Below are 214,209 nucleotides of genomic sequence, written 5' to 3'. Positions count from 1 at the left end.
AATATCCTGGCCGCGAGGTTTGCTAGTGTCACACAGGAGGGTTTAAACTAATATGGCAGGGGGGTGGGGCACGGGAGCAATAGGTCAGAAGGTGAAAGCATTGAGGGAGAACACGAGAATAGGGCCAGTATGGCTCTGAGGAAGAGCAGACAGGGAGATGTTGCTGAACACAGCGGGTCTGGTGGCCTGAAGTGCATATGTTTTAATGCAAGAAGTATTACGGGTAAGGCAGATGAACTTAGAGCTTGGATTAGTACTTGGAACTATGATGTTGTTGCCATTACAGAGACCTGGTTGAGGGAAGGACAGGATTGGCAGCTAAACATCCAGGATTTAGATGTTTCAGGCGGCATAGAGGGGGATGTAAAAGGCGGAGTTGCGCTACTGGTTAGGGGAGAATATCACAGCTGTCCTACGGGAGGACACCTCAGAGGGCAGCGAGGCTATATGGTTAGAGATCTGTGGCGAAATTCTCCGTTATCGTCGCAAAGTCCGCTGATCGGCGCCAAAAAACAGCGCAAATCCCACCTGCATCACGCCGCCCCAAACGTCGCAAAGTCTCCGGCCCGGAATGGGCTAGCAGCGACGTGACGGGATCCGCGCTTGCTCACGTGGTTCACGCCGTGCGGCGTCATACACGCCGCACCGGCGTGACGGCTCATCAGGACGCGCTGCTCCCCCCCACCCCGACCGGAACACCCGACCGGAACACCCGACCGGAACACCCGACCGGATGGCCGCCCGCCCGCTCAGCCCCGAGGTTCCAGTCACGGGATGTGGAGGCGCCTCCTGGACGCAGTGGAGCTGAGGAGGGAGGCCCTGTATCCCGGACACGGCCGCAGAGTTTGCCCCATGCCACAGCCGGCGTCTGTGGAGGGAGGTGGCAGAGGCCGTCACCGCTGTGGCCCTGACACCACGGACAGGCACCCAGTGCCACAAGAAGGTGAACGACCTCGTCAGAGCAGCCAGGGTGAGCCTCCCCCCCCCCCATGCCCGATATCCATATCCCCCAAATCCCCCCCCTCACCCCCTCCTCCCCCATATCCGCCTTCCCCCATTTCCCCAAGTGAATCCAGCCCTAACCTTAACCTCTGCAATACACGCGCAACCGATGGGCATGCATTCATATACCTGTCTAACACTGTTGCCTTTTACCCCTGCCATCACCCCCACCCCCACAGGAGAAACGCCGCACAAAACAATAGGGAGCATGTGAGGACTGGAGGAGGCCCCGCTGATGAGAGGCCACTGACCGAACACGAGGAAAGGGCCCTGGAACTGGCTGGCGGACCTGAGGACCGGGAGGTTGCTGATGCAGAGGTCGGTGGCGTACTAGCAAGTGAGCCACCGACAGCCCGTCCCCATATCCCCCCTCCCCTATATCCCCCTCCCCCCATATCACCTGATCACTGCCTGCGTGTCTAACCATGCATGCTTCATTGTGTATCGCAGGACCAAACGTCGAGGCACCCACCCCCCGCAGATGCAGACCGCCCGCATGATGCCCCTCGGAGGCCACGGAGACGGAGAGACCGGACCCTCCGGCATGCGACGCCCGCAGGATGTCCCTTGGAGACCACTGGAGACGGAGAGACCTGGAGCAACAGGGAGACGACGCCCCGTCTCGTGCGGGTGCGACGACGCAGGCGTGTGCCACCCAGCGACGAGAGGGGCAGCCACAGGCCCCTGTCACAGCCGAGCCAGGGACCACCACTACCCAGGACACCCCTACCCGGGACAGCACTACCCAGGAAAACGAAATACCGGACAGTGACACAGTGGATGGGTGAAGACGAACCCCCACCCCAAAGTGCCATGGACTCAGAGTGGGACGAAGAGCACGACACAACGCCACTGCTGTCACCAACACCCTCCACCATCGCAGAAACACTCACCTCGGTTGGGCACTTTAGTGATGAGGCGTCTGGTACACTCACTGGTGCGCACAACACAGCCGTCCCGGTACAGCAGGTGGAGGTAGGAGCAGCAGAGGGGGCCGGCGCGGGTCGGAGGGCAGCCCAGCCCAAGCGAACATCTGCCGCCCAGATGGATCCTGGGTTCCTGGAGTTACCACACCCACCCATAGATCCGATGCAACCACCGACCCGGAGACGAGCGAAGAAGGTGACGGCCGGCTTGCGGCGGCTGCAGTCGCAGGTGGAGGAGTCCACCCACGTCCAGGAGCTGGGAGTGGTGCCGGTCATACGTGCCACCCAGGCCGACACCGCATGGGTGGCGTCCGCGGTGGAGGCAATGGGTGCGACGGTGTCAGACATGGGGGAGCGGTTTGCGAGGCCTGGGCTTTCCGTGCAGGTGGCGTCTGTGGCCAGGACATGGCTGCCCTCTCACAGGAGGCCATGAGCCAGTGCCAGCGCCAGATGGCAGAGGCGCTCAACGCCATGGCCCAGTCTCTGCAGGCCATGGCCCAGTCTCTGCAGGCCATGGCCCAGTCTCTGCAGGCCATGGCCCAGTCTCTGCAGGCCATGGCCCCAGTCTCTGCAGGCCATGGCCCAGTCTCTGCAGGCCATGGCCCAGTCTCTGCAGGCCATCGCTGAGGGCATCGGCGCCCAGTGGCCATGTGCGAGCCGGCGTCGCACTGTCAGACAGGGTTTGCCAATCCCCTGAGCTCCATGGCTGCAAACCTGCAGACCCTTGTCGATACCAGCACGGGGCCTCCAGGACTGGCAGTGCCAGATGTCCGGGGGGTGCGTCGGATGGCCAGTCCGTTCGCATCCCCCCACCCATTGTAGAGGCCTGGGGGCCATCGGGCACCCCGAGGGAGGAGGAGGTGCAGTGGTCCGTCCCGGGTCCCCCTGGAGGGGAAGGTCCCAGAACACCGCGACACCTCGGACTCCCCCCCCCCTTCCGTCCCAGGTGCATCGGGTGGGCAACGGGCAGGACAGGCTGGCAGCTCGCCATCCCAGTCGCCCGGGCCGCAGCCTGGCCCATCTAGGCCAGGACGCCCCAGGAAACGGCCGCCAAAGGGATCCCGTGTCAGAGGGCAGGAATCACAGGAGTCCACCTCCAGTTCTGCTGTGCCGTCTGGGGAACCACGTAGACGTAGTCAAAGGGCCCGTAAGGCCAAACAATTAGACACTGAGTAAGTTGGCAAGGGTGCAGGGCACAGATGAGTTTTAGGGGCTAGGGCACGTGCATGAACTCCTTTGGTTATTAAAGTCAATGTTACACCTACAGAAGCTGCCTTTGTGCTCTGTCCAAAGCGTGCGGGGGTGCCATGTACGTTGAGCGCAAGTGTGTGTGTGACGGGTGGTCTTACCTCAGCCCCAGGTGAGTCTGCCCCGTTCCCCCCGGGCAGAGGACGGGACCGTGCGCTGCAGTGTCACAGCCGCATGCAGGGATGGTCCGGGTGGATGGTGGTACTGTGGCCATGGGTCAGACATAGTCCAACGATGTGGAGCCAGGAGCTCATCGCAGGGCGGGTTGTCATCATCCTCCATGGCCTGCAATAGACCTGCTTCCACCGGCGACCGTGTGAGCCCAGCCCGTTGTGCCGCAGGTGGATCGGCAATGGGGGGGGGGGGGGGGGTGCATGCGGATGGGGAGGGGGGGCGAGGGTGCTGGGTGGGTGGATGGGTGGGGGGTGCGGGTGGTCGGCTGTTGCCATGGTGTGCGGTCTGCGGCCATACTACCCGATTCCCACGCCCATCTAGTCAGTGAAGCGGGCGGCTATCAGTCTGTTCCATGCCCGCTGGGCCAGCCGGTAACGGTGGACAGCCATCCGCCCGTGCCTAGCCCGTCTGCCCTGACCATTGCCCCCATCCCCCTCATCTGGGGAAGACTGCGCCTCTTCCTGCTGCTCCTCCACTCTGCCCTCCTCTGCCTGCGGCACATCGCCCCTCTGCTGGGCTATATTGTGCAGGACGCAGCACACCACAATGATGCGGCCGACCCTATCTGACCGATACTGGAGGGCGCCCCAGAGAGGTCCAGGCACCTGAAACTCATCTTCAGCACGCCAAAGCACCTCTCGATCACTCCCCTTGTCGCTACATGGGCATCATTGTAGCGGTTCTCCGCCTCATTGCGTGGCCTCCGTATAGGTGTCATCAGCCACGATCGCAATGGGTAGCCCCTGTCGCCCAGCAACCAGCCCCTCAGCCGGGGATGGCGTCCCTCGTACATGCCAGGGATGCATGACCGCGACAACACGTATGAGTCGTGTACACTGCCCGGGTATCGGGCGCAGACGTGCAGGGTCATCATGCGGTGGTCGCAGACCACCTGTATATTCATCGAATAGGTCCCCTTCCTATTGGTGAACACGGCCCTGTTATCTGCAGGTGGCCGCACGGCGACGTGCATCCCATCAATCGCGCCCTGGACCATGGGGAACCCGGCCACGGCAGAGAAGCCCATGGCCCGGGCATCTTGGCTGGCCCGGTCCACAGGAAAGCGGATGTAGCGGCGCGCCATGACATATATGGCGTCTGTCACTGCCCGGATGCACCGGTGCACCGATGTCTGTGATATGCCAGACAGGTCCCCACTCGGTGCCTGGAATGACCCCGTTGCATAAACGTTCAGGGCCACCGTAACCTTGACGGACACGGGGAGAGGGTGTCCCCCCGCCAGTGCCACGCGGTGACAGGTGTGCCAGCAGGTGGCAGATGTGTGCCACGGTTTCCCGCCTCATCCGGAGTCTCCTACTGCATTCCCGGTCCGTGAGGTCCTGGTATGACTGCCGGGGCCGGTAAACACGGGGCGCCCTCGGGTGCCTCCTTTGCCGTGGGGCCGCGACGTCCTCCTCCCCCTCCTCGTCCTGTCGGTCAGGTGTCCCTGCAGCCTGGTCGGCTGCCGCCTGCGCCGCCTCTCTGGCACGCTCCTCCTCCTCCTCATCCAGGGCAACATAGACATTAGCGGCTGCCGCCACGGCGGCCAACATCGCTGGATGATCGGAAAACATGACGGCCTGGTTGGGGGGGGGGGGGGGGGGGGGGGGGGGAACCGACGACATGTCATCATTGCCCAACTCCTCCCCCCAGCCAGGTGGCATGGACCGCATGGGTCAAACTGTTGGAGGCTGGCACCTGGCCAGGTGGACCAAATCACTTGCCCTCGCATCCCCCCTCCCCGGCACGGACCCCCCCATCCTCCTCCCCGGCACGGACCCCCCCATCCTCCTCCCCGGCACTCCCCCGGAGCCCAGCCCACTCTCACCCCCCCCCACCCCCCGCCGCGCGCGCACACACAAAACCCTACCCACACCTCTCCCCCACACATTGAGACTGCGGCCACGCCATCGCCTGTCCAGCGGCCAACCCCCCAGGCCGTCACCCACCTCCACGCTGGTCGGCGTAAACCTGGAGCACAGGTTGACGCCGATTGAAAGGAGGTTTGATTTACGTCGACGGGACTTCGGCCCATCCGGACGGGAGAATATCGGCAGGCCCAAAATCGATTGCCTTGCGCCCGCCCGTGCCATTCTCCAAGGTCTGCGGCGCCATTGACGCCCCGCTGACTTTTCTCCCTTCAGAGACTTCGGCGGGGGCGGAATTCACGGCGGCCAACGGCCATTCTCCGACCCGCTGGGGGGTCGGAGAATGACGCCCCAGGAATAAGAAGGGTGCAGTCACAATGTTGGGGGTTTACTACAGGCCTCCCAACAGCCAGCGGGAGATAGAGGAGCAGAGAGGTAGACAGATTTTTGAAAGGAGTAAAAACAACAGGGTTGTTGTGATGGGAGACTTCAACTTTCCCAATATTGACTGGGACTCACTTAGTGCTAGGGACTTGGACAGGGCAGAGTTTGTAAGGAGCATCCAGGAGAGCCATTTGTTCGCCTGACCTGGTGGGCTAGTCCGAAGCTAAGTATAGGCCTGTTAGTTGTAGAAGTAGCTTAGAAGTAGAATTTGTGCATGAGTAGATTACTGTGTATAATAAATGTGCTTTGATTTGAATCTTACTAATCGGTGTTTTGAGTTATTGGTCATTACTTGAACTTGAACCTCGTGGCGGTATCATAATGATACCTGGCGACTCGAGAGCAAAGGTTATAAAACAGAGCCAATTGAACCAACCAAAAGTTAGCAACAAAGGAAAGTAGGAAGGAACTTAAGCAAGGAGTCAGGAGGGCTAAAAGGGGTCACAAAACGTCATTGGCAAATAGGGTTAAGGAAAATCCCAAGGCTTTTTACACGTACATAAAAAGCAAGAGGGTAGCCAGGGAAAGGGTTGGCCCACTGAAGGACAGGCAAGGGAATCTATGCGTGGAGCCAGAGGAAATGGGCGAGGTACTAAATGAATACTTTGTATCAGTATTCACCAAAGAGACGGAATTGGTGGATGTTGAGTCTGGAGAAGGGTGTGTAGATAGCCTGGATCACATTGAGATCCAAAAAGACAAGGTGTTGGGCGTCTTGAAAAATATTAAGGTAGTTAAGTCCCCAGGGCCTGATGGGACCTGCCCCAGAATACTGAAGGAGGCTAGAGAGGAAATTGCTGAGGCCTTGACAGAAATCTTTGGATCCTCACTGTCTTCAGGTGATGTCCCGGAGGACTGGAGAATAGCCAATGTTGTTCCTTTGTTTAAGAAGGGTAGCAAGGATAATCCAGGGAACTACAGGCCGCTGAGCCTTATGTCAGTGGTAGGGAAATTACTGGAGAGAATTCTTCGAGACAGGATCTACTCACATTTGGAAGCAAATGGAAGTATTAGCGAGAGACAGCATGGTTTTGTGAAGGGGAGGTCGTGTCTCACTAACTTGATATAGAGTTTTTCAAAGAGGTCACAAAGATGATTGATGCAGGTAAGGCAGTGGATGTTGTCTACATGGACTTCAGTAAGGCCTTTGACAAGGTCCCTCATGGCAGACTGGTACAAAAGGTGAAGTCACACGGGATCAGGGGTGAGCTGGCAAGCTGGATACAGAACTGACTAGGTCATAGAAGGCAGAGAGTAGCAATGGAAGGGTGCTTTTCTGATTGGAGGGCTGTGACTAGTGGTGTTCCGCAGGGATCAGTGCTGGGACCTTTGCTGTTCGTAGTATATATAAATTATTTGGAGGAAAACGTAACTGGTCTGATGAGTAAGTTTACAGACGACACAAAGGTTGGTGGAATTGTAGATAGCAATGAGGACTGTCAGAGGATGCAGCAGGATTTAGATCGTTTGGAGACTTGGGCGGAGAAATGGCAGATGGGAGTTTAATCCGGACAAATGTGAGGTAATGCATTTTGGAAGGTCTAATGCAGGTAGAGAATATACAGTGAATGGTAGAACCCTCAAGAGTATTGACAGTCAGAGAGATCTAGGTGTACAGGTCCACAGGTCACTGAAAGGGGCAACACAAGTGGAGAAGGAAGTCAAGAAGGCATACGGCATGCTTGCCTTCATTGGCCGGGGCATTGAGTATAAGAATTGGCAAGACATGCTGCAGCTGTATAGAACCTTAGTTAGGCCACACTTGGGGTATAGTGTTCAATTCTGGTCGCCACACTACCAGAAGGATGTGGAGGCTTTAGAGAGGGTGCAGAAGAGATTTACCAGGATGTTGCAGACCAACTATATCAGTACAGTGTGAAAATTCTTACAGTAAGAATGTTTCCAGCTAACATTAGTGATGTACTCCACGTCAGAGAACTGGTCAGTATATGCTACCAGAATGTTGATTTTCAGAAATCAACTGGCCAACAATTAGTTTTGTGATCATCACTGTCTTACAACAGTTCATGTGACTCAAAGTTAAATTTGCTACAAGTTTGCATTGAGCAATCAATATGAAAGATTCTTGAATTTAAAACATTTTTCAAATGCATTTCACTTCAGTTCAAACCGCTCTATCCCTCTCCACCAGGCCACCTACAGAAACGCGAGAACAGCTTTTACACTACATTCCAATTTTACAGAACTACAGGTTATCAATGGTATTACTGCGCCTAAGGTACGGAGTAAGTCACCAGCACGCACAACTAAACACAAAATGAGGGAGATGCCATTTACAAATACAAGGACTTGCCAACAGATTGTGAAGAGAGTTAATTTACTTATTCAAAATGAATAAGGTAACACATTGCAAAAGAAAATTCATTTCATCTGCAATATAACACCATTGTGCATCACATCAGGTATGGAGGTCATTAGCTATGAGCAGTTGAATAAACTCAGTTTGTTCTCACTGGAACGACGGAGGTTGAGGGGCGACCTGATAGAGGTCTACAAAATTGAGGGGCATAGACAGAGTGGATAGTCAGAGGCTTTTTCCCAGGGTAGAGGGGTCAATTACTAGGGGGCATAGGTTTAAGGTGTGAGGGGCAAGCTTTAGAGGAGATGTACGAGGCAAGTTTTTTTTACACAGAGGGTAGTGGGTGCCTGGAACTCGCTGCCGGAGGAGGTGGTGGAAGCAGGGACGATAGTGACATTTAAGGGACATCTTGACAAATACATGAATAGGATGGGAATAGAGGGATACGGACCCAGGAAGTGTGGAAGATTTTAGTTTAGACGGGCAGCATGGTCGGCACAGGCTTGGAGGGCCGAAGGGCCTGTTCCTGTGCTGTACTTTTCTTTGTTCTTTGTTCTTTCCCTTCGTACCTAAAATGCCTCAACTAATTCTATACCTTCACTGTGGACTGCACCACCGGGCTTCCCGACTACCTACTCAGAGTCATTGGCAATGCTGCAGTCACCACAGCCCTCAAACTAGACCCCTTACAAGATTTCGCCTCCATCCTCACCCTCCAAAAACTTATAATAGCAATACAGATGTGCTTATCTCATCCCCTATATTGTAACGTTACTGCACAATTATAATAGAATTTACAGTGCTGAGGGAGGCCATTCGGCTCATCGAGTCTGCACCGGCTCTTGGAAAGAGCACCCTACCCAAGGTCAACACCGCCACCCTATCCCCATAACCCAGTAACCCCACCCAACACTAAGGGCAATTTTGGACACTAAGGGCAGTTTATCATGGCCAATCCACCTAACCTGCACATCTTTGGACTGTGGGAGAAAACCGGAGCACCCGGAGGAAACCCACGCACACACAGGGAGGATGTGCAGACTCCGCACAGACAGTGACCCAAGCCGGAATCGAACATGGGACCCTGGAGCTGTGAAGCAATTGTGCTATCCACAAGGCTACCGCGCTGCCCCATATCACATGTAACAATGGCCGAACCAGACCCGTGCAAAATTTAACAATGATTTCTACCAATGCAGCTGGTTTTTACACTGAACTGGATAAAATCAGAATGCGCTGGCAGACCGTGACCAACCTAATCCTGTAAATTGGGGCAAATCTGACTCAGAAGCCAAATTACATTTCTCGTTGGCCCAAATGTGGGCACAATGACATATTTGCATTTCTGGAGTCAGACGGGCTCCCTTTGCGCCACAAGCCCATGTAATATATTTGCATTTCTACCTCATCATGGACTCAGGATATCCCAACGCACTGTCCAACCAATGAATGGTTTCTCCCCCTGCCACCTCGCCCCATCCCAAATGCTATTTTCTATTGTGATGCATTTAAACACAGGATCAATTTGCGAGCAGTAAGGCCATTCAAAAACAGCAAACATAAGAACTTGGAAGCAGACCATTCGGCCCCTTGAGCCTGCTTCACCATTCAATGGGATCAGGTTAGGTGGATTGGCCATGATAAATTGCCCTTAGTGTCCATAAGGGTTGGGAGGGGTTGTTGGGTTGCGGGGATAAGGTGGAAGTGAGGGATTAATGTGGGTCGGTGCAGACTCGATGGGCCGAATGGCCTCCTTCTGCACTGTATGTTCTATGTAATCTATGTAAAAAAAAAGCTGATTTTCCGCCTCCTCCTGACAGTACCCCATCTACTTTTATTACCAGAGAGATCAAAACTCTGTCAATTTCAGTCTCGAATGTATTGAATGCTGGAACATCCACAACCCTCTGGAATAGACAATTCTAAAGGTTCACAACCGTGTGAAGACATTTCTCATTGTTCAGGCCCCGGATGTGATCCCAACTATTTGCAATTTGTAAAACTGTGAGGAAATATTCCTGCCCACAGGAGTGATAACAGTGACCAATGGGTATCTTTTCTGTTAAAACAAACTATAATTTGAACACAAAATTAACCACCTCAGCAACAAAGAAATTGCTTTACAGTTAACAGTTCTCAAGTAAGAGAACCTTATCTCACTTCCTAAACTGCAGCTAAATTCCAATTAAGGAAATCAATATATTTCAAATACCACTCATGAATGAAGTTAACAACCAAGTTTCTACTTGCTTTTCGTGGTGCAGAATCATTGGAGATAGAACCTTTCGGGACCAAACTGAATTTCCTTTGTTCAGATGAGAGTTCTGGACCTACTGACTCTTCGGACAAATCTGGCTCCTCCCATTAACTACATTATCTGTACCCTAAGCATAAGGCACTCTTTTGCCTCTTCTTACAAGGTTTCCCTTGACTTGTCTAGCCAGGACAAAACACAGTATCCCTCAAAAGATAATCCCCCCCCCCGACCCTACCGAGTACGTTGTGGTGATGCTCAGAAATCTGGTCGGGGAGGAGAGCTTCGCAAAACCCCCAGAGGTGGACCGCACCCATAGGTCACTACAGCAGCGGCCCAAGACAGGGGAACCACCGCGGACAAAGAAAGTGAGGCTCCATTGGTTCCAGGACAAAGAATCCTGAGGTGGGCAACTAACACCAGGGTGTACAAGTGGGAAAGACACACCATCCGCTGGAGAACCCGAAAGGATTGTAAAAAATGAGAACTTGATCATTAGGGGGAATTTTGGCAATAGTTACTTCTGACCAAAGTGGTCCAGTATCTTTGGTAGTGAAATTGAACAATGGAAGACTTGTTCTCAGGCACCAAGATCATATTTGTCTACGTCATGACTTGGGAGACACAAAAGCTCCATACAACACAATAGAAGGTAATGTGGCTGCGGAAATTCAGCAAGTGGTTCCTGTTGTACCAGGACTTCCAGTGAACTCTACGTCAGGAGAGGGACACTCAGGCAGATACTCAACCTACACCTGTGCCTACAAGTACAGTTGAACTAAACCAAGCATCACCAGAGTTGACGGAGTCACCAGTGGTATTGCGAAGATCAAAGCGGAGTTGAAAAGCTCCTGAAAGACTGATGTATAATTAAAGCATTCGTTTATTCGTATTTCTGTCTTTAAAGATTAAAATTTAAGGGAGAAGTGCTATGCATCTTATTTAAATCCATTGCTGATGCCAGTAAGTGCTGTAACGTCATTAGTTGTTGATACTGGTGTATATTTGTATTTAACTGCCATTAGTTCAGTTATTTTAATGCTTAGCTGGCTGCTCCCCTTCTTGAGACCATATTGTACTTTAAACTTCATTATTTTTATATATTAAAAAAGATTTTTTAAAAAATTTAGAGTACCCAATTCTTTTTCCAATTAAGGGGCAATTTAGATTGGCCAATTCATCTATCCTGCACATCTTTTTGGTTTGTGGGGGTGAGACCCATGCAGACATGGGGAGATTGTGCAAACTCCACATGGACAGTGACCCGGGTCCATGGCGCCGTGAGGCAGCAATGTTAACTACTGCGCCATCATGCTGCCCCTATGTAAAAAAAATATAACTTTATTTATTAACTTGATTAATGCAATTAGACTACCTTTTTGTTGTCAAGTTACCACATATCTATTTACACTGGCTTTTATTTCATCTTAGCTTGATCTGGGACTTGGTTGGTCTTTCTGAAGGGTATGCAAGGTATGCAGTCCAAAATGTGCAGGTTAGGTGTATTGGCCATGATCAATGTGTGGGGTAATGGGGATAGGGTGGGGAAGTGGGCCTGGTAAAGGTGCTCTTTCAGAGGTTTGGTGCAGACAAATGGATTTATTCCAAATCTTACATTTATGTAGTCAAAAATAACTCCCCTTCATAAAATACATCTGAAATACACAGAAATCACGTGCAGATCTTCTGTGGAAGAGCGTGTAGTTTCAAGTTTTATACATTCTCTGGTATTCAGTGAACAGAGTACTTCAGTACTTGATCTCATCAAAAACTGTCAGAAACAAATCTGAGAGCAACAAGTTTTATTAAGTTGGCATCACTGCAGTTTACTAACAATTACTTCAGTACCACACACATCACAACTCAGCACATCTTTACAAGTCAAACCTTCCACACAGCTGTACACTCTGAAATTTAGGAATAATCAGAGACTTAAATGAAAGGATAGGGGGGAAAAAACAAGATTATAATTAAAATAAAAACATCTATTTATACCAATCAGGTTTACATCTCTCCCTTCCTTCTTGTTGGTGTAAACATATTCACATTTCCAACATTATTTTCATTGATATTACTACCAATACATTTACAAACTAAAATACATATGTACAGTCTCCATTGTTTATACGTACAATTTCAAGCCACTGGAAAAGTAAATGGCATCTATATTAAATTACTCAACACCCATTTCAAGTGTTCTCCTGCAAAAACATTAGCACCTTGTATTGACAAAATGTGCATATTAAAAATACCATAATTACAAAGTAAAATACAAAACAGAAGGTCACTTGATTTATCAAGTACAATACATAATACATTCCATAACATATACTGTAAATGGTAATCTAGGGGTTAATAAAAGAAAAACAGCTCAATCTGAAGGAGGAAGCTTAAATAACTGAAAACAAGTAATGCATTGCTTCTTTAATGAAGAAGGCAGTTAATCTGGTGAATTGTTTTAAGGACTGAAAAGGTTTCCTTTCCTTGAATTTTGCTGCATGTTATTTAAATGGCAAATACATCAATATACCGAAGGGAACTGATTTATTAAGAACTCAGTGGTATGTGTTTGTGCTGAATCTTATCTAGATATCACCCACAGTCTATGCATGGAACTGTCAGCCACATTTTACAGACTGCACAGAGACACAATTGTTCAAAGAGTACAAATACCTCTTATGCCAACAGTTTGGGAAGCTTAGATGCATTTGATAATAGGCCAGAGGCCAGCATAAGTGAGTCATGGACAAACTACTGAAAAAGCTTAAATTGTCTGTTTTAAGGGTGATTTGTAAGGTGAAAACAACATTACTTTTCTCCTTCAAAATTTTATTTAGTTCGAAACAGGGGCTTTCTGTTGCCCTGCTTCCCAGCTGGTAGATGGTAAAACTGTATTCCCAACAACAATCTGTGCAATTGTCTTGCATATAACACCATTTGCTGTCCACTCATTGCTAATTCCTTAAAGGCAAGCCAAAATGTTGCTCGACTTGCAATCTCAATATCCCAAATAATATATGCTAAAATAACTCAAAATTGCTCTAAAACGTGATTATCTGTGCAAAATATAAAATTAATGGATACATGAATGCAGCATTAATGTGAATTGTTAAATACAACAGTAAAACAAATGTGCAAAACAAGGTCATCATATCAAAGCTTTACTGCAATGTTGGCTGTAAAACAAACCGTGAGGCAATTCTCATTCTCTGGGGATTTATGCAGACTCTGTTTAAAAAATAAAGCTTATACACACCTTCAGTCATGCAGCAAGCAAGCTTTTCAAAATGATTACACCTTTTGATGCAGTTTAGCAATGAGGGCTTGCAATACAATTAAGTTGTTGTTCAATAATCAAGCTAAATTGTGGAACCAAAACTGAACACTTACATAATCGGAGTAAATAAAACAGAAGACAGCTGGTAAACTAAAGTACAGAATAAAAGTGTAGCATTTGTATGGAACTTTGCATTTACTTGTAAGCTATAGTTAAGGACACAATTTTCAAAATACTTTCAGCTTCTACTGGTACATTAACAAATTGGCCACCAAATTTAGCCACTGTTGTAATATGGGCAGAGATGCAACTAATTGTATTAAGCTTCAGGTGTTATGTGAACTTTATTGCAAGGTACATTTTTTAAAAAGCCCAGATTAAAGGGTGAAATTTCTCAAAAGTAAAAAAAAAAAAATCAAGACCCCCTTTCAGGATCACATAACTGCGATGTCAGATTATGTTTGCAGATCACCACAGCTATTTTTGCAATATTTGAATGCAATGAAGTTTTAACTTAAGTCACTTATTTAGAGACAAATCATTCCAGAAAATCAACATAACCTTGCTGTGTAGATAGTACATTAACACTCGAGTTCTAATTCCTGAAGCAAATGCAGACCAACTATATCAGTACAGTGTGAAAATTCTTACAGTAAGAATGTTTCCAGCTAACATTAGTGATGTACTCCACGTCAGAGAACTGGTCAGTATATGCTACCAGAATGTTGATTTTCAGAAATCAACTGGCCAACAATTAGTTTTGTGATCATCACTGTCTTACAACAGTTCATGTGACTCAAAGTTAAATTTGCTACAAGTTTGCATTGAGCAATCAATATGAAAGATTCTTGAATTTAAAACATTTTCCAAATGCATTTCACTTCAGTTCAAACATCTCTATCCCTCTCCACCAGGCCACCTACAGAAACGCGAGAACAGCTTTTACACAACATTCCAATTTTACAGAACTACAGGTTATCAATGGTATTACTGCGCCTAAGGTACGGAGTAAGTCACCAGCACACACAACTAAACACAAAATGAGGGAGATGCCATTTACAAATACAAGGAATTGCCAACAGATTGTGAAGAGAGTTAATTTACTTATTCAAAATGAATAAGGTAACACATTGCAAAAGAAAATTAATTTCATCTGCAATATAACACCATTGTGCATCACATCAGATAAGTAATTCAAACTGATCACACTAGTTGGAGTAGACAATGAGTATGAACAGCAAAATATGAGGGCAGCCGATGATAATCTTAAGAGCAAAACACAGTTAAGGGGAGCAGAGGTTGAGAACTTAAATAGCAAAACATGGTGACAACTTCCAAACTACCCAAAACAGTGAAGGACAAGGTTCCTGATATACTACAAGCATATGTGGAAGGGCACAGCAATGGTTGGATATACAAATCTGACTGAATGGGACCACCACACTCTTCCCTCACCATCACCCCGCCCCAGCCAAAATAAAATTTCATCTGACCATCCCCTGAACAGAAAGCCCAACGGGCTCTCATTCCCACTATGCATTGGGATATCAAATCTATTTGAGCGCACAAGCAGTCAATCAGGATCGAACAATGAGTACACGTCGTGACTAGATCTGCTTCATAATGCATACTTGATATCAGGATCTTCAGCACACAAAAAAATCCTACGGTAATATTTTTCAGAAAACTATATCCTGCACTTTCAATTACTTTTCAGTTTGGCTTTAGAATTAAATGAATTTAACATGTCTACTGGAAATTATTATTCTGCAGCGGTGACTTTATAACAGCCTCAGGTTTAAATGCATTCCAGCATAGCTTTTAGATATTACCATGACTTCATTTTGAGATTAATGTTCTCAAAAATGATAGAATTAGAATTAAGTGTACAAAAAATGCAATTTAATCTCAGGGCTCCAAAGACATCCATAAAGTCCTATGGTCTCACACTTGTGGGTTTTGTAATCTGAATCATGTTCCCAGAGTAAACTACAGTCTTGCTGCACCCAATTGTGTAAAATGTTATTGATAAAGCGAACAGAGTTAAGAGTTCAGAAAGCTTTATAAAGTGAGTTGTTGTTTTTGTCATTTATAAATATCAATCGGGTTGCACAAGAAAACCTCAAGGTAATTTTTGTTCCACATCACCATTTCAAAGACGATAATCAACCAGAATGCAATGCACCAGTCTATATTTTTTTGAGGCTTATTCCATTTTGTCTATGCTACACATTAGCCAATGTTGGGACTTCTGGCAGTACCAAGATGACACCAGTTATCTGTGAAGAATCTTACTTCATACATTTCACATATAGCCATTAACCACATTTTTAAGACTACAGACAAACATTTAAGATTTATTTTTGTGTGAACTATACACAAATGTCAAAAATTAAACTTGGGTCATGTGAAAGTGCAAATCTTCACTGGATACTCAAAACTATCAGAACAGATGGAACAATCTTCAAAGATGCAAAAACCGAACTGTTATTATAAGTGCCATACCCATGCAAATTACCTGCCCCATAGATGTTCACTTGCATGTTGATTATGAACTGTTCTGAGCTATTGAATTTTGTATTACTGATCTTGGTTGAAGCAATATCGCTGATTTACAGCATTTTTATTAATTGCCCCACATTAAGCAACTTGAATCTCTTCAGAAACAGACCAACTCTTTGCCTTTTGTGTGGGGGTGCTATGGTTCAGAATCGTCAGTTTTTGTTAGATATACTGACTGGCTGAAAAGAGACAGTTCAATGCCATGACAGACCACACTTCTTCCAGGACTTGAATTAACCATGAAGGTAATTACTGTGATCAAAGTTAGAATCCACGCAGAGGTACTTTTAAAACTGCCCTCAAGGTTCCCAACCAACAGCACGTCAAAAGCTCCAGTAAGGTTTTAAAAATGAGGCGAGTGGGAGAACAAGTAAAAATAGCAAATCCAATGTAGCCCAAAGCTAATAATAACAAGCATTCTTGAGAGGGAAGGACAATTTACAAACACAGCTATCGGATCTGGTGGTGAAATCAAGATTTCTTTCTTGAGGGAGAAGTAAGGAATCATAAACTGAAACACCAGTTTTATTGTTAAAGTTTTTCTCAAATAAATATTGTAACAGTCATTGGAAAGGCATTCATCACAAAGAGCCTGAGGTGCAAGTTCACTTTGGTGCCAAGATTTGACTTGGACTATGACTTCTGTTCATTTGTCGTTATCTGCTGTGACGGACTTTCTGGCTTCAAGATCTGGTATGTGATGAGGTATTCTGGATATGCCTGGTAAAGATGTGCAAGTGTTAAAATGGCTAAAATGCAAAGGATGATGAGACAGAATACTATTCAAACATTAGCTTGAAATCTAACATTTGTTAGTGAAATGTAGAGCTGCATTTCCCAAAGAATGCTTTTACGTTTGCGAGACAGCCCTAATAATAAATACATGCCTTTAGAATAAGGAATTTTTTTTTTAGGCTGGGTTACAATCCCCAAATGTCAAATTATCCCAAGCAACCTATCTATTGCAACAAAGAAAATGGGCGAGAAGTTCTTTACTTGTGTGTTTTTGAAGCTGACCAAAAGATGGCGCCATTTTCAGCAATGGAACAGCAAAGTTCCGCAAACTAGATCAATGGGTATCTAGTTTGATTTCTAATAATTGAGGCATAAGTGCTGGTCAGGACAATTCCCAGTTTTTCTTTAATTACTGTATTGTAATGAAGTCTTTAACGCCCACCACAACATTTCATTTTTCATCGACAAATCAGCTTTGAAATGTCACCAAAGCCTAATGGATCACAGTTAAAGCACAAAATATTGCATTAAAACTCAAGCAATAGAGAGTTCACAAAAAAACTCTCCCATGATATGAGTTAGTCACATTCAACTGATGGGTAATGGTGACTTTAAATGATTATGAGATTTAACATGAGAAGCTTTCATGCTTACATGATTATACTGACCCAATCTTGATAATCACCTAGCAAATAACTCTCAACATTGCTTGTTTCTTATTAATTTCTTGTTGAAGGCTATATAATCCCCAGATAGTTCAGTACCTGTTCTCCTCTATAGATGACATATTCTGCATAAGCAAGTCCATTGACACTAGGCCTCCCAATCACAGAATGATGCCCTGGTGGGGCATGAGCCATCTTCATTGCACTGAACTGTAGGAATGACTTCCCGAGTGTAACTCTACAGAAGAGCATTTGTCTGCAATCAAAATAAACATAGCACTTGTGAACCAAATGTATGACCAAAATTTTACATTGTCCTTCAGAGGTAGGAAAACGTGAGGCAAAACAAGTCGACTTACTACACCATTGAAGCACTGATGATAGATTCAGACATTATACTAAATACATTATATTCATAATGACTAAAAATACACTTAACTAGATTTGATGCCAACAGAAGCTTGGGAGCTGCTATTATATAAAAAGACATTACAATGTAAACCAAAATATTAAAGAGGTGGCAGAAAGAACATTGGGAATCCCTCCTCCCTGGTATTGAGAGCACATCACATAATATTTCAGTACCTTCCACAAATGTCCACCTGTCACCTGTGGGCAGAGTGTGACTTGGATATACATCATTGCTGAACCCACTCCTAACATTTGCATGCCAACAGAGGTTGCCATTAGCAGCACGAACCCAAGCTGATGTTTCCTTTTCTCTTAGATAACACCATGCAGATCAGGGATTGAACCCTTGACTTTGCTGGTTTGCTCCAGCACAGAATGCTGTGTCCATGATGTCAATGGAAGAATTTGCTAAATGACTTTGCAAAATATAGCTTAGAACTGCGAAGCAACCAGAATTTAGCAAGTAACAAATTCTTGGAAATACACAATAGACCCTTCAGCATCTGAATTGTGAAAGAATAGGCTAAGATTTGGGGTATCCACCAGATGAGCTCCTTAAGCTCTGACAGTGGGGATCAAGGCAGGGCTGGTTTAGCTCAGTGGGCTAGACAGCTGGTTTGTGATGCAGAACAAGGCCAGCAGTGCGGGTTCCATTCCCGTATCAGCATAATTCTGAATTCTCCCTCTGTGTACCCGAACAGGCGCCGGAAGGTGGCGACTAGGGGCTTTTCACAGTAACTTCACTGCAGTGTTAATGTAAGCCTACTTGTGACAATAAAGGTTATTTATTTATTTTTAAGAATACGCTCCAAAGCCTTGGAGAGGATGCAGAGTAGATATACTGGAATAGTACCACGGATGAGGGACTTCAATTATGTAACAAGACTTACAGCAGCGAATATTAAGAGGTTTAAGAATGATCTTAAAATTAAAAGGTGTTTTGATAAGGTAGTGAGAAACGGTTTCCACTAGGAAAGGAATTGGTAACCAGGATCTACAGATTTAAGATAATTAGCAAAAGAATTTGGAGTTTTGAGATTTTTTTTGCATCGACTGGTGTTGATCTGGAATAAAGGGCAGTGGAAAAAGATTCATTCAAAAAGGAATTAGATATTTATACTTGTAAAGGGAAAAGAATTGCAGCATTATAGGGAAAAATCAGAGGCTGAAGTTAATTGGATAGGTTCTTTCAAAACAGCCAGCACAGTCATTATGGGGACAAGAGAGGTTGTTGTGAAATAAGGCAATGTGTGTGTGAGTGAAAGCATAGTAAGGAGGCTTTGCGGACCAGATGAGGGGTGATGTAATAAATTGTTGCTTTTTATATTTGTTGCAGTCATGTTATTAAAAAATGGGTTTAAGATGCATACAGCCAGAATGTCTACTAAAGTTGTGATTAATGGGTTGTAAAAGTGAATTAATCACTGATTTTTCTGGGGAACTGTTCTGCTGATAGATTTGAGAAGCCTTTACTTGTTTACAGATAGGTGGCTAATTGAATACTGTTTTGTTTGGAGGTCCCTGGGGTGTAGATAATTTATGAGAAATATTGTATTTGGTCCTGGCTAACCAGGTCATGGGACATCTTGTGGAAGGAGACAGAAGAATGCCTTGTGGTTTGGGTAAGAGATGGTGTAATTAAGGGAAGGAACCAGGTCTGTCTGTAGTTTGTTTAGGATGCCTAGAAATGTCTTTGAATTTGCTCCTGAAAGGTTCTCGCCAAGGGCTCTGCAAAGCAAAAAGTAGATCTGAATGTTAACTTTATTTATAAGTGATATTTGAACTATATTGGTTTGCTTAATTGGAATACATGGTAGGTGTAGGAAGTAAGTTGAAGTATTTCCTTTTACTTAGGAACTGTTGTAACTTATCTGTAAAGTTACTTCTTTGTTCCTAATGTGGTTAATTCTGTGTTTAAATTAAAGTTTGTTTTAACATGAAAGGATGCATGCCTCTTGGTCATTGTGGTGCCGTCACCTTTCCTCAGATTTACAAATTGCAAATTGTTAGGGTTCTCATCCTGGACCCCAACAGAGGGAAAACTTATGCGGAACCAAAAGGAGAATGCATCAGGAGAGAGAAAATATCCACTGTTCAAATGTACAAGTGAGATGATGGAAGTAGTCATATGAAGCACACTGTTAATTTATCTTTATTTTACTCTGCACATGCATACTTTAAAATAAACTCTAAAACCTAAACCAGCTCAGATATCGCTTTAAAAACTGAAACATGGAAAAAGGGTAAGGCCGTTGATTTAGATTCACATACAATAGTAGATGGTACCACACAGGTCCATCAGCTAATGATGTTTCTGCTGGCTGAGAGAAAAAAAGCTTTCAAATTAATCCTACTCTATTGCGCTTTACCCATGGCCCTATAATTGTTTGGTAGTATTAGGCCAAGAAGATAGTACAAGCTCCATTTTTTCTCTTCACTGAGTTTAAGGTGTCTTGATTCTTTCATTTCACTGTACTAAGCAAAATATTGCCCCTTAACATAGTTTTAAAGGTCATAAAGATGGCGTAGACATGGGGAGGGGGTCTTTTCGCAACAGCCTCAGTCTTGTTTCTGGTTTTTCCCTTTGTCAAGTTTCTTCCCTCTGCTCCTGAAGGCATGCACACTTTTCCAATCCTGGCTTCTCCAGAAACATAGGGCATACAATCCTTGGAAGAGGTTAACCGTACTGCTGAAGCTTCATGGGGAAGAAATGGCAGGTGGATGAGGAGAGATTGTCAGGTTGGTGGTTAGTCAGGTCAGACCTGGGGAGAGTCATGTAGTGGAGTTGGGTCGGGGGGGAAAATCAGGTGGTCAGAGCGGTAATTGGGAGTTGAAGGCTAGTCAGGTTGGTAAGGTGGAGTTGGGTGGGGCAGTCAGGTGGTGGGTTAGAGAGGAAAGTTGTGATGGCCAGTGCAAGTGATTTGGGGTGGGGGGTGGAATCAGTTCTGTAGTCACCAAGAGTTACACTAGGGTTTTTCTGGAGAACATTTCTGTGGTAACTATTCAGGTAAATAGGTTAGAACTGTTCAAAGTCTCCAACTCAGATTTGGGAGCTTTATCTGAGGATCCAAACAAGCCCATCAGAAGTTCAAACTTTCCAACCAATTCCCACAGAGTCACTGAGTTGGACCTTCTAAGGAACTCCCTCATGCATCTTCCAGGGTACCATTCTACTATCCAGAGGCTGATAGATCTGGCCCAAAATTGAATCTATTTTGGTGATGTGGGGGTGGGGTGTTAAATGGAGGGTTAAATATTGTCCGGGACACAAGATAACAAGTTAGAATATTTTCTTTTCCCAAATTGAATGCTGTGCTGAATTATCAGTCATGCTTTTGCTTTTCACAATAAAATAAACCTGAAACATTTTCCACAGAGGAAGCATTACCCTTACCTGTGGCATATGTAACATGACCTATCCTTATGGGTTGGGCATCCAGTACCTCCACCTATGCCATAGACATACTGATTACTTTTAGAGGAATTTTCTGCAAAGTAAATCCCTGCACCAAACATCCCACCAATGTATGCATGTCTTTCATCAAACCCTTTGTAAATGATCGCATTGATGAATGGAGAGCCTAGAATGAAAGTAGATAATTCACATTAGCTTAACATAACATGGATTTACAAGACAATTTTCAACTCACATATATTGCTTCAGTCATTACAAAGTTTAGGTCTATATGGAAAACAAAAATGAACTTGGCCAAATAAATTATTTGCACCATGTCCAGTAGTTAAATAATAGAAGTTGCACTGGAAAGACAAACTGAAAGGTCAGCAACTGAAACTTGATGAATCCAAGTGATTTAGCAAGGTGCTAGATGAAGTGAAATGCTTTAGGACCATTGGTGAGCAGGAGGACAAACATTAAATGCAAAGCTAACTTCCACTTTTGTCTTTTTGTTGTTGAAGTAACATAGCCTGTTTTTATACTAGTGTTAATGGGACATTAGTATCTCTGGTTTCCATGTGACAAGCAGTAACCTGATCCTAAACCTGCCAGGTTTGTAGAGTTCAGCTGACACTTAGAGAAAATAGTCTACTGCCACTAATATTAATGCGCAGAGCTGGCCCAAACAATTCTGCACTCCCTCGCCAGTAAACGATGACAAGCAGACCTCAAAAAGGGAAAGAACTTTTCTAGCACATAAATATTACACAATGCGAAAAAGAGTGAACTACCTGAAAAACAGCATGACATTAAATAGCTTCTGGGAGAGTTCGGAGCCTTCTCGGGCTAGAAACTCAACCTGGGCACAAGTGAACCCGAGAGGGGAGGGACAGGGCCGGAGGTTCTACCATTTAAAATAGCCCAAAGTAAATTCCGCCACCTTGGGATTCAGATAACCCATGACTGGACATAGATCCACAAGAGATGGAATGCACTTCCGTTTTCCCTGGTGGGGCGGGTGCAGACGATCAAGTTGAATGTACTGCCCAGGTTCCTCTTCCTATTCAGGTCCTACCGATCCACATCCCCAAGGTCTTTTTCCAAGCAATAGACAAAATGATTATGGTGTTTGGAGGGAGGGGGGGTGTTGGAGGAGGAGAGAGAGAGATATAGAGAGTGAAGAATTAATTAATCCCTAAAACATCGCAAAGGAGAAGAAGCATGGGAGGCCTGGCCCTCTCGAACTTGCAATACTATCACTGTGCAGCTACGGCGGAAAGAGCGAGGGGATGGGTAAGGGAACCAAACATGGAATAGGTGAGGATGGAAAAGTCCTCCTGCACAGGAACTGCCCTCCAGACCATTGCCACGATAGCACTCCCATCCCCGCCGGCAAAACATTCAACCAGCCCAGTGGTAGTAGCAACACCGAGAACAAGATGTGACAGCACTTTGGTCTGACTGAGGTGTCCACCATGGCCCCCAACTGTGGCAACCACAGGTTCCACCAGCCATGCTAGACGCCACCTTTTAGAGATGGAGACAGGACGGGGGGGTAGGGACACTGATGATTAGGGACTGTTACACAGACTAGTGACCCGAGAAGAGCTGACGGGAGAGTCTTTGGAACTACCGAATAGACAGAAACTCCGATATTTGGAAATCAAAAACTTTCTCCGCAAGGAGACGACAAGGTACCCAAGGGCCCCAAGAGACACAATGTTGGAGGAGTCACTGAACGCGGACAGTCTGGGAAATGCGGATATATATAAACGACTTTTAGAAAGTACACTTTCCCCACTGGATGAAATAAGGGAAAGATGGGAGGAAGAGTAAGGGACAGAAGTAGGACGGGGACTCTGGAGCAAAGCTCTGAACAGGGCCAACTCCACCTCCTCCTGCGCAATGCTAAGCCTCATGCAGCTAAAAGTGGTGCACAGAGCAAACCCGACAAGAACCCGAATGAGCAGGTTCTTCCTGGAGGTGGAGGACAAATGTGAACGGTGCCAAGGAAACCCAGCCAATCATGCCCACACGTTCTGGGCCTGTCCCAGACTTGTCGGGTTCTGGACAGCCTTCTTCGAGGCGATGTCCAAAGTTGTGGAGGTGAGGGTGGAGCCGTGCCCGAAAGTGGCAATCTTCAGGGTATCGGACCAGCCAAAACTTAATTTGGGGAAGAGGGCGGACACCCTTACATTTGCTTCCCTAATGGCCTGCTGGAGAATCCTGCTCGGCTGGCAATCAGCAGCACCACCCACAGCTGCAGACTGGCTGGCAGACCTATCGGAATTTCTCCACCTGGAGAAGATCAAGTACACCATCTGAGGATCTGAAGATGGCTTCCACAAGGTGGGGAGGGGGGGGGGGGGTTACACACGGGAGCCACCGGGACCACAGGAAGCTGACAAACAAGAGGGGGGGGGGGGGGGTGAAAACAGGAGAACAACCACCCATGGCAAAATAAAGGGCCTACGATAAGACCTAGAAACAGGGTAGGGGGGGTGGGAGGCGCCGAAAAGGAACATGCAAACTGTAACCGTCTCATCTATCTTTACGTACATTGGAAAATGTAAACTACTATAAAAATATCTTTTTAAAAAAAGATCAGGAAGGACAGCAGGCTAACTGGCTTAGCTAGAGGCACAATCTAAAACTCTATTTGGGCTTCTTAAAGTCAAACGAACAACAAAATCATCTGGTTTTAGAATAACCAGTGCTTCTTTCATATCTTCCAATCTTTCTCTTGCCTGTGCGCAGAATATTGTGTTATAAACAGAACTTTTAGATAAGAAAAGGTTACATGACATTTTGACTTTCATAACAGTAATTCAACCATCACAAACCACCCAATTTATTTTGGGTGAGGGAACAGGAAATAGAATTGTACCCATGCACTATAGAAATTTATATTTGTACAAGATCTTGTTCTAATATCCCTGAAAGGAAAAAGTTAGAGTAGGCAGGTGGCAAAATAAAAATTAATATGTGCAAAAGATCAATGTGGCCTCACAGGACAGTGATTTTGATTTACAATAAGTACTCAAATTATATTTCATTCTGAAGCCTCTAATGACTCACCATGAAAGAGCATCCGTTCGTTATGATGATTATGATTTTCCTCTGCTACCTCCTTCTGCCTGTGAATGAACCGCTCCCGCAGCTTTTTGTTCACAACTTTCTGAATCTGAAAACAATTTTACACACATTTTGGCAAAGAGGAATTTGAATGCACCAACTTAAACCAAGTGAGCTTTCTCTATCTCTCAACATACAAAATATAGTCTATTTCTAAGCCACTTTCAGATTTGTTCCTGATGTAACAGCATGTAGGCCAAAACTTAAGGGCTTTGAAATAATTAGTATAAGAACATAAGAACTAGGAGCAGGAGTAGGCCATCTGGCCCCTCGAGCCTGCTCCACTATTCATGGCTGATCTTTTGTGGACTCAGCTCCACTTTCCGACCCGAACACCATAACCCTTAATCCCTTTATTCTTCAAAAAACTATCTATCTTTATCTTAAAAACATTTAATGAAGGAGCCTCTACTGCTTTACTGGGCAAGGAATTCCATAGATTCACAACCCTTTGGGTGAAGAAGTTCCTCCTAAACTCAGTCCTAAATCTACTTCCCCTTATTTTGAAGCTGTGCCCCCTAGTTCTGCTTTCACCCGCCAGTGGAAACAACCTGCCCGCATCTATCCTATCTATTCCCTTCTTAATCTTATATGTTTCTATAAGATCCCCCCTCATCCTTCTAAATTCCAACGAGTACAGTCCCAGTCTACTCAACCTCTCCTCGTAATCCAACCCCTTCAGCTCTGGGATTAACCTAGTGAATCTCCTCTGCACACCCTCCAGTGCCAGTACGTCCTTTCTCAAGTAAGGAGACCAAAACTGAACACAATACTCCAGGTGTGGCCTCACTAACACCTTATACAATTGCAGCATAACCTCCCTAGTCTTAAACTCCATCCCTCTAGCAATGAAGGACAAAATTCCATTTGCCTTCTTAATCACCTGTTGCACCTGTAAACCAACTTTTTGCGACTCATGCACTAGCACACCCAGGTCTCTCTGCACAGCAGCATGTTTTAATATTTTATCATTTAAATAATAATCCCTTTTGCTGTTATTCCTACCAAAATGGATAATCTCACATTTGTCAACATTGTATTCCATCTGCCAGACCCTAGCCCATTCACTTAGCCTATCCAAATCCCTCTGCAGACTTCCAGTATCTTCTGCACGTTTTGCTTTACCACTTATCTTAGTGTCGTCTGCAAACTTGGGACACATTGCCCTTGGTCCCCAACTCCAAATCATCTTTGTAAATTGTGAACAGTTGTGGGCCCAACACTGATCCCTGAGGGACACCACTAGCTACTGATTGCCAACCAGAGAAACACCCATTAATCCCCACTCTTTGCTTTCTATTAATTAACCAATCCTCTATCCATGCTACTACTTTCCCCTTAATGCCATGCATCTTTATCTTATGCAGTAACCTTTTGTGTGGCACCTTGTCGAAGGCTTTCTGGAAATCCAGATATACCACATCCATTGGCTCCCCGTTATCTACCGCACTGTTAATGTCCTCAAAAAATTCCACTAAATTAGTGAGGCACGACCTGCCCTTTATGAACCCATGCTGCGTCTGCCCAATGGGACAATTTCCATCCAGATGCCTCGCTATTTCTTCCTTGATGATATGAAGGAAGCTATTCACTCAATTATATTCCTTTTATTTATTCATTCATGAGATGTGTGATGCTGGCAAGGCCTGCGTTGATTGCAAATTGCTAGCTCCTCGGAAGTGTGGGGATGTTTTATAATTTTTGAACCAAAGGTTTTGGTATCAGAATCACTTGCGAGGCATTTTCAGAGAGCAGTTAACAAACAATGTTAGGGTGGAACTAGAGTCACATTTGGTCAGGCCAGACAAGAATTGCTGGTTTCCTTCCCCAAAGAATATCATTGAATCAGCAGGGTTTTTACAACAATTTGACAACCTCAGTCGCTTTCACTGAAGTCGGTTTTTCATTTCAAGATTTCATCTTTAAAAATTGAATTCAAATTTTGAAATTTTTCAAACACAATTTTTAATCTTTCAAAGGTTTTTAATTGATTTTGAGTTTGTAGGAAACATGGAAAAGGCTTGGAAGGTATTTTAAAAGCACTTAAAAGGGAAATAAATGGGAAAGAGCATTTTACAGTAAATGTAGCTGAGTAAAGTAAGGAACAATTTTTAACCTTTTAAGCACTTTCAATTACTTTAATCTGTTAGCTTTTAATTGTTTACAAGTGGTTTAAAGTATTTTCAAATGCACGGAATGGTTTATACAGTGGTTTATCGGCTTTTGAATTAATTCCAGCTTTTAAATGCTTTATATTACTAAATTCAGGCCTGGGGTGGGGATGGGAGGGTGGAATCATTCAATAGATTTGCTTTTTAAGTACAATTTATGTAAGAAAAAGACTTTCCCAATACAGCTTCCAATCTGGATCCTACACTGGTGATTTAACATGTGTAAGCATCCTGGAGTAAATTTATGGGCAGGTTCAGGGCATCTAGCCCAAGTATATAATGGCGTCCAGACAGGCCTCCTCCAGAAGTCTAAGTTTCTGTGTAATAAATGCAAACGTATTGCTCAAGGAATCTTCAGGATCTTGAAGCTCAAGATCCTCAGGGAAGTGTCCGAGGCCCAACCATCGGGGCTTCATCAATGACCGTCCTTCCATCATAAGGTCAGAAGTGGGGACGTTTTTGGACGACTGCACAAAGTTCAGCACCATAGCGCCTCCTCAGATAATGAAGCAATTTCCTGCTCAAATGCAGCAAGACCTGGACAATATCCAGGCTTGGGCTGACAAGTGGCAAGTTACATTCATGCCACACAAGTGTCAGGCAATGACCAGCTCCAACAAGAGAGGATCTAACCATCGCCCCATGACATTCAATGGCATTACCATCGCTGAATCCCCCACAATCAACATTCTGGAGGTTACCATTGATCAGAAACTGAACTAGCCAAATTAATACTGTGGCTACCAGGGTAGGTCAAAAAATCCTATGGCGAGTAACTCACCTCCTGACCCCCAAAGCCTGTCAACCATCTATAAGGCCCAAGTCTGGAGTGTAATGGAATACTCTCCACTTGCCTGAATGAATTCAGCTCCAACAACACTCGACACGATCCAGGACAAAGCAGCCTGCTTGATTGCTTCCCCCTCCACAAACATTCAAACTCTCCACCACTGGCGAACAATGGCAGCAGTGTGTAACATGTACAAGATGCACTGCATTAGCTCACCAAGGTGCCTTAGACAGCACCTTCCAAACTCAAGACCACTACCATCTAGAAGGAGAAGAGCAGCAGATACCTGGGAACCCCGCCACCTCGAGGTTCCCCTCCAAGTCACTCGTTTGTTCGCTGTTGCTGGGACAAAATCCTGGAACTCCCTCCCTGACAGCACAGTGAGTGTACCTGCACCTGAAGGACTGCAGCGGTTGAAGGCAACTCACCACCACCTTCTGAAGGGCAACTTGGGATGGGCACTAAATGCTGGCCTAACCAGCAATGCCCACATCCCCTAAAGGAATTTTTTAAAAAGGTGCAGGTCTGAATAGTCGCCAATTTTCCAATGGGCAGGCCTGAGCTTCCTTCAATCGTCTTCCTTCAATCTCCGTACAAGATCATACCAAAGCAGTGCAGAATTTTGAGGGCGGGTTTCTTAAAAACATCTTCAGTTGGGTTTTGTGCATTGCTGAGCCAAAAATGCTAATGGTCTTGAATCACCCTGCTAGTAGGACACTTGGTAAACGCCAAGGCAAGCCATCATATGAATAAGTTTGGGAAGACTTTAGCACGCAGGAACAGAAAGTGGTTACTGCAGAAACAAAATGCATTCCACCTTACCCTGATGAGTCTGATCCACAAAGGAATAACGGGAGAATAGGTATTCTGCTAATGAATTTGTTAACCTCTGTTTTCTCAAAGCTCTGTCCCTAAAACGTACTATCTGGACTGCAGGAGAATTTCAGTTGTTGTCCTAGACACACAGAACCACAGAGGTTTCCAGCCACTTCTGGGACAGGAGTATCTACAAGCAGAAAAGCCCAGTTGTAACATCTTTGCAGACTGAAATAGATTTGAAGGATTACATCGGATCCCAAATCCTTCACCGAAACATGGAAAGGATTGACATTTGAGAGGCTTTGTGTTGACAGAAAGCAGAAAAAAAAGTCAGAGGGGTCTGTCTGCAGCAGTTATTAGACTACAGACATAGGACTAGAATTAGACCACTTGGTGCATCGAGTCTGCTCTGCCATTCAATCATGGCTGATATTTTCTCATCCGCATTCTCCTGCCGTCTGCTCATAACCCCTGGTCCACTTATTAATTAAGAACCTATCTATCTCTGTCTTAAAGATACTCAGTGATTTGGCCTCCACAGCCTTCTGCAGCAAAGAGTTCCACAGATTCATCATCCTCTGGCTGAAGAAATTCCTCCTCAACTGTTTTAAAGGATCATCCCTTTAGTTTGAGATTGCGTCCTCTGCTTCTAGTTTTTCCTTCAAGTGGAAACATCCTCTCCACGCCCACTCTATTCAGGCCTTGCAGTATCCTGTAAGTTCCAATAAGATCCCCCCTCATCCTTCTAAACTTCAACGAGCACAGACCCAGAGTCCTCAACTATTATTATTAGTAGTAACCAATATTATTAGTAACCAATATAAAACTTAATGCCAGTAAGTGGTATGGATAAACTGCTCTTTTTAGAAGGGTGTATTCCTCAAAGATGGCCACTTCAAATACCGCCAGAAAATTGCAGCGCTTTGCAGAAACATTTCTATGAGCTTACAAGTGCAGAGTTGAAGATTTATGCGGTTTAGAGAAAAAATTGGTGCCCATTATGAAACTGAGCGTGAGGACTTCATGCAACCTAGCAAGAAAAGAAAATAAGTCTTGCCATTCTGAGAGTCCTAGTGTAACAAAACTCAGTTTCTGAACAAGAAAATGCAAACCTGATGCCAATTTTAAAAACTGAGAACTAAAATAAACTTTCTTTGGCTGGAATGAGAACTTATAAAACAACAAACGTAATAAAAACATTTCAAAGTGCTTTATGGGGCATTATAAAATAAAGGTATAACATTGAGTCACATAAGACAATGTTGGAGCAGACGGCCAAAAACTTGGTCAAAGTGGTAGGTGTTAAGGAGAGTCTTAAAAGGAGAAAAGTGAGGTGGACTAGCAGAGAGATTAAGGAGGTTTCAGAGTTTAGTGCCCTCACAGCTGAAAGCACAACCACCAATGGCTGAGTGATCAAAATCAGGGATGCTCAATAGGCCAGAAGTAGAGGCGTGGATTAATCTTGGAGCTAGGATTGGAGGATATTACAGAAATAGGGAGGGGCAAAGCTACAAAGGCATTTGAAAGCATAGACGAGAATTTTAAAAATTATCTTTATTGTCACAGGTAAGCTGACAATGCTTAGAAACACGGCAATGTTACTGCGAAAAAAATTAGGAGCCAGTGTAGGTCAGTGAGTACAGGACTGATGGGTGAACAGGGCTAGGTGCAAGTTAAGTAAAAGCAGCAGTTTTGGATGACCTCAAATTTATTAAGGGTAGAGGGTTGGAGGCAAGCCAAGAATGTGTTAGAATAGTGAAGCCTTCCGGTAACAAATGCATGAGAGTTTCAAAATGTGAGCTGTGGTTATAAGACCATAAGAAACAGGAACAGGCCATCCAGCCTTTCAAGCTTTCTTTGCCATGCAATAAGATAATGGCTGATCTCACACTAAGTCCACTTTCCTGCGTTAAAGGGGCTGGTTTAGCACAGTGGGCTAAAGAGCTGGCTCGTAATGCAGAACAATGCCAGCAGCGCGGGTTCAATTCCTGTACCAGCCTCCCTGAACAGGCGCCGGAATGTGGCGACTAGGAGCTTTTCACAGTAACTTCATTGAAGCCTACTTGTGACAAGAAGCTATTATTATTATTATTTCCGTAACCCTTAATTCCCCCAATGATTAAAAACCTATCGATCTCAGACTTGAAAATATTCAAGGACTCGGCCTCCACAGCTTCCTGGGGTAAAGAATTCCAAAGATTCACCAGTCAGAGGAAATTCTTCCTTAAATCCGTCTTAAATAAGCACCCCCTTATTCTACGACTATGCCTTCCCATGAGTGGAAACATCGTCCCAACATTTACCCATCTAACCCCCTAAGAATCTTATATGCTTCAATTATATCACCGTTCATGCTTCTGAACTCCAAGGAGTACAAACCCAACCTGTCCAATCTTTCCTCACGGAGGCAGTCCCTCCATACCCGGGATCATCCCAGTAAACCGCCTCGGGACTGCCTTCAATGATAATATATATTTCCTAAATAAAGGGGCCACAACGGTACAGTATTCAAAATGTGGCCTCATTAGTACCTTGTACAGCTTCAGCAACACCTCGCCTTTTATACTCCAGCCTCTTTGAAATAAAAGCCAGCATTCGATTTGCCTTCCCCATTACCTTCTGGACCTGTATGCTAGTTTTCAGGCAAGAACAAGGAACCCCAAGTCCCTTTAAGCTACAGCTTTCTGAGGTCTCCTACATTAAAAAAATAATCCTTGTTGGATTGGATGCTGGAAGAAGTTGAAGAAGTGGATATGAACGGTCTTAGTGAGGACGGCATGGTGGCACAGTGGTTAGCACTGCTGCCTCACGTCGCCGAGGACCTGGATTTGATCCCAGCCTGGGTCACTGACCATGTGGCATTTGCACATTTTCCCCGGGACTGCGTGGGTCCCCCCCGTAATCCAAAGATGTGCTGGGTAGGTGGACTAGCCACGCTATATTGCCCCTTACTAAAAAAAAAGTCTTATTGTAAGGGTCCTTCTTGTTTATTCCCGAATGTCTCATTTCTTCTGCTTTTGCCGTGACATTTTTTATTCACGGATCATTAATGGACACATGCCTTTAAGGCAAGCCGCCTCTATCTTTAATTCAAGCAGAAGAATCCAGAAGCAGGTGTTGGTTTAAACTGGAGTTGCAGAGGTATCCACGGAAGGGCGCAACGGTGCTGTGGAAGGGCACGAGGGACTGCGGAAGGGCGCGAGGGGGCCGCGGAAGGGCGCGAGGGGGCCCGCGGAAGGGCGCGAGGGGGCCCGCGGAAGGGCGCGAGGGGGGCCGCGGAAGGGCGCGAGGGGGGCCGCGGAAGGGCGCGAGGGGGGCCGCGGAAGGGCGCGAGGGGGGCCGCGGAAGGGCGCGAGGGGGGCCGCGGAAGGGCGCGAGGGGGGCCGCGGAAGGGCGCGAGGGGGGCCGCGGAAGGGCGCGAGGGGGGCCGCGGAAGGGCGCGAGGGGGGCCGCGGAAGGGCGCGAGGGGGGCCGTGGAAGGGCGCGAGGGGGGCCGCGGAAGGGCGCGAGGGGATGTTTGCTGATGACTGCGTAGCGTTCAGTACCATTTGAGAATTCACAGATAGTGAAATAGTCAGTGTTCCCATCCTGCGGGATTTGGATAACATTCAGACTTGGGCTCGGAAGTGGCAGTAACATTCTTGTCACACAAGTGTGAACATTTACGGGCAGCACGGTAGCATTGTGGATAGCACAATTGCTTCACAGCTCCAGTGTCCCAGGTTCGATTCCGGCTTGGGTCACTGTCTGTGCGGAGTCTGCACATCCTCCTCGTGTGTGCGTGGGTTTCCTCCGGGTGCTCCGGTTTCCTCCCACAGTCCAAAGATGTGCAGGTTAGGTGGATTGGCCATGATAAATTGCCCTTAGTGTCCATAATTGCCCTTCGTGTTGGGTGGGGTTACTGGTTTATGGGGATAGGGTGGAGGTGTTGACCTTGGGTAGGATGCTCTTTCCAAGAGCCGGTGCAGACTCGATGGGCTGAATGGCCTCCTTCTGCACTGTAAAAAAAATTCTATGGATGATGCTAATGTTTTGAAATATATTTGTAACTCAAATTAAAAAAGAATCCAGATAAACAATTCAGCTCAGAGACATGCCCATGTGATCTGGCTACCACGGGAGAGAAACGTGAGCAGAAAGCCATTGAAGTGAGTTGGCATTTTAAAACCTTTTCATAAAATCTCAAAAAAAGGATTGATGTTGTGTAAGTTGCAGAAACAAAGGCTGTTGCTGAGGAACAGGGGAATGGTTTCCGTCTTGACCATCAAGCAAGATGCTCTTGAGAGTTTAGTTTCTTTTGAAAAGAAAGGGCCAAAATAGATGGAATTTGTGAAGATTTAAGGAATGAAGAGTCGCCAAGGTATGCTTTGCAGGTGATGATCGTATTTGGGGAAACTCAGGCTGAGTGGGACGAATGTCGAAGGATGCTGCAAGTTTTGATGTGGTGTAGCAGGGGAGAAGCAAACCACTGCTGGCGAGCTGGGAGTGACTGTGGGACTTTTCCTGTAATGCTACAGATTGGCCTGAAGTTTGATATTGCATCCAGGTTGCTTTAGTTAGTCAATGCTCAAGTACCGTTTCTTTATTTTGATCTATTAATTGCCTGTTAATCAATGTTTCATCTATGTTGATTCTAGTTTGTTTGTACATGTCTTAATAAGTGAAATCATGTCCATCAGTTTATTTCTGTTGGTCGCTCCAACAACATTCAAGATGCATCAACACTTGATCTGCACCCCATCAACCTTAAACATTCACTCCCTCCACCACTGGCTGCAGTGTGGTAGCAGTGACTTGCCACAGCTCTTTCAACAGTGCCTTCCAAACCCAGGACCTCTATCACCAAGAAAGGACAAGGGATAAAAGAAGGGGACCAGCAACTGCAAGTTCTTCTCCAAATCATTCATTCACTGACTTGGAATTGCGCCATCACTCCGTCACTGGGTCAAAAATCTGGAACCTCCTCCCTAACATCACTTTAGTGCTGTACATCACATGGACTGCAGAAATTAGAGTGGCTCAACACCACTTTCTAAAGGGCAATTAGGGATGGGCAACACATACTGATCTTTCCAGCAATGCTCACATATGATGCAAGAATTAAAAAAAGGGAATGGGAGTAGGAAGAAAAACCATTGCAGGAATCAATAATGGAAAATAAAGAGATGGCAGATGATTTGAAAAGGTATTTTGCATTGTTCTTCACTTTTGTGGATACAAGTAACATCCCAGAAATAGCTGTAAATCATGAACTGGAAAGAAGGAGAAACTCGAGAAAATGACAATCATCAGGAAGTGATACTGAGAACATTGCTGGAGCTGTGGGCTAACAAGTCCCTGGCTCCTGATGGACCTTATCCTAAGGTCTTAAAAGAAATGGCCTCAATGCCACATTCTGCCCTTCCCCGATAACCTTTAACTCTCTCGTTAATTAAGAATCTATCGATCTTTGCCGTAGAAACATTTATTGACCCTGCCTCCGCCGCTCTCTGGGGAAGACAGAGATTCCACAAGCCACTGAGAAAATTGTAGCCTCATCTCCACCTTAAAAGGAAAATTCCTTATTTTCAAACTGTGGCCCCTAGAGCTATCTCTCCAAAGGGAAACATCCTTTTGCCATCCACCTTGTCAAGTCCCTTCAGCATCTTATATGCTTCAATAAGATCCCCTCTCAATCTTCTAAATTGCAATGGATACAGGTCCAATCTGTCCAACCTACCCTTGTAAGATAACCCTATCTGTTGAGTGAACCTTCTCGGAACTGCTTCTAATGCACTTATATCCTTTATTAAGGGAGGAGAGCTAAACTGTCCATGGTACACTAGATGTGGTCTCAACAACGCCCTGTACAACTGTCATAAAACATCCCTTGCTTTTATCTTCCATTCCTCCTGCAATAAATGACAACATTCCACTCGCCTTTATAATAACTTGCTGTACCTGCTATACTAACTTTTCCTGATTTATGTACCAGGACACCCTCGACACCTCAAGAGTTCTGCAATTTCTCTTCATTTAAAAAATATGCTACTTTTCTGATCCTGGAATACAAATCTATTTTCACAGCCAACAGCAGGACATGATAATGGTTTATGTGGTTCAGCCAGATCTGGTGGTGAATGGCTGAACCAGTTGTGCACCATATCTGTCCAACGCTGCGTCATTTGGACAAACAAAGACAAGGGCAGTACTGAGGGGAAAACAACCAGAGAGAGCTGGCTTTAATGGGGACAAGAACGTCAAAAGTGGAGATGAGGGTGCAGTTGAGCACAATGGTGGCTGCAGAAATGTTGCGGTGAATAGAGGGCAATAGACGAGACAATTGGGAAATTGAATGCACAGTTTTAAATGAACTGGGTGGGGGGCGAAGAGATGTTTCTCAAGATGGGGAACAAAGTAAGTTTGGAGGGGGAGGTGGGATGTGGGTAGAGAGAGAAAGACAAGGAGGTAATCTGAGGTGGCTTTATCTATGACACTGATAATTGGATAAAAAGGATGGGAGTTGAACCTTAAAAGTTGGAGTGTATCGTGAAGGACAGACAGCATCTTGAGGTATTTTCCCCATAGGATGCAAGAAATTCTCACTATATAAAGTCTGAACAAGTGAGGAACAGCAGGTGTTAATAAAGGTGAATATTGACATTTGAACCCAGAAGACATTTTGCTTTCTCAAGCAATCATTTCAAAAATATTAAAAATACCAAAGAGGGTCAAGAGAATGCAAAGCAAATTGTTTTACTTATAAGAGAACCACAGGATTGTTGGACAGAGCTAAAATCATGAAAAAAATGATACTCAGCAGGTATGAGTTTGAAGACAGAGCAACATTCACTGCCACCAAAATGATGCATCCAATTAATTTTCATTAATTAGTGCAAAGGCAAGCAATTGTCTGCGTGGCCCACAGAAGTCCAGAAATGACTAGTTTGAATTTAAAATAGACTAAGCATTTTCTGAACAATTAAATAAAGCTAAAGTAACCACTGCAAATTATTAACACTGAAGTATAAAAATACAGTAACTTCTTACCTTAATAATGTTATATCTATTAAAAACTCCACCTGCTGTCCCACCATCTCTGTGTTCACGGATTGTGCTTTGCATCTAAATAACAACATTTTTGTCAATGTCCATTCCCCCAACAGACAATAAGACTGTGATAGCTGAATGCATTGTTTTAGGATATATTGAGGCATGATATAAAAGAAGATGCTTTGTATAAGAGTAAACCAAATGGGTGAAAAGAGAGGGCGGGCGGGTGGTGGAGACGAGAGAGGGCAGGCGGGTGGTGGAGACGAGAGAGGGCAGGCGGGTGGTGGAGACGAGAGAGGGCGAGTGGGGGTGGAGACGAGAGAGGACAGGGGGATGGTGGAGACGCGAGAGGGCGGGGGGTGGAGACGCGAGAGGGCGGGGGGTGGAGGCGCGAGAGGGCGGGGGTGGAGGCGCGAGAGGGCGGGGGGTGGAGGCGCGAGAGGGCGGGGGGTGGAGGCGCGAGAGGGCGGGGGGTGGAGGCGCGAGAGGGCGGGGGGTGGAGGCGCGAGAGGTGGAGACGCGAGAGGGCGGGGGGTGGAGACGCGAGAGGGCGGGGGGTGGAGACGCGAGAGGGCGGGGGGTGGAGACGCGAGAGGGCGGGGGGTGGAGACGCGAAAGGGCGGGGGGTGGAGACGCGAGAGGGCGGGGGGTGGAGACGCGAGAGGGCGGGGGGTGGAGACGCGAGAGGGCGGGGGGTGGAGACGCGAGAGGGCGGGGGGTGGAGACGCGAGAGGGCGGGGGGTGGAGACGCGAGAGGGCGGGGGGTGGAGACGCGAGAGGGCGGGGGGTGGAGACGCGAGAGGGCGGGGGGGGTGGAGACGCGAGAGGGCGGGGGTGGGGACGAGAGGGCGGGGGGTGGGGACGAGAGTGGGCGGGGGGTGGGAACGAGAGAGGGCGGGGGGTGGGAACGAGAGAGGGCGGGGGGTGGGAACGAGAGAGGGCGGGGGGTGGGGACGAGAGAGGGCGGGGGGTGGGGACGAGAGAGGGCGGGGGGTGGGGACGAGAGAGGGCGGGGGGTGGGGACGAGAGAGGGCGGGGGGGTGGGGACGAGAGAGGGCGGGGGGTGGGGACGAGAGAGGGCGGGGGGTGGGGACGAGAGAGGGCGGGGGGTGGGGACGAGAGAGGGCGGGGGGTGGGGACGAGAGAGGGCGGGGGGTGGGGACGAGAGAGGGCGGGGGGTGGGGACGAGAGAGGGCGGGGGGGTGGGGACGAGAGAGGGCGGGGTGGAGACGACAGAGAGCGGGTGGGTGGAGACGAGAGATGGCAGGGGCCGACAGGTCAAGAGGGGTCCGGCGGGGCGAGAGATGGGGCCGGCGGAACGAGAGAAGGGGCCGGCGGGACGAGAGAAGGGGCCGGCGGGACGAGAGATGGGGAGAGAGAGAGAGCGAGACGGCGGTGGGAAGAGAGAGAGAGACGGCGGTGGGAAGAGAGAGACGGCGGGGGAGAGGGAGAGACGGCGGGCGAGGGGGAGAGACGGCGGGGGAGGGGGCGAGACGGCGGGGAGAGGGTGAGACGGCGGGGGAGAGGGAGAGACGGCGGGGGAGAGGGAAAGACGGCGGGGGAGAGGGAGAGACGGCGGGGAGAGGGAGAGACGGCGGGGAGAGGGAGAGACGGCGGGGGAGGGGGAGAGACGGCGGGGGAGGGGGAGAGACGGCGGGGAGGGGGAGAGACGGCGGGGGAGGGGGAGAGACGGCGGGGGAGGGGGAGAGACGGCGGGGGAGGGGAGAGACGGCGGGGAGGGGGAGAGACGGCGGGGGAGGGGGAGAGACGGCGGGGGAGGGGGAGAGACGGCGGGGGAGGGGGAGAGACGGCGGGGGAGAGGGAGAGACGGCGGGGGAGAGGGAGAGACGGCGGGGGAGAGGGAGAGACGGCGGGGGAGAGGGAGAGACGGCGGGGGAGAGGGAGAGACGGCGGGGGAGAGGGAGAGACGGCGGGGGAGAGGGAGAGACGGCGGGGGAGAGGGAGAGACGGCGGGGGAGAGGGAGAGACGGCGGGGGAGAGGGAGAGACGGCGGGGAGAGGGAGAGACGGCGGGGGAGAGGGAGAGACGGCGGGGGAGAGGGAGAGACGGCGGGGGAGAGGGAGAGACGGCGGGGGAGAGGGAGAGACGGCGGGGGAGAGGGAGAGACGGCGGGGGAGAGGGAGAGACGGCGGGGGAGAGGGAGAGACGGCGGGGGAGAGGGAGAGACGGCGGGGGAGAGGGAGAGACGGCGGGAGAGAGGGAGAGACGGCGGGGGAGAGGGAGAGACGGCGGGGGAGAGGGAGAGACGGCGGGGGAGAGGGAGAGACGGCGGGGGAGAGGGAGAGACGGCGGGGGAAAGGGAGAGACGGCGGGGGAGAGGGAGAGACGGCGGGGGAGAGGGAGAGACGGCGGGGGAGAGGGAGAGACGGCGGGGGAGAGGGAGAGACGGCGGGGGAGAGGGAGAGACGGCGGGGGAGAGGGAGAGACGGCGGGGGAGAGGGAGAGACGGCGGGGGAGAGGGAGAGACGGCGGGGGAGAGGGAGAGACGGCGGGGGAGAGTGAGAGACGGCGGGGGGGAGAGAGAGAGAGGCGGCGTGGAGAGAGAGACCGGGAGCGAGGGAGATAAAGACAGCCGGGGGGAGGAGAGACGCCGAAGGGCTAAAAACCGGTGAGAGAGGGATAAGGGTTGTGGAGGGGTGGGAATCATAGAGGAGGGGTGGAGTGTAGGCGAGGGGAGAAGAGGGCAGGAGGGAAGGGGGCAAGATAGCGCAACGGCAATGCAAACTTGCATGCTAGGTTTAGATAGCAAATATATATTTAGTAAGCACAATTACATTTGGAACAAGAAGGCAAAAATGTAGCCGCAATATATGCACACCTTCTTTTGGATTAGTGAACACGCGAACAACCAAGAATAATAGCTATTTTAAGCTGGATTATTATGTTTACCAAATACCCTGCAAAAAATTATGGTTGCGTTCATTTCTGCTCTTAAATGAAGAAAGAACTTCAGTTGGAACTGATAAATCAAAACAGGAGGAAACCCACGCAGACACAGGGAGAACATGCAGACTCCACACAGACAGTGACCCAAGCCAGGAATCGAACCTGGGACCCTGGAGCTGTGAATCAACAGTGCTACCCACTATGCTACCATGCTGCCCATATAAACACGAGAACTTTGAAAGTTGACGTTGCGTGCTCAAGCTTTGATGTAATTTTCCAACACTTGACACAGATGTGTTAAAATTAAAAAATGTGCATGGCACTCTTAACTATTCGCAAAGTTATTTGATCATTGCAGATGCACTTGGTGAGGAGATCATAACACAAGAGTACTGCACACTGGGTATGAACTTGAATTAGCCGCATTCAATCATGGTTTAAAGGGATATATGCAGTGAACTACAGAACTATAATAAATCAAGGTACAACTATATAATACCTTGATATATGAAAAAACCAATAGCACTCAAACATAATGAAAAGATGGGCACTCAGTCAAAGGAAATATTAGATGGGTTGACTAAAAATTTGGTCATAGGGATTGATTTTAATCAGGGCCTTAAAGGAGTTGAGGGAGATAGAGAGAAGTTTATAGAGGGAAATCTAGAGCATAAATTATTGAACTTTGAAGAAAACCCATTGGTTATAAAGTTAACAGTACCTCCTCTTCCACAGACTGGTACTCTTTGTCATCTGGTGCGAGATCAATAAGAATGGTTCCTTGGCTAGCACAATGGAAAGTCAGATAAGGATTTGCACCTGGGAAGATGGCAATCAATATTAGCTGATTAAATTCAACCAGCAATCTTACGGTGCACAAAAACAGCCATTAGGCACAGGTGGTTTCACAATAGTGAACAGACATGTCAAGACATTGGGAAAAGTAAAACATGGCATAGCCCAGAACCAATCAGGACTGGACAAGCTCCTCTGTAAGAGGTGTCCTGAAAGTCAAATGAACTTCTGGTATAGGGAGCAGATTTAATGATTAAAAGGGAAGAAAATCATTTAGTAACAGCATAAGAACAAAAGAAATAGGAGCAGCAGTACGCTATTTGGTTCCTTGAGCTTGCTCTGCCATTCAATAAGTTCATGGCTGCTCTGATTATGGTCTTAATTCCACTTCCTACCTGTTCCCTGTAACCCTCAACTTCCTTGTCAATGAAAAATCAATATAACTCAGAATGAACAGATTCAATGACCCATCCTCCAGTGTTTGTTGGGGAAGAGAATTCCAAACACCAATGACCCTCAGAGAAGAAATTTCCCATCTTAAAACTGTGTGCTCTTGTTCCAGATTCCCCCTTGAGGGCAAACATGCATTCAGCATCTACTCTGTCAAGTCCCCTCAGAATCTTAAACGTTTCAATAAGATCACCGTACATTCTTCTGAACTCCAAAGAGTATAAGCATAACCTGTTCAACTATTCCTCATAGGACAAGCCCATAAGCCCAGGAATCAGCTGAGTCAACCTTCTCTGAACTGCTTCCAATGCAAGTATATATTTTCTTAAGGTGACCAAAACTGCACACAGTACTTGGGTCTGATCTCACTAATACACTTGACTACCAATGCAACATTCCACTGGCTAGTAACATTTGAGACTTGCTGATTTTACGTTACACACTTAATACTAAAATGTAACCAACTCTTCCTAAGAGACAACTGAAACAAAATGATAGGAATAGGCTGTACTCATCAGTATAAATTTTGATTGAAATAATTCTTATTCAACAAGGCATTCGACAATTAGTGAGGTGAAGGGTTTCAGACCTACACACATCAGTTTCCCGAGTCAAAGGTTAGGCATGTAGTTTTAAAATTCTGTTCAGCAGCTACTCAAAATATTATCGTTTCCAACTTAGAATAAGCCAGCATTTTCCTAATTTAGTTTACCTTGCTGTCCCCCAAGCAGCCGTTCGACACCTTTGATTAATTTATGACGGTGCCCGTAGGCATTAATTCCAATTTCTTTGAGCTCCTCATGTCCCATGTCTGCCAGCACATCCAAAGTGATCTGAAAATTTCAGCATATCATCAAACCTGGAGCTGAGGAAACAGCTATTCAAATTTTAAATGTCATTCCCAAGCTAAAAAAGCATTAATTTTCACCTTCCAAGACACCACTGGTTCTGTGATATCGTTGTTTACTCCTCACCTATCTCCAAAAACTCATTCACTTTCCGCAGGACCATCCTGTGCAAGTCCAGGAGATGCAACGCCTGCATTTTTACCTCCTCCTTTCCCACTTTTCAGGGCCCCACACACTACTTCCGGGTGAAACAGTGATTTATTTGCACTTCATTTGGTTAAGTATGCTGCTCACCATATCGTCCCCTTTACATGGGGGGATCAAGGCAGATGAGTGATTGCTTTACAGAACAATGTGTTCAGTCCACATGGGCCCAAGCTTCTATTTGTCTCTCTCTTGAATTTGTCATCCCACTCCTAATCTAATCTCTCTGTCCTTGGGCGTCCTAATGAAGCTCAATGTAAGGTCGAGGAACAGCACTTCATCTTTCAATTAGGCATTTCATAGTCTTCTGAACACAACATGGAGTTCAACAATTTCAGATGGTTTTTTAAGCGCGCCCAATTATCTTTTTCCCCATTAAGGGGTAATTTAGCACGGCCAATCCACCTACCCTGCACATTTTTTTGAATTGTGGGGGTGAGACTCACGCGAACATGGGAGAATGTGCAAATTCCACACAGACAGTGACCCAGGGCCGGGATCGAACCCGGGTCCTCAGCACTGTGAGGCAGCAGAGCTAACCACTGTGCCGCCCGACAATTTCAGGCTAGTAGCCTCTGCCCCCATTTCTTGCTGTTGGTGAGGTGACTGCTATTCTGATTAAACCTCTCCTAGATCCATCTTTTGTTTCTTTACTTATCCCATTACCATCTCATTCCACCATGCACCACCATCCCTTTTGTCATTTAATCTCTCCTGCCTTCCTGCCTATCAGACCTCACCCCTTATGTTCTACAGCCTGCTCTATACATTTCCTGCTTCTGTACTTGCTTCAAATCTGTTCCACCTCTAACCTTTTCCTGTTCTGCAGAAAGATCATTGACCTGAAATATTATCTGTTTCTCACGCCACAAATACTGCCTGACCTGCTGAGTAATTATGTTTTGATTTTCACTTACCTGTTCCCTTTCAAAAATATCCCGTATGTGTTCCAAGCCTAGACTTTTGAGGAACTGGTTTATGTTCATGTCAAGTACAGTAACTGAAAGAAAATACAACCGTTCATATTTTTCAATATCAAATTAAATGCATAAACATTAAATGTATAAAGGAAAAAATAATCTGCATTATTGCAACATTTAATGTCTGCACACAGCAACAAAACATTGGCCATGGCACCAGAACTCCCTGCTCCACTTCCCAATTGTGCCAGGAATCTTCTGCGAACCCCTTAATAGATAGCTAGAGTTTCATATTAATGAACGGTTATAACGATGTAAGCCTGAATTAGTTACCCGAACATGAAATTTCATTGCTTTGGCAACAACTGAATTTCAGACATTCAGCATTTGTTACAATTGAAAGAGAATGGTTACAAAAGCAGGAGAGGGGCAAGATACAATGTGCACATCTCCAAACTATCCTTAATTTCTGCTGTGTTCGGCTGATTTGTTTAAGTGGACAGGCCCTTTAAATTATTTTGCACAGGTGTGCATGCACGGTAATTTAAAGGGCATGACTTTTATGTGGCCTGCGTGGGAACCTTTGGGTTTCTGAAGGGCTGTGCAGTTGAGAGAATATTGCTCACCACCTGACCTCTCAATGTCTCTCCAGCATCGACAAGTGCATAAGAGTGTTCCGGTTGCGGCTATGCCTAGGTAGGTCGCACGTTCGGCAGCTCCCGCCGGGAACGGACTTTTGGGCTCTCTCGAGGGGCACCAACGGCAATTGTTCAACCACTTCGAGTGTGGCAGGTGAGAGCAAGGTCCCCCTGACATTATATGGATTGGACCAGGAGTGGAGCGGTGAAAAAAGTGATCTTGGAGCAGCGAAAAGTGCGAGGGAGGAAAAGCAAGATGGCGGCGGGTGGAGACCAAGCAGCAAGGGCGCAGTAGTCGTAGGAGCAGCAGGGGTTTCTTAAACGCTGCTTTGAGGAGCTGAAGACAGAAATGCTGGCGCCAATGAAGGCGGCGATTGAGAAGCTAGTGGAGACCCAGAAGGCCCAAGGGGCGGCGATCCGGGAGGTGCGGCAAAAAGCCTCGGAGAACGAGGACGAGAACTTGGGCCTGGCGGTGAAGGTGGAGGCGCAGGCGCATGAGGCGCTGCAAAAGAGGTGGGCGGAAAGATTTGAGGACCTGGAGAATAGGTCGAGGAGGAAGAATCTTCGGATTCTGGGTCTCCCTGAAGGAGTGGAGGGGCCCGATGCCGGGGTATATGTGAGCACGATGCTCAATTCGCTGATGGGTGCGGGAGCCTTCCCGAGGCCCCTGGAGCTAGATGGGGCTCATCGGGTCCTAGCAAGGAGACCCAAGGCCAACAAGCCGCCAAGGGCTGTGGTGGTGAGGTTTCACCGCTTTATGGACAGAGAGTGTGTCCTGAGATGGGCCAAAAAAGAGCGGAGCAGCAGGTGGGAGAACACGGAGATCCGAATTTACCAGGACTGGAGTGCAGAGGTGGCTAAGAGGAGAGCTGGCTTCAATCGGGCTAAGGCGGTGCTCCACCGGAAGGGGGTGAAGTTCGGTATGCTGCAGCCAGCGCGATTGTGGGTCACGTTCCAGGATCGGCACCACTATTTTGAAACGCCTGATGAGGCATGGAGCTTTATACAGACTGAAAAGTTGGACTCAAATTGAGGGTTTGTTGTGGGGGGATGTTTACTGTGTATATGGTGTTTATTACGTTTAGGGAATGTTCCTTTGGTTTGAGTGCTGGATGGGGATGGGTGAATGGATTTGATGGGGAGATTGTGGGAGAGTGTGGGCGTCGGTGTTGGAGGGGCAGACCCCCACGAGGGAAGAGGGGGAGTGGAGGCCCAGGGATGGGGAATTGGGGTAAGGCCACAAAAGGAGCTGCGCCAGAGGGGGCGGGGCCGGCTCAGGACAGCGCGGGCTTTTTCCTGCGCTAGGGAAGGACGGGGGATGGGCGGTGCTGGAGAGGAGCGCACACTGACTGCCCGGGGGGGGGGGGGGGGGGGGGGGGGGGGGGGGGGGGGTCGATGGAATGGGGGGAGAGCCTGGGGTCAGCAGGAGTCAGCTGACTTATGGGAGTGTTATGGGGGGAGCAAAATGGCTAGATGTGGATCTAGCGGGGTGAGGGGGGGAAATAGGGTTGCTGCTGCATTGGCCAAAGGGGAGCTGGAAGTAGGAGAGGTGGCCGGGGCGGGGGTCCGCCGCCTGGGGGACTGGAGGGTGCGGGAGGCGCGGGCACTCTAGGTCCAGGACGGGTAAGAGGCCGGCTGCGGCCAAGGTGCTTAGGGGGTTTATGGAACAGATGGGGGGAGTGGATCCATGGAGGTTTGTCAGGCCGCTGGCCAGGGAATTTTCCTTCTTTTCCCACGTCCATAGAGCCTAATCCCGGATAGATTTTTAAATTTTGAGTAGGGCGCTAATCCCGAAAGTGGAGGGAACGGAGTATTCGGCCATAGCCATCTCAGACCACGCCCCGCATTGGGTGGAGCTGGAGTTGGGGGAGGAGAGGGACCAGCGCCCGCTGTGGCATCTTGATTTGGGATTATTGGCGGATGAGGTGGTGTGCGGGCGGGTGTGGGGGTGCATTGAAAGATATTTGGAGGCCAACGACAACGGGGAGGTGCAGGTAGGGGTAGCCTGGGAGGCGGTGGTCAGGGGAGAGTTCATCTCCATCAGGGCCCACAGGGAGAAGAGAGAGGGCAGGGAGAGGGAGAGGTTGGTGGGGGAGATTTTAAGGGTGGACAGGAGGTATGCAGAGGCCCCCCGAGGAGGGACTACTTAGGGAGCGGCGGAACCTCCAGACGGAGTTTGACCTGTTGACCACAGGGAAAGCAGAGGCACAGTGGAGGAAAGCACAGGGGGCGACGTACGAGTATGGGGAGAAGGCGAGTCGGATGCTGGCACACCAGCTTCGTAAGAGGGAGGCAGCGAGGGAGATAGGTGGAGTTAAGGATAGAGGGGGGAATACGGTGCGGAGTGCGGTGAGAATAAACGAGGTGTTTAGGGACTTTTATGGGGATCTGTACAGGTCTGAGCCCCCAGCGGGTGGAGAGGGGATGAGACGTTTTTTGAATCAGCTGAGGTTCCCGAGGGTTGAGGAGCAGGAGGTGGCTGGTTTAGGGACGCCAATTGGGCTGGAGGAGCTGATTAAAGGACTGGGGAGCATGCAGGCGGGGAAGGCCCAAGGGCCAGATGGGTTCCCGGTCGAGTTTTACAGGAAATACGTGGACCTACTAGGCCCGTTGCTAGTGAGGACTTTCAATAAGGCAAGGGAGGGGGGGACCTTGGCCCCGACAATGTCCAGGGCGCTGATCTCTCTGATCCTGAAGCGAGACAAGGATCCATTGCAATGTGGGTCGTATAGACCGATCTCGCTCCTCAATGTGGATGCTAAGTTGCTGGCAAAAGTGCTGGCTACGAGAATTGAGGACTGTGTCCCGGGGATGATTCATGAGGACCAGACGGGATTTGTAAAGGGCAGGCAGCTAAGCACTAATGTGCAGAGGCTCCTCAATGTCATCATGATGCCCTCGGTGGAGGGAGAAGCGGAGGTAGTGGCAGCCATGGACGCGGAGAAGGCCTTCGACCGGGTGGAGTGGGAGTATCTCTGGGAAGTGCTGCGGAGGCTTGGGTTTGGGGAGGGGTTCATCAGCTGGGTCAGGCTGCTATATAGAGCCCCGGTGGCGAGTGTGGCTACGAATCGGCGGAGGTCGGAGTACTTCCGGCTGTACCGAGGGACGAGGCAGGGGTGCCCCCTGTCCCCCTTGTTTGCATTGGCAATTGAGCCTCTGGCTATGGCACTAAGGGAGTCCATGAAATGGAGGGGATTGGTCCGAGGGGGAGAGGAACATCGGGTGTCGCTGTATGCGGACGACCTGTTGCTGTATGTGGCAGATCCAGTGGAGGGGATGGTGGAGGTCATGCGGATCCTAAGGGAGTTTGGGGACATTTCGGGGTATAAGCTCAATGTAGGGAAAAGTGAGCTCTTTGTGGTGCATTCAGGGGACCAGGGAAAGGGGATAGACGAGCTACCGTTGAAGAGGGCGGAAAGGAGCTTTCTGTACTTAGGGATTCAAGTGGCTGGGAGTTGGGGGGCCCTGCACAAGCTCAATCTGACACGGTTGGTGGAGCAGATGGAGGAGGATTTCAAAAGATGGGATGTGCTGCCACTCTTGCTAGCGGGCAGAGTGCAGTTGGTTAAAATGACGGTCCTCCCGAGGTTTCTCTTTGCGTTCCAGTGCCTTCCCATTATGATTCCCAAGGCCTTTTTCAAACGCGTAGGTAGGAGCATCATGGGTTTTGTGTGGGCAAATAAGACCCCGAGTGTAAAGAGGATGTTTCTGGAGCGTAGTAGGGACAGGGGGGGGGGCTGGCGCTGCTGAATTTGTGCGGCTATTATTGGGCTGCCAATGTGGCGATGATCCGTAAGTGGGTAATGGAGGGAGAGGGGGCGGCGTGGAAGAAGTTAGAGATGGCGTCCTGTGTGGGCACGAGCCTGAGGGCGCTGGCGACGGCACCGCTGCCGCTCTTGCGACAAGGTACACCACGAGTCCGGTGGTGGCGGCGACGTTGAAGATCTGGGGGCAGTGGAGACGACACGGGGCGAGGTGGGAGCCTCGGATTGGTCCCCGATTCGGGAGAACCATCGGTTTGCCCCGGGAAGGATGGATGGGGGGTTTTGGAGCTGGCATCGGGCAGGGATTAGTAGAATGGGGGACCCGTTTATAGATGGAACGTTTGCGAGTCATGGGGCGCTGGAGGAGAAGTTTGGGTTACCCCCGGGAAATGCTTTCAGGTACATGCAAGTGAGGGCGTTTGTGAGGCGGCAGGTGAGGGAATTCCCGCTGCTCCCGGCACAGGGGATCCAGGACAGGGTGATTTCAGATGTAAGGGTTGGAGAAGGCAAGGTTTCGGCGATTTACCAGGAACTGAAAGAAGAGGAAGAGGCCTCGGTGGAGGAGTTAAAGGGTAAGTGGGAGGAGGAGCTGGGGAAGGAGATAGATGAGGGTCTGTGGGCTGATGCCCTGAGTAGGTTTAATTCTTCCTCCTCTTGCGCCAGGCTCAGCCTAATACAGTTCAAGGTTATTCACAGAGCGCATATGCCAGGGGCGAGGTTGAGTAGGTTCTTTGGGGTGGAGGACAGATGTGGGAGGTGCTCGGGAAGCCCGGCGAATCACGTCCATATGTTCTGGTCGTCCCCTCTGGATGGGTTTTGGAGGGGTTTCGCGAGGACTATGTCCAAGGTGGTGCAAGTCCAGGTCAAGCCGAGTTGGGGGTTGGCATTATTCGGGGTAACGGACGAGCCGGGATTGCAGGAGGCGAAAGAGGCCGGTATTCTGGCCTCTGCGTCCTGGTAGCCTGGCGGAGGATCTTGCTATTATGGAAAGACGCGAAGCCCCCTAGTGTGGAAGCCTGGATCAATGACATGGCAGAGTTCATCAAGCTGGAGAGGATAAAGTTTGCCTTACAAGGGTCAGTGCAGGGGTTCCTCAGGCAGTGGCAACCGTTCCTAGACTATCTCGCGGAGCGTTAGGAGGAGGCCAGCAGCAGCAGCAACCCAAGGGTGGGTGGGAGGGAGGGGGGGGGGGGGGGGGGGTCTCGTTCGGGAGGGGAATTCGGGTGGGTGGGGGGGGGGGGCTTCCCTATGGGTACTTTTGAATGTCATGTGGAGGGTTACTGTATATGGGGGAAACCCAATGTATAAGTTTTGTATAATTTTTGATTGTTGTGTTCGTGTTTCTTTCTTTTGTTGCTGAGGGGGGGGCGGGGTTGTTAAAAATTCTGTAAAAAAATTTGAATAAACATATTTTAGGGAAAAAAAAAAGTGATGTATACTGACCACTTGCCTGGATGTGTGAATCTCCAATAGTTGAAAGATCAACAACATCCAGGGAAGAGCAAGAACAGTCAGCAATCTTAACAGCGATCGTCTCCATCACCACCAATGTGCTGAGGTTGCAGCACCTACAAAATGCGCTGCAACAATTCAGCTCCTCACTGAGAACCAGGGCAGGAATGTCATGGGAACATCACTTTCAAGTTCCCCTCCAAGCCACACAGCATCCTGACTTGGACATATATCCATGTTCCTTCAATGTCACCAGATACTAGAATTCCCTAATGAAACACCGTGGAAACACCAGTGGGTTCATGGTCGCCCACCATCTTTCGAGGGCAACTAAGGATAAACATGGCCATGCCAACATTGCTAAAATTCTGGGAACAAATTTTTTTTTTAATGCCTTTGTAGATGACTTGGTGTACAATGCCAGGCAGCGAATACAACTCCTCAGTCAAATCCATCATGGTTAATCAAAATCATGGTGACAAGCTCATGGCTTTCAAGTAAGTAATTGATTGGAATGGTGGTCCTTTACTTGATAACTCTGGTCAGGTTAACTAAATTAACTGTATTCAGCAAAAGCACAGCTTGACAGACATTTCAGGTATGGCAAGGCACAAAACAATTCTCCTTTTCGTGTTTAGAAGAGAAATTCACAGTTGCTAGGTCGTTTTATCCAAGGGTATACAGTATTCTGGTGATCTTTTCAAATAAAGCATCTTGCATAAATCTGAGACTGTCGCGATCCTTCCTGAAAGCACAAATGTGAGAGACTTTCCCCAAAATTGGCATAACAGAACATTTGTTTCAGTCAGCCTACCTTCCCCTTCTTTTCTCTCAGTGCCAGTAGCTCCATCAGCTGCACCCGAGGCACCACTAACAGCTAGCTCTGCAAGTGGTCCAGTCAGGTTATCGATACTGCTAGCAGCAGACAAACAAGACGGAGTTGAGGCTGGAGAGATCACTGCTGCACTAACAACAGTTGCCTGAGGTTTATAACAACTCGGGAGGGCTTCTGGTGGCATAGCATCAATGAGCAAGGCCCTGATGTCATCAGCCTGGAGAAAGAAAAATAAGGACATTTTATAAGTGCAGAGCATCAGATATTTTAACACATTAAAAGTTCAAAAATATTAACTATCCATTTATACAGCTCCTGTCATCAATAACAAACACGCTAACAAAATGAAAATCATCAAATACTTGTGACAGTTTTGAAATTAGAACATACTGTAGCCAAATCTAAAGGAGTCTGGCCTTCCTGGTTCTTCATGGTAGGGTCCGCCCCATGAGCCAGTAGCAGAGCACAAAGTTGTGTCCTTCCTTTCTGTGCCGCTTCATGCAATGGAGTGAAGGCCCATTTATCAGTTGCATTGACACAGGTGTTATATTTGATTAAAAGCGCTGCTATATCCACATGCTGAAATGAAAGCAAAATAGGGCCTTAAAAATATAACTTTACCTATATTATAATATCACATCTGAAAAAGAATATTGGAAAAGGGATGGGACTAAATTGTTCAAGTTGAAGCAATGGCGACAGCAAAGCTGCAATCAGCCAAATGCTGTAACTGTGATACAAATTCTGAGATCACACACTGGCGACTCAATAGACTGAATGGTCTCCTTCTGTGTTGCAACATTCTACATTGAAAATCAGGAATATCAATTTAGGCTTTATCCCTTTGAGATTACAAACAATGGGAACATTTAACTTCATAACTTTGGTCATTCTTTTCTTTAAAAATAAATCAGATAGGTTTAAATCAAAAACCAAAATAGTTTGCCATCCTTTATCTGTTTCTGATTTTTCAATCTATTTACTGGTCTGTGGACTTCACAATTACATTTCCACTTCATTTCCTTGACTTAAACGGTTACTAACATCTAAATTAGACAAATGTGTTAAAAAGGACAAACAGCAGCTTGTCCATCAAGCTTGCTTCATCCTCGTGAGATGTAACACCTGCACAATATTAGCCCTATCAATCCTCCCCTCTCATCCCTCTCTGTCGTCAATTTCCCAGATAGGCAAAGAGAAATTCTTAGGCTAATTTAAGGAAAAAAACAGAAGAATTTCCTCATCAACTCCAGACTGCAATCCAGCCCCAAACGCCAGCGAGACTGAGCATCAGTTCTGATGACACGTGTGCCTTCTATATGAATAGATGGTAGCTGCTCGAAAAAACCATCCAACCTCTTTTTGAGTTTTATGAAAATTAGTGATAATGCAGTGTTTTCTTACCCCGTAGGATGCTGCATTATGGAGGGGAATAAGACCCCCTTTGTCTTGTGCATTGACATCTGCACCATGCTCCAGAAGATAATCAGCAACTTCAAGATTATTATAGCCAGCTGTCAAATACAAACAGATTAATTAAAAATGCTACAGTATACACATTTTCCAGCTATTTTTCAGATCTTTAGTACGTGTGTTAAGTTTTGCAGAATTAGCTATTTCAGGAACTTCCTGATCATTCCCTGACAATCAAACCTCAATTTCCTGATCAGGGGCGCATCTGTGGTCAAGGTGGATGACATATGAATGCATAAGTATCAACATACTCTGAAGAGATCACTTCTTGGCCTTTTGGCTAAGATGAGCGTGAGGTCAAGTGTAAGGATCTGGTATGTCTCTCTTGTGGGGACCATGAATTGGATTCAATTTGAATTGGTTTTTGGAGCAGCAAGGGAGCTGGATTAGGGGTTTGCCCGTCCACACTCTTGAGCTCTGGCTTTGTAACTCTGATAAAAAAACATACACTGAAGAGGCAAATTCATTAAATGTCTATTCTTACAGGTTGTTTAGGGGCTGTGAAAATGAGAGTTAGTCAGAGCAGCTGAATCAGATTTTAGTACATGATTACCACCATGGCTGTTTCAACATCACTTTATGAAATCACCACCTCAAATCCACTGAAAAAGAATGATTTTATTTTCCTTAAACCATTTGTTGTTAAATATTTTATTCTAGAAAGAAAAGGATTTTCATTCATATACTGCCTTTCACAGCAAGGCACCCCAAGGGCTTTATAAACCTTGAAGAGTGGTTACTATTGTAGGGAAACATGGCCATCAATCTTCACGCAACAAGGTCCTTGAAGATTTCTTCCTTCCCCTGCAGTGTTATCTTTAATGTCATGTTCTGAACCTCTATAACCTGGTACTGCTGCGTTTTCCCTTTTCCTTTCCCTGCGTCCGATTACAATTCAACAATATGACATACAAGTGGCCAAAAATTGGATGCTATGTAGAATTATACCATGCTGAAAAGAGGCCAGTCAGAGCACCATACCGGTTCTGGATCTTTGGTAGAGCTATCTAATTAATCCCTCTCGCCTGCTCTTTACCCGTAGACTTGTGTTTACCCCTTCATACATTTATCCAGTTTTCTTTTGAATGTACCCTTTCACCACCATTTCAGACAGTGCATTCCAAATCAAATTGCTGCGTAAAAAAAGTTCCATGGCACCCATCTGGTTCTGAATAACCATCCTTGCACAGTAGTGCATGATTGATCAAACTTCGAACAGCACCGCGATTGATTTAGTACGTTAAATGGGAGAAATAACTGATGTGAATGTTGGCGAACAATTGGAAAACGTGAAGAATAAGTTTTACTATGAAAACAGAATGTGGGAACAATCAAAATAAGAATGCTGAACTGGATTAATGCCACTTTGAATGAGAAATGGATGAATTTAGATCAAATTAATTAAACAAGGGCGGCACGGTAGCTCAGTGGTTAGCACTGCTGCTTCATGCAGCCGAGGACCCGGGTTCAATCCCGGCCCCGGGTCACCGTCCGTGGGGGAGTTTGAACATTCTCCCTATGTCTTTTTAAAAATTTTTTAGAGTACCCAATTCATTTTTTCCAATTAAGGGGCAATTTAGCGTGACCAATCCACCGAGCTTGCATATTTTTGGGTTGTGGGGGCGAAACCCACACAAACACAGGGAGAATGTGCAAACTCCACACAGACAGTGACCCAGAGCCGGGATCGAACCTGGGACTTCGGCGCTGTGAGACCGCAGTGTTAACCCACTGCGCCACAGTGCTGCCCTATATTCTCCCCATGACTGCGTGGCTCTCACCCCCACAACCCAAAAGGCAGGATAAGTGAATTGGCCACATTGAATTGCTCCTTAATGGAAAAAAAAAGAATTGGATACTCTTAACAATTAAACAAAAGGTTAGCAAAAAGAATGGATCAGCAATGGAACATTTAGGCAAGGTCTTACCCGCAAGATGAAGTGGTGTTGAGTTTCTTCCTTGAGTATCTCTGCAATTTATGTTCTCTGGGGTACACAACTTCTGTACCCTCGCGAGGCAGCCTTTCTTGGCAGCATCAAGCAGAGCAGCATCTCCTCTTAGTAAGTCCTGAATATCTGTGTCCCCTTCTTTCACAAGATCCAGAGGTGTGTTCCCATCTCTGTTCTTCTTCGTCGGATCAGCTCCATGCTGAGAAAAATTAAAGTGATCTTAATAACATATTTAGATGAGCTTCCTTTTATATACAGACCCATTGTTAACACTTAGCAACAGCAGCAGACCATTCAACCCTTCAGCCTTTGAACATTCAATTAGATTAGGGGTTATTTGTAAATTAACTTTGAGTCAACCGAACTATAATAGCTTTTTGAAGGAGAGTTTTCCTGATTTTCACTACCCTTTATGTGTAGAACTACTTCCAAACATCAACCCAGGCGGCCTAACTCATTCACACCACACAGTGCCAGGCAATGACCATCTCCAACATGAGAGAATCTAATCATCTCCCCATGACATTTAATGGCATTACTATAGCTGAATTCCCCGCTATCAAAATCCTGGGGCTTACCATTGAACAGAAACTGGACTGGACTAGCCATATAAATACTGTGGTTACAAAAGCAGGTCAGAGGCTGAAATTTCTGAAGCGAGTACCTCACCTCCTGGACTCCCCAAAGCCTGTCCACCATCTACAAGTTATAAATCAGGAGTGTGATGGAATACTGTCCACTTTCATGGATGAATGCAGCTCCAAAACACACAAGAAGCTTGACACTATCCAGGACAAAGCAGCCTGCTTGGTTTGCATCCCATCCACCACATAAACATTCACTTCCTACACAGTGACGCACAGTGGCAGCAGTGTGTACTATATACAAGATGCATTGCAGCAACTCACCAAGGCTCTTTTAACAGCACCTTCTAAATCCACAACCTCGATCACATAGAAGAGCAGCAGATGCATGCGAACACCACAGCCTGCAAGTTTTCCTCCAAGTCGCACACAACCTTGACTTGGAACCATATTGTCATTTCTTCAATGTTGCTAGATCAGAGCACTATGGAGTATCTTCACCAGGCGAACCGCAGCAGTTCAAGAAAGCAGCTAACGACCACCTTCTAAAGGGCAATTAGGACGTGCAATAAATGCTAGCCTGGCCAGCAATGCCAAGATGAAAGGATAAAAGATTGTGAGGTTATGCCCTTTGTTCCACACTTGCCAACTAGAGGAAATAGCTTCTCTTTATCTACCCTTTTAACTCCGTGGCTCATCTTAATCTTCTACATTCAAGTGACTACAAGACTCCTCCATGCGACCTGTTCTTATAATTTAGTTCTTCTAGCCCCAGTATCATTCTTATGAATATTTAATACACTGCCTCCAAGGTCAATATATTCTTCCCGAGTTTTAATGCCCAGAACCAAATGCAGAAGTTCTAACCATTGCTTTGTACAGCTGTAACATAACTTTTACTCCTTTGCATTCAGCCCTCTAAGAGTAATTGTTGCAGTAAACAAGACCCTAAACTCCAAAGTCTGATGCAGAGAATATTAATTTAAGTTGACCTTAAATTTCAAATACAGACCACTAATCTGAAATCCGTTCTTTGTATTGAGTGCGTATGATCTATAGTAATATCTCGATAAAAGTTCCCTTTATTATTTTTAACCTGCAAGTCAAAACTTTGATTTTTGGTGTTACAGGTCTGTATAAAATTCTAGACATGGATAAACAGACAAATGATAGGAATGTTGAGAGGGAATGGAAAGTGTGCTAAATTCTATCAGATCCCCTTAAATGCATCTTATGAAGAGGTCAAATAAAAATTACCACGCCTATATAAAAGTCTTTCAGATTGAAATCCACATACCTTTAACAGCAGTTTACAAATCTCATATTTGCCTTTGGCTGCTGCTTCATGCAGAGGTGTGAACTTCCATAGGTCAGCCACATTTACTGAGGCACCATGTCTCACCAGCAGCTCTGCTACTTCATAATGTCCATACGAGCAAGCATTGTGCAAGGGCACTAAACCCCTGGAAGATGAAGAGTTTAAATTTAATCATTACTGCATTCGCACAAATTAAGGTATTTGATAAGGTGCCACATCAAAGGTTACATAAAATAAGAGCACATGTTGTAGGGGGTAACATATCAACATGGATAAAGGGCTAACAGGAAGTAGGGAGTAGGGATAAATTGGTCTTTCTTGTGTTGGCAAACTATAACTAATGGAGTGGCACAGGGATCAGTGTTGGGACCTGAACTATTTAGTTTGTACTGTTTTGGTCTCCTTATTTGAAAAAAGATCCAACTACATTTGAAACAATACAGGGAAGGTTCACTTGATTCATTCCTAGGATGAAGGGCTTATTTGATGAAGAAAGGTTGAACAGGCTTACCATGTACTCACTAGAGTGCAGGAGAATGAGAGGTGATCTTATTGAAACATAAGATCCCGAGGAGATATAATAGGGTAGATGTTTTCTCTTGTGGGGAGACTAGAACGAGGGAACACCGTTTAAAAATAAGAGATGAGGGAACTTCTTTTCCTCTATGTTAGTCTGTGGAATTCTCTTCCACAATGGAGTTGAGACCACAATCAGACCAGCCATGATCTTATCGAATGGCAGAACATGGATAGGATGTGTATAGAGGGATACGGCACTAGGAAGCGCTGAGGGTTTTGGGGAAGGCTGGGGAAGGATGGCATCATGACCGGTACAGGCTTTTCTGAACTCAATAATTGACAGTTGCACTCAGAATTAATCGTACTTTCAAAACTTGCTTATAGCCCTAGGCGACCTCCGATAACAAAATAGGAAATGTTATTGCCAATTTACTCCTCTTCATCTCCAAAAGCATGATTGCCTGCTGGCGTTGTTAGCACCATGAGAGTATTTCAGGCATTGTGATGATGGGGGGGGGGGGGGTAATCATAGGCGGACCAGAACGTGTCCTCATCTGAATTCAACACAGGCGTATTTAAAGGAGGGAAACAGTAACAACAAGGAACCCTGTTCAATTTCCCCTTGCCAATTCATGGGTGTAAAGGTCAAGTGCATCACAAATGTCAATATCTTGGCTGAAATAATTCAGTCATCAGGGAGGGAAAGGAATTTCAGGTCTGACTGACCTGTATGGCTCACCTCAGCTACTCACCTGTAAACTTGTTGGGGCTTTGGGGAAGGCTGGCTTCAGGATTCTCTTTTAACTTACTTCACTAATTCTGTCCCAAGTACATGCAAATGGCTTGATGCTGTGAGGCTCAATATGTATGTCAATTCATTAAATTATGCCGTTGACAAATGTGCGGCTTAAAATCTATGTCTAGTCCTTTGCTCTTATTTCAGCAATGCTTATATCCAACCAAATAAAATGATTATTCCCAGCTGTTTATTCAAATTAATTTAAAATATGGAACATTAAATTGAGCCTAACATCAATTTTGCACCCCCCCCCCCCCGTACTTTCATGTGGTCAGCTTCCATGTAGCGATTTTCCTTGGACAAAATCGGAAATGGCGACAACAAACATTGAATTTCTTCAAAGTGCTAAGAAAGCAGTTTAATTTTAAATACATAAATACCAATTCTTGATAGAATTCAATGAAAAAATGAAAATCGCTTATTGTCACAATTAGGCTTCAAATGAAGTTACTGTGAAAAGCCCCCAGTCGCCACATTCCGGCGCCTATTCGGGGAGGCTGGTACAGTAATTGAATCGTGCTGCTGGCCTGCCTTGGCTTGCTTTAAAAGCCAGCTATTTAGCCCAGTGTGCTAAACCAGCCCCTGGATAATTATTGTAGACTTGATCCACATTAGGCTTACTTAATAGGTAGTTTAACTGCAGTGATAAGACAGACCAGGGGCTGGGGTGCTAGGGCAGGGCAAGCAGTGTAAGGAGTAAGGCTCCCTTTTATAGCTTTCTATTTAGCAACAACACTTAATACATATCAAATCTGCTTTTCTCCTTCCTCTTAAAAAAAATGTTTTTGTAAGGAGAAACAGGCCGCATCCCAAAGTGTACACAGACATACCCCTTGTCTTTGGCATGCACATCAGCTCCATGATGAAGCAGGTACTCAACAACAGCCACTCGATTGTAACCTGCTGCAAAATGTAGTGGGGTGGAGTGCCGTCCTTCCAGGTCTCTGCAGTTCACATTCTGGGTTGTACACAATTGCTTTAAAATAAAATTATAGCCTCATCAGCAAACATTATTGGATTTTTGCTTTGTTTTTTTGCAACAAGCTCATTAAAGTAAAACTAGATTCACATAATGAGTAGCTTTACTTTCATTTAGTCTGGTTTAGTGTAAGTAAATTCCAAAGATTACAAGCCAGCAATCCAAAAAATTGGAACACCATATTTTTATTTATTGTTCGATCTACTCTATCCATAAATCTGAACAATAAATAAAGAAGATTTTCTATGGGGAAGAACATGCCGTTTACATTAATATTTAATTCTTGAATGGTAATGAGAAGAGAAAGCTTTGTGAGTTGACTGAGCAAGTTACCCGAGTTTTGCTGCAACCAAAACAGAACTTTAAGTCCTCAAGCTGCTGGCTTTAAATTTCATTCTTTCCTTGCCCAAATTAACTTAAGTAACACCTTCATCCACAAGGCATTTGGCCCCCAAAAGTTGTGATATTTGTAGATAAACTTACTATTTACACATGTTTGCAATATTTGATTTTAATTACTGACAACTGTAAACCACTTTGGTCAAAATTCACTGCCTAGAGCCTTGACATCAGTAGATACTCATGGAAGCAATTTAAAATTATGTACTATTGATGTCAAATTACTAATGACAACCTGCATTTATGTAGCATCTTTAACATTTCAGAGGGAAATGCACAAAAACTGCCAGATAAGGAGATATTATGACAGAGGATCAAAGACTTGGTCAGATTGGTTGTAAGCAGTATTAAGTGAAAAGAGGTAGAGAGGTGTAGGGTGGGAATTCTGGAGCTTCGGACATAGACAGCTGAAGGCCTGCAAGCAATAGTGATGTGAAGGGAATTGGGGATGCAGAAGTGGTCAGAATTGGAGGAAGTGGTCTCTTTCTCTGACTCAGGTGCACTTAAGACGCAAGGCCCCGGGGGCGCTCTGCACTGGAATGTCGAGCAACACAGGCTGGGGAAAAGTTTAAATTATGAAATTGGGCACAGAGTGACAATCCACCATTCCAAGGATGTTCAGGCCCTATATTTCCACTTAAGGTTACGAAGCAACAACAATCTTATTAATGAGGAATATTGCTAGTAATCCCGTACCTCCATTCATGCTGTTATCATTGGAATCAAACCCAGCAAATATACCTCAGACCAGGAGCAGAGAGAAACCATTTGACACTAGCTAGAGGAGATTGAAAATACTTCCCTTTAAAAAAGTGATCTTATAACTTGGGAAAACTGAAGAAAAACACAGAAACTTCATGAATCCTTTTCTACTAAAAATTACATTAAAATTAAACACCTTCACAGTTTCCAAGTCTCCAGCCTTTGCAGCCTCCAAAAGTCGATAATCAACATCTGAATTGTGTAAGGGGACATTCTCTAAATGAAAACAAAGAAAGGGTTAGGATCCGTGATCACCGTCAGTGCCAAAATAAGACATTACTGTGAGCAGCTTGCTCGATTTCCCTTGTTATTTTGCTTCTTCTTAATTGGGAAAGTTATTTTACAACATATTTTACAAAAATATTTATCCAGTGGGTCTCGTCATAACTTCAGGATATGTCAAAATGCAATTACTGTTATTTGTGATGGCAAATTGTGGCCAAAGCAAGTTCCAACAAACTGAAATATATGACAAATCTCAATTCTGTATTGTGCTGTTGGTTCAGAGAAGAATACTGTTTTGAATGTTTCCTTGCTTTCCTCCGAACAGAGCAAGGCGATTTTATTTTGTACAGAACTTCATATCCTTCAACAATGAACTCCCATTACATCCAGCAACATTTTAGTTCAGTTTCAAAGTGATTGAATTATCAATTTGACCACTCCTGCTTTGAACATTATATTCTGCTACTTACCTGATTTAGATTTTTCAGACTATTTTTTTAAAATTATCCCAACATCATCTGTAATTGCACACACTGGCTGTCATTGAAGACTGAAGAGACAGTTTCAGAACCAGAAAGAAATCTACCTTGTTAAATGATCTTATTTTTAATATTAAAGTGGTTTATTCTTCCCCACAGCTACTTGGATTGCTGAAAGGCATAAGATCATCATCTGGAGCAGAGGTACAAAATTCAGTCAGGCTCCTGTGTTATACGCCTGCTCCTAATTAGCGCTATCAAATTCAGTAAAGTTCCTGAGGTATACCTGTGATCCATTATACACAATAGACTAAAGTAAAATTCAATCAAGTGACCAAGTGTTTTTTGATGCAACATTACAATTTACAAGCTGTGAAGAACTTGCATTCGGTCAACAACTCTTCCTATCTGCATGCAAAATTACTTTGAGCGAGTAAAACCTTTTCCCATTCAGTAGAACAATGCTTAAAACCACAGAAGTATAACCTAATGTGATCTGCATACTGTATTCAACTTACCATTGAGTATCTGCTGGACAGACTCATTCCCCATTTGTGCAGCTGTAAACCCTTGAAGGGACAGAATGGAAGGGTCGCTGCCGTAACTCAACAAGAGACGACATGTCTGTAGGTGACCACCATGTGCTGCTCTGTGTAAAGCTGCTTGCCCAAGAGTATCCAAAGCATTGATCTATGGAAAAGAGGACATTGGTCATGGCAGAAGATTTCATGTTTCCACCTTTAATAACATATCAGAAGTTTCACCACAACACAGGAACCCTCTTCTTGTTGAATAATACAGGTGTTTATTATTTTACAATAAAACAAAACTGAACAGCACCAAAATCATTACAGTATCAAAGTGCACAAAACTGTCTGATTTGTCACTTATCGAAGTTTCTATAAAATATGTACAACAGTAGACACATGGCACATCACATTGCTTTCACTCCCAGTCCGGAGTTGGGATACTAGAATTGAAGTCCGTGTCTCTGGGTTAGGAAGGGATATGCAAAATAAAATAGCAGTTGGGATTCTTTATTTTGAGGTGGAGGTTGGACTGGCTCAACTATGATATTCCATTCAATCCAATTCTCTGCCAACATTCACTGCCCAGCTAACATGTGAAGAAAGGTTATTTGGGGGAGGTATCAGGTGACCACCGCTTCTTGGTACAGTCATACCCCAGAAGGAGACACCATCAACAACAAAAGGGCTCAGAAAACATAGTGAATAGCTGGACAAATCTTCCCAAATGCTTAGTAGGTAAATGTGCCATATACGATATTGAGTCATATCAGTTACTAAAGTCACAGATCAGATGCCCTTGCTGAAAGGGCAAGGTCACGAGCTGAGCGGAGCAGTGGAAAAGGGTAAGGCTGAAAGCGAAGCAGTAGAAAAGGATGAGGGCAAGAAAAAAAGAACATAATATGCTGCTTTAATTATTGCTCTAGGTTAAGTCAGCAAAACAGTTTTTGAAGAAATCAGCTCATGCTCCTAATTCAGTACTACAAGTACACGAGCATGGGTGGGCAAAAGCAGGATTGGCTGTCATGCCATTATTTGAATAAGCCATTACTGGGTGTTTAAAATATTTAGTATCTGAGCAAACATCAAGTGGCTGTCATTTATACCCCAACATCTGTTACTGCTTTAGCAACAATGCAGAAGGGCGAAGATACATTTAGCTAAGGGGGTATAAAAGTGATTTCTTCACACTGAAGAGTTTTAATTTACTTACGAGTTTTACAAGTGACAGGATATGCATTCAAAATCAATAATTTTTTTCATAAGACTGCATCGACATTGTGGTCTTGGAAACCTGGCTGACAGGCGATTACACCTTCCATCAAAATGAAGACTCCCCAAGCTGGCTGCATCTTCAATCACCCATCCTGCTCAGACTACTGTGATGGTGAAACGGCTCATATCATCAAATAATGTGCCCCCAACATTATCATCCCCTTCTTTGAACATCTTACCTTTATGCACTCCTTTCACCTAAAATGCTCATTCTTAATTGTCCGGCCAAATACCATGCCAAGTATTCTCCCTTCATATAAACTTTCCAACCCATTTTCATGGTCACGCCCTCAACCTTGCCATCCCACATGGCCTCTCTACTCCCATTGTCAAAACCAGATAAGGCTTTCTCTGATCACTTAATTGCACTGCTCTCAATTCATATTCCCCTTCCTTCTGTGCTCGTCTCTGGAAAGACTCTACCTAAGTAATTTACAACAGCACTGTCTAGCCATTAGCCCTTCATTCACCATGACATTATTGCAGCTACTGAACTGCTAATTCACAACCTCGCCTGCACCTTTGTGGGCCTTGCCCCCATGAAAACCATTGCTCTTTTTCTCTGATTTCCACTGGTTCTCATTTCCACTCTCCTGGGGTGCTTACTTGAACGAATACAGCCAACAGTGATTTAGCTATTCATCATTAAATCTACCTAGACGACATGAAGCATTAACTAATCAGTCCTGCTGTCTTCTGGCAAAACTACTCACTGTTTCTGAATGCAAAAGTAATCCGCAGCATCTATTCTCCAATACAATCTTCTTAAACCCTTCACCACTGCCAATTTCACCTTATCATCAACAGAAAATGCGAGGTGCTCACGGAATAAGTTTGAGGCCATCTATTTGGCTTTCCTTTCAGCTCCCACCCCTTCCCTTAGCCTCAAGCCATATTTTCCCAAATGATTCGCCCCGCCCGGCTACAAATTTGCATCTTCTCGTAGTTTCTCGATTGCCACCTCCACCATGTCCTCTCCAAGCTTATCCTATCCATCAGATCCATCTTCAACTAAACCAGTCACTATCCAATTTCTCTTCCATGCCTTGTTAGGTGATCTCTTCTGGTGCTGTCTCACTCCCCCATTCAATCAGCCATCATCATTCTTCTACTTGAAATAACAAGCCGTGACCCATTTTCTTTCCCCTCTCATGTGCTTACCTGGCATTTCTCTCAACTATCCAATGTGATTGCAAGGTCCACATATTCTCCTAAATTTCCCATTGGGTTTACCAGTACCTATCTTAATTTTGATGGCCCTTGCCCACAAATAGAAACATCCCGGATTGAATTATTTTGTGGGTCAGCGGCGTTTGGGTGCACAAATGGCGAAAGGTTATTGCCCAAAGGTTAGGTGGGGTTACGGGGACAGGAGCGAGGGATTGGGCCTACGTAGGCTGACTATCAGAGCTAGGGCCAGTGCAGACTCGGTGGGCCGAATGGCCTCCTTCTGCACTGTAGGGATTCTATGATTCTATGTAACAATTAGACACTGTATTTTAAAGTAGATGTGTTTTTAATGCAGTGATCCATCGTAGAGATCTATTCTGCACAGGCAAATTGACGCTTACATTGACCATGATTCAGCATTTTGTCACATGTATTCCAGTACTTTTCCAATGGAGAAAGTACCATTATGTTTGAAAAATGCAAAACAGTGTCATTTGCTGTTATGTTCTTGTTTTCTGATTTAATTGGACTGAGAAAATGGTGTAATTTCTCCTCCAACACATATTTGCAAACACCCTGCTTTGAAATGGAAATGTGTTCTGTCAATGGAACTGACAGCTGTTCCATTATGAATTAAAAACATTCAGATCCTGTCTTTCCTTGAAAGAAATACAGGTGGCATAGCCTTGCTGCATTTACAAGACAAGGAGCACTTAAAAGTTGAAGCAGGACTCGGTGGGGCAGGTGTTTTTGCCTCATTCTCGCCCAATAGCCAGGGCATAGCAATATTAGTCAATAAAAATGCTCCTTTTAAAGTCGAGAACTGTGTGAAGGGGGGGGGGGGGGTAAATATATATGATTGTTAATGGACTTTTAGATGGAGAATCTGTTTCAATAATGAACGTGTACCAAATCATTTCCCTGAATTTGTTACTAAAGTCTTCATAGACTTTACTGAATGGGCGTTGGCTAACTCCTTTGTTTGATGGGGACGTCAATTGTCACCTTAACCCCTTGGTCGACAAACTCCGAGTGATCAAAAATCCTCCCACCCAACAGCTCTAGCTTCAGTTTGTGAGGAAGTTGGGTATTGGGTATAAATAATTCACTTTTTTCTCTGCTATTTCTTCATGTCGTGTGCGATCCTGCACCTCGCGGCCTCCTGCTCTATAGGCAGTATTGTGATCGCTGACCATGTTCCTGTTTTTCTAGAGCTTTTAATTGATGGTCTTTCCCCCCTCGATCTACGTCATGGTAATTTGACGTGTCTTTGTCAGGGACAAATCCTTTACCATGTACTTTAAGGAGGAATTTGTTTATTCAGTAAATTCCCTCTGATGTAAGCCCCTCCATCCTGTGGGAAACATGCAAGGCTTATTCCTGGGGGCGAGTGATTTCATATGCGGCTAATAAAAGGCAAAAAATGCTGGTGCGGCAGCATCGCTTGGAAGTAAAACTGACCAAGGCAGAGAGGGAGTATGGTAGGAATTCTAATCGCTGTAATTGTTGAGGGAGATTAACGCAGTTTGTACAACGTTGGACTCCTTGCTGATTCAGCGGGCTGAGAGGGGTTATGAGTTTGTGAAACAAAATTTAAGTTTGGAACAAACCAAGTAGATATCTGGCCTTTTCGACTAGGAAGAGTGCTGACTCCAGGGCTAACCCTTCAGTGCTAGATCCCATAGTTAATAGAATAATTAATGCAGATGATGTCAACAAAGGGTTTTTATAGAATCATAGAATTTACAGTGCGAGGTCATTCGGCCCTTCGAGTCTGCACCAGCCCTTGGAAAGAGCACCCTACTTAAGCCCACGCCTCCACCCTATCCCCGTAACACAGTACCCCACCTACCCTTTTTGGACACGAAGGGCAATTTAGCATGGCCAATCCACCTAACCTACACATCCAGAGCACCCGGAGGAAACCCATGCCGACATGGGAAGAAAGTGTAAACTCTACAGACAGTCACCCGAAGCCGGAATTGAACCCGGTTCCCTGGCGCTGTGAGAAGCAGTGCTAATCATTGTGCTGCCCAAATGCCAAGTTATACAAAACAGGCCAGTCTGGGGATGCACTGACACTTTTGGATGCTTCTTCCTTTCCCTTAAGCTCCCAACAATCTCTGAAGACCAAAGGCTGGGCCTGAATGCTCTTATCTCTGAAAAGAAAGTGGTTTTGGCCATGAGGGACTTTCAACCTGATATGGCCACAGGGCTTGATTGTTTTGGATGTGAATAATACAAGAAATTTAAAGACTTGCTAATGGATCTGCTGATTGTATAGTTACTCATTTGAAACAGGTCTACTACATCAGATGCTCCAAGGAGCGAATAATCCTTTGAATTTGAAGGCAGGCAAGAATCCAGAAGAGAGGGCATCCTATTGGCCAATCTTGCTTCTGCATGTAGATTTGAAACTGTTGTTTAAAGTGTTGGCACAGTGCTTGGAGGGAATTCTCCCGCTGATTATCCAGGGTGATCAGATTGAGTTTATTAAAGGCCGAAATCCTTGTAACAATGTCAGATTATTGAATGTTATTCAGGTCTTTCAAAACAGGGGTTAGATGGGTTAGTGATTTCCCTAGACACAGAGAAAGTTGTTGACCGGGATGAATGGAATTATTTGTTTGCTGCAGAAATTTGGATTGGGAGAGAAGCACATTAAGTGGATACATGTACTTTATCAAGGTCCTCTGGCAGCAGTGCTTACGAACTGTTGTAGATCTGAGAATTTTAGTCTCCAGCAAGGGACTAGACAGGGGTGCCCCTTATCCCTGTTATTGTTGCAAATAGCTATTTGAGCCTCTGACGGCTAACAATTAGACAGGATCCTTTAATTTCTGGGCTACATCGTGGAGGGAAGAAGCATTAGATCACACTTTACGGGGACGACATATTGCTGTTTGTATCTAAGCCAGACGTTTCCGTTCCTGTATTGTGGTTATCCCCTTCTTTAAGCATTTGTATGAGACTCTAACAAAAATATTAAAAATAGTTCATCATTTTGAAGATCTCTATTAGATCGTCCTGGAGTTTCTTATTTTCTAGAGAAAAGGTGTCACAGTATGTTCTTTAGATTGTTCTAATAGTTAGAAGCTCTCAGTTGTGGTATAATTCTTGGATATTATTTTTTGCACCTTCTAATGTGCGTCTATGCCATCTTCATACTGGTCTTCTGTAAAATCATCAGAAACCATAATGTCAAGTCAACATGCACACTGACAGCATCCGGTTCTACCTCACCACCACCTTCCTCAACCCTTAACTGGTTGATTTGTAACAAAACTTGACCCACATCCAGTACTACACAAGTTCAAATGTCCTTCAACTGAAAACTGGGAAGTCCAAAGCCATTGTTTTCATCCCCACCAAACAAATTCCATTCCACAGCCACTGTCTTCATCCCTCTCCTTGGTCAGTTAAGCTGAACCATAACCTGCAACCTTGGTGTCATATTGGACCCTAGAATTAGCAGCTGTCCATAAATTCATTCCATCATCAAGACTGCCATTTCTATCAACATCATCATCTATCTCCAAATCCACCACCCTTTAAGTGCTCGCCAAATCCTTGTCCATGCCTTTCTTAGCTCTAGATTAGACCATCTTAAATCCTTCCATCCAACCCACCGTCCACCCTCCATAAACCTGTCAAAAACCCTGCTGCCTGCATCCTAACTCTCACTAAGTTCTGTTTGCCGAATTATATTTGGTTTTGGTCCAGCCATGATTCATGTTTCAAATTCTAATTCTTGTTTTTCAAATCCCCTCCCACAGCCTTACCCATCCCCAGCTCTGCAACCTCCTCCAGCATTATAACCTTCCAAGATCTCTGTGCTCCTTCAATTCTGGTCTCTTGTGCATCCTCGATTTTAATCTCTCACCATGTTCAGCTATGCCTTCAGTTGCCTAGGTCTTAAACTCTGGAATTCCTTCCCTAAACCTCTCTGCCCTATCTCTCCTCCATGAAGACACCCCTCAAAACCAACACCTGTGACCAATCTTCTGTTTTACCATATTATGTAGATCAGTGTCAAATTTTGGTTAATAACATTCCTGTGAAGTGCCTCAGAATATTTTACTGTGTTAGAGGCACTATCTAAATGCAAGATGCAAATGGGGAGGAAGGAGAGGCAGAGATGCACTGCTCTATTTGGGTGGATGCTTTGAAGAAAAACACATACCTTAGCTCCATGCTTGTGAAGAACCTCAACAACATCATTGTGTGCTCTCTCTGAAGCCACATGTAGGGGTGTAAGAAAACTGCAAAAAATTTAACAAATGACAAAACTTTAAATTATTACATTTGATCCACTCAATAGATGCATACTTGCATCATAAAGGAAGTGTAACAATACTTAACATATATTCCCTGAAGCTTTTTAGGGATTGTGTATACATTTTAATACCTTGAGAAAGATGCTACTTCAAGTTACTGGGGTCATTTTATGCTGCAACTACGTAAAAGGCAATAATAGGTTAAGGTACAGCTTGTTTCTCAAATGGAAATTTACCAAGTTAATCCCCTTATGACACAGTGAATGTATTTAGTTAGAATAAATATCACCATTATTTACCTGAGGCTTACAACCAGTTACCTCACATGGTCAACTTATGGATCAGTCTAATAACCAGTTACATTCCAAGGTCAGTCTTAAGGGTCACAGATTTATAATTAGATCCTTTACATAGCGACCCTCAAGGGTTTTCCCGTTCGCTTTCAAGTTATGAAATCTGAAATAGTCACAGGCATCTAATAAAGGTTTTACAGCCTAACTTGAAAATAACAACTTCTGATTAACAAAAAACACTTACTCTTTATTTTTTTCATTGACATTTGCTCCTTTTCGCAAAAGCAGTTCCGTTACCTGCTTGCGCTTGGGGTGTTGCGAAGCCACAGCACAATGCTGAGAAAGAAATTCAGATATTAAGTTCCAGACACTGTTGAATTCAACTAATATAGACAATGTGAGCTGTCTTCATTCCATTAGGCACATCTATTGATTTAGTGTGTTGTAATAAGGGTATTTCTACTTTCTGCTGTGCTTGTGTGGGCTGCCAACTTGGGAAGCCTGAGCAGCTCCTCAAAGGAACTAGACACTGATGATAATAATAATAGCTTATTGTCACAAGTAGGCTTCAATGAAGTTTCTGTGAAAAGGCCCTAGTCGCCACATTCCGGCTCCTGTTCGGGGAGGCTGGTACAGGAATTGAACTCGCGCTGCTGGCATTGTTCTGCATTACAAGCCAGCTGTTTAGCCCAGGGTGAAAAAATGACAGCACAAACAACCTTGATTCAAAGGAGTGGATGACCTAACTAGATGGTTAAAACTAATTTAATTGATTTTAAACACATTCAGTAAATTAGTTAGGGTTTCTTTCTTTCCTCATTACGACAACTAAGGTTTGAGAAAGGACATTTTAAAATGGTATACGAGCTGGGGGGGGGGGGGGGGGGGGGGGGGAGAGAAGAGAGGTGGGGGTGGTATTAAGTAACTAACTCTTTGAGACCTCAAGTATGATGAGCTGAACTGTGAACCCTTTACTGCAAAAATGGAAGCTTTTGTGTGCAATCATGCATATTTCTTTTCTAAATGGAAAGAAAACACCAAAACCAGTTTTATGATTATAAATAAGCATAGGAGTTCAGATCTTTACCAGTGGAGTTTCATGGGTCTGCGGATGCTTGAAATTTATTATCTCTAAAGCAAGACTCTTTTTCACTTTTGTCAAATCTGCTTCCTTGGCAGCTTGCAGTAATGAATGTCCTTTAAATTCATCTGTTTAAAAGAAAAGGCAGCTTTCAGTATTAATTTTCCATGATTTTCTCAGCTGAAAACTATTAGGTTATTCTTTTTTAAATTCATTTTAAGAATACGCAGCACATACGCAGTACAGGGAAGAATGATAAATTTCTGTAGGACTAGACAGCCATGTAAAATTTCTGATAGCATGGATTAGAGTTCCCCCTGCTAGAAATTAATCCATCTATCCAAAGACAAGAGACAACAATAGGGTGTTTAAATAATATTTTGTCCAGGTTTTGGAACTATAGTACAAGTATAGCGTAAATGGAAATCGTCCTTGTAACTAGAAAAAGTTGAGAATCTATTAAGGACTTATAAATTGAGAGTAACAAAAACTGAAGCAAATCAGGTATATGCCATTTTTGATTTAAAATATCAAATACGTTCAGATAAAATATTCTCAAAGACAATAAACATCATTCAGTAAAAGTTGTGCGTGGGTTGTGTGCAGCCTTGATTACAATATCTGAATCTGTTTGTTTTATATTAATGTCTTGGCTGAGCGAGATTTATCTTTATAAATAGTTTAAAAAATGGTATGATTGGATTATCAAACATTGCAGCTATGATCTCAGGAGTAGGGAAATGTTTAGGTGGAAAATAATTTAAATAATAGCTTAGATGCTCAGTGAGGCAAATTTTCAAATGCATATGGAAACTCAAATAATAGGCAAGCAGGGATTGTGCTCTCAAATTTTCCATCTCTTTCTTGGTGAGATACTGCACTTTGTAATTCTTTCCCCCTTCTTTCATCTCACTTCCACCTAACCCACGAGGGCAAAGGCACATAAGGCTGCTTTATGCCCCTGTCCATTTACTACGATGACAAATCCAATCCTTCCATTATCGCCCCATCAGTTAACTCTCAATCGTCAGCAAAGTGATGGAAGGTGTCACAACAATGCCATTGGCACTTTCTCAGCAACAAACTGCTCCCCCCATACATCCTGCTCATGGGTGCTCAGTTTAGGTTTCACCAGGTCCACTTGGCTTCAGGTCATTACGGCCTTGGTCCAAACATGGACAAAAGAGCTGAACTCTACAGGTCAGGTGAGAGAAACTGCACTTGACATCAAGACAGCACTTGACCAAAGGTGACATCACGGAGACCTAGTAAAATTGAAGTCCATGAGAATTGGGGAAAACTCTGCACTGGATGTAGTCATACCTAGCACAAAGGAAGATAATTGTGGTTAGAGTTCAATCATCTAGGTTCCAGGACATCACTGCAGGAGTTCCTCAGGGTAATTTCATAGGCCCAACCATCTTCATCTGCTTCTCATTAACCTTACCTCTACCACAAAGTCAGAAACGAGAATGTTTGCTAATAATTAGAGTGTACAGTAACATTTGCGATGCCAGAGACTGAAGCAGTCTATGCCTCTATGCAGCAGGACCTGGACAACACTTAGCTGAATCCTCAATATCATGGGGAGGGTTACCCGTGATCAGAAACTTAACTAGACCAGCAATATAAATACTGCTTCATAACTTCTGTGGCGTGGCAATCACAATGGGGAGGGTCAGGTGGTCAGTGAGGGTAGTTAGGGAGGGGTGGTCAGTGGGTGGTGGTGGGGAGTCAGCCAGTGAGGATAATCGAGGTCGAGGGTGGCCAGTCGGAAGGGTAGTTAGGGGATGGGGGTCCAGTGCTATAGTCACCCAGGAGCTAGAAGCAGTTTTAATTCTTCTCATCTTTCTTGGGTAACTATTCCAGACACTTGGAACCATCTGAAGACTGCAATTTAAATTGGAGTATCCGATGGTCCCCAGTGCAGGGCAATTGCCCAATGGAAGTTTGAACTTCCCGGGTAATTGCCTTGCAATCCTTATATGGGGACCTTTCAGCACTCCATCCACCACCTTAAATGTCCACGCACTCCGCCTTCGGCACACATTGGCAGCAGCTTACCTAGGCGCCTTTAACACTTGCAACCCATCTAGGTCGACAAAGACAGCAGATTCACGGGAACACTAGTTGCAACAGCCCCACAAAACCACACACCACCCTGACAGAATTATATTGTAATTTCTTCACTGTTGTTAGTTCAAAAGCCTGGAACTACCTCCCCATCAACAGTGGATGTATCTACACCAGATGAACTACCTTGGTTCAAGAGGCAGCGCATGACCATCCTCGTGAGGGAAATTAGGGAATAGCACCAAAACTGGCCTCTCAAGCAACGCTTACATCCCATAAATAATATGAAAAGAAATGGAGAACTTTTTAAAAATGGACTTTCTGCCGAACCAAAAAAAATGGCTGAGAGTTGGCCAGGAGTTACATTCACAAAGTAATCCTTGTTTCAGCTTCTGGGATCTCTCAGCACATTGCACGGTCCCCTTGAAATCACAAGAGACCAGGAAACTCGCACATCATAACTTGTCATGCCTACAGAGCTGCCAACAGACTTGTATCACACCTGAGACTGCTCAGACCCATTTCAAGGGAGCGCCAGAGGGGTGTCATCTACACCTGATAAGCTCACCTTGCTGGTGGAGTCAGCTGTGATAATGGTTTCCCAACACCAGACCCTCAATATGGATGGTAATGAATTGCACATTATCAGTCCTGAAATCAATACCAGCCCTAGACACCCCTTTTAAAGTCATTGCGCAGAAAGTCACATGACTCATTATAATTTTCAATTCCCATACCCTTTGAGAACTGAGAGATCCTCAGACTGCTGTTTTAACATTAATTGTACAGGATTCCTGCAACCTGGCTGAGTAATCATTTGGTTACCACCTTTCAATTCTACAACATCTGCTTTATTTTAAAAGTCTCTGATTAATGTCTGCCATGTGGTCCAAGCATAGATAATGCACCTTGCTACCGCATTATTCATTCCAAGGATTTACATATCTCCAACCAGAAACTCATCAGAACTGAACCCTGCCAGAAAAGAGACTTTGCGGACTCTGGAAATCACATGAACTAATATTCATTTCTGTAGGTTCTTGTACTGTAAAACTCCTTTTTTTATTCCCTTTTTACTGCGTGTGTGTTAGGAGTGGGAAGTTGCGGACACTCCTCACCTGGGTTATTTTTTAAAATGTGAAATAAACCAACCTGAGTTAATCAAAACACAAGTTGGCCGCGTTAAGAGGAAATAGTTACAGTTTGCCTGTCCCTCTCCTCTCTGTTAAAAATAGACAGTAAAAGAACTAGAATTTTAAATGCTGCAACTAGTTTAATATTCAAGAATGTTCACTGCAGTAAGATCTCTGTACAGTCCTGATACTTACAGGCAAGCCTCTCTTTTAACTCTGGAGTCGGAGCCATATCCATGGCACTCTTACCATGGCAGTTAACTAGCGTGGGGTCCGCACCATGGCTTAATAGAAGTGAACAGACTTCCACTCTGTTTTTAGATGCAGCTTCATGCAGTGGTGTGAACTGCCAGAGATCCATAGCATTTACACAGGCTCCATGCTAAAAGAAAAAGCACCATTCTAATAAGATTTACAACCCATCACTAATGTAATTAATACACCATCGAACAGAGTTCTTTTGTTTGGTATCTTAGCAAAACCCAAGGTAATAAAACATTTAAAAAAACATTAATTTAAAAAAAAAAAGAGTACCCAATTATTTATTTATTTTCCCAATTAAGGGACAATCTAGCGTGGCCAATCCATCTACCCTGCACATCTTTGGGTTGTGGGGGAGAGACCCACGCAGACGCGGGGAGAATGTGCAAACTCACACGTACAGTGACCCGGGGCCGGGATCAAACCTGTGTCCTCAGCGCCGTGAGAGACCAGTGCTAACCACTATGCCACCGTGCTGCCCCCCCAAGGCAATAAAATGATCTAGTGTTGCTGTTCCCATAATTTACAAAACTCAGTAATGTGATACTAGTTGCCACTGATTCAGTTTAATCACCAAACTTTTAAAGTGTCTAATATTACGGACTATCGCAAACAGCTTTTCCATTAAAACAAGGGCAAATTCAGCTGCATCTTAAAACAGAAAATACACCAACTTTTCTTTAGCTAGGAGATCCCAGAACTGTATAATATTAATAATCGCTTATTGTCACAAGTACGCTTCACTGCAGTTACTGTGAAAAGCCTCTAGTCGCCACATTCCGGCGCCTGTTCGGGAAGGCTGGAACAGAAATTGAACCCACTCTGCTGGTCTTGTTCTGCATTACAAGCCAGCTGTCTTAGCCCACTGTGCTAAACCAGCCCCTACATGATGAAGAAAAAGCAGGTGCACCTATTTGACTGCTCACGAAATTAAACAAAAGCACAATATGAAGTTCTAAATCACATGCAACTTTATATTTATGATTGGAAGTCTATAAATGAATGTGGCTATTCTTACCTTAAGCAGCAGTTCAGTGACCTCGTAATGGCCATATGAACAAGCATTATGAAGAGGAACAAGTCCACTAAGGAGAGAAAGCAGAGGTCAGTGTAATGATTTTACATATTAAAAGATACAAACTAATGCACATTAACTAAAAGCAATCTTTTTGTACAGTTAGCTTATTCATTTCTTCAATTAGCCACAGGAATTCAATTCAATCACTAAGCCCCCATCTAACTTTCTCCTTATCCCTCTTCTACTGAGGCAGAAGCTTGAGTGCTGATAATCCTCTGGTATCTTACCCATGAGGGTCACAGTTTATGTGAACCATGGGCAGTCAAAGCTGGCAGGCTAGCCAACCATCTTGGACAGCAAATGCATCAAATTGCAGCCAAATCTAGTTTAACATTTTCCCCACATATTTATACACATTCAAAACTAACAAAAATACAATGCAATCAAGAATTGGTATTCTTTCCCTGGCTAAGGAAGTTAAGGCAAACTATACCATTCCAATTTTTGTGTTCAGATGTTTACAGGCAAACGAAAGAGTGGCAAAAGCCTCAAAATAGTATATGACAAAAGGCTGGCGGAGGACAAGAACAAAACTAAAGATTTTTACAAATATTTTAAGAGAAGGTGGCTTAGTATAATGCGTGTTCCTAATGAAGGATGCAGGTGATATTGTAATTGAATATCAGGAAATTACACAATTATAAATAGCCACTTAGTCTTTGCAATAGAGGATCAGGATAAAATAGCAAAGGTGTAAGGACAAATAAGGTAACAAACTTACTGATTGCAATACAAGCAAAAACACGGTTAAGAATAACGATATACAAATTTGCAGAATCTGATTGCATCCACTCAGTATTAAAAATTGATTTTGAGGAAATTGCTGATGCATTAGTCATGATCTTCTGTAACTCACTTGGTTTAGGAATTATCCCAATGGATTGAAAAATGAAACAGTCGCTCCATTACTTAGGGAAGGGCAAGAAAGATAAACCAGGAAAATATAGGCCTATTAGTCAAATATCAGTTGTGGGCAAGCTCCTAATATCTGTTTATTAGGGATAAAGTGAGCATTTGGACAAATACGAGCTTGGAGCGACAGGATGGATTTGGAGCAGTTAGAAAATATATGAGCTCAGAGGGTCAGCATAGATTTGTAAAGAAGTTATGTCTAACTAATCTGGTCGAATTTATTGAGATAAATAAAGAGGTAGATAAGGGGGTGTCTAGGGAAGTTACTTATAGGAACCTTCAGAAAACATTCAACATGGTTCCACATAAGAGGCCGCAAGACCAAATAATGTTTTATCAATACATAATGATCAAGAGGGTAAGGTCAATTAGAGACCAGAAAGGTAATTTGTGCATTGACTCAGAGAATGTGAACATGGGCAGCACGGTAGCATGGTGGTTAGCACAATTGCTTCACAGCTCCAGGGTCCCAGGTTCGATTCCGGCTTGGGTCACTGTCTGTGCGGAGTCTGCACATCCTCCCCGTGTGTGCGTGGGTTTCCTCCGGGTGCTCCGGTTTCCTCCCACAGTCCAAAGATGTGCAGGTTAGGTGGATTGGCCGTGATAAATTGCCCTTTGTGTCCAAAATTGCCCTTAGTGTTGGGTGGGGTTACTGGGTTATGGGGATAGGGTGGAGGTGTTGACCTTGGGTGGGGTGCTCTTTCCAAGAGCTGGTGCAGACTCGATGGGCCGAATGGCCTCCTTCTGCACTGTAAATTCTATGGTTCTCAATGAAAACAATGCATCTGGCTTCACAAAACAGGAAACAGGACGCTGACACTGCAATTAAGAAGAAATGGGTGTATTGGATGACATAAGTACAATGAGGAGGAAATATTAAAAGAGACTAGAAGTCAATGTACATTAAAAAGGACAGAGTGAACAAGGCCTGATACATGACGCGATATGGCCCACAGAGCTTTGATCGAGTTGCGGTTTACGAAGGGTGGAGGATGAGAGGCTGACCAAAGGTACATAGAGGGGATGGTTGAGCCCACTGTGAGTGTGATGTTCAGCAGCAGTTTGGTTGAGGTTGGTGCAGCTGGAAACAGGTGATCTTTGCACTGAAAAGGATATCATAAAATTATAGGATGATTACAATGCAGTAATTCATGCCAATGCCACCCCTCTGCAAGAATAACAGTGAGTCCCACTCCCATGTTTTTTCCATGTAGCCATGACTTTTTTTGTCTCTTCAGATAATTTCCAATTTAAAAACCATGATTGAATCTCCCTTCACAGTACAGATCCTAACCACATGCTACGTAAGAAATGTTTACCTCGTGTCACCTTAAATCAGTGTCCTCAGGTCTTCAGCCCTTCTGCCAATGGAATCGGTTTCTTTCTATCTAGTCTGTCTATGCTCATTTGAACATCTCTATTAAATCTCCTCTGAGCCTTCTCTTTGCGAAGAACATTTTCAGCTTCTCCAATCTGTCCACATAACCGAAGACTCTTATCCCTGGAATCATTCTCATGAATATTTTCGGTGCTTGTGCTGATGCCTTCACATCCCACCTGAGGTGTTGCATCCAGAATTGGACACAATGCTCCAGTTGAGCCTGAACCAGTGCCATGTAAAGGTTTACCATAACTTCCTTGCTTTTATACTCTATGCCCTTATTTATAAAACCCTGGATTCCCATTGCCTTAACTATTTTCACAACCTGTCCTGCCATCTTCATCGATTTGTGCACATATGCCCCAAGGTCCCATTGCTCCTGTACTCTTTTTTATAATCATATCCTTTATTTCTATATTGCTTCTCCTTGTTCTTCCTACCAAAGTTCATCACTACCCTCCTCATAGTTCACAGTAAATCCAAGTTTTGTGTCATTTGCAAAGTTTGAAATTGTGCCCTGCACATCCAAGGGTAAATCATTAATATAGATCAAGAAAAGCAGTGGTCCTTTTCGGAACTCTAGGAAGCCCCTTTTGTCTGAAAAAACAATTGTTCACCATGACTGTTTCCTGTCGCTCTGCCAATTTTGTATCCATCTGCTGCTGTCCTTTGAACTTCAAATTTGCTGACAAACTTGTTATGCAACATTTTATCAAAGGCCTTTGGAAGACCACAACAGCAACCATATTACCCTTATTAACCCTCTGTTACCATAAAAACTTTAAGTTAGCTGAACTTGACTTGTTTTAATAAATCAGACAAATCGGATTTTCCTTGAATGAATCCACATTTTCCCAGATGACTGTTACTTCAGTCTTAGTTTTAAACCAGCAAGGTTATAGTGACTGGCCTGTAACTGCTTACACTTCTTTTGAACATTTGCAAATCTCTAGTCCTCTTGCCACTATGCCTATATCAAAAGAGGATTGGAACATTATTGACAGCACCTCTGCAATTTCTACCAATAGGTCCCTCAGCATCCACAAATGCATCTTATTCGGTGACTTTATCAGTTCATCCACCCATTCAAATACTACCAATTTATAGCCCATCCAGTTCTCAACTATTTCCTCTTTTACTAGGACTTTGACAGCATCTTCTTAGTGAAAGACAGGTGAAAAATACCTGAGTCATATCCTCTGCCTCCATGCATAAATTCCCTTTTTGGTCTATCGGGTTTATCCCTTCTTTTATTATTTATATGCCTACAGAAAATGTTTGAATTCCCTTTCATTTTAGCTGCCAGTCTCTTCTCTCACTGCTTCTCATCACTTTTTTCATGTCTCCTCTGAGCCTGAGCTTTTCACATTCAGCCTTGTTCACACTTGTGTTAATAACCTGACACCGTTTCACCTTTCCCACTGATGGGAATGCACCTCAACTATACTCAAACCATCTTCCTCTTCCACTTCTCTCTGGGATAGAGAATGCCAAAGACTAACGATCCACTGAGATACAAATCTTTTGTAAATTTCTCCATTTTAATTGCTCTGTACTTGTTGAACCTCTCAAATTTCCTTCCACATTTGTTCCTCCGAATCTTTCCCACTAGTCAGCTGTCTATAGAATACTCCTGGTACTATAATGGCATCTCCATTGTTTCTTAGATCCAACCAAATAGATTCTGATGTCGGTCTGTCTGTCTGTCTCTCTCCAGCACTGTAACATTATCTTTAATACTACTAAACTTCCTCCCCTTCCCCATATTTTTCTGAATATCTTGTAGGCAGGAACCCACTGAGAACATAGAACAGCACAGAACAGGCCCTTCGGCCCTCGAGTAAAGAACCTACCTTGGACATCCCTCCTATATCTCCCACCCTGAACCTTATAGATATGCCCCCTTGTAACAGCTACATCCACCCGAGGATATAGTCTCTGAACGCTCACTCTATCTATCCCCCTCATCATCTTATAAACCTCTATTAAGTCGCCTCTCATCCTCCTCTGCTCCAAAGAGAAAAGCCCTAGCTCCCTCAACCTTTCCCCATAAGACCTAAACTCCAAACCAGGCAGCATCCTGGTAAATCTCCTTTGCACCCTTTCCAATGCTTCCACATCCTTCCTATAGTGAGGTGACCAGAACTGTACACAATACTCCAAATGTGGTCTCACCAGGGTCATGTACAGTTGCAGCATAACCCCACGGCTCTTAAACTCAAGCCCCCTGTTTATAAACGCTAACACACTATAGGCCTTCTTCACGGCTCTGTCCACTTGAGTGGCAACCTTCAGATATCTATGGACATAAACCCCAAGATCTCTCTGTTCCTCCACATTCCTCAGAACCCTACCATTGACTCTGTAATCCGCATTAAAATTTTTCCTACCAAAATGAATCACCTCGCACTTATCATGGTTAAACTCCATCTGCTATTTTTCGGCCCAGCTCTGCATCCTATCAATGTCTCTTTGCAGCCTGCAACAGCCCTCCACCTCATCCACTACTCCACCAATCTTGGTGTCGTCAGCAACTTTACTGACCCACCCTTCAGCCCCCTCCTCCAAGTCATTGATAAAAATCACAAATAGCAGAGGACCCAGCACTGATCCGTGTGGTACACCCGCTGGTAACTGGCCTCCAGCCTGAAAATTTTCCATCCATCACCACTCTCTGTCTTCTATGTGATAGCCAGTTACCTATCCAATCGGCCAAATTTCCCTCTATCCCACACCTCCTTACTTTCTTCATGAGCCGACCATGGGGAACCTTATCAAACACCTTACTAAAATCCATGTATACGACATCAACTGCTCTACCTTCATCTACACACCTAGTAACCTCCTCAAACAATTCAATCAAATTTGTGAAGCAAGACTTCACAAATCCGTGTTGACTATCCCGGATTAAGCTGCATCTTTCCAAATGGTCATAAATCCTATCCTTCAGGACCTTTTCCATTAACTTACCGACCACCGAAGTAAGACTAACTGGCCTATAATTACCAGAGTCATTCCTATTCCCTTTATTGAACAGAGGAACAGCATTCGCCACTCTCCAGTCCTCTGGCACTATCCCAGTGGACAATGAGGACCCAAAGATCAAAGCCAAAGGCTCTGCAATCTCATCGCTTACCTCCCAAAGAATCCTAGGATATATCCCATCTGGCCCAGGGGACTTGTCGACCCTAAAGTTTTTCAAAATTGCTAATACATCCTTCCTCAGAACACCTACCTCCTCTAGCCTACCCGCCTGTATCTCACACTCATCCTCAAAAACATGGCCCCTCTCCTTGGTGAACACTGAAGAAAAGTATTCATTCAACGCCTCTTCTGACTCCATGCATAAGTTCCCACTACTGTCCTTGACCGGCCCTAACCTCGCCCCGGTCATTCTTTTATTTCTCACATAAGAGTAAAAAGTCTTGGGGTTTTCCTTGATCCGACCCGTCAAGGACTTCTCATGCCCCCTCCTAGCTCTCCGAAGCCCTTTTTTTTTAGCTCATTCCTTGCTACCTTGTAACCCTCAAGCTACCCAACTGTACCTTGTTTTCTCATCCTTATATATGCTTCTTTTTTCCTCTTGACAAGACATTCAACCTCTTTTGTGAACCATGGTTCCCTCACACGGCCATTTCCTCCCTGCCTGACAGGGACATACCTATCAAGGACACGCAGTATTTGTTCCTTGAACAAGCTCCACTTTTCATTTGTGCCTATCCCTGACAGTTTCTGTTCCCATCTTATGCTGCCTAATTCTTGCCTAATCGCATCATAATTACCCCTCCCCCAATTATAAACCTTGCCCTGCCGTATGGCCCTATCACTCTCCATTGCAATAGTGAAAGACACCGAATTGTGGTCACTATCTCCAACGTGCTCTCCCACAGACAAATCTAACACTTGGCCCGGTTCATTACCCAGTACCAGATCCAATGTGGCCCACCTCTTGTCGGCCTAGCCATATATTGTGTCAGGAAAATCTCCTGCGCACACTGTACGAATTGTTCGACCTATAGAGGTTCCAATCAATATGTGGAAAGTTAAAGTCACCCATGACAACTACCCTGTGACCTCCACACCTATCCATGATCTGTTTTACAATTTCTTCCTCCACATCTCTATTACTATTTGGGGCCTATAGAAAACCCCTAACAACGTGACCGCTCCTTTCCCATTTCTAACTTCAGCCCATATTACCTCAGTTGGTAGATCCCCCTCGAACTGCCTTTCTGCAGCCGTTAAACTATCCTTGATTAACAATGCGACTCCTCCACCTCTTTTACCACCTTCCCTGCTCTTACTGAAACATCAATACCCCGGAACTTCCAACAACCATTCCTTTCCCTGTTCTAACCATGTCTCCGTAATGCCCACAACATCGTAGTCCCAGGTACCAATCCACGCTCCAAGTTCATCTACCTTATTCCGGATGCTCCTTGCATTGAAGTAGACACACTTCAACCCATCTTCCTGTCTACCGGTACACGCCTGCGACCTTTATACCCTCCTCAGTACCTCACTACTCTCAACACTGGCTTCTGGACTACAGCTCGTTTTCCCACCCCGACAAATTAGCTTAAATCCCGCCGAAGAGCCGTAGCAAATTTCCCTCCAAGTCCTGTTTTTAAGCCAGATCTGTTACTGCCCCAACATTGCATTCCCATGAGTCTATCTGCATCTGCAGATCGATAACATTAACACCAGACTCTGTACATTCACATAGATTGTAAACGCAATTTAGAACTTACTGCATTCCTTATTTCTCTGACCTCATTTAAAGCCTTACTCCATAGAATCCCTACAGCGCAGGAGGCCATTCGGCCCATCGGGTCTGCACCGACCATCTGAAAGAGCACCCTACCTAGGTCCACTCCCTTGCCCTATCCCTGCAACTCTGTAACCTGCATATCTTTGGAATCTAGGGAGAAATGTTTTCTTACTTTAGTGCTATCTGTCTTTCCCAGTATCTTGTGCACCTTGTTCTCCCTTTTTCATATTACATCCCCTGCCTAGTTAATTCAAACGCTCCTCGTTACAACTCGCAAACTGCCCCACAAGGACATCAGTTCCGATGGCTCTGTTGAATGCAACCCAGCTGCCCTGTAGAGGTCCCACCTTCCCCTGAACTGATCAAAATGTCCAAAGAATCTAAAGTCCTCCCCTCCTGCACCATATCTCCAGCCATGTATCTATCTGTTCTATCCTCCAATTTCTACATTCATTAGCTTGTGGCACCAGGGGTAATCTGGAGGTTACTATCTTTTAGGTCCTGTTTGCTGGACTCCTTCCTTGCTCCCTAAAACCAGCCTCCAGGACCTCCTCCCTCTTTCTACCATATTGTTGACATTAGCACACTTGGCTAAATCACTGGCTTTGAAAGCAGACCGAGGCAGGCCAGCCGCACGGTTCAATTCCCGTACCAGCCTCCCCGAACAGATGCCGGAATGTGGCGACTAGGGGCTTTTCACAGTAACTTCATTTGAAGCCTACTTGTGACAATAAGCGATTTTCATTTAATTTCAACTCATTGGTGAGTAGCTGGTAAGTATTTATTAAAGTCTTGTTTATTTCTGTTAATTCAATCAGTAATCTAATAGAGGAATGGCAACATCTCAGTCCTATCGAGTTCACATTTTGTGCCTTGTTGGAACTCGAAGACGTTTCTCATGTCTTGGGCAACTTGCTAGCTGGTGACCTTTGTTGCTCTTTTTAACCTTAGTTTATTAGCTCTGATTATGTCACCTTTGCTCACGAGTCACCAGGTATCTTTCTGATACCGCCACGTGGTTCAAGCTCGAGTTATGATTAATAAGTCAGCACACTGCCTAGTAAGATTGAAATCAACGGTCATTTATTATGTACAGCAAGTAATGCTTACACAATAATCCTACTATCTATATAGAAACCTATCACTACTGGCCAATACTTAACTTTAGGAAGGGCCCACCAGGTCAAGGAAACGAATGGCTTATCGAATCGGATCTGGCCCGCGGGATTCAAAAAGGTTGATACAGGTCGATGGCTAGGAGTCTTTATCGGGTAGCGATCGCTGGAGTCAAACTTACTGTTTCTGGTTGATGTTCTTGCGAAGGTCTCGAGCAGGAGAAGGGAGAGAGAGAGAGATCTGAACTTGGCCCCTCACCTTATAGGGACCAGGGGCTTCCCGCCTCTCGGGGCGGCCCTTGACCCTGAGTCCCAAGTGATTGGACTTGTTCCCTGCTCACTGGGTTCGATATATCCAATAACGGGGCGATTCCCCGATCGGGGGGTGGTCGTTCACCTGTTTTTGTTTCGGCCACTACAGGCGCCGACAGGTCTGGCCCGGCATTCAATTGCTAATATGTTGCAATTGTTCTCGGGGATAGCCGATTAAACTGCAGATGTCTGGGTTGATGTGCTGCTAATGGTCTTGAGTATCGATCTGGCCGACTTCCCCAGAGCCGAATATGCTATTCTGTCTGCAGCTGTCCGTTTGTGTCCTGTTGGCTGCTTTTCCCATCAGCCTTTCCGGTTAGCCATTTTAAATCGGGTTTTGGCCAAATTAATAGGGAATCAGCCATTTTAGGTGGCTACACCTTCCACTCTCAGAGTGCTCTGTAGCTGTTCAGTGACATCCTTGACTCTGGCACCAGGGAGCCAACATACCACCTTGGTTACCTGTCTGTTGTCCTAACTCTCTAATCTCATATCACTCATCTCATATCACAGGGCAGCACGGTAGCATGGTGGTTAGCACAATTGCTTCACAGCTCCAGGGTCCCAAGTTCGATTCCTGGCTTGGTTCACTGTCTGTGCGGAGTCTGCACGTTCTCCGCGTGTGTGCGTGGGTTTCCTCCGGGTGCTCCGGTTTCCTCCCACAGTCCAAAGATGTGCAGGTTAGGTGAATTGGTCATGCTAAATTGCCCTAAGTGTCCAAAATTGCCCTTAGTGTTGGGTTGGGTTATGGGGATAGGGTGGAGGTGTGGGCTTGATGGGGTACTCTTTCAGAGGGCCGGCACAGACTCGAAGGGCTGAATGGCCTCCTTCTGCACTGTAAATTCTATGATTCTTGCTTTTCCAATCTTCCTCCCGCCTCTTCCCATACAACTGAGCCAGCCAATGTGCCATGGACTTGGCTCTGTCTGTACTCCCCGAATGAACGATCATTCTCAACTGAATACTGAAGTATTCAGAACTGAATATCCATAAGAAAACCAGATACACTCAGGCGTACTACTTGATTGGCTGATGGTCTCTCAAAAGCACTTGAATATTATCCTTAATCAATACTGCTACCCTTTTTCCTTTCTTTCCTTCCCCATCTTTCCTGACTACCTTGTATCCAGGAACTTTTAGTACATAGTATTTTGCGTTAGGTCTCCATTATCGCCACATCATATTCCCCAAAGTCTATCTGTGCCTGCAGTTGAATTTTATTTGTGGTACTCAGTGAAGTCACATACATGTATTGTAAATCTAATTTAGACATTCTTGCATTTCTTCTTACTTTTGACCCCACTCATTCGACGTGAACTCTCTTCAACTGAGGTGACCACATCCAGAAACATATTTTAAAAAACTTAGCCTTGCAGATGCACCACTGTGACTCTAGCTGCTGCTCCAGCTCTGGAATCCAGAGCTTGAGCTGCTGCAGCTGACCACATTTCCTGCACAAGTTGCCCAAGACATGAGAAACGTCTTAAGAGTTCCAACAAGGCACAAAATGTGTACTCGATAGGACTGGGATGTTGCTATTCCTCTATTAGATTACTGATTGAATTAACAGAAATAAACAAGACTTTAATAAATACTCACCAGCTACTCACCAATCAGTTGCTTGACTTGTGCTGACATCAGTTTATATTACAGGGAGGTTAACTTAAACATTTTTACTTATCTACAGTCCTAACATTTTAATATACTGAAAATATTTGAAGGCCTTAGCGTTAATCTTCTTTGTTATTTTAATTAATCAGACCCAGGCGATAAAGTTAATATAACACTGATGTAAGTATATAAATTATCAAATTGGCGTTTAGCTTTTATGATAATTTTACTTTCTAGTTGATTCATTTAAATTAAATTGAAATTAAACAATTACCAGTATACTCACAATGTGTGATTCCTTGAGCTATGACATCAATTGACAATATTTATTCCTATTTGATTCGGACTCAGCCACAGAAGCAGCCTACTCCTGGCCTCACCGTTTATGCTGCTCGGCTCTGCTCCTGCCTAGTCATTTATTCTGCTCCACTCGGTTTCCGGCCATGCCTTTATGCTGCTCCTCTCCCAGCCTTGTCTTTTATGCTGCTCTCTGCACCCGGCATCGCCTTGTGTTGCTTCGTTTCAGGCCTCACCTTTTATGTTGCTCTGCCCTGCTCCTTTTATAAAGTTCAGAAGCTTAACTCAGAATCAAGAAAGATATCTGGTTCATTGACCAGGCAGCATGGATGCAATCAGTGGTAACGGGATGGAGCAGGTGCCGATGGTGCTGGCCGTTTGACTGTAAGAAACTGTGGAACATCCAAGGCTAGATGCTGGAAAAGTAATCTTTCTGCACAAATCCAACCATGGCACAGATGACACTTGACAAAATTCGATCTTTACCGTTGGAATTTTCAAAGTTCTACCATTATACATAAAGGTGCAGCAATACAAGAGGAATTGCACATCTATTAATGACTGCCAGGCGTTTAAAATCACATAGATTATGGGCGAGATTCTCCATTTGGGAGACTATGTTCTCTCGCCGGAGAATTGCAATCAATTTCGTATCCTTGCCATGCAAATTTATGCATGGTGAGGAATGCAAGGGATTCCCGAGGGAATCCCACTATCGGGCTGGTATTTCGAGCGAGCGGCCCGATAGCAAAGTCCCGCAGCAGGCCAACCCCTATCCTCCCTGTCGCAAAGCAGCTCCCCCCCAACTTCCCTGGGGGGATGGGCCGACCCAATCCCCCCAGGGACACCCTAGCTCGGTAAAAGAGGGGTATATGCATTCCAATCAGTAAGTGCAATGCACCTACTGATCTTTGATGTGATAGATGTTTATAAATATTGGGGTTTCAGCATTTAAGGTCACTGATCCATGAAGGGACATGAATGAATCAAAAGCTGCAGCAGTTCTGTGGAGGCTGCCAATCACAGATCTCTACTAGAAAGGAATGAATGACTTGCAGCTAATGGATCTGAAAGGTTGAAACACAGTTGACAGCTGTTCTCCTTCTAGGAATGGACACATGGAGCTTCCAGTTAAGTGTTACAGCTTTAGTTTGTTTCACTGCCCCTATCTGGACTGCTTTCTAGCTTCCAGACAGGGGTATCTTGTCTTATGGGGTGGGGTGGTCCCTTTAGTCAGGCGGTTCCTGTGGGAATCCCTATAGACAGGGGAGTCCCTTCAGGGGACTCCTTCAGTTAGGCGGTTTCAGTGGGGGGTTCTTTCAATTAGGAGATCTCTGTGGAGGGTTCTATCAGTTAGGGGGTCTCTGTGGGGGGGGGGGGTCCCTATTAAGGGAGTTCCTATTAAAGGTATCCCTGGGCAGGATTGGTAGAGGAGGAGTGGACAGGTAGTGCATTGTGTAAGTGAGCTAGCGAGAGTGAGCGAGCGCGAGTGAGCGAGCGCGAGCGAGAGCGAGAGAGCGCGAGTGAGAGAGCGCGAGCGAGCGAGCGCGAGTGAGCGAGCGCGAGTGAGCGAGCGCGAGTGAGAGAGCGCGAGTGAGAGAGCGCGAGTGAGAGAGCGCGAGTGAGAGAGCGCGAGTGAGAGAGCGCGAGTGAGAGAGCGCGAGTGAGAGAGCGCGAGTGAGAGAGCGCGAGTGAGAGAGCGCGAGTGAGAGAGCGCGAGTGAGAGAGCGCGAGTGAGAGAGCGCGAGTGAGAGCGCGCGAGTGAGAGAGCGCGAGTGAGAGAGCGCGCGAGTGAGAGAGCGCGCGAGTGAGAGAGCGCGCGAGTGAGAGAGCGCGCGAGTGAGAGAGCGCGCGAGTGAGAGAGCGCACGAGTGAGAGAGCGCACGAGTTAGAGAGCGCGCGAGTGAGAGAGCGCGCGAGTGAGAGAGCGCGCGAGTGAGAGAGCGCGCGAGTGAGAGAGCGCGCGAGTGAGAGAGCGCGCGAGTGAGAGAGCGCGCGAGTGAGAGAGCGCGCGATTGAGAGAGCGCGCGAGTGAGAGAGCGCGCGAGTGAGAGAGCGCGCGAGTGAGAGAGCGCGCGAGTGAGAGAGCGCGCGAGTGAGAGAGCGCGCGAGTGAGAGAGCGCGCGAGTGAGAGAGCGCGCGAGTGAGAGAGCGCGCGAGTGAGAGAGCGCGCGAGTGAGAGAGCGCGCGAGTGAGAGAGCGCGCGAGTGAGAGAGCGCGCGAGTGAGAGAGCGCGAGTGAGAGAGCGCGAGTGAGAGAGCGCGATTGAGAGAGCGCGAGTGAGAGAGCGCGAGTGAGAGAGCGCGAGTGAGAGTGAGAGAGTGCGAGTGTGAGTGAGTGCGAGTCCGAGTAAGAGAGTGCGAGTGCAAGTGAGAGAGTGCGAGTGAGAGAGTGCGAGTGAGAGAGTGCGAGTGAGAGAGTGCGAGTGTGAGTGAGTGCGAGTCCGAGTAAGAGAGTGCGAGTGCGAGTGCGAGTGCGAGTGAGATAGCGTGAGTGAGTGCGAGAGAGTGCGAGTGAGTGAGAGAGTGCGAGAGAGAGCGCGAGTGAGAGAGCGCGAGTGAGAGAGCGCGAGTGAGAGTGAGAGAGTGCGAGTGTGAGTGAGTGCGAGTCCGAGTAAGAGAGTGCGAGTCCGAGTAAGAGAGTGCGAGTGAGAGAGTGCGAGTGAGACAGCGTGAGTGAGTGCGAGTGAGTGAGAGAGTGCGAGTGAGAGAGTGCGAGTGAGAGAGTGCGAGTGAGAGAGTGCGAGTGAGAGAGTGCGAGTGAGAGAGTGCGAGTGAGAGAGTGCGAGTGAGAGAGTGCGAGTGAGAGAGTGCGAGTGAGAGAGTGCGAGTGAGAGAGAGTGCGAGAGAGAGAGTGCGAGTGAGAGAGTGCGAGTGAGAGAGTGCGAGTGAGAGAGTGAGTGAGTGAGAGTGAGTGAGTGAGTGACTGAGAACGAGTGAGATAGTGTGAGTGAGATAGTGAGTCAGAGTGTGAGAGAGTGAGTGAGAGTGAGTGTGAGAGATAGTGAGTGTGATAGTGAGTGACAGTGAGTGAGATAGTAAGTGAGATAGCGAGTGAGATAGTGAGTGAGATAGTGAGTGAGATAGTGAGTGAGATAGTGAGTGAGATAGTGAGTGGGATAGTGAGTGAGATAGTGAGTGAGATAGTGAATCAGGGAGTGAGTGAGTTGTGCGAGTGTGTGAGAGAGCGTGAGAGAGTGTGTGAGTGAGAGTGAGTGAGAGTGTGAGTGAGTGAGTGAGTGAGTGCGAGTGAGTGAGTGCGAGTGAGAGAGTGCGAGTGAGAGAGTGCGAGTGAGAGAGTGCGAGTGAGAGAGTGCGAGTGAGAGAGTGCGAGTGAGATAGTGCGAGTGAGATAGTGCGAGTGAGATAGTGCGAGTGAGATAGTGCGAGTGAGATAGTGCGAGTGAGATAGTGCGAGTGAGATAGTGCGAGTGAGATAGTGCGAGTGAGATAGTGCGAGTGAGATAGTGCGAGTGAGATAGTGCGAGTGAGATAGTGCGAGTGAGATAGTGCGAGTGAGATAGTGCGAGTGAGATAGTGCGAGTGAGATAGTGCGAGTGAGATAGTGCGAGTGAGATAGTGTGAGTGAGACAGTGAATCAGAGAGTGAATGAGAGAGAGAGTTGAGAGTGTGTGTGAGAGAGTGTGTGCGAGTGTGAGTGAGATAGTGAGAGGTAGTGTGAGTGAGATAGTGTGAGTGAGATAGTGAGTGAGAGTGTGAGATAGTGTGAGTGAGATAGTGAATCAGAGAGTGAGTGAGTGAGTTGTGTGAGTGAGAGTGTGAGTGAGATAGTGTGAGTGAGATAGTGAGTCAGAGAGTGAGTGAGTGGGAGTGTGAGTGAGTGGGAGTGTGAGTGAGCGAGCGGGGGAGTGTGTGTGTGTGTGAGAGAGAGATATGGGCACCAGCTGGGGGGTTGGAGCATCTGACGCCGATCCCAATTTTCTCCCGATGCCCGATTCTCCATCCCATCAGGAAATGCGCTTCGGGTGGCCCGGGATCGAGAATCCAGCCCGAAGTGTTCACAAGTATAATTAGTGACCCAATGCCGTGGACATTTAGCAAATTTGAAAATCAAAATTTCCCTGTTTGCATATTATGAATCAGATGTTAAAGCAGTCAAATACAGGCCTCCAGTGAACTTGTTAAAACTACTCTTATTAGACCATTTCAGCTCATGAGCATGGATCGATATGATCCATTAGATCATATCGATGATTTGTACCTCAAAAAAAGCTTTGTTCCACATCCCGTGGTAGATTTAGACGGTGTACGGTTATGAAAATTTCAATTACCCCAGAATCCACCGATAGCAGAATCTATGTCTGTCACCAATTTTGAATAAATGCACTTTGTAAAACAAAAATATTTCCAGAACAAAATGTTAACCGGGAGAATTGGGTCATACACAAGTTCCATATTTAAATGGAAAAAGAACCGTTTCCAGGAGGCCCTTGTGCTCTGCACGTGTCAACTATTTTTCCTGAATAAAACATATACCCATTAGCCCAGTTGACTGGAAACTAGCAAAGACAAATTTGTATTTAAATAGCATCTTTTATAACTTCAAGGCACCCCATAATGCTTTAGTTAGTGAAGTATTTTTTGAAGTGCAGTCACTGTAATGGGGGAAACATAGTAACTAACTTACGCACAGAAAAGGTCTTCAAATAGCAATGAGTAAATGATCAAATAATCTATTTTAGTGATGTTGGTGGAAGGATAAATATTGGCTAGCTTGGGAACTTCAAATAGCATCACGGGATCTTTTGGGTCAACAGGACCATCTCTAAGATGGTACTGCTGATAGTACACCACTCCCTCAATGTTCCATTGGAGTTTTGTTACGTGTTCAAGTTTCCATAGTGGGACTTGAATAAATGGCCTTCTGACTCAGAGGCAAGAGCGTCATCAGTGAACCAAGGCTGAACCCTAGGCATTTTCACTTTATCTAGGCTTATATTGTAGTGGACTTCACATGTTCTAAGTTTTTTCAAAATTTCTTAATAAATTAACTAAAACTAGTGATAGAAATTATAAAGTGTGGTGACTCAAAACATAGAATTTTACAAGTCATACAGTGACTTCCACAAATTAAAAGAACTGTGCATTGAGTACCATCAGCAGTTTAAATAAATCACTGCCTAAATTGAAGCCCAATCTATCAACCTTTGGAAATAAAATCACAAAATTAGCTACAGTAACAGAACACAACAGTTGTTAGAGTTCTTCATTTCAGTGCTTTACATTTGATTACACAGATCCTGAAAAGAAATGTTCTCACACATAACAGGACGCTGACTTAACTATTCATAAAGTGTAAACAAGTTCTTCACTGGTTTAAAGAGTAGAATGAAAGCTTGTGGGGATACTGGTTTGAGACATTCAATTGATACAAGAAGTGGTATAAGAAGATTAATCTATTTCTTTATGGCTCACTCTGGACCACAGACAACATACGAGAAAAATAGTAGGTATGTTGAGACTGCTGACGTGGCTTGAGGGTGATCAGTGGACAGGCTTTACCTTACATTCTCTGTAAAATTAGGCTAATTTTGTGTATGTCATATTCTATTAAAGAGACATTTAAGTTTTTTGACTGGGCCACAGAGTATGTTTACTGGGGCCCCTGCAGGCCACAAACTAAATTAAAATCCACTTTCCCCATAATCTGATTCAAGCTTCACTTCAATTAAACAGTACAGCACCCAAGTACAAATGTCAATCTGTTTCAAAGCAGCAATTTTGCATCAGATAGGTAATCTGCAATAGTATCTATCCTTAACTGTTAGATATTTTCGATGCAGATTAAACTTCAAAAATATGCATCTACTTCTCTCTCAACGCAGCAAACACTGATGTTTGTCTCCAGTAGTGTTAACTTCTGCTAAAACAATACTTATTCTCTCATTTTCAGTAGAGCAGCAGAGATTGGTGAGAGGGTTATACCAAGTATTTCACTGTTTCACCACCAGAAACCTGCACAAGGCAACCTTGGTTAGGAGATGAAACATTATTGGGAAGTTGTCGTATTTCAAAATTAAATTTCAAATACTTTGCAACAGAGGAATGTGACTTGTATGTGTGCTGAGTTTCTGGAAAGACATAGGGTAAAGCCAAATGTGACAAGTCAGTGGACTGTGTTTAGAGTGGATTTGCATTTAACACATCGCTGTCATTATGTGCAGTAAAATGTGGGCAAGTAAAATACACTGCCAAAAACAATATCCTGTCTTTGACAGGAAAAAAATTCATAAGAGCGTGTGCTACCATTATTCGTGACCTTCTATTAATAGTTCCGATCCCAGTAAATTCTAATTGTGTTTGATTTAACCAAACAGTCCCACTTAACATGTTTCCCCATGGAATCCTGCATTCCAACAAAATATTAATATTTTGCTGGGCTAATACTTTCACAAAGTTTTTACTTGATGGGCTTTGATAACTCTAAAAATGTAATCAGTGCCAAGAAGATGTACTATAACTTTAACACGCCAGCCATGTTAAATTCAACACTCAGCTCACCCTTTGTCCTTTGCGTGCACATCGGCTCCGTGCTGGAGAAGGAGTTGAACAATCCGGACACGATTGTAACCAGCAGCCAGGTGAAGAGGAGTAGACTGGAAGCAACAACCAACAATTTGGAAAACAATTAGCATAGATCAGAACAATTTTTGACAAAAACGCTAATCTGAAATAGGCTATATTAATCTTTATTTCAAGAAATTGTTCACAACAGGAATAGTTTGCATTCACAATTTTGTGGGCCAAGCAGTCTTCAATACTTTGATCGTCAATTCACAAGATACCTTTCTGTGTAGTTTTATGATAACAAGCATTGATACTGGATATTTACAACAATCTTATGTTGACAGTTGTACAAAATCCAATGAGATTATCATTTTTGGCACCTGGTGAATAATCTGGTGGAGCAGATTGCCCAGACATTGAAAATGCTCAATTTGTTTTCAAACAGGTTCTACAAGGATTGGATGTTCGATTGCATCAGATTAACACTAGGTGTTGAAGGTGAAAATCTACTCTATAGGTTAATATGTGTAAGACATTGTTGATAGCCTTTGAGGTTAGACTATTTGGATATAAGATTAGAAAAAGTCATTTAGAAAAAATGATAAATAGCCTAAGGTGTTCAGTCATTTCGATATTTAAACTTGTCTGTTGAATAACTGTGTATTTGGCGGAGCAGGCTCGAAGGGCCAGATAGCCTACTCCTGCTGCTAGTTCTTATGTATATATTTACACTACCTGTAGCTGGTTCCACTGAAGCAAAATAAATTACAAAATTGATATTTTCTATCTTATAATTAAAATAGCAACATGCGCCATAATTACTTTCTTTCATAAGCAATATATTCCACTATGGTTTATTCCCAGAAGCCATGTTTTAATCAAAAATGTTTCATTCCATTAACACAGTCCTTTTTCAAACCAAGCATGGCTGTGTACACATGAAAACAGAGTTTGAAATTAGTACTAGTCACCCAGTCCAAGATCAGTATATTGAAAGCTGCATTGCTAGTTTAACTAGGTTAATAGAGCAACACAACAGCTGGGACTTATCTGCAAACTCACCCTTTAAGAGACAAACATTCCATGCAAAGAAACTCATGACAATAATTGTCCGCTGGTGATCAGCACCTACCTTGTTGAGTCTATATTTAAATGGCCAAGTGATCAGCCTCTCTGATTGAAATATTCTAATCTTAAAGTCTATCTTTGATGAAAATGGTAATGAAACTCAAATACTTCAATACACTTCGAGGTGGGGTGGGGGATAAACCCACAACAAAATAAAGAGAAAACATTCTTGGCCTTGATCTGGTAACTTTTGTACAAGAAAACAAAATGCGCAGCATCTTGCAGGTCAGTCTGCAAATTTAATCTTAAAAACAATCGCTTCTAAGTAGCATTTTTCCATCATTATTGCCTTTCTTTTCTGTAAATTTATCAACAACGTTGAAAAAAATTAATCTACTGGTGATTTGGAAAGATGGTGAGTATCAGATTTGAATTTTAAGGAAATAATTTTGTATAAATATTTATTTCTAAAAAATTAATGGGCTTGAGACAAAAATTATCCAAGAATTAGATGCAGCAGTGATCTGGTTATGAAGAGAGCAGAAAACTGTGGCTAGCACATTTTTATATTTCAATAGACAGCAAATAGATATCCACTGCACAGAACATCTGCAACAGTCTAGCATGAACTATGACTTACATCAACTGACAGGCTTGGTCTTAAGTGTCTTTACTGGTTGGCTCATAGGATTAGAGACAACGCTTTAGTTAACAGACAGGTTACGTGCCTTGCTAGTAAATCCTAAACTCTGACAGAATATAAAAAAGCTGCATTTATTTCATTTCTAGCTTTAAATGTTGTTGGTATATAGTTTTCAACAGGAAATCAAGAACTCGTGTACAATAGCTATTATCTTCCCAAGAAAATGAAAAATTCAATGGATTAAATGAAACAATAAAGCAAAATAGATTCAAAACATAATTTGGATAGCTGAATTGTTTTATTCTGCCAAGATTTATTTTACAGCAAGATTTCAAAAGTCATGCATCATTGCTTCTCTATTATTGTTACCATTCTTGCCTACCCTATACCCAAAAGACAGCAAAAGGCTTGGTTATAGATTGCGCGACATCTGGCTTCATGATCAGTTTACTGGAAACATCTGCAAGATCTAACTGCAACCCAGTCAGGAACAGGTAGACTTTGCCCAATGCAGAGTACAAGAATCTATACCACAAGTGGCCCTTATCAAAACAAAACTGAGCCAAATTCAAATGGAGCTGAAAGGTCAGTTTCCGTATAAATGAATGAACGGGTGAAATTTGGATCCAGTAACCTTCATAAACTGAGAATGTCACAAAAAATCCCTTTGTAAATATTTAATCGGGTTTGAACAAATTAATTTTGTTAGACATTTAGAATGTAATTGCTGTCAGCAGGCGTCAGCTGACTTACGGGAGTGACATGGGGGGAGCAACAAAACTAGACAGGGGTCTAGCGGGGGGGGGGGGGGGGGGGGGGGGGAGGGGAGGGGGAAACTGCACTGGCCGAAAGGGAATGGGACACAGAAGAGGTGGTCGGGACAGGGGTCCCCTCTCTGGGGGACTGGAGGGTGAGGGAGGCGTGGACACGGGACTGGCCCGGAAAAGGAGGTGGCTAGTCGGCGGGGCGTGGGGGGGGTGGGGGGGAAAGAGCCCCTCCAATCCGGCTGATAACGTGGAATGTGAGGGGCCTGAATGGGCCGGTGAAGAGGGCTCGAGTGTTCGCGCACTTAAAGGGACTGAAGGCGGACGTGGCAATGCTCCAAGAGACACATCTGAAGGTGGCGGATCAGGTCAGGTTAAGAAAGGGATGGGTAGGACAGGTATTTCACTCGGGACTGGATGCGAAGAATAGAGGGGTGGCAATATTGGTGGGAAAGCGGGTGTCATTTGAGGCCAAGACTATTGTAGCGGACAATGGAGGGCGATATGTAATGGTGAGCGGTAGGCTGCAAGGGACATGGGTGGTGTTGGTAAACGTATACGCCCCGAACTGGGATGATGCAGGATTCATGAAGCGCATGTTGGGGCGCATTCCGGACCTGGAGATAGGAGGCCTGATAATGGGAGGGGACTTCAATACGGTGTTGGATCCAGCACTGGACCGCTCCAAATCAAGGATTGGAAAGAGGCCGGCGGCGGCCAAGGTACTTAGGGGGTTTATGGATCAGATGGGGAGAGTGGACCCATGGCGGTTTGCAAGGCCGCAGGCCAGGGAATTTTCTTTCTTCTCCCATGTACACAAAGCCTACTCCCGGAGAGATTTCTTTGTTCTGGGTAGGGCGCTCATCCCGAGGGTGGAGGGGACGGAGTATTCGACTATAGCCGTTTCGGACCATGCCCCGCACTGGGTGGAACTGGAGCTGGGAGAGGAGAGGGACCAACGCCCGTTGTGACGGCTGGATGTGGGACTGCTGGCGGACGAGGTGGTGTGTGGGAAGGGGAGGGGGTGTATCGAAAGGTACTTGGAGGCCAACGACAACGGGGAGGTGCGGGTGGGGGTGGTATGGGAGGCGTTGAATGTGGTGATCAGGGGAGAGCTAATTTCCATTAGGGCTCATAGGGAGAAGACAGAGGGTATGGAAAGGGAGAGGTTAGTGGGGGAGATGTTGAGAGTGGACAGGAGATACGCAGAGGCCCCAGCGAGGGAAGTAGGGGGAGTCAAAGATGGAAGGGGAGCCACGGTTCGGAGTGCAACGAAAATAAACGAGGTATTCAAGGCCTTTTATGAAGAGCTGTACAGATCCCAGCCCCCAGCGGGGGAAGAGGGGATGAGACGATTCCTAGATCAGCTGAGATTCCCGAGGGTGGAGGAGCAAGAGGTGGCTGGTTTGGGGGCACCAATTGGGTTGGAGGAGCTGAGCAAGGGTTTGGGGAGCATACAGGCGGGGAAGGCCCCGGGACCGGACGGATTCCCGGTGGAGTTCGACAGGAAGTACGCAGACCTGTTGGCCCCGCTACTGGTGAGGACCTTTAATAAGGCAAGAGAGGAGGGGACCCTGCCCCCGACAATGTCGGAAGCGACAATTTCTTTGATCCTAAAGCGGGACAAGGACCCACTGCAATGTGGATCGTACAGGCCAATCTCGCTCCTCAATGTGGATGCAAAGTTGCTGGCAAAAGTGCTGGCCACGAGGATCGAGGACTGTGTCCCGGGGGTAATCCACGAGGACCAGACGGGATTTGTAAAGGGCAGGCAACTAAACACCAACGGCGGCGGCTCTTAAACTTGATAATGATGCCATCGGAGGAGGGAGAGGCGGAGATAGTGGCAGCTATGGACGCGGAGAAGGCCTTTAACCGAGTAGAGTGGGAGTACCTCTGGGAGGTGCTGCGTAGGTTTGGGTTCGGGGTAGGGTTTATCAATTGGGTTAAGCTCCTTTACAGAGCCCCGATGGCGAGTGTAGTGACGAACCGGCGGAGGTCGGAGTACTTTCGACTGTACCAAGGGACGAGGCAGGGGTGTCCCCTGTCCCCCCTGTTGTTCGCATTGGCGATCGAACCATTGGCCATGTCATTGAGGGAGTCTAATAAATGGAGGGGGGTGGTCCGAGGGGGAGAAGAGCATCGGGTGTCGCTATATGCGGATTACCTGTTGCTGCACGTGGCGGATCCAATGGAGGGGATGGTGGAGGTCATGCAGACTCTAAGGGAGTTTGGGGAGTTTTCGGGCTATAAGCTCAATGTAGGGAAGAGTGAGCTCTTTGTATTACAGGCGGGGGACTGAGAAAGAGGGATAGGGGACCTACTGCTGAGGAGGGCGGAGGGGAGCTTTCGGTATCTGGGGATCCAGATAGCCAGGAGTTGAGGGACCCTACATAAACTGAATCTGACGAGGTTGGTGGAGCAAATGGAGGAGGATTTCAAAAGATGGGACATGTTACCGCTCTCGCTGGCGGGTAGAGTGCAGTCGGTCAAAATGGTGGTCCTTCCGAGGTTTCTGTTTGTGTTTCAGTGCCTTCCCATCGTGATCACTAAGGCCTTTTTTAAGAGAGTAGGCAGGAGTATTATGGGGTTTGTGTGGGCGAATAAGACCCCGAGAGTAAGGAGAGGGTTCCTGGAACGCAGTAGGGACCGAGGAGGGTTGGCGCTGCCAAACCTGGGGAGCTACTACTGGGCAGCAAATGTGGCGATGATCCGCAAGTGGGTTATGGAGGGAGAGGGGGCGGCATGGAAGAGGATGGAGATGGCGTCCTGCAAAGGAACGAGCCTGGGGGCGTTGGTGACGGCACCGCTGACGTTCTCGCCGACAAAGTATACCACGAGCCCGGTGGTGGCGGCAACGCTAAGGATCTGGGGCCAGTGGAGACGGCACCGGGGTGCAATGGGAGCATCGGTGTGGTCTCCGATCAGGGGTAACCACCGGTTTGTCCCGGGGAAGATGGACGGGGGGTTCCAGAGCTGGCATCGGGCGGGGATTGGAAGAATGGGGGACCTGTTCATCGACGGGACGTTTGCGAGCCTCGGGGCACTGGAGGAGAAGTTCGAGTTACCCCCAGGAAATGCCTTTAGATATATGTAGGTGAGGGCTTTTGTGAGGCGACAGGTGAGGGAATTCCCGTTGCTCCCGGCACAAGAAGTTGAAGATAGGGTGATCTCGGGTGTATGGGTCGGGGAGGGCAAGGTGTCGGAAATACACCAGGAGTTGAAAGAGGGGAAAGCGCTGGTAGAAGAGTTGAAGGGTAAATGGGAGGAGGAGCTGGGGGAGGAGATCGAGGAAGGTCTGTGGGCTGATGCCCTAGGTAGGGTTAATTCCTCCTCCTCATGTGCCAGGCTCAGCCTGATACAATTTAAGGTGGTCCACAGAGTGCACTTGACGGGGGCGAGGTTGAGTATGTTCTTTGGGGTAGAGGACAGATGTGGAAGGTGCTCAGGGAGCCCGGCGAACCATGTCCATATGTTTTGGTCATGCCCGGCACTGGAGGGGTTCTGGAGAGGAGTGGCGGGAGCAATATCTCAGGTGGTGAAAGTCCGGGTCAAGCCAAGCTGGGGGCTAGCAATATTTGGAGTAGTGGACGAACCGGGAGTGCAGGAGGCGAAAGAGGCCGGCATTCTGGCCTTTGCGTCCCTAGTAGCCCGGCGAAGGATCTTGCTAATGTGGAAGGAGGCGAAACCCCCCCCAGCCTGGAGGCCTGGATAAATGATATGGCTGGGTTCATAAAGTTGGAGAGGATTAAGTTCGCCTTGAGAGGGTCTGCGCAGGGGTTCTACAGGCGGTGGCAACCGTTCCTAGACTATCTCGCAGAGCGTTAGAGGAAGGTCGGTCAGCAGCAGCAGCCTTTAGGGGGGGGGGGACTGCCTGGGAGAGTGGATGAGCAAGAGATAACATGAAGGGTTGGGGAAACTGGCACGTACAGGTGAGGGCCAGTGTACAAAGCTGTGTAAATATATCATTTTGCCATGTATATATCTTGCTCTGCACGATTTCTCGTGTTTTTTTTGGTTACGGGGGGGGGGGGGGGGGGGGGGGGGTTATTGTTTGTAAGGGAGAAAAATTGTGTTTAAAAAACTTTAAATATATTTTTAAAAAAAGAATTTAATTGCTAAAGCAACGGAATGTTCACATTGCACAATATATCTACAAATAACGAACAAATGCATTTGGCACCATGTCATGATTGTGGAACACCAAAAGTAAAATAAGCAATTTCAAATGTGCAAAATACAAACATGCAAACCTCTGAACTGAAAAATTTACTTCAGCAAAGATTAATCTTTTTGCAGAAGTGTATTTGAAAAAGTTTTATAATGAATGGTTCACAATGGTTCAAGAACTGGTTTATTGCTTTATGAATTTATATAACGTTGCTGATAACAAGAAGTGTACATGATTTACTAATATGCAAATAAGAAAGCCTGTCTTCACATTATTCATCAGAAGAAAGAGTATTTTGTTCCCAAGTAGCTCGCCTTACTTTTACACAAAGGTTCCAGCATTGCATTTTAAAAAAATGCACAGTTCGACAAGAAATCACTGGTTATATTTGATAAAAATCCTATAAATGTTCAGGTAACAAAACAATGTTTATGTATCCATACAGTGTTTCCATAAAAATCAAACTTCAACAGAAAACTGAAAGCTCATGACATCTCATAAATTTGGAGGAAATTTAATGAAGCAATATAATGGATAAGTGACCAAAGGATAGACTAATTGGAAGTGTTTTGAAGGCACTAATATATTTTATTTCCTGCTTAGTAAGATGATTATTTATAAGCTTCAAGTAGTTCAAGAAAGGTACCAACAAAATTAGGCCAAAATTGTCAAAAGATGGAGGGCATTGTCTATTTAACATTTTTGACATCATGTCAGAAACATTTAATAATTCTGCTTTCCTACATTTTACTTAGCCCTAAGCCCCACCAACCAATTACATTACCTTCTAAGAAATGGAGTATGAAAATTCAATCACAGAAGAAAACTCCTATAAATAGTAACAGAGCCATGCGTGTGGAAGATACTTCCATCTGAAGAGTTAGGTGTTTTACAGGGTAACAGTACTACCATAAGACATAGGAGTGGAAGTAAGGCCATTCGGCCCATCGAGTCCACTCCACCATTCAATCATGGCTGATTTCAACTCCATTTACCCGCTCTCTCTCCATAGCCCTTAATTCCTTGAGAAATCAAGAATTTATCAACTTCTGTCTTAAAGACAGAACGTCCCGGCCTCCACCGCCCTCTGTGGCAATGAATTCCACAGACCCACCACTCTCTGGCTGAAGAAATTTCTCCTCATCTCTGTTCTAAAGTGACTCCCTTTTATTCTAAGGCTGTGCCCCCGGGTCCTAGTCTCCCCTGCTAATGGAAACAACTTCCCTACATCCACCCTATCTAAGCCATTCATTATCTTGTAAGTTTCTATTAGATCTCCCCTCAACCTCCTAAACTCCAATGAATATAATCCCAGATCCTCAGACGTTCATCGTATGTTAGGCCTACCATTCCTGGGATCATCCGTGTGAATCTCTGCTGGACCCGCTCCAGTGCCAGTATGTCCTTCCTGAGGTGTGGGGCCCAAAATTGCTCACAGTATTAAAGAAGAAATTACCTTTCTGATATGCAACAACGCCTATATTTTTAGAACAATTAAATTGAAACCCCGAGACGGAAGTACCAGCTCTGAAGATACTAAACTTTAAGATCATTCCAAGGAGGCTCTACAATGACTTTTGACATGGGACAATGATTTCTTCCTGCTGAACCAGAATGCCATCTAGTAACTCAGTTGTATGTCTAGAAACAGGATGGTCAAGGCTGGCACAAGGCTGCTTTAACAGAGGTCAGGAGAAATGCAACAAATCAAAACACAGCATTCTGCTGTGCTTTGGGTGCAAGGCAGAAGATACAAATCAGAGATAATTATAAAGATGTTCAGAGAAATTTAAAAGCTATTTTAAAAGAAACTTTGAGAGAATTGGTTTAGTGCTCCTTGCCTTCCAGCTCTCATTCTTTGAGATGGGGTTGCAAGCATTATATAAATAGTTTTCATTACCAGCTGAAAATGACTAGGTTCCATGAGGGGAGTCGACTCAACATTTACACTCTGAATGCGGTTTCTCATGACCTCAATTACTAAGTCTTGTTTTATGTCTCAGAGATATATACAAAGACATTAACTGTCCAATCAATCCAAGCACTTAGAAAATTGAGGCTTTTTTACTGCAGTTTATCCAACATTGTGATGGAAATGTTACAAAATCATGAAATGACATGAGACAGTAGATAGAAGCAGATTGCACTTTCACAACAACCCATAGACACTAGCTTAAATAAGATATGGCAGAGAGAGTAATTTTTCACAGATTGACGGAGTCTTTATGGCATATATGGAGACCATTCGGCTCATTAAGTCCATGCCAGCTTGTTGCAGTGCAATCCATTTCCCATTTTCCACTGAATTTCCATGATCTTAAAGTTTATTTCCCTCAAATGCCCATCCAATTTATTTTTGAAATCATTCATCTCCCGTTCTGCCACTCTCAAAGGCAGCGAGTTCCAGGTCATAATCACTCACTGTGTAAAAATGTTTTTACTCACATCATCCCCGTATCTCTTGTTCAAATCCTTAAAATATGCCCCCAGTCCTTGTATCAATCAACTAATGGGAAAACTTATTTTTGTCGATCTTATTTAAATCCATCATAAGTTCATAAGATATAGGAGCAGAATTAGGCCATTTGGCCCATCTAGTCTGCTCCGTCATTTGATCATGGCTGATGCATTCCTCATATGTTACCTACAATGCTGCAGACCAAGAGCTGGATTGTGAAATCAGCCAGAGGATCTCCTCCCTAGAACATGTGACCTAGGAACAGGAGTTGCCATCCTTCAATCTGATCATGGCTGATCCCATCCTGGCCTCAACTCCACCGTCCTGCCCATGGTCCACAACCCTTCAACCCATTACCAATTAAAAATCTGTCTGACTAATTTATCAATCTTGTACAACTCTATAAAATCTCCCCTCAATCTCCTTTGCTCCAAGAACAACCCCAGCTTCTCCAACCTAATCTTGTACTTTGAATCATTCTGGTAAATTTCTACAGCGCCCACTTTCACATCCTTAAGTGTGGTGACCAGAACTGGATGCAATGCTCAAGTTGTCACCTAACCAGAGCTTTATAAAGCATAACTTTGCTGCTTTCATACTCAATACCTTAAGATTGTGGGCTGGTTTAGCTCAGTTGGCTGGACAGCTGGTTTGTGATGCAGAGCAAGGCCAACAGGCGGGTTCAGTTCCCATTCTGGCTGAGGTTGTTCATGAAGGTTCCTCGTTTGAAGTGTGATGACCTTCAGGTTAAATCACCATCAGTCAGTTCTACCCCTCAAAGGGGAAAGCAGCCTGTGGTCATCTGGGACTATGGAGACTTTACTTTACATTAAGATCCTATATGCCTTGCTAATTCTCTTAATATGTCCTGCTACCCTTCAAGATCTATATACATCTGCACACTCTCTAAACTGTGCTTGTAAGTATATATGGCCTCCCTATACCTTCTGTCAAAATGAATCATAATGCATTTCTAAATATTAGAAATCTGCCACATTCATCCATTCTATTTGCTTATTTTTAAAAAAAATTTTATCACCCTTACTGTCAGCTACACCTCCAAATTTGGTATCTTCAGTAATTTTTTAAACTTTACTCTATTTCAATATCCAAGTCATCTATTTATATGTATATAGTGGTCCTAGCACTTATCCTAGAGGAACACCACTCTATCACCTCCAGTGTGAAAAGAAATTACCACTTGTTATCCTTAAGTCAACTTTTTATTTTATACTGACCATTGTAAGGGTCCTTTCTGTTGATTCCCTTATTTCCCATTTCTTTATTTTGCCTCTATCATTTTCATCCATGAATGGTCATTGGATATGTATCTTTAAGCCAAGCAGCAGGGGGAATTCAAGAAGTTGCAACATAGTGTATGGTGCTGCTAGCTTTGGATAGCAAGACACAGACTTTTTGGCACCCAAGAGATGGGATGGGACTCAGTTGACTGGCTGGTGGCTAATGAATTGGCAAACGGCCATATTCTGCCTAGTAACAGGTGGTGATTGGGTCCCTAACTAGTGGAAAGAGTTTCAGAGACCCAAGGAGCTCAGTTTTGAATCCTGGACACTCAGGGGAAAAACCGGCTCTTCGTTTTTCTGCTTTTTCTCTCTCAGTCTCTAGAAAGGCTGTGAGTTGCTGTATTTCTGAAACCACAGAAACCTGAATGAGTCTACAGTGAAAACCAGTACAGGCTGCAAACAGAGATCTGGATCTGAAAGCTTACTTTGAAGGAATGTCTGCTTAAAGGCAACCATCTGAAACAAAGACTAGATTTTCTTTTACTTATTCTTTTCACCCCTCTCCTCCCCTCAGTTTTTCTTGTTTGCATGTGCAGAGGGTGGGGGCAGGTTAAAGTGGGGGGATTAGGAATTTGATAATAGTTAACCGAAAGAGAAAATGCTGGAAAATCCCAGCAGGTCTGGCAGCATCTGTAGGGAGAGAAAAGAGCTAACGTTTCGAGTCCGATGACTCTTGGTCAAAGCTAACAGACAGAGAAACATAGAACAACATAGAATTTATACTGTGGTGTGAGAATGAAAGATGAGTCAAAGCCACAGAAACCCAGGGAAATTGGGTGCTAATGGCCACAGAAACCAAGGGGAAAGAATACTAATGGCAGTCCCCAGAGAGAACAAAAGATGTGAAAGGTCATACAGCAGAGAAACTAACATCAGAGGATGAACTGTAGATGTGGGGGGAGGGGAAGGGGGAAGCAAAGAGGAGAAAGGGTAAGGAAAGGTGGATAAGATTGGGGGGAAGGATTAAATACATATTAAGAAAGAAAGAAATGGTAAAAGACTGTGTCTTTCTCTGTCTGTTAGCTTTGACAAAGAGTCATCGGACTTGAAACGTTAGCTCTTCTCTCCCTACAGATGCTGCCAGAACTGCTGAGATTTTCCAGCATTTTCTCTTTCGTTTCAGATTCCAGCATCCGCAGTAATTTGCTTTTATCCTGTATTTACTGGATATTTCATTATAGTTCATGTTATAAATATAAAGTAATTGTGTTTAAACTTACAAACCTGGTGACTGTGATTATTGAGCAGCCAAGGGCCAAAGACTGGGTGTTTTTCGAAAAATTATTGGTCAATTCAATTGTCTTGTGACTCCGGGTCAAGAGGAGCTGGAATTGACTGCACACTAGGCCAGGATGGTATAACAACATCTTATTCCATCAACCTCTATTTTGTTAACCAGCACTTTTATGTAGTTGCTTGTTAAATGTTTTCTTCAAATCCATATAGACAACACCCACTGTATTCACATCATCAACATTGTTTCCTCACCAAAAACTTCAAGTAGATTCGCCAAACACGACCACCATTTACAAATGCATGCTGACTCTCCTTAATTAACTCAAATCTCACCAAGTGACTGTGAATCCTTTTACCTGAATATTATTTCTAAAACCTGTAAGTTGTAGCAAACTCATCAAAGGACCAAAATAAACTGGACATGTTGGAACAGGACATTCCATTTTAAATGGGCAGATCAGGCAGACAATCAAGACAAACAGGCCATGAGTCATGAAACAGCCTAATCTCATTCAGAGACCAGGGGCAGTTGAAATGCAAATCACTTGCGGCCCCGGCCAGAAAGACTCAAAATACCTTAATCGGATAACAATTAAAGTTATCTCCAACGACCATTGTCAAGAGACCAGGGGCAGTTGAAATGCAAATCACTTATTGTCCTGGCCAGACGGAAGCACAATACCTTAAGGAGATAATGATTAAAGTTGTCTCCAGCGACCATTGTCAAGAGACCAGCAGAAACCAGAGACATTGCAAGCTTTTTGTAAGGGCACTGATTAAAATCAAATTACATTATGACACCTTTTGATTGGGGAACTTGATCATTTCCATTCTGTCAACAATCAGAAAGGCTTCCTTTGTCCTGGAACTCACCTGTGGGAGGATCAGTGTTGACCCATTCAGGGTTTTGCCCTTAAAAAGTCAAGTATGAGAAACTCTTCTCCCCGGCAAGAACTCTACTCCCCGGCAAGAACTCTACTCCCCGGCAAGAACTCTACTCTCCTGCCTGACACACGCTTCGCCTGGCTGAAAAGAGACCACGAGAACTGAAGGAGCAACAGCCGCAAGGACCAGCTAGCTTGGAAGAAGATCTAAAGAGATCTGTGTCAACGTTTTTTTTAACTATCCTGCCCCTGGAGCAGTGAGTATATTCCTCCAGCTCACAGAAAACTCCCAATTAGTATAGCTTGTTGAGGTTTGGGGTGGATGAGTGAAGTATCTGTGTTTGCGTCGCTAAAGTAAATCTGTGTAAACTGTAAGAATTTTCAATGTGCCGTTTAGTCTCTTGTTTTACACATAGTATTTCATAATCGGTGTGTGTGTGTGTGGGTTAATCTGAGTTGCAGAAGACTTAATTTCTCTTGAATAAATCAATTATTTTAAAACTACCATTCTTGTGGTCTCACCTTCCTTTCACTGTCCGCTCTGGTCAAGTCACAACAATTGCCAGGACATAATCCCGTAGTCAAGGACCGGAAAAGGGAATCTGAGCGCTTCGAACACGCTCACTCGACAGGCTACTGGTCAGGAATAAACAGTGGTCCCTCTTTATCTCTCTTGTGAAGTTGCACTAGTGGGGCGCTTCCGGGTGACATTTCACCATCACAGGAGAGGGACTCACACAGGCGTAGGTGCCAGTCAAGGTAACTGGTGTGGCATAAGGACAACCTCACTGGTTAGGTATAAACAGAGAGACTTGCCCCCTTTCTCTTGCGAAGCTGTCCCAGTGCGACACTTCCAGGTCGTGGTTTTAACACCTGCAGGAGAGAGACACCCACAGTTATCTGTGACACCCAATACCAGCCTGTTGTGGAGTAAAGGAAACCCTTTTCGTTACAAACCCTATCCACCACTGGTGTTAAACTGACAGGCTGCTGTTACTATGAATATCCTTATACCCATTCTTGAACAAGGGTGTCGCATTTACAACATTTCAACCTGCTGACAACTGCTTGAGAAGATTATGGCAAGCCCCTTCACTCTCTTCATTCCCAATTCCCTCAGCAAGGGTCTGGGCCTTGTGAAGCCAAGCCAGGATTAGGGACCAAGTTAAGAGATTACATTGGACTTGTGGATGAAGGTAAAGGGGTTAAAGGCATATGGAAACAAGCTGAATAAATGCAATTAAGATTATGTGTGCGCGTGTGTGAGGGGGTGGTGTTTAAAACCGGCACAGACAGATTAAGCCAAATGTCCTGTTTCACTGTTGCATTTTCTATGCATTCTACGCATCAAGGACGGTATACATTCAGCAGTTGTTTATCTCTGTCGCAGTTAACCAAAATCAATGGGTATTGATGTATGCTAAAACTAGAATTTGAACTGCAGATTTAAATTTGCATTTGAAGCTTTCCTTCTTTCCCCGTCCTAGATCCAGTTGAAGATCTACTTTTGGATTTTCCATACCCAGGTGGAGTTGTTTACGGTCCAAGGTAGAGGATTCGTTCAGAAACAGCCTATTTAATAAGGTGGGCAAGGTTAATTTAGACTCCTTTAGTTAACCTAAAAGATCCAGACACATCAGTTGTGAGAACCAAACAAGTTTTTCCAAAGCAGTTCTCTGATATACAAGGCATAATATGATGGGAGGCACAGTGGCTAGCACTGCTGCCTCACAGATCCAGGGACCCGGGTTCCGGCATGGGTGATTGCCTGTGTGGAATTTGCACTTTCTCCCCTTGTTTGCGTGGGTTTCCTCCGGGTGCTCCAGTTTCCTCCCACTGTCCAAAGACAGTGCAGGTTACGTGTATTGGCCATGATAAATTGCCCCTTAGTGTCCAATAGGTTAAGTGGGGTTACTGAGTTACAGGGATAGGGTGGTGGTGGTGGTGTAGGGGCCTACGCAGGGTGCTCTTTCCAAGGATCGGTGCAGACTCGATGGGCCAAATGGCATCCTTCTGCACTGTAAGGATTCTATGAATTCCTACCATTTGACTATTGTTTGAATTTCATTTCATAATTACTATCCATGAGCATTGAGTTTTTCCTTTATTCCATGTTTGGTTTATAAACACCCATTAAAAAAAAAATAAGTATCTTTACTACAAGCAGTTAGACAATACTTTCACATCCACATTACTTGGGTCATTTTATTTTTGCACAAGATCATAAGAGCTGGCCACTTTTGAAAATGTTCAACTGCTGCAGCAATTTTCTATAAACCTGCAGAACAGGTTTCTGCATTTACTTAAGCAGAGAGATAATGGCACATCAACAGGGACACTATTGGAACACTGCAAATATTTTCTATTGATATGCATCCTCTAAAATAGATACGGCCATCTTTTATCTTCTAAAAAAATGATCTCCCTTTTACAGAGATATGCATTTTCCATACAGCCTTAGAAGTAAAACCTAGCTTGGTAGCATTCATATAAAAAGAGAGAATTAAACCATTTAATTAAATGGCACACTGGTGCAAGTCCTGGGGCTGCCTTTGAGATATGATGCAGAGCAGGACATGTAACACCACCACGGCATTTTTATGCTGGTACAACATGTATGGTTTCCAAAACCAATCAAGCTAGGCTTCACTCCCCTTGTGAGAGATATATATTTGGGGGAAAATTTTTTGCTGCCCAACTTAATAAAATATTTTGATTTGGAAAGGCTATTTCGTAAAACTAACAGCAAAAACATGTTTCACGACAACACTCTTAGAAACTGCTGAGAATACATCTTCACTTTCCTCAAGAGAAGCAAAGGCCAGTTCAATGAAGAAACATAACTTTCCTGTGCATTGAAAGAGTCGACCAAAGTAATTGAAATTTCTTGCCAGAGAGTGACTGCAGCATTATCTTCATTCCTGCAATGTTTACCTTCCATATACTCCCACGCAGGCCCATGATCGGGCAATGGAGGAAATCACGAAGGAGGTGACTATAAAATGTTTTCTATTCTGAACCTACAATTCCATAAATGCTTACACATTGTCCTTGTACCATTTCTAGGACAGCATGCTCTGAAGGACAGGAAGCTGAAATTAAATAACTAAATCTAAATATTCCAAAGTTGAATCCAAAATAATTAAGAGGAGCAGGAACAAGGTCCACTACATTTAAAGAGTGAAGAAAAGTGCATCAGAAAGACTGGTTACCTCCATGTTCCTTTCTTGGACTATATTCCCAACAATGGAAGACAACTTGATACTTACACTACTCAAGGATAAGTGAGATTGTTTTTGAAACAAAAACCCAGAAAACAGCTTTTAATGAAAGCGTAAATATTCCATAGAATCACCTTAGATCAGCTGTTCACATTTATATTATGTAGGCAAAATAGCAAAACATCCCATAGCTGTTCACAAAGGTATAATCACAGAAAAATGGTTGCCAAGCTGAAGGAGGAGACATTAAGATGGATGACAAGTGGGTTTCAAAAGAGAAGAATGTACAGAGGTGGTTAGGTTTGAGGAGAGATAGATATTCCTGAACTGAGATGCAGGCACCTGAAAGCATGTCTATCAATGCTGGAACAAAACAAGAAGGACATGCACAAGGGATCAAAGTTGGGTACTATGCAGAGTTCTGAGAAGAGGATTAGTTAGTTGGGCTGGAAGAGGTTACACAGATGGGAAGGGGCAAAGTTGGAAGGTTTTAAAAACAAAAGAACAAAGAAGAAAGAAATGTACAGCACAGGAACAGGCCCTTCGGCCCTCCAAGCCCGTGCCGACCATGCTGCTCGACTAAACTACAATCTTCTACCCTTCCTGGGTCCGTATCCCTCTATCCCCATCCTATTCATGTATTTGTCAAGATGCCCCTTAAATGTCACTATCGTCCCTGCTTCCACCACCTCCTCCGGTAGCGAGTTCCAGGCACCCACTACCCTCTGCGTAAAAAACTTGCCTCGTACATCTACTCTAAACCTATGCCCCCTAGTAATTGACCCCTCTACCCCGGGGAAATGCCTCTGACTATCCACTCTGTCTATGCCCCTCATAATTTTGTAGACCTCTATCAGGTCGCCCCTCAACCTCCTTCGTTCCAGTGAGAACAAACCGAGTTTATTCAACTGCTCCTCATAGCTAATGCCCTTCATACCAGGCAACATTCTGGTAAATCTCTTCTGCACAAATATGAGAATTTTACATTTAAGGCATGGGGGGTGGGGAGCAATGTCCAAAGTAGGGCAGGAATAATGAGTGGGCAGAATTTAATGCAGTAGTGAGTTTTGGATGAATTGAAGAACATGGAGGATGGGAAATCGCTCTGAAAATGTTGGAAAATGAAGAGAATGAAAATTTCAGCAGCAGATAGGGTGGTGCAAAGTGGGAATGGCAATGTATGGGACGAAAGTAGACGGACTTTGTCATGGAGGGGGCTTGGGATGGAATATTACTATTATATTCGTATCACTGAGGGCACAAATATTTTTATCTTGTTAAATACGAATATGAAAGTGCAATAATTTCCTACAAACATTCAGATACATTTCCACGCTAATTGTGCACACTTATGTCAATAGTGACAATATTGGAACATTGCAAATATATTAAGTTATTTGTACGCTTCCTCCTAAATAGGAAGGACCACCTCTCAGAAAGCTACAAGGGCACACTGAAGACTTTTACCTCTGAAAAGATGATCTCCCTTGGAGGGTGATCTTTGCCTTTAATAATGTGCATCTTCCACACCCATAGCAGTAAAGTCTAGTTGAGTAGAATGCAAATAAACATTGAGTAGACATTAATTAAGAACTACAAGGGTGCAAACATTCTGGTTTGGAGGTAGTGGCCAGGGAGGTCGACTGAATCAATGACAAGTGCTTGAACATTGTGGCAGGGGCTGGATAATTGCTTTGAATCTTTCCACTGTTTAACGATGGCCCATCCAGGCTGAACGTTGGACCAGTAACCTGATACACAGAGGTAGTGGAGAGTCTCAGATGGTGGAAGGTAGAGGTGCGTGCCATTAGAATATGCTTAGAAGCTGATTCCATATCTTTGGATAATGTGTCAGGAAACAGAGGTAGTTTTAAGTAATTTATATTTGTGGTATTAGAAATAAGGTTTAGATTTAAGTTTAATTTTGTGTTTCTGTATTTGAATGGGTTAATGACTTCAGTTTTGTTTAGATGCATGCATGCATGGTAATGAGAGTTTATGACGTGAAAACAAACAGGGTTTAAAGGAAAGCTTGGATATTGCTTCGCAACAAGGGGCCACCTAGAACAGAAATAACTTTTGAGTTAGTTGTGAGCTGGAACCTGGGGAAGCTGGACAGAACAAGGGAACTGTAGAGAGCAACTTTCCCAAAAGAACAAAGGTCCCCAAAACCAGGGAATGGAGACAAAAAGAATGTCTCAGGAAAACAGTTAAATTGGTCAGTGAAGTTAAAGTAAAAAACAAAAGAAGTGCTCGGAGTTAGATACTTCACAGCTAGGTGAGAAGCCAGACATCAGAGGTAAATCAAAAGTTTGGTGACACCTTAATACAGCCTGTGAAACAGTAGTGTCCTGTTGGTATGGCTGGGTAGCTGAGAGATTATGTGGAAGTTTGAATACATGTGGCAATCCAAGGCAGAGAAGAAATGGAGATTGGAGATATTTGGCAAGGGCAGAGGAATCAATGGTGGGTTTTAAGGGAGGTGAGGAAATCATTTATAATGTCAACTGGCATGGGGGTAAGGACGCAAACTTCGGCGGTCAAACTTTTAGTGTGAATTGGATCAAGGGAGTAAGTGGGGGGTGTTCTCAGATAAAATGAGATTCTAGAGCTTCAGCTGTCTAATAATAGAAACGGGATTAACTGATACAGCTGAAGTGGTACTCACTTAATTTACATACATACAAAATAAGAGAAGTACACAATTCAGCCCCTCAAACCTGCTCTGTCATTCAATAAGATCACGGCTGTGCTTCGAGTTCCACAATCCCATGTACCCACCGATAACCTTTGATCCCCTGGCCTAAAAAGAATCCAACTACCTCTGCCTGAAAAATACTCAATGACCCTGCTTCTGTCGTCTTCTCAGGCAGAGTTCCAAAGTCACACAACCATTGGAGAAAAAAATTCTTATCTCTGTCCTAAGGGTGATCCCGAATTTTAAAACAGATCTGGACTCACCCACAAGAGGAAACATTCTTTCCACATCCATCTTGTCAAGACCATTCAGGATCTTACACACTTCAATCAAGCTGGCCCTCGCCCTTCCAAACTGCAGTGAAACAAGCCCAACCCTCCAACCCTTCCTCATAAGACATCCCACTAATTCCAACTATCAATCTATTAAACCACCTCTGAACCACTTCCAACATATTTACATCCTTCCTGAAATAACAAGACTAAATCTGTACACAGTATTCGAGATGCAGTCTCGCCAATGCCCTGTATAACTGAAGCATAACATCCTTACTTTATGTTCAATTTCTCTCATAATAAAGGTTAGCATTCCATTAGTCTTCTTGATTACAAAGTGTACCTGCATACTAGCTTTTGGTGACTCATGCACTAGAATACCTACATTGTTCGGCATGCCAGAATTCTGCAGTCATTCTCCATTTAAGCAATACCCTGCATTTTTATTCTTCCTGCCAAAGTGAACACCTTCATATTTTCCCCACATTATACTCCATCTGCCAGATTTTGCCCACTCAATCTATCTATATCCATGAAGAACCGATGGAATGTGGGTTGTATCGCCCCACCTCTTTGATGAATGCAGATGCAAAGTTACAGCAAAGGTATTGGCGAGGTGCTTGGAGTCCTGCCTATCAGGGAGGAGTCCAAACAGGATTTATTGTGGGGAGGCAACTGTCAGCCAATGTCTGGAGGCTGCTCAATGTGGTTCTGACCCCTTTCCATGCCCTGAAATGGAGGTGATTATTTCTCTGGATGCAGAGGTATTCGATAGGGTGGAATGGAGCTATTTATTTGAGGTCTTGGACAAGTTTGACTTTGAACCTAGATCCAGCTTTTTTATAGAGCCCCCTCTGCTAGTGTCCATACAAATGATTTAAACTCAAAATACCTCTTGTCGTGTTGGGTGTTCTGGTCTACAAACAGGTCAACACGGCTGGAGATGGTGTAACTATTTTATTAACTCAACTGCAATAACATACTATAAGCTTGGGTACAAGCATTACCAGCTTATCTGTGGACCCTGTCCTATCACTATCTAGGTGAGGCACTCAGCACATGGTGAATGTCTGAGAGGCAGGCTGTGAGCTCTGTGCTCTGAGCTGGCTGTTGCTAGAAAAAGCAGGAACTCTGGTGTCCCCTGTCTTTATAGTGCGTGTGCTCTCACTGGTGATTGGCTGCGATGTTGTGTATGCTGGTTGGTCCTATTGTATGTCCATCAGTGTGTCAGTGTGTGTGATTGCACCATGATATGCTGATGTATATCATGACATCCCCCCCCCTTTTCGCAAAGACTATGTGGCGACATGAGAATAAATAAAGTGTAGTGAGTGTGTCTGATCATGTGTGTGCATTATTTACATCAATATGTACATGTGGCTACGCTATATACACGGGAAGGTGCCGGGTGCAGAGGAAAACTATATTACACCAAGAACGAAACAAATGCTATTAACAAACGATGAAAAACTCTTAAACAGTACGGCAGAACAAGTCAGTGAGTCCAATAGTGCACGGTTTATAAATCAAGTCTTTGGGGTGGGCGACGAATTCGGGTTGACCGCCTCAAGGGTGGTTCAGGATCCACCGGCTGAGGAATGGGCCGGGCCATGGTCAAGTGAGGAGGAGGCAGGGTATCCGGAAGCTCAACAAATTCCATGTCAGGGACAAGAGGAGGGCATGGCACTGGTGCAGAATTTCGTAGCGAGCGTGGGACCAGACGAAGGGCACGCCGATTGCAGCGGCGAATGGAGCCATCAGGCAAACGAACTAGAAACGAGCGGGGAGACACCTGTCTAAGAACCTCAGTGGTTGCCGACCAGCCACCCTCTGGAAGATGTATGCGGACATGATCTCCAGGCACCAGGGCAGGAAGATCAGTCGCCCGAGCATCATGAGCCGCCTTGTATTGCTCAGGCTCTTGTTGCATCCGCCGAAGTACCGGAGCATGGTCGAGGTCTGGGACGTGAATGGTGTAGCCACCTGGGTTGGGCAACTCCCGACGTAAAATGGAGAACAGCAAAGGCTGCAGGGAATATCATCCAACACAGGCAGAAACTAGCAGGTGCACGTTACTGTGTATTAAATTCTGCAAAAGCCCAGACAGCATCGATACAAGCAGCCATCTGCATAATAATGGAGCAGCCATCTACATACTAATGAGCGATCCCCAGGTACAATCAAAACATTTGGGATAAACAAAGCCAAGCCAGACTCCCCGGCGCCAGCAGGAGCCAACACAAAAGAGGTTAACGGACACCTCAAGACCGCCCATCGATCAGGGGAACGCTCCAGTATTGGAGAAATCAAACCAAGCGATTGGAACAAAGTCCAATCACTTGGAACTAGGTACAGGGTCCGCCCCGAAAGACGGGAAGCCCCTGGGGACTATAAAGTTAAGCCCCCAAGTTCAAATCGTTCTTCTTGACCGGGTCACTCAGCAACGCGAACCAACCCTTGACAGTGACCGGTGCAGCTTCCGCCGATATCCAGTAAGTCTTAAGTCAACGCTTGCTACGAGATAGGCGCTCCTAGCTACCAGTCCATACCAACTTCGAATCCCGCAGACTCAGAACCCGAACGAAAGGCCATTTGTTCCCCTGACCTGGTGGGCCAGTCCGAAGCTAAATATAGGCCTGTTAGTTGTAGAAGTAGCTTGGAAGTATAATTTGTGCATGAGTAGCGATTACTGTGTATAATAAATGTGCTTTGATTTGAATCTTACCAATTGGTGTATTGAGTTATTGATCATTATGTGAACTTGAACCTCGTGGCGGTATCATAAAGATACCTGGCGATTCGAGAGCAAAAGGTTATAAAACAGAGCCAATTGAACCAACCAAAAGTTAGCTACATATTACTGGCGACTCCGCCGGGACCCGATCTAGAAATGGCTTAACCCCTCCGGGAGAACCCAAAAATTTGAATTAGAGATCCAATTGGGAAGAGAAAACCACAAGTGTTCAAGCAGTTCTGATCAATCCTCATAATTCGGAAGTGTGTTAAATGTATGCGTAGCTAACAGCGTTATAAGGTAAACTGATGGATTTTTTATTGCGACAAAACTGTCGGGAGTTTGTATTTCGGGAAATAGCGAAAGCCGTATCCGTAATTAATGCACCGCCTTAGTCCCCCTGTTCCAAATGTAAAAGAAGCATTTAGATAAGAAAGATGGCAATGCAGCGCCTCATGAACCCAGAAGAATTTGCGGTCGCAGCGACAATCAGCAGTAGAGTATGACAGTGTCCCGTATGGAAAGAAGAAATCAGGAAGTACCTCAAAGGGAAAGGATGGCCCCTTTGGAGCGAATTCTGTAACAATGAGGAAACAGGTCCCAGGAGTATAGGACATACTTGGTGGGAGAACCTGAGCGAGATCCACAAGAAGAGCTTAGGAAAAGCTCGCAAGCCGATGGCAATCGTGTCCTGCTTGGCACAATTGCGAGGCACAGAGGAGGTTGTTAGGACGCTCCGGAAAGAGATAGAAGGCATACATCAAATGAGCAAGGTCGATGTAAGTGAGGCAGAAAGAGAGAACTTAGAGTTAAGGAGGAAGTTGGCAGCAAAAGACGGAGAGGTGGATGATGCCAAGGGGGCACACCAGTCTTGTCTGGCGCACTTAAGCAGCTTCCAGTCCCAGTATGAAAAGGCCTATCAGGACACGCAACGTGCAGTCCTGGTACGAGAAGAAACAGAGAAGCAGGTAGCGACATTGCAGAGGCAGTGTAGTGACCTGAAGGCAGCGTTAAGAGCACGATTCATGCGCTCCACGATACCACTCGACTGGTGGTGGTATGCAATGTGGAATTTTTGGGTAATGCCACCACAGAGCAAAGACAAAGCTCACTAGACCACGCAAAAGTGCCGGAAGCAGATTGCAGAGCTGCAATCTCTGCTTTCAGTTCAAAAAGGATTCCAGGAAACCTTTGGAGCAAAATTAGATGAGGAAGACGGCCCTGATTGGGAAAAGTTGAATGAGACAGCGCAGAGATATGTTCAGGGAACGTGTGCGCAGGGAAATCCCCAGAAGAGGAAAGCGCCCCAACCCCCCACAGAGCAGATAGTTCAGGCTCCAATGAACCCAGTCACCACCCACCGCACAGCCACATCGGACGACACAGAATTTCTGTACACCACCCCCTTAACAGTGACCCAATTACAGGACACGTGCGAGAAAATCACACCGTTCCTCCCCACCTCAGACCCCCACCACTTCTTTGCCAGAGTAAAGCAGCAGGCGAACATGTACGGCCTGGATGAGCGAGAGCACGTAAAGCTCACAGTTTTGAGTCTAGACCCTTCGGTCGCAGCAGCCCTTCCCGACCCACAGAATATAGGAGGCACCCTTGCAGAAATGCATACCGCGGTCCTAGACGCGATCGGGTATAACCGGGGTGACCCCGTAGATGGCCTCTAAGTGCAGGCAAAAGAAAACCGAGCACCCCACAGCGTTTGCTGGACGCCTGTGGACCCATTATGCAGCAGTTTTTGGAGACTTAGACCGTGCCCATTTGTCCCCAGACAACATGGCCAAATGGACCCGCACCCTTATCTCCCATGCCACAGAAACAGGACAGAAAGCGTGCGCCAATTCTGATCCCTCAGAGGAGGCTCATAATGAGAAATGGGTCGTAAAAAGATTGTCCCGCACCTGGGAGCAGCCTGTACAAAACAAAACCGCAGTTACAAAATCCCAAAGAACAGCAGGCAGAAGCAGACATACAAACAGTTAAAACACACCAGAACCCCGCATGGGTAAATGAAAGCTAGAACAGCCCCCCACAAAAGTCACAGGAGTGTTACAATTGTGGACATTTAGGACACTTTGCAAGAGAATGCAATGCCCACGATAGCCACAGAGAGCCCAGCAGACGGGCACTCTGAATAAGAATAAGACAGAGCCCATACATAGTGTGGGCACCCGTTCAGATCAGACGGACCTGAACGGAACGGACTGACGGTGTTCGGGCTCCCCCAGTTAGGTCTGCGATACCCTTTGGGATAGATCCGGACGACCGGTAGTTGCAGCAAAAATACGGGGACAGCCCATCGAGTTTCTCTGGGACACAGGAGGGTCCCGCACCACAATAAATTCCTCCACCATGTTTCAAAAGGACACGTGGCCCACTACAGCCACTATCGCCGTCAGCGGCTTTACAGGCCACTCACAGCAGGGACACGTCACAGCTCCAGTACCCATTCAAATCGGCAACATCACCACCAAGCACCCCATAGTTTTAGTCGATCTACCCCACACAGCAGAACACATTTTGGGCATAGACTTTATGAATTCCCACAATCTATCCTTTGATCCAGTCAACCAATGTGTCTGGAGAATGGCAAAATCTGCAAGAGCCCCCGCAACGCTCACAATAGGTGAATACACCAACAAAATTAGCGCAGTAGGCAAATTTTGGTTTAACCCGACGACAATTAGCACGGACAAGCAGGTTAGGGCAGTGTTACAAAAGAACAGGACAGCATTCGCGACCCAAAAACACGACTGTGGCCAGATGACTGGTTCAGTACAAATCACAGGACCTGACCCTAGACCCAAAAAACAATATGGATTTCCCCAAGAGGCAGAGGGAGAAATCTCAAAGGTAATCGACAGCTTATTAGAGCAGGGCGTACTTAGATCAGTAGCCTCTACTAATAATGCCCCGATTTCGCCAGTGAGAAAGCCCGATGGATCATGGCGACTGACCATCGATTACCGGGAACTCAACAAAATCATCCCCGCAGCAGCCCCCACAGTAGCCACTAGTCCTGAGACCATGCTCAAGCAGGGACTCAATTCCCGATACTTTACGGTTTGGGATATCAGTAATGGATTCTGGTCCATTCCATTGGCAAAGGCGTGCCAGTACAAATTTGCCTTCACCTTTAAAGATCAACAGTACACGTGGACATGCCTTCCACAACTTCACCTCCATTTTCCACCAACAGCTGGCAAATGGTTTATCAAAATTTTCTCGCCCCGAATGTCTGGTCCAGTACATAGACGACCTACTACTGCAGACAGGCACCAAGGAAGAGCACATCGAGCTTCTGTCCGAACTCCTGGAACTCCAACAAGCAATTGGATGTAAAGTTAACCCCAAAAAGGCCCAGATTTTGGAAAACAGTGATATATTTGGGTACAATTATCACACATGGTAAACGCGAGATCGAGCATAAAAGGATTGACTCCGATTGCTAAATTGCCCCTTCCCCAGAACGTTTCAGCCCTCCGGTCGTTTTAGGACTGGTTGGCTACTGCCGAAACCACATCGACGGTTTTGCCAGCAAGGCAGCACCCCTCTCAGACCTCCTAAAGAAAGGAGCCCCCTGGGAATGGCTTCCGCAGCATACGGATGCTGTGGACTCTTTGAAACAAGCACTCATAGCAGCCCCCGCACTACAAGTTCCAGACCCACTTTCCCTCTACGCTATAGAGGTAACAAGCACAGACCTCACCCTTTCGGCCGTGCTCCTTCAGAAACGGCATGAACAATTACGCCTCCAGAGTTTTAGATGCTGTGGAGCAGGGATTTTCAACCTGTGAAAGGCACCTGCGTGCAGTTTTTTGGGCCGTACAGTATTTTTCTTACATTAATGGACGGAACCCCATCACAATTCTCACGGAACACCCCCCCCACCCAACTTTTACTGGACGGACGACTCAAGGACGGTGCAGTTAGTCAGCTAAGAGCAGCCAGATGGACCCTTCTTTTGCAGGGACATCACTGTTAAAAGGACAAAGACCCACACTTTTTTAGCCGACAACCTACAGTACCCCGGAACTCCCCATGAATATGAAATTATATCTCCACACCACAACACAGGCCCCTTTATTGCTAAAACACCCCCCAGAAAGATGGGTAGTTCAACCACAGCCCCAAGCACACAGACACGTGCGAACCCATAAGGATATATGTGGATGGATCTTCCACAATATTAGAAGGGAAGCACATAACAGGATGCGGCATTTACGTCGAGGACGCGCAGGGCACGCCCTAGAAGAAATAGCAATAAAACTTCCAGGACACTTAGGCGCGCAGGCAGCAGAACTTGCGGCCATCGCATACATAGTGGAACACCCAGATTCTTTCCCCAGCCCAGCAGATATATAATCGGACAGCCTCTATGTCTGCAACAGCCTTACGGAATCCCTGTGGAAAGCAAGAGGATTTGTTTCCGCAGATGGAAAACCCCTCCCCTCAGCCCCATTGCTCCGTCACATTTTAGAGAGAGCACAGAACCGGACCTTTGGAATAGTTAAAGTTCAAAGTCACCATCGTTCCTCCCCCCCTGGAAATGTAAAAGCCGACGCACTGGCTAAGGCAGGTTCCAGGCACGGATATTTTTGGACACCGCCCGAAAGCACACCAGTGAATGCAGTTCAGGTCTCGCAGACTAATATTGAGGATTTAGTGCAGGCCCACAAGCAGGACAGCAATCTCAGGGAGATTTTGAAAGGAAACTATCCAACCCCCTATGATAGGTTAGAAATGCTCTGACCACACATGACGGTGTGGTGTTAAAGGACACCCTTTATATGGTTCCTGAACAGGACAGGAATCAGCTCATTTGTTTGTTCCATGACGGTCATGGACATCAGGGAATCGATCCCACTACAGCCCACCTCAAGCAGCTCTGTTGGTGGCCGAGTTTAAAAGACGATGTAACTCACAACGTTGAGAATTGCCTTATCTGTGCCCAGAACAACCCGGACAGAGCCACAAAGACTCAGCTCAGTCACACCCGTCCCGTTATTGGCCCCTGGACTAACCTCCAGATTGATTTTATAGGACCATTGCCCCCTTGCAGGAATGGTTATAAATATGTACTCGGGGTAATAGACACGTTTATGAAATGGGGGGAAGCATTCCCATCCAGAACAAACATGGCAAAGACCACAGCCAAGACCCTAACCCACCACATCCTTACAAGATGGGGACTCCCACGCAGCATTGAATCCGACCAAGGTTCCCATTTTACGGGACATGTCATGAAGAATGTCCTCACGATATTTGGCATTACCCAAAAATTCCACATTGCATACCACCCCAGTCGAGTGGTATCGCGGAGCGCATGAATCGGACCCTAAAATCCACCCTGAGAAAAATGGTCCAGCAAAACAACACCACTTGGGATTCGGTCCTCCCTTTTGCGCTGATGTTTCTGCGAAATACGGTTTCCACATCCACAGGTTACACCGCACACACCCTCATGACCGGACGCCCCATGAAGGGCACAGAATTTTTATTAGGATTAGATTTGACCAGCCCCGAAGTGACGGCCCTCACACACGAGAAAGCAGTAGAACAATTAGTGGAAAACGTAAAAACAGCTCAGCTAGCAACGGCAGTGAAATTGGGCACAAGAAAGAAACAGAGCAAGGCCTGTTTCAATAAGACAGTGCAGGCGACTGAGTTCAGTGTAGGACAGCAAGTCAGGCTCTCCGTATACAACCCCAGCACATTCCTGTCACCTAAGTATTCGGGTCCGTACTCCATTGCGAACAAAGTCAGCCCTTCCGTCTACAAAATAAAGTACCCCAATGGAAAGACTGCGTGGTTCCATATCAACGAGCTGAAGGCATATGGAACACAGTCTAACCACGCACATCACGTCATGCTCGATGCAGCAGACCACGCCCTGCCCACAGCCAACGTAACCCTACCCTCCCCCAACACGTCCAGCCCAGCCACGGACTCAACCTCGACTCCACCCCCGAAATATACACTCCGCCCCGGAACGCCCACAGACTGCAGCAGCAGCGACAGCGACTGTGACTCAGACAATAGCCACAGCACGCCTCCCTACTATCCCCATGCAACAGGACCGACACCCAGCGAATCTGACCACGATTCGAGTGATCCCTTCATGATCACTTTCCTAAAGAAACCCCTCCACCGACCTACAATGACGACCCCGATTCCGTCCCCACAGAACTAGACACCACCTTTTGGCACCGAGATAATTCGTACAGACTCGTCCGGAACGACGAGAGCGATCCCAGATCACACCATGCAGCCCTATCAGCCCTGATACACTTGAGAGTTTGGCATCCGGGAGAAGATGATGACTTGGAGTCTGACTCCCAAAACAAAAACCCCTTTGCGACCCTGTTCGCAACCGATAACTGAGGTGTCCAGATGATGTTTTAAAAGGAACCGCTTGGGAGAAAACGGTGTCCTTTCTGATGGAAACTGCAGCATGTTTGATGTTGTTTGTACTTGTTCTGTTAAATGTTGTATGTTAGACCGGAAAGTTTTTTCCACGGCCCCACCCTTCTGACGCCCACTGGCAGTCAGAGAAACTAGTTTGGCCAGACGGTAGTTCAGCGGAACTAGTTTGTCCGCAGAAACTTGTTAATGTCCCAGACGCCAGTTCAGAGGAACTCGTCTGTCGACAGAAACACAGACCCCCATTCGTAACTGCTCTTCTGGTTCGAAGGAAGAACCAATACAGCAGCCCCCCTCGATGACTACATTTCTTGCCCGTTCTTGTCAATTGCTCAGGCAATGGAGAAACGGAATTGGGACCCGTCCTGCCTGGGAACCCCCCTCTGGTCAGCTACACTCGGGTAGAGCACACAGCATTGGTCGCCGTCCTACCCGGGGACTCCATCCAAATCGTACCCGTCGCGGCCCATACGCACCTCATTTCGGCAAGTTTTGTTCAAAAAGTTTTGTTTTGTTTTCAGGTAACCATTAGGTTGCCAACCCTCTGCTATTTACATCCTCAAACATCCTCAGACGGCTTGCACTGGTTCATTATTTATAAGTGTCTTGTCCTGAAATTCAGTTTTTGAAAAAAAAAAATGAGGGATACACATAGTGACCAATTATAAAGGGAGTAATTGGCACTAAAGGACAGACAGGCTATCATACGAGATATTAAACCAAGGTAGTAACAGACACTATGCTTGATCCCACAGAACTCCAGAAGCTCCAGGACCAGAGAAAAGAGAAGAGAAAGAAGAACTATGAGGACATCCTCCGCGTGGCTCATCGCCCTAATGGACATTTGGTTGCGCGCGAACGTGAACCCCCTGACCTCAACTCCCCCAGCCGTTAATGATTCACTTCCCCACAGTACCCAGAGCCCAGTCACAAGTGACACCACACCATCCTGGTGTGACAGGTTTATAACCTGGTACTCCCTGTCCTACTTGATAGAATCCCTACTAGTATTGGCGATACTCAGCTGCATCGTGCAGACTATTAGTCTGAGAAAATGGAGAAGGAGAGCCTACCGCGCTCGCACCACGGTATATAGGATAAACTCCCCTATTTTTGGATATGACCAGACCCCCGACCCCCGCGATCTATAATAAAGAGCATTCGTTTGCGATTTGTTGTAAATAAAGAAATGTTCATGAGCAATTGTACAATCCTGAGCTTGACTGCCAAGCCAGAAAAATGTGTATAATACTGCTATGATTTTGTTTGTATGGTTTAGGAAGTTAGTGTGATGAAATGTTTGAGTGAGTGTACTTCATTAAGGATAGTTAGAGGTTCCGATTTTCTTGTTTTGTAATGCATGTCCCTGTTTGACATAGCGCCCCTCAGAATGGTTAGTTAAAATTTTTTTACATAGTTATGGTAAGTGTAGAGGCCAGAGTGTGCTCGCCGGGTCAGGGAATGAAAAACAACGCAGCTATGTGATCCTTCACGCTTCGCGTTAGGATCTCAAGGAGGGAGTGTAGCCACCTGGGTTGGCCAACTCCCGACGTAAAATGGAGAACAGCAAAGGTTTCAGGGAAATTCAGCCAACACAGGCAGAAACTAGCAGGTGCAAGTTACTGTGTATTAAATTCTGCAAAAGCCCAGACAGCATCGATTCAAGCAGCCATCTGCATAATAATGGAGCAGCCATCTACATACTAATGAGCGATCCCCAGGTACAATCAAAACATTTTGGATAACCAAAGCCAAGCCAGACTCCCCGGCGCCAGCAGGAGCCAACACAAAAGAGGTTAACGGACACCTCAAGACCACCCATCGATCAGGGAACCGCTCCAGTATTGGAGAAATCAAACCAAGCGATTGGAACAAAGTCCAATCACTTGGAACCAGGTACAGGGTCCGCCCCAACAGGCAGGAAGCCCCTGGGGACTATAAAGTTAAGCCCCCAAGTTTAAATCGTTCTTCTTGACCGGGTCACTCAGCAACGCGAACCAACCCTTGACAGTGACCGGTGCAGCTGCCGCCGAGATTCAGTAAGTCTTAAGTCAACGCTCGCTACGATAGGCGCTACGATCTTGCCTTGCAGAGGAGCCTTTTTACAATGTGGACGCCCTTCTCTGCTTTGCCATTTGACTGAGGGTGCAGGGGACTGGACGTCATGTGTGCAAAGTTGTATGCACTAGCGAAGGAAGACCATTCCTGGCTCGCGAAGCAGGGGCCATTGTCTGACATCACGGTGTGCGGAATGCCGTGGCGAGCAAAGGTCTCCTTACAGGCCCGGATAACAGCCGATGACGTGGTGTCGTGCAAGGCTGCTGATGCAGGATCTGACTTCTGCCTCGCCTTGCTGGCCTATCGCTCGGTCCCACTGTCCACGGGCCTATCGCCGGCCCAACTGCTTCTGGGTCGCACCCTCAGGACCACTTTGCCGTCCAGTGTTGCTAACTTTTGGTTGGTTCAGTTGGCACGTGACGCATAGGCGACAGGGGCCCATGATGAGGCGTCATCTCATTGCAGGAGGATCGCCCCAATTCCGGATTGGCTGGCGTCAGTCGAGATCTTCGTCTCCCTTGCAGGTTCAAAGAACGCCAGTACCGGGGCGGTGGTAAGCTTGACCTTGAGCTCCTCCCATTCACGCTGGTGGGTGGGAAGCCACTGGAATTCAGTTGTCTTCCTGACAAGGTGCCGGAGAGCTGTGGTGTGGGAAGCGAGGTTAGGGATGAATTTTCCCAGGAAGTTGACCATTCCTAGGAAGCGTAGCACCGCCTTCTTGTCTGTCGGCTTCTGCATCGCCGTGATGGCTGCCACCTTGTCGGCATCCGGCCGCACACCCAACCGGGAGATGTGGTCCCCCAAGAACTTGAGCTCGGTTTTTGGCTCTGTTAAGTCGCAGGCCCTGGTCCCGTATCCGTTGAAAGACGCATTGGAGGCGACTGATATGCTCCTGCGGTGTGGTAGACCAAATAATGATATCGTCCACATAGACGCGCACGCCTTCGATGCCCTCCATCATCTGTTCCATGATGCGATGGAAAACTTCAGAGGCCGATATGATTCCAAATGGCATCCTATTGTAGCAGTATCTGCCAAATGGAGTGTTGAAGGTACACAGCTTCCTGCTGGACTGATCCAATTGAATCTGCCAGAAGCCTTTTGAGGCATCAGGCTTGGTGAATATTTTTGCCCGAGCCATCTCGCATGTGATCTCCTCACGTTTGGGTATAGGGTAATGTTCCCTCATTATATTGCGATTTAAGTCTTTTGGGTCAATACAGATCCGAAGCTTGCCGGAAGGCTTCTTGGCGCACACCATGGAGCTGACCCATGGAGACGGCTCCGTCAGCCGGGAAAGCACTCCTTGGTCCTGAAGGTCCTGCAGCTGCTGCTTGAGGCGGTCCTGGAGGGGTGCTGGGACCCTGCCAGGTGCATGAACCACCGGGGTGGCATTCTGTTTGAGCAGGATTTTGTATGTGTAGGGCAGTGTACCCATGCCCTCGAAAGCATCCTGGTTGTGAGAGAGGATTGAGTTTAGTTGCGCCCTGAATTCCGCATCTTGGAAGTCAGAAGTCAGACGTGCCTTCTGGAGAGAGAGAGAGAGAGAGAGAGAGAGAGAGAGAGAGAGAGTGTACTTGCTGAATGAGGTGGAGGAGTTTGCATGCCTATGCGCCTAGCAGAGAGTCCTTTGAAGAGCCCACGACCTCGAAGGGTAGGATGGCTTTGCGCGGGTTGTGCGTCACTTTGAGTTGGCACGGCCCCGTGGTGGGGATGACGTTGCCATTATAGTCGACCAGTTGACAGATGGATGGAAGAATTGCTGGCTTAACCCTCGGGGTTTGAAGTGCTGACCATGCGAGGAGATTTGCGGAAGCACCCATGTTCAGGCGGAATGTGATCTGGGATCGGTTGACCGTCAGGCTGGCACACCACTCGTTGTCCGGATCAATGCTGTGCACCGGCAGCGGCTGGTGCGTTCGACTCGGAGACAGCTTGTTCTTGTTGATGACAGCAATGCGGAAAGGCTCCCTGTCCTCAGTGTCACTGGTCTGTATGATGTCAGGATCGGACTTGGTAAACGTGGGTAGAATTGCCCAAACATTTCTGCGAGGCTGGTTAAACTGTTGCGAGTTGGCAGGCTGAAGTGCTCGAAAGCAGGCAGCATAGTGGCCAAGCCTGCCACAGCGTCGGCATTGTCGCGCTTTGGCCAGACATTGCCGCTTTAAATGGGCGGAGCCAGTTTCCGCACGTCATGACATCAGTGCGTTCGTTGCGCCACCGCGCCTGCGCATCGCGTTCCTTCGCGTCAACGTCCCCTCTTTTGGCGCGTACAAGCGCGGGAGGCCTCGGAAAGCGCGCGAAACGGCCGCCCTCCTCCGGGCAGCGGGCCAGGAGGTACTCGATCGTCTGGACCCGCTCCGCCTCATGGGGCCCGTGCCGCGCCGTTTCAGCCGCCTGGATGTGTGAGTACCGGCTGGAGGCGTCCTCATGCAGGACGCAGGTCTCGATGACCATCGCTAGGGTGAGTTGCTTGATTTTAGGGAGCTGCTGGCGCAGGGTGTCCGACATGACCCCGAAAACTATCTGGTCGCGTATCATGGAGTCAGAGGTGGGCCCATAGCCGCAGGACTGCGCAAGGATGCGGAGGTGCGCTAAATAAGACTGGAAAGGCTCGTCCTTTCCCTGCAGGCGCTGCTGGAACAGGTACCTTTCGAAGCTTTCGTTAACTTCAACGCTGAATTGTTCATCAAATTTTAGGAGCACCGTCTTGTATTTGGTTTTGTCCTCGCCGTCTGCGAATGTAAGAGAGTTAAAGATGTGGATGGCATGTTGCCCTTCCGTGGAGAGAAGAAGGGCAATCTTCCTGGTGTCCGATGCATTCTCCCTGTCCGTGGCCTCTAGGAAGAGCTGGGAGCGCTGTTTAAAAAGCTTCCAATTCACCCCGAGATTGCCAGCGATGCGTAGCAGCCGGTTGATGTTCTCCATGCTGCAGTATGGCGGATTGCTGATAAGTTGCAGGTAGTTCTCACAGGGGCTAGTATGCGTCCACTCCTGGAACCATGTCGTGTTGGGTGTTCTGGTCTACAAACAGGTCAACATGGCTGGTGATGGTGTAACTCTATTTTATTAACAACTCAACTGTAATAACATACTGAAAGCTTGGGTACGTGCATTACCAGCTTATCTGTGGACCCTGTCTTATCACTATCTAGGTGAGGCATTCAGCACATGGTGAATGTCTGAGAGGCAGGCTGTGAACTCTGTGCTGAGCTGGCTGCTGCTAGAAATAGCGGGGACTCTGGTGTCCCCTGTCTTTATAGTGCGTGTGCTCTCACTGGTGGTTGGCTGCGATGTTGTGTATGCTGGTTGGTCCTACTGTATGTCCATCAGTGTGTCAGTGTGTGTGTGATTGCACCATGATATGCTGATGTATATCATGACACTTCTGACTGAGAAGAGGCTTGAGGCAGGGATGCCCATTGTCTCCTCTACAGTTTGCCCTGGCTATTGCATCACAAAGTGGAGAGGAATAGATAGAGGGGGCAGGGAGCATATGGTGTCCTTATATGTGGACAACCTGTTTATAGCATGTGATGGGCCCTCTCTCCAGTGCAGAGAAGATAATGAAGCTGCTCAAGAGCTTTGGCTCCTTTTCCGGATTCAGATTGAACTTGGGTAAAAGCAAATGTTTTTCGGGGAACCCCCCCCCCCCCCGGGAAGGGAAGCCGACCGGAGGCAGTTGCCTTTGCACCTGGCCAGGTCTAACTTGCTATCTGGGAGTCCGGGTGGCCCACGACTGGGTCTCATTACAGAAGCTAAATTTTGGGGTCCTGGTTCGAGCGGTGAAGGAGGATCTGTAGAGCTGGGATAACCTCCTGCTTATTTTGGCTGGAAGGATCCAATTGATTAAAATGAATATCCCCCCCAAGATTTGTTTTTGTTTCAGTGTCTTCCAGTTTTCCTTTCAAAGTATTTTTAACAGGAGTTAATAAGATGAACATGTTTTATTGGGGGGCGGGTAGGTTTCTTTCCCACAAAGGAATAGATAATCAGGGGTTTGTGCATTACACAACCCGTTATACTATACTATTATTGGGTAGCGAATATTGAAAAGGTGCCGGGGTGCCATAGAGGAATGGAGTCCATGTGGAGGCGGATGGAGAGGAATGGCCTGAGGGTGTTGGTTATGGCTCCCCTTTCCGTTTACCCCAATGAAATGAATTGCCAAAACAGTGGCGGTGGCCACCTTGAAAATATGGGGGCAATTTAGACTGCACTTCAAACTAGGTACTATGTCAATGTTGGCCCCAATCTTAGGGAACCATCGTTTTGTGCCAGCGGTTTTGGATTCGTCCTTTGGGATGTGGAAGGGGGGCTTGGAAAGCTTCAGGGGTTTGTTAGTTGATGGCAAGTTCCTGAATTTTGAGGAGTGGCTGGAGAGGAGTAAGCCCTCCAGAACTAACCAGTTTTGATATTACCAAGTACGATACTTTGCGCGCAAGGAGACCGCATCCTTCCCTTTGGCCTGCCCCCCCCCCCCCCCCCCCCCCACCACCTTTGATGGACAAAGTTCTTTTGGCTGCAAGTGTAGGGCAGGGAGGGGTTTTGGAGATCTACCATAGACTGATGTTGACTGATCAGGTCCTGCTGGATGAAATGCGCCAGGAATCTGAGGATGGGGAGTGGAGTGAGGCTCTATAGAGAGTCAACTCTACCTCGGAGTGTGCTCGGCTCAGCCTGATACAATTCAAACCAGGGCGCCGAATGAGTGGGTTTTGTGCAGATGCATGGGATAGGTGCGAGCGAGCGGTGCTCTACCCATCATGCACACATGTTCTGGTCCTGTGCAGGGCTCGTGAACCTTTTGGTCTCCTTCTTCAGCACCATGTCAGGCATTCTTGGTGCTGACTTGGAACCATGTCCCTTTGGTGGCTATTTTGGGGATCTCAAACTTGGAGTTACAGACAGGGGCGAAGAAAGATGCTCTTGCCTTTGCTTCCTTCATAGCCCATGGGTGAATCTTGTTTGGCTGGAGGTCCTCATCCCTGCCCAGCGCAGCGGCTTGCCTTGGCAACCTGATGGAATTTTTACATGTAGAAAAAGTCAAGTACTAATGAGTGGGTCGGCTGAAGGATTCTACCCCAGGTGGCAGCTGTTTATTTCCTTTTTCTGAGAGTTGGTCACCATCAGATTTTTTTTTTGGGGGGGGGGGGGGATGATAAGGTTGAAATACTGTCAACTGTTGTACATAAATGGTTGTATTGGTGTTATTCTGGAAAATTGTTAACTAAATAATTTTTCTTTTAAATTGGGGGGACGGTTGGGCTGCAGGGGATACTTTGTGTGTACTGTATAAATCTGGCTGAATATTTTAAATGTTTGTAAACTGAAAATTTGAATAAAAAACATTTTTTTAAAAACCTATATATCCATCTGCAAACCCTTTGTGTCTTCTTCACAACATACCTTCCTCCCTATCTTCGCTTCATCTGCAAATTTAGCTACCATGCCTTTGTTCCCCTCATCTAAGTCATAGCTGTGCTCCGGCACAGACCCTTACAGGACTCCATTCATAACATCCTGCCAAACAGATAAAGATCCATTTATGCATATGCTATTTCCTGCCATCTTCAATCCATCTTCTATCCATGCTAATTTGTTACCCCCTACACCATGACCTTTTACTCTCTGCAATAACCTTTAATGTGACACCATATCAAATGGCCTCTGGAAACCCAAGTGCAGTATGTTTATAGGCTTCTCTTTACCACAGTGCACATTACTCCTTCAAATAACAAATTCATTGGTTAAACATTATTTCCCTTTCACAAAACCATACTGACTCTTCCTAATTACCCTGAGTTTTTCTACATACCTAGGTATAACCTCTTTACTGATCGATTTTAACATCTTCCCATGATAGACATCAAGCCTATAGTTTTCTACTTTCTGCCTCCTTCACTTTTTGAATAGAGCGGTTATAATTGCTCCTTTCCAGTCTGGTAGAACCTTTCCAGAATCAAGCGAATTTTGAAACATTAATACCAATACATCTACTATCTTATTAGCCACCTCTTCTAAGACCTTAAGATGAAGTCTATCAGGACCGGGAGACTTGTCAGGCCACAGCTCCATCATATGCTCAGTAGCGCATCCCTGTGATCACAATTTCACCAAGTTCCTCTCCCTACCACCTTTTGATTTACATTCTCGCTCTTTAGAGAACCAACACTCACTCACTTCACCTTCTCTTTTACTTCTTAAGATACCTACAGAAACTCTACATTTACATTTCTAGCTAGTTTTCTCTCCAATTTCTTTCTCATGATTAACCTTTGTCATTCTCTAGCAATCGTCTGACCTGCTATTCATCTTTGCAGTGAGATGTCTGTTTCTCAAATTTGATGCTTTCTCGAACTTCTTCAGTTAACCACGGATGGCGCGTTCTCACTTTAGATTTTGTGTTTTAATAGTAGGAATATACTTATTTAGGGTATTCTAAGATATTCCCTTAAATGTCTGCCACTGCTTCTCTATTCATCTATTCCCTAGCCTCGTATCCCCAGTTCACTTCAGTTAGCTCAGCATTTATGCCCACCTTTGCTTGGTGTACAGTTCTAGGCCTCCGGTGTCTTTCCCTAGTGCTCTTTATCTATCTATGAACAGTTGACACTTGTGTAGGTATGCTATTTGCATGGAAGCAATATGAGATTAGCTTGATTCTATCCCCCACACCATCGTCACAGCCCACGGTTATGACGGGATTAGATAAGGTAGGCAAGAGAAAACAGTTCCCATTGCTGATGGTATAAGGAATTGAGGACACAGATCTAAGGTTTTCGGCAAAAGATGCAGGGGGAATGCGAAGGACTTTTTTTTAACACAGCAAGTGGTAATGACCTAAAACTTGCTGCCCATGAGGATAGTGGAAGCAGAAACAACCAACAACTTCAAAAGGAAATTGGGTGGGCGTTTGAAGAAAATAGATTTGCAGGGCTATTGGGACTGATTGGCTTGCTCGACAGAGAGTCGGCATGGACTTCTAGTGTTAAATTACCTCCTTCTGTGCCCTGAATGAGTCTGAGATGAGGAAGAAAATAAAGCTCCTACAGCAGCCTGATTAATGGTTAAAATATGCTAGATTTATTAAATTAAAAACAGGACAAAACAACTACTCAGCTGAAGAAAATTAAACTAAAATAGCACATGGAAGATAATGACTGAGATTCTCCACCAGTATCAATCATTAGGTGACCTGTAATCACAATGTGAACCTCAGTAATATTGAGCATACTCCTATGGATCTTCCAACCTCAAGGGATGAAAGCTGCAAACTTGCTAAGTAATAGACATGTGAATCAATTGTACATTGTGTTTTTCAATTAAGGGACAGTTTTTGGAAGTGAATCTATATTTGCCACCTAGTTTAGCAATGTTGAATACAGAACACTCCATCCGTAGGGAGCAAGAGACGAATGACAGGAAAAACAGGTGGAAAGAGAATAATAAAAGTACAGAACCCCAATATCAGACTATACAAAGAAAACAGGCAAAAAAAAATTAATAATAGAATAACAATGCTCCAGAGGCCAAAGAAGAAAATGCAAAATGTTCAATCACATACATAATCAAGAAACAATCAACAGTCATAATAGCAAGTGGTTAGAAACCAGGACCTCCATAAAGTTTCCATCTTGAACCTGAATGTCCAGACCTGAATTATTTATTTTTTCAGTTGAATGTGGTGTGTTGTGTGTTAACAACTATCTAGTGATGCACAGATTCCTATATACTTTTGAAATAAGTTAACGAGGAAACAAAAGTCAAGTGAAAGCATTTTTACATCAAGGAAAAGATTTGTATTTACATTTTTAGCATGATAAACTTATAAGTTTATCAAGATGGAATGTCACTGTTGTAGTCCTGTTGGTCTACAAAATGGCCCTCAAGGATGTCCCAAAGGTAGGGCGAGACATTCAACTATGACTGTGATGCAGGATTTTTTTTTCCCTTTTCAATTTATTACAAATAGTAGTTTGTTCAAATACAAAGTTAGAGATTTTCTTATATTATTGCACTGTTGCTATCTTGAAAGAAAGCTACAGTATTTGAATTCTTGTAACTTGCACTGGTCTATTGCAAAGCTGCTTGTGAAATTCCACATACCATGTGCAAAAAACATCAGCAATCTATTAATAGCAGCATTATCCCTTCATGCCCAGCCTTCATCATGCAGCCCAAGAAATTATTTCACCAAAGCTTAATTTATTCAGTCTCCAACCTTGCCACAAAATTAACAAGAGAGAAATTTGTGTCCTTTTAGTAACCTGTACATCATGTGCCGTCTCTCGACTTTCACATTGATTTTTATCCAGTAAAATGGTGCGTGAATCACAGGCTAGAGCCTTGACCATCCAATAGGATGCAAAATAAACATAAGAATTGAGTTTTCTCTCCCTTCCAATTTCAACTTGGAATCCAACAAGTGATTCAAGAGTAACTGTCAATATTTGGCCATATCTGCCAACAAAGGAAGTCGCAGTCATGCTTAGGGTTTCAAGGCAGGATGACTGAATGACATTCCAATATTACATCAACTGACTGCAAATAAGAATTGTATCAATCTTAAAGCCACTTTTGCAAAGAGGAGATTTATAATCTGAAGATATGTAACTATTCTAGAGTTTGAGTGTATCTTTTTCTGCACAATAAGAATTATCAATTACATGAGCCTTCTTAGAGTGAACTTCTTTCCAAGGTTTTTCCAGGTTATGGGAAAACGAACAATGAAATTTGGCCAAATGTCTATTGTGCAATTTCATTAGTTTGAATTTGTCTTCTGCAAGATTTCCCGAGTCCTCACCCGCTACAAAGTATTTGACCAGCCATGACCACAGATCAAAAAACTGAAAGTGCACTGCCAATCATTTCCTGTCTATTGGAATCAATTTTAAAAATCATTGGCAGTATTTTATGATTCATACTTATGGATCTCACCCCCACAACCCAAAAAATCTGTGCAGGGTAGGTGAATTGACAATGCTAAATTGCCCCTTAATTGAAAAAAAGAATTGGGTACTCTAAATTTGTTTTAAAAAATGATTCACACTCAGAGGGCCAGGACTCAAAAGTATAAACTTTTGTTAAAATCATTGCTATCGCTTGGTCACAAACATCTTGAAACCAAATATTTTGTACATTTCATACGAGTCATTTTAGCCAGCAAATCATGCTACTTCAGTAAGATATCAGCAACATAATTGCAAATAAAATAACAACCTGATCCACACACAAGTTGGTATTCATTTCCAAAATGCACTTAAATCGAGCATTTTTGTCAGAAACCATGGAGGTGAAATTAGGACAGGAGGGGAAACAAAAGGGAGGTAATACATGGGCTGGCAACACTGCATGCTGCAATACTTAAATTGTACATATAATCAGCCATTTACTTATATATCCCACATCCATTAAATTTTGGATATAAAATTTTTGAACAAGTCACAGACCGTAGATTTGACACTGCAGTACCAGTAAATAACCATAGTGCATAAGAAGTGTACCATATTTCCATTTCTACATCGTAGACTGATGGGGTGAGGTTCTGCAGTCTGCAATGTCAAAAATGAAAAAAAATTCTTATTTAGTAAAAGTAATCACTATATACCACTCTGAGCTTGTGTTTTGCCCAAACATTGGTGATAGTAAACTATGTATAACATTCTTAACACTGAAGTAGTTCATTATGAAAACATTGTTATGAGTCATTGCAGCTATTCTCTGCAACCCATGCAAATACCTTGTAACTACGCATTGGTTCAAAACTGAACACATTACTTTGTATCACATTTAATCTAGAGAAACTTAAGTATCATCCATTAAAATGAAAACTAACAGTGCAAAAGCTAACTGATTTGTTTTTCTACTGCTTATTTTATTAATTTTGAATATATAATTTATGATAGACTTCTTCCATATTGAATGAAAACTTGGGACAGTGCAATTTCCAACATGTCCATGGAATACAGGTGAAAACTACAATACCCTAATAATTTTATGGTAAATGCAGCAGGCACTTAAAACATAAATCAAGTAAAGTGGTCAACTAGCCAGCTGACCAATGAAAATTTTTGATTTGATAGGGTGGTCAATATTCTATAGGTAACAAATTTTGATTTTGTAAAAAATTAAATATCAGTGAAAGATGCACCATTAATGCTATGAGGATTTATGATAAAAATAACTTCTTAGATTCCATTTAAAAAAAATTATTTCATGGGCATAGTTACCACTGGCTAGGGAAGCATTTATTGCCCATCCCTAATTGTCCTCGAGAGGGTTTGAAAATAGTTCAGGCTTTGTTACAGTAGAGATTTTAGCATTAGTTCTGAAATGTTTATATAAGAGTGTTACTTGCATCTAGCCTGTTTGGCAGTATCAACTTATTTGCAAAATGTAGTGCACACCACCATCTTTGAGGGATGCCACTGGAATCTCAAAAAGTATTCCCAACTAGATTTATTTTGATTTCATCTCCTGTCTAGGCCACATTGCACTCTTAGGAGGTAAAAACATTGGGCCATGGATTTCACAGCTAATGTGAATGCCACTTTAGGAAAAACCGGACAGTAAGAAAGATGGGGTAAGCTGACATGAAGATTGCTCTTTATCAACTTCTGCTCCCACAGATGAAAACCACTTCTACTGAAATGTACTCCATCATTCAGGCTTTACAAATTATGACAGATATACCAATATACTAAATGAATGAAGCACATTCAAAACAAGCTTCCCAATGGTAAAAATAACAAAGACTAAAACAAACAGTGTGTATTACTGGAGAAATGTTCTTTAAGAGTAAGTGGCTTATACATTATACCAAGTTCAATATTGGTTTAATGCAGAGGTACCAAACGTTTGACCTGAACAATTTAAAATGGCCCATAGGGTGCGACGTAGGATTGCCAAATCTCCTAGTCATCGTTTCTCACATTCATAAACCTGAATCTTTTTCATTCTAGGCCATTGCAGATCCCCACTCCTTCCTCACAACATCTTCCCCCACCATACGGATATCCAGCACCTAATCAAGGTGCCTTGCTGCGTCAGAGTGCAACTGGAGCTTGGTGAAGCAGGGAGGAGGTGATCAGTCCCTTCTTTTCTGATTGGAGTAGGATCGGTGAGTCCTTCTGCTCTTTAAAGTAAAATTAAGGTCTTTGGGAATTTGAAGCATAAGGGGAAATAGAGACTAGGTTTCAGTACAGAGCAGCAAATCTGGTGAGGAGCAGCCCTGCACACCTTCATTCAATCCAGAGGCGGAGGTCCTGAGGTGACGCCAGGATTAGAAAATGGAAGTGGAAGCTGCTGATTGGGTGAGTACAGATGATGAGTATTAATACTGCTATTACTGCTTATAGTTAGCAAAGTCTTTATTTTGTGGTTTATAGTTTGCAAGGGCTATATTCTGTATTAATGAGGTTAAGGGAAGAAGGACTCGAAAGTGCTTGATATTATTTAATTTTAAGAGTCCTTTAAATGTTCAATGGGGTAAGTCATGGCAGGAGAGCTCAAAGCTGTGGTTTGCTCCTCCTGCTCTATGTGGGAAGCCAGGCACATTTCCACTGCAGGTCGTTTCTTCAGCTGCAGCTCCTAAAGGTCAGGGTTTCGGAGCTGGAGCGGTGGCTGGGTACACTCTTGAGCATCTGTGAGGCTGAGTGCATCATGGATAGCAGGTATGATGAATAAGGGGATTCTTGATTAATAAGGGGATTCTTGATTAATAAGGGTATCAGAGGTTATGGGGAGAAGGCAGGAGAATGGTGATGAGAAAATATCAGCCATGATTGAGTGGGGGAGCAGACTCGATGGGCCGAGTGGCCTAATTCTGTTCCTATGTCTTATGGTATGGAGAGGTGGTCACGCCATAGGCTCAGACTCCACAGGCAGGAAGGGAATGAGTGACCACCAGACAGAGCAAGAGGACTAAGCAGGCAGTGCAGGAATCTCATGTGGCTATTCCCCTGAAAAACAGATATACCGCTTTGGATACTGTTGAGGGGAATAGCCTCTCAGGGGAAAGCAGTGACAGCCAATTTTGTTGCACCACAGTTGACTCTCCTGCAGAACGGAGGAGTAAAAAATGTGGGAATACAATAGTTGTAGGGGATTCAATTATAAGGGGAGTGGATAGGTGTTTCTGTGGCCATCAACAAGACTCAAGGCTGGTCTGTTGCCTCATTGGTGCTAGGGTCACGGGTGCGACCTCAAAAGGTAGTGAGTGATCTCAGTATTATTACCAGTGCCACGTGCTAGTCAGAGTAGAAGTAGCAGGATATATTGGAAAGGTGGTGCATTAGATTCCTGGGATATTGGGACTGGTTCTGGAGGAAGTGGGAGCAGCACATAGTGGACAAGTTACACCTGGGCAGCACTGGGATTGATGGCCCAGGGCAAGTATTTACTGGTGTGGTTGGGATGGGTTTCAATAAGAATGGCAGGGGGATGGGAACCTATGCAGGGTGAAAGACAAACAAAGGCAGTAATGAAAGAAAGAACAGCAAAATGCAAAAACAGTAGGCAGGGCAATCAAGGATGAGAGGCAAATAGGGCCACAGCACAAAGTAAAGTTAGGATGATTAAACATGGCAAAAAGACAAGTTTAAAGGTTTTGCATCTGAATGCACGAAGCATTCAGAACTGATAACACAAATTGAGGTCAATGGATTGATCTCATATCCATTCCAGAAACATGGAGATCAAAACTGGGAATTGAATATTCAGGGATACATGACCTTTTGGAAGGACAGCAGGGAAGGAAAATGTGGTGGATAGCACTGTTAATAAGAGATGAAATGAAGACAGTTGTGAGAGACAACCTTGACTCGGATGACAGAAAGGGGAAACAAAAGAGGTGGGGCAGTTGCATTGCTGATTAGGGAGCAGATCACAGCTGTGTTGAGTGAGGACACAAGGGATCTTGCAGTGAGGCATTATGGCTGGAGCTCAGGAATAAGAAGGGTGAAATCACAATGGTGGGAGTGTACTTTCGACCTCCCAACAGTCCGCAGGAGTTGGAGGAGCAACTGTGTAGTCAGATACTGAAAAGGTGTGGAGAAAACAAGGGTAGTTGTGATGGGTGACTTTAACTTCCCCCATATTGAATGGGAATCCCTCGCAGCCAGGGGCTCAGATGGAGAGCAATTTGTTAGATGTGCCCAGAAGGGCTTTTTAATACAGTATGTTAACAATCCAACCAGGGAGGGGGCCATATTAGACTTTGTATTGAGGAATGAGCCAGGCGAGGTGAATGATGTTTCAGTGGGGGAGCATTTTGGGCTTAGCGACCAGTATTCCATAAGATTTTGAATAGTCATGGATAAGGACAAGGGTGGCCCACGGGTGAGGGTGCTTAATTGGGTGATGACCAATTACACTCAGATTAGACAGAAACGGAGGATTGTGTATTGGGAGAAGCTATTTGAAGGCAAATCCACATCTGACATGTGGGTGGCTTTTAATGACTGTTGATTGAAGTGCAGGACAGGCATGCCCCGCAATACTGAAGGATAGAAATGGCAGGATTCAGGAACCATGGATGACGAGGGAAATTGTAAGCTTAGTCAAAAGGAAAAAGAAAGCATGCAATGGGTCTAGGCATCTAAAAGCTGGTGAAGCCCTTGAGGAGAACAGTAAAAGTAGGAAGGAACATAAACGTGGAATTAGGAGGGTTAAAAGGGGCCATGTCTTTAGTAAACATGGTCAAGGAGAATCCCAAGGCTTTTTATGCATATATTAGGAGCATGAGGGTAGCAAAAGAAAGAGTAGGCCCACTCAAGGCAATAGAGGTAAGTTATGCATGGAACCACAAGTGAGTGAAATTCTTAATGTATCGGTATTCACCAGGGAGAAGGACATGACGGATGTTGAGATTAGGGATAGGTGTGTGAACGATCTTGAGAACGTCAATATATCAAAGGAGGAAGTGTTGAGTATCCTAAATTGCATTAAGGTAGACAAGTCCCCAGGGCCAGGTGGGATCAATCCCAGGTTACTGCGGGAGGCAAGGGGAAAAATAGCTGGGGCCTTAACAGATACCTTCACATCCTCTTTGACTATAGTCGACGTTCCAGAGGACTGGAGAATAGCCAATGTTATTCCCTTCTTTAAGAAAGGAAGCAGGAATAATTCAGCAAATTATAGGCAGGTGAGCCTGACATCAGCGGTGGGGAAGTTTTGGAAAAGATACTGAGGGACAGGATATGTGCACATTTGGAGCAAAACGGATCAGTTTGTGACAGCCAGCATGGTTTTGTACGAGGAAAGTCATGTCTCACCAACTTGATTTGAGTTCTTTTGAAGAGGTGACAAAGAAAATTGGTGAAGGGCGGGCTGTGGACGTAATTTATATGGACTTTAGCAAGGAATTTGACGAGGTCCCACATGGCAGACTGGTACAAAAACTAAAATCACATGGGATTCGGGGTGGGCTGGCTTGATGGACACAAAACTGGTTTGGTTATAGAAGGGAGAGAGTAGTGATGGAAGGGTGTTTTTCAGAATGGAGCTAGTGGGGTCCCGCAGGGATCATTACAGAGACCTCTGTTGTTTGTAGTATATATAAATGATCTGGAGGAAAATGTGGGTGGTCTGATTAGTAAGTTTGCGGATGACACGAAGATTGGCAGAGTTGGATTGTCAGAGGATACAACAGGATACAGATAGATTGGAGACTTGGGCACAAAAATGGCAGATGGAGTTTAATCCGGACAAATGCGAGGTGATGCATTTTGAAGGATCAAATCTAGGTATGAATTATACTGCAAATGGCAGGACTCTTCGGAACATTAACATACTGAGGGATCTGGGCGTGCAGGTCCACAGTTCCCTAAAAGAGGCAACACAGGTGGCCAGGGTGATTAAGAAAGCATATGGCATGCTTGCCTTCATCAGCCGGGGCATTGGGAAAACATGTTGGAGCTGTATAAAACCTTGGTTAGGCTGCATTTGGAGTATTGCGTGCAGTTCTGGTCACCACATTATTAAAAGGACATGGAAACGTTGGAGAGAGTGCAAAGAAGGTTGATAATAATAATAATAATAATAATAATAATAATAATAATAATAATAATAATAATAATAATAATAATAATAATAATCGCTTATTGTCACAAGTAGGCTTCAATGAAGTTACTGTGAAAAACCCCTCGTCGCCACATTCCGGCACCTGATCGGGGAGACTGGAACGGGAATTCAACCCGCGCTGCTGGTTTTGCTCTGCATTATAAGCCAGCAGTCTTAGCCCAATGTGCTAAACCAGAAGGTTCACCAGGATGTTGCCTGGTCGCAAGGGCGTTGGCTCTGAGGAGAGGTTGAATAAACTGGGATTATTTTCACTGGAAAGTCAGAGACTGAGAGGAGATCTGATGAGAGGTCTAAAAAATTGAGGCGCATAAACAAGGTGGATAGTCAGGCTTTTTCCAAGGGTGGAAGTGTCAATTACAAGGGGGCACAGGTTCAAGGTGAGAGGGTGAACGTTTCAGGGAGATGTGCAGGGTGGGTCTTCACACAGAGAGTGGTGGGTGCCTGGAAAAAGCTGCCAGAGGATGTGGTGGAAGCAGGCACATTAGCAGCATTTGAGAGGTATCTGTATGGGTACATGAATAGGGAGGAAATAAAGGGATATGGAACAGAGTACAGGCAGACAGTTTTGTTTTTAGATAGGGCATCATGATCGGCACAGGCTTGGAGGGCCAAAGGGCCTGTTCCTGTGCTGTTCTTTTCTTTGTTCTTTCTCTTTGATGTAGAGTCCATTTGGGTAGGGACCAAAAACAGCAAGGGAAAGAAGACATTGTTAGGAGTAGTGTAGATACCCCCAAACAGTAACCGCACCCGCACTGTAGGAAAGGGTATAAATCAACAAATAATAGGTGCATGTAGAAAGAATAGAGCAATAATTATGGCTGAGTTTAATCTTCATGTTGATTGGGTTAATCAAGTTGGAACAGGTAGCTTACAACATCAGATTCATAGAGGGCATTGGGGATAGTTTCCTAGAGCAATATGTCATGGAGCCAAGCAGGCAACAGGTGAACTTGGATATGATAATGGGTAATTAGGCAGGTTTAATAAATTACAGCAGAGTAAAAGATCCCCTCTGAAGTCGTGATCATAACACTAGGGCAGCACAGTAGCACAGTGGTTAGCACAGTTGCTTCACAGCTTCAGGGTCCCAGATTTGATTCCCGGCTTGGGTCACTGTCTGTGCGGAGTCTGCACATTCTCCCAGTGTCTGCGTGGGTTTCCTCCGGGTGCTCCAGTTTCCTTCCACAGTCCAAAGATGTGCAGGTTAGGCAGACTGGCTATGCTAAATTGCCCCTGGTGGCCAATAAAGGGTACGTGAGGTTACGGGGATAGGGTGGAGGTGTGGGGATAGGGGGGAGGTGTGGGGATAGGGTGGAGGTGTGGGGATAGGGTGGAGGTGTGGGGATAGGGTGGAGGTGTGGGGATAGGGTGGAGGTGTGGGGATAGGGTGGAGGTGTGGGGATAGGGTGGAGGCGTGGGGATAGGGTGGAGGCGTGGGGATAGGGTGGAGGCGTGGGGATAGGGTGGAGGCGTGGGGATAGGGTGGAGGCGTGGGGATAGGGTGGAGGCGTGGGGATAGGGTGGAGGCGTGGGGATAGGGTGGAGGCGTGGGGATAGGGTGGAGGCGTGGGGATAGGGTGGAGGCGTGGGGATAGGGTGGAGGCGTGGGGATAGGGTGGAGGCGTGGGGATAGGGTGGAGGCGTGGGGATAGGGTGGAGGCGTGGGGATAGGGTGGAGGCGTGGGGATAGGGTGGAGGCGTGGGGATAGGGTGGAGGCGTGGGGATAGGGTGGAGGCGTGGGGATAGGGTGGAGGCGTGGGGATAGGGTGGAGGCGTGGGGATAGGGTGGAGGCGTGGGGATAGGGTGGAGGCGTGGGGATAGGGTGGAGGCGTGGGGATAGGGTGGAGGCGTGGGGATAGGGTGGAGGCGTGGGGATAGGGTGGAGGCGTGGGGATAGGGTGGAGGCGTGGGGATAGGGTGGAGGCGTGGGGATAGGGTGGAGGCGTGGGGATAGGGTGGAGGCGTGGGGATAGGGTGGAGGCGTGGGGATAGGGTGGAGGTGTGGGGATAGGGTGGAGGTGTGGGGATAGGGTGGAGGTGTGGGGATAGGGTGGAGGTGTGGGGATAGGGTGGAGGTGTGGGGATAGGGTGGAGGTGTGGGGATAGGGTGGAGGTGTGGGGATAGGGTGGAGGTGTGGGGATAGGGTGGAGGTGTGGGGATAGGGTGGAGGTGTGGGGATAGGGTGGAGGTGTGGGCTTGGGTAGGGTGCTCTTTCCAAGAGCCAGTGCAGACTTGATGGGCTGAATGGCCTCCTTCTGCAGGTAAATTCTATGATAAATAAAGCATTGGAATGTAATCTTCAGTTTGAGTGAGAGAAACATGGGTCAGAAACAACTGTGTTTAACTTAAAAAGAGGGGATTACAATGAAATGAGGCTAGAAAGTGAACTGGACGGTTAGATGAGCAGGTAAGACAGTAAACAAGCAGTGGCAGACATTTAAGGAGGTAATTCATGACTCGCATCAAAAATATATCCCAGAGAGGAAAGATTCTTTTTTTTTTTTAAATTTAGTGAAGCCAATTCTTTTTTTCCAATGAAGGGGCAATTTAGTGTGGCCAATCCACCTACCCTGCACATCTTTTTGGGTTGTGAGGGTGAGTCCCATGGGGACAATGTGCAGACTTCACACGGACAGTGACCTGGAGCCGGGATCGAACCCGGGTCCTCAGTGCCATGAGGCAGCAGTACGAACCACTGAGCCACTGTGCAGACCGAGAGGAAAGATTCAAAGAGAGGGATAAACCAACCATGGTTAACTATGGAACGTTTAAAAAGTATTACGTTGAAAGAAAAAGCACATAAGGAGGCAGAACATAGGCTCCTTAGAAAGTGAATCTGGGCAGTTAGTTATGAGGACCAAGGAAATGGCAGAGGAGTTAAACAGATATTTTGCATCAGTCATTACAGTGGAAGGTACTTCGAACAGCTCATTAATACTAAAGAATACAGGGGAGGAATTAAATACTATTACAAGAGAAGTAGTATTAGACAAACAAATGGGGCTGAAGGCACACAAGTCCCCTGGCTCTGATGGTTTGCAGCCTAGGATCCTAAAAGGAATAGTTACAGAGATAATTGATATATTAGTTGTAATTTTCCAAAAATTCTTAGATTCTGTCAAAGAACCGGAGGATTGGAAAACTGCCAATGTGACAGAGTCCTTGTGTATATTTAAGGCTGAGAATGATAGGTTCTTGATCGGTAAGAGAATCAAGGGTTACAGGGAAAGGGCAGAAAAATGGACATGAGGAATTTCAAATCAGCCATGATCCTATTGAAGGACGGAGCAGGCTCGAGGGGATGAATGACCTTCTCCTGTTCCTTTCTCTTTGATCTTATAGAACCACTAAGGGGCGAGTGACGGACAGGAGAGAGGTGCGGGGAGTAGGTTTGGGTGAGGCAATGGTGAACAGTGACTAGGGAGGCAGGAGACCAGGATTAGTGCAGAAGACGACAGGAATTGTATAGGGTGTAGCAGCATAGATTCAGAGAGAAAGAGATTGATAGGAGAATTGAGATTTAGATATAGTGACATCAGAGTAGGGAGATAAGAAAATTGGGACTGGAGAATGTTCCTGCAGTCAGGGATCAGGCCTCGGAGAAGAATTGGGAATGCGATTTGTGAAGGGTTTTGGGGGATGTAAGAGAGGACTGGGGAATGGGGTGCGGTGGGACTGGGAATCAGCATTTTCTGCAGAGCTGGGAATAGCAACAACAACATGGCACATGGGAGTGGTACAGAGAGAGGAGCAAGTAGAAATGAGGTGAGTGTAACTTGGGGACCTTATAGTGGGTAAACATTCAAAGATTATTTCTACTCGTGGGCAAATGAAGATTCCCACTGCATACATGGAGCTGCAGCCTTGAATTTACATCACAAGTTTGAATACAAGGAGGAATGAGATGTAGGATAAATAAGTATGGGCTGGCAGCAGCTGAATCTTTTTCCACTATGTTCCACAGAAGAGGAGGTAAACATATTTCCCCAACATTTCCTGTGGTCTCCAGTGGTTATTTGAGAACGGTTGCTGAACTTGAAAGACTAGGCGGAGATTGAGTGACACACGCTTCATTTGGTCATTCTTAGATTTTAGAAAATTGACTTGAAACTGGTGCGCAAGACTCTTCCTTGCAAAGTTAAATTGAACCAATCGGTGTAAAATTGGCACAATATTCCTCAATTTCTACCCTTGTGTCCAAATAGCTTTGTTGAATGTGACGCATGCCAAATGCCAGGATTCCAGCATATAAATTAAGTTTGACACCCTTTGTTTAGCAGACAAACAAATATGTCACTATTGATGTTGTCATCAGACTATTTAGTACATTTGATATTCCTAGCTGATAGGAAAAATGAGAACATTTAAACCATATATGTTAAATATTGCACAATACGTGTCTTGGGATCTCATTAGTTCGACACCTCGAATTACATCGACCATTGCCACAATTAGCAACAGGCCTACAAGCACCAGTATTTTACTTGTGTTTATGCATCACAAGATGCTCTCTCCATACAAACTGCAGTTTGTTTTCCCACAGTTCAAATGAACGTAATACGCTTTTGGTGAAATCCTAGTGACAACACAAAGTTTAACTTAAAATATCCAACTTCCAATTTGTGTGTGTGTGTGTGGGGGGGGGGGCTGGGGGAAGGGTGGTGTGGTGGCAATAAAGATCTTAAGTAATCTGACAATTTACTGGTACATGCTGTTACAGGTCTGAACACTAGGTAAATAGCCCCCAAATCTTTTGAGTAAACCATGGTTTGGCACTTTGTTCTGTTCCTGTACTCCTCTGCTTAGGTAATTTAAGATACAAAGCCATACATATGTTCTTACCTTTCTTCCATCACTCGCATGACAATTTACATTTAATGGAGTGAGCAATGCCATGAGCTTCTCTTCATTACCGCTCCTGGAAAGGAAAACGCTTACATTTAGCGAAGAAAAAAATTCTCAATGCATTAGTGATTCAGCAAACTGAAGCAATTGAGTTTTGAACAATGCAAGATCTTACAGTCAAAGGCAATGAAAGGGGAATTAAATTTAGAAGTTAATCTCTGAATCTGGTCCTCAGAGCTATAGTGATACATGGTCGAAAGAAAAGCAGCTGTTAATTACAAGTTTGGCTATTGTGGCTCCATTTTAAAGCACTGTACATAATGTTACACAGCACTCAAACACAAGTAGAATGTGGAAAACATCTGAAAATGCCATGATGTGTACCATAGAACCCCTAGAGTACAGATGGAGACCATTCGGCCCATGGAATATGCACCAACCCTCTGAAAGAGCACGCTACCTCACTCAGCCCACTCCCCTGCCCTATCCCCGTAATCCTGTAACCCCACATAACCTGCACATCTTTGGACAGTAAGGGGGCAATCAACATAACCTGCACATCTTCAGACTGTGGGTGGAAACAGGCCCATCCGGAGGAAACCCATGCAGACACAGGGAGAAAGTGCAAACTCCACATAGGCATGATGTGGAGATGCCGGCATTGGACTGGGGTGGGCGCAGTTAGAAGTCTTACAACACCAGGTTAAAGTCCAACAGGTTTATTTAGAATCACGAGCTTTCAGAGCGTAGCTCCTTCATCAGGTGAGTGTATGGGGTCTCCCATTTACACGCTCCCATTTATTTTGGTGCGGGGCTGCGGAGAATCCAGCCCATAGGGTCTCCCATTTAAAACAAAAGACGAGAAGAAATATTTTTGCTCAGAGGATCATGAATCTTCACTGTACTCTGTAGAAGAGAGTTTTGGAGACAGGGTCAATGAGCATTTTTACGCTAGAGGTAGATAAATTATTGACTAATAAAGGAGTCAAAGGTTTTCAGGAGGAGGCGGGAATGTGGAGCTGAGGCCACAATCAGATCAACCGTGATCTTATTGAATGGCGGAGCTGGCTCGAGGGGCCGAATGGTCTACTTCTAATTTGTATGTTCTTCTGCTCATCTCCAAATGTGCACCAAATTCCATTCATCCATCACTCGTGTGGTTGCTGTCCTACATTTTGACACTGGATTCAGCAATGCCTTGATTTTGAAATTCTTATGCTTGGGTTCCTAATCCACTAATGGTTTCCCGAAAATGTAGACTGGAAGGGACAGAAAGAAAGAACAATAAGATGGCTTGGGACACTAGATCCGTTGAGATCCGTAAAGAAGTAAAGGAATTTAACAAATAGCTTGGAAGCATAAAGTTCGATATGAAATGATATTCAGGTTAGTCAATGCACACTATACAATTCACAGTGCAAACTGTTCAATAATAGGTAGTTTGAACCAACATTTACAAACCTTAAGTAGCAACAGCTACTGCTGCTTTGCTCTAATAAAGGTGCCACCAGGCAGGTCTCAGAAGACTATACAATTCACAGTGCAAACTGTTCAATAATAGGTAGTTTCAACAAACCTTAAGTAGCAAGTTACTACTGCTTTGCTGTAATAAAGGTGCCACCAGGCAGGTCTCAGCAGACTAAAAAGTCCCGAAAGACGTGCTTGTTAGGTGAATTGGACATTTTGAATTCTCCCTCAGTGTACCTGAACAGGTGGAGTGTGGCAACTAGGGGATTTTCACAGCAACTTCATTGCAGTGTTAATGTAAGCCTACTTGTAACACTAATAAAAAGATTATAAGACCAGCACTTTGAGTGCATCATCTACGCTTGCATTCCAGGGCTGTATCAAGGAAATGTTGCATTGTGAGAAATGGCATTGTGATATTACACCCAGAGGTGGTCACGTTGGCCTGCTCTGTTGATACCTTGACTATTCAAATCAGTGCAGGGAGTACTGGTCAACATTCTTCTTTCAGCCAATGCCATGAAAAAAATAATGGTCACTAATCTCATTGGTGTTTGCGGCTTTTACTGTTTTAAAGTAGCTGTTATGTTTCCTTGCCTAACAATCACTCTATGGCAACAGTAATTATACAAAATGCTTCAAGGCTTTTCAATGAAGGACAAGGATCTCATCGATATCTAAAATTGAGACCATTCAATCAGTTGCCTCTGTCACTTCCCACCAGGCCAAACGTCCTCTAAAGCTCCCCGACCACTGATCTGAATGTTCTCTGTTCTCTTTGATTTTCTTATATCTCCACTCATGCCCTTGACATGGGCATATTGTTCACAAGATCCAATTCTTTCTCTTTTGGCACTATTCCATGAAACTGCTGACTTACTATTTCTCTTTCTGGTCCCAATGTTAGCTATGTTGATAGTTCTCTTTCTTCCAGTACTATCCCTCCGTGTTTCATATTTGCTGTCATCACCCTCTCCTCAAAGAACAACCCTTGAGGCAACTGTCCTTGCAAAATATTGCCCCATCTCCAACCTCACTTTCCCCTCCCAAGTCCTCGAATGCGCTGTTTGATATTCAGTCAGGTTTCCATTTGTTACAGTACAGTTATCAAAGTCACAAATTATATATCCTGACAATGTGACAAATTCAAACTAACCCTCTTCATTCTAATTGAGCTGACTGCATCATCTCCTTTAATGTTGCTCACCATTGTCCAGAGCGGAACTGGGCTCACCTCGTTCCATTCTTATCTATCTAATCGCAGCCAGAGTACCATCTGTACTGGCTAGAAGGGCCGGATGCCTCCTCCTGTTCCTATTTTCTATGTTTCCATTAATTGTCTTTAGCCCCTAATACAAAGTCTGTTCCCTAGCTACCAACTCCATCCATTTCGCTGACAACTGTCCACGGGCAAACTGGAATGTTCGTAAGCTTGGCATCAGATTTAGCCCCGAGATGAGCTTCTGAACACCTATTCACAAACCACTAACACTGTCTATTTCTGCTTTTGTAACATTGTTCAACTCTGCCCCTGCCTCAATTTATCTGCTGCTGAAACCCTCGCCTATGTATTGGTGAATTCTAGACTTTACTACCCTATTGTACTTTCTTTTACCCTCTGTAAACTGGAGGTTATCCAAACTCTGCTGCCTGTGTCCAGGCTCGTACTAAGTCTCATGCACCCTTGTGCTAGCTAACCACCAGTGGCTACTAGTTAAGCAATCAAGCAGCATCTTCATTTTAAAAAGCTCACCCTTATTTTCTATCCCTCTGAGACCTCACCTCTCCCTATCGCTGTAACTACTTCCAGTCCCATAATCCTTCAAGACAGCGGCCCTCTATTCTGGCTTTTTGAGCATCTCCCATCTTAATTGTTCCAATTTCAGCCGGGCATTCAGCTGCTGGGGCCATAGCTACAGAATTCCCTTCCTAAACCTGTGTGCGATTCTTACACTTTTTCCTGCTTTTGGACAGTCCTTTTTGATGAAGCTTATGGATATCTAGCCTTATTATCTCCTTAATAATAATCTTTATTAGTGCCACAAGTAGGTTTACATTAACACTTCAATGAAGTTACTGTAAAAATCCCCTAGTCGCCACTCTACTGCGCCTGTTCGGGTACACGGAGGGAGAATTCAGAATGTCCATATCACCTAACAAGCACGTCTTTCGGGATAACCTTGTGGGAGGAAACCCACTCATACACAGGGAAAATGCAGATTTTGTACAGTGACCCAAGCCAGGAATCTAAACTGGGATCCTGGCTCTGTGAAGCAACCGTGCTAACCACTGTGCTACCATGCCACCTACCTTGTTGACTTGGTGTCAAATCTAGCTCTGTAACGTCCCTGTGAAGTGCCTTCCAATGTTTTCTTATGCTAAAGGTAGATCAATATAATTTGACCTAGATGTGATTAGGATATACCTAAAATAAATTTATTTTTGTTTTCTTTATTCATTTTATGGGATGTGGGCGTTGCTGGTTAGGCCAGCATTTATTGCCCAGCCCTAGTTGCCCTTCAGAAGGTAGTGGTGAGTTGCCTTCTTGGAACCGCTGCAGTCCTCGTGGTGTAGGTGCTATTAGGGAGGGAGTTCCAGGATTTTACCCCAGTGACAGTGAAGGAACGGCAAACCTAAACCGAAAAGTAATTTATTTTAACCAGTAATACAACGGCAAAATTTGTAAAGTAGTTGGAGCAACATATGCAATCTTTTCAGTTATAAAAAACAATTCTGTCATACTCCACTGCAAGTCTGCCTCAAGTCAACAATTAGACAATAAATGGGAAGAAATGAAAGTGATAAATTCTTCCTTCTTAAGAAGTGAAATACTGTGTTTTTCAAGCATCAATGTTACAATGCAAATTGAGTGCAGGGATTAAATTGAACAGATCAATAGAGAACTTCAATTAAATTTTACTTTAGGAAGAAAACTAAATAGCATTGTAGTTTTACGAGTCAGTCAGCACAAATTTGAGAATAGCTTACATAGAACATTACAGCGCAGTACAGGCCCTTTGACCCTCGATGTTGCGCCGACCTGTGAAACCACTCTAAAGCCCATCTACACTATTCCCTTATCGTCCATATGTCTATCCAATGACCATTTGAATGCCTTTAGTATTGGCGAGTCCACTACTGTTGCAGGCAGGGCATTCCACGCCCTTACTACTCTCTGAGTAAAGAACCTACCTCTGACATCTGTCTTACATCTATCTCCCCTCAATTTAAAGCTATGACCCCTCGTGCTAGACATCACCATCCAAGGAAAAAGGCTCTCACTGTCCACCCTATCTAATCCTTTGATCATCTTGTATGCCTCAATTAAGTCACCTCTTAACCTTCTTCTCTCTAACGAAAACAGCCTCAAGTCCCTCAGCCTTTCCTCATAAGATCTTCCCTCAATACCAGGCAACATTCTGGTAAATCTCCTCTGCACCCTTTCCAATGCTTCCACATCCTTCCTATAATGCGGCGACCAGAATTGCACGCAATACTCCAAATGCGGCCGCACAGAGATGACTTGAATTGCAAACTTTGTCATGATAGTATTGGCAGCATACTACAAGGCTTATAAGTATAGAAGAGCTGAAACATGAAATTATAACTTGTGTTCTACCCAGGTGGTTTTAAATTGTCTTCAGGCATCAGGACATCAAGATTAATAGTTCAATAACATAACCAATGAATATTATCCCATTCTTTACCTTCTGAATGAGATGATGAATGTATTTATTCCTATTATTCAAGCTAAAATGGAGAACACCTGTAAAAATAACTTTTTAAACCCGCTACTACGTTCACAATATCCAACTCAAGCTACTTAGAAACCTATGTTCACCTGTAGAGTTTCTGTTAATGTAGAATCAATCTCACGGAAGGGATTGGGAACATGCGAGAGCGTAGCTCGACTAGTTAAAGCTGTGCACACACAAGAGTAGATCACGTAATAGGATACAGGATCTATTGGGATTTTGAAATCTATAGCCGAGTGGAAATCACACTTCCTGTTGACACATCTACCCTCCTAGTTCCATTAATGAGTCAATCAACCGTGCATTGGAGACTACACAGTTGCCCATCTCAGCGTTCAACAAGAGATAAATATCCTCATTTTCTTAAGAAATGTTGGCTGCCTCCTCAGGTAGTATCTCTTATTCCACTCCTGTGCGACCAAAGATTAATAAAGAGAGTAGAAAAAGTGGTTGTAAAGGACACAACACAAGTCAACTTGAGCATGGAATTTGACAACTTGCTGCTGTCTCCTCATCTGGCTATTTTAGCCAGCTCATTAACGTTGCTCTATTTTGTCTGAACCAGTAAAAGGCATTTGTACAAAATAATTTCTGACAGTGTCCCTTGTACAAGCAGGGCACCACTTATTCTAGTTTAACAACTAAAAATGCTGGCAATTTTAGAACAATACTCTATTCTGACAGACCAATTAGCTCAAACATTAGCAACTTCTAATATACTTCAAATGGCCATCTCATGCAATGAAGAACTACTTTCCACAGTTCTGACCCCTCCTTCAATTGACAGAATATTGTGATATGCAGTGATCTACTAAAGTCATCTTTGCAACCAGGAGGAGCAGAAAAGGAAATCATATCCAAGTGATTAACTGTATTTGGAGAAAGTTTGCATCGTTATTCAGTCCTCCCAAGTTTACAAAAGAAATAAAACAATCAAGGATCGGACATCTAATTGTTATCCAATTGTGGAAACTGAGTGAAGATTAAGTGAGGATTGTCTGTGGTGTTTTAATAGCTGTCACTGTCAGTACTTACATATTTGGGAGACTGCTAAACAGGCAAGCAGCACCTTTGGACCTGTACAGCAGTTAGAGTAAAGCCCTTCTGAACGGAGAAGAAAACAGGTAGAAAGAAATAGTCATAGGCATTAATCGCAAAGGAAATGGCTTTGAATCAGGCTCTAGCTGCTCGAGTAAAACACTGTGCAATATGAGATCATTGAATTGAAAGGGATGTGATCTTTCACAGAAAATATGCAAGATATGTAAACATTCCATTTCTTGTTTAGGTGTTTAAAAACAGGGAGGGAAGGGAAAACAGTTCCACCAGTAGTCTGAAAAACACCACATTTTATTCATGATAATTTAAGGCCGAAGCAATATAAAGCACATTTTGAGACTTTACCGACATGTTGTGCAGATAACACTTACCTCGCTGCTTCAAGAAGTTCGTCCTTCTTGTATTCACCTGTGTGATTGCAAAAAATCATATTATTAGTGTTATGAACTGAAAAAAATACTGAAAGTCCACACCCTACTGGGTAATGAAGCACTGACGCTCGTAGCTGAAGACAGAAGCATCACGACTGCCTTAGAGACTGGTTACAAATCATACGGAGCCATTTAAATAACCAATCACTGCACACGTACTGCCTTTAAATACAGTTACTCTGGTGACAGGATCAAGAGCCAGGTTTCCCCATATCATGGTCACCACCTGTTTTTGACTGCAAATGTTTGTGATTACAGATTCTTTAATAATTACAATTATTTTCATGACTTACTGCACATTGGAAATTAATTCCTATGACTTATAGTTAAGATTTACTCCAACTTGCTTAAGCTATCTACTCAAAAGCACATTTATTAAAATTATATTGCAGCTAAGAAACAACATCTCTGTTTACCAAGTAATACGATTCAAAGAATGAGTTTGCTGCACAATGGAAAAGGGGCAAAGTTTAAATATACATTAATACTAGTAAAATATACAAAGCGGTTTTCATGCCTTGTGCTATTAACAAAAGTCGAAGAGGTATCCAAATCCTCTTGGGGTGAACAGGCAGCTTTTTAAGATTGTTTTTTTCCCCTTGGAGCCACCAGCACTAGATTAGCCAAGTGTAGCCCTGGGTTATTAAATAGGGGTGTGAGCTCAGGTTGAAACAAGGACAAATGTTTCTATGGCAATAGAGACACTGGGCACAATAATTCCTTTAAAATTTGCCGAGTTTATTTTAGGCAACAGATATTCTCTATTAGAACACAAGAAGGGAAAGCAAGGTAATGTGTGCAGTACAAAGGAAAGAGAGCAAGCTTCTGTGCTTAATTCAAACATTACCAAGTTTGTGCTGAGTGCAATAAAGGCTCATAAAATGGGGATTGATATCTATCGCTGCTTAGCACATGTGCTTACACGTTTACATACACTCATGCACAGGCTGATTTTCTAACAGACATGGTGGTGCTACTTTCTTTACACAAAATACTAGAATTAAGATGGTAACCATGGTGACACTAGCTCAATTCCCTGAGCATTGGCTTTGTCAAAAACCGCCATGGAAACTAGCTTAGATGTAGAAGAAATATATTGAAGATAGATTTTTGAAAAGCCTGTTCATGAAAAGAACAAATTCAAGATATGCTTTCAAATGGAATTTACACAATGCCAATACTACTGTATCAATTGATTCTGTAAATTGTAATAATTTAACTGAATATAGAATATCAATTTTTTTAAATAACAAGTTCAATACATAAGATAGCACATTTCTTAATTTGGTTTTATCCTTTTGAAGTTCAATTAGTTCTCCTACCCGACAGTAATGCCATAAATTTTGCATTTAATGTTATTCACATTCTGAACTCAACAATATCGAATGGTCTAGATTTCAATATAAGAGGCAATTTTAACATGTAATTTAATGCCAAAACAATTCGATGTTCAGAAAAAATATAATCTTAAAACGAGCAAACAAGTTCTCATCTCCGGTTTGGATTTTAAGAGCTTTCCAAAAATGTCATGTGACAAGATACAGCAAAAGATACGGCAATATGTATTTTTTCTCGAAATAAACCAGCCCAACAGCAGATTTGTCAACCATCACACTCCCACAGATCAGAGGTGCGAAAGTAGCACTATTGCTGTGGTCCAACTGCAAAGGTGGTACCAAAATATACAATTGCAGCATTAACACTGTGGCCAGTTTTGTGCCTGTTAATCGCATATGCAAATAAAGAAAGACTTGTAGATGGGACATGCTCCCACTGAAGCTGGTGGGGAGGGTTCAGACGGTGAAGATGACGGTCCTTCAGAGACTGCTTTTCTTTTTTCAGTGTCTCCCGATTTTTGTCCCAAAGGCTTTTTTCAGACGTATGAATGTGGCGATATCAAGGTCTGTATGGGCGGGTAACACCCCAAGAGTAAAGAGGACATTCCTAGAATGGGCCCACGGGGAAGGGGGATTAGCTCTCCCGAGCTTTATTAACTATTACTGGGCTGCCAACATATCGATGGTCAGGAAGTGGGTAGTGGGGGAGGGGTCGGTCTGGGAGCAGATGGAGGCAGCATCCTGCAACGGTGTGAGTCTGGAGGCTTTACCGACGGCGCCCCTGCCGTTCTTGCCGGCTCGGTACTCCACAAGTCCTGTGGTGGTGGCAGCCCTGAGGGTGTGGGGGCAATGGAAGAAGCATAAGATCTGTGGCAATCACCAGTTTGTCCCGGAAAGGGGGGGGGCCTGGCTGGGGGCTTTAAGGTATGGCAGCGGGCAGGGATTGAGAGGTGTGGGGATCTATTCATCCAGGAGGGCTTTCCGACCTTGGAGACATTAAAGGAAGAGTTTGATTTGCCGGGTGGGAACGAGTTTCGGTATCTTCAAGTGCGGGACTTTGTATGGAGACAAGTCCCAAGCTTTCCTTGCCTCCCCGAGGGGACTACTGTTTGCTGTCAAAAACAGGGGTTGGAGGTGGGAAGGTATCGGACATATACAGGGAATTGTTAGAGTGGGAAGGGGCCCCTATCAGAGAGGTGAAGAGGAAGTGGGAAGAGGAGCAAGGAGGGGAACTGGAAACTGAACTGTGGGAAAAAGCCTTTAAAAGGGTAAATGCATCCTCGTCCTGTGCTAGACTCAGCTTGATTCAGTTCAAGGTAGTCCACAGGGCCCACATGACGGTAGCTCGGATGAGTAGGTTCTTCGACGAGGTGGAGGGCAGATGTGGGCGGTGTGGGGGTTGCCCGGCCAACCATGTTCATCTGGTTTGGGCATGTCCTGGAAGGTAGGGTAACTCTGAGTCCAGAATTAGCAATATTTGGGGTGTTGGAAGTTCCGGGGGGGTGGGGGGGGGGGGGGGGGGGGGATATCCTGGCCTTCTCCTCCCTGGTGGCCCGGAGACGGATCTTGCTGAGATGGAGGGACTCGGAGCCCCCGAAGGAGTGTGGGTCAGCGATACGGTAGAGTTTCTCAGTCTGGAGGAAATCAAGCTCACTCCAAGAGGATCATTACAGGGATTCGCCCGCAGTTGGTAGCCATTCATTGATTTCTTTCACAAAAACTGAACGTCAGCAGTAAGGGGGGAAAAGGGAAAAAAAAGGGGGGGAAATAGGAGGCATGGTAATGTTAAATAAGGACAGGGAATTTAGTGTACGGGTAATTGGGGATAGGGCGGGAGAAGTGGGGTGCATGGTTTATTGTTTGTTGTTATTTTAGGGGGTACTTTGTGCGTCGACCCGCACGGTTGTTTTAGAAATGTCAATATATTATATTGTGAAAATTACAAATGCTTCAATAAAATATTTTCTTTTTAAAAAAAAATCACCTTTTAGAACCTCAGTGTGTTCTAATATCCAATATGCTTTACAGCCAACAAAGTAATTTTGAAGTATAGTTGAAGTATAGTCAACATAGCAATGTAGGAACCACGGCTGTCAATTTCTGTGCAACCAACTCCCAAAACAGCAATGTGATAATGACAAGATAATTTGTTTTTGTGATGTTGATTGAGGTATAAATATTGAGCAGCACAGTAGGCATAAATGTAACCACCCAGACAATTTCCGCTCTCCAATATTGTTGTAAGTAATAAAGGTTTTATGCAAATGAAAAAAACAATTCTTTTTAAGCTTCCAGGAATTTGGGGTTTGCTTGCAGCAGGGACTAAGATGATGATGTTTAATTCCTGGAGACTCCGGCAATCCTGGAGAGTTGGCAACCCTAGGAATAGAATCATGGAATTTACAGTGCAGGAGGCCTTCCGGTCCATCGAGTCTGCACCGTCCCTTGGAAAGAGCACTCTACTTAAGCCCACGCCTTCACCCTGTCCCCATAACCCAGTAACCCGATCTAACCTTTTGGACACTAAGGGGTAATTTAGCATGGCCAATCCACCTAACCTGCACATCTTTCGACTGTGGGAGGAAACCAGAGCACCCGGAGGAAACCCACGCAGACACGGGGAGAAAGTGCAAATTCCACACAGACACCACGCAGTCACCTGGGGCGGGAATTGAACCCTGGAGCTATGAGGCAACAGTGCTAACCACTGAGCCCACATGCCGCCCAAATAGGGCATTCAATTGATTCAACGGTAACAGTACAATCACAACTGAATGTAAGACTGTTCTGTGAACCACCTCAATAGTTTGACACAAACATGCAAAAAAGTGAAAGAAAAAAGCAATAACCTCACCAAGCCTCACCCAGCCAGTTTCCCAACTCTGACACCACTTGCTAACCGCTGACTCTCCTTGCAGACACAAGTGTGTGCTAATCATTTTTTCAGAAATCCACTTATAAATCAGAGGTTAACCAAACATCATGTCATATCGACCACAGAATTGCATAAGAAAAATCTATTTTCTGGATCACAGCCATCAATTCACAGAGTGAAGAAGAGAAGAAGCTGAATGAGAATGAATCCTTCAGAAACCTGATGAAAGCATAAAGACGACAAAAAAATATCCAGGATAGAGGAGCATCTGAAATCTTATTTGACTATTATCTTGCTCATATCAACTTTATGCAACACTGACTTTTGCCTTCTACGTGCCTTAACCATCATCAGGTTAAAAACTCTTTGGTTGGCGTGCCTGGTATATGCTTCCCTGATACAAAGACAAAGTAGCCTGTAGTTATAAAGGGAAAATTAATTTTCATTTAGACTGAAGCAGTATTTGCAACAGCTTTCTTGAACAATATGTTTTAGAACAAACACGGCAACTGGATTAAGTTAAAAGTAACAAACCAAAATGTGTCAATAATCTAATAAGAAAGTAGCTTGCAAATAGTGACCAGATGATTGAACTAAATATTAGATTAAAAAAGGAAAGTCACAAACCTAGGCTTTAAACTTAATTAAGCTGCACTTCAAAAGGATGAGAAATAAATTGATCACGGTAACAGGAAGGAATTGTTAATGACTGAACCTGCAGATAAACAATGGGCTGGACTAAAAGTATCTGGTATGATACAAAACCTTACACATACCCAACTTGTATAGTTAAAGAATCATAAAGCACAGGAGGATAACTCAAGTCAGTCGTGTCCATGCTGGCTTTTTAAAAAAGCAATGCAGCTACTCCTGCTCCACTGCAATTTTCCTGTAACCATGCAACTATTTTCTCTTATGATAATTACCAATTTCCTTTTGAAAGCCACGATCGAGTCTGCCCCCACCCCACTCTCGGGCAGTGCATTCCAGACCACAACTACTCATTACATGAACGGGTGTTTCCTCATGTTGCCTTGGATGAGGGGCTGGTGTAGCCACCTGGGTTGGCCACTTCCCGACTTAAAATGGAGGTCCGCAAAGAATGCAGGGAAATTTAGTCAAGCCAGGAAAAACTATCAGGTGCAAAATTTCCTGTGTATTGGAACTTGTAGAAACCCAGACAGCACTGAAACTAGCAACCATCCGCATATTAATGAGCGATCCCCAGGAACAATTGAAACATTTAAGGTGAATAAGGCCAAGCCAGACTCCTCGGCGCCAGCAGGAGCCAAGACAAAGGAAGTAGTCCAATCACTTGGAACCAGATACGGTGTCCGCCCCGAACGGCGCGAAGCCCCTGGGGACTATACAGTAAAGCCCGCAAGTTCAATTCGTCCTTCTTGGCAGGGTCACTCAGCAGCGCAAAACAACCCTTGACAGTGACCTGCCTAGCTGCTGCACCAACCAAGTAAGTCTCCAGTCAACGCACACTACAAGATAGGCGCTACTAGCTACCAGTCCATACCAGCTTTTGAATCCTGCAGATTCAGAATCGAACGAAAGGCCATTTGTTCCCCTGACCTGGTGGGCCAGTTCTAAAGCTAAGGCCTTTTAGTGTTAGAGCTATTCTAGTAAGTAGAGTTTTATGCATGAGTAGCGATTACTGTGTATAATAAATGTGTTTTGATTTGAATCTTACTAATTGGTGTGTTGAGTTATTGATCAGCACTTGAACTTGAAGCTCGTGGTGCTATCACAAATATACCTGGCGACTCTAGAGCAAAGGTTATAGAAACAGGGCAAATGAAGTAAAGACACAACGAGCAACAAATTAAGAGCCAACCAAAGTTAGCAACACTGGGTTAGCTCAGTGGGCTAGTCAGCTGGTTTGTGATGCAGAACAAGGCCAGCAGTGCAGGTTCAATTCCCGTACCAGCTAATAATTCTCCCTGTGTACCGGCACAGGCGCTGGAATATGGCGACAAGGAGCTTTTCACAGTAACTTCATTGCAGTGTTAATGTAAGCCTACTTGTGACAATAAAAAGATTATATTATCCTTTGGCATTCACTTTTTAATCAGTATCCTCTGGTTCAACTGATCTGTCAATAAAAACGGGTTCTCCATATGTACTCTGTCCGGAACCCTTGTGATTTTGAGCATGTTTTTTAAATTTCCTCTCAACCTTTTCTTCCCCAGGGAGAACAGTCCCAGTTTATTAATAATAATAATCTTTATTAGTATCACAAGTAGACTTACATTAAAACTGCAGAAGTGATTGTGAAAATCCCCTCGGCGTCTGTTCGGGTACATTTTGAGGGAGAATTCAGAATGTCCAATTCACTGAACAAGCACGTCTTTCGGGATAACATTGAGAGAGAAAACCGGAGCACTCTGAGGAAACCCACGCAGTCACGGGGAGAACATGCAGACTTCGCACAGACAGTGACCTATGCTGGGAATCGAACCCGGGTCCCTGGTGCTGTGAAGCAACAGTACTAACCACTGTGCTACCGTGCAGCCCATTCAATTTATCCACATAACTAAAGTCATTCATTTCTGGGACCAATCACATAAATGTTTTCTGCACCCTCTTCATATCCTTCCTTAAGTGTGGTGTCCAGAATTGGGCACAATACTCCAATTGAAGCTAAACCAATGTCTTATAAATAGTGACCATAACTGCCTTGCTTTTATACTCAATACCTTGATTAATAAAGCCCAGCATCCCATTGGCCTTATTGACCTATTTCTTAATCTGTCACCTTCAACGATTTGTGCATACATACCTCCAGGTCCCTCTGCTCCTGCACCTCTTTTTAAGAATGGTGTCCTTTATTTTATAATGTCTTTTCTCATTTTTCATACCAAAACGTTATCACTTCACACTTCTCTGTATTAAATGTCATCAGCCACATGTCTAGACATTGCATCAGCCTGATTATTTCTATTTGATGTCTATCATTATTCTCCTTGCAATTCACAACACATCCAAGTTTTGTGTTCATCCGCAAAGTTTGAAATTATGCCCTAAATGCCCAAGTCTAGGACATTAATATAGATCAACAAAAGCTGTGGTCCGAATGCCGACTCCCAGCAAACCCCACAATATACTTTCTGCCAGTCCGAAAAGCAACCATTCACCAGTACGGTTTCCTGTCAGTCAGCCAACTTACTATCCTTGCTGCCACAATTTCTTTACTCCACGGCTTAAACTTTGTTGAACTTCTAGTCTGTCACATGGCATCAAACACATTTTGGAAGTTTATGTGCACCACATCAACTGCATTAACCTCATTACCATTATCTTATCAAAAAAAAAATCAAATTAGTTAAACATGATTCGCTCTTAAATCCATGCTTACTATTCTTAATTAATCTTCCCTTGCTCAATTAATTTTGCCGCAGATTGTAGTTTCCAAATATCGTCCCACCACTGAGGTTAAACTAGCTGGCCTGTAATTGCATGACTCATGCTTTTTTGAACAAGGATGTAGCATTTGCAATTCTCCAGTGATCTGGTACCAATCTGGCACTGCCCCTGTCTCAAAATAGCACTGGAAAATCACAGACAATACTTTCGCTGTTTCCATCCTTACTTTCCACAGTATCCATAATTTTGTTCGGTTTGGTCCTGGTGACTTACAACCATGAGGGCGGCACGGTAGCACAGTGGTTAGCACTGTTGCTTCACAGCACCAGGGCCCCAGGTTCAATTCCTGGCTTGGGTGACTGGCTGTGCAGACTCTCCCCGTGTCTGCATGGGCTCCCTCTAGGTGTTCCGGTTTCATCCCACAAGTCCCGAAAGACGTGCTGTTAGGTGAATTGGACATTCTGAATTCTCCCTCTGTGTACCCGAACAGGCGCCAGAGTATGGCGACTAGGGGCTTTTCACAGTAACTTCATTGCAGTATTAATGTAAGTCTACGTGTGACAATAATAAAGATTATTATTATTATAACACTAAGTACAGCCAGTCTTTCTAATATCTCCTCTTCATCATTCTTTAGTCCAATGCCTATTACCAGATGCCAGGCAGCATCTATTTCCTTAGTAAAGGCAGATGCAAAGTACTTATTCGGTACCTCAACCATGCCACCTGCCTTCCTGTGCAAATCCTCATTTTGGTCCCAAATTGGCCTCACCGCTTCTACTATTTATTTGCTACAGAGGGGGAGTCCCTTTGTATGTCAGCTGCCAGTCTCTTCTCATACACTCTCTATGCTTCTCATTTTTTTCACACCCCCTCTGAACTTTCTATAGTCAGCCTGGCTCTCATTTGAATTATTAACCTAATATTTTTCACACATCTATTAAGCAGCCATGACCAACAAATGAGGTAAGAGATAGCATCAAGCCAAAAGAAAGGGCTTTCGCAGAAACTAGGATGCTTGTTTGCTGGGGCTTGCTCATGTAGCTTTGTCAAGTTGCTGCAGTGCATCCAGCAGAGAATACACAGCTGCTCTGGTATGCCGACAATGGAACAGGGTTGTAGAGTGTTGTTGTTCAGATTTTTGGATGAGCTGCTGAACAAGTAATCATACGTTGTTGATGAACTAATCAAATAACTCAATGTTTCCTTAAAATTTTGTTTACCATTTTTTTCTTCCCAGCAAAAGTTTCAAATAAGCTTTTAAAGGAAATCTTTACAATGACTAATGATTTAGATTATCGGTTGAAGTGCTTTACGTCTTTTAATTCCAATATTCATTTCCTACTTGAAGGTTTCAGCTACTCTCAAGTCTGGATTTGAAGTTTTTGTCCAGAGTGGTACCTGTTAGCTGAAAGCAAGGCTTGCAGTTTTCACATCTGCAGCACACACAATTTCTAAGATTCATCATTAGCATTCAAACTAGCTAACTAATAGGAATGTTTCACTGCATAACAAAATCCATTTAGTTATTTCTCAATTATTTGAAAGAAAGTACATTTCAAAAGCTTTATTCAGGTAAAATTTGTTTAAAATATTTGAATGGTTGATTGAGGCAGCGAAAGGAAAAACATGGCAGACTTTGGTAATTACACATCTGTTCTAACTTTAATTGCTTTTGAATACTCTACAACACGAGTGTACTAAGCTGCCAAAGATAAATAGCATCTTCCTCATCTTAATTACCTCTTTAAAAACAATCAACTGAATTTGGACAGTAAACAGTCTTTTCTCACCTGCATTTTCTTAAAAATAAATTCTAATTAAAGCCACCTGCAAAATAAGAGATGCAGGGACAAACGGATGGAGGGAGGGATGAAGAGACAGACACATACTTCAAGCATCAATGGAATCAAACAACAAATTTAATACCTGATGTTTGCAAGTTCCATATCAATACTGCCAAGTCAGGGCCATTCCCTCTTAGTGCGATCAGGTCCATGCACTTTGCTCAATGCTGGGCAGACATACGTGGAATCCAACACTGACTCATACTGCAAATTCCACCGCAAATTCTACTTGCTTTACAGTCTCAGGTTTCCTCTTCACTATTGTGGAAAATCTAGGTTCTTCCATACGTTATGCCAGACATAAGAATCTATGCTGATAAATGCCTACATAACTCTGGGGGGGTGTTACCATTGACCAGAAACTGAACTAGACTAGCCATATAATACTGCGGCTACAAGAGCAGGTCAAAGGCTAGGAATCCTGCGGCGAGTAACTTGCCTCCAAAACCTGTCCACCATCTATAAGGCACAAGTTAGGATGTGATGGAATATTCACCCCTTGCCTGGATGAGTGCAGCTCCAACTACACCCAAAACGCTTGACAACATCCAGGGTAAAGCAGCTACTTGGTTGACACCCCATCAACAAACATTAACCCACCCCCCCCCTCCCCCCACCACCGACGACCGTGTGTACCATCCACAAGACTACTGGGTAGCACAGTGGGTTGCACTGTTGCTTAACAGCTCCAGGGTGCAAGGATTGATTCCCGGCTTGAGTCACTGTCTGTGTGGAGTCCGCACGTTCTCCCTGTGTCTGCGTGGGTTTCCTCCGGGTGCTCCGGTTTCCTCCCACAAGTCCCGAAAGACTTGCTTGTTAGGTGAATTGGACATTCTGAATTCTCCCTCTGTGTACCCGAAATGGCGCTGGACTGTGGCGACCAGGGGCTTTTCACAGTAACGTCATTGCAATGTTAATGTAAGCTTACTTGTGACAATAAAGATTATAATAAGATTATTATTATAAGATGCACTTCAGGAATTCACCAAGACTCCTTAGGCAGTATTTCCCAAACCCATGACCACTATCATCTAGAAGGACAAAGGCAGGCACATGGGAACATCACCACCTGGAGGTTCCCCTCCAAGTCATTCACCATCCTGACTTGGAAATATATTGCCGTTCCTTCACTGTTGCTGGGTCTAGATCCTGGAACACCCTCCCGACCAGCACTGTATTTGTACCTGCACCACAGGGACTGCAGCAGTTCAAGAAGATAACTCACCTCCACCGTCTCAAGGGTAACTAGGGGTGGGCAATAAATGCTGGCCTAGCTAGTAATGCCCAAATCCTAGAAATGAAAAGAAACCTGCAAGCAAGATATGAAGATGGCAGATACTGACAATTGTGAGGTATTTGCTAACGGCTGTGACCTCTGAAGGTTGACTGTTAGGAAGGGCACTTAAGAGATGAGCAGAAATTAAAAGCTCAGCTGGCTGAGAAGAGGGCCCACGGAAAACAGAGGCAATTGAATCTGGCATTTTCTCAGCCCACTGTCTACATTTGCAGCAAATGTGGCAGAGAATGCCATGCCAGAATGAGGATCCTGGGTCCCACCAGGCAATGCTTAACACAGAGATGGCCACCAAGGCATAAGCCAGTCACCAAATTGAGGGCCTGAATATTAACTCTTACATGGTCCAAACATCCATTATGAAGTTGTATCCTTTGATTGTGCAATGTCACAAAACTCTGCAATCAACAATTTGGAGGCAGTTGGGGGCAGGGTCAAGGGAAATGCCGATTCGGGGGAGCCATAGATTTGAGCCAGGGAAATGGGATGGAAATTTTCGTAGATGGGAGGAGAAAGGAATTAGGACACTAAAAGATTTGTTTCTTGGGGGTCGTTTTGCGGGATTGAAGGAGCTGGGAGCGAAGTATGGGCTGAAGCAGGGGGAAATATTTAGATACATGCAGGTTCAAGACTTTGCCAGAAAGGAGATACAGAGCTTCCCAGTAGAGCCGGCTTCTACATTGCTGGAGATGCTGACGACAGAGGGACTGGAGAAGGAAGTAGTATCGGCAGTTTATGGGGCTACTTTGGAGGAGGAGAAGGCGCCGCTAGAAGGGATCAAGGCAAAGTGGGAGAAAGAGTTGGGAGAGGGTATGGAGGAGGGGTTCTGGTGTGAGGTGCTCCGGAGGGTGAACGCCTCCAGCTCGTGTGCGAGGTTGGGGCTGATACAGCTGAAGGTGGTGCATAGAGCGCACCTCACAAGGGCGAGGATGAGCTGGCTCTCTGAAGGGGTAGAGATGTGTGTGAACGTTGGGGAGGGGGGCAAACCACAGTCATATGTTTTGGTCCTTCCAAAGCTGGAGGATTACTGGAAGGAGGTGTTTAGGGTAATCTCTAAAGTGGTGCACGTGAAACTGGACCCAGACCATATTTGGGAGGCCATATTCGGGGTGTTGGATCAGCCAGGGTTGGAAACGGGCGCAGAGGCAGATGTTGTAGCCTTCACCTCACTGATCACCCGAAGGCGGATCCTGATGGGTTAGAGGGCAGCCTTTCCACCCTGTGCCCTGGCGTGTCGGGGGGACCTGCTGGAATTCTTGACGCTTGAAAAGGTCAAATTTGAACTGAGGGGGAAGGACGGAATGGTTCTGCAATTCATGGGCGTTATTCATTATGCACTTTCGAGAATTAGATCACATTGAACACTGGGGGAGAGGGACTGTATGTGTTAATGGTCACTATGGGTGATTCCGGATTCCTTTTTGTCATTTATTTATGTTAACTTGCGGGCTAATGTCTGGGGTTTGGTGGGAGGATAGGATCGTTGTTATTGATATGGGGATTGACATTACATTCGTTACTGATTATTGTTTATTGTTGGTTGTAAATTTGGGAGAAAATGTGAAAAAGGAGAATAAAAAATATATATTTTTTAAACTCTGCAATCAACATATTAAAAGATTGGTATTTTTCCTGTACAGATGAACATGATGCACATGACCTTAAGTATCAAACTACATCTTACAATGGATCATGAGAAAACTCTATGAAAGGCCTGCATTTACAGTTTAAAGCAATTGCAAATAATGAATATACAGTTCCAGTCATAGTTTATTTTTAAGAAAACAAGCCATTTTGCAGTGCTGTCGTCTGAGGGAACATGAACAAAAAATGTAAAGGAACACACTTTCTTACTTTTCTTCAAAAAGAAGCTACGCTTCGTTCTTAAAATCTTTATTAATTTTGTTATTATTCATTAATGGGGCGTGGACGTCGCTGGCTGGGCCAGCATTTATCGCACATCCCTAATTGCAGTTAAGAGTCAACCACATTGCTGTGGGTCTGGAGTCACGTGTCGGCCAGACCAGGTAAGGACAGCTGATTTCCTTCCCCAAAGGACATGAGTGAACCAGATGGGTTTTTACGACCATCAACAATGACAGAGCTGCCAGTCTTTTCCAACTGAAATCAGTGTTCCAGATACCAGAAATCAGTATTCTGGCAGTAAAATTGGTATTTTCCTTTTCAAAGAAAAAATGCCCACCAATCTGAATCTAAAACAAGAATGGAAAATGTAAATCTAACGCTGTTACATAGATATACATTATGAGTGGGTGTTTTCAAATTAAGTTTCAAACATTCTAATAATTCAGTAAACATTCAGTAAATTTAATAATAAATTCTATAATACTGCACAGAGAACAATGCAGCAGGATTTGAATTACCCATTTCTTAGTTTTTAAATGATTACGGTTGGATTCCTGATTCCCAGAGAGCACAATAGAACCTAAGGCTACCTTCCAGACAATTACCAAATATTTTAAAACTGCATCACAGCACACCATACAATTTTTAATGCTGTACATGCCTTCGATGTTGTAGATAGTCTACACGTGTGATTGTGTAGTCGACCCTCGACGTGATTTTTTAAAAATCCCACTAAAGGATTGTACTGGCATCTTGATGCGAGACCGCGCGAACGATCACACGCATGCTCTGAACAGTGTGCGGGGCGGGGGGAGGGAAAGAAATGAGAGCGCGGGACCTCGGCGGGGGGTCCTCTGTCTTCTAGCAGCAGCTGTCGCCAAGGAAACCAGTCGCAACAGCGAACGCTGAATAGCGAAACGTTCAGGGAGGAATGCATTCACTTGTCGATCAGCTCCAGAACAGACCTAGCAACTCAAAACTAAACATTCTTGAGGCACTATTCTCCATACCCAGCACTGAAATTGCATTCCCTACAATCTATATCGCATGGCATATCCCTCACTCAATCATTACCATAAAGCTAGGGAATCAAGCCTGGTTCAATAAGAAGTCAAGAGGAGCATGCCAGGAGAAGCACCAGGGGTACCAAGCTGGGAAAGCTATAACATAACTACCCAAACAGCGAAAGCAGCATGCAATTGCACAACCAAGAGATTTGATCGAGCTTTGCAGTCTTACCACATCCAATCATGAACTGCGGTGGATAATTAAACCAGGAGGGAGGAAGCCCCATGAACATCCCTATACTTGATGGTGGCGGTGCCTATCAGTGTAAAAGACAAAGCTGAAGTATTTTCAGCCATCTTCATTCAGAAGCACTGAGTGAATGACACCATCTTAGCTTCCTCCTTTAGTCAAGTCAATTTAAACGGCAGAATATCAAGAAATGGCTGAAGGCACTTCGTACAGCAAAGGTTATGGGCTCCAACAACATCCCGGGTATAGTACTGCAGAATTGTATTCCACAAGTAGCTGAGTCTCTAGCCACGCTGTTCAAGTTTAGCGACAACACCCAACAATGTTGAATATTGCCCAGCTATGCCCCGCCCACAAAAAGACAAATCAATGACCATTAGTCTACTCCCATTCATCAGCAAAGAGATGGATAGGTGTCATCATCAGTGCTATTAGCGCTTGCTCACCACTAACCTGTTCATTAAAAAATAAAGACTGAGACTTCGGTGGCGGCCTTGAAGGAGTAGGTTGCACATTTGGTGGCTCCCGCTTGGGTCGGACCTTTGGACCTTTTCCCCCGATTTCTTCTCGGATTTTACTTGGAAAATTGATAGGGGACGCAACCGTACGCAGGAGTCCCACATCAGTGCATGGATAGGCCGACCAGGAGTGCTCACAAAGGAAGAAATAGGTGAACAGAGAAGGCCTGGGTTGAAGCGGGAAAAAGCATGGCGGATGACCGGAGTCCTGGCTCGACGACCCAGCGGTCGACAGAGCACTTGATGAAGTTTATCCAAGAGGGCTTCGCCAAGCAGAAACAGGAATGCTTGGACCCGATTAGGGAATCAATTGCTCGGCTGGACAGAGATTAGATGTTCAAGATCGGGCGATCCAGAAAGTGGAGAAGGCACTGACCGAACATGAGGAACACCAAACAGCAATGGAGGTCGAGATGGGGATGCTGAGAGACCACCAGAAAAGGCTCCAGGGGAAGGTGGAGGATCTAGAGAATAGGTCCCGCCAGCAGAACTTGAGGATCATTGGTCTCCCGGAGGAGTCTAAAGGAGCGGCTGCAGGGGCATATATAGCGGGTATGCTCGAGAAGCTAATGGGGTATGGGACGTTCGCCCGACCCTTGGAGGTGGACAAGGCACACAAAGCACTAGCGAAGAAGCTGCGTGTAGGTGAACATCCGAGGGCGATGGTGGTGAGATTGCACAGATACCTGGATAAAGAGCGTGTTTTATGGTGGACCAGACAGACACGGAGCTGTAAGTGGGATAACAGCATCCTGAGCATTTACTAAGATCCGAGCGCGGTCGTAGCCAGGAGAAGAGCGGGATTCAACCAAGTAAAGTCGACCCTTTTCAAGAAGAAGGTGAAGTTTGGACTGCTGTATCCGGCCCGTCTTTGGGTCACAGCAACACTTCTATTTTGAGTCGCCCAAGGAAGCGATGGACTTCGCCAGAAGGAAAAGGCTGGTAGGGGTGTTTCAACTTTGCTGCAGTGTTCACGTTAAAAAGGTTTTTGCCCTATATTTGTAATATTTGCTCTATATCTGTATCGATCCTGGAGCTGCCGTGTTTCTTTTGCAAGTTAAAGTTTGCATTTGTACTGGTGGGGGATGTTCGATGTGGGGTTTTTCTTTTCTTTTTGGTTTTTTTCGGTTAACTGGGCTGGGAATGTTTTCTCTTGAATAGGTGTCCCCGAATGATGATGGGGGGGGGGGGGGTAACAATAGGTGGGAAAATGTTTGGCGCTATGGGCGGGGTGACCAAGCTAGCTGTGCAGGCTGGCTCACGGAAGCGCAGTGGGGGGTTGTCATGTGAGAGCACCTTTAAGAAGTGGATGCTTAAGCAATGTACCTTTAAGAAATGGAGCTGATCATATTACTGAAGTGCTGTCAGAGGGTGGGGGCGGGAGCTGAGCTCATTTCTGCTTTTTGGTTTCAGTTTGAGAAGGCTACTGGGAGTGTCTGTGTGTTTTGCTGAGAGCTGCAGGAAGAAACACAGAGCTGGTCTGTTGATGTCTGCAAATCCAAAGACTAAAAATATATTGAATGTAACCTCATGTCTGGTTTTGAAGGTTTGATGTCTTTTGGATGTTTAAAGGAACAGTTTGAACGATTATTTAGTGTTGTAGTCTTTTGGGGTTATCTTTGAAGTAATGGGTGTTAAGATATTCAATGTTTGTTTTCAAAAGGTTAACTTGAGTTCATAGAATAAACATTGTTTTGTTTTAAAAACCATTTGTCCATAAGTGCTGTATCACACCTGGAGAGTACGCCGTGTGCTTCCCACACCACAATCTATTAAAAGCTGTGGGTCGGTTGAACTCCATGAAACACTTTGGGGTTCTGTAAACCCGGACCCATACAGGGGTGAACAGATGTTATGCTTGTTGAAGGGGGCTGTTTTTACTGTGCGGTTACTTGGGGGAAGTGGACCCATGGGGGTTTGGGCGGCCGAGAGTGAAGGAGCTCTCTTTCTACTCACATGTACATAAAGAGTACTCCCGGATCGACATTTTCATCTTGAACAGGGCTTTACTGACGGGGGTAGTGGACACGGAGTACTCAGCGATCATGGTCTCGGATCATGCCCCGCACTGGGTGGACATACGGATGAGCAAGGAGTGTGGCCAGCGCCCACATTGGAGATTGGATATCGGACTGTTAGTGGATGAGGAGGTGTGCGGGCGGGTGAGGAAATGCATCCAGAACTATCTGGAAGTTAATGACACGGGGGAGGTCTCGGAGCAATGGTCTGGGAGGTGCTGAAGGCGAAGGTCAGAGGGGAGCTGATTTCGATACGGGCCCACAGGGAGAAGGTAGATAGAGCAGAGACGGATTGACTGACAGGGGGAAATACTTCAGGTCAACAGGAGATATGCGGAGACCCCAGAGGCAGGGCTTTTAAGGGAATGACGGAGGCTACAGGCGGAGTTTGGCTTGTTAACTACAAGGAAGGCGATGGAGCAGCTGAGAAAGGCGAGGGGGGCGATATATGAGTATGGAGAGAATGCCAGCAGAATGCTTGCGCAGCAGCTCAGAAAGAGAGAGGCAGCCAGGGAGATTGGGAAAGTGAATGACAGAGACATTGGTTGGAGATTCAGCAGGGGTTAAGAGGGCATTCAAGGAGTTTATATCAGGCTCTCGGAGTTGGAACCCCCAGCTGGGCCGGAAGGGATGAGGCAATTCTTAGGGGGGCTGAGGTTCCCGAAGGTGGAGGAAGGGCTGGTAGAAGGGCTGGGGGCCCCGATTGGGATTGAAGAAATAGCAGAAGGGTTGAAGGCCATGCAGTCGGGTAAAGTCCCGGGACCGGATGGGTACCCAGTGGAGTTTTATAAAAGGTTCTCTGGGATGCTGGGGCCGCTGCTAATGAGGACATTTAATGAGGCAAGGGAGATAGGGGGGCTTCCCCCAACAATGTCACAGGCTACTATCTCATTGATCCTGAAGCGGGAGAAGGACCCGGAGTTATGCAGGTCCTGCAGACCGATCTCCTTATTAAATGTTGACACCAAACTGTTGGCCAAAATCTTGTCATCAAGGATAGAAGACTGCTTGCCGGATGAGATTGGGGAGGACCAGACGGGATTTGTTATGGGCAGGCAGTTGGCGGCCAACGTTAGAAGACTGTTGAATATGATCATGATGCCCCAGAGGCTAGGGACGTAGTGGTAGTGGTCGCAATGGACACAGAGAAGGCCTTTGACCAGGTGGAATGGACCGATCTGTTGGGGCGGTTTGGGTTTGGATGGGGCTTCAACGACTGGGTTAGGCTGCTGTATCAGGCGCCTGTGGCGAGTGTACGGATGGACAGATTGACATCGGGCTATTTTAGGCTGCACCAGGGGATGAGGTTGGGATATCCCCTTTCCCCACTGCTGTTTGCGTTGGCCACAGAACCGCTGGCAATTACGCTGAGAGCCTCAAGGGGCTGGTTCGGGGAGGAACACAGAGTCTCGCTATACGCAGATGGTCTGCTCCTATGTTTCTGACCCACTAGAGGGGATGTGAGAAATTATGAGGATTCTGGGGGAATTTGGCCGGATTTCGGGTTATAAATTGAACATGGGGAAAAGTGAGATCTTCGCGATCCAGGCAATGGGGCAGGAGAGGCAACTGGGGGGAGTTGCAATTTAGAGTGGTAGGGGGAAACTTTCGGTATCTAGGCATCCAGGTGGCACGGGAATGGGAATGGCTACATAAGCTAAATTTGACCCTACTGGTGGACCAAATAAAGGAAGATTTCCGAAGGGACGTGCTCCGATTTTCACTGGATGGGAGGGTGCAGACAGTGAAAATGATGGTCCTCCCGAGATTCCCGTTTGTTTTGCAGTGTCTCCTCATCTTTATTCCACGGGCCTTTTTTAAACGGGTAAACAAGGTGACTTCTGGCTTTGTATGATGGGCGGGCAAGACCCTGCGAGTAAAAAAGGGGATGCTGAAGCGTAGGGGGGGGGGGTTAGCAATTACTATTGGGTGGCAAATATAGCCATGATTAGGAAGTGGGTGGTGGGGGGGGGGGGAAAGAGAGAGAGAGAGAGAGAGAGAGAGAGAGAGAGAGAGAGAGAGAGAGAGAGAGAGAGAGAGAGGAGAGCGAGTAGAGGTGGCATCATCTAAGGGCACGGGTTTGGGGGCATTGGTAACGGCGCCTCTGCCATTCCTGCCGGCATGGTACTCCACCAGCCCCGTGGTGGTGGAGGCCCTGAGAGTCTGGGGGGAATGGAGGAAACGTGTGGGAAACGTGTGCAGTTTGGTCTCCAATCTGCAATAATCATCGGTTGGCCCCGGAGCAGGCTGGTTGGAGGGTTTCGGAGATGGCAAGGAGCAGGGATTGAGAGGATGGGAGATCTGTTCATACAGGGGAGCTTTCCCATCCTGAGAGAGTTGGAGAAGAAATTTGAATTGACGGGAGGGAATGGGTTTAGGTACCTGCAGGCACGGGACTTCCTACGCAGGCAGGTCTCAACCTTCCCGCTCCTACCCCCAAGGGAATACAGGACAGGGTAGTTTCCAGAGTATGGGTGGGAGAGGGGAAGGTTTCGGACATCTATAAAGAACTCATGGGGTCAAAGGAAACGCAGACCGAGGAACTGAAACACAAATGGGATGGGGAGTTAGGAGGAGACATAGAGGCTGGTCTCTGGGCAGATGCGTTGAGTAGAGTCAACGCGTCGTCATGCGCCAGGCTCAGCCTGATACAATTTAAGGTAGTTCACGACGCACACATGACAGTGCCCGGATGAGCTGGTTCTTTGGGATAGAGGACAGGTGTGCAGGAGGACCAGCAAACTATGTTCATATGCTCTGGGCATGCCCGAAGCTTAGGGGATTCTGGCAGGGGTTTGCGGATGTCATATGTCCAAGGTGTTAAAAACAAGGGTGGCACTGAGTCCAGAGCTGGCGATTTTCGGAGTGTCGGATGATCCGGGAGTCCAGGAGGATTAAGAAGCAGACGTTCTGGTAGTCTGGAGACGGATATTATTAGCTGGGAAGGGCTCAAAGCCCCCGAAGTCAGAGACCTGGCTCACTGACATGGCTAGCTTTCTCGGTCTGGAGAAAATCAAGTTCACCCTGAGAGGGTCAATGTCAGGATTCGTCCGGAGGTGGCAGCCGTTCGTCGACTTCTTTAGAGAAAATTTACCGTCAGCAGAGAGGGGGGGGTTAGCTTAGATTAGTGTGCAAGAAACGGGGCAGCACGGTAGCATTGTGGATAGCACAATTGCTTCACAGCTCCAGGGTCCCAGGTTCGATTCTCGGCTTGGGTCACTGTCTGTGCGGAGTCTGCACATCCTCCCCGTGTGTGCGTGGGTTTACTCCGGGTGCTCCAGTTTCCTCCCACAGTCCAAAGATGTGCAGGTTAGGTGGATTGGCCATGATAAATTGCCCCTTAGTGATAGTGTTGGGTGGGGTTACTGGGTTATGGGGTGGAGGTGTGGGCTTGGGTAGGGTGCTCTTTCCAAGAGCCGGTGCAGACTCGATGGGCCGAATGGCCTCCTTCTGCACTGTAAATTCTATGAAAGGTGAGACCTGTGAGGGAGGAAGATGGCCTTTGCACTATGTTTATATTTTCATGTACATGATTTCTTCTGTTAAAAAATCACAAATATCTCAATAAAATGTTTTATAAAAAAATATAATGACAGAGAATTATGAACCAGTGTTCACCTTTGAGGGAACACCATAAAAAATATACTGTAAGAAAAAAATAACATGCTTATTATGTTCTCTTTGGGTTTCACCAGACCACTTGTCTTGGCCTAAATAGGGACCAAAGAGCTGGATTCCAGAGATGAGGTGAGAGTGATTGCCCTTGACAAAGTATTTGACATCAAGAAGCCCGAGCAAAATTGAAGTCAGTGGGAATCAAGGGGGAAACTCGCCACTGATTAGAGTCTGCTCTGCTTGTAGCATGTTATTTTCTTTCTTACTTATGTGGTCTACATGTTTCCTTACTTTACTTCCTTAGAGGTCACCCAGGTAAGACACAAGGCCTGATTTGTTATGATCGTCTAGGAGACCCAGGCTGGGTCAAGCTTAAAGTTCTGGACGAATACCAAGTCATTCACCTCGAAGGATCCATCACCGTTAACAGAATCATGGTACCTGGTTTCACCTCCACCTCCCGCACTAAATTGAGGAACACTAGATGATGTCTGATCCGGAGTCGTCTCCCATTAGTAACTCTGCGAAGAATGCGCCCATAGTAACGTGCGTTGTCATCCTATAACTCAGGAGAAATCTAACAAGCTTCAATCGTAAAGGTGTGGCCAGCAGTTTTTCAACAATGACTTGAATATCTGGATAGCTTTGCTGACTTGAATATCTGGATAGTTCTTTCTGCAAAGCCATTCGAGACTGGGTGATAAGGCACCATGCACTCATGTTTTATTCCAATAGTTTGCTGAAAATGCTGAAACCCTGCCTCGGTAAAGGCAGTACCATTATCGGAGCCTAAAGTTTGCAGCTGGCCAAGTGTAGTGAAGATTTGTAATAGTTTTTCAATTGTTGCAGATGATGTTGTTGTTCTCATTTCATGAGAGCCACTTGGAATAGGCATCAACAATAATTAAAAGGGCCTGCAAAATCCACATGTACCCGTGCCCAAGGTCAGTCAGGCCACTCTGGGTGCAAGTGAGCCAAAGGAGGCAATGTTTGTTGCGATTGGCATAAATCATGCCTGACTAGAATTTCAATATACTTATCAATGCCTGGCTACCAAATATAACAATTTAAATTTGGTCCGACCTGGGTGAGCATTGTGTAATTCCTGCAGCTGTTCCTCTCGCTGGACCTGGAACCATGACTCTAGATCCCCATAGTAACATTCCATCCTCACATCACCTTTGCGGAGCTGAAACAGCTTGAATTGGTCTGACTTGTCCAGGTGCCATCCATGGAGGACGTTGAACATTGCTGGGTCTTTCCGAGTCCCAAGTCCGAATTTGCTTCGTCAATAGCAGCAGCATCTCCAAGAAGTTGAGGGTTAACACTATTTCTTGTGGTACTGTGAGTGGTGACATGGTTTGAGGCAGTGGAAGGCGGCTCAGGGCATCTGCGTTTGAAATTTAGGCACTTGGTCTGTGTTGGAACATGTAGTAGTAAGCTACAAGATGTAAAGTCGACCGCTGGACTCTGGCTGATGCAACAGGAGGAATAGGCTTGTCCTTGCGAAATAACCCTAATAGTGGCCTCTGATCAGTGATGATCACAAAGTGACATCCGTACACATACTGGTGCAATTTTTAATCCCGTAAATGATGGCTAAGCCCTCTTTCTCAATTTGGGAGTATTTTCTCTCGCATCAGTTAAGGCTCGTGATGCAAAAGCACGGGCCATTCTTCGCCATCTTTCTTTCCATGAGAAAATACTGCCCCAGGGCAAAGCATCGCTCATTAGGATTATCGCTCTCTTTGGGTCGAAATGGACGAGCAAATCTTAAGATTAAGGCAAGTTTGACTTTCTCAACGCCTTCTTTTTGAGGCTTGCTCCAATATCAACGTTGATATTTCTTTAAAGTAGATTTATTGGTGCCAGTAATGTAGAGGGACTTGGTATAAACTGGCTGTAGTAATTAACCATGCCCCAAAAAAGGTTTCAGTTCTGACACGTTCTTAGGTGCTGGTGTAGCCCCTTGACGTCAACTTTAAATCCAAGGTAAGTGACCTTGTGGGTCTGAAAGGTACACTTTTCTTTTTTAAGTCGCACCCTCTTTGAATCTCTGAAGCACCTCCTTGAAGCTTGCCAAATGCTCTTCTTGGGAAGCTCCTATGACTAAACCATCATATTTTTTTGTATATCTTGCAATAAACTTTCCGTGTTGTGCTGAAATATAGTGCACTAAAGAGTACCCTGGTGCACCGAAACAAACCCTTGTGGGTGTTAGTCGTTACAAATTCTCGAATTCTCATCCAATTCTAAGTGTTGATAGGCATGGCTCATGTCTAGTATTTTATACTTTAGGTCTCTCGCAAGCTTTGTATAAAGATCCTCAATCTTTGAAATTGGAAACTTGTCCAGCTTGGCTGCTCGATTGATAGTCAATTTGTAGTCCTCACAACTGTACATTGGGGAAGTCCATTCAGAAAACTGTACTGGCCTTATGACTCCTAAATTTTCCAAACGCTTAAATTCTGCCTCAATCTTTTGATATAAGATGTATGGCACTGGGCGAGCTAGATTAAATTTGGGAGGGATAGCATCCAAATTTATGTAGATTTTAGCCTTGACCACCCAAATTCTGCCTAATTCATTTTGGAAGACCTTGGGGTTTTTTTTTTTAAGCTTCTTGTAAACTACCATCAGTTACACCAAAGATCTCTAGCCAATTCAGTCTTATTTTATGTAACCAAACTCGTCCCACGAGACTAGGGCAGCACGGTAGCATAGTGATTAGCACAATTGCTTCACAGCTCCAGGGTCCCAGGTTCGATTCCCGGCTTGGGTCACTGTCTGTGCGGAGTCTGCACATCCTCCCCGTGTGTGCGTGGGTTTCCTCCGGGTGCTCCGGTTTCTTCCCACAGTCCAAAGATGTGCGGGTTAGGTGGATTGGCCATGATAAATTGCCCTTAGTGTCCATAATTGCCCTTCGTGTTGGGTGGGGTTACTGGTTTATGGGGATAGGGTGGAGGTGTTGACCTTGGGTGGGGTGCACTTTCCAAGAGCCGGTGCAGACTCGATGGGCCGAATGGCCTCCTTCTGTACTGTAAATTCTATGATAATCTATGACTAGAACCCGTTTTTGGATCATTGCTGAGTGGCATGCTGCGAGACAGATTAGTTTGTGGCCGGAATAACATAAACATAAGATTTTCCTTGAGAAAGACATGGAAATAGCTCAGGCAATTAAGAGTGGGGAGTGAAGTGCTTTTGAGTTATTGTGTGGACAGGTGAATCAACTTTGGCGCAATACAATTGCAACTTAGAGGGCAAAGTGGAGTGCTCAAAAGAGACAGAGCAGAAACTCTGTAAGCAAGGTAACATTTGCAATCCTCCAGTCCTCAAACTCCTCCTCCAGGCTCGGGAAACCGTCATCAATAAAGAGATCCCCAAATCTCTCGATCCCTGCCCGCATCCACCCCGAAATCCCTCGTCCAGCCTCCCCCCCCCACCAGGAGCGAACCAGGTCCACCCTGTTTATTTCATCCACAAAGAACTGAAATTTGTCAAATAATTTCACTCTCTCAAAATCATGTGGACTGTACCTGACTGTATTGCAATCCTTTAAATGTTGTGCTTTACCTGCTCGATAATGGATTTTAACATTCACCAATGACAGATAATAATAACCATCATCACTTTGTCACAAGTACGCTTCAAGGAGTTACTGTGAAAAGCCCTTAGCCGCCACATTCCGGCGCCTGTTCGGGGAGGCCGGTACAGGAATTGAACCCGCGCTGCTGGCCTTGTTCTGCATTATAAGCCAGCTGTTTAGCCCACTGTGCTAACCAGATGGTAGGCTAACTAGCCTACGGTTTCCCGTTTTCTATCTCTCCTTTCTTCAACACTGTGTTAACATTTCAAATCTGCTGGGATTTTCCAGAATGGTGGGAAATTTTGGAAGATTAGAGCAAATGCATTCATTATCTCTGCAGCAACTTCCTTTAAGACATCAGGATGCAGGCCATCAGGTCCAGGGAATTGTCAGCCACTAGTGCCATTAGTTTTCCTAGTACTCTTTCTAAAGTGATCGTGATTGTTTAAAGTTCCTTTCTCTCTTCTTCCCAAGCTTTTCTTCAATTCTTTGGATATTTTTCACCTTCCACTGTGAAGGAATACTTGTTCAAATCTTCTGTCATTTTTGCGTTTCCCATAATTAATTCCTCAGTATGATCCTCTAAAGCATCAATGCTCATGGTAGCTATATTTTTCCTTTTTATATACTTGAAGCTTTACTGGCTGTTTTTATATTTATTACTTTCTCCCATACTCTAATTTCTCCCTCATTTTGTCCTTTGCTGCTTTCTGAAATGTTTCCAGTCTTCTTGTCTACCACTTATCTTTTCCATGATGTGGAGATGCCGGCGTTGGATTGGGGTGAGCACAGTGAGAAGTCTTACAACACCAGGTTAAAGTCCAACAGGTTTGTTTCAAACACTAGCTTTCGGAGCGCTGCTCCTTCCTCAAGATGCTGTGCTCCGAAAGCTAGTGATTCGAAACAAACCTGTCGAACTTTAACCTGTGTTGTAAGACTTCTTACTGTACTTATCTTTTCAACATTGAACATATTTTCTTTCAATTTGATACAATCCTTAATTTCCTTAGTTAGCCCATGGATGGTGCATCCTTTTTGTAGAGCCTTTCTTTCTCAATGGAATACATCTTTGTTGAGTTATGAAATATCTCCTTACATGTCTGCCATTGCTCCTCTACTGCCTTACCTTTTAACCCGTTTCCCAAGACCACTCTAGCTAACCCTGCCTCCGAACCTGTGTCATTGTCTTTATTTAGTTTCTGACCCAAATTTCTCATCTTTAAACTGAATGCTAAATTTTATTATGCTATGATTACTCTTCCCTAGGGGATCCTTCACTATAGGATAATTTATTAATCCTGTCTCATTACACATCATTGGGCCCTGGGCCAGTTCCAGAACACAAGAAACTGTCCCAAATACACTCTTTGGCTGTGCTTCCCAAACGTTTACCTGACATGATCACATTTAAATGCCTCAGATTTTGTATGACACCAGAGTAAAAATCTACGGGGTGCTGTTGTTGAATGAGGGGCGGGGAGCTTCAGCTGCTCACAGGTGGAGCGAGTGTCTTCAGCTGTGAAGGGGTGGGGAAGGTGGTGCTGTTGATGAAAAGGCAGGCTTTCTACAAAAAAAATGATCAGGTGAAGGCAACTCAATAATACAACTCCTTCTTTGCTCAGTACTGCTGCCAGTGACTCACAAATCAAAGCCCATTTCGCCTGCACCAATCTTTGAGCCATGCATTCAACTCTCTCTGACCTTGTTTATCCTATGCAATTTGATCGTAGCTCTGGTAGTAATTCTGAGATTACTACTTTTGTGGTACTGCTCTTTAATTAAGCCCTTATTGCTCATACTTCTCAGTGGAACCTCTTTCTTAGTTGTACTTATGCCTGTGGTACCCCTCCCATTCCAGGTCCTTCAAAAGCCGAGATGTCCTTTACCCTGGAACAAGGCAAACAATCCAGACTTTGGGACTCGCCCTGCGGGCTGTTCCCCATATATGCTGCCCCCATTGCCACTGCATCCCTTTTTACTCCCCCCCACTTGAATGATTCCCTGCACCATTGTGCCATGGTCAGTTCACTCATCCTTCCTTCAGACAAGCTGTTAAGAGCCTCATAATTGCTGGACAATTGCAAGGAATGAGGTTCCTCCATTGTTACCTTTTGGATCCCCCATACCTGCCTCTCTTACAGTCATACCCTCCAGTCCCTGACCAAGAACAAATCTAAGTACCTTCCCAAGGGGTGTAACTGCCTCCTGGAACAAATTGTATAGATAGTTATCCCCTTCCTTGATATATTGCAACATTTGAAGCTTGCATTCCAAATTATATACTATTCATAGGTGAAATCCCTCAAGCTGCAGACACTTCTTGCAAATGTACTTACCCTGGATCACGAAAGTATCCACCAGCCCCCAAATGTTACACCAGCAAAATGTCACCTGCCCTGCCATCCTTGTTTGTATTTAACAAATTATGCTTTGCGACTTCCGGTGGCGTAATGTAGGGGGAAGGCGTGCACCATGTGGCTCCCACTAGAGTACTGCACTTTTTACCCTTTTCTCTTATTTTCAGGGAATATTTTCTTCTGAAAACCCACATAATAAATGGGATAAGGATCCTATATAAGTGAAATGCCCAGAAATGTCAGGGGGAAAAAGGCAGACAGTAGAGGTTTGTAGACAGAATCGGAGGCCTCTCAGAGCTCGTCGGCAGTTAAAATAGCGGAGGTAGCTTCTGGGGCTCCGACCACTCAACCAATGGCAGAGGTGCTTTCAAGTACCTTGGCAAAGAATTCAATAAACTCTTGCGGGTTGTGTCGGAGGACCTCCGGAAATCAATGGAGTCCACATCCTAGTGGTTCTGGAGAAGACCAACAAAACTGTGAAAGCCCATGGAGCTACAATAAAGGACATGGAAGTGACCCTTTCTAGGCATAGTGGTCAGATTGCCTCACTGGAAGCGGAGATGTCTTTGATGGCTGAAGCGAAGAAATCGCTGACGGCCAATGGAAATGATTTAGAGAATCGGTCCCGGAGCAAAATGTTCAAATTGTGGGGCTGCCAGAGAGGGTGGAAGGCCCAATGCCCATGGAATACTTTGCAGAGATGTTCAGGAAGATGGTGAGGGAGGATGGATTCACGCGCCCTCCGGAGTTGTACTGAGCGCACTGTATACTCCGGCTGAGGCCTCTTCCTGAGGAGGCACCACGTGTGGTAATAGTGAAGTACCATAGTTTCAAAGGGAAACAGCAAGTTCTGAGATGGGCAAGGAAGCATCATGACTTCAAATGGGAAGGCTACGTCATCAGGTTTTACCAAGACATGGGACCAGAGCTGGCGAAGAAAGGGGCTGCGTTCAACAAAACCAAGGCCACCCTGTACAAAATTGGAGTCTGATTTGGTGGGGTTTAGCGAAGAGTAATCTTTGAGGGAAAGGACTATTTATTTTATGCGCTGGGAGAGACAGGCTCCTTTATTAAAAAACATGGGTTGGGCATGGTGTGACTGAGTTATATGGGTGTTGAGGACGGGCAGGTTGAATTGTTGAGGTTCCATGTTTATTTTTGCATTTTCCTGTTCTTGTTGGGGTTGAATTTTTAGTTGGGCGTAGGTTTGGGGTTGAGTTTTACGTGGGATTCAGTTCTGATTGTTAGAAAAATATACAGCTCCCTGTTGGAGCACAATGGTTTTAGCTTTTTGTGGTATGTAACCATTTGTCGTCACTCTAGTTCGGAGCTTCCCAGCTAGTCTAAATGCTTGCTAATGTGAGCGGTGTTGAAGGGTTGAATGCAGCTTATTATAGTAGTCTATTAGATAATAAGCTTAGAGTCCCTGTTCCTGTGTGTTAGAAGTAGCTTTTAGTAGTTTGTGTTTGCCTTGCTTTTATTTGGGTGTGGTTGTATCCAAAGGCAAGGGTGAGGACTGGTTTGGGGGGGGCCCAATAGCAACCACATCGTTGCCTTTCTCGGTGGTAAGATTTTCCCTGAATCCAGTAGTGGTATCAATCCTGAGAATTTGGAAGCAGTTCAGGCAGCATTTTAAGCTCTGTTCCCTGTCCTCTCTTGCCCCACCTGCAAACCACCTTTTCCTGCCACCATGTTTAAACTCTACATTTAAGTCTGCGGGGAAAGAGAGAGAGGGGTTTGGAGACCTGGTTGTGTAGGGGAGGTTTGCCAGTTTTATGGGGCTGGCAAAGAAATTACAATTGCCTGATTCCAGTCTTTTCAGATGTGTAATTTTTTGCACAAGGCTTTTCCCTCCTTTCCCTTGGCATCATCCTCGTCCCTGTTGAAGAGGATTTCATCTTACGCAGGGTCTGATTGGGGGAACTATTTCAGGCATATATGGCCATTTCTTCTCAGCGGAGTCAGTTCCATTGAGTGAGGTGAGGGCGAAAAGAGAGGGTGAGTTCGGTCCCATTCTGGATGAATAATATGGAGTAAGGCCCTTCACAGGGTCAACTCCATGTATTCATGGGCTCGGCTAAGTCTGATCCAATTCAAGGTGGTGCACAGGGTGCATCTGACTAAAGCGAGGATGAGTGGATTTTTCTCTGGGATGAATGACTAGTGTGAGTTTTGTTCTCGGGTGCCAGCTGACCACACATATCGTCTAGTCTTGTCCGAAGTTGGTAAGCTTTTGGGCCTCTTTCTTCAACACCATGTCGGAGATACTCAATGTTCATTTGGATCCATGTCCACTTGTGGCCATTTGGGGGTATCAGACCCACCGGCGCTTCAGACGGGGATGAAGGCGGATGTCCTTGCCTTCACTCACCGATAGCCCAGAGACAAGTTCAGCGTGGGTGGAGATCTCCTATCCCACCTAGTGACTTGGCTTGATTGGGTGACCTCATGATTTTCTTATCTTTCGAGAATGTTAAGCACATCATTAGAGGGTTGGTTGAAGCTTTCTACCTAAGATAGCAGCCATTTATTACCTTTTTTAAGGAGCTGGTCACAGTCAGCTGTTAGGGGGTTTAGTTTAGTTTGGGGTTAAGTTAATATGTGCTTTTGCTTGTCAGTCTCTTGTTTATGAAAATTTTAAATAAATATATTTTAAAAATTATGCATCAAATTTAATCATTCAACAATTATCAGTAATTATATGGAGTTATGCTAGTTACGCTATAAATTTAATAATTCTCATCTCCCCAGTACTGATTTGTATTCCTGTTTCAGTTTGCTCACCAATTATCCACCTCTGCACCTAATTAATGTCTCACCTGGAGCACAGATTCTACGACCAATTATACGATTAAACTTCACCCTGTGGCCTAGAGCAGTATTTTTTCAAACTTTTTTTCCAGGACCCCCACTTTTCGGCCTACTTTTGTGACAAACGCCACGTTTGCTTACCTTTAATGTGAAAGGAGGCAGCATGGTGGCACAGTGGCACAGCACACTGCTACCTCACGGCACCGAGGTCCCAAGTTTGATCCCAGCTCTGAGTCACAATCCGTATGGAGTTTGCTCATTCTCCCAGTGTTTGCAAGGGTCTTGTCCCCACAACTCAAAGATGTGCAGGGTAGGTGAATTGGCCACGCTAAAAAGGGACCTTAATTGGAAAAAAAGAATTGGGCACTCTATAAATTATTTAAAAAAACTTTAATGTAAAAGGGGAACCTGCTTGGTCCTCATGATCTCAGTTGAATAAGGTGCAAAGGAGAAGAGGACAATGCGCATATCAGCTGCAGGCTTCAGCCAGTTTCTTTGTGCTGTCTTCATCTTTACGAATACAAAAATCCAACCTTGCACATGTAGGTCTCATGAAGGACAAAACCATTTCTTAAGAAATCATCTTTATACTGCTTTGTTCCCGAGTTAATTTTCTTCTTTATAGGCTGTTAACCAGCAGCCTTGGAGCTGTTTGCAGAGTGAACACTAACATTGCTCTGTCCTGCCCTGGACGCTCCTGAGCAGCTCTGTCGAGTCGAACAGATTCTGTTGCGAGATCCTATCCAACAGGTAAACTGCCTACCGAGTATCTGGCCATCTCTTACTTTTAAGAAAACCGTTCATCCTCACAGGGCTGGGACGGGGGAGCGGGCGGGGACGGGGGAGCGGGCGGGGAAGCTGGCGGGGGCGGGGGAAATATGCAAGGTGGAAGGGCGGTGTGGGCAGGGAGAGGATGAGAGACCGCCGCGGAGGGGGACTGGGGCAGGGAGAGCACAACGGTGGTGCGGGACTGCAAGGCCGTGAGGTTGGGGTTGGGGGCTGGGACAGAGAGTCCACAAATGGGGGAGGCAGGACATGGGGGTCGCGGGAAAGGTAATAGTGGGGGAAGCGGGCGGTGGAGGGGTAGAGGAGACAGGTAAGGCCACTGGGGGTTGAGGTGGGTCAGTGAGACCGCAGGTGCTGGGGGTGGAGGGGTGAGAGGGAACAGGGAGACCACGAGGGGGGGCAGGATTCGTTGATCCACAGATCCGTAGCAGTTTTGGGGAGGAGAAAGAGAGACGGGGGCTCAAGTTGGACAAGAGGACACTAGAGTAAGAGAAAATTTTTAAACCGGTGAACAGAGGAAATTGAACTGTGAGCCAGGAAAACATAGAATGTGACGAAAATGTGTAGTGTATGCCATCATACTAAACAGTGTTGCTTTGTTAATTTAATCTGAACAGTTTTATTTCATGAAAAAGAACTGTGTTAATACACCTGAAAGCTTTTCATTTACTGTGAATTACTTGAGGTGAAGGGACTGCGTTAAGAGCCAAATATCTATAAAATCACTACAGTGGAAAAGGAAGCTATTCAGCCCATCAAGTCTGCACAAACCCTCCAAAAGAGCATCGTACCTAGGCCTACCCCCAGGTGCTGTCCCTGCAGCCCCACTCATTGATCATTGCCAATCCACCTGATGTGCACATCTTTGGACTGTGGGAGGAAACTGGAGAGCCCGGAGGAAACCCACGGACGAATGTTCAAAATCCAGTCACCCAAGGTGGGAATTGAACCAGGGTCCCTGGCGCTGTGAGATGGCGATGCTTTTTAAAAAAAATAAATTTAGAGTACCCAATTCATTTTTTCCAATTAAGGGGCAATTTAGCATGTTCAATCCACCTCCCCTGCACATCTTTGGGTTGTGGGGGGCGAAACCCACGCAAACACGGGGAGAATGTGCAAACTCCACACGGACAGTGACCCAGAGCCAGGATCGAACCTGGGACCTCGGCGCTGTGAGACTGCAGTGCTACCATTGCGGTTGGGAACGGGGGAGCGCCCAGTGAGATGGCAATGTTTACCATTGTGCCACCGTTCCGCACATTGAAACGTTAGCTCTTTTCTCTCCCTACAGATGCTGCCAGACCTGTTGAGATTTTCCAGCATTTTCTCTTTCGTTCCGCACATTGATATACGCTGCAAACAGCTGAGGTCCAAGTACTGATCCTCGTGTACCCCATTAGACATAGCCTGTCAACTTGAGAATGACCCATTTGTTTCTGCCCTCCATTTTCTGACGGTTAACCAATGCAATCATTTTGCATACACTCATATTAATGAACAACTTGCATTTTAATAGTGCTTTCTATGACCTTTGGACATCCCTAAATGCTTTAGTCAATTAAATACTTTGCAAGTATTGTCATTGTTGTAATGAAGGAAATGTTATGAGGTCGTAACGAAACGTAAATGAGATTAATTAATTTACTTTAAGTCTAGTTCTAGGCGACATAACCAAAAGGTTAGAATCAGATCTTTCAGGAATTTGGAAACGCTTCCACACACAAAAGGATGGTGGAAGATTGGAATTGGTTCTGCAAACAGTAACTGAAACCAAATCAATATCAATGCTAGATCAATTGTTGAATTTAAAACAGAGATCGAGATTTGGGATGCACTAAAGAGGGTAATAACTGCTTGGTTAAAATCTTCCAGCTTTGTGCATATGCAATTAAAGGAAGGCATATTCAGGGGGATGGTACATGGGAGTAGGATATTCAGCCCGTTGAGCCTACTCTGCCATTCAATCATGGCTAATTATCCACTCCAATGCCTTATTCCGCACACAATCTCCATATCCCTTCATGACACTGGTATTTAAAAATCTGTAGATCTCTGCCTTAAACATACTCAATGACTCAGCTTCCATACCTTCTAACGTAGAAATTTCCAAAGACTCACAACCCTCCAATTCCAAAGACTCACAACCTTCTGGGTAAAATAAATTCTCATTCTCGCTCTTAAGTGGTTTCCTCCTTATTTTGAAATTGTCTCCTCTGGGTCTAGACTCCCCAACCAGGGGAAACATTTTACCTGCATTTACTCTTCCAGCTCTTTAAATATTTTGTAAGTTTCAATGAGATCACCTCACATTCTTCAAAACTCTACAGAACACAAGTTCAGTTCCCCAATCTCTCTTCATAGGACAAGTCCTGTGAGTCTTTGTTGCACTCCCCGCCCGCAATGGTAGCACTGCAGTCTCACAGCGCCGAGGTCCCAGGTTCAATCCCGGCTCTGGGTCACTGTCCGTGTGGAGTTTGCACATTCTCCCCGTGTTTGCGTGGGTTTCGCCCCCACAACCCAAAGATGTGCAGGGGAGGTGGATTGAACATGCTAAATTGCCCCTTAATTGGAAAAAATGAATTGGAAACTCTAAATGTACCCCATTAGTCATAGCCTGCCAACTTGAGAATAACTCATTTGTTCCTGCCCTCCGTTTTCTGACGGTTAACCAATCCTTCACCCATGCCAATATATACCTCTTTTCTCACGTGCTAACCAACTTCCTGTGAGGGACTGTGTCAAAAGCCTTCTGAAAATCCAAGTATACTATGGTCACCGATTCACCTCCATCAATTCTATTTGTCTCAATAAAACTCTAACAGGTCCACCTGTTAGAATTTCCATTCATAAATCCATGTTGACTATGTCCAATCAGATCAGTGTTATCGAAGTTTCCATTTATCAATCCTTCATTACAGATTCCAGCAATTTCCCTACTATTGATGTATGGCTCACAGGTCTCTAGTTCCCGGTTTTCACTCTCCCTTCTTAAATAGCGGGTGACATTTGCTACCTTCCAATCTGTAGGAAATGTTCAGAATCTACAGAATTTTGCAAAATTCTTACCAATGCATCAACTATCTCCACAGCTATCTCTTTGAATACTCTAGGATGTAGAATTTCAGGTCCCAGGACTTATCAACCATCAGTCCCATTAATTTTTCCAATGCAACCTTCTTACTAATTTCCCTCAATCCCTCATTCTCTACAGTCCCTTGGATCTCTAATTCTGGGAGATTTTTTGTATTTCCCTCGGTGAAAACAGACACAAAGTAATCATTTAGCTTCTCTGCCTCTTCCCCGCTATAAATTCTCCTGACTCGGCCTGCAATGAACCCACATTTGTCTTTGTCAAACATTTCATTTTACATACCTATAGAAGATTTTGCAGCCCATTTTTCATGTTTTTTGCTAGTTTACATTCACATTTTACTCTCCCTTTATCAGTTTCTTGGTCCTTCTTTGCTGTATTGTAAAATCCTCCAAATCATCAGCTTTACTACTATCTCTGGCAACTTAATAGGCCTTTTCTTTTAATCTTATACAATTGTTAACTTCTTTTGTTAGCTATGGTTGGCTGACTTTTCTTTTTGGGTTTCTGGGCCTTGAAGGAATGTATAATTGTTGTAAACTAAGCTATAATTCTTTAAAGGCTGTCCAGTTTCTGAGTATCATCATTCAATCCACCTCAGACAATTTCCCCCTCATATCTTCAAAATTTCCTTCGTCCAAATTTAGTACCCTGGCTTCAGATTGAATTACCTAATTTTCAAACATGTAAACTTCCATCATATTATGGCCACTCATCTCTAAAAGTATTTTTACAAGATTGTTAATTAGCCCTTTTTCATTGTGTGCCCTCTTATTCTGTCAGTTGTTCTGAAAAAAAAACTTTTGGTGCTAACTTATGCCGGTTGTTTTCACTTGCCAATTTAAATACTGTCGTATCCAGGAAATTAATAGTTTTCCTGTGTGTTGTGGTTTTAAGTTTAATGATGATGAGGAGATTGACGAATCATTCTAATTCTGTTGCTGGGAGAGTTCCAACTGCCTCATTTGCCAACACAAATACAGAAGGCAACGTTAGAACATGGTTGCATCATCTAATGATGTTATGAGAATGAAAATGGAGCCCCTGAAAATCAAAAAGAAAATCGCAAGAGGAGATTTCAAAACAGAAATATTTTGACCCCAGGATTAGAGGGGGAAGAGGGGAGGATCAGGGAGCACACGGTCATTTTTGGACACACATCAGAAAAGATATACTGGCCTTGGGAGTGGGTATAGTGTGGATTCCCCAAAATACCAGGGCTTAAAGCAGTGGTGGGCATACCTGCGGCCTGGAGTACTGCACCAAAAGCAACCCATCAGGGTTCCAAGGGCAGCCCCCAAAACATTTGGTTGACCGTTGCCCATGCAAAGAGTTGCCACCTTCCGCTGGTTTCCATCTGCGTAACTTTTTTTCTACCAGTATGACTGAAGTGGTACATACATAAAGCAAGGGCACGTGAATGAGGTGCGTGCTGATTGCACACAACACTGATTGTGAGAGCTGTACACTCCCTCTGCTTCCAATCAAGTGTAAATGTTTATTTTGTCTTTATCACTTGGCAGTTGGAAATGAATGAAATGAAAATCGCTTATTGTCACAAGTAGGCTTCAAATGAAGTTACTGTGAAAAGCCCCTAGTCGCCACATTCCAGCGCAGTTAGTGATGATTCTATTAATTTATGAATAATTTTAATATTTTCTTAACTTATGACATATCCAGTGTATATTAAATGTATTCAATCTTATTCAAGGATCATAGTTATGAACATAGGAATTATGGGCAGAAGTAGGCAATTCAGCCTTTCGAGCCTGCTCCGCTATTCAATTAGGTCAAGGCTGATCTCTTCCTGGTATCAAATCCACCTCTCCATCTGTTGCCCATATCGCTTTAACCTGTTTTTATCAGAAATATATCTATCTCTATCTTGAAACCTTTTAATGACTCAGATTCCAACCCACTATGGGGCAACGAATTTCCCAAATTCACTACCCTCTGCAAGAAGTAGTTTGTCCTCATCTCAAGTTCTAAATCTACCGCTTCTCAACTTATATCTGTGAACTCTCGTTCGAGATTGCCCCACAAGGGGGAACATTTGGTCTACGTTTACTTTATCAATCCCATTTAGTATTTCATATACCTCGATCAGATCCGCTCCCATCCTTCTAAACTCCAGCGAGTACACTCCCAAACTGTTTAATCGCTCCTCAAACATCAACCCTTTCATCCCCGGAATCAATCTGGTGAAGCCTCCAATGCCACCACATCATTCCTCAAATAAGGAAACCGAAACTGGACACAGTACTCCAGATGTGGTCTCACCGACACCTGTACAATTGCAACAACACTTCTCTACTTTTATACTCCAGTCCTTTGGCAATAAAGGCTCGCATTCCATTTGCCTTTTAATTACAAGCTGTACCTGTATACTTACTTTCTGCGATTCATGAACAAAGTCACCCAGATCACTCTGCCCAGACGCATCTTGAATCTGCTTTCCATTTAGATAATAATTTGGCTTTCTATTTTTTCGATCAAAATGGATAACTTCACTCGTATCCACATTGAACTCCATCTGCCAAATTTTGGCCTAAACTCCTAGCCTATCTATATCCGTCTGTAACATGTTTATCTCCTCTTCACGGCCTTCCCACCTATTTTAGTATCATTGGCAAATTTTGCTAAGTTACAGTCTGTCCCTGCTTGCAGATCATTTACATAAATTGTAAACAGCTGAGGTCCAAGGACTGAACCCTGCGGCACCCTGCTAGTTACAGTTCGCCAGCCAGAGAAGGACCTATTTATCCCGACCATCTGCTTCCTGTCAGTCAGCCATTCCTCAACCCAATCTAGTACTCTACCCCCAATTCCCCGAGATCTCACCCGCTGGATCAGTCTTTTTTTCTTAAACAAACAATTTTTAATGAGGTATTTTTGGCATAACAAACAATCACAGTACAAAAATAGAGTACAAAGAACAGTAATCAAAAAGCAACCGCTGACATCTGTCCCTCCAAGGCCCGCCTATTTAACCCCCTACTCTATACTACCCTAACCCCCCCCCACTGACAATTAATTCTCCACAAAGAAGTCAATGAATGGTTGCCACCTCCGGGCGAACATTGACACCGACCCTCTCAAGGCAAACTTGATCTTTTCCAGGCCGAGAAAGCTCGCCATGTCGGTTAACCAGGTCTCTGACTTCGGAGGCCTAGACTCCCTCCAAGCCAGTAATATCCGTCGCCGGGCTACCAAGGAGGAAAAGGCCAGAACATTTGCCTCTCTCTCCTCCTGCACGCCCGGGTCTTCCAACACCCCAAAGATTGCTACCCCTGGACTAATTTCCACACTTGTCTTTAATACCCTGGACATGACAGCCACGAACCCCTGCCAATATCCCCTAATTTTTGGGCATGCCCAGAACATGTGGACATGGTTCGCTGGTCCACCCGCACACCTGACACACTTGTCTTCCAACCCAAAAAATCTACTCATCCGGGCCGTTGTCATGTGCGCCCGGTGCACCACCTTAAACTGGATCAAGCTGAGCCTTGCGCATGTAGCGGTCACGTTGACCCTGCTCGGTGCCTCTGCCCAGAGGCTGTCTCTGCTGGATCAGTCTTTTATGCAGTGCCTTATCAAGTCCAGATATACCACATCCACAGGTTCCCCATTATCCACCTTGCTGTTTACGTCCTCAAAGAGCTCAAGTAAGTTTGTCAAGCATGACTTATCCCTATGCTGATGGGGCAGCATGGTGGCGCAGTGATTAGCATTGCTGCCTCACTGCGCCGAGGTCCAGGTTCGATCCTGGCTCTGGGTCACTATCCGTGTGGAGTTTGCACATTTTCCCTGTGTTTGCTTGGTTTAGCCCCCACAACCCAAAGATGTGCAGGGTAAGTGGATTGGCAACGCTAAATTGCCCCTTAATTGGAAAATATGAATTGGGTACTCTAAATTTATTTTTAAAAAACCATGCTGACAATGGTGGATTGAGCTTTGTCTTTCCAAATGTTCAGTCATCTCCTCCTTAATGATTGATTCCAGCAACTTCCCCACCACAGAGGTCAAGCTAACCGGTTTATAGTTCCCTACTTTTTTGCCTCTCTTCCTTTTTGAATGGGGCGCTACAACGCGTTTCCAATCCACCGGGACCCTTTAGAATCCAGGGAGTAAGAAATAGCATAAACAATGCATCCACCATCTCTGCTGCCATCTCCCTTAATACCCTAGGGTACAGGCCATCAGATCCTGGAGACTTATCTGCCCTTAATCCCATTAGTTTATTCAATACCGTCTCCCTGGTGATGGTTATTGCACCAAGCTCCTCTGCATTAATGTAGTTTTTGGAATTTTTAAATTATCTTCTACTGTGAAGACAGAGGCAAAATATTAGTTCAGTGCCTCCGCCATCTTGGTGTTCCCCATTATTACTTCACCAGTAACGTCCTCTAACAGGTCAACATTTAATTTAGCTATTCTCTTCCTTTTTTCTACTTATAGATGCTTTTGGTATCCGTGTTTATGTTTTCTGCTACTTTCCTTTCATAGTTCACCTTAGCTCTTTTGATTTTATTTTTAGTAGCCTTTTGCTGAACCTTAAAGTTCTCCCAATCCTCCAGCTTACCATTAGCTTTTGCATTATGTTATGCCCTAGTTTTTGCCTCTATACCTTCTTCTTGGAACGTTTTTCACCCTTTTACAATTCCGCTTCCTCTCATGAATGTACTTTAATCAAGTGTTATTTAATATCTCCCTGAACATCCACCATTGTTCCTGAACTGTTCTGCCCTCAATTATCTGTCCCCATTTGACTTGGACCAACTCTTCGCTCAGGTCTGTATCATTACCTCTGTCCAACGCCAAAACTCCAATATAGCACTCTGTCTTCTCTCACTCAATCTGAATTTGAAATTCTAGCATGCCGTCATCACTCCTTCCACAAGTGAATCCTTTTTTAAATTAAATTGGAAGTGCCCAATTCTTCTTTGTTTCCAATTAAGGGGCAATTTAGCGTGGCCAATCCACCTTCCATCTTTAGGTTGTTGGGGTGAGACCCACGCAAACACAGGGAGAATGTGCAAACTCCACATGGACAGTGACCCAGGGCCGGGATCGAACTCGGGTCCTCAGCACCGTGAGGCAGCAGTGCCAACCACTATGCTAACGTGCTGCCCCCAAGGTGATCCTGAATGACAAGACTATTTATCAAATCTTCTTCATTACATAATAGTAACTCTAAAATAGCCTTCTCCCTTGTTGGCTCCATAACATATTGCTCTAAGAAACAATTTTTCATACACTCTATGAAATTTCCCTCGAGGCTACCCTTGTCAATTTGATTAATCCAGTCACTATGCATATTAAAATTATCCATGATTACCATTGTACCCTTCTCACAAGCCCTCATTATTTCTTGGTTTATACTCTGCCCCACTTTGGAAGTTTTGGTCGGGGGCCAGTAAATTACTCCTACAAAGGAGTTTGTGCCTTCTTCCACCCAGATCGATTCAACATTTTGGCCCTTAATGCCAATATCATTTCTTAATACATCCTTGATACCATCTTTAACCAATAAAGCAACTTCCCCTGTTCCATCCTGTCTATCTTTTGGGAATACGGAGTACCCTTGGACATTCAACTCCCAGTTCTGGTCCTCCTGCAACCATGTTTCAGTAATCCCCACCAAACCATACCCATTTGTCTCTATTTGTGCTGTCAGCTCATTGGTCTTATTCCGAACATTAATGAACATGCCAGAAATTCAATCTTGCAGCCCACTGAGCTGAAAGAGGGCCACTCATGCATCCCACTCACTTGCTTAGGTTGCCTATCACTGGCTTTAGGGGATAAATTATAAGAGTATAAGTTTAGAATAAGTTTGCAAAATGGGCATATAATTGGCAAATAATTTTCACCACACGAGTGTGAAATCCTTAAAAAAAGGCAATTACATATTTACTTGGGAAAGAATTTAAATGGCTAGAGAAATACAAGTGCATAAATCACTAAAGATCGAGACACATTAATATCTTAAAGAAAGCACACCAAACATTATGGTTTGTTTCCAGAGGGATAGAATTGAATCATCGATAAGCTAATGGTATCAAACCTTAGTCATATGACACTTTGAATACTGTCTATATTTCTGGTTGCCGTATTGGAAAAGGAATAACTGGAGATAGTAGAAAAACTATTACAAGGATAACACCAGAAATCTGAGGTTGCCTAGAAAGACAAGGTGAACACGCTGGTCTTCTTTTCTTGTTAAGGTTATTCAGACCCCTTTGCCTGTGCCGACTTTTTGAAAGAGTTATCCAATTGCTCCCGTTCCCTTGCCCTTTTCCTATAGCTCTACAATCTTTTCTCCTTCAAGAATTTATCCAATTCCCTGGTTTTTGTTTTATTTTTCCAATTAAGAGGCAATTTAACGTGGTCAATCCACTGACCCTGCACATCTTTGGGTTGTGGGGTTGAGACCATGCATACACGGGGAGAATGTGCAAACTCCACACGGATAGTGACCATGGGTCGAATCGAACCCGGGTTCTCGGCGCCAGGAGGCAGCCGTGCTAACCACTGCGTCACTCCATCCAATTCTCTGTTGAGTTATTATTGAATCTGCTTCCATCATTTCAAGTCACCTCTGGTTCTTTTGTCAATTATCACAAATAAACTTGGTTTACATTCTTTTAAGTGTAGAAGGTTGAGAGATGATCGAGTCAATGATAAAAGATATTAAAAAGTGTGGCGAGAGAAACTATTTCCTGATCTAGAACAAGGGGACATAATCTTAAAATTAGAACTTAGCCATTTACAAGTGAAATCAGAAACCTTTTCACACGGATATAGTGAAAATCAGGAACACACTTCTGCAAAAACTATAGATGCTAAATCAATTGACATTATCAAGACAGAAATGGAAAGCACTTTATTAGGCAAGGGTATCAAGGGATACAGATCAAAGGTAGATAAATATGGTTCAGGTACAGCTATGATCTCAGAATGGAGGACTATGCTTGGACTTATCACGTTTGTGTTTTAATTAGCTTTACACTATAGAAAAATAAAGAGAAAATCTAGCTCAAGAGCAAAAGTCTTCCGACGATTGGCATAAAAAAATATATTTTGCCTTTGGAAAATAAAATGCATTGAATAACAAATGGCATTTCTTACCAATGCTACACTATTCAAAAAGCAATCCATACCAATTAGACCATAGCAATTAATATTTACTGCTGACTTTGTTACTAAGAATAGGATAATAGCTTCCAAGTTGTTGACACTAGTGTAATTAAAGCAGCAAGATCTATCTTTGGGGAGGGGATATGATGGGAGAAAGGACAGTACAGGAACACAGCAAAGGCATATTGGCAAGATCAAATCCATCTTACCTGTCAGTACAGCTTTTGCTGAAGGATCTGCCAAGTCTTGTGCTGTCTTTCCATCGGTGTTCCGAATATTGGGATCAGCTCCATGCTGCAGAAGAACTGTACATGGAAAACAGGAACAGTAACTCATCTCAGGAACACAAACCCTGCTAACTGGTGAGGTTCTTCTAGGCATGGTGAATGAATAGTAATACATTGCATCGAACTTGCACTGCAGCAAAAGCTTACTGTAGTCAGAAAAACAAATCAAAGATTGATCAATTGGGATATGGCCTTGATAATATAAAACATTCATGGACACACTGCATTGTCCGAGTTTTCAGAGGCAGTGTATCCAGCAGTAAATGTATCTGCCAGCATTCGTAAAATATTCTGTTTTAATATGTTCAGTCATTAATTCAACCATCCAATATATATCTGTTAACCTAGGTTTATGCAATAACATGGACAGACTAAAATCCTTCCAAAGCTTACTCGTGTATGAAAACAAAATCTACAAAACATTGGAAAATATAATATCCTTACAGCCTGCAGTCATCTAGTTAAATGGTAATGGGCATAAATATTACAATAATGCAGTGAATGGGCACTTGAACACAAATCTCTGTTCCACAACACTCAATTGAGGATTTAACCTCATTCACAGTTCATGTATGCCTAATTATTATAGTCTAGGTGATAGTTTTTGGAATGGAGTTTGATTTGAAGAATATGTTCATAATTTCTATTAAATTCTGCAAACCCAAACATTACAATCCCATCAAATTGGTGAGTCGTTTTGGTAGTATATTATTTGGTTTTCCCCAACTTGCATTCTACACTATTAAAATGACAAATTTGCACAAGTTATTGTAGTTAACCAGTTATCTTAAGGCCAAATGTCACGAATAATACCCAGTACAACCCAGTTTCAATGTGTTTTTAGTCTAGAAATCTTCATCAAGGTCGCCGAGAAGTTTCATTTAGCCCAAAGAGAAAACAAACTTGGGCTTTCTTCATTTGGGCCTTGCAAAAGGAATACCTTTCCAACTATTAATACACAATACTTCCAAGTGAGAATCATACATGATTGAATCTCTGCGTTTGTAATGTATCCCTCTGCCAATGCAATCTACTACCTTAATCTTTTCTTAAATCCACACCTAAATACCAAAGTACAGATGTAGAAAATATGTCAGCCTTCAAGGTTTTTCATTATAGACAAGCTAAATAAGTTCAATATGGTCAACAGATGAGATATCAGATAGATTTCCAAACAGATGAGCACATTTTAAAATTGACTGCTGCTGAGATAGTACTAACTTCCATTGCAGAGCCACTATGAATGTCAAACTCTATTTTATCTACAGAAGTACTCAATTTCCATTTATGGTCAACGTCTAAAGTATTGTAACTTTTAAACAGTGTATGTATAACTTTACAATTGTTTTATGTCTCCTTTATAATTATGGTCCACTGCTGAATTTTATTTTGTTTTATTACACTGTCGTAGGCAACAGGCAGAACAGTTCATATACACGGTTTTACAAAAGCTATGATCGCACTTATGACCTTTCTGATGACCAGTTTTGATGAAAGGTCATATCGACCTGAAACGTTAACTCCATTTCTCTACACAGGTGCAGCCGCACCTGCTCAGTATTTCCAGAATTTTAGCTTTAATTATATGTTTGTTATGGCCTGGAAGTTTTGTTCTTCACATTTCTCACTTCAGTTGCCACCTATCCACTACACCTTTCATATTACTTTTTAAAAATTGAAGGAAGTCCAATAACAAAAATAATGTGGGCACAGTTAGAAACCTTACCACTCCAAGTTAAAATCCAACAGGTTTGTTTCGAATCACTAGCTTTCGGAGCGCAGCTCCTTCATCAGGTGAGTTACCTGATATTTGTTGTAATAAACGGGCTTAGGCTCCAGCAACCTTGCCTCTTAGATCCCTCTACAATTCAGAATGTCCAAATTACCTAACAAGCCATCTTTCATGGCTTGTGGGAGGAAACCGGAGCACCCGGAGGAAACCCACGCAGAGAGAACGTGCAAACTCCGCATAGACAGTGGCCCAAGCCTGGAATCGAAACTGGGACCCTGGGGCTGTGAAGCCATAGTGCTAACCACAATGCTACCATGCTGCCCACAAGGAGAAAGTAGGAGTGTAGGTTAATCATGAGGTGAATTGCTCCAGAAAATAAAAGGAATCGGACTGTTTTCATTAGAACAGCGGCGTTGGGGGCGACCCGATAGAGGTTTACAAGATTGAGAGACATGGATAGAGTGGATAGGCAGGCATTCATTTGAGTTAAAATAACACTGTGGGTTGCCGGGGACCAGAAAGAGAACTGGATCAGCCATATAAATACCATGCTACAATAGCATGTCAGAGGCTTGAAATTCTGCAGCATGCAACTCATCCCTGGGCTACCCAAAATCTACCAACCATCTACAAGGCACAAATCAAGAATGGAATGGAAAAGTCTGCACTTGCCTGGAATATTGCAGCACTCAAGAAACTAGACACCATCCAGGACAAGACACAGAATTCTTTACTAGCACCCCATCCAACATTTTAACCGATCACTATCTCCGTCACTGGCACGCAGTGTACCATTTGAGAATGCCGGACTGCCTTGCAGCAACTTCTCAAGTAACCATGTGATCCCTACCACCGAGAAGGCCACGGGTGGGAGGGGCTCATCGAGCGGGGAGGCCCGGAGAGGGCAGGGAGGGACCCGGCAATCCGGGAACACATTGTGCTCAATGAGGGACAGCTGTACCTGATCACTCATTACATGGGATTATGTGGTTCAAGGCAGTAGCTCACCACCACCTTCTCAATGGCAATTAAGAATAGAAACAAATAGTGGCTTAGCCTGTGATGCTCAAATGCCGTGAATGAATAAAACCCTTACTCTATGGCTAATGCAATCAAGCTTTGCTTTTTTCCCTCCAAACTGGATGCATGAGAAAGCCTCTTTCATTAGCTTTTCAGTCCATTTAGCATCTATGCTGAATCAATTGCTGCTTGCCATTCATCACCTTGGCAAAGGGTTGGGGAAGGAAAGCACATTTCGAACACACAAATATTTCACTAATAGGCATTTCATCATTTACTTTAAGACCATTAATCCTGTTCGATTACCCATTGCGTTTAAGGTGCCACATTAGGTGAGATCACAGGGGATTGGGGATAGAGTACCAAATTAGATTGAGGATTGTCTGACTTGACAGAAAGCAGATGGTCAAATTAATTAGGTCCTTCTCTGGCTGGTGAACTATAACTCGGGGGTTGTCGCAGGGTTCAGCCCTCGGACATCAACTGTTTACAATCTACATAAATGATCTGCAAGTAGGGACAGAGTGCAACATAGCAAAATTTGAGGATGATCCTAAAATAGGTGGGAAAGCAGGCAGTGAAAAGGAGATAAAGATTTTAGACGATATAGATCGGCTAGGAGATTGGGCCAAAATTTGGCAGATGGAGTTTAATGTGAATAAGTGTGGGGTTATCCATTTTGGCTGAAAACATAGAAAGGTAAATATCTAAATGGAAAGCAGATTCAAAATACATTTGGGCAGTGGGATCTGGGTGTCTTTGTTCATTAATCACAGAAAGTCAGCATGCAGGTACAGCATGTAATTAGAAAGGCAAATTAGCGTTTATTGCAAAAGGACTGGAGTACAAAAGTAGAGAGTGCTATTGCAATTGTATAGGGTTTTGGTGAGACCACGGGAGTATTGTGTCCAGTTTTGGTCTCCTTATTTGAGGAAGGATGCAGTGGCATTGGACGCAGTTCAGGGGAGGCTCACCAGATTGATTCTGGGGATGAAACGTTGACGTTTGAGGAGAGATTAAACAGTTTGGGTTTAAACTTGTAAACGTTTGTAAGGATGAGGGGGTCTGATCGAGGTATATAAAATACTAAAAGGGACTGATAAAGTACATGTAGACCAAATCTAGAATGAGAAGTCACAGCTATAGGTTAAGATGCAGTAGATTTAGAACAGAGATAATGAAGAACTGCTTCTCGCAGAGGGTGATGAATTTATGGAGCTCGCTGCCCCATAGTGCGGCAGTCTGTGTCATTAAATGGTTTCAAGAAGGAGATAAATATATTTCTGCTTGAAAAACACAGGTTAAAGGGATATGGGGAAGAGGTAAGGAGGTGGATTTGAGACCAGAAAGAGATCAGCCATGATCTTAATGACTGATGGAGCAGGCTCGAGGGGCTGAACCTATGTTCCATTACCAGGTATAAAATAAATTGCTCCTTAGCTAGTTCCAGAATATAATGTTCTAAGAAAATGTCCTAAATACATTCTATGAACCTATGCTCAATGCTTCTTCTGCCTATTTAATTTGTCCGATCTGTATGAAAATTAAAATTGTCCACTATTATTTTAGTATCTTTTTTACAAGTCTACATTATTACTTGATTTCTCTGTCTTAGTGCAGGTGCTGATCCAGAAGCTATACACTACTCCCACCAGTGACTTTGTTCTCTTGCTATTTATTATTTCCACCCAAACTGATTCGACATCTTGATCATTTCTCACTGTGGTATTTATTTCAACCTGTCTCGCCATTGGATTGACCTCATCATTGTCGTAATATCAAGACTACGAATCTAAAGGACAACCACATAAACTTTCAATTTGAGGTGCAACCTTTGCTAAATCAGCCTTCACTCTTATTAACGAAACCGGTAATGTAATTTTCAAGGGCCAGATCCGATGTTGAGAGAGCACCAATACAGAAAGTGCTGGCTAATATCGGGAACAGTGTTTGGATGGGACATAGGCCTAGACAAAATGCTGTTTACTTAAAAATAAGTTTTATAGCACAAAAGCCATCACATTTTGACCATACATTTTTAAACTATCAATAGGACAATAGTTCGGTACTTGGGATGCAGTGATGAGGGGAGATTATTTGACATAGGTGGCATACACATTGATTAGGCACAGACTTAAGATAATGTCCGTTTCTTCATCAATTTAGAGTAATACCTTAAGTGTTAAATGAACACTGTAAATGAAGAACACATACCACTTCTAACACTTCATCAAATGCTTAATACTTCAAATTGTTGTGAAGAACTTACTTCTCCAGCATTGGTATCTCAAGTAGCTAGAAATGCACCAGATGCATTTATGTACACTTAGAAGACAGGAAAGGGGATCAGTGCCTAAACAAACCACTTGGAAGACAATAAATATCCTTGAAATAATCTCTCTTCTGTGTTAAAGTCATTGATCTTTGTCAGGACAGCATTGGTAATGCTACAAATGGTTTAGTTAATCTTGCTAGAAAATATAGAATTGGCTGTGCAACTGTTCAAGTTCAATTGCAGGCTTTCTACAGTTAGGGCTCGCCAACTCTGGAAGGTAAGTCACCAGAGTTTCACTAGGTGCAAGAAATAAAGATCTGAAAACAAATAAATACAATTTCTCTTGGAGGTTGGAATTTAAAAGCATAAAGAGGGGGGCACACTGCTATTCTCATTTTATGTGAACAATGAGCTTCTTTGACCTGAAGTCAACAACACCAGGTTAAAATTAGTATGCATATTTAAGCATCGTGAGTTGCTTCACACAGCAGTCGAGCGCAACTGTCATGCACATGTTCTCCTCGCTCTTCATCAATAGGGTTCGAATCATCAGGTAGAGTTTTTTTTTATATTAACATTTTATTGAGGTATTTATGGTTTTATAATAACAAGAGAACAATGTACATACAAATATAAACATAGTGCAAAGGCCGTCTTCCTCCCTCACAGGTCCCACCTTTCTTATACCTTAATCAAAACTAACCCCCCCCCGCTGACAGTTAATATTCCCCAAAGAAGGCGATGAACGGCTGCCACCTCCGAATGAACCCTAACATTGACCCTTGATTTTTTCCAAACAGAGAAATCTAGCCATGTCGGTTCGCCAGGTCTCCGACTTTAGGGGCTTTGAGTCCTTCCAAGCTAATAATATCCGGTCTCCGGGCTACCAGGGAGGCAAGGGCCAGAACGTCTGCCTCTTTCTCCTCCTGGATTCCCGGATCTTCCGACATTTCGAAAATCGCCAGCTCTGGACTCGGTGCCACCCTTGTTTTTAGCACCTTGGGCATGACATCCGCAAATCCCTGTCAGAATCCCCTAAGCTTCGGGCATGCCCAGAACATCAGGTAGAGTTAATGAAGTACGACAATATTCAGTACTGTCAAAACTGATGGTTCGCTGGATCATCAGGCAGAGTTAATGAAGTACGACAATATTCAGTACTGTCAAAACTGGCCAGTCTGAATTCACAGGAGCAACTTTCTTCCAGCTTAAGAATGAGTACTTTACAGGGAGTGGAAAAGAAAAATAGAAATGCAAACTAGAGAGATAATGTGCTTAAATGCTCACACATTATAACTGCTGCAGTCTCCGCATTCACAGTAAACATAGTATGTCGATATACTAACACCAAACAACTGCTTAAAACATTTAATCTAGTTCTGACATTAGCTATCAGCTTAAACCAGTTAACACTATGTTTCTGTAGATTGGCAATTCAAAACTTAAATTGATCTCAAAAATGTGAACAAAATGAAACAGACATGTACAAAACTCATCACATCTCAGAAATTACCAATATTTCTCATGACAGTGGATTACTTTTGAAATAGGCCGATTGTTCTGCAGACAAATGCAGCATCCAATTTTAATCAGGGCAGCATGGTAGCATAGTGGTTAGCACAATTGCTTCACAGCTCCAGGGTCCCAGGTTCGATTCCCAGCTTGGGTCACTGTCTGTGCGGAGTCTGCACGTTCTTCCCGTGTGTGCGTGGGTTTCCTCCGGGTGCTCCAGTTTCCTCCCACAGTCCAAAGATGTGCAGGTTAGGTGGATTGGCCATGCTAAATTGCCCTTAGTGTCCAAAATTGCCCTTAGTGTTGGGTTGGGTTACTGGGTTATGGGGATAGGGTGGAGGTGTGGGCTTGGATAGGGTGTTCTTTCCAAGAGCCGGTGCAGACTCGGTGGGCTGAATGGCCTCCTCTTGCACTGTAAATTCTATGAAATCTATGAATCAGAAAAATGCTGCAAATAATGACGAGTTAATCTGCTACTGGCAATGTTGGACAAGGGAGGGTTGATGTTCATAGCTCCCTTCTCTTCTTGAAATAATGTAATAAACAATGAGAACACCTTGAGCAATCCAACATACCCTTAGCCCTGCTCGGGAATGCTAGATTCCAGACCCAACGCCAGAGTCATAACTGAGACCAATGCCTTGTGACTCAGAGGTGTCACCTGAGTCAAATAGACTGAACACACATCTCCAGGCAGCAAATTATTTTAAAATCTTACGCTTTTGATCACATTTAAACAAAATTATGCAATCACAAATACATGACACCAACAGAAAGGGAGGTTTCACACAGCAACTAATTGTTCAGTAGGAACAGGATGAATGCAGGTTATGAACTGCAAACTGTATAAATGCTTCAGATGAAGTTTGTTGTGCCCATTCATTGCATTTTGTAATTCTTTCACTTTTTTTCATTCAGAATACTTACCAAATTACACCAAATAAAGTTCCGCTAAAAAATAAGTTCAAACCATTGACTCTAACCACTGTCAGTTAGCCTCATGAACCAAATGACATTTGCCAATTGAAATAGGTGCAGATTCCATATTTGGTGCTGCAAAGATCGCCCTCAAGTCACCAAGGCCTTTGGGGTTTGTTGGAACAGATTACCATTATTTTTGGGGGTGGGGGGGGATGCTGGAGGATTCAAATGAACTCTAACTGATCTGTAGCCATAGAGTTGCGAAACAAAGCAATTAATCGCAGTATAACTAAATTGGTAAGTGTAATGTGGTTAAAATCAATTGTTGACCAGTGTGATTAATATGTTAATTACAATCATGAGAGCTGGAATGTGAACATTAATTCTGACAGGGTTAAAATCAGTGATTTCACTGCAGTGTGAATTGTTGAATGCAGTAAAAGCAAAACAGCAACTCAAGTGAAAATGTTCCTCACAGCAGCAAGCTGAGTGTCAAAGACCAGCCAAATTCCTTACCCAGCTCTTTACCGAAGGACCAGTAAGTAACCTCTTCCTCATACTCATCTGGTTTAATAGTGCATTGGAAGAAAAATCAAGCCACATTGACAACATTGGAGCAAGTGTGAGAAATTTAAATTTGTGTAAACTTTTGTTGGCAAAAATTGCAAAAGCAGGCAGTGGATAAGAAAAGTTAAATGTCAGCATGCAACACAAATAACTGCCATGCAAGGGCCAAATTCCTAAAAAAAGGAACCAGATGCTGTCAAGTTGTATCAAGGTCTACAAATATTTTCATGTTTAAAGTATCTGCATTCTTTCCAAGATAATTATGTCTGGCTTTAAAGGCAGACTTGGAACGGACTCCAAAATGATAGAAGCTACATCAAAAATGTCAAAACTCAGAATTTCTTGGTAGCATATCCTCCCCATTCCAAATAACCCAGTGTCTTCAGTACTTCTGTCCTCCTTCACAGATTTGAGACACTGCAAATTGCATGCTTTCATTTTTTTCCCCTATGTATTACAAATTGAGAATGCTATGTAAGATAGCAGCTTAATTCATGCCAAGTTAATTGCCTGTTTTTACATATCTAACCAGCGTTGATTTAGTATTATTCGCATTTTTAAAAACTTTTCTGGTCAGCTATGAGGAAAGGTTGAGGGAGCTAGGGCTTTTCTCTTTGGAGCGGAGGAGGATGAGAGGCGACTTAATAGAGGTTTATAAGATGATGAGGGGGATAGATAGAGTGGACGTTCAGAGACTATTTCCTCGGGTGGATGTAGCTGTTACAAGGGGGCATAACTATAAGGTTCAGGGTGGGAGATATAGGAGGGATGTCCGAGGTTATGGACAGCACGGTAGCATTGTGAATAGCACAATTGCTTCACAGCTCCAGGGTCCCAGGTTCGATTCCGGCTTGGGTCACTGGCTGTGCGGAGTCTGCACATCCTCCCCGTGTGTGCGTGGGTTTCCCCCGGGTGCTCCGGTTTCCTCCCACAGTCCAAAGATGTGCAGGTTAGGTGGATTGGCCATGATAAATTGTCCTTAGTGTCCAAAATTGCCCTTAGTGTTGGGTGGGGTTATTGGGTTATGGGGATAGGGTGGAGGTGTTGACCTTGGGTAGGGTGCTCTTTCCAAGAGCCGGTGCAGACTCGATGGGCCGAATGGCCTCCTTCTGCACTGTAAATTCTATGTAAGTTCTTTACTCAGAGCGGTTAGGGTGTGGAATGGACTGCCTGCTGTGATAGTGGAGTCAGACACTTTAGGAACTTTCAAGCAGTTATTGGATAGGCACATGGAGCACACCAGAATGACAGGGAGTGGGATAGTTTGATCGTGTTTCGGACAAGGCTCGGCACAACATTGAGGGCCGAATGGCCTGTTCTGTGCTGTACTGTTCTATGTTCTATTGCTTAATTTCCAAAATAGCACAATATATTTTGAGCTGAGTTTCAAAGAGCTCCATTGAGCTTCCTTACCTCTTCCAAATCTATCTTTGAAATGTCAATCAAAATGCATTGCGCCTTCCTGCTATTCAGTCACTTTCAAAACATCTTAATGTGAACATTTACTGTCTCTATTTACTATTCATCTTGGATCATTTTCAAATCATGGTATAAATTACTTACCAATGCAGACATCAATCTTTCCTTTGATCGCTGCCTCATGCAAGGGAGTATAATTCCAGTTGTCTCGAGCGTTTGAATCTGCTCCGTGACACAGCAGCAAACTGACAACTTCCGCGTGCCCAAACGAACAAGCATTGTGTAGTGGGATCAGGCCGCCATCATCGCGCGCGTGAACATTTGCACCATTTTGTAACAGATGTTCTACAACATCCTTCCTGCCAAATCCTGCAACAAGATGTAAAATTCAGTGGTTGCATTACCCACAAACTACAATCACACAACTGTCAACTAATTCAGGAATATTCATTCAAAAGGAATTCAGTTATCAACGCTACAGTGTTTTAACCCTTAGATTACAAGGGTGCATTGAAAACAAATCAGCAATATTCTTTTCAATGCAAGAACTTTCAGCAAATTTATGCAGATTATAAATAATTCAAGGTAGGTATAAAATCAAAACAATTACATTATAACAAACCTGGGTGACAGTCCCAAACTGTTTGGACTTTGCAGAAAAAAAGGAAGTCAGGTTTCAAATTTGAGGGCTAACGTGAAGTGTGAGCAATCAGTGTATTTTGCACTACCTTTCCTTGATAATTAATCAATATTCATAGGGCATTACAGAGCAAAACTAGATAGCATCGTAACCCTATACATATTTGAAAAAAAGATTACAAAGATCACACAAAACCTCCCTTACAGAGGTTACGGCAATTATAAAAGCAGTCCAGATATAATGTAGCATGAGGTATTATAAACTATATTCTGCTCTTCCCCATCATCAAAGTTACTACAAATTCTAGACATAAATCAATTTTATATCAAAAGCATATAGTCATATTTCAACTTTCAGCATTAATTACAAATTATGAGAAACAATGGAAACAGCCCAATACAGATAGTGTGTGTCTGGCACAATTATTGGAAATTGTAATATGGAGCACCAAGAAACCAAAATCCACAAGTTTTCATGGTTTACTGCCACTAATTGGGGAAAAAATATTTTCTTAAAGAAGGAAATATGATTTAGAGTGAACTCAGGAAATATGCATTTGGTGGAATACAGAGGGAAGGAAACAGCAAACAGGCAGCCTCTTTAAAGCGGCAAAAAATGTGTAACCATTGTAGGTATAATCACTACTTTTAAACAATTTCCCTCACTAGATTCTCATATTATACTCCGTTTGCTTACTAAATTCTCTCAGTTTCCATTTGCTTTCACAAAAGGCTGCAAACAAATAGCAGTAATGATGTCAACTTCTGCCTTTAGGTCATGTTGCAGCACAACCCATGACAAAACATATTCATTATGCTCATCAAATGTGTTCCAAATAAACAACTACTGCTGTTCAAGATTCAAACTTACCCAGTTTGAAACAACAAACTAAATGTACGACTCGGAAAGATTTTTTTTTAAATTTTGCACTTTGGGCCAATTTACCATGAAAGCACTGGCCAGTATTTGTTTTCCTGTGAATATTATTTTGTGAAGAGGTCAGCCTCTCAAAGCTCGACTGATGGCAGATCCAACAATATTCGACTGTTGTGCAAATAAACACCAAATACATCTTTTAATGGAGAAAAAGTGTGAACACAATCCATTTTGCAAGTATAGCTGCTTCAGCTTATAATTCGTATCAATATTTCCAGGACATTCTACAAAATCCTGACTTTTTCAAAATAAGGCAATTAGTTACTTGATAAAAATGTGGATTCAGTATATATTTCGTACTAATGACTTTAATAGAAGATAACTTTAAAACTAATTACTAGGGCAGCACGGTGGCGCAGTGGGTTAGCCCTGCAGCCTCACGGTGCCGAGGTCCCAGGTTCGATCCCGGCTCTGGGTCACTGTCCGTGTGGAGTTTGCACATTCTCCCCGTGTTTGCGTGGGATTCGCCCCCACAACCCACAAAGATGTGCAGGGTAGGTGGATTGACCATGCTAAATTGCCCCTTAATTGGAAAAAAAGAATTGGCTCCTCTAAATTTATTTTTTTAAAAGATGAGGGTTCTTGATGAGTTTAACCAGGGATGAGGAAAATTAGCTACAAAGTAAGTTGGAGAAGCTGGGATTGATCTCCTTGAAGCAACGAGTGCTGAGGAGAAATCTGACAGATGACAGGTAGACAAAGAAAGTTGTTCCCATTAGCTGACAATACAAGGTATAGAAGACACAGGTTCAGGGATCTGGGCAAGACGTGCATGGGGTCTACGAGGAAGAACTTTTTTGATGCAGTCAACTTATAATGATCTGGAGCACACTGCCTATGAGGGTGGTGGAAGCAGAGACGATCAATGATTTCAAAAGGAAATTGTTCAGACACTTGAGAGAAATAAGATGACTGGATTGTTCTACAGAGAATCACAGGAGCTCGATGGGTTGAATGGCTTCCTTCTGCACCATAGATGACTCTCTTACTCTGTCTCCAACAGACTGTATCTCATTAATTCATTTCATGTCTGTTATGGGCATCAGTCTCCTGTTTTATTTACCACCTCCTTCGTCACTCAGAATTCAACACAATCTTTTTATTTTCCCATGGCTGGCTGATCCACCGTATTTTACTTGCATTTCTTTGTTTCTTATTTGGTACATCTCTTTTTTCTCTTCACCACATTGTGTACAGAGACCTTTCATGTCTATTCACCCACTACTTCTCTGCTACTTGCAAATTTCTTTATCCTTTGCATTTTATACAGGACCACATTGATATTTTACATCAGTTGTTTTCGACTAAACATTAACATTGGTTAGGTGGATTGGCATGTTATATTGCTTCTTAAGTGTCCAAAGATGTGTAGGTTAGGTTAAGGGTCTGTGGGGATGGGCAGGGGAGTGGGCCTGGATGGAGTGCTCTTTTGGTGCAGACTTGAAGGGCCGAATGGCCTCCTTCTGCATTGTAGGGATTCTTTGTTGTACTTCTAACATGAACATCATGTCAAAAACTGGTCTATTAGCTCATTCACTTTCCTTAACCCTTTTTTTTCTAACCTTACTAAATTGCTTGCTTTTGTCCCGATGCATGACCAAACATTATAACCTACCTGCCCAGGGATTCTATGATCCTATTTAATTTAGTTACAGATTAACATGTGTTTCTAGCATTTCCTTTTTTAAAAAAAAGTCTTTGCAGTTTCTCCTTTTTTTTTTTTCATTAGTACTTGTCAAGGCTTCTATAGTGTTGCCCTCGAGCCTGCACTCACTTTTACAGCCTCAACTAACTTATTTTCTTTTGCAGGATTCAAATCTTTTAAACTTTTTTAAAAGATTAATCTTCAAATGGTTTCCCCACTTGGGTGCCCTGCTGGTCCTGATTTCTATTAGCAAACAATTGGATGAAACTAGACAAAACCTTTGCACAGTTCATGGAGTTTCCTATTCCCACCTAACATCCTAAAATATGGAGATTATTTTATCTCTCAGAAAGATGACATGCTCGTGACTCCTCCTGGGATTTAAACCCAACACCAACTAGCCACGTGGTTCAACCAACCACGTTATCTGACTTTAGATGGTCTTTCAGAATTTGACCATTCTTTTTGAATCTTTTTTTTCCTGTATTGAACGGCTTAATTACAAGGTTTTTACAAACCATTCTCTAACACACCTGACAAGTTATCAGCCCTTTTCAAAATGCCAAAGGGAGCCCGCCAGTTCGGATAAAGCATATGCTGCAATCACGGTCAGCTGTCCCTGCAGCATGATAGCAAGTTCACATGGTCAGCATTTAGTACAATGAGAGAAGTTAAGACCAACAAAATGATCACTCTATTCCAGTGATTAAAGAACGTAAATTCCATTATTTTTAATACATAGGTTAACAAGATATTTACTGACATTCAGAATCGCAATACAATATTCAGTTAGATTTCTCAATAAAACCAGTAGCCTTGTCCATAATAAAGGGCTACTATTCCCTATAATTGGGCAGACTGGCTTACAGTTGCCAAATCCACAATTCATTTTTTGTATGAGTGTCAAAAAATCTAATGGTCTTGGTTACGCTCTCTGCCCTTTAAAATATTTTGGGAATCAGAGGAAAGAGGGAAGACAGAAATATTTATTCTCACGGGAACAAATCCAGTTTTCATAAAATTCTTGAGCAACTGCAGCTAGTTGTTTGTGCCTACAAAGAGATTTATTTTTAGTAACACAATAACATGAGTCACCGGCAAGTGAATCATCAACTGCTGTGGGGCTGTGCCAGTGCCAGTTGCTGCATTGCCTTTGCTGGATAAGCACTAAATCAAGATGATTCTGCCGAGTTGGTTGAGGAGTAAAACCCTGCTAACTGCTAAAAAACAGATCAAACGAGCGGTAGTAAAAAAAAAAAATCACAATGACTTGCCAGCTTTGAACAAAGACCAAAGATAATACTTGTGGTTTTTGAGGTTTAAGCTTGCTGCTAGGTCATTTGTATCTTGCTCTATTCCCACAAAACAGAATATGTTAGTGGATATCATCAATGGTCCTCTCTCCTCAAGTACCTCTTCAAACCTGCCATCATCACCTCTCTCCTCATAAAAAAATCCTTCACCCCTCCACCCTTGCAAACGACTACTTCATCTCCAAACTCCCTTGTCTCTCCAAAGTTCTTGACCATGTTGTCACCTTTCAAATGCATGGGTATTTTCAACAGAAGTCTATGTTTGAATTCCACCAACTTGGTTTCCATCCTGCCATAATACAGAAATAAATATCAAAATCACACATCATGTGACAATGACAAAGGTAAATCATCCCTGACATCTAACCACCACCTGATCTGGCCAGGATGTTGACTTTCCAGGTACCTCATTACATAAGGAACAAAAGAAGAACCCTACCAAAGTAACAGTGATATTAATGTGATGAGAGTGGGCTGCACTCCTTCACTTAACCATCAACATGAACAGACCAGCACATGGCTTGGGCTACTGGGGCCCTTCTCCAATTCAACAGTTTAGTGTTCAGGGCAGGCTGAAACCCTTTATCCAAACCCACTCATATGTATTCCAGGTCTGAAGAAAGCATCTACTGCATCCTCGGCTTCGACAACAACAAAATCCACCAGTAATGGCCAACAGACCTCCCCTTATGAGGAAACTGGCAAGGACTATTCAATAATTGCTGATGAGGCACGAGCAGAACAAAACCCGCACAGATTATGCACACCCGCAGCAAAGCAAAAGGATGATGAAGAGGGAAAGCTAAGGTCAGAAAAAACATTTAAAACGGCAGAATCCCATAGTCCAAAAGACTGAATTCTGCCAAAAGTTCTCATCCTTGAATGTAAGCATTTTCATCCTTGTTTTCACAACTCCCCACCCTATGTCTGTAATCTCCTCCAGCACTAATACACTCCAAGGTATCTGTACTTTTTCAATTCTGGCTTTCTGAACACCCTCGGCTTCATGCCAATGCTCTAGGCTCTAGAATTCCCTTCCTAAACCTCTCCACTTCTCATGACTCTTATTTCTCTCCTGTAAACCTACCTATTGACAATACTTTTAGTCAGCTTCCCACATCTCATTATCTGGCTCAGTGTCAAATGTTGTTAGACAATGCCCTGGGGAGCACCCAGGGGTGTTTTCCTATGTTAAAAAGTATAAAAGTTACGGACATTGATGATAAAGATGAGATATTTTGGGTTCATTATTTAAAGAGCCCCTAACATGGTAACAAAATAGTGACCACAAATATTGGACTTAAAACATATATAGTATTCAACTGATATAACTGAAATCATTTGATAACAGGATGCCACAACCCCTCACACTCACTCTTGCCAGGAAGAATTCACAAAACTGTTCAACAAGGCACTGACCAGCCAACTGTAGATACTTAAGCTGCAAGCTCCAAGGTTCAAGAATATGGAAGGTTCGGAGGTGATAAATAAGGAAGAAAAGTTATCTCCAGATTTTGTGTGAATATCCTGCGGACAGATGTGAAGCCAAACAGGAGGATCTGGTATTAGTTATTGTCCCCAATGATAAGAAGCATTAGGAGCTGAAGATGCAAATAAATTGCTCGGTGGAGGTGAACACCCATGACCATGACCGAATTGAAGAAATTAGGAAGCAGAACATTAACTTCTGAGAAATGTATGCAGCAGGCTTCAAAGCTCCAAATTATTTTATGAAACGATAAAACACTCAAACAAAATGCCTTAAATAAAAACAAAAAAATGCTGGAAATATACAAGTCAGGCAGCACCTGCAGAGTGAGAAACAGAACTTTCAGGTCGATGAATAGCTAACACCCATGGAATCAAAATTTACAGGGCAAGAAAAAGATTAATACGATTAAGATATGATTAATTTTATACACAGTATATACTAGTTGGGAGTGGCACCTATTTTACCATCAATATGCTGAAAATACTCAGGTATTAGGTACTATCTGTGCATTAGGTTTGTGACCTTGCTTATGGGCAGCACAGTGGCTAGCACTGCTGCCTCACGGAGCCAAGGACCCCGGGTTTGATCCCTATCCGTGTAGAGTTGGCACATTCTCTCCGTGTCTGTGTGGGTCTCACCCCCACAACCCAAAAAGATGTGCAGGGTAGGTGAATTGGCCATGCTAAATTGCCCCTTAATTGGAAAGAAAAGAATTTGGTACACTAAATTTTTTTTTTTAAATGGCTTGTGAATTTCCATCAGAATGTTTGAACCTTTGACTTAGTCTATTGGCTCCTTTAGAGGCTAAAAGCTAAGCCCAAAATTTTTAGCAACAGGCAGTTTGCTATGAGAACAAAGCCTTGGAAGTTAAAAATGACACTAGACTTACAATGAGAATTGGTGATAATATCTATACGCATCATCAGGATAACATTTGAATTTCTGTTCACCATGTAACTCCATCAGAAATAATTCAGCTGGGCTTTATTCACACGATAAAATGAAAAACAATGTTGTTTCTCTTCAATATTCACACAGTACTAACATTCTATATTTCAAATTTTGTTGCAATATTAACTTTCTATTCTATGAATTTCAATTTCTCTTACATGAAGGATGAAATGGTCCATAGACCAACTTCAATCATTTATTCTGACATAATGCAACAGGTGGCACTTCTCACTAAAAGTGAAAAATGTAATTTCAGAATCATACTGGCCAGTTCTCCTTTTGAGGAGCAACTGGAACTGTTTCACCATTGGAATCTCTTGCTGATTATTCCACCAAACATACTGTGAGACTATTCTTGCCAGCCCACTTTCCATCGCACATCCCACCCATACACCAGTGATCCCTCAAACTTTGCGAAGGGAAAACATTCCCTGCTCCTCATATCACTGCAAAATATCTATGCCTTCAAGAACAATTATTATGAATGACTGGATTAACATTCTATCCGTGATTGAAAAACAGGCACTGGCATTAAGCCCCTTAGTGAGGCCTTCTGCTTGGTTAGTTTACAGTAGCTGCCCTGGCCAAATTGCCGGTGACAAATTATAATCTGGTTTGTAGCCCTAGTTTGTTGGTACTTTTTTCCTCCTCGAAGTACTCTTCATACTTATCCTTTAAACACTCCGTCTACCATAACTTCTCTTACCTCAAGCTTTTCACCTGGATATCTGCTCGGAGCAACTTCTCATCCTCTTTGATTTCAACCTTCAATTCAGTTTTTCTTGCTCTTACACAATCTATTGTCATCTCCAAACATGAATAATCCAATGCTCCTCTGCTGGCCTCAGCTTTGCATCTTTCACAAGCTTCAGCTCATCAAAAGTTTTGCTTTCTGTATCCTATCCCATAACAAATCCTGCTCACCCATTACCTCTTTTGGTGACCTAGATTGTCTCCCAGGTCCCAGCATTTCAAATTTTAAAATGTCATATCCATACTGAAATCACTTCCTGATATCTGTAACCTCCTCCAGCTCTATTTTCCACTTCCAAACTTAACTTGTCATCTTGTACATATCCCACTCTCACTTCATCTCACATTGGCAGTCCTGTCTTCAGTCATCTAGGCAATACACTTGAGAATTATTCCTTTAGCCCTTTTGCCTCAACAGTTAAAAAGTATAGCATATAGATTACAAATATATGCACAAGTAGTTGTTTTAAATTCTCTAAAGCTTCATAGCATTCACATGGCATGGTGGCACAGTGGTTAGCACTACTGCCTCACAGAACCAGGAACCCGGGTTTGATTCTGACCTGTAGAATTTGCACATTCGCCCAGTGTCTGCATTGGTCTCCTACGGATGATCTGGTTTCCTCCCACAGCCAAAGATGTGCTGGCTAGGTGGATTGGCCATGCTAAGTTGCCCCTTAGTGGCTAAAGGATAGGTGGGGTACTTCTTCGGAGGGTTGGTGCAGGCTCGATGGGCCGAATGGCCTCCTTCTGCACTGCAGGGATTCTATGATTTCTGTCATGTGTGAAATCATGTCATAAAATTCTTTCCATAAGAACAATGTAATACTAAAGGCAGACTTGAATCATGTATTGACTGATTCTCCCTTTTAAAATGCAGCCTATTCATTCAAGTACCATCATCCAGCAACATTCTTGCAATCAACCAAAACATAACCCTATGCTGTCTTAATATTTAACTTACATTAAATGCTATCACGGTATGAACCCTGAACAGTCATTGAGCAAAGAAACTAGTGCCAAAGAAACTGCTGCCATCGGAAAATGAACAAAGCCACCTAGAAAAAAAAAACGTATAAACTGCAAACATTCAGGCTGCTGTTTAACATCAGGGTTCAAGTGGCCATTATAATCAGTGCAAAGGTCAACATTATCACATCACAAGTCCTTGATTCAATCACCTATCCTTTAATCATGACCAGATAGCCATCCTTTAATCATGATCAGATAGATCACTAATGCCCTAGCTCAATGAAGAGTGCATGCAATGTCAGGTCATGTTAGCAGGACTAAACTGGCCAACAGTGTCCGTGCAATGGATGGGTATTCATGTTCTCCAGGAAACGGCTCCAGCCTTGTACAGCAATAGCCTCAAGACCATGAGAACACACAATTCTGTACATTCAGAGGAAAATCAGAGAAGGCTGTGTCAACTTTGATTCAGAGAAATAAAACCTGAAATTGGTATTAGACGTGCTGCAACATGTTAAAATAGAGCTTGATGTTGATCTTTTTTTTACATTTTTTTTTAAACTCCTTGCACAGAAGTCCTCAGGGCCACACAGGCAAACATCACCTTGAGACCCCCACAGACCTTGCTATTATTGCACATGCTTTGTCTGCTTCAGACGATGATCACTAACCATAAACAAATTCAGCCGTGCTTGTTACTAAGGGCAAGAGGATACATATCCTAACTATAATGCAACCCTCCCACCCCACCACAAATTGGAACTTTGGGATAAAAGGAGTAATGAATAGATTATAGTGTGAGATCGAAGTCACAAAAGTTGATACTTGTTTTTTTAAATAAATTTAGAGTACCCAGCACGGTAGCACAAGTGGATGGGCAGCACAAGTGGATAGCACTGTGGCTTCACTGCTGAGTGAAATAAGGGCCCATGATATTCGAGGCAAGGTACTAACATGGATTGACAATTGGCTGTCAGGCAGAAGGCAGAGAGTTGGGATAAAAGGTTCTTTTCGGAATGGCAACCGGTGATGAGTGGTGTCCCGCAGGGTTCAGTGTTGGGGCCACAGCTGTTCTCTTTATATATTAACGATCTAGATGACGGGACTGGGGGCATTCTGGCTAAGTTTGCCGGTGATACAAAAATAGGTGGAGGGGCAGGTAGTATTGAGGCGGTGGGGAGGCTGCAGAAAGATTTAGACAGTTTAGGAGAGTGGTCCAAGAAATGGCTGATGAAATTCAACGTGGGCAAGTGCGAGGTCTTGCATTTTGGAAAAAAGAATAGAGGCGTGGACTATTTTCTAAACGGTGACAAAATTCATAATGCTGAAGTGCAAAGGGACTTGGGAGTCCTAGTCCAGGATTCTCTAAAGGTAAACTTGCAGGTTGAGTCTGTAATTAAGAAAGCAAATGCAATGTTGTCATTTATCACAAGAGGCTTGGAATATAAAAGCAGGGATGTACTTCTGAAGCTTTATAAAGCACTAGTTAGGCCCCATTTAGAATACTGCCCCACACCTCAGGAAGGACATACTGGCACTGGAGCGGGTCCAGCGGAGATTCACACGGATGATCCCAGGAATGGCAGGCCTAACATACGATAAACGTCTGAGGATCCTGGGATTATATTCATTGGAGTTTAGGAGGTTGAGGGGAGATCTAATAGAAACTTACAAGATAGGGTGGACGTAGGGAAGTTGTTTCCATTAGCAGGGGAGACTAGAACCTGGGGGCACAGCCTTAGAATAAAAGGGAGTCACTTTAGAACAGAGATAAGGAGAAATTTCTTCAGCCAGAGTGGTGGGTCTGTGGAATTCATTGCCACAAAGGGCGGTGGAGGCCGGGACGTTGAGTGTCTTTAAGACAGAAGTTGATAAATTCTTGATTTCTCGAGGAATTAAGTGCCATGGAGAGAGAGCGGGTAAATGGAGTTGAAATCAGCCATGATTGAATGGTGGAGTGGACTCGATGGGCCGAATGGCCTTACTTCCGCTCCTATGTCTTATGGTCTTATTCATGATCTCATTGACTGGCAGAGCAGGCTCAATTGACCATATCATAGAATTTACAGTGCAGGAGGCCATTCGGTCCATCAAGTCTGCACCGGCCCTTGGAAAGAGCACCCTACCCACGCCCACACCTCCACCCAAACCCCGTAACCCAACTAACTTTTTGGGACACTAAGGGCAATTTAGCACAGCCAATCCACCTAACCCGCACATCTTTGGACTGTGGAGGAAACCGGAGCACTCGGAGGAAACCCATGGACACGGGGAGAACATGCAGACACCGCACAGACAGTGACCCAAGCCAGGAATCGAACCTGGGACCCTGGAGCTGTGCTAACCACTGTGCTACCGTGCTGCCCACTATGGCCTACTCCTGCTCCTAATTCAATGTCTGTTGGTCCTCCTACCTTACTTCATCTCACTCTATTAGCATATCCTTCTCTGCCATTCTCCCCTATGTACTTTTATGGCTTCCCCTTAAATAGATGCTAATCATCTCAACTGCTTTTACGATCTAGATCTGCATTGAAAGCACAAAAGGTTTTCCTGAATTCCTTTTTGGATTTATTGATGACTATGTCACATTTATCTTTTTTCGTTTTAGACAATCCAATAGTCGAAACACCTTTTCTTTATCTGCCCTATCAATCCCTTTCATAAATTTAAGATCTCTATCAGGTTGCCTCTCCGCATTCCTCATCTATTGAAAAAAATCCAACCTGTTCAGTTTTCCCTGATAATTACCCTGTGTTTTAGTAACATCCTTGGAAATCATTTTTGCATCTTCAGAAATCCTTATCCTTTTTGTAATATGGAAGCTATAATTGAACATACTGCTCAAACATTTTACATTAACATCAGATACAAATGAAAAAACAAATGCACACGTCATGTACCAAAATTGGTCCCAACACTTCATTCTATATGAGCTTAGATCATCCAACATGTAACAATATATGCTATCCCAACACATTTCTCAAGCATTAAAAAATCTTTTTAACATTTATTCTAGGGATATGGGTTTGCCAGGAAGACTGCCATTTATTGCCCATGCCTAACCTTGAGAAGGTGGTGGTGAGCCACAGGAGTGGCTTGCTAGACAATTTCAGAGGACTGTTAAAGGTCCACACATTACTGTGGGTCTGGAGCGAAATTTAGGCCAGGGTGCACAAGGACAGCATTATACCGTTCCCTAAAAGTTACTCATGAACCAAATGGGTTCTTACAGCAATTTGGTCATTTCACGGACACCATTACTGATAGATTTTTACTCCAGATTTACTTAATTGAATTTAAATTCCCCAGCTGGTGGGATTTGACCTTATCTCTCCAGATCATGAGTCCAGGCCTCTGGATTACTAGCCCAGTAATATAACCATTACGCTACTTTACCTCGCCTTGAAAGGCTTTTCAAAACTCAAATTCAATTTATGTTTAAATAGTTATATAGGCTAAACTTATTTTCGCTACAATTATCAAGCAGTTAACAGAATAAATCCAACATCTGGTTAAGTATCAACTTTTGGAGGGCAGCACGGTGGCGCAGTGGTTAGCGCTGCTGCCTCACGGCACCAAGGTCCCAGGTCCAATGAGGAGTTTGCACATTCTCCCCGTGTTTGCGTGGGTTTTGCCCCACAACCCAAAGATGTGCAGGGTAGGTGGACTGGAAAAATGAATTGGGTACATGGAACATAGAACATACAGTGCAGGAGGCCATTCGGCCCATCGAGTCTGCACCGACCCACTTAAGCCCTGACTTCCACCCTATCCCCGTAACCCAATAACCCCTCCTAACCTTTTTGGTCACTAAGGACAATTTATCATGGCCAATCCACCTAACTTGCACGTCTTTGCACTGTGGGAGGAAACCGGAGCACCCGGAGGAAACCCACGCAGACATGGGGAGAACGTGCAGACTCCGCACAGACAGTGACCCAGTGGGGAATCGAACCTGGGACCCTGGCGCAGTGAAGCCACAGTGCTTTCCACTTGTGCTACCGTGCTGCCCATCCACTTGTGCTACCGTGCTGGGTACTCTAAAAATTTTTTTAAAAACAAGTAACAATTTTAGTTACTTCGATCTCACACTATAATGAAAAACGTATAATGAAAAATAATTGCACTCAATGACTCTCACATGCGCTTTTTAGGCGAATGGCAAAATGAAATGCTACAATGCAACTTGAAACTGAATAAATTCGGGCAACAGCTCTGCTCTAATAGATGCCACCAAGATAGTTTATCATGAGCTCCACTACTATGTCACAGCAATGCAGAGCATGGATTGGCATTTGAAAACTACCATGTACAGCAAGTTACTGGTCCTATGCATGGCTTAGAGAACTGAGCTGAAACTAGGCAGTTCCCTGCTGGGAGAATAAGTTTATTTTTAAACTAAACACCCCCACTGGCCAATTTCTCGCCACCCCAATAGAACAACATTGGCAAATATCCGGGACAACTGAACACGCAGTTCAGGATAAAGGCAAAAACTAACTCTACTCACTCCCAAGTTTACAAACTTCAACATGAAGGATGAAGATTTAATTTCAATATCTTTTGGAATCACAATTAGCCTATTAACAATAATGAAAACAGATTCCTACTTTTATACACTACACCTCATGTAATCTGTTCCAGTCCTAAATTCCATAGAATACAGTGCAGAAGGAGGCCAATGGCCCATCGAATCTGTGCCAACCCTCAAAAAGAGCACGCTACCTCGGCCTACTCCCCTGCAATCCCAAGCAATCCACTAAACCTGCACATCTTTGGACTGTGGGAGGAAACCAGACCACTGGGAGGAAACGCACACAGACATAGGGAGAATGTGCAAGCTCTACACAGTCACCCAATGCCAGAGTCGAACCCGGATCCCTGGCTCGGTGAGGCAGCAGTGCTAACCACTGTGCCCCTGTGGAATGATATCACCCAAACACATCCTTGGATTGAAAACAAAAGGAAAGCTTTTAACCTTTAGTATTAAAATTCCTCAACCATAAACTTCAAAAGTAACTTAGGGACTTCAAAATTAATTTAGGGAAGCAATGGCGTAGTGGTATTGTCACTGGACTAGTAAACCAGAGATGCAGTGTAATGCTCTGGGCACCCAGGTTCAAATCCCACCACTGCAGATGGTGAAATTTGAACTCAATAAAAATCTGAATTAAAAGTCTAATGATGGCCGTGAAACCATTGTTGATTGTCATAAAAACCCATCTGGTTCACTGATGTCCTTTAAGGAAGGAAATCTGTCATCCTTACCTGGTCTGGCCTGCATGTGACTCCAGACCCACAACAATGTGGTTGACTGTTAATTGCCCCCTCAAGGGCAATTAGGGATTGTTAATAAATGCTGGCACAGCTTGCAACACCCACGTCCCATAAACACATTTTTTTTAAAACTTGAATGGGTAAGTTTGCAGCAAAGAAATGGGACTAATTGGATAGTTCTTCCAAAGAGTTCATCTCGCCTTGCTACATTCTTCTTTATTCTATCAACTTGCAGAAATTCAGAATTCTGGAAGAGATGGTTGAACATTACTACTTTAGAAAAAGAAACAAGCTGAGGCATATGGATGTCTCCAAAGCGTGAACAGCTCTTCTCACGAACAAGAGGAAGCCAAGAACTTTGCATCTGGACGTGATGAGGTGTTTGAGAACAGCTGTCAATATATCCCCCTCGCGGCTGTGAGTGAACATTCAATCCCCAAATGCCTCTTACCTCACAATTTCCACTTAAAACTCATTATCCATTTAAAAATCATTCTGGACCTGCAGACACTATTATTCTAACATGAAGCTGATGTTGACTTTGATGTGGACTTTGACTTTAAAGTATACAATGTACAAAAAAAATCATATACTTTCTCATTTTCTATCCCAAAGTAAATCCTTGTAAATTTACATCAGACATATAATAATAATCTTTATTAGTGTCACAAGTAGACTTACATTAACACTGCAATGAATGTACTGTGAAAATCCCCTAGTCCCCACACTCTGGCGCCTGTTCAGGTACAGTGAGGGAAAATTCAGAACGTCCAATTCATCTAACAAGCACATCTTTTGGGATTTTGTGGGATGAAACTGGAGCACCTGGAGGAAACCCACGCAAACACGGGGAGAACATGCAGACTCTGGACAGACAGTGACCCAAGCCGGGAATCGAATCCGGGTCCCTGGTGCTGTGAAGCAACAATGCTAACCACTGTGCTACCATGCCACCCACAGAATAATTGTTCCACCGAAATTGTTTTAGCTGTTACAATTACATAGAAACAGGAAAAGTCTATTCAGTCCCTGGAACTGGTTCTTCCATTCTACTCGATCGTGGCTAATCTGTATCTTAAGTTGTGAAATATTCAGTATTTCATAAACATGTCTAAAGCTGCCAAAATTAATTTTACTCCAGTTGGCCTGATAATTAAAGTATTTCTTGTTAAATTTATATTTTATATGGTAGCATCAAAATTTGTGAAGAAACATGGGGAGACTGAAAAATAAGAACTCACTTCAATGGTACAACTGTTTTTTAGACTATATAACAGCTTCAGCCAGAGGCTGATCAAGATCAAATCTAGCAATAAAATCACACAAGACATCTTTGACTTCTACTGAATGGCAGAATGTTTCAAGTCATAGGCCCACTTGATTCTAAACACTAAGCGAAGAGTAAATGTACAATTTCAAATTTGTATCAGCATGATAAAAATGAAGGTAAAGAAATTTGAAGTGAAATATAATCTTCAAGCATTCAATCTCGCCTCAAAGTAACACCTTCCAAACAAAAAAGTTTATTTGAATTCAATATTCAATTCTCATGAGTATTTTAGTTAGCTGTTGCCAGCAGCAAAAATCAGAAAATAACCTCTTATTCAACCAAATCTCAAGTCATATTCAATCTAAAAAGGTAGAACTATTGCAACAAATAATATAAGCACAAATAGTTAACTCCAATCCAATATTAAACCAGGCCCAACAATTAAAATTACTGACTTGTGGTGTGGTCTGCATATACCAAAAATATCCATAAATTAGCTTGTTGCATAAAATCACATTTAATAACACCTCTCCACTGATAATTGAAAGGGAGACGGTTTTCAACAAAAAAAAACATAGAATGGCTTAAATTACCATTACTTTCTGACTTGAGGCAAAATTTAAATTAAAAATGTCAGTAGAATTGCTTGGATGTACAGTGGAATAGTGAACATTCCAAAACCAAGTTACATCTCAAATTTATTCATTTCTTACTTGGTATCAAAAGCTGGACAGCATTTTAATAAAAGCAGGTGGTTCTGGAAAGGCTCAGCAGGTTTGGAGTATTTGTACAGAGAGAAGTTAATGTTTTGAGTCCAAAGTGGACTCAAAGGGTTAACTCAGGTTCTCATTCCGCAGAGACTGACAGACTTCTGAGTTTTTCCAGAACTTTGTTTTTATTTCAGATCTCCAGCATCTACAATATTTTGCTTTTTAATATTTTAACAATGTTGCTTTTGCAGGACATGTTTAGTATTGAGGTGGTTCACTGTATTTTTTAAAAATGTCTTATTCTAATTAACGGAACTGAAGCACTCAGGGGAGCACTTTTACTATTTTATAACCCAAACCATTTATCAATCTTCTAGAAAGGGACCTCACCTTTATCAAACTTCTTACATTAATCCAGAAAACACATTACACTCTGTAAAGAATCTAGAAAAAGCCAGTTATCAATCAGCATAATTTTTTCAACCCTACCATAGACAGCAGTCCATCTTCCACTTAATTTATGAATAAATATGTTCGGATTCCTTTCCCTCCATGCTCAAAAATACAAAAATCTAAGAAAACATTAATCCATCCCACATGTAACCTTGGGGCCAGCTGTTCTACATGTTCTCTAGCCACCCCAAAGAAATCCTAGAAATGCTGACATGCTAAACAACCATTTGGTACACTGCACCTTTGTGCATCATGCCTCATGAAGCACTTGATCATTTTGTTCTGCAGTCAAAATCATTTCAGGCAGTTTTTCTACTTTTGAATTTAACACTTTTAAAAAGCCCGTCAGAAAATATGATACAATTTAGTATCTCAGTGTTAGTTATTTTTATTGGATTTCATGCACCTGTTGAAAAGCTGGTTTACCCACACTTCAACCCATCCAAAAAGCAACTTTAGGTGAAATCTAAATCCCAATGCAAACTTTAGGGACAGCATCTCATCTCCAGTTAGGCATGTTGCAGACTTCCGGACTCAACATGGAGTTCAACAACTTCAGACTGAACTCTCTCTCTTTTACCTTCACCCCATTTTTACTTCTATCAATTTATTTTGATTTTTTCCATTGCTTCATTTTCTCATTGCCCTTTTCATCCTGCTTTCCCCTTGCCACCATCTCCCCTACCCCAACTCCACTAGGGCCCTGTTCCAGGTTGTCCTTTGACACATGCTTACCTTTGTTTTGCTCTGCCATTAACATATCTGATTGCAATGGCCACAATCATCACCCTTCTGACGACCACCATTACATTCCCTTTGTCTTTTTGTCCACAACACCTTTATCAATCTCTCTCTGGCCTCCACATATCGCTGGCCCTCTATCCTGTTCCATCCCCCAACAGTATAAATCTCATCCTCAAAGAGTCATCCAGACTCAAAACGTTAGGCCTGTTCTCTCTCCAGATGCTGTCAGACCTGCTGGGATTTTCCAGCATTTTGTTTTAGAAGAGATCTGTTGTACTGTAGAAATAGTATAACAAAGTTCCACATAAGTCATTGTTTTTCAAAACCTTATTTTGTGTGTGTGTGGGGGGGGGGGGGGGGGGGGGAATAGTTGCACCTGATGGTGTTCTTAAAACTGTACAAATATTAACCACATCATATCCAAGTTCTTTCATTTCAGTGGGTAGCACAAACTCAGCAGCTTTACCCAATAAGAGTTATTTCTGGAATTTAACATTTGAGAAACCCAAGGACCACAGCTCACTGCAGCACAGTTGAGAAGAGTAAGAGTGACAAGCTGGATCAGGTAGACGTTTAAGAAAGTTTGGGCTTTAAATTTCAGTAATTGGGGAGTGGGTCCTAAACAATGAAAAACTACAACATCAAATGCAGGCGACAAAGGAGTTACCATCCAAAAAAAGGTTCTTGAATGGGTTGAGAACACCTCATAAAGAAGGCAAGTGGTGTTACAGATATCACGTGGCACATAAGACCATAACGCATAGGAGCAGAATTAGGCCATTCGGCCCATCGAGTCTGTTCCACCATTCGATCATGTGTGTTATGTTCTTCACCCTCATTCTCCTGCCTTCTCCCCATAACCCCTGATCCCCTTATTAATCAGGTACCTATCTATCCTGATAGATCTTCTGGGCTGGTTTTGGCTACCTGAAGTGATCAGAGAAGAAACTTCCAGAGTAAATCTTCCCTTGTTGGACCTTGACTTGTCTGCTTCTGTAATATCCCAAGAGAAGCAATAGGGTGGATGGGGAGAGAAATCACTGGAAAGTTCCTCTCCGATATCGTTAGATAATTAAACCAGAAGATTCTGGGGGTAGGAAGTTGTCCCATCCATTATGAGCGTGACGCAGGCTTGGATCAGCTGGTCTTGCCCATTATTTTCATCTGTACCGATATTGAGAAACTGCTTTCATTGGAGGAAAGACAATTGTGTGCAACAAAATTTCAGCACAACCGCCCTCCCTTTACAAGTGACCCAATAACGAAACTATTGTTTACATCACCACAACAGAAGCTTTATCCTCCCCGTACCATTCTCCCCAACATTTTCTCGAGCTCCCGATCTCTATGAAGATTATGTCCATTTAAATAACATGATTTCCTGCCACACGATAGATGGTAAAGGTTTGCATGGGACTATCATTTTTAAATACATGGAATGTAGCAACAGATGCCGACATTCGCGGCCGCTAATTCTGGTGATCCCCGTTAGCGCTCTTCTCTAGCCCACGGCAACATTCACATCCCCTCCCTCCCACCCCTCCTCGCATTCCACAGGCGCTGCGTTGTTTTGACTCCACCTCAGTCCCGGGCTCCCGTCAACATCGGGAGATGGACGCCCGCTCCTCTGCTCTAATCGGCCGAGCTACCGCTAAATGGGGTTACGTACCTGCGGCGAAGTGCAGCGGCGTGGATTTCCTGCCGGCCATGTCCTTGGCGTTCACATTGCCCGAATCCACCAGTCGCTTCACCCGCACAACGTCGCCGTTCCTGCAGGCCTCGAACAGCTCGCGGCCCGAGTCACTCACCACCGCCGCCCCTGCCCCTCCTCCACCACCACCTCCAGTTGGTGGCGGCGGCACCGCCGCCCCAGAACCCGGCGGAGTGGCGTTACCGCCAGTGAATCCTGGTGAATCGGGCCTATCGGTGGTCGGAGCCGCTGTCGAGGTCGGCCCGGGATCTGAGGCGCTCGGAGAGAGCAGACTCCGCCGCGCCGCCATCTTCCACCGTCACTGCAGCAACGCCGCCTGACGTCACTGAGACGCAGGGAACGGGCACGCCGACCCCGGGCGGGAGCGCGCGTTCGCCCATCACCCCCGCGGGGCGCGCACGCGCGATACGCCACCTGGCCAAGGAGAGCGCGTCGTACGTACGCCACCTGACGAATGAGGGGTGCGCGCACGTCGTACGTCGCCTGGTGAGAGAGAGGCGCGCGCCCAGAACGCCGCCTGGCGAAGGGGGCGCGCGCGCGGATCGCCACCTGGCGGCGGGGTTTATCCTCCCCTCACCCTTCAGTCACTGGGGACGGCTTGTGGCTGCCCGCCCTGCTCGTTCGTTCAGTGCGTTGATTGGCCGTTCCATCCAGCGCTCCGATTGGCTGATAGAATCATATTGCTGTTGCTATGCAGGCGGCCATTCTGCCCATCATGTCTGCTCCAGCCCATCAAATGAAAAATTAACTTCGTGCCATTCCCCCGCTTTCTCCATGTAACCCTGCACATTCTTCCTTTTCAGATAACAGTCCAGTTCCCCTTGTAAATGTGTCTGATGAATCATCATCATAGAATCCCTGCAGGGCAGAAGGAGGCCATTCGGCCCATCAAGTCTGCACTGACCCTCCAAATGAGCACTCCACCCAAGCCCCACCCGATCCCTGCAAGCCCATAACTTAACCTTCACATGGCCAATCCACCTATCCTGTACATTTTTGGACCGTGGGAGCACCCGGAGAACGTTCAAAATCCACACAGACAGTGGAGGCAGGAATTGAAACCGGGTCTCTGGCACAGTGCCACCGTGTTGCTCACCACACTCTCAGGCAGTGCATTCCAGACCTTATCCACTGGCTTTGTGAAAGGGTTTCTAATTCCTCCACTGCTTATTTTACTAATTACTTTGAATCTGTGCCCTCTCCTTGATCCTTTCACCAAAGGGAACAGTTTCTCCCTATCTACTCTGACAAGACCCCTCATGATTTTGAATAACCCCTAACAAATCTCATCCCAGCCCTCTTATCTCTAAGGAAACGGTCCCAATTTCTCCAATCCATCTTCGTAACTGAAGTTCTTCATGTCTAGAACCATTCTCGTGAATCTACACTCTCTCCAATGCCTCCACATTTTTCCTAAAGTGTAGTGACCTGGGACGTCATTCTCCGACCCCCAACGGGTCGGAGAATGGCCGTTGGCCGCCGTGAATCCCGCCCCCGCCGGTTGCCGAAGACTCCGTAGGGAGAAAAGTCGGCGGGGCGTTAATGGCGCCTCTGACGTCGGAGAATGGCACGGATCTGCGCAAGGCAGCCGATTTTGGGCCTGCCGATATT

At 44.6% G+C, this 214,209-nt stretch overlaps 1 protein-coding gene and 1 long non-coding RNA gene across 4 annotated transcripts; one reads left to right on the top strand and one right to left on the bottom strand.

The window, feature by feature from the left end:
• Window positions 1-12,023: 12,023 nt before the first annotated feature.
• On the bottom strand, window positions 12,024-212,916 carry LOC140406182 (poly [ADP-ribose] polymerase tankyrase-1). Of its 2 annotated transcripts, XM_072494321.1 has the most exons (28): window positions 212,557-212,916; window positions 193,873-194,097; window positions 184,205-184,300; window positions 144,160-144,196; window positions 137,505-137,580; window positions 127,082-127,129; window positions 87,618-87,712; window positions 70,638-70,704; window positions 69,554-69,740; window positions 66,159-66,280; window positions 65,316-65,407; window positions 64,685-64,763; window positions 58,048-58,219; window positions 56,962-57,041; window positions 55,516-55,661; window positions 53,347-53,512; window positions 51,445-51,664; window positions 49,448-49,557; window positions 48,434-48,622; window positions 48,023-48,260; window positions 41,352-41,434; window positions 40,095-40,215; window positions 38,859-38,956; window positions 35,228-35,302; window positions 24,362-24,467; window positions 21,281-21,467; window positions 17,575-17,731; window positions 12,024-16,795 (listed from the first exon to the last, which is right to left on the bottom strand). In XM_072494321.1, exons 1-28 carry the CDS (start codon window positions 212,885-212,887, stop codon window positions 16,709-16,711), a joined length of 3,690 nt encoding a protein of 1,229 aa, XP_072350422.1. In that variant the 5' UTR covers window positions 212,888-212,916; the 3' UTR covers window positions 12,024-16,708. The 2 variants fall into 2 exon arrangements, with proteins under 2 accessions (XP_072350422.1, XP_072350423.1); XM_072494322.1 differs by lacking the exon at window positions 127,082-127,129.
• LOC140406183 (uncharacterized) lies at window positions 192,202-208,343 on the top strand. Of its 2 annotated transcripts, XR_011939067.1 has the most exons (3): window positions 192,202-192,280; window positions 198,874-199,069; window positions 207,946-208,343. It is a non-coding gene; the product is annotated as an uncharacterized lncRNA (long non-coding RNA). The 2 variants fall into 2 exon arrangements; XR_011939068.1 differs by lacking the exon at window positions 198,874-199,069.
• Window positions 212,917-214,209: the final 1,293 nt, after the last annotated feature.

Source organism: Scyliorhinus torazame, unplaced genomic scaffold (genome assembly GCF_047496885.1).
Source record: "Scyliorhinus torazame isolate Kashiwa2021f unplaced genomic scaffold, sScyTor2.1 scaffold_339, whole genome shotgun sequence".
Lineage (NCBI taxonomy): Eukaryota > Metazoa > Chordata > Chondrichthyes > Carcharhiniformes > Scyliorhinidae > Scyliorhinus > Scyliorhinus torazame.
The sequence above is the reverse complement of the archived record's forward strand: the minus strand, read 5'-3'. Positions and strand labels throughout refer to the sequence as shown.

Bases quoted from the DNA above. Each gene is read 5' to 3' on its own strand.
- LOC140406182 (XM_072494321.1), bottom strand. From the start codon at position 212,887: ATGGCGGCGCGGCGGAGTCTGCTCTCTCCGAGCGCCTCAGATCCCGGG. The intron at 65,408-66,158 runs GTAAAGATCTGA...TTTCTTTCTCAG, and splicing joins AGACCCATGAAACTCCACTG to CATTGTGCTGTGGCTTCGCA. The intron at 48,623-49,447 runs GTAAGAAAACAC...CTTTCATTTCAG, and splicing joins ATAATGCAGCATCCTACGGG to CATGTGGATATAGCAGCGCT.